Source organism: Dromiciops gliroides, chromosome 4, assembly GCF_019393635.1.
Source record: "Dromiciops gliroides isolate mDroGli1 chromosome 4, mDroGli1.pri, whole genome shotgun sequence".
In the NCBI taxonomy this organism is placed as follows: domain Eukaryota; kingdom Metazoa; phylum Chordata; class Mammalia; order Microbiotheria; family Microbiotheriidae; genus Dromiciops; species Dromiciops gliroides.
In genome coordinates this window covers 335,873,322-336,161,679 of record NC_057864.1, presented here as the reverse complement: position 1 = coordinate 336,161,679, position 288,358 = coordinate 335,873,322, and the positions used below count along the sequence as shown (strand labels likewise).

The following is a 288,358-nucleotide window of genomic DNA, read 5'->3' as shown; positions in this document are numbered from 1 at the left end:
AGTACTCTATAAGCCACCCCCGTCCTAATGACTATCTTTTTTTTTGTTTTGTTTTGTTTTTAGTGAGGCAATTGGGGTTAAGTGACTTGCCCAGGGTCACACAGCTAATAAGTGTTAAGTGTCTGAGGCCGGACTTGAACTCAGGTACTCCTGACTCCAGGGCCGGTGCTCTATCCACTGCACCACCTAGCTGCCCCCAATGACTATCTTAATTGCAAAATTTGAGCAACTTTCTTAGTCCTCATTCTTTGAGATCTCTTTTCAATATTCAGCACTGATGACTACATCTTCCTTGAGACTCAATTCCCCATTACTGTATCTTGGTCCTTCATCTACCCATCCTGTTAATCCTTCTGTACCTCATCATTGTCTTCTGCAGAATAATCATTTTAATTCTGCAGATATCCTATTTCGTGACTCACTACCACTAGTTGATGGTCAGTATTAAGATGGGCCTTTGTTTCTGGGAAAAATTCAGGGTCATTAAAGAAACTTCACAATTTCTTGAAGGCAATCTAGCCTTCTTATTCTTCTCGTCCAATTTAATTCTAAGCCCAATTCCATTGGCTCATTTATACCGTCTGACTCAGACATATGTATTAGTAGACAAACTCTACAGGTTATTCACCCAACTACACGTAGTAATCTGGGCAACAGTTAGGCCAGACTATTTTGATTAGTTACAGATCTCTTCCAGGAGGCTCAGCAGTATTCTAGGGCTTGATACAACCAGCAAAAGGCCATCTACAAACAGAGCCTGACTCTCATCATCTACAAGGAAATCTTCTTCCACTTGGACCCTAGCTAGGCTGGATCCTCACTATTATAGTGTTGAAAACCATAAGTATGCACAGCATGTTTCACTGAAGTATGAACCCAAGGGAAGTTTGGAAATTAACCGTGACAAACTGTTGAATACTTCATCATAAAAACATTATTTTTACTTGTAAATTTAAAGAACCTTCAATTTAACTAAATTTAATTTTAAGTTGGTCATTAAACTTTACTTAAAAAATACAAACAGCAAAAAGTTCCTTCTAATCAAAACGTTTTCCTTCCCCCAAAATATAAAACAACCTTTTTAGCCTTATCTTTTTGACTAAAAAAAAAAAAACCAAACCAAAAACCATCATAGTAACTGGACTCTGCTATCTATAACCTATACTTTGCCATGAAGGATTGATGACCTGTGGAGCATTCTTTCAAAGTTTAAATTTCTTTGCCTTCTTTGATGGAATATACAAGGGCCCCTGGACCAAACACTTGTAGAATGAAACTAAGTGTCCAGAGGATTCAAGGGGGAAAACAAGTCCATTGGTTGGAGTCCCAACGCAGGAATAGAAGAAAAAAGGTAGGGCCTTCTGGAGGACAGGAAATGGCCCCCGACAAGCAGAAGCCCCTCTGAAGCAGGGGAAACAGTGCTACTGAAAGAGTATGGAAGAGGGTCAGAAAGTACAGAGGGATCTAAACTGCAGGGCTAACGAAACATCAGAATACCCCTTTCCTGTATCTGAGCCTCTTAGAAATCGTCAAGGGAAAGTGATTAAAAATCAGAGAAAGGAAGTAGCTGCAATGGTAATATCTATAGCAAGGATGGATGGAGGGGACAAAGTTTGAGAAAGAAAACTCCCTGGTAAGTTCCAGATCCCAGGAAGCTCAACTGGGGTGAGAGGGCTCTAGATTTATTAGGTTGGGCCAGTTCGCACCCAGTATACCCTTAAGACGGCTATGGTGACCACTTTTGTTGAATATACATCTCCCTTTTTTACATCCCAGCAAATGTTTATGATCACAATTTTTCTTTTACATCTTTCAAGAAATCTTGGATAATTTTGATGTACAATTTGGAAATAACTTATTAGAAAAGATAACTATCTACAAAGACCTGAAAGATCTTCATGTGGAAGATGGATAAGGCTTTTCTTGCTTGTAGTTAGACAGAAGAAGGAAAGGAAATTTCTTAGAGGCAGATTTAAATTTAACTTAAGGAGAAAATTCCTAACAATGAAAGCTGCCCCCAAAATGGAAAAGACTGCCTTTTAAAAGTCCCTTATCCTTGTATGTCTTCAGATGTTGTCCAGATGGCCACTTAATGGAGATGTTTTTGAAGGGACTCATATCCCAGATAGGGGTTAGTCTAGATGAACTTTGAGTTCTCTTCTATTCCTATCATACTATGTGACTTATCATTGACTAACACTGAATTGGGGTAAGTGTTAAATCCAGAGATTAATATTCTCAAGGAGCAAGGAGTTTCTGGTGAATAAACCCTGATGATCTGCTAGAAATAAATGATGGACTTTCATTGACCCCCTGTAATTAGTCCTAGTTCAAACATAGTACTGAACTATTGCCTTGCCCACACTATTGAATTTGAACTCTGTGTTCCTTAATCACTCCCTCCTTTAGCAAAGATAAGCAAACCCAAAGCTCAGGATTACAGAAAGATTGTCTGTGGCAATGAATCAAAGCCAAGATCTAGAAGAGTGCCCAAACTAGAAATGTCCTTGGTAGCCAGTCTGAAATGGGCCGTTACTAGTAGCAACCTTACAATCCGAAATTCTGAATTCTCTTCAAGCCTGTCATTGTTCATAAATACAAAATGAAACCTATCAGACACTTGGAAAAATAGTATGGACATAAAATGCTATAGCACATGATTAATATAAACAATACTACTTATGACATCAGCAATTTCATACATTCATTTAACAAACATTTATTAAGCCCTTGCTGTGTCTTTATAATCCTAGGCCCATACTTTGATGTAATCAATCAAGAGTCAGGGCTTAAAGAGTGGGTGTTGCCATAAAGTCATGTTTTTCTGGCAGAACAAGGTGCCAGTGAATTCATATTCTGTGCATTTGGTCAAGAGAAAGATGCCCTTTGACTTTCTTATTCCCTTTTAGCTCTTTTGCATCAAGGCAAATCTGAAAAGTTTTTTTCCCCCTCCCAAATTTGGTGAGAAAGTTATCAGTAAAGGATCTCTGTCCTTAAAATATCAGAATGGACATATCTTTCCTCAGGGACTTTTCTCTCCCTAATTTTTCTGGCGGAGGAAGGGCAACAACAATTTTAGTAAGCACCTTACTACGTGTCAGGATCTTTGTAAATATTATATTATTTGATTCTCACAACAACCCTGGGAGGTAAGTGCTAATATTTTCTCCATTTTACAATTGAAAAGATGGAGACAGACACAGGTTATATGACATGCTCAGGGTCATATAAGTAGCAAGTGTCTGAGGCTAGATTTGAACTCATTCCTTCCTTATTCCCCCCACCCCCAGACTTGTGTAGCTCAATGAAACCATGAGTTATGCCATGCCAAGTTACCCAAGATGAACAGGTCATAGTGGAGAGTTCAGACAGATGTCATAATGGCAAATCTCTCCAGTATATTTGGCCAAAAAAAAAAAAAACCCACAACTCCATGGAGGGTATCAAAATTATAAAAGATCTGACACCAGAAGATGGGCCCCTTGAGTCAGAAGGTGTCCAATACATTACTGGGGAAAAATGAAGAACAACTACAAATATCTCCAGAAAGAATGAAGCAGCTGGGCCAAGGCCAATAGAAAGCTTAGCTGTGGATGTGTCAGGTGACGAAAGGAAAGTCCAATACTGCAAAGATCAATGGAATGTAAGTTCTTTGCAACAAAGTAAGCTAGGCATGGCCAAACAAGGGATGGAAAGTTTAAACATCAACATCTTAAGTGTCAGTGAACTTAAATGGACAGCAATGAGTGACTTTAATTCAGGTGAGCATTCCATATACTACTGTGGGCAAGAAACGCTTAGAAAAATGGAGTAACTCTCATAGTCAATTGTTCATTAAAGTCATAAAAAGTATATAGTCAATAAAAGTATGAGAAAATAATTATAGATTGGCTTTCTACCTTCTCCCCTCCCCCTACCCCAGTCAAATTCTTAGGAGTAAATTTTAATCCTATACAGGGCATGCAACAGAAATGGAGATGGACTCTGTGTCTAGTTTAGTGAACTGAGGGGATTAAGCCATACCTATCTGGACTTTGACTTTGCCCCTCAAGGGGGTCTCTCTCCCATTAGATCCTGATGTCATTACCATAGAGTTTATTTTGATATGGACCACCCTCAAGTCACCTCAACCAATGGAACTGAATGATGCTAACTAATTATCTTTGATCAGTATGTAGTGACATGGCTCTATCAAAAGAGGATAAAAGGAAGGAACACACTAAACTCCTGGCCTGCACCATCTCGGGATACATTCTGGATCTGCACCAGCTGTCAGTGAGCTGGTCAGTGAGGGGAGACCCTCTGATGACAGGGTAGGCTATTTGTTAGGATATGCTCTCTCTCTTAGAAATATGGTGCTTGGGGGTTTTTGGCTTGTGTCAACTGTCACATGGTCAATAATCTTCTAATATTTAACAATAAATTCTTACTGCCCAAACTGGTGCAAGTCATTATTATATGAATAGCCATTAATATGTAAGTAGCAAATATTTTAGAAAACCCAGCCTAGCCCTCCCCTGCATAACTTAGCTAGAAACTGTTGACAACCCAATAATTTAAACAACACAAAAGGATCAATAAATGTTAATAAAAGTACTGGGTATAATCTTGAAAATGACAGAATGATATCTGTTTGAATTCAAGGCAAACCATTGAACATGACAATAATACAAGTCTATGCTCCAACCACTGATGCTGAACAGGCTAAAGTTGCTCAATTCTATGATCTACAACATCTAGAAATTGCACCCAAAAAAGATGTCACCTTCATCATGGAAGACGGGAATGCTAAAGTAGGAAATCAAAAGATAATTGGAATAACAGGCAAGTTTGGCCTTGGAGTACAAAATGAAGCAGGGCAGAGACTAATAGAATTTTGTCAAGATAACTTGCTGATCATAGCAAACACTATTTTTCAACAACTCAAATAACAGTTCTACAGATGGACATCACCAGATGGTCAACAATGAAATCAGATTAATTGTATACCTTGCAAGCAAAAGTGGAAAAGCTCTATATAGTCAAGTTAAAACAAGACCCGGAGGAGCAGCTAGGTGGCACAGTGGATAGAGCACCGGCCCTGGAGTCAGGAGGACCTGAGTTCAAATTCGGCCTCAGACACTTAACATTTACTACTGTGTAATTTAAGATTCTAAATGTGGATTCTAATCTGTTCCCCCAGTTTGGGGGAAACCGACTAAAAATCACTGATAAAACGAGTTTAGGTTTTTAAGGGTTTATTGGAAAATAGAAAGAAAAAGATTGAGAACAGAATTCTAACAGCCTGGCATTCCTATCTTTCCTCAAATTTCCTGTGAAGTCCTCTGCCGCCACCACCATCAAGTCAGGAAGCCCAAAAAGGCCTAAAATTCTAGCTAAACTGTCTAAAATATCTAATGAGTGGTCGCCAATAAATTATAAGCTTTAGCAAGAGTTAGACTTTTAAGCATTTATTAAGGAGAATAAGAATTTGGTAAAGAGAGAGAAAGGCCTAGATTCCTATCTATTAAAGGGAGAGCACATTTCTAGCTCCGCTCTCCACTGGAGTCCAGAGGAAAGAGGGTGAGAGTGAGCGCCAGTCTCTTCCTTCCTCCTCCCACTAGTCCGCGTCACTTCCTGATGCCAAAGAAAAGACTCCTGGTCTTGCCCTCAAAGACCTTCACTTCATGGGCAGAACTCTTCTACAGTAAGTCCCCAGCAGGTGGCGTTATTCCAATCGTTCACCTGTGTGACCCTGAGCAAGTCACTTAACCCCAATTGCCTCACTTAAAAAAAAAAAAGACTTGGAGCTGACTGTGGCTCAGATTATGAGCTCCACATCCAGGAAAAGAACTGTGGGATCTGAATGAAGATTAAACCACATTATTTTTACTTTTTGTGGTTTTTTTCTTTTTTGAGGTTTTTCCCTTTTGCTCTGCTTCTTCTTTCACAACATGGCTAATGTGGAAATATGTTTAATGTGATTGTACACATATAACCTATATCAGAGTGCTTATTGTCTGGGGGAGGAGGGAGCAAAGGGAGAGAGGAAGAAAAAATTGTAACTTAAAATTTTATAAAAATGAATGTTTCAAACTATCTTTACATGTAACTAGAAAAAAATACTATTAAGATAAAAAAAATTCTACAAGCTAGCTTCAGCAATATGTGAAGTGGGAATTACCAGAAATGCAGGCTGGTTTTCAAAGAGGCAGAAGAACTAGAGACCAAATTGCCAACACTGGATTATTGAGAAAGTAAAAGAGATCCAGAAAAACACTACTCATGCTTCATTGACTACACTAAAGCATTTGACTGTGTGGATTACAACAATATGGGACATGTTTTCAAAGAGATGTTACAACTAGATCATTTTGTCTCCTGAGGTACCTGTATGCTGGGCAAGAAACAACAGTTAGAATCAAACATGGAATAATTGACTAGTTTAAGATTGGAAAAGGAGTACAACAAGGCTGTATTTTGTCAACTTATTTAACTTATATACAAAGTACATTATAAAAATTGCCAGGCTGGATGAATCAAAAACAGTGTCATATTTTATATTCTTGGGCTCAAAGATCACTGCAGACAACCATGACCATGAAATTAAAAGACCCTTGCTCCTTGGAAGGAAAGCTATGGCAAATCTAGACAGCATACTAAAAAGTAGAGACAGCATCTTGCTGACAAACATCCATATTGTCAAAGCTATGGTTTTTCCAGTAGTAATGTATGTCTGTGAGAGTTGGACAATAAGGAAAGCTAAACAGCACAGAACTGATGTTTTCAAATTATGGTGCTGGAGACTTTCAAGAATTCCTTGGACAGAAAAGAGATCAAATCAGTCAACACTTAAAAAAAATTAATTTAGACTATTCATTAAAAAGACAAATACTGAAGTGGGAGCTTAAATACTTTGGCCATATAATGATTAAACAGGACTTGTTGGAAAAGACCCTGATGTGGGAAAGACTGAAGGCAAAAGGAGAAGAGGATGGCAGAGGATGCGATGGATAGTGTCATGGAAGCAATAAACATGAGCTTGGACAGACTTTATGAGATAGTGGAAGATAAAAAGGCTTGTCATGCCATTGTCCATGGGGTCACTAAGAGTTGGACATGACTGATTAACTGAACAACAAATACTCCACACCCAGAGCTCTCCACTGTATCACTTAGCTGCCACCTTAGATATCGTGTTTAGAATACAGATGTACATGCTAATGATAACAGCATAGAAATTCCCTAGGAGTTTAATAAAGAAAAGTAATGAAGTTCTCTTGGTTACAGCAAGTAACTGGATAAATATGTTTAAGAATTTATTTTTGTTTACTATCAAAGCTAAAATTCCTTTTCTTCTTTACTTTCCAAATGAGGCCTTTCCTTATCTCAAAGGCTAGTGTCTTCCCCTTAAAATTATCTTGTATTTATTTGATATGTACTTCGTATACACTTATGTGTTGTCTCCATGTTAATGTAAGCTCTTTGAAAGCAGGAACTTGTTTGATTTCTGCCTTCATTTCCCCATAGACTAGCACAATGGTAGTACATGCTACATATTTAATATTTGATCAGACTACCCTTCCAAAATTCGATTAGTTCCTTTCTTCTTGTTTTTGGTACCTATTTTCCAATTAACCTGAGGTATACTGAGTGCCTACACTGAATTTTCTGGGCACTAATATAGTCTTGTATAAGATAGAGGAATTAGTTCTAAAAAGCTCAAAATGCTTTGAGAAAAGACTTCTTGAAAATGTAGCCTATAGATCCAACACTAGTAGAAAACAGTTTGAAATCAGAGTAACAAAGATAGTGAACTTCATATAACCTTTGATCCTGCAATATTAGTACTAGGCTCCAAGGAGCAAAAAGAGCAAAGGAAGGTTCCAGATATACCAAAATATTTATAGCACTTTTGGGGATAACAAAGAAACAGAAACAAAAAGGGTACCTATCAATTGTGAAATAGTATAAGATGTAGCATATGACTGAAATGAAATATTGTCATACCATAAGAAATTATAAATATAAAGAATTCAGGGAATCTTGTGAAGAATTGTATGAACTGATACACATTGAGGTAGGCAGAGCCAGGAGAGCAATGAACATCATGACTACAAAAGGACAACAATGGCAGAGGACATCCAAACTCTGATCATGGCAGTGAACAATTGTGACTTCAAAGAATTGATAGTGAAGTGTAGCTATCTCTTCAGGCAAAAGGTAGAAGAGTATAGGTATGGAATGTTGCATACATTGTCAGACGTGCTCAATTATTTGCTTTGCTTAATTGAACTTTGTTTAAAAAAAGGGGAAAGGAGTAAAAGAGTGATTTGGAAATGAAAGTAATGTTGTTGTTGTTTTTGGATCAATAATACATTAGGAAAACTGTAAACTCTACCAGTTTTGCTTTTAAACCCAGGACACTGCTACAGTCTGAGTATCAGTTAATCCATTTGATTATGCCTGGGATTTTTCTTTAGAAAGATTAAGCCTGCATTACGTTTTTCCAATGCAGTATTTGTTTATTTAACTTAAAGTTCTTAAGCAGAAATTAAATGGCTCAGTTCACATGAATGCACCATACTGTGACAAACTACATTTTCAAGTTCAGAAAATGCATAACTTTCGAAAAGAATAACCCAAGCTTTTATGTGGAAACTTTTTTTAAATTCAATTTTGTAACACAGGGCGTATCCCTGCACAATAGATGGAAAACAAGGTGTCATGATGCCAGTTCCACAGACCTTGGCATGCATGAAAGGGAGGGAAATAAACAAAGACAGAAGGAAGAGGGGAGTTACTGGCGGGTAGAGAGAGAGGGAGAAAAGGAAGAAAACACATCTCCATGGGATAGCCCCAAATACAGAAATTAATTTTCATGGAAGAAAGGACCAAAGATTATGAGATAACCTAATTTCACAGGAGTAAAATGGAATTTGGAATTCGAAAGAAGAAAGTTTTACAATAACCTCAATTATCTCTGTTAATGGGACAGAGTGTATAATACATATAAATGTAGTCCCACCATAAACATTTACTGAGAATTCACAAGAACAGATTATTGTGGGGAGAGAGAAAGAAATAAAACACTTAGTCCCTGCCTTCCACAAGCTAAAAATGGTTTTAAAATATGGAAAACAAATCCAAAGAGGTAAAATGTAGGAGCATTTTTTTAAAAACCACCAAGCCAAGTACCAATGAGTACATGGCACAAACTCAGTAAAAGATTCGATTCAATCCAACCAACACTTATAAAGTGACTCCTATAGGCAAGGTACTGTATTAGGCTCTAGAGATACATAACAATGGACTTACATTCTGGAGTTATATCAACTTGAACAAGATAAGCAAAAACAAGGTAATTAAAGGAGAGAGTTCACTCACAATTGGAGGGAGAAATTGGATCGGGGAAAGCTTTATTAGAGATATGGTACCTGAAACAAGCCTTTAAGAGAGATGAGGATTCTGACAATAAGAGATAAGGAGATGAACACTTCTGTCTGGCATGGGACCAGAAGAAATGCATAGGGTCAGGAGATGGTATACCAAGTTCAGAGAAAAGCTACTAGTCCTGTGTAGGTGGCACAGAGAGTTAGCAGATGGATGATTCTGAAGTGTATGGGATGTGGAGTGATGTCCAATCTTTGTCTTACAAAAAATACTTAGACTGGGAGCAACTAGGTGGTGCAGTGGATAAAGCACCAGCCCTGGATTCAGGAGGACCTGAGTTCAAATTTGACCTCAGACACTTGACACTTACTATCTGTGTGATCCTGGGCAAGTCACTTAACCCTCACTGCCCTGCAAAAAAGCAAAACAAAAACAAAATACTTAGATTGCTATTGGAAGATGGACAGGAGAAAGGAAAAACTGAATGAGGAAGGACAAAAGTACCATAGAAGTGTGGCCTAATGGAATAATTTAGGTTAGGTGGTAAAAAGCTTTTCATGGAGCTGACCAAATTTTGAAGAAAGGAAGACTCATGGATTAGAAATTATTCCCAAACGTCATAGTAGCCCCTTTAACTCCAAACCTATCCCCCATATATTGTGCAATGCTTCCCTTCTCTTTTTTGTCTTCATTTAATTTCTGATACAAGCGTTAATAATCAATAAAAGAAGGAGCAGAGCGGCAAAAGAAGCAGCAGGACACTTAAAACCTACCAACTATATAATTTGTTTCTGAAAGGTCACATCAGAATATTAGGACTGAAAGGGATCTTAGAGATCATTTAACCACCATATTTTATGGAAGAAAAACAATTGAGACCCAGAGAAATTAAGTAACTTGACCAATGTCACACAGCCAAGCTAGAGGTTTCTAGATTAGTCTAGAACCCAAGTTTCTCCATTTTCGATGCAACGATCTTTCTGATACATCATGTTGCCTCCTCTACCTCCCTCCTGCCCCCCTCCCATTACTGTTTTATTTTTAGAAAAAGATACTGTAATTCATTCTCACAACTCTTAGTAAATTCCATTGGTGATTGAACTTAAAACAAAACAAAATTGTGGTTAAAGCACAGGCCCTGGAGTCAGGAGTACCTGAGTTCAAATCCGGCCTCAGACACTTAACACTCACTAGCTGTGTGACCCTAGGCAAGTCACTTAACCCCAATTGCCTCACTAAAAAAAAAAAAAAACAAAAGAAAAGAAAAAAAAACAAAAACAAAATTTCTAAGAATCTAAAAGAAATGTTGTGACTCACCAGAAGTTGGTTACAATAACTCTTTTGTTCAATATCTTGTGTGGCCTAAATATTTAAGTGAATTTAAAATCTTTCAAGGCAATACTGATTTTACTTCATAAAAATATCAAGTATACAACACTTTAGTAATAATAGCTGTTTAAAGAAATGTAGGCTGACATCAGGGAAAGTAAATGTAGCTTCTGTTCTCTAACATGGGATATATAAAAACATCCAAAAAATCTTTCCCAGACAGGACAAAACCAGCTATTCAAATACACGAAAAGCAAAGTGGGTGTCCATCCCTGGAGAGTGGCTGAACAAATTGTGGAGTTTTGATATAATGGAATATTGTGTACTAACAAATGACAAATAGGAGAAATTTGGAGAAATCTGGGAAGATCTATATCAAGTGATATTGAATGAGGTAAATAGAATCAGAAGAAAAATAAATATATGCAATTATTACAATAATGTAAACGAAAACAAGGCAACTGAAATCTGATTAATCACAATGACCAATGCTGGCTCCAAACAATGATGGTGGTGGTGGTGGTGGTGGTGATGATGATGATGAGATACACGCACATATTTCTCTTGGGAAAGATGGAAGAACAACAATTAGGCCAGCATGGCTAGATCACAGTACATGGAGGAGGGTAAAGTGAAAGAACATGGGGAAGGGGGCGGCTAGGTGGCGCAGTAGATAAAGCACTGGCCCTGGATTCAGGAGTACCTGAGTTCAAATCCAGCCTCAGACACTTGACACTTACTAGCTGTGTGACCCTGGTCAAGTCACTTAACCCCCATTGCCCTGCAAAAAAACCAAACAAACAAACAAACAAACAAAAAACATGGGGAAGGCAGGGAGAGCCAGGTTTTGAAGAGCTTTAAATGTCAAATAAAGGAGGCAGCTAGGTGGCTCAGTGGATAGAGCACCGGCCCTGGAGTCAGGAGTACCTGAGTTCAAATCCGGCCTCAGACACTTAACACTTACTAGCTGTGTGACTCTGGGCAAGTCACTTAACCCCAATTGCCTCACTAAAAAAAAAAAAATGTCAAATAAAGGAGTTTATATTTGAAGTTACAGGAAACAACCAAACTTTACTGAGTATGGGGGTAGGGATGGTTTGGCCAGATCTAATCTTGAAGACTTTGCCAGCTGTGTAGAGAGAAACTAGAAGTAGGGAGACCAATTAGAAGGCTACTGAGATAGTCCAGGCAAGGGGCAAAGAGGCTCTGAACTGATGGGGTGGCTATATGAGTGAAAAGAAGGGGATACATATGAAAGATGTTGTGAAAGTAGAAATAACAAGAATTGGCTACTGATCAGATACAAGGAATGAGTGAGAGTGAGGAGTTGAGGATGACACAAAAATTATGAATCTAGGTGATTGGTAGTGTTGTTAACAGTAATAGGGAAGATTGAAAGAGAGGTGAGTTTGTAGAATGTTGTTTTTGAGATGTCCCATTCAGTTTGAAATGTACTATAAGTAGTAGGTGATGTCTCTCCCACTAGAATCTAAGTTGCTTGAGGATAAGATGTGTCTTTCCCCCCATTTTTGTATCCCTAGAGTTTAGCAAAGTGCCTGTCACACAGTAAGCGCTTTATAATTGCTAGGTGATTATTTGGGATTGGAGCTTGAGGAGAGATTAAGGCTGGATGGATAAATCTGAGATAACAACTATACCCATGAGAGTTGATGAGATTGCCAGGTAAAATAGTATACTGATAAAAGAGAAGAAGAGAAGATAGAATGGGGCAAGTTTTCTCACATAAAGGTGGTGCACAAGAGCTTTTGTAGTGGAAGAGGAAATGGGGGGGGGGAGTTAATGCTTGAACCTTGCTATCATTGGAATTGGTTCAAAGAGGGAAGAATATATATACATAGTCAATTCGGTATAGAAATCTGTCTAACCCAATAGAAAGATAGGATGGGAAAGAGATAAGAGCTATGGGGTAGATGATAAGAGAAGAGGTGGATTGGGGGAGTTAGTGGTTAGAAACAAAACAGACTTTTGAGGAGGTACAGGATAAAAAGAGAGAGAATAAACAGGAAAATGGGATGGAGGGAAATGCATAGTTAGTAATCATGACTATGAATGTGAATGGAATGGGATAACTCACAGAGGGGAAACCCATAGCGGAATGAATTGGAAACCAGAATCCAACAATATGTTGTCTACAAGAGACACACTAGACAGGCAGAATTGAAATGAAGGTCAGGGACAGAGTCTATTATGCTTCAGTGGAAGTGAAGAGGTCAGTGGTGGCAATCTAGATCTCAGACAAAGCAAAAGCAAAATTAGACCTAATTGAAAGAGAATCAGGGAAGGGGCAGCTAGGTGGCACAGTGAGTGGATAAAGCACCAGCCCTAGATTTAGGAGGACCTGAGTTCAAATCCAGCCTCAGACTCTGGGCAAATCATTTAACCCTCATTGCCCTGCAAAAAAGAAAGAAAGAGAATCAGGGAAACTACATTTTGCTAAAAGATACTATAGACGATGAAGAAATATCAAATATTTTTACAGCAAATTTCTCTGATAAAGGCCTCATTTTTCAAATATATAGGAAATGGAGTCAAATTTATAAAAATAAGAGCCATTTCCTAATTGATAAATGATTCTTCTCAATTGCTTTGGGGGATGTTAGCATGACAGATTAAAGATTCACCAAAGACAACTGAGAAGGATCGTTTATCAATTAAGGAATATATATTCTTCCCTCTTTGAACCAGTCCCAATGATAGCAAGGTTCAAGCATTAATTTTGCTCTTCCCATTTCCTCCTCCACTACAAAAGCTCTTGTGTACCACCTTTATGTGAGAAAATTTGCCCCATTCTATCTCTCCATTCCTCCTTCTCCCAGTGCAGCCCTCTTTGTCACCCCTATGTTCTTTTTTTGGAGATCATCGCAGCATAATCAACTCACATCCATGCCCAATCCCTATGTAAACTCCTTTTAACTGCTTTAATAATGATAAAGTTCTTAGGAGTTATAGGTATCATCTTTCCATATAGGAACATAAACAATTTGAGTCTCTTATGATTACTTTTACATGTTTACCTTTTTATTCTTCTCTTGAGTCTTCTGTTTACATGTTAAATATTCTATTCAGCTATGGTATTTTCATCAGGAATGCTTGGAAGTCCTCTATTTCATTAAATATCAATTTTTCCCTTAAAGAATTATAATTAGTTTTGATGGCTAGGTGATTCTAGGTTGTAATCCTAGCTCCTATACCTTACAGAATATCATATTCCAAGCCCTGCACTTCTTTAATGTAGAAGCTGATAAATCGTGTATGATCCCAATTGTGACTCCACAGTATTTGAATGGTTTCTTTCTGGCTGTTTGAAGGTGTTTTTTGTTTTTTTCTTTGACCTGGGCTCTCTGGAATTTGGCTATAATATTCCTGGGAATTTTCATTTTGGAATCTCTTTCAGGAGGTGATTGGTGGATTCTTTCAACTTCTATTTTATCCTATGGATCAAAGATATCAAGGTAGTTCTTAATAATTTAAAAAAATATTATATCTAGTCTCCTTTTTTGATAATGGCTTTCAGGTAGTCCAATAATTCTTAAATTATCTCTTCTTGATCTATTTTCTGGATCGGGTTTTTTTTTCCAATGAGATACTTCACCTTTTCTCCTATTTTTTTCCCATTCCTTTGACTTTTTTTTTTCTTTCTTGAAGTCTCATAAAGTCATTAGCTTTCACTTGCCCCATTCTAATTTTTAAGGAATATTTTTCTTTTCAGTGAGCTTTTTACCTCTTTTTCCATTTGGTCAATTCTGGTTTTAAAGGAGTTCTTTTTTTCAGTATTTTAGTTCCTCTTTTATGAAGTTGTCAATTCTCTTTTCATAATTTTCTTGCATCATTCTCATTTCTTTTTTCAAATTTTCTTCTGCCACTCATCTTTTTCTTCAACTCTTCTAAAATTCTTGCTGGCCTTGGATCCAATTAGTATTTTTCCTTGAGGCTTTACTTATAGCTGTTTTCAAATTGTAGCCTTCTAAGTTTATATTTTGGTCTTTCCTGCCGCCATAGTAGCTTTTTATTGTCAAGTTCCTTTGTTGTTGTTTGTTCATTTTCCCAGACTTTTTCTTCACTTTGAAAAACTTATTTTAAAATTGGGTTCTGCTCAGCTGAGGGTGGGGAAGCTCTGTCCCAAGCTTCAAACTTTTTTTGTGCTGTTGTCTTAAGAACTAGTCCTGGGGGTCTGCAAGTTTTTGGTGTTTCCAAGGTGGTATTATCCTGGGATAGGTGTGGTCACTGCTCTCCTGGTCTACACTCTGGTCTTTACTCAGGAAAGTCCCCTGTTCTCCAGTAGCTGCAAATACTAGTGCTTCTCTTGGCCCTGAAACTGTAACCAGGTCTCCTGCAGCCACAAGTACTAGTGTTCCTCATGCCTCTGGAACTGTGACCAGGGCCCATGCTCCATTATGACAGATTACAAGTCTCCTCTACACCCTGGAACTGCCTCACAGAACTGCATAAGGACAGCTGAATCGCCAATCAGCACCAGCTGCACCCAGTGCCAGTAAAGGGTCCCCTGTAATCTCTTTCTGAACCCCTTATCATCTCTGGGTTTAAAGCTCCCAAAGCTGCTATTACTGCTGTCACAGATGCCTCTAAGACCCACATTCAACCACAGATAACTTTGGAAAGGGCAATTTCAGTGTATTGATGAGGCTGGATGACAAAAAAAATCTTGCCTCAATAGTTTTAAGTTTTATAGAGTGCTTTTCTTACAACTCTGCAAGGTAAGTATCACTAAATATTATTATTCCCATTTTACGGAAAGGAACAGAAGATGAGGAAGGTGAGGTGACCTGACTTACCAATAGTCTAATGGTTAGCAAATGTCAGGTAGGATTTAAAACCAAGTATCCTGACTCCAAGTTCAGTTCTCCTTCCACTATAACATGCTGTGGGATTTATTCCTTGACATTCTAAAACTCTGAGGTCAGATTATTGGAGTCAAATGGAAATCTTTCTTAGCATATTACTTATTGACCTTCTTAAATAGAGTTTTTAATGATTCAGAACCATTATTACATGTTCTAATTATTATACAGTGTTTTCTTATCCAATTCTAATTTGTTCACACATTAACTGGTCCTAGACCATTGTACTTTTTTTTTTTTACATTTGTGTGTCTTTATTTATTTATTGCTGGCAATGAGGGTTAAGTGACTTGCCCAGGGTCACACATTTAGTAAGTGTCAAGTGTCTGAGGCCAGATTTGAACTCAGGTCCTCCTAAATCCAGGGCCAGTGCTTTATCCACTGTGCCACCTAGCTGCCCCTGCCTGTGTCTTTTTTTTAAACAATTTTTCTGTCTCTTCCCTTGCCATTTGTATGCTACTTGTCACTTTTCATTGCAGCCAGTGTGCCTGCCTGAGGTTTTTCCTGTTTTATAATTTGCAGGTTCTGACTTGCAAATAAAGCAAAAGGGAGAAAGGGACAAGCATTTATTGTTGTTTAGACGTTTCAGTTAGGCTTTTCTTGACAAAGATACTGGAGTGTTTTGCCATTTCCTTTTCCAGTCCATTTTACAGATGAGAAAACTGAGGCAAATGGGGTTAAATGACTTGCCCAAAGTTGCATAGTTAGCAAGTGTCTGAGGCCAGATTTGAACTCAGAAAGATGTCTTTCTGACTCTAGGCCCAGCACTCTATCCACTGCACCACATAAGTGCCCTAAACATTTATCAAGCATTTACTTTGTTTCAGACACTGAGCTGAAAACTTTCCAGATACCATTTCATTTGATCATCATAATAAACCTGGGAAGTAGGTGCTATTATTGCCCTCATTTTACAGTTAAAGAAATTGAGGCAAAAAGGTTAAATGACTTGTATATTTGTCTTGCATTTGGCACTGTTGTTTATTAGAAAAAGGACTGGATTCGGTGTTACTAAATTTAGCTTCAAATCCTCTGAAACTTATTAGCTTTGTGATGTTGGGTAAGTTACCTCTCTGAGCCACTGTTTCTTTACCTGCAAAATGGAAATAATAAAACCTTTTCTGTCTGCCTTGGTTATTCAAGACAGCTTGTACCACCTGGTGCAGTCGATGGAGCTCTAAACCTGGAATCAGGAAGGCCAGAGTTCAAATCCCACCTCAGAGACTTACTGACTGTGTAACCCTGGGCAAGTCACTTAACCCTATTGGCCTCAGTTTTCTCATCTGTAAAATGAGATGGAAAAGGAAATGGCAAACCACTCTAGTATCTTTGCCAAGAAAACCCCAAATGGGGTCACAAAGAGTAGGACACAAATGAACAACTGCTATTTAAACTGGCTGAACAACTCGTAGTCCCTCACATCCATTTCCTCATATGTAAAATGAGAATATTACTATTTGCTCTACCTATCTCACAGGTGTGTTTGTGAGGTTAAAATAAAATGAGGTATACTTTATAAGCTGTGAAGCAATATATAAATACAAGTTGTGATTTTAAAAAAGAATTTATGGCACCCTAAAAATGCAAGGATAAAATGAGAAAGACAGACCTGAAAATACTATTTACCACCACAAATGTAGGGGATTTAAAATGTATTTGGAAAGGAAAATGTGGAAACAAATTTTAAGAGGAAATATCTACAACTCTCCCTTGTAACTACATAATAAAAGCAGGACAGATAAAAGTGCAATGTGTTCCAGATAGTGTTTGGACATTCCTAAGATGGAGAGAGATTGCAAAGAAATAATGCTGAGTACATAGGCCTTTCCCCTTTCTGTCTTTTGCTCAAACCCACGAATTGGCATCAAAGGCAGGTCTAGGACCTAAGAATTGATATAGCACATAACCCAAGGGTGAGATCATGGTGCTTTGATTGCCTGATAAGGCTGCAGGCTGCAGCACATTTATACCAATTAGAATATGCACTACAAATAAAATAACTCGAGGTAATTTCACATCATCCAAATAAATTTTATCTATACAAAGGCCAACTAAATGCTTATCACTGAATAGTCACACTAAGAAGGTGAGTCAGTTCTCATTAGGAATGAGTTTGTGTATCTCATTAGCAAAGGATCTGTAGTTTCCTTTTCTCCTGAGACCAAAACAAAAATAGTAAAATAACTTGATAGCACTTCAGTTTTCTAAGCAACTCAATAAACATGACTTCATTTCTACCCATAATATCTCTGAGTAATTAATAACAATAACAGCCAACATTTATAGATTGCTTTAAGGTTTTTAAAGAGCTTCACAAATAATACCACATTTTATCCTCAAGAACTTTGGGAGATAGTCAATAAATATTTATTAAGCATCTACTATGTTCTAGGCACTAGAATTAAGAGTGATTAGCAAAAGCTTCCTCTAGAACAAAGCTTCTTGTTGTTGTTGTTGTTGTTGTTGTTGTTGTTGTTGTTGAGACAATTGGGGTTAAGTGACTTGCCCAGGGTCACACAGCTAGTAAGTGTCAAGTGTCCAAGGCTAGATTTGAACTCAGGTACTCCTGACTCCAAGGCCAGTGCTCTATCTATTAGAACAAAGCTTCTTAAACTGTGGGTCACGACCTGGTAACTGAATGTGGGGGTTGTACAAAATTTGGCAACAGTAACAAGTTATGTATACCTATTCTATATACCTATGCACCCAGGGTCATGTAATTTGGGGGGGGGGGCAGGGCAATGAGGGTTAAGTGACTTGCCCAGGGTCACACAGCTATTAAATGTCTGAGTATGCATTTGAACTCAGGTCCTCCTGAATCCAGGGCTGGTGCTTTATCCACTGTGCCACCTACCTGCCCCCCATGTAAAAATTTCTTAGGCAAAAAGGGTTGCAAGTGGAAAAAGATTTAAAAACCCTGATCTAGTAGCCTTGGTTTGGTTGGAACATATTAATGGAATATATTAATATATAATTATAAAACATGTATGTATGCAAACTTGTAATATTTTTCAAGATGTATCATGGATTTTTATGTAAAGGGAAAATGCTTTCAACTATAAAAAATCAAATTAAAAGTTAAAACCAACTGAAATAATACAGAAACCTAGGAGCAAAATTTTTGCTGTTTGTAAATGGAGGTGAAAGGGAGAGTTGAAGCATATCAGTAGCTCTAACAGGATCTCAGAGAGAAACAGTTCAGCCATACTTGACAGGAGTTCTTTTCAATAGAATGAGCAGAGGAAGCTGTAGCAACATCAATATCCACCATCAATCCCCAGCTCAGTCTTCCATCAGGCACCCATTGATGCCGTTCCTTGTTTCTCTAGTAGCTCAGTCACAGACTCCCATAGGATTCCACTTTCCTTAGACTCGGTTCTCTTACAGAGCTCAAAGCTCCCGTCTCCTCAAAGTATGTCAAGACCACAACTCCTAGGATTCCGAGCAGGAACTCAACCTTCTTCCCATCAAGAGCAGTCCATGTGAGCCATGGCTACAATAGTAAAACTGCTTTTGTCCCTATTTTATTGACGAGGAAACTCTGAAAACACAATATCCTCAAGCAATGGAACTTTTGTTCTCACAGATGTCTGGTCAGAGTGTGACTCTTAGGCACAGTTCAAGTGCCAAATGACTCACATGAAATACCTGTTCCTGAAAAACCACAGACTTCATATGAACAATCCCTTTGAATTGTTTAACCAAGTAATATTCTTTTAAAAATAAAAAATAATCAATATAGAGAATATAAAAAACATTTTCTCAAAAATGATCCTTGGAAATTTTTGTTCCAATAAAATATGAAAGATAAGGTGTCAAAATAATTTTCAAAACAATTATAGCATGAGTTATAGCTAAAGGGAAAAGAAAAAACACTTCACCTATGCACACTACACAGAACAGTGGTCAAATGAACAAACAATACAAATATTAATTTGAATTTAATATGTATTTATAAGAGTATCAAAAATACTAAATCATTACAAAATAATAATTAGAGCTTTAATGATACATATGTTGCCCAAATAATTTTCATTTGTTCTAAGAAGTTTTATAATATATAATATAATAATGATAATAATAATAATAACTAGCTTTTTATGGTACCTACTATATGCCACATGGGGATAAGAGGAAAGATTTCTCTTCCCTTAAAATATTCATGGTTTTGTTGACTGAATAAAAGTCTCACCAGCTAGGTGGTGCAGTAGACAGAGTACTGGAATTGGAATCAGGAAGACTCATCTTCCTGAGTTCCAATCCAGCCTCAGATACTTACTGTGTGACCCTGGGCAAGACTCTCAACTCTGTCTGCCTCAGTTTCCTCATCTATAAAGTGAGCTGGAGAAGGAAATGCAAACCACTCGAGTATCTCTGCCAAGAAAAACCCAAGAGTGGTCATGAAGAGATGGACATGACTGAACAACAAATTGACTAAAGTCAGCTCTCTCTTTCAATGAGGTTACTGGACATTTTAAGTCTACTTAATGATAACTTTTGAAGGAGTTGACTAGTTTTAAACAAAGTTTGGTACCCTAATACGTCAAATTCAATCTGCGGTTCAGATTGCCACATTGAAATGGTACGAAATGGACATAACTGATATAAAAATGGTTATAGAGAAGATAGAGGGGAAAGAGGGAAGACTTTGGAATCAGAGGACCAAAGTTCAAATCTTAGCTTTGCCACCAATTGTGAGGCCTTGCTCAAGTCCTTAACCTCACTGGGCTTCCAATTTCCTCAACTGTAAAATGACAAAGTTGGACAACATAGGCTCTGGAGTCCTTTCAGCTGTAAATCTGCCATCCTTCTCTGACATGGCTATCTTAGACAGAAAAAGTGACCTAGTCCCTGACTTTTAAGATTCAGTGAGCATATCAATTGGGGAATGGCTAAACAAGCTGTGATGTATGATGGTGATGGAATATTATTGTGCTATAAGAAATGACATGCAGGATGATTTCTGAAAGCCCTGGAAAGACTTGTATAAACTGATGTATAGTGAAGAGAGCAGAACCAAGAGAACATTGTGCACAGAAATAATATTGTTTGATGAAGAACTGTGAAAGACTTAAACTATTCTCAATAATACAATGATCCAAGACAATCCCAAAAGACTATCAATGAAACATACATACTATCCACCCCCAAAGAAAGAATTGATATTGATGGAACACAAGCTGAAGCATGCTATTTTTCACTTTCTTTCATTTTTTTCTTTTATTCAAGTTTTTTTTGTACAAAATAACTAATATGTTGATGTTTTACATAATTGCACATGGATAACCCATATCTGATTGCTTACTGCCTCAGGGAAGGGGAAGGGAAGGGAGGGAAGGATAACAATTGGAACTCAAAACTATAAATAAAAATGTTTATTATTTAAAAATATATATTTTAGTGGGCATATTACACATAGCATTTGACCTAAATCAAAGTCACCTTCCAATTTAAATTGACTTGTTTCTTGATATATGAGCACTAGTTATTCTTTTAGTAACCCAGTGACAGCTTTTCTAGGTCTAGGAAGGGAGAGAAGGCAGTTCCCCTCTAGCCTCACACTGTTATCACACGACCTTATAAAAGTCTCTCATATCTTAATTAAGATTACATTCATATGGGAACTAGTGTACGAAAGGGATGGTCATTTAAAAGAATTCTGCTTCACACAAACAAGAAAGGGAAATTATCATTGTACAAAATTTGTCTTCTACTTTCTATTCCCACCATTATCACCCTAGTTCAGGCCATGTTTACTGCTCACCTCGGGTGTATGGGGTGTTCAGGAGGACTGGCACCTTTGGTGTGAGGGCTTGCCAAACCCTTTTCAGGGCTGCTCACCCACTGATCTACCTTTGGCGTCTCCCTGATTCACCCAATTCTCACTTGTGACTCCAAGAAATACTACACTCCAGTAAATAGGGGTAAACCAGGTTGAGGCCTCAAACCTGTTGGGGGATGTCTGTCCCAGCCATGTGAAGACTTTCATGAAGGAATGGGAAGATGAGAACAATTTGTTCCAATGGCTACGAAGGCAGCTGAAGCAAGTACTAGGAAGCTCTTAGACCTTGGTTAGGCATCAGACACCAAGGTCATCCACATCACCATTCGTCTTGATTTTTGTCCCGCCACTGGACTTCAATGACTCAAGAAGAGAGATTGATGGCGATGACTTTGTGCAACTCTTCCTCACTTCAATCTAATTCATATACAAGTTAAGATACGGCCTGTGGCATTGGTCCTCTTCAAAAACGAAGGACTACCAACAACTTCTCACCTAGATCAATGCAATAACCTCCCGATGAGTCTTCCCACTTCCATTTCATCTCTAGATATAATCTACCCTCCATGAAGTGAGGCTCTGATAAAGCACTGGGCCTGGAGTTAGGCAGATCTTTCTGGCAACAAGGCATTGCCACAAGATGTGGGTCTTTACCTACAGAATACATTCCTTGGCGTGGCATTCAAGGTCTTCCATGCATTTGCTTTCCAGAATTATTTTGGATTGTTCTTCTCCATACCATTTTACACCCTACTTTCTGGCTAGACTAAACCACTCATCATTATTCCTGAAACATCTCTCACTTTCCCACTTCTGTGATTTTATTTGTCATACCTTCATCTTCTCCCTCCCCATTGGCCGAAATGACATCCATCCTTCATGTCTAGTTCAAATGACTTGTAAGTGAATTTTTTCCTGCTCAATCTCTTCCTTTTGCTAACCCCTATTTCCCCCCCTTTCTTCCATACAAATACTTATCATGTTATTTTTGTCTTCCCCACAAGACTGTCATCATATCACTCATAGCAAACACTCAATAATGTTTACAGCAATAGACTGTGAGGAAACTAATCTGTTTTAAAACTTTATTGCATTTTTAATCAAGAATACTGTTCAAGGGGGGCAGCTAGGTGGTGCAGTGGATAAAGCACTGGCCTTGGATTCAGGAGGACCTGAGTTCAAATCCAGCCTCAGACACTTGACACTAGCTGTGTGACCCTGGGAAAGTCCCTTAACCCTCACTGCCCTGCAAAAAAAAAAAAATACTGTTCAAAATGGAATGTTGTCTATCTAAATGCCTTTTCACCAACCCATCTCTCCCTCTGCGCCCATCCTTGGATCTGCCCCCATTCCTCCCCTACCTCTTTACAGTGCCTGGAACGTAGCTCCTGGATTCCTTCAAGGCTCAGTGTCAGGGCTGCCTCCTACCTGAGGTCTCTCCTGATCTGTACCCCTTTCCCCAGCTGTCTTTACCTTCCCCTCATCCCAGAAATGCTTCCTTTTCTTTTGTATAAACTTATACATGTACATATTGTCTCCCCCATAGAATGTAAGCTCCTTGAAGACAGAGAATTTTTTTTGTCTTTGGATTCCCAGTGCCTAAAAAAAAGTGATTGCCACATAGTAGGTGCTTCATAAATGCTTTCTGAAAACCAAATGCTTTCCAACTTCTAAATCCCTATCTTGAAGACAGCTATCAGGTACTTCTTACCCCTCCAATCATCTTTTCTCCAGGGTAAATGACCCTTGTTCCTTCCACCTAGTCTCAAATGCTATCTTCACCAATCTGGTGCCTTCTTCTGAATACTCTAGACAATTAATATTTTTCCTAAAATAAGATTCCCAGATCTGAGCACAATGTTCCAAATGGGCTCTGACCAAGGTCAGATACAGTGAGACTGTTACTTCCTGATGTCTGGAAGCTATTACTTTTTTTTTTGGCTTCATTTTTGTTTCTGTATCCCCAGCACAGTACCTGACACACAGAAGGCATTTATTTAACAAATGCTTATTGATTTATTTGGTGGCTACAAAGAAATCAGTGAGTACTTCAAATTTCCATTTGTATATTATGGTATAAATATCACTACACAACCTTTTGTTTTAACTTTGGCATCAACAGGAAATAAAAAACAAAATATTATAAGAATAAGAAACAAGGGGGCAACTAGGTGGCGCCCTGGATAAAGCACCGGCCTTGGATTCAGGAGTACCTGAGTTCAAATCTGGCCTCAGACACTTGACACTTACTAGCTGTGTGACCCTGGGCAAGTCACTTAACCCCCATTGCCCCGCAAAAAAAAAAAAAAAAAGAATAAGAAACAAGAAACGACTTACATTTCTAGATAAGATACATATTTTCTATTGTATAATATATATTATAAAAGGTAATTATAGAAAAGAAATTTTCAAAGGTCAGTTTAATCAAGAGGGAAGAAGAACATTCCCATAAAACTTTAGGTATCGTTAAAAGATGAGAAATCAAATACATATTTTTACTTTAACTGTCAGTGTGCTTCTTAACCTTCAGCAAATTGCTTAACCCTCCCAACTCACATTTATAATCTGAAAAACAAGGGTGTTAGCCTAGCTGATTTTTCAAGGATCCTTCCACCTTTAAAATTTTTTGGCTCCATGAAATATATTGCCTTAAAGTCCAAATGCTACAAAATCAGGTTGGTAAAAGACGAGAGGTTACTTTGATTCTCCATGTAATTTGATGACCTCCATTAAAAACTGCTGTAATACCTCGGTGGCATGGAAGCAGAGGTATGCAGGTAAATGTTTAACAACCTGATGGGGGAGGGGAGAAAGGAAGGAATGTACACATGACACACTTAAGTTTAATATGCATTAACTCTCTTAAAGTCTGGACAGTTCACAAAACAATAAACCAAAGCTTGATCTGTAGCATTTGCACATTTCCAAGGTATAAATGCTCATACAAAAAAATTTAAGAATTTTAGAGAACTGGTAAGAGCTGGCTCCAGCACAACCCTGCATAGAAATATAGTAGGGGGGCAGCTAGGTGGCACAGTGGATAAAGCACTGGCCCTGGATTCAGGAGGACCTGAGTTCAAATGTGACCTCAGACACTTGACACACTTACTAGCTGTGTGACCCTGGGCAAATTACTTAACCCTCATTGCCCTGAAAAAAAAAAAAATGTAGTAGGGGCTTGTGAAGGCTGACCTGTAGAGGACAAATATGGCAGTCTTACCAAGCTGAAAGATTCCAAGAATAGGTCAGTAATGTCTGTTATCCAAGGACCACCCTAAACTTCCCGAGAGTTGCAAGGTGTTGCATTTTTCCATCCCAGAAAGTCTCCAAGTCCATCTATTAAATTGTAAGTGGTTTATAATTTGCATTGGTGCAAATGCCACCACTCAAATCATAGATCCTAGAAGGACTGAAATATGATCTGCTAAATAATTTGCATCTCTTAAATTTTCTTTTTTTTTTTAATCTCAATGCTTTGTTTCTCTCACTGATTGTTCAAGTTTTTACAAAATGAGTCATTATCCCAATGTGGTTTAGTAAATAAATTATATCATCATCTTTTGTAACACAAAGGCAACATATCTTTGGATGCTACTCCCTTGAAATGCAGGTATGTCTAAATAGCTCATCTGTGACTTGAACCTTCTACCACAGTGACTGCATGGGTCCAGGCAGTGTGCCTTCTTTCTTTTTTTTTTTTTTTTTGCGGGGCAATGGGGGTTAAGTGACTTGCCCAGGGTCACACAGCTAGTAAGTGTCAAGTGTCTGAGGCCAGATTTGAACTCAGTTCCTTCTGAATCCAGGGCCTGTGCTTTATCCACTGCACCACCTAGCTGCCCCTAGTGTGCCTTCTTTCAATGTCCATTACCTTTGGCCTGAAGGGCCTATTGCTCCAGGGAGCTTGCCCTTCCCTAAATGCTACATGACAACATAACTCAGGGCAGCTTGGAAGCCTATGTGACTGGCCAGAAATGCTTCAGTGCTTAGAGTAGAGCTTAAAGCCATTTATTGGTATGGAATTTCCATTTCCTTTTATATGTATATTTACTTGACTACCTCTATTTAGTTCACCCAGAAGCATCAGTTTTTAGCTTTCTATTGTGGGCCTGCCTCAGCAAAACTGATTTTTTTTTTCTTTATGTATTTTTAAAGGTTAAGCATTGCCTTTTTATTTTTTTTGCGGGGCAATAAGGGTTAAGTGACTTGCCCAGGGTCACACAGCTAGGAAATGTAAGTGTCTGAGGTCTGATTTGAACTCAGGTCCTCCTGAATCCAGGGCCAGTGCTTTATCCACTGTGCCACCTAGCTGCCCCACCTTTTTTTTTTTTTACACTGTTATTTCTCTTCAATATTTGACTCTCCTCTCTGCTTTTGAATCCTTTCTTATAAGACAGAAAGAAAAACTTTTTAGCTAAGCCAACTGGCGTAGTAACTGAATCTGATAGCGTATACCACATTCCACATCTGTCCTTCTCCATATCTCTACGGAGAAAGGAAGCATGTTTCATTATCAGTTCTCTAGGACCAATACTGTCCCTTAGAATTCAGAAGTTAAACTGCCTTTTAGTGTTATTTAGATTACTGTAGTTATTCTATGTATTGTCCTCCTGGTTCTGCCTTTTGTTATTTTACTCTGTATTACCTGATATAAGTTTTCCCATGCTTCTCTGAATCCCCAAATTCATAATTTCTTATGGTGAAATCATATTCCATTAAATTCATTTACCACAATTGACACAATCATTTTCCCCCAATCAATAGATACCCCTTTTGCTTCCAGTTTTTTGCTATCAAAAGGATGCCACTATGATCTTTTGTTATCCACGGGAACATTATCTTATCATAGATATGGGTTCTATACATGTAATGTTTCCTTTAAGTACTATTCTGATATTGTATCTTGGTGGGGAGGCAACCTTGGGTTCTCAAAATGCTATTCCAAAAGGCATGGAAACTTCCTTCCTTCCTTCCTTCCTTCCTTCCTTCCTTCCTTCCTTCCTTCCTTCCTTCCTTCCTTCCTTCCTTCCTTCCTTCCTTCCTTCCTTCCTTCCTTCCTTCCTTCCTTCCTTCCTTCCTTCCTTCCTTCCTTCCTTCCTTCCTTCCTTCCTTCCTTCCTTCCTTCCTTCCTTCCTTCCTTCCTTCCTTCCTTCCTTCCTTCCTTCCTTCCTTCCTTCCTTCCTTCCTTCCTTCCTTCCTTCCTTCCTTCCTTCCTTCCTTCCTTCCTTCCTTCCTTCCTTCCGGTAAGTGTTAAGTGTCAGGCTAGATTTGAACTCAGGTCCTCCTGACTCCAGCGCCGGTGTTCTATCCACTGCACCACCTAGCTCTCCCCATCCTTTCATTCTTTAAAAAAAAAAAAGGGGGGGGGGCAGCTAGGTGGCACAGTGGATAGAGCACCAGCCCTGAATGCAGGAGGACCTGGGTTTAAATCCAGCCTCAGACACTTGACACTTACTAGCTGTGTGACCCTGGGCAAGTCACCTAACCCTCATTGCCCTACAAAAAACCAAAAAACAACAAAAAAGGGGGGGCAACTAGATGGCACAGTGGATAAAGCACCGGCCCTGGATTCAGGAGTACCTGAGTTCAAATCTGGCCTCAGACACTTGACACTTACTAACTGTGTGACCCTGGGCAAGTCACTTAACCCTCATTGCCCTGAAAAAAAAAAAAAAGACCTTGAATACAGCTGATTGGATGGGCATCCTATCCATGTACCAGATTCAACAAATTTGGTGAGGCTAAAAGTTTGGCTACCAAGTGATTCAACAAATAAACAATAAAAAAAAATTTAAACACCAACTATGCAGGTAATAAATGGTTCCCTAATGATGCTTATATTCCAGTCAGTGAGAATGGTAAAACAAAACAAAACAAAACAAAAAAAAAAACCCAAACTACAGGGCAGCTAGGTGGCACAGTAGATAAAGCACCGGCCCTGGATTCAGGAGGACCTGAGTTCAAATCCAGCCTCAGACACTTGACACTTACTAGCTCTGTGACCCTAGGAAAGTCACTCAACCCTCATTGCCCTGCAAAACAAAAACAAAAAACAGTAATCTTAAGGCAATGACATAATCACAGTCTAATACATGATTGCATAACAGCCATTACCACCTGGATGGGGTTTTTTTTGACATCTTAAGCTCCACATTTCTAAAATGGGAATCATTTCCACCCAGAGCCATGGCTCCTCTGTACTTCCCTATTTCTGTTCCTTTCACTCACCATGTTTCTCAGCCTCAGAGTCACCCTTGACTTTTCCCTTCCCCTCCCTGCCAATATCCAATCGCCAAGTCTTGATTCTACCCCCACATCTCTTGCATCAGTCCCCTTCTCTCCACTCACATAACCTTTGCTCTAGTTCTAGCTCTCTTCTCCTATTCCTGGATCATTGCATTAGCCTCCAACTGAAGTGCCTACTTCCAGTGTTTCCCTTTATTGATCTATCAGAGCTGCCAAATTGCTGTTCTTAAAAATAATGCCACTCCCTACTCAAAAATTCAAGGCCTCCCTATTGTTTCTAGAATAAAATACAAATCCTAAACTTGGTATTTCAAATTCTTGAAAATCAATCAAGAAAACTTCATTTATGTCATGGGGAGATGCAGTGGTCCTTAGGTATTCCTCAATAAAGAATTACACTCTCACACATAGTCCAACTAGAATTAAAGTGGTCTTTTATTTGGTGCTAGGGAAAGTGACTGAATGGGAAGTCAAAGACTTCAATTCTCAGAAAGGAGGGCTTAGAAACATTCTCCTCCAGCAACAGAGGTAAGGTAAAAGCTTTTATAGAGGATAGATGGGGTGTCCACTTGAAAACTGGAAAGTTCCCTTTTGGGGTGGGGTGAAGAAAGCCTAGATGCTTGTCATATTCCTGAAAGTTGAGGGGGATTTTTTTGAGATGATGGTCCTGACCTTTGGGGTTATCTCTCCTAGGTCTGGTCAGATAGTAGCCTCTTCTAATTGATCTTCCTGCTACAGAATTTTATCTTCCCTTACTTCTTAGGTGTGTCTGTCCTAATATCTCGTTGGTCAAGCTAAACTTTAACAGTTCCTTGATTCCTCACTATGTCTGTCCTGTTATCTGATCATCTTTGGTTTTTCTTCTTATAGGAGAAACTTCTGATTTATTCTAAGGCCACATCAATTTATTAAGTATCTATTATGTGCCAGACACTGTGCTAGGTAATAGGAATATGAATACAAAAGCCAGGCAGTCCCTGCCCTCAAAACAGTTTATATTCTATTGGGGAAAGGGTAGACAATATAAATTCAGAGATTAAGTAAATAAAGGATATATACAAATAAACACAATCTCATTTGGTGGATGCATTAACTACTTGGGGGAATCAGCAATGGCTTCCTGAAGGAGGTGGGACTTGAGCTGAGCATTGATGATAGCTAGAGATTTTAAGAGGCAGAGGTTAGGAAGGATTACATTTCAGATAGAAACCTATGGCCCAAGGCCCCTATAAAAAACTTTGGATTCTGCAGACACTCAGATTGATACTGGAGGCTAACCCCAAACTGGGCCATTAAGTTCTATTTAGATAACTAATTTTTCAATCTTACAACATATTATTATTATAACTATTATGTGGCCCTATCTCCATTCACTCATTGCCCCTTCATACTGACCTCTCAGCTATTCTGTGGACACAACAGTTCACCTCTACCATGGGCCTTTGCAAAAGCTGTCCCCTAGATCTGGAATGCACTTCCTCTTCACCTTTACCTCTTCGGATTCTTAGCTTCTTTCAAAGCACAGCTCAGATATCATTTCCTACCTGAGGCCTTTCCAGATCCTTACCCCTGCCCCAATTTTCATGCTCTTTACATCTTGAAATTACATTGTATTTCCTCCATTTTTAATGTGTTTATTTACGTGTGTGTATGTGTATGTGTCTGTATATATGTATGTATATATGTGTGTGTGTGTGTGTGTGTGTGTGTGTATATATGTATGTATGTATATATGGAATCCCACTCAATAGAATATAAATTCCTTTAGGCAAGCAACTGGTTCATTTTGGTCTTTCCCCACTACCTGGCACAGTGCCTTGGAAATAATAGGTGTGAAATTAACTTGAATTAAACAAATAAGAGAGATGCAAGCAAAGTGATGTTCAAGGAGGAAAGACCATTAGCAAACAGGAAATAAGGGAAGGCTTTCTGGAGAAGGTAATGTTTCACTTAGGATTTAAAAAACAGGTGGGAATTCAAGGGCTAGGGGACAAAGTGCTCCAGACACAGGCAACTAAAGTGGCATATCTAGGAGTCAGGAAGGCCTACGTTCAAATCCAACTTCTTTTACTTACTAGCTGTGTGACCCTGGAAAGGTCACTTAACCTCTGCCTCAGTTTCCTCATCTGCAAAACGGGGATAATAATAACACCAATGATAGGGTTTTACTGAGGATCAAAGGAGATAATAGTTATAAAGCACTTAGAATGATGCCTTTCATATAGTGAGTGTTATATAAATGTTAGCTATTATTATTTTAAGGCAATGACATAATCACAAGCAAAGTTGGAAAATGTGTATTTTTTAAAGCGTCTAAGGTCTAGAGTGAGCAAGATCCCATACGAGAATTGACCCAGGGCCAGAAGTGTAAACCACGTGGTCTCTCAATGGTATATGCAATAACTGCTAACTTTGTTTTGAGACGATAATATAAAGCCTCAAAGACATGGGAAAAAGACAGGCTGTTGCTGCTTAAATGGAAAGGAGTAGCAGTAACCATGGGGGAAAGAGGGTAATTGGAGAATAGCTCTTCATTATTGCAGGCAGCAAGCCCTATTCTAATACATACTAATGACATTAGAATGAAGGTAAATCACCAAAAAAAAAAAAAGTGGGACACCGGGGGTTGTGATGACTGAGAAGCATTTGGCAGAGAAACAAGAGAAGAACTGATGATGCATTATTAGGTCAGAAGCACGGGGTTTAAAGAATAGAAAATCCCATGTCTAGTAGAGAAGTTGAAACTCAGGCTAGGCATGCAGAGCTTGTTCCTAATGACTTTGAGGTCAACCATGCAAGTTAAATAAACTTCTGAGATAATCCCAAATATCCATACATTATTCTGTGATCCTGGTGACAAGACAGAAGGGTGGGTCCAGGATATAACTGTATCAGGTTTGGCCAGGGCTTAGAGGAGGTGAAGGGGGAAAGTATGAGATAAGACTAGAAAGTCAATTGGTGCCATATTGTGAAGGGCCTTCGGTGCCTGGTCAAATAAATTGAACTACCCTCAGTAGGCAACAGGGAACCCCTGGAAGATTTAGAGTTGAGAAGAGACATGATCAGAACTATACAGAAGCAGGGCAGCTAGGTGGTACACTGGATGAAGCACTGGCCCTGGATTCAGGAGGACCTGAGTTCAAATAAGGCCTCAGACACTTGACACGTACTGGCTGTGTGACCCTAGGCAAGTCACTTAACCCTCATTGCCCTGCAAAAAAAGAAAAAAGAAAAAAAAAAGGCAGATCAGAACTATACAGAAGGAAGATAAAGTCTGGCAGTAGGGTGGGGGAAATGGTTTGGAGGAGGGAAGGAGAGAAAGCCAGGAATCTTATATGGAAGCTTTTGCAAAAGTCAAAGTAGGTACCAATTATGGCTTGTATAGGAGGGGTGGCTCTGAGCAAAAAAAAAAAAAAAAAAAAAAAAAAAAGAGGAGAGATTAGACAGGAGATATTGAGGAAATAGAATCAATAGGATTTGGTAACTCACTGGTATGAGAAACTAATTTGAGGGAAGACTTGAATATAATATTAAAATAACGAGCACAGGAGACTGGCAGCACTGCCGACAGAAATAGTGAAAACAGAAGGAAGATGGGAAAATCATAAATTCAGCTTTTGACAAGTTGAATTTGTGGTCTCAGTGGGACCCACAGGCAGAGATGTCCTATAGGCAATTAGAGACACCAGTCCAGAATTTGAAACTGAAGTTAGGGCTGGATGTACATGTATGAGAATTACATACAAAGAGACAAGTTGAAGCCATGGGAATGAATGGAACTGCCCAGGAGGGAAAATGATTGGGTTTTTTTAGCCATAGGAACTCATTAAGTATGAAATTATTGTGGTCTGTGTTAGGTAGATGAAACCATAGCTCTTTCAAAGATTCAGAGTAAAATGGATCAGTGAAAGTTTCTAGACTGGGAGACTTGTCTGGCATAGTTTTGACTCAACTTTTACCCCCAGAATGTAGTTTCTCTAGCTATAAACTAATAAAATGACTAATAAAGTGATCTTTCACTATATTGATGGTAATTTGTATAGACCTTTACAGTTACAAAATTATTTATACACATGGTGGAGGGGGTGGTGGTGAGAATGATCAGAGGAGTAACCTGGTCAATTTTATAAATTCCCTAATTATTTTTATTTCCCCAGTAATCTGATGGCCTTTGTGTAGGCTCAGGAAAGCACTTTCTGTAGAGACTGGGGGCGGTAAAAGGAAGAGGAAAACAGAGCCAGAGACCAAGACAGACAACGTGAGGGACAGAGATAATACACATTTATTAAGTGTTTGCATGTGTCAGGCACAATACTAAGTGCTAGGGATATAAATCAGAGTAAACAAGACTGCCCCTGCCCTGAAGAAGTTTATATTCTAATAGGGGAAGAGAATCCATAAAGAGGTGGTAGGAAGAAGGGGGAGGAGGGAGAGGACACAGAGAACCCTTGATTTCTTTTCAGTGAGTAGGTCTACTCTAAGTACACTTGGGGGGCAGGAGAATAGACCCTGGTCATAGTAAGCACCAACCTGCACCTGACAGACCACTCTAGTGCTTTTCTGTTCCCTTTTTGTTCTCTTTGACTGCTCCCTATTTGGTAAACTGACCATAGTACAGTGAAGAAGGTGTGGTGCCAAGCAGGTGTGGGAGGATAAACTGTGCCTTTGTACAGTCTCCTGTGTCTTCCTCCAAGGAGTGGAGAATGAATGGCTTAGGGCAGAGGCAAATGGGAGTCACTGTGCTTATGCTTGGTTGTGCAAGAAAGATCTTGAGAGTGGGCTTTCCTGGCCTAAGCAACAGCGGCAACAGGGACACTGATAGATAGAATGATGAAAAAACAAAAAAAACCAAAAAACAGACGTGTGCATTGTCTGTCATTTCCCCTTGTTAATATCGCTTTCTCTCTCAGATTATTTTTTATCTTTTTGTTCTTGTTGTTTAGTGGTTTTCAGTAGTGTACAACTCTTTGTGTGCCCTTTTTGGGTTTTGTTTGCAAATATATTAGAGTGGTTTGCCACTTACTTCTTCCATATACTCTGTATATATTGTGTTTATATGTAGTTACTTACATGTTGCTTCCCCCAACAGAATGTGAGCTCCTTGAAAGCAGGGACCACCTTTTTGCTTTTGTTTATATCACCAGTACTTAGCACAGAGTTTAAAAAATTAGATGTAATAAATTCTTGTTGACCGATCCTCAAGAAGAATGATTTCCTGGGCAGTGCCACCATTGTGAATTGATTCACAGATAATCAATCCCCAAATCCAAGAGGTCAAAGGGTTCAGAGGCATTTTATAAGGATGATTTCCTGCACATCATCCATCCTTAGAGAAAGAAGTTTGCCCCCTACACCTTCCCCACCCCCACCCCCACCTCATCTATTGGGTCAGACCCCAACAGTATCATACCGGGTTTGTGAGCTCTCAGGTATTAGGGGACTCTGAACCACAGTTATATCTCCATTGTCTCATGTGGTCCTTGAATAACCCTATTGAATTAGATCTTTCAAGGGGAAAGGATCTTTGATTTCAGTGGGGTATGAAACCCCTTTTGTAAAAATTCCCTTCATCCATACAAATCAACAACTTGTCTGTAACCTATAGTCTTAGAGTTGCCTAGAGCAGGACTTCTTAAACTTTTTCCACTCACTACCCCCTTTTAGCTTGAAAAATTTTTATACAACTCTGGGTATATAGGTATGGAAAATAGGTATACATAATCTTTTACTGTTGCCAAATTTTTCTCAACCCCTACATCCAGTTATACAACCCCATTTGGGTAGAGACCCACAGTTTAAGAAGCTAGGGCCTAGAGTACTGAGGGGTTAAGTTCACAAAGGTATTATTATTACCACTGTATAGTTATTACTATTCTATATATAATTCTCAAATCTACCTATTCTGCCCCAAACTTTCTGTTGATTGCCAATCTCTTAAGGCATTTTGGGATGCCTTTCTTCTCAAACTGGATGTCCTATAGACATCTCAAAGTTAACATGTCCAGAATAGAACTTGTTGTCTTTCCCCTAAATTTTCCTCTTGCCCCCTTACGTTTCTTATTATTGTAGAGGGTAACACCACCCTTTCAATATCTCAGGCCCACAACCTAGATGTCATTCTCGACAACTGGATGTGTAAAAGCATTTTCTAGTGCAGTTATTCTGAAGTGACCCACATGCTTTAAACTTGCTTTGACTTTGGTTACACGTAGGGAAGAGCGGTCCTGCAGGAGAGAACAAATAATCCTATGTCTTTAGCACTAATCTCATCTCCTCTTAATGAGTACCTGGCAGTTAGCAGTTGCCATGCATGCTCACTTACCCTCATTTCCTCATTTGAAACTCAGGCCAATTAAAATACCTAGGAGGGAGAGGAGGCAGCCCCAGTCCCACCTCCTCATCATTGCAAGAGCCAATCAAAATACTTTTGCCTTTATATGAAAGATGCTTACTCAGGCCTATAAAAGCCACAGTGCCGAGCCAGAATCCTGGTTTGGCCTAGCATCTAGCCCACCGACGCTTTTTTGTTTTGGTGTCTTAATAAACTCCTTTAAAAATTTTTTTCTTCCTGAGTTTTGTCTCTTTAATCAGGGTGAAGGGACAGATGCAGAATTTTCCTTTTAACATCACCATCTCTCACCCCTCAACCCCCCATAACCAATCTGTTTCAGGGCCTGTCACTTTCATCTTTGCAACATCTCTCACATATGTCCCCTTCTCTCCTCTGACAGTGCCACCACTCTGGTGCTGGCCTTTATCACCTCACACCTGAATTACTGCAGTAGCCTGCAGGTGGGTTGGCCTGCCTCAAGTCTCTCCCCACTCCAATCCATCCTCCATTCAGCCACCAAAGAAATTTTTCTATATCAAATTGTTTGCTTTTCAATGAGGGCTATAGAAGGGATGGAGGGAGGGAGAAAATTTGGAACTCAAAATTTTTAAATGAATGTTAAAAATTGTTTTTACATGTAACTGGAAAAATATTTTTAAAATGAAAAAATATTGTTAAAAAAGTAATTTTCCTTAAGTTCAGGTTCAACCATGCCACCCCCATTCAAATTCCAGTGACTCCCTATTGCCTCTATGGTCAATTATGAAACCCTCTGTTTAACAAAACCTAGTCCCCTAGATTTTCTTTATATCTTACTCCCCTACATGTACTCTTTGATCCAGCGACACTGGCCTCTTAGCTATTCTAAGAGCAAGACACTCTATCTCTCATCTCCTGGTATTTTCTCTGACTGTCCCCCATGCTTGGAATGTTCTCCCTCATCACCTTCACCTACTGGTTTCCCTAGCTTCCTTTAAACCCCAACTAACATCCCATATTCTACAAGAAGCCTATCCCAACCCTTTTTTCTTCTAGCACTTTCCCTCTCTTAATTGTTTCCATTTGTCCTATATAGTTTTCTTTTGCATATATGTGTTTGCTTCTTGTCTCCCCTTTTATATAGTGAGCTTCTTGAAGGCAGGGACTATTTTTTGCTTCTCCTTTTATTCACAACTTAACACAGGGTCTAGCACATAGTAGGCACTTAATGTTTTTGTTGAGACATTTGAGGTTTTAAAATGTTAAGTCATTTGTCCAAGATCACAAAGCTACTAAGCTGAAGCACTGGATATGAACATAGGTCTCTGCAAATTTAACGTTGTTTCTGCTATGCTATGATGTTGAATATTTTTAAATGATAATTACCTCCAAAAAGCTTCTTTGGAAGGCCAGGTTTGGGCGGGGTATGTGGGTAATTTCTAACAAAGTTCCACAGACACATAGTATTCATGGTTGCCATGTCTATAATATCTGAGACTAAGAAGTCTCAAAAAGTCAAATTATTATGTGATTATTATTGAGATTACATATATATATATATATGTAAACTCAACCAGATAATAGTAGAACTAAGCAGCACTAACAGAAAACAGAGAAAACTTTTATTTTTATGGACAGCCCATCAAATTTTGTTTTGGATCTCCTTATGAAACTATTGACTAAAGGGAATTCATCATGGTAATAATAGATTGTTATCTCCACCATTCTCAGCTCTTCCCTCTCACTAATCATACGTAGCTAGTCAGCAAATCTCTTTCTACCTTCACAATATTGTTCAGTAGTCTCCTTTTCTCCACTTACTGGGCCATTAGCCTTGTTCAGGCCATCATCACATCTTGTTCACAGCTTCCTAATTGGTCCTCCTGCCTCATCTCTTCCCATTCAAATTTATCTCTTCACAACAACTGACAAAATGATTTTTCCTAATAAACAAGTCTGGTCATGTCCCTCCTACTCAATAAATTCTACTATTTCCCCCACCCCCATTATGTGTAGGATTAAACATAAACTCTTCCATTCAACATTTAAATCTCTCCACAACCTGACCTCATCCTACCTTTCCAGCTGTATTATATATGTTACTCTTATCTACACACTTTATGGTCTAGTCAAACTGGCCTTCTTGCTGTTCCTCAAACAAGATGGTAGATCCATCTTTAACTATGCCTTTTTCGTAGCTGTAGTCCATTCCTGGAATGCACTCCCCCATCTCCATGTCTTAGAATCAACACAGATCCTGCATATAGGACTGAGAGCTAGAAAGGGCCTGGGAGACCAGATAGTCCAACTCCCTCATTTTACAGAGGATGCCCAGAGATATTAAGAGACTTACTCAAAGCCATATATAAAGCAAGTGTCTGACCCAGCATTTGAACTCAGGTTCTCTTACACAGTTCCAGGCTCTTTCCACAAGGACTATAGCAAATCACTCAACCCCAATTGCCTCACCCAAAAACAAAAACAAAAAAAATTAAAAAATAAATTCTTGTTGAGGGACTGATTGGAATTCCTGGTTTCCTTCCAGACTACATTCTTCTTCATGAAGTCTTTCCTGGTCTCCCACCATGGTTACCCTGTCTGTTTTAGGAATATGTTCTTTTTTGGGGGGTGGGGCAATTGGGGTTAAGTGACTTGTCCAGGGTCACACAGCTGGTAAGTGTCAAGTGTCTGAGGCCGTATTTGAACTTGGGTACTCCTGAATCCAGGGCCGGTGCTTCATGCACTGCGCCACCTGCCCCAGGAATGTGTTCTTATATGCATACACATATATTCACACAGACATAAATGCGCGTGTGTGTGTGCGTGTGTATGTATGTATGGCTTCCCCCTTTGGAATGTATGATTCTTAAAGGCAGGGACTCCTTTTTTGTTGCTTTTAGCACAGTGCCTGGCATATAGTAGGCACTAAATCAATGCTTGTTGATTTCACTTTTTGAATAAAATATCTTGGGATATTCATGCACACTTGAGATTAGCAAAGCCTTATTTTAAAACTAATTCATTTAATTCTCTCTGTAAAGTAGTTAGAAAAAAATAAGATTTTTTAAAAAATGGTGCAGGGGATAAGCATGTACTATTCAAATTTCTATTTGATGCCTTTCCTCCCCATAGTCCTCTTCTCTTTTCTCTATTTCTACTACTGGCCTTTCTTCAGATATTAATAGTGAACTTGGCAGGAATATACACACATTTTCTGTTTGAAACAAGGTACCAAAAAAGAAGTCTGGACACTGAAGAATGATGGAAAGTGCTTCTAATGAGAAGTATTATGATCCCATATTTCAGAGGAAAAATTTGAAAAATTGAGATAAGGTTCTAAAGTTACACAGGGACATAAAACATAGATCAGAAAGAGAAATGTTAGAAATGATGAAAAGCACACAATTACACTTTTTCTTTTGCTATAGAATATTAGAGTTGGAAGGGACAATAAAGGCCATTTAATCCGTTCTCTAGCTGAATAGGTATTAGTTCTTTAATGTTCCTAACAAATGGCTATCCAGACCTTACTGAAGGTGTACAGTGAAGGAGAATCCATTACCTCTTTAATTTAAAAAAAAAATTAATTTTTTTAAATTTTTGCAGGGCAATGAGGGTTAAGTGACTTACCCAGGGTCACACATCTAGTTAGTGTCAAGTGTCTGAGGTCACATTTGAACTCAGGTCCTCCTGAATCCAGACTCCGTGCTTTATCCACTGCGCCATCTAGCTGCCCCCTTTAAATTTTTTTTTTTTTTTTAAATATCCATTACCTCTTGAGGCAACTTGTTTGCCTTTGGGACAGCTCTAATGGTTAGGCGATTGTTCTTCTATCAGACTGAAATCTAGCTTTCCTCTTCTATCCCCTCCCTCTGGAAGTAAGTAGAACAAATCTAATCTCTCATCCCATCCCTCCTCTTTCCCCTCTTTCTCTGAATACATGGCCTCACCACTACCACTGCCCAGAAAGAGTGTGTTAATGGACTGCTTTATCACTCAGCCCATCATCTTTATGGCTTTGGAGTCCATAATCTCCCATGCCAGCCCTTCTATCACATATCAGGAGACTTCTATGATTTTTTTCAAAACTTTTATCCTTTAAAAAGATTTTTTTTTAATGTTATGATTTTGTGTTTGTATCCCTGACACTTAGCACACAACTTGGCACACAGTAAGCACTCAATAAAAGTCTTTCATTCTTCTCTACAACAACCTTCAAACAGTGATCATGTCTCAACTAAATCTTTTTCTACAGATTAAATATTTCCAGTTCTTTCAACTGATCCTGGTATAGCCTGGCCTTGAAACCCCTTACCATCTTAGTAACTCCCTCTGCAGGCTCTTCAACTTGTCAATACATTTCTTAAAATATAGCACCTTAGAATCAACACAATATTCCAGATGTGGTCTGGCCAGGGTCAGTTAGATTATCAATTTCTTTTCTGATACCGTGCCTTTATCAATGCTGTCTAGGGATGGGTTAGTGGTTCCCCCCCACACACACACCACCACCACCATATCACACATCCTGAGCTTGCTATGCATTTAAGTAACAAGATCTTTTTTCACACAAACTTCTGTCTAGCCAAGCTTTCCCCATCCTTTATGTATGCTGTGGATTTTTTTAAAAAACCCAATTGTAGGACTTTATATCTTTCTCCATTGAATTATACTTTAATACATTTCATCTATTACCTTACCCTATCTGAGATCTTTCTGCATCCTGATTCAATTGTCCAATGCGTTAGCTATACCGCCCATCTTTATTGATAACTGCACATTCAATAAATGTGTCATCTACATTTTTTATTCAAGTCACTAATAAAAATGTTGGACAGAATGGGTCCAAGAACTCTAGATCTTGGAGCATTCTACCAGAGACCACCTTATCCTCCCAAGTTGAATAGATCCATTAATCAGTACGCTTTGAATTCAGTTCTATTTTTTTCTTTTTTTTTTTCTTTTCTTTTTTTTTTTTTTGCAGGGCAATGAGGGTTAAGTGACTTGCCCAGGATCACACAGCTAGTAAGTGTCAAGTGTCTGAGGCCGTATTTGAACTCAGGTCCTCCTGAATCCAGGGCCGGTGTTTTATCCACTGCGCCACCTAGCTGCCCCCTTTTTTAAACTTTTTTGTGGGGCAATGAAGGTTAAGTGACTTGCCCAAGGTCACACAGCTAGTGTCAAGTGTCTGAGGCTGGATTTGAATCTCTATTTTTAATCTAACCTCCATCTGTTCATCTTGTCCACAAGGATATCATGAAAAATTATCCAGAGCATTTGCTAAAATATGGATATAGATTATGCATATGGCAATACGCTGATCTATAGTAAAACTGTTTTTTTACAAACCTGTTTTTTTAAAAAAGGAAGTGTGGTTTATCTAATTTCTTTGACCTCAAGGTTCCCAGGAAATAAAGAGTCAGCTCTTGATGAAGTCATGCTAACTCTTTTTTTTTTTTTTTAGTGAGGCAATTGGGGTTAAGTGACTTGCCCAGGGTCACACAGCTAGTAAGTGTTAAGTGTCTAAGGCCGGATTTGAACTCAGTTACTCCTGACTCCAGGGCCAGTGCTCTATCCATCGCGCCACCTAGCTGCCCCATGCTAACTCTTAATAATCACCACTATCTTTTCTAAATGTTCATAAACCATGCCTTTAATAATACATATCACATAGCAGAAGCCTTTCCAGTCCAGCTCTCTCAATGCCTCTTATCTGAGATTTGTCACCTCTTAGGGAGGTGGTATAACCTCTCCCATTCTACAGTCCTTCCTGGCTCAGAGCTGGGTTCCCCCAGTGAGGGGAACCCAGCTCTTAACTTATAGTGACATTATGGTGACAAATGGTAACAACCAGTTACATTTCCCAGATTCCTGTCAGATCTAATGCAAAATGAGTGGCTGGGGACATATTTCCTGAGGCAGTCTATTATCCACTGCTAACCTTTTCATTTTCAACTGAGTTACTCAAAATCTTAATACTGAGCAGTAGAAAGCTTCATATATGCATGAAAGGGTCTCACCATTACAATTCATTGTCTTTATTTTTACCCATTAAAATCTTCAGTTTTTCTGAAGTTTTACTCTTACATTTAAGACTGTCCATTTAAAAAAACACTAAAACAAACAAAAAAAACCCTATTGTTGGTATCTGTGTCTTGTTATCTCCTTTAATCTCTCATTTCTAGCTTCTACTACAAGTTGCTTAAACAAAGCACAGATACCCTACACCTTCCTTTGAAATTCTCTCTTATAGAACTCCAAAGTATAATTTTCCTAAAGTACTAAGTCTCTATGAAGGGAAGTGTCTCATATCTCTTCACCCCTTGTTATACAGATATCCATATCATAGAATATTAATAATTACATATCCATATTTTAGTAAGTCAAATGACATAATTTCTCAGGGTATCCTTGTGGAAAGATGGAGCCTAGCTACATACTAGATAATAAGAGGGAAGGTTCAGAACTGATCGATGGAACTATTCAACCTGGGAGGAAGGGGTGGTCTCTGGTGGAATGCTCCAGGGATCTGAAATCCTTGGCCCCACCCTCTTTAACATTTTTATCAATGACGAATAAAAATGTAGATGACATTTTTATATTACATGTTGACTAATATCTAATGAATTTTCAAATGGAAGGATGAGTAGACCAGATCAATGGAATGCCAACCATACGAATATTCCCTTACTCCCATTAAGCAAAAAAACTAGTAACAGAAAGTCCTACCATACCTCCCTAGAAAGATATATTGGTCATATTGAATTTTAATAATATTCACCTATCGAAACAAACTCACTGGGACAATGACTCCTAAACCAATTGGGTTTCAAATTAAAGAAGCAAATGCACTGCTCAAAGTACTTATGTTACTAATGATTATTTTTTTAATTAATGACAATTACGTGTACCATAAATTCTGGAATCAGCAGAGTTAAGCAGGCAATATAGTTTAAAAATTCAGAAAAATAGATCAAGCTGTGATTCAGGCAAGAAGCAATAATAACAACTCTAGTTTGTTTACTTTTTTAAAGCATTTAAGTGTGACTACAAGTGCTAAATATTATAGAAGACATTTTTAGAAACATACTATGCTACAAAATATCAATTTATTTCTAAGACTATAAATCAGCTTGACAAATACCTTTCGGTGCCTATAATGTTGGTAGAGTTCTCATTTATTATAGACGTGAAATCTATCAGTTTTACTTGTCCAGAGTCACCATGAGGATGTAAGTGGCAGAACATGAATCCAGGTCTAATCCTCAATCTAGCACTCTTTCCACTATGCTAAGCTTCTAGTTCTTTAATATATAATATTTCTAAAAATGAAAATAAATGGCAATTCTTAGATAAAGAAGTACAGGAAAACATTCTAAATATTTAAAAGGCAAGGCTAGGACAGTGAGATTTGTTCATACTCATTCTTTGATGCCATTCTTCGTGGCCCATCTTTTTAAAGCCATTCTCATTCTACAAAAAAGAATTAAGTACCCACTATGTGGCAAATATTGTGCTAGGCACTAGGGATACAACTGGAAAAGATTAAACAACAACCAAATAGAGGGAGGGAAAGATACTAGCAACTAAAGGAACCAGAAAGTCCTAATGTAGGAGATGGTATTTGACCTGACCTTTGAAAGAAACTCATATAGCAGAAGAGGAGAGGGGAGAGAAAGAAGGGGAGACAGAGAGATAGAGAAAAGAGGAAGAAAGGGGAGAGAAAGAGAGAATGAGAATATCTGGGAACCTGACACAGTACACTAATATATTATATTCTTTCTTTTCCCAAATTTTTTTTTTTTTTTACGGGGCAATGGGGGTTAAGTGACTTGCCCAGGGTCACACAGCTGGTAAGTGTCAAGTGTCTGAGGCCGGATTTGAACTCAGGTACTCCTGAATCCAGGGCTGGTGCTTTATCCACTGCGCCACCTAGCCACCCCCTTTCCCAAATTTTAATATGAAATTGAAAAGTTCCCCAAATGTTTCATGTTAGCTTTCATTACAGTTGTTTGTAAATCACCATCAGGGCAGAAAGGGTGGGTAAAGCAATAATACCTAGCTTTTACACAGGAAGGGAAATCTAGTACAAGTTTTACACACACTTTAGCCATTGATTCATTGTTGTTGTTCAGTTGTATATGATTCTTTGTGACCCCATTTGGAGTTTTCTTGGCAAAGATACGAGTGTGGTTTGCCATTTCCTTCTCCAGCTCATTTTACAAATGAGGAACTGAGGCAAACAGGGTTAAGTGACTTGCCCAGGGTCACACAGCTACCAAATTTTTGAGGTCATATTTCAATTCAGGTCTTCCTGACCCCATGTCAGATACTCCATCCCACCCAGCTGCTGTATTGGTCATTGATTCCATTTAATCTCTGTACAAAGGCCATGTGTCATGAGCTCAGAGGACTTAGAGCAGAAAGCATGGTTTGGTGGCTTTCCACATTCCATCTCACCCCTGAAACTTCCCTACACTAAGGTTGAGGATAATCAAATAAAGGGGGAAACGCTGTACCTTCTCCTTCAATTCTAACCTGCCCAGTGCTTTAAGACAGTTATATCCTGTCAGCAAATGGAGATACATACACACTTCCCCTTAGACGGCTTAACCTATAGCTTGGGGCCTCTCAGCACTCTGATTAACAACTAGAAGCCAGTAACTGGATGGGTATTATCACTCCTTCCACCCAAATACTACTCATTTGGTGGATCCCGGTTCTATCATCTGTGAAAAAGAAAACATTCTTCCTCCTATTTGTAGAACTCCCTCTAATGGTAGAGGAAGTATGAATAAACTACTGGATGCTACCAGTCCACATTAAAAAAAGAAACAATTTCCCAACTCTTAGCTTAAAATACTACTACCAACTGTCATCCTGAGTAATGAAGTTAAGGCCTCAAGTGGTTGTTGTTGCTTTTTGTTTATCGATTACATGGCACAAAAATGCAAATAATCTCTTTCCTCTGTTAGATTTCTAGCAACTTCTGATGACAATTAACTTCTCTTTAATAATAAGAAATATGGGGGGCAGCTAGGTGGCACAGTGGATAGAGCACCGGCCCTGGATTCAGGAGTACCCGAGTTCAAATCCGGCCCCAGACACTTGACACTTACTAGCTGTGTGACCCTGGGCAAGTCACTTAACCCCCATTGCCCCACAAAAAAATAAATAAAAATAAGAAATATGCACATAAGACAATCTTTCATCCTCTACTGAAAAAGGAAGATGGTCTAGAAATGCCTGAAGTGCTTCCCAGGGAGAAGGAAGAAGGCATACAACAACACACCCTGCAATGCATTTTACAACTGTCAGCTACATCTGGGACTGGCTGGCACTGGTAGGACAGGATTGGAAAGTCTGAACAAATGAAAGCTGAGTAATATGCAGCAATATGATTAAGTTCTGACAGTGGACTAAGGGTCAAGGCTTCTCATTCTGATTGTACAATTTGTCATTCTAGCATTAGGATCAACCTAATCACCAAGTGGTAAAAGTCAAGACTGTTAGAGAATGCCAGACATTCAGACATACTTTGCTTTTCCTTTGAAACTCATCCAAAATCCCAGAGCTTGTCCAAACAGGTTTGACCGACATATGGGACCATTACAAACGTAGTTTCGATCCGCCAAGAATGCTCTATTCAAGGACTTTTGATCAGTAAGTAATCAATTTCCCTCTTCTTCCTTCCACCCAAGCCAAACTGTTTGGGGTTTTTCCACGAGGGGAGGTGAACGGGCTTGGGAGCCCATTGACAAAACTAGTTTCTCCTTTTCCTGTCCAACAGGTAGTTTTTTGTTGCTTGGTCATTTTTCAGTTGTGTCCAACTCTTTGTGACCCCATTGGGGATTTTTTTTTTTTGGCAAAGATACTAGAGTGGTTTTCCATTTTCTTCTCCAATTCATTTTATAGATGAGGAAACTGAGGAAACCAGGGTTAAGTGACTTGTCCCTGGGGTCAGTCATATGGTTAGTAAATATCTCTGGCCAGATTTGAACTCATGAGTATGGGTCTCCTAATTCCAAACCCAGTGATCTATCTATTGTGCTACCTAGCTGCCCCTCAATGGACAGTAACAAACACCTAAGTCCTAAGAGTTAAACAAGAGGTAACAAGGTGGTACAGTGGAAAGAATACTTGACTTGGAGTCAAAAGAACTGAATTCAAATTCTGGCCATATCAATTACTACAATTACATGTCAATTACATCTCTGTGTGATCCTGATGAAGTAACTTAACATTTCTGAGCACAATAACAATTGGCTTTTTAAGGCTGGCAAAATGCCACACATTGTGTTCTTTCAATTGAGTCCCATAACAACACTGTGAGGTAGGTGATATTATTATCCCCTTTTTATAGATGAAGAAACTAAGACTGGTAGCTTTCCCCAGAATCACACAGCTAAGAACAATCTGAAGCAAGATTTAAAGTCAGGTCTTTCTGGCTAACTAAGCTGCCCCTTCAGTTTCCTTACCTGTAAAAATTGGGAGTTGGACTAAATGATTTCTCAGATCTTTTCCAGCTCTAAAATCTAAAAAGATACAATCAGAACAAATGAACCCTGTTCACCTGGGTATGGCATTTAATGCTACAGATGAATGCTTTTATCTGTTTCCTCTGCTTTCAGGAAGGACTTTTTTTAAAAAGCAGATTATTTTTCATTTTTAAAATTTTATTTATTTATTTTAATTTTTCTCAATTCATTATAAAGATATTTTTTGAGTTCCAAATTTTTCTCCCACCCTCCCTTCCTCCCTGCTCCCAAAGCCAGTAAGCAATCTGATACAGATTATACATTACAATCATGTTAAACATATTTCCACAAAAAAGGCAGTTCTTAATGTTGCCATGTCATCAAGTTGATAGAATTAATACAGGTGAGTGTCAGTGGTGGGTATAAAGACACTTATAAGGACTCCAAAGTGAAACAGCTATCCACTCTTTAGATGACATGTCTTTGAACAGCAGATGCACAAAAAAAAAATCCAGCTTGAGTTTTCATGGGATATTTATGAATAAAACATCATTATAAATAATGTTATATGACAAACTATAAATAAAATATACTGTATGTCACAATCGTGTAATTAACTCAAGTCCCTGAAGGAAGATTCTTGCAGAGGAACAATATGGTGTACATTTTCTGTGATGACAAATGGGGCTTTTTATCATTGTCTAGTAGAGGTCACCCAAGGTTTTCTGATTTTTTTTTTTAAATCTAAATGCAAGTCATTCGCAGTCCTTTCTAAAAGGATGCATCCTTTATTTTATCAGTCATTCCAAGATCTCCCAACATGTCAGTAACCAAATTGCTGTGCCTATATCGGTGGAACAGAAGGGCTAACATGGGATGAGACAGTCTCAAGGCAAACTGGTCTGAGGGATCATGAGTTAGGCAAAGTAGCAAGCAAACTCAGAGGAAAAGGAATTACAAGTAATGGCCAGGGGAATCTATGGGGCAACACTATGAAACAAAGTCAAAGGGTAAAGGCAGTGAGACTTGCAGAGACCTGTGACTGTAGTAGCAAAAGAAAAAATCTATGGTAAGAGGTGCTATGACATCTGTTAAGAGTTCTACCGCCTTTTATGTTGGGATAGCTCAGGCCTACCTATTTATTCCTGCCTTCGCTGACCAGTTACTAATAGAAATGAAAAGATTTCTTAATTGTCTCACATGTGCATTCTCACTGTCTACATTAGATGATAAGGCTTTGACCTGGAGATGAATTGAGAAGTCAGTAGAGAACACCTAACTATCTAGGGCAGGGGTTCTTAAACAGGAGGTCTGTGAACCTGGATGGGGGGTGGGGGAGGGGGGGATGACATCTTTATTTTCACCAACTTCTAAATAAAATGTAGCATTTCTTACAATCACGAATAGAGGTGAGAAACTATAATAGCATTAGGCTTCACCAGACTGTCAGAGGAACCCACAATACAAAAAGGATTGAGAATCCCTGCTCCTGTGCTTAGTGCTATGTCTCCTCTTCACCAACGTGGTTAATCTATTTTTTTTTTAAGTGAGGCAATTGGGGTTAAGTGACTTGCCCAGGGTCACACAGCTATAGTAAGTGTTAAGTGTCTGAGGCCGGATTTGAACTCGAGTACTCCTTACTCCAGGGCTGGTGCTCTATCCACTGTGCCACTTAGCTGCCCCCAACGTGGTTAATCTTAGTGGACTGGGCAGAGGCCCTGATTCTAGGGATCCTGACACAAATATTTTTATCTTGTTAGTGTGTTTATGGTTCTATGAATTTGTATTTATTCTCCACTAAAATTCTCAGACCATTTCCAGATGCTACTAAAACAAGATCAACGATTAAAAAACCTGATCAATGCAGTGGCTAGATTGCTGGGTCTGGAGTCATAAAGACCCGAGTTCAAATCCAGCCTCAGACACTAGCTGTGTGACTCTGGATAAGTCACTTGACCTTTGTTTGCCTCAGTTTCCTCATCTGTTAAAATGGGGATAATAATAGCACCTATCTCTCAGAGTTGTGAGGATCAAATGAAACGATAATTGTAAAGTATTTAGTATAGTACCTGGAACTTAGTAGGCACTATATAAATGTTGGCTATTATTATTGTTGTTATTATTAAATTTCTACATAATTTCCTTCGCTTGGTTATTTGTACATGAAAGTTCTGGAGTTGAACTAGTTCTGCTTTGGGTTTATAAGAGCCACCCCATTAATATAGAAAACTCTTTTGGGAGACTTTAAGAACACACTGACATGATATCATGTCAGTGATATCAACTTCATCAGGCAAAAAGAAGGGAATTAAAAATACAATGAGAGGGACAGCTAGGTGGCACAGTAGATAGAGCACTGGCCCTGGAGTCAGGAGGACCTGAGTTCAAATCCAGACTCAGACACTTAACACTTACCTGTGTGACCCTGGGCAAGTCACTTAACACCAATTGCCTCATCAAAAAAAATACAATGAGAAGACCCTCTCACCCTGTCTCTTCACCAGGGTGAGAGGTCAACAAGTATAGTACTTTGTAGACATTTTCAGACTTTTGCCAGATATTGATCAGTTTTGCACCCCCCCCCACCACACACACACACACACACACACACACACACTCTCACACACTATTATTTGTTATATAGCCTGGTTCTCTAAGGGAGGAAGGCATACTAGTGAAATTTTTGGTAATATAAAAAAAGAGCAAAAAAAAAGTTACTTTAAAAATATTACACTATATTATTAAAATTTACTTTACCTATTTTGACACAAGGAAATGCTTGGAAACATCTTGTCCCAGACTATCAAGAATGGAGCCATGCAACTAGAGAACCCACAGAGAATTACTCAACTAATTCTACCGCATAGGTGCTTAATGCTTTCTTTGCTATGTAGCATGTAGCTTTCCAGCAAAATTAATGCTATTCCTAGCAGTCTGGTCCCTCCTCCTAATGAAGAGGCCCAGGCTTCAAATTTTCAACCTCAATGTAATGCCAACAATGCAACCAGAAGTCACCCATGTATATTTTGCTAAACCCGGTGGCAGCTCCTTCAGTCACTCACTGAACTGTCACCTATCACAGGATAAAGACAAAATGGAATTGTTCCTGTTTCCCTTCTTGTATTTACTTCATTTCATCCTGTTTCCACTTGTAGGACCACAGATTTAAAGCTGGATGGGACTTTAAAGCCTGTGCATGCAGTTCAAACCCCTAATGTTCAACCTTAGAACTCTCATGCACAAATAACCAGGGAAAGGAAATTATGTACGAAATTTAATAATAATGGTAACAATAATTAACATTTATATAGTGCTCACTAAGTGCCCATCTTCAGATGAAAAAACTGAGGCCCAGAAAGATTATCTGACTAGTGAGATAGAGGAAGGATTTGACTTCAGGCCCCCTGATTCCAGATCAGGCCCATCTTTCATTGTACCTACCGTCAGTCTGTCAACAAGCATTCATTAACTACTTCCTGTTTTCCAGGCACTGTGCTAAGTGTTGAGAGAGACAAAGAAGGGTAATAAAGTAGAAAATTCATGTTTCAGAATTATAAGGAACAAGTTTGGTTCCAAAGAAGAAATATGAAAAAAATAGCCCCACCCCAACTCCTTGCAGAGGTGAGAGTGAGAAGGTCCAAGGATGTGAAATAGTACATAGGTTGTCAGATTTTTTCCAATCTTATCAGTTCTGCTGATCCCCACTTCCTTTTTTTGTTAATCTTTATTATAATGGATAGGAAGGGGTGTGGCTAAAATTTAGATGATATAAAATTTTTAAATACCCCAAATTTTATTTAAAAATTAAATTCAATGATATCACCAATAAAAAAAAAATCACCATGGCAGTTGAGTGGAACATGAATTGAAATAGAGAAAGACCTGAAGCAGGGAGACTAATTAGACAACTTTCGCAGTAGTTCAGGTAAAAGGTCATGTGGACCTAAACTATAATGGTTCTGCTGTTGAGTGGAAAGAAGAGTATGTATATGACGGATGTTCAAAAGTAGAGATTCAAAGAATTGATATATGGGGTGAAGGAGAGTAAGGAGTTGAGGATGACATCAAGATTGTGGACCAGGGTGACCTGGAGTATAGTGGTGCCCTTGACAATAATAGGGAAATTTGGAAGAAGAGGGGATTTGGGAGGAAAGATAATGGATTCTGTTTTGGACAAGTTGAACTTGAGATGCTTACAAGGTATCAAGATGTTCAAAAGGCAATTGGATACTAGTTACTACCTCAGGAGAGAGGCCACAACTGGATATATAGATCTGGGAATCAGGCGCACAGAGATGATAATTGTTCCCACCAGAGTTGATGATCACCAAGTGAGACAGTATAGAGTCTAGACAATAGAGCCAAAGAAGAGGACCCAGTACGATGTCATAAAAACCTAGAGAGGATCATACATCTGGTGGGAGGAGATAACCATCAATGTCAAATGCTGAAAAGAGGTGAAGAAAGAGGAGGTCTAAGAAAGGACCATTAGGTTTGGCAATTAAGAAAGCATTGAGGAGCCATTTACAACCCCCATGTTCTTCCATTTGGGCTGGGTCGGGGGTTGTTCTTTCATTTGGATAATTTTGAGTGAAAAATCAGTAAGGCTCATCTGAGCAGGAAGAGTCCAGCCTAGTGAAGCCAGTGCCAGGGACGTTGTCTTAGCATGCACATAGGAACTGATGAATGATGGGATCTGACAGTAAAAACAATCATGGAATGTGCTTTGTTTCTAGAGAGTTCGAACCTCCGCTTTCAATGACAGAATGAATTCGATGGGCTCTTGTTTTTCCCCACGCAAAAACAACCATTTGAACTTGCTGGTCTGCACGTCAGCCGCTGGACAACTGCTTTGCCCTACCTTCCATGACACAGCCCCTTTCTGCTTTCTCCCATTCAGTCAGTTCATTTGAGCAGGCTCACTAGCAGATGTTCTCCTAGAGATAAATGTAACAGAGCATGTAGGCCAGCTCCGGAAAGATCCTGCAGACTGGAGGCAAATTGGCCGAGAGAGCCAGCAAGCTCTGCCAGATGTTGGTAGTTATATAGTTGTTTGTAGTGAAATACTATAGATACTCTAGCCAAGGTGCCTCGGCTCCCTTTTACATCACCAATGTAACCAGGGTGCTGGTAGGATGAGGGCAGATGGTTTATGTGGCTTGTTCTGGTCAGGATCTTTATTCACAATGAGCATGGTGGTGGTAAGAGAATCGAGCCAAATACCCAATGTGCAGGCATATTGGAAAGCCAGTCTACACAAAGGGTGTGCTTGTCTTTTGTATGTAAAATTATTTCCTATTTCCTTGTATTTATCAAACAGGGTGCTTCTGGAGCCCTCCGATTGGACACCTAAATAAGATGTAAATTTCCTTCCAATAAAAGGATGGTGTTTTTTTGTCGTAAAAAAAAAAAAAAAAAAAAAAAAGCATTGAGGGTGCAACCAGGTGGCATAATAGATAAAGCACTGGTCCTGGATTCAGGAGGACCTTAGTTAAAATCCTGCCTCAGGCACTTGACACTTACTAGCTGTGTGACCCTGGGCAAGTCACTTAATCTTCATTGCCCCACAAAAAAATAAACAAAGCATTGATAATTTTGGAAAGGGCAGTTTCATTTGAATTGATTATATCCAAAGTCAGATTAGAGAGGATTTAAGAGAGTAAAATAGAATTTTATTTTCCAAAATATATGTAAATTTCTAAGGAGAGGGGAGGCATGGGAGTGTTCAGTAGCAGCAGGGAAACAGCCAATAGGGAGATATTGAAGATGACAGAGAGGGGGAATAGTGATAGAGGAGGAAATCTGCTAAGTAGATGGGATTGAAGGTGCAAGGAGCTGCCCTTGGCAAAGAGGAGGACAAACTCTTCATCCCACACCAGAATAAAGGACAAGATAGTGGGAGGTATCTGAATGATTTGAGATGAAAGGATGGAAATAAAAGGAAGTTCTTACTGAATGACCTCAATTTTTTCTTTTCTTTTCTTTTTTTGGTAGGGCAATGAGGGTTAAGTGACTTGCCCAGGGTCACACAGCTAGTAAGTGTGAAGTGTCTGAGGCTGGATTTAACTCAGGTCCTCCTGAATCCAGGGCCGGTGCTTTATCCACTGTGTCACCTAACTTCCCCCATGACCTCAATTATTTGAGTGAATTATGAAATGACATCCTCAACTGAAAAGAGAAGGGAAGTATGCTGTGAAAATCTTGAGGAGAGATCATAATGGGGGTGGAGCCAATATGGCAAAAGGAAAGGCAGTGACTTGCCTGAGTTCTCCCCAAGACCCCTCCAAATGCCTTCAAATAAAGCCAGAAGACAATTCCTGGAGCAGCAGAACCCACAAAAGGACAGGGTGAAATAATTTTCCAGCCAAAGACAACTGAGGATGTCAGCAGGAAAGGTCTGTTGTACCAGGGTGAGAGTGGAGCACAGTCCAACACAGCCCAGACTCATCCCCAGAAAACCAGGAACAGGCCTCTAGAGCCTCTGAATCAGCAGCAGTGGCAGCAACTGCTTCTGGAACTCTTAGCCCACAGATGGTAGTGGGGTCAAGCAATTGACCAGAAGGCGATTACAGGGGTCTCTTTGCTAGGACTGAGGCAGGACTCTGTTGTTTTGCTCATACTCAGATCCAGGTCCCAGTCTTGGGTGGCAGTCCCAAGTGAAGGAGGAGCACAAGCACATGAGAGTTTTCAGCTACAGTGGAGCAGGACTCTGTCCATAGTTCCAGGGCAGAAAAGCAAGCCTGTGGTTGCTTATAGACCATATCACAGGCCAGGAGAGTAGTAAAGATGCCTCTCCTTAAATCATACCACGTTGGAAGAACTAAAAACTAACAAATCCCTAGAAGTATCTCTGAAAACAGCTGTGTAACGATTGGAATGACGCCACCTGCTGGAGACTTACTGTAGAAGAGTTCTGCCCATGAAGCGAAGGTCTTTGAGGGCAAGACCAGGAGTCAGGAAGTGACACGGGCTAGTGGGAGGAGGAAGGAAGAGACTGGCGCTCAGTCTCGCGCTCTCTTTCCTCTGGACTCTGGTGGAGAAGGGAGCTAGAAATGTGCTCTCCCTTTTAATAGATAGGAATCTAGGCCTTTCTCTCTCTTTACCAAATTCTTATTCTCCTTAATAAATGCTTAAAAGTCTAACTCTTGCTAAAGCTTATAATTTATTGGCGACCACTCATTAGATATTTTAGACAGTTTAGCTAGAATTTTAGCCCTTAACAGCTGCACAAACCCTCTTAAGCTTGGGACATTGTACCCTCTACCCTGGAAGCAGTGCCCCACTTCAACAAAGAGTTAAAAGTCAAGAAATAGGCTGGGAAAATGAACAAACAGAAAAAAATATTCTGACCCTGAAAAGTTTCTATGGTGACAAGACAGACTAAAATACACCCTCAGAAGAAGATAAAGTCAAAGCTCCTACATCCAAAGCTTACAAGAAAAATATGAATGGGTCTCAGGACATAGAAGTGCTCATAAAGAATTTTGAAAATAAAGTAAGAGAGTTAGAGGGGAAAATGGAAAGAGAAATGAGAGTGATGCAAGAAAATCATGGGGAAAAAAGTCAACAGCTTGGTAAAAAAAGACACATAAAAAATACTGAAGAAAATAACACCTTAAAAACAGACTAGGCCAAATGGTAAAAGAGGTAGAAAAAGTAAATGAGGAAAAGAATGCCTTGAAAAGCTGAATTAGCCAAACAGAAAAGGAGGAACAAAAGCTCTCTGAAGAAAATAACTCCTTAAAAATTAGGATTGAGCAAATGGAAGCTAATGGCTTTATGAGAAATCAAGAAACAATAAAGGAAAACCAAAAAAATGGAAAAAAATAGAAGGCAATGTGAATTATCTTATTGGAATAACAACTGACCTGGAAAATAGATCCAAGGGAAATAATTTGAAAGTTATTGGACTATGTGAAAGCCACAATCAAAAAAAGAGCCCAGACATCATCTTCCAAGAAATTATCAGTGAAAACTGCCCTGATATTCTAAAAACAGAGGATAAAATAGAAATTGAAAGAATCTACCAATCACCTCCTGAAAGAGATCCCCAAATGAAAACTCCTAGGAATATTATAGCCAAATTCCAGAGCTCCCAGGTCAAGGAGAAATATTGCAAGCAGCCAGAAAGAAACAATTCAAATATTGTGGAGGCACAGTCAGGATAACACAAGACTTAGCAGTTTCTATATTAAAGGATCAGAGGGCTTGGGATATGATATTCCAGAGGGCAAAGGAATTAGATTACAACCAAGAATCCCCTACCCAGAAAAACTGTGTATAATCTTTCAGGGGAAAAAATGGGAATTTATTGAAAGAGGAGAGGTGATAAGGTTTGGAACAGTCAACACAGAAAGTGAAATAAACTGATGGACCCAGTCAGTTAAGTTTCATGATTTCTTCCAGATTCACTCGATATGTGAATGGGAAAGAATAAGGAAAGGGAATAAACATTTATAAATCACCTATTATGTACCAGGCACTATGCTAAGTACTTGATGAGTATTACAACATCCTTGTGACATAGGTATTATTATCCCAGTCTTGCAGTTGAGGGAAACTGAGGTGAACAGGGGTTTTGACTTACCCAAGGTCACACATCTAGAAAGTATCTGAGGTCAGCTTTGAACTCAGGACTTTTTTATTCCAGGTCTGGTACTCTATCCACTGTGCCACCCACCACCTGTCTGGTGATCCCATCAGAGAAAGAAGATAGTTGATTAATGAAGGGGTCAGGATAAGAGAGGACAGTGCAATGATGATGACTGGAAAGAACAGATTGGTCAAAGAAAAGAATGGAAAAAGAACAGAGTTATTGCTCATAAGCCATGGAGAAAAAGGAATGACTGAAGATTATGATGAGATAAAGGAATTCTGGAGCTCACAAACAAGGTAGTAGCAAGATGGCCAGGTCAAGGATGTAACCAATCTGTATGCATAGCTACAATGGAGTTGGAGAAGTAGGTCATGAAAGCTGAGTACATTGCAAAACTGAGAAGTTGTATTTTGAAGTCTCCTTGCGTGATGGCAGTTGTTAGGACCATTAACTAAAATCACTGAAGGAAAAAGGAAAATGTCCTGGGAGTTGGTGGAAAACTTCTAGCAGGATATGAATTGGGTGATAAATTTGGATACTGTGAACTTCTAAGGGTTGGAGGTTGCTTAGTGAGGGTGATAAGAGTCTGAAAGTGACAAAGAGGAGCAGAGAGTATTCTGAGTACCCTACCATGATAAGTGAGTAGGGGGTACAACAGAAAGTATAGCCAGTACTGGAAAAAGTATGAGGAGTAATGATCTTTAAGAGGGTTCTAAGTCTCAGTGAAATACAGACATTGGAGGAGTGGGGAAAAATGTGTAAGATGGAAGTTTGTTAATTATGGACTGAGCAGGAATTCCAAAGGACTCAGTAAAGGAGCAGATAGGACTAGGACAGTGGGAGTGGAGGATTGGGGTGGTTAGGAAGAAAAAACTAGACAGTTGGGGATAAGAAATAGAGTTTGTACATCAGCAGCTTTGTATATCACTAAAATGGAGCAGGTATAAGTTTGGGAGTATGCGGAGAGGCCCTTGAGAAGTCATCTGACTAAGATTATTTTAAGTTGTTTCTTGAGATTATGATGTTTTGTCCTATGAGGTTGCAGAAGGCTTGTTTCGCAGAAGGGAAAGAGTTATGGAAACCCAGTTAGGAGATGATGGTACCAAAAAATGGAAGAGGTCCCTACAGGGTTTTTCAGGTATGGCCCATCTGGGGATAGCCTTGGGGCAAGGCCAGAGGGAAGAAGACATGAGAGCATCTTCCTTTCACCTTGTTCAAAATTAGCTGGTAATATATAGCATTTAGCACAGTGTCTGCACATAGTAGGTAGGTGCTTAATATTTTTACAAACAATTTAATATTTTTACAAACAATCTTCTTAATATTTTTTCAAACAGTCTTCTCTCATCAAGCTTCCCACTCCATTTCCTCTCCATTTCCTTTACCTTGCCTCATATTTTACTAACAAAATAGAGGCCTCCAGCTATCAGTTTCTTTGTCTTCTCCATTCTGTATCTTAACACCCTTGTCATCATACCCCATCTCTCTTCTTTTACTCTAGTCTATGACAAGGAGGCCACTCTTCTCACTAAGGCCAGTTTCTCTGCTTGTGCCCTTGATCCTACTCCCGCCTAGAAATTGCCTCCGAAATCACTCTCTGTCTCTCTCATTCACAGGCTGTCCCTATCTAGTGGCCCCTTCTCTCCTTCTTACAAACATACCCAGGTGAGCCTTTATTATTACTGTATAATTACTCCCAGATGTATATATTCAACCCAAGCCTCTCTCAACCCTAAAACAGTAATGCACTACCAACCACTATCCAATTCCCTGATGTCTTATAAGCATCTCAAATGTGACCTGTCAAAAAAATGCATCTTTTCCACAAAACTTGCTCTTCTTAACTTCTCTATTTCTATCCAAAAGTATCACTATCTTTCTAGTAACCCAGGTTACCACCCTTGATCCTTCCCTCTTCACCTCCCTAGACCAAATTAGTTGTTAGACTTTTGTCAATTCTACCTCCACCCCTACTCCCAACCTCCACTCCAGTTCAGACTCTTAACACCTCTCACCTAGACTATTACTTTGGCCTCCTAATTGGCTGCCCTGCACATAGTGCACTAGTGAAACTCGAGGGGCTCATTACTGCCTTTAGGAAATAATACAAACTCCTTGGTTTGGCAATAAAACCCTTCACAATCTCAAAACCCTCCACAATCAGATTTCAGTCTACCTCAACCCTTCTCTAAAGTCTTGGCAGATCTATTGATTATCATTACATTTTAAAATCTGCTCTGGAATCTGGCCAACCCACCCACACAGAACTTAAGTCTTTTCTCAGTTCCAGGGTTTTCCTCCTGCTGTCTTTTATTTATTTTTATTCTTTCTAAGTACAGAGCACCAAGAATTTGTTACTACCCTTCACATACTCCACCAGCCCAGTCAAACTGAACCTACTTCTGTTCCTCATACACAGCATTCCACCTCTTATCTCCATCAGCTTTGTACGGGCTGTTGTTGCCCATGACTGGAATGCAACAACCTCTTTGCCTTCACATCAAAAAATGCCTGGGGGCAGCTAGATGGCGCAGTGATTAAAGCGTCGGCCCTGAATTCAGGAGTACCTGAGTTCAAATCCGGCCTCAGACACTTGACACTTACTAGCTGTGTGACTCTGGGCAAGTCACTTAACCCCCATTGCCTGCAAAAAACAAAAACAAAAAAAATGCCTAATTCCTTTCAAAGCACAACTCAAAATTCCCCTCCTAACAAGAGGCTTTTCCAGCTCTTTGTGCTTCTCCAAGTTAATGTGTGTGTATGTATATATACACGTATACATACACACAAACTAGGATGGATGGATGGATATTCTGTTTGTGTTGCTCCTTCAGATAGGATGCAAGCTCTCTGAAAGAAGGAGCTATTTCATTACTGACTATATCCGAAATGCCTAGTGCAATGCCAGGCACACATGTGATGCTTAATAAATGCTTGCTGAGAAACTAGGCATAAACCAAAATTTTACACCATATACCAAAATAAGGTCAAAGTGGGTACATGATTTAGACATAAAGGGTGATACAATAGGTAAATTAGGAGAAGGAATAGTTTACCTCTCAGATGAAAGGAGAACAGTTTATGACCAAACAAGAGATAGAGAATGTTATGAAATGCAAAATGGATTTTGATTATATTAAATTTAAAAGGTATTGTCCAAACAGAAGCAATGCAGCCAAAATTAGAAGGGAAGCAGAAACTATTTTTACAGCCAGTGTTTTTGATAAAGGCCTCATTTCTAAAATATATAGGGAAATAAATCAAACTTATAAGAATGCAAGCCATTTCCCAATTGAGAAATGGTCAAGGGATATGAACAGTTTTCAGATGAAGAAATCAAAGCTATCTATTGCCATATGAAAAAATGTTCTAAATCACTATTGATTAGAGAAATTCAAATTAAAATAACTCTGAGGTACCACCTCACACCTATCAGATTGACTTATATGACAAAAAAGGAAAATAATAAATGTTGGAGAAGCTGTGGAAAAATTGGAACACTAATGCATTGTTGGTGGAATTGTGAACTGATCCAGCGATTCTGGAGAGCAATTTGGAACTATGCCCAAAAGCTATGGGACTGTGCATACCCTTTGACCCAATAATACCACTGCTAGGTCTGTATCCCAAAGAGATCATAAAAAAGGAAAAAGGACCCACATGTAAAAATATTTCTAGCAGCTCTCTTTGTAGTGGCAAAGAACTGGAAATTGAAGGGTTGCCCATCCAATGGTGAATGGCCGAACAGTTTGTGGTATATGAATGCAATGGAATACTAGTGTGCTGTAAGAAATGATGAGCAGGAAGATTTCAGGAAAACTTTGGAATGACATAAATGGACTGATGCTGAGGCAAGTGAGCAGAACCAGGAGAACATTGAACACAGTAACAGAAACATTGTGTGATGATCAACTGTGATAGACTTAGCTCTTCTCAGCAATACAATGATCCAAGACAATTCCAAAGGACTCATGATGGAAAATGCTCTCCACATCCAGAAAAAAAAACTGGGATCTTAATTGCGTGTGAGTTTGTGAGTTTTTTCCCTTTTGTTCTGATTCTTCTTTCACAACATGACTAATGTGGATTTTTTCCCTTTTGTTCTGATTCTTCTTTCACAACATGCACTAATGTGATTGTACATATATAACCTATATCAGATTGCTTTCTGTCTTGGGGAGAAGGGAGGGAGGGAGAAAAATTTAGAACTAAAATCTTATGAAAACAAATGTTGAAAACTATCTTTACATGGAAATGGAAAATAATAAAATACTTTTATGATTTTTAAAAAACAAACAATTAAATAAATAAGTAAATAAATAGATGGGCATATAAATGAATGAATGAATGAATGCTGATTACAAATGGGATTTGTATCAGGGAGGAAGCATTTCTTTCACTTCAACCACAACATAAAAGAATTATGTTCAACCATGAAATGCAAAAAGGCAGAGTTAAGGCAGTTTTTATAATCTCCTAAGAAAATGACCACTTTCAAAAGTACCAAATCTGAGGTTTTTGCCTTAAATTAGCTCAAATAAAGATTTTTTTGATGGAAATGAGCCAACCCAGTCTTCCTAGTTCTCCCTTCTGGGAACCCTAAAAAAGAAACACGATCTTTCTTCCACAGGACAGTCTTTCAAACATTTGAGAAAATGATTATGGCCACCGTCTCCCTCAACCAAGTCTTCACTTCCCCAGGCTAAACACCTGTAGTTCCTTCAAATGATTCCTGAAGGACATTATCTCATGTTCCCTAACCATCCTGGTTGTCCTCCTCTGGTTGTGCTCTGGCTTATCATTGTCTTTTCCTAAAACAACATATCCACAACTGAGAACAATGCTCTAGACTTAATGTGACTAAGTTAGAAAATGTGACCATGCCCCCTTGTTCTGAACCTTGTTCCCCTCATATATAATGCAGACCAAAATTAAAGCCCATATACACTAGGCATCTGACAAACACAAAATTTATAACAAATTCCAAACATCCAAATTTTATTTCATTTTGAAAACTGAGTTCAGGACAAACAAGATATTGAATTTATGTTCTAATCTTCTCCAAGTCAAAACAAGGACTCATTTTCTCTCAAGTGAAGTGCAGAAATGAATCCATTGGATTATCTATGAAATTGTGGAAGAAAATAAAGGTAGGAGACATTTGAGGAGGAGTGCCTTGCTACTGTACTGAATACCTGTGTGACCCTGGGCCAGTCATTTAACCTTGTTTGCCTCAGTTTCCTCTTCTGTACCAACAAGCTGGAGACAGAAATGGCAAATCACTCTAGCATATTTGCCAAGAAAATCCTAAATGGGGTCAGGGAGAGTCAAACATGTCCTAAAGGACTGAACAGTGACAATGGCCTTACTTTGACAACAATTTTACTAGCTCAGATCAATTGTCTACACAACCCAGTATCGTAGTCTAGCAGGTACCAACAGGTTTTGAGGGGAAACATGTTACTTACCTTACCTTATTGTAAAGGTTAGGGATGTATCCCAATCATCCTCAACTGTCCCTTAATTGTTGTTGTTCTTTCTCCTTCATTCTCAAAGAAGACCACAACATTGGGATGATGTCATGACTTGCAGTGAATTGGCTTTAAGTAAGGCAGAGCATTGGAAAGTCATCAGCCTCACTCTCTGCTGCAGAGCCATCTGGGTCCAGTGGCAAGATACATATCAGGATGGGGCAGCTAGGTGGCACAGTGGATAGAGCACTGGCCCTGGATTCAGGAGGACCTGAGTTCAAATCCGGCCTCGGGCACTTAATACTTACTAGCTGTGTGACCCTGGGCAAGTCACTTAACCCCAATTGCCTCACAAAAAAAAAAAATTTTAATTAAAAAAAAAAAAAGATACATATCAGGATGACTGTAGATGGCCCTGGGTGTTTTAAGGCAATCAGAGTTAAGTGACTTGCCCAGGGTCACATAACTAGTAAGTGTCAAGTGTCTGAGGCCAAATTTGAACTCGTCCTCCTGGCTCCAGGGCCAGTGCTCTATCCACTATGCCACCTAGTTGCCCTTTAATAATCAACTACCAGTGATTAATTTATTTAAATTCTTTTTTCTTTCTTTCTTTCTTTTTTTTTTTTTTTGGTGAGGCAATTGGGGTTAAGTGGCTTGCCCAGGGTCACACAGTGAGTAAGTGTCAAGTGTCTGAGGCCAGATTTGAACTCAGGTACTCCTGACTCCAGGGCCAGTGTTCTATCCACTGTGCCACCTAGCTGCCCCTAAATTCTTTCTTGAAGAGCTTTATGTATATTTTCAGCCTATAAAACTAATATGGATTACTCTTCCATTTAATTTTAATCACACTGACACATTATGAGATCACTACTATTTAAAATTCATCCTGTATACAATATGCCACATTTATAACCCAACATAAATGCCTCAAGGTTCAAAATGACAAATTATAAGACTAGTCCTGAGGTAATTAATCAACAACAGCTATGTGGGAACCATGTAGCTTAATGATTGAACAAGAATATGAGATATTCAAAGCACAAGTAACAAAAAGATTCTCCAATAATTTTAAACCTCCACCTCAACACTTGAGAAGGTAAGCTCTTGTAACTTCAATCATGAAGTCTATGTTTTATTCCATAGGCAATATATGTAATATTTTATGTTATTCACTGCCTAAGGACAACCCTTTCTTTCACAATATAACATTAACTTCCACATACTGAAACCTTGGAACCAATTCAGGTTACAGCTTGCTTCTGGGCTTCGGAAGTCTTCTGTCTCTCTCACTAACATCAAAAAGTTGCTTATTCACTACTAACTCTCTACAAAAACCAAAACATCAAAATAAGCAAAAGTTAATCAAATTTTGATTACTATGTAATTTATACAAGGAAAACAATTCTGTATTTACCAGATTGAAAGGGAATTTAAATAAAACAAATGTAAAAATAACAAACATGAGAATGATTCATTCAATACAACTTCTGAGCTTGTTGCCGAGTTGTTTCAATTGTATCTGACTCTTCTTGACCCCATTTGGGGTTTTCTTGGCAAAGATAATGGAGCGGTTTTCCATTTTCTCCTCCAGCTCATTTTACAGATGAGAAACTGAGGCAAACAGGGTTCAAGTGACTTGCCCAGGGTCACATAGTTAGTAAGTGTCTGAGGGTAGGATTTGAACTGAGGATGAGTCTTCCTGATTCCAAGCTCAGTGTTCTATCAACTGCACCACCTAGATGTCCAATTTCTGAGCACTGAGCAAAAAATAAAAAAAAATAAAAATTTTAAAAGGAGGGGGCAGGGTACTAAATGCTACAATTAGCATGAAGTGGAACAAATCAGTATCGGGCGGTACTATGACACTAAATCATATGGTGTCCTCAAGAGAGCCTCAGAGTTAGGAAAAACTGACCTAGGCAAGTCACTTAACCACTTAATGCCCAGAAAGATTACAGTCTCTAAGACTATAAAGTGCAGAAATTACTGTTATCTTCATTGATAAAGGGAATTTACTCATTAGAAATTCCCTACCCTAGACCTATAGGTCTGGGCAAGCCATAAACAGTTTAATTGATATATTTTCCTTTTTGGGGAAAAATTTGCATAGACGATTCATTATTCCTTATACCATCCTAATAAGGTATAAAGGGGATATTATTTTTCTATCTTAGGAAAGGCCCATAGAGAACCAGAAAAGCTGAATGGTGTCTCACAGTCACTATGATAAAATCCAGGTGAAGCTGAAATCTAAACCAATGTATCCTGCTTGCCGTTCCATTGAAGATGCTCCGGAACTCTGTCCCACTTTTGGCCTGATTGAAACTAGGTCTACAGATTTTTCAGGATCATATAAGGCCTACCCTACCATGTAAATTTAACATTTCCCACTCAAGAGAGCCCTTCTCTTCCTTGTTTTTGTGGAGAATTTTATTGGACTTAACTCACTTTAATTATAATCATTTTAATCAGCACCATCAGCCTTTAGATCATAAGCCTATTTCTAATTAATACTTGAAACTGTACTTCCTTAGCTAGGAAAAACAAAGGAAGAATTTCTTCCTTTATATTTCATATAGCAACTTTTTAGAAACATACCAGGCAGAAAATAGATATAGATTTTCAAAGAGAGCTTGTTTGGACATATCTATGAACAACAGAGTCACAAATAGCTAGTAAGAAAAGCTAGAATATCTGAAATCTTGTCACTAGGAAGGACAAACATGCCCTCCTACTATAAATCCCTTGGGGTCACCTGTTGGCAGCAGCTAGATTTTACCTGGTGTAGAGATGCCTCTGTTCTTATGAATAACAACACATTAACATGTACCATGTAGTCAATCTGAAAGATACTTTGGAGAGATGAACTTCAGAAATGAGGGTAATGTGTTTTAAATCTTTTTATGAAATGAGGCAGCCTGGCATAGTGGATAGAGTACTGTTTGAGCTTGAGGTTAAGAACACTCAAATTCAAATCCCATCTTTGCCACTATTATCTGGGTGACCCTGGACAAATCACCTAATTTGCTATCTTTGTTGGTGGAGGCAGTTCTCCCACTGATGAGGTCATCCATGGATCCTTCATCAATTCACTCTGAGCAGTGTTTATTAAGTACCAACTACATGCCAGATATTGTGTTTGATAGATAGAGCAGATGGACAACACTTTTGATTTCACTGGTGAAGAAAAATCCCTCTACCAATATAGATCTGCACCTGCTCTGGGACTCGAAGCATTAAAACAGGGGTTCTTAACCTGGGCTCTGTGAATTAAAAAAAATTTTTTTTGATTACCATATTTCAACATGATTGCCTTCCTTTGTAATCCTATTTATTTTATGCATTTAAAAATATTATTCTGAGAAGAGGTCCCTAGGATTCACCAGACTGGCATAGAGATTCATAACACAAATAAGGTTAAGAACCTGAGTGCTTGCCTGGGGGCACTTAGAGGTTAATTGACAAGCCCAAGGATCACAGAGATAATATGTGCAGAAGCAAGTCTTGAAACCTGGGTCTTCCTGAAGCTGAATCTGTAGATGGCTGTCTCTCTCTACAATTACCTCCCTAGTAGTGCTCTGGCTACAGACACAAAAACAGCAAAAGACAATCCCAACCCTTACATTCTATTATTCACATATCAAATGAAATTAAGAACTTATGGCTTTAAAAATATCCTACCAAAAAAAATTAAAACAAAAATATCCTACCAAGTCCTACAATTTTGGAGATAGGCTTAACCCTTTAGAATTTTGATTTCAATGAACTTTTATATTTTTTAATGAATTTTTATTGATTTTAAATATTATCATAATTTCCTTCAGTAGCTTTACCTCTCCCAAAGAACTCTCTCATATAACAAATCCTTTTTAACTTTAAAATTATCTTTGTCCCTCCTCCTATCATACCTAATACAAGGCTACTACACAGAAATAACTGCTGCTGGTTGCCTAACTTTCCTAGTACAGAAGCAAAGACCACAAATAAGTGGATTTATATTCTCCCAAGGTTCTGCAGTCCAAAAATGCTAGTCCAAGATAAACAAACACAACCAGGCAGCTCAAGGGAAGAACACTGTCTCCCACTGACCATTTACTGCTAAATTCATTTTAGCACATATCTTTAGAGAAATGTGTAAACTCAGCAGAAAAAGGTCTACTGTAAAAAAAAAAATGATCTAACTGGAAAAACATCAGTAAGACAGACCAGCAAATTCAGTTTCAAAAATATTCTGTTTGCATAAAGTTCATCATAGTTCAGAGGGGAAAAAAATACTTTAAAAATCATGAGATGTCTGAAGGCCCAAAGACAAGAAGTAAAGATTCAAACTAGAAAGTGTTTCAGTGAATTCATTTGAAAACTATTAATGTCAGACAAACTATCAAAAGTGTTATTTGTGGTTGTGATCATATTAAAATTTTCATAACATCTATTCACATAAAAGTAACACTTGATAAACTGTACATCACTAATAAATAGTGCAATTTCTTACAAATGCCAGCCCATAATTATGTACAATAAGCATCTGTGTAGCTGAATAGGTTCTCCCTCCCAAATGATCCCTACTGTGAAAGACAAAACACTATATTGTTACATACATTAATAATCTTTACATTTCTAGGAAGAATGCAAGTATTAATGCAAATGCTGCATTAACACAATTTACTCTTAACCTATGTTTATTTAGAACCATTATATACACTCTTTCAGATAGTTACCCCCTTCTGAGGCTAACATTTCTCCCATATTTGAGTTACCAGGCACTTCTGTTACACAACCAAGTTCTCATTTTCTCCAGTCCGATTTGGTGCTTTCCAAATGTTGAATGAACCCACTGAGACTTCTTGGAAAGAGAAATAGAGAGCATAGGAATCTGGTGGTACTCTTCTGAATATTATCAACAAGATTTATTTCCTCTCTCAACAAGGACACTGTTAATTGTTCTTTCTTTATTCATACAGACTACACAGCCAATCTACCTTATATTTATTCTTGCTCAATATACACATCATAACTGTAAATATAAATAAACGATGCTATTGAGAACCCAATGGTGGGTGCTCAGTCCATGAAAATGGGATCGCCACCAAAATCGTCATAAAAATAAAGCAAACCGGTTTTTAGTGCTGCCTCTGCCACTGACAAGCCAAAGAATATTGGACACCTTACTTCTCCCCTCTGTGCCTCAGTTTCTCCACCCATATAATGGGCATGATAAACCCCGCCATCACCCACCTCACGAGGATTTTGTCAGGATAAAGGAGATAGAGTTAGTTGGACAGTGTTTTGAGCTCTTCAGGGGAAAGGTACTATTATGGAAGGTGTTATAAAATTCCAAGCTACAGTACCTTTTATCATGATTAATGATAATAATACCAGCCTGCCCCTTCACTGCTATTCTTTTCACATGGGCTGTTTGACAGGTCAAGACTTTAATCCGCTCCATCAAATCCCTCTCCCTGTCTAGTCAAAACGAAGCAAGACCGTGAAGAGGGAACAAGACTGGGGACACACACGCACGCACACATACACACACAGGTCCGATGCGCGGGGACTGGTACATCCTTTCCTGCTGGAAGTTGTGAAAATTACTGTAAGACAAGAAAAAAACCGCTCCAGCGCTTTTCTCTTTCCCAGTCCTTCGGCTCAGCACCCGTGGTGGAAGAAGCCGTTCAAGATCCAGGTCTTTCGCATCTGTTTTGAGACCATAGCTTGAGAAGAATAAACCGAGAGAGAGAAGGAACGCCCAGGGACGTCCAGTAGGGCGGTCGGGCTGGCGAGTGGTCCCCTACCAGGGTCAGAGAGTAAGGGAACAGGGGTGACCCGGCGCAGGATGGGGCTTACCTGGGAGCAGGTGTCTCCGGTTCCTGCGAGACGGGGGGAGGAGGAGGATGGGGAACGAAGACCCCACAGTCTGTAGGGTGCTGGTGCTTCTTCTTGATCCGCCAAATGTTAAAGGTGGTGTGTTTCTTAGGCGCCCTGCTGGGGCTGACCTCCCGCTGGCCTCCCTGCTCCGACATCTCGGTACCCTGCTTCTCCAGCCGCTGCTCAGGCACTACGGTCTTAGCCCGTCTGCTCCTGGAGAAGAACCTGCCGGGGCTCCAACTCCGCCGCCTCTCCCGGCTTCAGAGTTGACTCCGCCCCCTCTTCCCTCCGGGCTCGGGAGCCGCAGGTAGGGGGTTAGAGGAGGAGGAGGATGGAGCCGAGCTTGTGCAGCACTACAGCCGGAGTCCTCTTTGAGACCGGGCTCCAGGCGGGGAAGGTGGAGCCGGGACGCCCAGGGAGCAGCGCCCCCCCTCTCCGTGGTGCCCGTGCAGGGCAAGAGCCCAGAATCCTCAGGTAGCACCCACCTGGGCTCAGTCTCTCCGCCCCCCCCCCAACCCCCCCAGGTGTTGGACAGCTGAGAGCCAGCGACACCTGCTGGAGGAGCTCCTAGGTGCTCTAGGAGAAACAGCTGGTTGGAAGCCGCCTTCCTTCAAGCCCAGTGGTTGGCCTGCAGACAGAACCCGTGGCCAGTTTAGACAGCTCCTCACATGCAGGAACCCTAGGTCCCCTGCGGACTTGTTGGCACATTAGGTGGCATATACCAGGCGGGGTGAGAGGCATACCAAGGCCACCCCTTGTCAATAGGAGTAAGGGAGAGGTTCAGCCTGGTACATCCCGTGTCCCAGGTGTAATTACTGGGGATGATTGTCATTTGGTTAATAACATGCGTTGGGTGGCTTCCTGCCCTACATTTAAAGACAGTTGCCAAGTATCCCCTTCCCCCCAGAGTCTGAATAATTAATTTTCACTCTGTATCTCATAAAGCATCGTAAGGTGAACAACAAGGGTATTAACAACACCCCTAAGCTTCTGGGGGACTTAATTTACAATTAACAAATGCTTATGATGAATTAAATGCCAGTCTCACAGGGCACTAGAAACTGAGCTCAAGGATTGCCTTCTAATTCTTTTGAAACAGAGATACTTAAACCTTGCAATCAAGTCGCCATCATTTTCTTTTACTGTTAATGATTTTCTTTTCCTAACCTCTGTATAAACTAAGTAGAGAATGTAATAAATATTTAATTAAAAGAACATTAGTAATTATCTTGTGCAGCAGCCACCCTAAAAAGTAAAAAGAAAACCCACACCTTTTTGCGAATTCCATGCACAGTAACATGTTGATTTTTTTTTGCTTTGTTTTCTTATTATTTTAGTCACATTTTCTTCTACAGTTCTTTACGAATGTAATCTAATGTAATATCTGTTATATTGTGTTATTTCTCAATTACCACCGAGTTCCCTGTATTGGATTTTTCTCCTTTGGTCTCAGATTTCTTCTTTGGAATCGGTCTTATTGTCTTACACACATCTTCTATTTCAGAAATCCCTCCCAGCTTAGCTTTAACTTTCTATGATTCTGTATTTCTAGACTGCCTTTGAAATGCTATGTCAAATTTATTTTACATCCTGAAAAGAAGACCAAGATTCAAAGGATTGTAGCATTTAGGGTGAAGTATCCAAGATAGCTTAATCACTGAATCTTTTCAGTAGAAAACCTATAACAATTTTTATCTTGGATTAGAAATTTAACATCCCATTTCCCCCTCCCCTTCAATCTCTTCCCTCGAGTACAAGATGGATGCTAGCACAATAATATGAATGGCATAGTAGGAGTCTTTTTCTTTGTGTTCTCAGATGAAGTTAATAAGAGCAATTGTCTTATGTCTTTAAGTTTCTTTAATGATAATTAAAACAACTCAAAACCAACATTCAAATTTTTAAAAGACAATCATTTCAAAATCAGTTATACATGAGTAGTCATGGAAAACATGTATAACTTATTTTGAAATGCTTGAGTTCTAGTGGTGGGGGGTGGGAATGGAGGAGGAAGAGAAGTTGGAACACAATTTAAAAAAAATTTATGTTAAAATTTGTTTTTACATATATTTTGGAAAATAAAATTCTATTCAATTAAAAAAAGACAATCAATCTACATCTTAGGGAGTATTATGAAATTTCTAAAAATTATTTTGAAAGTCAGTTCTTTCTAAAACTTACCATAATGCTGAAATTTTATACCTGAAAATGTTTTATTTCATGTTTTACACTTAGAAGCATGTGTTTGCAAATCCAACAGTGAAATCTAAATATATAATTAAATAATGACAAACCACTAACATTATTACAGAATGCCCAGCAAGGGAAGTTGACAAGAGATTATGTTTTAGGACTTTGTATCCCCCTTCCCAGTCCCATTTATAAATCTAATGATAATAATAACAATAGTAACCATAATATTAACAAACTCTTCAAAGCCCAATCTACTATCCTTGGGGGTGGGGCTCAGGGGACGCAATGGCAAACTTAAGGAATGTCAGACAAGCTCTTCTACTGTAAGGATTCTGTGTTCTGAGACTGCTGCAGAAACTGTGAAAGCTTGCTAGGAACCCTGGATTATTTACCAACTGGCCTTTATTGATACCACTCTTTGATAGCTGACCAGCATAATGAAACAGCTTCCATGAGCCTAAAAAATGGATGGGGCAGCATAGAGTAGTACAAGGTAGTCCTAGCAGGTACCATTGTGATGGTCAACACAAAGGATAGTAAAGCTAGAAATGCTAATTCACATTTTGATATCATAATAACAAACCAATAAGAAATATGAATATCCTATCTTCTGTAAATGTTTTGGTGATGATAACACTGACCACCAAAGTAGGCAAAACATGAGTGCATATGAAATGGACTCTGTTCATACACTCTGCTTATATCAAGTATAGAATGCAACAAATATTTATTTAAAAGAACATTAATATTTATCTTGTGTAGCAGCCACTCTAAAAAGCTTTTCTTATATATTCCAGTACTATGTCGTAACAAGACTAGAAACATTTTACCAGTTTATAGGTAAGGACTTCATTGGCTTTTTATCAGTGAGGACCCTCAACTTCAAATTACATAACAATGTAAGGCCTATCAGTGAAGGGAAATTGTAAGAAATTATTCCATACCTAAACCAAGATTAGATGAAATAAGAGTAAAAATTGAGAAGTCATTTAAATCTGAAAAAGCTGACATTGTTGACAATCTACACATGAAACTTCAGAAGCTCTATTTAATGAAAAAATAGGTGGCAAAAAATAATATCAATGTCTTGTACGATTTTCAAAAGACAGATTTACTTATTGAAATTTTGAAAAAGTCCTCTTATTTTTTTGTTTGATGGCACAAATCCAACAAATACCCAGAGTAATTTTTTGTAAAAGCTCCTATCTCATATGACCCTTAAGAATGAAAGCATTCGGGGCAGCTAGATGGCACAGTGGTTAAAGCACCGGCCCTGGATTCAGGAGTACCTGAGTTCAAATCCGGCTTCAGACATTTGACACTTACTAGCTGTGTGACCCTGGGCAAGTCACTTAACCCCCATTGCCTACAAAAAAAAAAAAAAAGAATGAAAGCATTCTCCCACAATATTTGACAGTGTAAGAAAAAAAAATCAAGCCCAATACCTAATAATATATTCAATGGCTATCATCCTAGGAAGGGCCATTGGAGGAAAGGTAGAGTGATCTAGGAATATGCCTAAGGATAGGTATCCAATACCACAATGAAAGAAAAGGCTTGATAAAACTATCGAAGACCTTGAAGAAAAAATGCTGGAAGTTTGCATCAATATCAAGCTAGCATATCCAGTAGAACACCTGAACATTATAACTCTTGATAGAAGAAACACATTGAAGGGAATCCAGAAGACAAAAAGCCATGAGAAATTCTTGATTCCCCCTAGTCAACAATTAAAAGTGAAAATCAAAAGATTACGATGTTCCAAGGAATCAGATTATCCCAAAGAACAAAACCAACAAGTCACCATCAGTCACAATCTACAAAAGAGATTTGAGAGGTGGAGAGAGGCCCCCATTCCCTGGAAAAAAAAAGGGGGACATTGAATATCTTTGATCATTTATGTGCTCAAAGGAAGTCCAACATAATGAAAGCTCAAATTGGTTCAAATGTGAAAGGGAAACTTGATTATTGTTAATAGACTCTGGGCTCACTAGTTGGGCTCTGGTCCCAAATCCCTCAAGCATTGGCATGTCAGGTTCCCAGAGAGTGGCAGCTTTTTCTTCTCCTCAGGGTCCTAGGGGAAACCTTGAGGAGTTGGGGAGAGGTTCTAGTACTGTAGCTCATAGAACTCCACCATTGTGGCTCCTCATTGATTATCCATTGATATCAACTTAGCCAATCCAACTTCAAAACAGGTATTTACTAAAGTGGTATAGTAAGAACAATTAGTATAAACATTCCTCCCCAACCCAGGGGCACATGCCCCAAGCACAAACCAGGGGCTCAAATATGCCCAGAGTCCAGGGGAAAGTAGGCTCATGAGCATGTGTGGCAAAGGAGTGATCCACAGCTCCTGATTGTTGGAATTCATTTTGTCTCCTTTGTTGGATCCTCATGAAGTTCCTTTTGGGCATGAGACTTTCTGCTAGACTGCTTGTAGAGTCTTCAAACCTTCTTTCCTCAGTCTCTAGTTTGTCCTTGGCTCCACATATAGACACTGCTGAAACATCCATTGCTCTTCTGGGGACACTACTAAGATAACAATAATGAGAAGTCCAAATCCTTTGAACTTTTGAAGTTCACAATGGCATCCTCTGGTTTGGAGCTCTTTCTCACCCCCACTTCCCACCCCCAAAAGCAATTCCTTCCCAGGGGCTTGATTAGAATTACATGTATCAGTGGGTTGAGCCACTCCTAGAATGCCAGGATCTGAATAAAATGTCTTGCTATTTTATCCAAGCACCATAGGGTCTGACCAAGTCTCCTCAATCAATTGCAATACCTTTCCTGTGTAGCTATATAAAGCTTTTAACTTTGCAAAGTATGTTTTATATATAGTTTAATCCTTATAACAACCCTGTGAAGCCATAAAGAACTAAATTTCATTCCTTTCTCTGACATGTACTGTCTCTATGAAGACAAAAGTCTAGGATAGAAATCACTGGACAGAAGTCTAGCAGAAATCAGATTTATTTAGACCAATACCTCATTACCACCCCCAAACAAAGATAGGCTCTAAATGGGTATCTGACCCAGATATAAAAGGTCATATCATAAACAAATTAGAGGAGCAAGGAAGAAATTAGCCTTTCAAATAGTTCACGATCAAACAAAGGATAGAGAGGGTCACAGAAAGTAAAACAACTTTTGTTACATAAAAAATAAAGTATTTTTAATGTGGGCTAGTAGCCATGCCAGACATGTTCATGTCAAACATAGCTCAAGGCTCCTCTTACTATTTCTCCATTTCTATCTTACAGGTCTTCTCAAACTAGCTTCAAGTTGCAAAGCTTTAAGTCTCAACTCCCTGGTAAACTGTAGTGATAGGTATCACTTGCATCTTTTAAAGTGTCTACCAATGTGTGGGGTTTTTGTGTTTAGCATTTCTTTTGTATGGAGTAAATAATTAACTATGACATACCCAATTGACATTGCGCACTGAGCATCTTTCTAGTCTCCCTCTTTGGGGGAGACTTTGGCTATGAGCCAAACCAAAGTAAGTCTTTAAGTCTTCTCTGGGAGGAACTAGGATGGGCATCATCATCATAGTCAAGAAAAAGACTTTGAGAAAAGGATCCTCTCATTAGAGTACTCATTAGGGTACTCCCTTTGTACTATAGCCAAGTTGGTCACCACATGTGTGGGTACAGAGAGGAGGGACATTAGTGGAAAGGATGCAGCCCCCTAGTTCTTAGCAGCAATTTTGTTAGACATAGAAAAATGAATAATGAAATCTTCTGATCTAAATGAATATGAACTACTTTTATTAAAGATAAACATGAAGCTGATATTTTCGTGATAGGGGTGGAAGTGAAGATGGGGACTAGCGTTTCAAACCCTGCCCAGGGAACACAAATGCCTTGCCCTGCTTCTGAATGGAAAGACATCTCTCCCCACCAAACCCTAGTGAAGTGAACATTTCCCTTCTTTCATCTTCACTGTATTGAAGCATTTTGAAGCATTGTCCAATTTGGGAGCTCTTGGCCCTGAGCTGAAAATCCCTCCCCTCTCTTGCTAAGGTGGCTTTCAATATTCACTGCTGCTCTAGTGTTTTCAAAACAGCAACGGACATCTGGTAGCCTCAGCTTCCTTCCTGGAGCCCATTTTGCTGGAAATTCTTCTTAGGTGAAATGATGATAAATGGAATAATGATAGAATTTTTATGGGACTTTAAAGTTTGCATGATATTTTTTATATGTTACCTTATTTGAATCAGTAGAAAGGAGAGGAAGTCCAATTTCTGCATCTCCTGCCACTATCAGTATCAGATCAACCAGCACAGAACCAAGCATTCATTCAATAAACATTCATGAAATACCTATTGTGTGCAGCCTTCTGCTAAATGCAGGGGAAGAAAAGTTTTTAAACCATTTTATCTCATATTTATTTATCTGGTTGTTTTCCATTCTCAAAGAGGACCAAAATGGCATCACTATGTTGGGGTCATGGGTGCAGTGTGTCCTACTGTGGCAACCCAATAAGAACTTGGTTGGACACAAATGGTCCATATGAACATTTGGAGTGGAGATGTCTCTAAATTTGTGCGTCTCACCTTTCTTCTGAGTTGCTGAAATTCTGCTTTGCTCATAGAGAACAGGGCCTTTCTTGATGCAGGTGTCCATGCTGTACAGTCCCATGCCAGTGTCTCCCATGTCTCACAACTGATTCCAAAGTTTTTCAAAGAGACCTTGAGTGTCCTTTTATTGCTTCTCCTGACCTCCACATGTGCTTGCCTTGTGTGAATTCTCCATAAAATAGTCTTTTAGGCAAATGTTCATTTGGCATTTGAACAACATGACCAGCTCATCAGAGTTGCACTCTTTGCAGTAGAGTTTCAATCCCTGGCAGTTCAAATCAAGAAAGGACCTCAGTTTCCTATATCTTATCTTGTCAGGTGATCTTTACAATCTTCCTAAGACAATTCAAATGGAATCGATTTAGTTTCCTGGCATGGCACTGGCATAATGTCCAGGTCTCAGAGGCATACATACAACAATGAGGTCAGCACAATGGCTCTGTAGACCTTCAGTCTGGTAGGAAGCCTAATACCTCTTCTCTCCCACACTTTCCTTCAGAGCCTCCCAAACACTGGGCTAGCTCTGCCAATATGTGCATCAACTTCATCATGTGTGTGTACATCCCTAGAAAGTGTCAAGGTAAATGAAGTTATGCACAGCATACCAAATTTCTCCATTTGCTATAACCAATGGTTCCACATATGGATGGTGCAGTACTAGCTGCACCTGCTGAAGAACCTGTTTTCTTGGTGTTACTTGTGAAAATTTTGTTAGTGTTAACTGTCAAAACTAGCACAAGCAGCAGAGAATCAATCCATACTCTCTTGCATCTCCACCTCAGAGGCTGTATTGAGTGCACAATCATCTGCAAATAAATAAGTCACACACCAACTCTCCCTCCACTTTAGTGTTGGTTTGTAGCCTTTTCAAGTTACCATCAGTGTGGTAGCTGACCTCGATGCCATTTTTATCCTTGCTGAAGGCATCTGACAACATCTCTGAAAACATCATGCTGAAAAGCATGGGAGCAAGCACACAGCCCTGCTTCACTCCACTGGTGACTGGGAAAGCATGAGAACGTTGTCCATTCATTATCCAGAACCCATGAGAGCATGCCGTCATGGAACTGGCATACTCATGAATACTCATGAACTTCTCTGGGCAACCATATTTTGCCATGATCTTCCACAAGCCCTCATGACTGCCACTATCAAAGGCCTTGGTCAGATCCACAAACATTGTGTACAGACCTCTTTCTACCCCTGGCATTTCTCCTGGAGTTGTTGGGCAGCAAACACCATATCGACTGTTCTAGGCCCTCTCTGAAGTCACAGTGGCTCTCAGGTACATCACCATCTTCCAGATGAAGGATCAGCCTACTAAGGAGGACTCTGGCAAGAATCTTGCTGGCAGTGACTAAGAGACAGACCCATCCCCTGGTGATTGTCATGGGGGCAACCTACTTCTTTTTCCAGAGGAGAAAGAGAAGTAGGTGTCATGTGCCCAAACAATTAATCATTCCTTGAATTAAGAGGAATTTGTTGATCACTGATCCGAGGGGAAATTCCTAGATAAGTTCCTAAACTCTGACATGAAGAGTAGTCCTTTGGAAAATTTAGCTAAATTACATTTAAATCACTAGTAGTTGAAAGAGAAAAAAAAACTTTAAAAAATGCTTCAAGTCTATAAAACTTTATATATTGTGGTAAGATTATTGGAATTTGGCTGACTTATTCGGAGGGGCCACACCTGGCCTGCCCTGAAGTGACATATGCTGCTGAGGTCAGAAGGAAAAACCACCCTCCATAGGCAGTTTTTGAAGGATCTCCCCTTTTGGGGGAGGAAGATTAAACACTCCCTGAGGGGAGCTCACTGCTCTGGTGGAATTGTCTTTCCTCCTGGTGGCGCAAGCAGGAGCAGCAGCAGACAAGTCATTCAAGCCTGGCTGTAAGCTGTTTTTTCCATTGAAGCTCTGAACTCCAGGTGGTGAGTTAAAATACGAACTCTGCTCTTTTGAATTGACTTAGGTTAGACCTAGGAGGGTTATCCGTATTTCTTTCCCCAATTCCTTTGTCTTTGATTTTATTAATTTCACCTTTGCTATTTACTTTATTCTCATTAATAAAATCTGATTCATATGTGGAACACAGGCTGTTGGGCTCCTTTCTTACTGGTCTGGGAGAAATATCTAAAAAGGCAGTTCGGAGGGGATGGAGCTTTGAACCTAGAGATCCCTCATTATTTCCAGGACCCCAATATTTCGGCGAGCCACCCAATTAACTTTCCATGTATTAAATTTGGCCCGCACAATATATATGTACATATGTGTGTATAAATATGTAGGTATATGTATATATGTGTATAATATATATTGCAATAAGGAAACAGCTATCTTTGAAGATATTTACATATAAAATGATAACTATTATCCTCTTCATGGCTAACCAGATAAAATAAAGATATTAGATGTGCTTATCTCTTAAAAACCTAATTATTATTAGCTTACTAAAAAGGAGACATTTAGAGATGATTTTAAGAGGGGGTTAAACAGTAATAGATACAAAGAAGAACTATATCTTTCAGCTACAGCCATTTTCCTGTGATACATGGCAAACATGAGACCAACTATTATATATCCAGGAGAAGACAAATCATCTGAATTATATATATATATATATATATACACACACATATATATATATATACACATATATACATATATATATACATACATATATATATATGTAACATGCTTAACAAACTTTAAAGTGCTAAATAAGCTAGTTATTATTTTTGTTGTTGTTGTTGTTTTTTGGTGAGGCAATTGGGGTTAAGTGACTTGCCCAGGGTCACACAGCCAGTAAGTGTTAAGTGTCTGAGGCTGGATTTGAACTCAGGTCCTCCTGAATCCAGGGCCGGTGCTCTATCCACTGCGCCACCTAGCTGCCCCAGCTAGTTATTATTGAATGTAAACACTACATTTCTTAGAGAGAGAAAAACAGTTGAAATAAAATTCTGGTCTAGCAGTCAGTTAACAGACATTGACTTAATATGTTACATAAGAGGCAGCGTGGTATAAGGAAAAACCATGGAAGACTTGGCATTCCTCTGAGAAACTATGCTACCAATTTCAAAAGGCGGTTGCAGGAAAAGCGCTCTATAAATGGGAGAGCTGTCATTATAACAAGTGTGGTAAAATATGAAAGTTTTTAACAGTTGGTTAGGATAACTGAAAGACGCCAATTTTTCAAGGACCACCCTTTTGGGGAGGAGATGAACAGTCCGCCTGCTGCGCATGTCAGACTGCCTGCCGGGCACTTGACTTCCGGGGTGGAGAGAACGGGAGTAAGCCCTTTTGCCTGCTTGGCGGGACTCCTGACGGCGAGGCACAGACGGTCTCTCTCTCTCTCCAAAGGTGGCCTTTTCGGTTTGGTGAGTTTTTATAAGGAATATAGACTAAGCCTAGATTTAAGACGATTTGTATTGTATTTCTATTTTCCTATCCTTCTAATCAACATCACCTTGTGACTATCATACAATAAAGGCTTTATCTAGAAAACCAGAAGCTTCTTCCATTTACTAGTCTGGGAGATAAATTAAGGAAAACTTAAGTAGGGGAGATTTATGATCTAATATCCAATTTTAAATCTCACAGTTTGGCGACCCCGAAGGGACCTTAAGGACCCTCCCACCCTCCCTAGTTTGGCCATAAGCCGGCTAATTCGGTGGATTTTCCAAATACCCCCCCCCCCACGGACTTTGCCTCATTTGCCTAATCTCCCTTGCTTTAAGCCTCTAAAAGTCTTGCTTTAAACGGAAAAGCCAGCCCAGTTTAAAGGGCAAGATGCTCGAATATTCTACTATCCCTTTTATTTTTCTCATCGGAATGTATTGGGACAGCATAACATCCCGACTTAGAGGAATAGTTTACTCAATGGTCCTTCATAACATTATTGGTTTTTTCCTCATTCAGGCAACAAAAAGTTTTTTGTATAATAGTATAAGTGAGAATCTTTGGGAAAATACGTTTAATATAAGTAGAAATTTTATGCCTGCAATTGATATACCTTTTAATACCACATCCATAGTTCATACGACTAAGGATTTTATTTTTTTTGTTATTATCATTGTTATAATATGGGGGAAATTCTCACATATGGAGAGAGTCCTCAAAATGAAATTCTCACATATGGAGAGAGACCTCAAAATGAAATTCTCACATATGGAGAGAGACCTCAAAATGGCTGTTTCTACTAGAGATGATCCAAGTTTAGAATCAGATCAGCAGAAACTACTCCCTCTGCAGGAAGCTATAGAACATAGTAAAAAGGGAGTGCCAATTCAAGTCAGAAAACATAGCCCCTTTAGACCAAGTGACTTGAGCGCATGGAAATCAATCATCCCTAGTTTTGAGAAAAATCCAAACACTGTAATTTCACAGTTAAGGACTATATTTAATGCATATCAACCCAGTTGGGCTGATGTTACTTGCCTTTTGGAAACTTTACTGTCCCCAACTGAGATTACAGATATTATCTCAGCAGGAAATGCCCTTGTTGCGAAAGGTAAGGCCGATGTGGAATGGCCTCTAAAGGATCCAGAGTGGAGTTATAATAATGATAGGGATTTCCAAAGATTAAAAGATGCTAGAGAAACACTTCTGAAGGGAATGGAATCTTGCTCTAGAAAACCGGAAAACTGGCAGAAATTCTTAAGCCTACCTCAGGAGGCTAATGAAAGACCAAACAGATTTTATGATAGACTTTGTGAGGCCGCTAGACAGTACACCAGATTGGATCCAGTAGATTTAAGAGATTCCTATATCGTTCTCAACACATTTGTTTATAATTCACTGCCAGAAATACGCAGATATTTTCTGACACAATGTCCACAGTGGAAAAATATGACTATAGATAAGCTTAAGGAAGTTGCCACCTCTGTCTTTGAGTCAAATGAGGAGAATAAGCCTAAACAGAGCATTCTGGCACCAGCGCTTTCTGGTCAGGCATCTAAAGGTCAGCACAAAACCCCTAAGTATGATGACTATAGGGCAGAGGCTGTCCTTCACCAGCAAAAGAGATTGGAATGCTATAGCAAGGCAAAAGAAGCTTATTGCACGGGGAAAAAAATGTTGCCACATTTTATGCACAGCAGGGTAGTCTCCACGAGGAGAAGATGAGAGAAGCCAACCATCTTGCTGCTGTGCAGATATTTGAGAAAGTCAATGCTTCCCTACTACCAAAGAATGTTTTGGACCTCCATGGACTCCACGTAGATGAAGCCATAAATAATTTAATAACTATATTGCAACAAAAAACTGAAGAGCATAAGCAGAATGGTGGTAAACCATATCTCTCTGTGATTACGGGAAGAGGAAAGCATAGTCCGGGAGGAGTTGCTAGAATCAAACCAGCAGTCATTAAATACCTCACAAGCCACAACTTCAGGTTCTCTGAAATTAAACCAGGGTGCTTGAAAGTTATACTGAAAAAAAACTAGTACTTTTGTTGGGAACAATGCAATTGTAGCCTTTGCAAAATATAACCAACTGAATGTAATCATTCATCAGTTGAATAACCCCCTATGGCAAAATCAGTGGCACAGACAAAACTGATGCTAGAGAACTCCACATTTTCTACCATAAAGAACATTATGACAGCATTAGAAAGATCAATGACAATTCAGAAACCCCTGCCACTTTGGCATGCAGAGAATTGGGGAACCAGTTAAAACAATGTGGCATACCCCAAACTCTAGCAGCTTAAATACCTTAAAATTTAACAAGCATTTCCTTCCACAGGCAAAAGCACTGAAGCACATGGCCTAGTTTTCTGGCCCACCTCAATTTCTCCCACCCTTTCCCTACCCTATACCTATTTTTTTTTTAATCCTTTTTGTTTTTTGTTTTGTTTTGACTTTTGAAAGGCACTGAAAAGACCTGGAATTCACCACACCTTTAAGTTCTTTAAGAGCACAAAAGGGTGCTTAGCGAATCTTTTGCCTTTTATTTTTGGTTTTTGGTTTTGCTTTGTTTTTTTTTTTACTTTTGTTTCTTTTGCTTTTCTTTAAAAACCCGATTTTGTAAACTAAGTGACTTTTCAAAGGCATTTTAAGTATATGCTATTGAATATTGAATCTTGCTAATTGAAGTCTTATTTCTTTTTGATGAATTAATCACCACTTTAAGTATCTGCTACTGTTATACTAGAGAATTCATGTATAAGATGATGTGGTCTACTTGCTAAAAGAAGATTATGTAATAATGTCTAAAAGAAGATTATGTAACAATGTCTAATATAATCAGCTATTTACATTTGTTTATTATTTATATGTCATTATACTCTGGGTATGGTTTGGAATTATTGTATATATCACTAATATGTTCTCAGTTATGCAGCATAGCACACATTTTTACCATCATACTGTCTTTGGTGAAATTAATGAGATTTCGGAAGTATGGAAACTTATCATTTCAGAGACTAATTTGCTGTGAACTCTGATGCAGGCCCTGTAGAGAATATATGTGCAACAAAAGGAGAGACAGGTATACGTAAGTCCATGGTTTGCTTATGATGGTGACTATGTAGAGCACAATTACTAGGCACAGTCCAGTATTCATCCTCTCTCCCTCCTAATTTAACCTAATTTAACTGAACTTAATTATCTTTTTATCTCACTCAGTTGAACTCACCTGTGGCCTAGCACAATCACTGGCTGTCTCGGAACCATGAGATATGGTATGATAACCTTTCCATAACATTTTCAGGTGTCATGAACACATACTAAATTTGGCTTTGATCCAGACACATGGTGGTAAAAAGTGTTACACGTTGCATAACTACCTCAACCCTCTATTACAAGTCTAACCATATAAAGGAGGGAATGTAATGGAATTTATTAATTTGATCATTGACAATGCTATGCTAAGGTTTTAAAAATACAGCAGTTCAAACAGTTAAAGAAGATAATCCAGCTTTCCAGACCAGAGTCCAGAGTCCAGAATCCAGACCAGAGTCCAGAGTCCAGAATCCAGTTTTCCAGACCAGAATCCAGTTTCCTCCTGATGACATCTTACCACTTCAAGAAGACAAGAGAACTCAGAGACTTTATATGAACTGTTTTGCTTTATTAGCTTTTACTATCTCCTTTCAGTTATAATATATACTATCTGTAACATGTACTCTCTGCAGAAGCTCTCCCTTTGCAAGACTAATGTCAAAGCGTCGGTTCATGAGAAAAAAAAAATCACCCCTCTGGACAAAACTTTCCTCTCTTCCTTTTCTGTATTGTTGTTCGCATATTATTAGTCAGCAAAAGTTATTATATTCTTTTTACTGTTCCATCAAGGAAACATTCCGTTTCTTGAGGAAGCAAAGGGGGGAAATGTGGTAAAATATGAAAGTTTTTAACAGTCGGTTAGGATAACTGAAAGACGCCAGTTTTTCAAGGACCACCCTTTTGGGGAGGAGATGAACAGTCCGCCTGCTGCGCATGTCAGACTGCCTGCCGGGCACTTGACTTCCGGGGTGGAGAGAACCGGAGTAAGCCCTTTTGCCTGCTTGGCGGGACTCCTGACGGCGCGGCACAGACGGTCTCTCTCTCTCTCCAAAGGTGGCCTTTTCGGTTTGGTGAGTTTTTATAAGGAATATAGACTAAGCCTAGATTTAAGACGATTTGTATTGTATTTCTATTTTCCTATCCTTCTAATCAACATCACCTTGTGACTATCATACAATAAAGGCTTTATCTAGAAAACCAGAAGCTTCTTCCATTTACTAGTCTGGGAGATAAATTAGGGAAAACTTAAGTAGGGGAGATTTATGATCTAATATCCAATTTTAAATCTCACACAAGGATCTCCAGCATCTTCTATAGGGGAAAATCTACTTGCCTTAGAGCAGTGAAATTACCAAAAGGAAGGAGGGGTATTTGCTGATATAAACCAACTAGGTATGGATTGGAGACTTATTATATACGCCCTATGTCAATAAGGTCAGTTTCAAGATTTACCAGCCAACCATGATTGACTGTTTGGAGGGCCCTATGTTATATCCATGCATGTTCTCACAATGATTTAAGATTGAGCATTTCTTTATTATTTTAAGGATCAATGATTTCACTGGTGCGAGTGTTCCTTTCACCAATGCCGACTACAACTGTATTATATCTTAATAGATGCATTTTTTCAGTCTGTTATGGCAGACCCTGGCAAGAATCTTGCCATCAATGACTGAGAGAGAGAACCCTCCGTCATTGTCATAGAACAACCTGTTTCCTTTTCCTTTATAGAGACAGATGTATCCTTGAACTCCTGGGTGATAACCTCCTCTTGTCATATAACCCAGAAGATTTCAGTTAGCTTTTATATGAACAGAGGACCCTCCTGCTTTTTAAATCTCAGTTGGAATAGAATCAGCAACAGGTGCTTTGCCACATAGAGAAGCTGAATGGAGTTCAAAACCTTTCTGTCAGTTTGGCTGGAGAGGGATTTACTTCAACCTAAGGATCAGACAATTTTTAGAGCCCCTTTTCTAGACCCTTCCTCACATTAGGAGATGAGCAATGCCGCCCTTAAAAGGCTGCTCAGACACCCAGGAGGCTGCCAAATCCCACTGCTGCTTCAGTCCAGTAAGAAGGCAACCCTATGGCTTGGGCCACCTGTGTGCAGAGTTGTGACTACAATTCCCAGTAGATCCACACTTGCTGCTTCTTCATTTGCCCATTGCCACAAGACTTCAAGGTAGGTAAAAATGATGAAATAGTATGGGTGATGTCTTTTGATTCATGCATAAATTGGATTTAAATGAGGCAGAATTGCTTGAAATTGTTGGCCTCACTCTCTGTTCCAGTCATTAGAGAACAGTGGCTAGACATAAGTCAAGACAACTGGCTGATGGCTCAAGACCTTGGTGTCTTCCATGTCTAATCATGCTCTAAGTGCTCCACAGTACCTGCTTCAGCTGCCTTCATGACCTTTGGAACAAATTGTTCACTTCCACCTCTTCCTACAATGGAAGTCTTTACATGCTTGAGGCAGATACCCCCCTAAATCACCAACAGATTTGAGCCCTGTCAGTTACCCTCAACCTGGCTCAGCCAGTCTGCTGAAATAGTTTACCAGGGTGTGGCCTCTATGCATGCTATAGCTTTTTGGAGCCATGGGTGAGAGTTGAGTGGCAGGTGGACACCACAGGTGGAAAGCAACCATCACACCAAAGGTACTAGTCTTCCCTGAACACACATATACCTCAATTAGATAAAATTATTTACCTAATTTTTTAATCTGTAAGACTTTATTTGAAGTTATAATAGTGCGTTTATTCTTTTTAAATGTTTATTTTTGCAAGTATTTATTATTTCTCCCTTTCAGTGCTTCCCTAACTGAACAATAAAAATAATAATTAAAAAACCCTCATAACAGGGGGGCAGCTAGGTGGTGCAGTGGATAAAGCACTGGCCTTGGATTCAGGAGGACCTGAGTTCAAATCCAGCTTCAGACACTTAACTAGCTATGTGACCCTGGACAAGTCACTTAACCCTCATTGCCCTGCAAAAACAAAACCAAAACCAAAACCAAAAAACACCCTCATAACAAATATTCATAGTCCAGCAAAATAAATGACCACATTGGCCACCCAAAATTGCTTGTCCCATTCTGATAAAGAAATTGTTGTTCAGGGGGCGGCTAGGTGGTGCAGTGGATAAAGCACCGGCCCTGGATTAAGGAGTACCTGAGTTCAAATCTGGCCTCAGACACTTGACACTTACTAGCTGTGTGACCCTGGGCAAGTCACTTAACCCCCATTGCCCTGCAAAAAAAAAGAAAGAAAAGAAAAGAAATTGTTGTTCAGTTATTTCAGTCATGTCTGATTCTTTGTGATCCCATTTTGGGGTTTTATTGGTTGTTGTTGTTGTTGTTGTTGTTGTTGTTGTTGTTGTTGTGGATTTGGGGTTTGGGGTTTTTTGCAAAGATACTAGAGTGGTTTGTCATTTCCTTCTCCAGGTATTTTACAGAAGAGAAAACTGAGGCAAACTAAATTAAATAACTTGCCCAGGATCATACAGCTAAGATACAAAGTATAGGGGTAGCTAGGTGGCACAGTGGATAAAGCACTGACCCTGGATTCAGGAGGACCTGAGTTCAAATTTAGCCTCAGACACGACACTTACTAGCTGTGTGACCTTGGGCAAGTCACTTAACCCTTATTGCCCCACAAAAACAAAACAAACCAAAGATACAGAGTATAAAGGAGCTGCAGTCTCTGCCTTCATTATGAAGTTTACATTCTTTTTGTTTGTTTGTTTTTAATCATAAAAGTATTTTATTATTTTCCAGTTACATGTAAAAATAGTTTTCAACATTTGTTTTCATAAGATTTTTAGTTTAAAATTTTTCTCTCACCCCCCCCCCTTACCTCCTCCCCAAGACATAAAGCGATTTGATATAGGCTATAGATGTACAATCACATTAAACACATTTCTGCATTAGTCATGTTGTGAAAGAGGAATCAGAACAAAAGGAAAAAACCTGGAAAAAGAGAAAAAAAAAGTAGAAACAGTATGGTTCAATCTGCATTCAGAATCCACAATTCTTTTTTTTCTGGATGTGGAGAACGTTTTCCATCCTGAGTTCTTCGTAATTGTCTTGGGTCATTCCACTGCTGAGAAAAGCCAAGTCTATCACAGTTGATCATCATACAATGTTGCCGTTACTGTGTACAATGTTCTCCTGGTTCTGCTCAAGAAGTTTACATTCTAGTTATAAGAGAAGACAAAAATCCAACTATGATACCTGGTACAAAGTATTAGGAGGAGGAGGTGCAAAGTCACTAAGAATTCTGTGGGGGTGGGGGTGGGGTTGTTGAGGGAAGGCTTCCTGGTGGAGGTAAGGACTAAAGGAAATTCAACAGGAAAAAGGGGAGAGGGAAGACATTCCAGACATAACAATAGGCTGAGGAAGACCTTGAAAGCATAGGAGCATTGGGATTGTTCTGGGGGGGTGTGTATTTTGGTTGGAGTGTGACATTCAATTCATCTCATCAGAACCGTCATTCCTGGAAAGGAATGAATCCTTTTGACTCTAGTAAGGATTTCCTCTGACTTCCCTATCCAAAACACTCAGCCACCACTCCCAGGTTTGTGTTGTCCTCCCCTTTCAGAAAGTAAACTCTGCTGTGGCCAGGACCATCTTGCTTATTTATATTTGTAAACCCCCATGCTTAGCACAGTGCTTGACACAAAGGGAGTGCTAAAATACATGTTTTTTTTCATTCATTCATTCATATTAATGTATTTGGTTCAGATCTATGATTTCATCTGTGTGGGGAACTTCCTCCACTGACATAGAGCAGCGAGTCATCTGTAATTTATATATAGTCTTAGAGAGCTGACAGGGGGCACTGGGAGTGTGTGACTCACCTGTCCACCATAATCATATAGCTAATATGAATGCATGGTAGGTCTTGAGCCCAGCTTTTCCTAACTTCAAGGCTGACCCTCTACTATGTCACACTGCCTCTCATAGAAATGATTTTTTAAAAGGGGGGATGGAGAAGGTGAGATGAGATAAGCATCAGATTATGCTGGATTGTAGAAGGCCTTGAATGCCAAGTAAAGAAATAAAAAAAAATTTAAAGAAATACAAATTAACTCATGCAATAAGGAGCTACTGATGATTGTTGAGGATTGGCATGACCAGATACATGAAGCACAATAACCAACTAACAATCCAGATAGCTAGGTGACAGTGATAGAAATTTTATGTATGCCCCATAACTATTTTGGGCAACTCATTAGTGCAAAATTCCTGCATAACTCCAGTAACTTTTAAGGCAATACTGTGTTTTGGAAAATACTTTGTGCTTTCCAGAACTAAAAAGAAATCCACCCTTACTCTAACAGAGTCATAAATTTGGCAGGTGCTTTAAGTGAGCGAATGGCCATGCTGTTTTTGCATTCTCCTTAATTAAATCATAGAGCTCTAGGTACAGAATACTTAATAAATTCTTGGTGAGTGGAGTAGTTGTCTAATAAATCAAAGATTGGGCTCTGTCCCACTTGATTTTATGATGTCCAGGTAACTTATGCTTTCAACACAGGAAAGGTATAAAATGACTTTCTAAGAGCTAGACCTCAAAGCATATAGAGAATCCTTCTCTAGTCTTCAGAGAACTCCCTAGGTGTGTGCACTAAGATTGCAGGTCCACAACATTTATAACTACAAGATTTTCCCTACAATGTTGTAGCATGGATTCATCAATTGTTACAGATAAAATAGTAAATAGTTAAACAAATAAGGAAACTGAAGTCCAGGGAAGACCCAAACACAGATCTTTATTATTAAACTTTTATTTGTCTGGACTTCATTGCTGCTTAGCATGCAAAAACACAGGGCTAGAGTTGGGGAGGGACTGTCAGAAATGATTAATTTTTAATAAATGCACCAATTTTTAATGCTTAAAAATTCCTACTCTCCAGGGCAACATAGTAATTAATTTTGATTGGTCAAGTTGCATGTGTTACAATAACGATTCCAGTGAACAACAAACACAGAGCACAGTTGAAAGGCATGGGGAAAAAATTTTAATGACAATCAATGCAGGGGGAGAAAGATAGAACCAACCAAGTGTCATTCCAAGTTATCACACTGGAAGGCAAAACATTTCTTCTAATTAGGAGGCCATTTATTCAAACATTCAGCGGGCCTTTTCAAAGTGCCTACTATGTGAAAGACATTGTGTTAAGCTCTAGGGATACAAAGACAAGTGGGCTTGGAATCAGAAAGATTCATCTTTATGAGTTCAAATCCTTTCTCACATACCTACTAGCTGTGTGACCCTGGGCAAGTCACTTAACCCTATTTATCTCAGTTTCCTCATCTGTAAAATGAGCTGGAGAGTGGATAAAGCACTGGCCCTGGATTCAGGAGTACCTGAGTTCAAATCCAGCCTCAGACACTTGACACTTACTAGCTATGTGACCCTGGGCAAGTCACTTAACCCCCATTGCCCCGCAAAAAAAAAACAAAAACAAAAAAAATGAGCTGGAGATGGAAATGGCAAACTGCTCTCCTATCTTTGCCAATAAAACCCCAAATGGGGTCATGAAGAGTTGGACACTACTGAACAACAAATAAGGAAGGAATCTCTACTATTAAGCAGTTTACATCCAAATGGGGAAAACACCATGTACACAGAAAGTAATGTGTATGAGTACAAAATTAAAATGAAGCCATCTCGGTAGGGGGTGAGCACCAATAATTGGGGGACAAAGCATTAGGAAAGGCTTTATGTAGGAGGTAGCACCTGAGCTAAGCCTGGAAGGGAGCATATGATTCCAAGAAGTGAAGGTAAAGAGGAAGAGCATTCCAGATGTATGGCCAGGAAAAGCACAGATGCGGGACACTATGGAAGGTCACATCCAAGGAATACAATGTAGGATAGTTTGGCTAGACTATCAGTTGGGACTTTCAAAAGAAAGGCAGCATGCTAAGCATCTGCCATGACTAATGCCTCCAAAATGAGGAGGAAGAGGAGGAGAATAAGGAGGAAAAGTGATATTCATGTAGTAATTTAACTTTTACAAAGTGTTTTATGCAAACAAGCTGGCCTAATTGAAGTGGAATGGCAATCTGTGGGAGAAAGAAGAGGTGGCATATTCCAGGCAGGCTAAACCACTGCCATGAAGATCCTAGGTCAGTCAGTCAGTTGATAAACATTTATTAAGTGCCTACTATATGCCAGGCACTTTGCAAAGCACTGAGATACAAAGAAAGGCAAAAGATAGTATTGGCCCTCAAGGAGCTCACAATCTAAAGGATAAGAGACAAAATGAAAACAACCGTGTACAAACAATACATATTCTTTTCAGTTCAGTCATTTTTCAATCATGTCTGACTCTTCATGACCCCATTTGGGGTTTTCTTAACAAAGATACTAGAGTGGTTGGCCATTTCCTTTTCTAGCTCATTTTACAGATTAGGAAATTGAGGCAAACATGGTTAAATGATTTGCTCAGTGTCACACAGCTAATAAGTGTCTGAGTCTAGATTTGAACTCAGGAAGATGAGGCCTGGCATTCTATCCACTGTGCCACCTAGCTGTCCCAATATACATTATACATATATATATACACACATATAAATGTGTGTATAAATGTATATACATGTGTGGGTCTATGCATACATACATACTGGATAAATTAAAGATAATCAATAGAAGAAAAGCACTAGCATTAAAAGGTTCATCAATAATGGGATTGGTTCTGCTGTACCTAGAGTGATTTAAACGTACTACTAAGTAAAGTCAATGAAATAAGTAAATTGGCCTTATAGACTTTGGGTACAACATGGATAGGAAAGCTGCAGATGAAATTATGATGTAAGCTCATTGGTTATTAGGAGACAACTCAAGAAACATGACTATACATATAAAATCTGAGAAGTGAAGCAAAAGGGTAAGGAACAATATTAGTAGAGTAACGTGTAGGTTAGTGATCTGTCTCATTTTTTGTTTGGTTGTTTTGTTTTGTGGGGCAATGGGGGTTAAGTGACTTGCCCAGGGTCACGCAGCTAGTAAGTGTCAAGTGTCTGAGGTCAAATTTGAACTTAGGTCCTCCTGAATCCAGGGCCAGTGCTTTATCCACTGCACCACCTAGCTGCCCCCCCCCCCCCGATCTGCCTCACTGTAAAAATGTAAACATGAATTTGTAATATACAGGTGTGGGAATCTTTCTCTCTTGCTGGGGAACATGCATTTGGAGCAGGGGTTCTTAACCTAGGGTCTGTTAACCTACTGCATTTTAATATTTGGTTTCTTTTGTAATCTGCATTTAAAAACATTATTCTGAGAAAGGTCCCGTAGGCTTCACCAAACTGCCAAAGGAAACCATGACCAAAAAGGTTAAGAACCTCTGATTTACAATATGCTATTGCTTCTGTGGTACCTGTAAGAAAAAACTCAGCTTTCACAGAATTACAAAATCTGAAAGGGAAATGAGGAGAAAACTAACTATATATTTTCACCAAGCTAATTAATATAAAAATTAGAAAATACTTGCAATGTAGGAAGAATATGGGGAAAGACACACAAAAAAATATTCATAGAAGACAAAACCCAAGAAAGGACCCAAATAATCAAGCCAACAACCTTAGACGTCTACCCACAAATGTCCAATCAATTAATCAACAAGAATCTGTTAAGTGCTTATTATGATCCAGGCACTGTGGATACAAAGAAAAAGCAAAAATATTTCCTGCCTTTAAGGAGCTGACATTCTAATGGGGAGACAACATATGTAAATCAGTACATGCAAGATAAATGCAGAGAAACTGAAAGGCAGCCTTAGAAAAGAAGGCACTGATGATTGTGAAGACTGAGAAAGGCTTCCTGGTGAAGGTGGTACTTAACTGAGTCTTAAACCAAGGATCCTAAGAGTTGGCACTGAGGAAGGAAACCATTCAAGTCATGGAAGTCAGGAAGCACAAAAGCAAAGAGACAAGAGCTTGAGTGCCATGTGTGAGGAATGGCAAGTGGTCTAGAGCTGGAGCTAGAACTACAAGCATTCACTTATTTGTCAACATTTTACATCCCCTAATAGAATGAAGGGCAAGGACCATCTTACTTTTTTTGTATGCATATAGCCATAATATAATGGATGGTACATAGTTGGTGCTTAATATAAGCTTATGGATTCATTTATTTTGAATAGCTTTAGATGAGTGACTGGATATTTTGTATTCTACCCTAGAGGCAATAAGGAGTACTAAACTTTTGAGTAGAGAAGAGACATGGTAAAACTTCTATTTTAGGAAAATCAATTTGTCAATTGTATGGAGGATAGATTGAAAGGAAGGAAGACTGGAAGCCAGGAGACCGATTAGGACAATTCTGCAATAGTCCAAATAAGACATAATGAGGATCTGAATGAACCAGGCTAGTATCCACATGAGCGGAAAGAAGAGAATGGACAAAATCAATGTAGAAAGAATAAGAAGAGAAAAAATCAACATCAAACATTTGTGAGAAAATAATGGGATTTGGCAGATACTCAAAGGCCCTACCTGGAGATTAATCTAAACTGACTGAATTAAGGGAGAGTGATTGACTTTGCTGATTAGCCTACTTCAAGTTAATTAGATTGTAACCACACCAGGCTGGCCCTTAAGAAGGTATTATTCTCAGAAGCTAAGGACTTTGAACTCAACTAGAGACCACCTTCAAGTCCAGTGACCCAATGGATTTGGATGGTGCCAACCAATGAGCTTGAAGCAGTGTGTAAGAACCACCTCTTCTCTGGACCTATAAAAAGCTTCCACATTCAGTTTGCTGGGGAGTTGTTGGTTGAAACAGGCTCGTGGAGGAGAACTTGAGGAAGAACCAGACCAGGCTGGAACTCTAGGCTAGATAGGCCTTTTCTTAACTTTCTGAACTCCATGTGTTCTCTTTTTACTAATACCTAATATGCTTTAATAAATGCTTAATGCCCAAAGACTGGTGCTAAAGCTTCTAATTTAAGGCAACCATACATTTAGATTTTAAACATCACACATTACTGATTATAAAGTCTGATATATGACACATACATGTTATTGATAAAAATATACAACCATTCTCCAACAGATGAGTGTTCAAAAGATAGGAAAAATTTTCAAAAGGAGAAAGGCCATCTGCCAAGAACCATATGAAAGATTGCTCTAGAACATTAATAATAAGAGAAATACAGATTTACAAATCTCTAAGATTTCACCCCTCACCTAGTAAATGGGGAAATATGGCCCAGAAGGAAGGAAGGAAGGAAGAGGAACTGTGGGAAGATAAAAACACTAGAATACTGTTTATGAAGCTTTGTGAGTTGGTCCAACTATTTTGAAAAATGATCTGGGGCAGGTAGGTGGCACAGTGGATAAAGCACCAGCCCTGGATTCAGGAGTCCCTGAGTTCAAATCCGGCCTCAGACACTTAACACTTACTAGCTGTGTGACCCTGGGCAAGTCACTTAACCCCAATTGCCTCACTAAAAAAAAATTAAATTTAAAAAAAAAGAAAGAAAAATTATCTGGAATAAAGCAAGAAAAGCAAGAACTAAACTGTTCTTACCCTATAATCCATCAATATACTGGGCATATACCCCAAAGAGGTGAAAGACAGAAGCAAAGGTCTAATAATCATAGCATTATATTTTTTTTTGTAGCAAAGAACTGAAAACAAAGTGTTCACAAACTGAGGAAATGGCCAAACATACCATGATACATTAATGCAATAGAATAGTATTGTGCAACAAAAAAAATAAATATGAGAAATTCAAAGAAACAATGAAAGGTTTGCATGAATTTATGCCGTGAGAAGTAAGCAAAAGCAGAACAATACCTACAATAACATCACTGAAAACATCACCAAAAGGAAACTAAACTAAGCAATTGTCATAACAAATCTTGATCTAAGAGAATAGATGATGAAAAATTTCTCCCTTCTCTCAAGCTAAGAGGCAGGGGATAATAGAGATAGAATGTTGTCCCAACTGTCCCAACTGTCCCATTGTCATTGCTGTGGTCATTGTATCCATTGCCTTGACTTAGTTTTTCTTCCTCACAAAGGAAGGTTCAATTTCAGGCATATGCACAAGTGACATAGATGTAAAAACAAAAGAAATCAACAAGTCTCATTTTTTTTAGATGTGAGATATGTTATAGGAGTTGAATTGACAAGATCAATTTTCAACTAATTGGATATGGGAGGTAAGAAACAGGGAAGAAGAGTTAAGAATGATCCTGAGGTTGTGAATTTGGGCATCATAGAAGGATGGTAATCCCAACAGAACTAATGAAGTTTGGAGGGATAGATTGGGGAACAGGAAATATTATAAGTTTTGTTTTTTGGGCACACCCTGAGATGAGGTTGTCCAACAGAAAGTCAATAATACAGACTGGAGCTTAAAAAATAAATTAGGTTAGATATGTACATTTAGACGTGATCTGCATGGAGATGATAACAGTTCGTGGGAGATGATGAAATTATTGAGGGAGAGAGTATGGAGAAAGAAGACTCATAACAGGCAGCAGATTGATAAAGATCTCAAGCAAACACAATTGAGAAGGAGTGGTCAGATAAGAGGAGAACCTGGGAAAATTAGTGTCACAGAAGCCAAGGGAGGAGGGAATGTCCAAGAGCAGACAGGGGATGCTCAAAAATGCCAAAAGCTACAGAGAACTCAAAGAAGCTCTGAGGGGTAAAAATATTTAATTTAGCAGCCAGGAGATCATTGGTATCCTTGCTAAGAAGTTTTATGTGATGATTGTATACATATAGCCTATATCTGATTGCTTACCAGTCTTGCAGTCTTGGGAAGGGGAGAGTGAAGGCATGGGGTGGGGGGAAGAAAAATTTGGAACTCAAAATCTTACAAAAATGAATGTTGAAAGCAATCTTTACATGTAAGTGGAAAATAAAATAAAATACTACCAAGAAAAAAATGAGAAATTATAATCAACCTAAAAAAATAAACTAAATTTTTTTAAAAAGGGTTTCATGTGAGTGATGAAATCAGAAGCAAAGATTTAAGATCGAACCACTTCAGTGATTAAAAAATGGCATTCATGGAGACTGGTGGCTAATCATTAATTATTAATATCCTAAATAAGTTTCCTATGTTCTTTGGAAGCTTTAGGCCAGTTGTAGGAATGTAGTCTAATATTACTAGAGGTAAGTTAAAATTAGTCAAGTTAAGATCATTATTTTCATAGAGGTAAGGGTGAGGAGTAGGCATGAAACAAGAAAATGAGTCATTTTTGAGATGACCCAAGACAGAAACCTCATGACTGCCAAGAACAGAAAAGTTTAAATCTTCATTTGACACTCCGGTTACATGTTATAATAATAACTGAATTTAGATAACTGAAAAACTAGATCACAATATAATCCTACAACTGCATTTTCTTGGGTATTCATAGCATTATCCACACAACCTCCTTTTATTTCCATATTTGTTTATAATATATTGTCATTTTGTATTAGATTAATAAAATAATGAGTAGTTAAATATGTGGATTGGAAACTATTCTCTCTAGAATTTGAGGGAATAAAAGGAATTCTGGATTTTGAGTCAATGGAACATCTGGACTCAAATCCTGACTTGGCCACATACTACTTGTGAAACTTAGGGCAAGCCATTTAACTTACCTTTCTGGCCTTGGTTTCTACACATGTCAAATGATGAGGTTCTATTTAAACGTCCTCTAAGGTCCCGTTGGGATTGAAATTTATGATCCTGTGGTTTAGCAATGATGCTAAAAAAGACGCATTGCCATCTGCCTAGGAACTACTGCCCTGTAGCTGAACTCCCTGGAATTTGAGCCCTTTGATAGTCTAAACTGTCTTGCTTTTCTATTTGTATCCCTAAAGGCTTCTTGCACATAGAAAGCACTTAATAAATGATTTTCCATTCATTCATTCATTGATTTTTCATTCATTCACTGTCATTTAATGATCTCACTTTTGTTACCTAGAACATCATTTCAGTCCACTATTGGTTCTTCTCTCTCCCTGAAAGGGATAATTCAAGCTTGGTCTAAATAACTAGATCAGACCAACACCCATCCCTCAATTATTAAAATATTCAAATTGTTTAGACGATGTGCCGTACTGAAACTATGAGAGGTGACATTTACATGTCACATAGTTTAAGCATGGACTACCCATTGTAAATTCAAAATAATGATAAATAAGCATACAAGGTGCAATTCTCTTGCTGGCTAATAAGCCAAGGTGAATGAAACCCATGTAAGAGAAGATTTAATTACTATGTGAAGCAAGGAGAACGCCAATCTTTTTAAATACCAAGCTAATTAGGTTGTGTAACTTGCATGTAGGGTAAACATAAGCAACATTCTGTGTTGATCCTTCCTTTCCATGTTACACAAATTCTTTTGGGACACTTCAAGTGATCAACAGGAACACAGTAAATGGTGCTTTAGGAAGCCCGCTTCAAAAGCCTAACTTATTACCTGGTAGTAATTTATACATGGAAGAATCTAGTTTATTGCCATGCTTTTGAATTTAGACACTGCAGTGTTCAAGGTTATAGCTACATAGCCTGCCCTGATACTCTTTCTGATTGATTAGAGCAGTCAATTCAGTTCCGGGGTCTAGTTTCCAGCACTCCACACCCCACTGCCCCACCCCCAATGCATTGACCTTTGTTTTTGATGTTTTATAGGCATTATCTAAAGGATAACTGAGATCCAACCAATAAAACCAGATCTTGGACTATCATTATTAGAAGTACAGACAATTCTCCTTTTATGTAAATTTGCATTACACATTACACAAACTTATCTTTATGTAAAGAATTCTGAAAAAAATCCACATTTCAAAAAAACACCTATGCTAACTTTACTGTACAGTAGTACTGTGTTCTCTTTCTCTCTCTGGCCTTCCTTCCCCTTCCCGCTCCCCCAAACAAAATAAACAAACAATCCTCAAAGCGAAAGCAGAATGATAAACCTATCAGGCCAGTGTACTGGTCTGTTGCACTATGGTACTATGGGTCTGAGTGTCTGACCTCAGGTCTGCCTGTTGCTTGTCCTCTTCTGTCTATGTCCATGTCCAGACCTCATGTGAACGGCCCCAGCTTGTTCTTCTGCTCTGTTCTGGCCAGGTCTCCCCCACACACACACACTAGCCCTGGACCCCTTGTGTTCTTTCTCTTGCTCTCATTTCTCTGTCCCCTGCCTCCACATGTCCTTGATGGTCCACTAATGTAAAAATGAGAACTGTCTTTAGTGTTTTGGGTACAGGTCTGGTGAATATCCGCTACTCAGAGAATCGTAGATCTAGAATAGGAAGGGACCTCAGAAGCCTATTTCTCTCATTTGACATTTGACATTTGACCTCCTTAGGTCAAATGTCTTCCCTAAGATCCTAGAGGCCATAATCATTAGACTCGGGATTTGAACCCAGGTGGCACTGTAATTAATTATCAAATTACCAAAGTAATTACCCAATTCCCAAAGAATTACCAAATTCCCAAGTAAGTGTTCATTCAACTTGAAGACTTCCAGTCAAGAACTTACTCTTCCTTCACTCGTCACCTTCCCCCTTCCAGCCCAGTTCATTCCATTTTTAGACAGTTCTTATTGTTAGCAAAGTTTTCTTTACATCAAAACTAGCTATCCCTCCCTGCAGCTTCCAGGTATTGCTCCTAGTTCTGGCATTAAATGGAACAAGTGTGATAACAACAACAGTAATGATGAATTGAATTGGATCGGTTGGAATATATTAGTACTCAGCTTCTACTTAAAATATGGACCTGATTCAAGTTGTTCATACATAATTGAAAGGTTTTTGGTGGTGAATGTATTTTGACAAAGTTGATTTTAAAAATTGGGCCCAGTGTCATGCAGCTAGTAAGTATATATAGCTGGATTTGAACTCAGGTCTTCCTCACTCCTGGTATAGTGTTGTGCCACCTTTGTTGTTGTTCAGTCATGTCTGACCCTTTGAGATTACTTGATAGAGAGACTGGAGTAGTTTGCCATTTTCTTCTTATTTTACAGATGAGGAACTGAGGAAAACAGAGTGATTTGCCCAGGGTCACATAGCTGGTAAGTGTGGGAGGTCAGATCTGAACTCAGGATGATGAGTCTTCTGGACTCCCTGCCCAACACTCTGAGCACTATGGCGCCACCTAGCTACCTAGATCTGAGTCTGTATACAAATCTCCAATATCCAAGGCTTCTTTTATGTTCCAAGCTTTATGCTCTATACTTTTTTATAGAAAAAAATATATCCATCAATTATGACAAACAAGGCCCTGAATAAAAATTAAGAAAATATCCCTCTTTCCCATCATTGCAGAGGTGGGGAACTATGGGTATTGAATATATTATCATGGTATATATTGTCAGACACAGTTGATAGGTTAGTTGGTTTTGCTGAATTGCTCTTTCTTACTTTTTTTCATCTGTTATTAAAAAAAGTTCACTGGAGAGAGTAAGAGAGAGGAATATGGAATCACATGATTATAGGATCATAGATTTTAACTGGAAGGGATTTTTTATGTCACCTAGTTCAAATCTCATTTTACAGAAAAGGAAACTGAGGCCCAATGAAGTTAAGTCCCACCATTCCAAAGCCATATGTCCTCTGACTCTAAATCCAGTATTTTTTATACATTAAAGAATAAATGTTATATAAAAACAAAAGGCATCAACATAGAAGTATTATGAGAAAAAGAAAATAAATCTAAGTTATTTTGCTGTCATAGTAAAAGTTATGATTATACTACAGGGTGTCCCAAAAATTTTAGTGCAGGTTGAAGCTATTAGGGCTTAAGCTATTAATCTTTTAAAGCTTAAGACTGCAGCAAGGTTTTGGGGGGTACCCTGTATTTGTTACATGTATGTTATTCTTTCATTTCACTCTTTAACCCATCACTTATTTGCATACATTTCACGTGTATCCTAAAATTTTTTTTCTTTCACTGATCAAATTTGAACTTTTATATTCTGAAAAGATGGTTAAAAGTAAATTGATCAGGGGGCAGCTAGGTGGCGCAGTGGATAAAGCACTGGCCCTGCATTCAGGAAGACCTGAGTTCAAATTCAGCTTCAGATACTTGACACTTAGTAGCTGTGTGACCCGGGGCAAGTCACTTAACCCTCACGGCCCTGCCAAAAAAAAAGAAAAATGATCTTTTTTGGTAGCAACTTACTGAAATGGTCAATGTATTGTTCTCACAGAATCAGTGTGTTTTCATGAGGAGACATTTATTATAGGAGATGGATGAATATTTTATTACTAAATACTATAATTCTACATGGTTTTTTGTTGACTAAATCAAAAAGAAGAGACACAGGACAGAGAACCCAGGGTTTTGAATGATTCCTCATTTGTACATAGTTGTTTGCTTGTTGTCTCCCCTATTTGATGAACTTCTTCAGAGATGGGACTATCTTTCCCTTTTCTTTGTATGCATGGCACTTAGTACAGTGCCTAGCACATAGTAGGTACTTAATGTGTTTACTGACTAACTGACTTTTACTGTGAATTATTAAGGCCATCTCTTCAGCTCAATCTAATTCTCTGGAGCAGACTATACTGTTTCACAGTTTCCATCTCTCCCTAGTTCCTGACACTCCCACTCCTGCTTTTCAGGGCTTTTCAGATAAACCTGCATTCATTTTCTTCTAGATCTTAATCTGATACTTTATTTGTGTAGCAGACAAGACTATATTCTCCTGACCTAATTTCTCCTTCCTGGACACCTACCACCTGAGCTTCAGTGACCTGTCACCTCCTACTCTATGCTCCTCACCACTTTGAATAGCTCTGTTTTTCTACTATGGGCCTATCTATTTCTAAAACCAAGTTGCCATCTTATTCTTTTTTACTAGGGAATAATCTTTGCAATGCCTGTCTTCTGACCCTTTGGCTTCCTCACTGGTTCTGTTTAATTTGGCAGCTAGATGGCCCAGAAGATAGAACACAGAAACCTGGGTTCAAATGTAGCTTCAGACACTTAATGGCTGTGGGACCCTAAGCAAGTTACTTAACCTCTGTCTGCTTCAGTTGCGTCATCTCTAAAAGGGGGACATTAATAACACCTACCTCCCAGGAATTTTCTGAGGATACAATGAAATATTTATAAAAGACTATATAAATGCTAGTTACTAGGGCAGCTAGGTGGCACAGTGGATAAAGCACTGGCCCTGAATTCAGAAGGACCTGAGTTCAAATCCAGCCTCAGACACTTGACACTTACTAGCTGTGTGACCCTGGGCAAGTCACTTAACCCTCATTGCCCCACCAAAAAAAAAAAGTAAACGCTAGTTACTTTGTTGTTGTTGTTATATGGAGAGCCTCAGGAGGTAATGAGACCTCATTGAAATCTTCAAGTAGATATTGGATGACCAGTTTTTGGGGATGTTGTAGAAGGGATTCTCAGTCAGGTCCAGGTTAAAATAGGGGTCCCTTCTAGTTCTTAGGGTCCATGATTCTGTGACCTTCAGAAAGCCCATATTTCCAGTCTTCTAAGTCTATGTTGGTTAGTTTTGCTGACCTGGTTTTTTTCCTTCTGTTATAAAGGCTGACTGAGGGAGAGAGGAGGAATGGATACATTGGGGAATGTATTTAATGTAAAATAAAAATTATTGATAAAATATATTTAGAAATAGGGGGCAGCTAGATGGCGCAGTGGTAAAGCACCGGCCCTGGATTCAGGAGTACCTGAGCTCAAATGCAGCCTCAGACACTTGACACTTACTAGCTGTGTGACCCTGGGCAAGTCACTTAACCCCCATTGCCCCGCAAAACAAAACAAAAAAACATGTATTAATTTATCAAATAAGAGTCACTTAAAATTAAATGTTTTGAGGGTCCCCCCCCCCCCGCCAGGATTTCAAAATAATCAAAGATACCATATTGGGAATTAGTGGTCTTTAAAGTTTATCATTCCAGGCTATGTTATTAAGTGTTGTCACAGGGGACTTTCCAGTAGATGAATTGTGACATCTAGTGGCGACTAAGTATAATTACAAAGATTTAATTCATCAGCCATAGCAGAATATTTTGAATGAGGAAATCCTGGGTTTTAAGCTACAATGAATTTAAGGGTTTATCAAGCCTAACTAAACTCTTCATTTTTACTGATGAGGATGTTCAAGCCCTAAGATGCCAAATGACTTTTGTGGGGTCCTGTAACGAAGGGTGACAGATCTAAGAGTAGCATCCAGATGTTTCCTCTTTAACATTTAAAAATGGGGCTTTAGAAACATTACCAAAAAAAAAAAAAAAAATTCCTGACAAACCTCCAAATGGTACATTTTTCAAATACTTTTCTGTGAAAAGTTATTTGAGAGTTTCTGAGATGGTACCAAGTTTTACATCCTATTTTTAAAATTAGTTTTCTAAAATATGACATCAAACCATTTGCTGAGCTTTACCAAATGACTGTCCACTGAATCATTTTCAAAAAGAATACTGATGCTCCTAAAATATACATGGATACTCCAGGGAGTGTTCTCTTATGTGCTGATCTTAACTGTAAAAACTAGGCTTATTGCTGAACATCTTTCATTTGTTTCTCCAAATGACTGTATCTTGTTTGAAAGGACCATCTTAAGAGTTCCAAGAAAAACTTCAATAGCTGTAGAGAGATATAAGCTTACAGCACTGGAAATTAACCTTGATAAAAGAGAATAGATGAAAAATGAATACTGCACACAAGGGACCTTACCCACTTTGAAGAATGAGAAAGGAGTGAAATATTAGGTCATTGTCACCTCTCCCCGAATAACTGAGTTGACAAAGAACTTGCAAGAAGAGACAAGGCTTGCCTAGAAGATGCCAGTGTGATGCAAAAAGGTGCCCATGAAGATTAGGGCAGAAATCATTAAATATAAAGTGCTTCCTAAAATGATATCTGCACAATAAAGTTAATTCATGAGATAACAGAAAGTGCAAAACCTTATGGCCACCCAGCATACAACAGAAAGAATGATGTGAAAACCTCTCTAGGTGAACGGATGACAAATTAGGTGAGGAACATGGATTAGATACTATCTGTCATGTGAGAAGACCCCAGAAGGTCAAGGGTCCAGGATGACAGAGGACTGAAGGATCTCAGTGGATTGTAAAAATCTAATTAGGAAGTCAGTCTTAAAACTTGGTAGAATGAGCCAATGTTCCACCTATATATGGAAAAAAGATGAAAGTAGTAAGGATAGTGTCCAATAGAGCTGCACTTGTGTTATCATCTTGGTTTCCTTATCTGGAAAATGGAGATAATAAGAGTGCCCACCTCAAAGAGTTGAAAGGATCAAATGAAGCAATGTATATAAAGTGCTTTGCAAATCTTTGAGTGCTATATAAATGACAGCTGTGATGAAGAACAGTGATTGATTTGAATACAGAAATTTATTATGTGTTTACGAAATGCAATGCACTAATGCAGAGCACCACTTAGCAGAGCCCAGGACAAGGCAACACTGAAAACGGCTTTCAGTATGTGCTTTGAGCCCTTTCATGTAAGAAAGGCAACGTGACTCAGAACAAAATATATACTAACCTGTGTATTATGGAAAGCAGAATTTTCTGGCATTGAAAAAAAAAGCACATACTTTTGGGGGGGGTAATAAAGAATTGGAAACAAAATAGATGTCCACTGAAAAATGGTTAAATAAATTGTACATGAATATAATAGAACACTGCTATAAGAAATAATGAATATTAAGAATTCAGAGAAACAAGGAGAGATGCATATGAACATATGCTGAGTGAAGTAAGCAAGCTAGGACTATAATATACACCACGATTATGATAACATAAATGTAGTTTGTCCTTTGTTCCTAAAGAGGACCATGACATTGAGTGATGTGTTGACTTGCACTGAATTAGATTTACATGATGCATGCAGGGCTATGCAAAGTCACCATCCTCACTCTCTCCTCTGGAGCTGAGTCTAGTGGCAAGATATATTATCAGGACAATTGGAGATGGAGAAAGACCCTCAGGGTTTCTGACCTAAGGAACCGCTATTTAGGTCCACCCAGAGCTATTAAGAGACCAAACAAGAGGCCAAATGAGGCCAGGGTGGGACCTATCGTCAGCCAATCAAAGAGGGCCAGAGAATAATATAAATATAAAAAATAACCACGGGGGGGGGGGGGGGCAGCTGGTTGGCGAAGTGGATAAAGTACCAGCCCTGGATTCAGGAGGACCTGAGTTCAAATTCGACCTCAGACACTTAACACTTACTAGCTGTGTGACCCTGGGCAAGTCACTTAACCCTCACTGCCCCACAAAAAATAAATAAATAAATAAATAAATAAAAATAACAGGTTTGTATCTAGGGAAGGAATGAGAAAATGTAGCTCCTTCCCTTCCTTGTAGAGGTAAGGAACATTGTATTTACTGGCAGACTCGGTTGATATGTTGGTTAGTTTTGATGATCTGCTTTTTCCCCTCTTTTTTATCCTTTGTTCACAGGCACTTAAGCCTGTGTCTGTGTGGATCACAAAAAAATGTGACAAGTCCTCAGAGATAGGAGTATCAGATCATCTTACTTGTTTCCTGAGGAACCTGCATGTCAAGTAGCAAGTTAGAAGTGAACATGGAACAACTGATTGGTTTAAGATTGGGAAAGGAATACAACAAGGCTGTTTATCGTCACCTTATTTATTTAACTTATATACAGAGTACATACATCAGGTGAAATGCCAAAATGGATGAATCAAAAGTTGGAATTAAGGTTGCCAGGAGAAATATCAGTCATCTCAGATATGCAGACAATACCACTCTGATGGAAGAAAGCGAAGAATTAAGAAGTATTTTGATGAGAGTGATAGAAGAGAGTATAAAAGCTGACTTGATGTTTAACATCAAAACAACTAAGATCATAGCGACTGGTCCCATCACTTCCTGGCAAATAGAGGGAGAAGAAAGGGAAGTAGTGTCAGATTTGGATACTTTCTTGCCTTCTCCTCCCCCACCATTCTGCTTTCAGCTCCCTTTTAATATGTTGTCTTCCAACATTAGAATATAAGCTCTTTGAAGGTAGGTGTCATGGGAGAGAGGTGGTGGTCCTTAGGTATTCCTCAATAAAGAATTACGTGTCTTTAATTTGGCACTACAGAAAGTGACCAAGTGGGAAGTCAGACTTCACCCCTTGGGGAAGAGGGCTTAGAAACCTTCTCCTCCTCTAACAGAAGGAAAGAAAAAGCTTTTATAGAGGATAGATTTGGTGCCACTTAAAAACTGGAAAGTTCCCTTTCGGGAGGGGGTGGGGAAAACTTAGATGTTTGTAATATTCCTGAGAGTCCAGGGGGATTTTTTTTGAAATGATGGCCCTGATCTTTGGGGTTATCTCTGCCTCATAGCTCAGGTCAGGTGGTAGCCATGCCCAATTGACTTTCCTGCTAAGGAATTTTATCTCCCCTTATTTCTTAACTATGTCCATCCTGATATCTAGTTGGTCAATCTAAACTTTTTTCTAATTTACCCTATGCTCTCTAGTGTTTTTAAATTTTTTTTTAATTGTTTTTCTTTTTAGTGGGGCAACGAGGGTTAAGTGACTTGCCCAGGGTCACACAGCTAGTAAGTGTTAAGTGTCTGAGGCCAGATTTGAACTCAAGTACTCCTGACTCCAGAAGCTTTATCCACTGTGCCACCAAGCTCTCCCCTCTAGTGCTTTTAATAGGAATGGGTGCTGTATTTTGTCAAAAGCTTTCTCTGCATCTATTGAGATAATCATATGATTTTGGTTAGTTTTGTTATTGATGTGGTTGATCATGTTGATAGTTTTCCTAATACTGAACCAGCTCTGCATTCCTGGTATAAATCCCATCTGGTCACAGTGTATTATCCTGGTGATAAACTGCTGTAATCCCTTTGCTAATATTCTATTTAGAATTTTTGCATTCATTATGGAGATTGGCCAAAATTTTCTTTGTTTTTGTTCTTCCTAGTTTAGGTATCAGCACCATATTTGTCTCATAGAAGGAATTTGGTAGGATTCCTTCTTCACCTATTTTTCCAAATAGTTTGTATAGTATTGGAATTAATTGTTCTTTATATGTTTGGTTGAATTCACTTGTAAACCCATCTGTCCCTGGAAATTTTTTCTTAGGGAGCTTATTGAGGGCTTGTTCAATTTCTTTTTCTAAAATGGGCTTATTTAAGGATTTTATTTCTGCTTCTGTTAATCTGGGCAGTTTAGATTTTTGTAATATTCTTCCATTTCATTTAGACTGTCAAATTTATTGGTATATAGTTGGGCAAAACAGTTCCTAATTATTGCTTTAATTTCCTTTTCATTGATGGTGAATTCACCCTTTTCATTTTTGATGCTGGTAATTTGGTTTTCTTTTCTTTTTTTTTTTAAATAAAATGAACCAAAGGTTTATCTATTTTATTGGTATTTTTTGTAGAACCAGCTCTAAGTTTTATTTATTCTAAAGTTTGCTTACTTTCAATTTTTGGGGGGGGGCAGGGCAACGAGGGTTAAATGACTTGTCCAGGGTCACACAGTTAATAAGTGTCAAGTGTCTGAGGCCAGATTTGAACTCAGGTACTCCTGATTCCAGGGCCAGTGCTTTATCCACTGTGCCACCTAGCTGCCCGGCTTACTTTCAATTTTATTAATCTTTCCTTTAATTTTCAGAATTTCCAATTTTGTATTTAATTGGGGATTTTTAATTTGTTCTTTTTCTAGCTTTTTTAGTTGCATGACCAATTCATTGATCTCCTCTTTCTCTATTTTATTCATGTAGGCATTTAGAGATATAAAATTTCCCCTAAGAACTGCTTTGGCTGCATCCCATAAGTTTTGGTATGTTGTTTCATTATTGTCATTTTATTTGATGAAGTTATCATTTCTATGATTTGTTATTTGACCCACTCATTCTTTAGGATGAGATTATTTAGTTCCCAATTCATTTTTTGTTTACCTTTCCATGGCCCTTTATTACACATAATTTTTATTGCATCATGATTTGAAAATGAGGCATTTACTATTTCTGCCTTTCTGCATCTGACTGTGAGGTTTTTATGCCCCAATACATGGTCATTTTTTGTGTATGTGCCATGTACTGCTGAGAAAAAGGTATATTCTTTTCTATCCCCATTCAGTTTTCTCCAGAGGTCTATCATATTTAATTTTTTCTAAAATTCTATTCACCTCCTTAACTTCTTTCTTATTGATTTTGTGGTAAGATTTATCTAGTTCTGAGAGGGAGAGGTTGAGGTCCCCCTCTAATATAGTTTTGCTATCTATTTCTTCCTGTTACTCATTTAACTTCTCTGAGAATTTGGATGCTGTACCACTTGGTGCATACATGTTTAGTATTGATATTACTTCACTGTCTGTGGTACCTTTTAGCAAGATGTAGTTTCCATCCTTATTTCTTTTAATTAGGTCAATTTTTGTTTTTGCTTTGTCTGAGAAAAGGATTGCTACTCCTGCTTTTTTTTTTTACTTCAGCTGAATCATAATATATTCTGCTCCAGCCTTTTACCTTTACTCTGTGTGTATCTCTCTGCTTCAAATATGTTTCTTGTAAACAATATATTGTAGGATTCTGGTTTTTAATCCACTCTGCTGTTTCCATTTTATAGGAGAGTTCATCCCATTCATATTCACAGTTATGATTACTAACTGTGTATTTTCCTGCATCCTATTTTTTCCCTTGTTTGTATTTTTCTCTTTCCTTTTCCCCGTCCCTTCTCACTAGTGTTTTGTTTCTGGCCACCTAAATCTACCCTCCCTTCTATCAGTTCCACCTCCATTTTGTCCTTTCCCCTCCTAGTTTTACTCTCCCTTCTGTTTTATCATCCCACCCTTTTACTTCCCTATAGGGAAAGATAGAATTCTATACCCAACTGAGTAAGTATGTTATTCCCTCTGAGCCAAATCAGATAAGAGGAGGGTCAAAACAATGCTCACCCCTCCCTTCTTTCCCTCTATTGTAATAGGTTTTTTGTGCCTCTTCACGTAATGTGATTCACCACATTCTGCCTTTCCTTTCCTCTTCTCTCAGTATAATTCTTTTTGTTTCCCTTTAGGGTTTTGTTTTGTTTTGTTTGTTTTTTAAATATCACCACATCAGGGGTGGCTAGGTGGTGTAGTGGATAAAGCACCAGCCCTGGATTCATGAGGACCTGAGTTCAAATCTGGCCTCAGACACTTTTGATACTTACTAGCTGTGTGATCCTGGGCAGGTCACTTAACCCTCATTGCCCCATTTTATATATATATTTATCACCACATCAGAATCCACTTGTATCCATTGTGATGTGAGATTTAAAATTGGATATTAGATCATAAATCTCCCCTACTTAACTTTTCCCTATTAGTTTTAGCCAGTACTATTTCATTCTTTCATTTCTTCTATAAATCTCTTTCTCTGAAAGCAATGCAAATGTTTGCCTGTTGGTTAGAATAAAGTTTCTTTGGCTCTTGACCTTTCTTTAGGACCTAATTAGAATTGTTTTAAGGCATATTATATACTAAAGCTAAGGGACAGGATTATTGTGGATTCTACCTTTATATGGTATACTGCGTAGATAGAATAATGCCAATGGTAGAACATCAGGCCATTTCAAATGGGTTTCAGTACATAATTTGCCAATCATACTCTTAAGCTCTTTATTCATACATTCAACTTGGCCTGAACTTTGTGGATGGTAGGGCATGTGGAATTTTGGAGTCACTCCCAAGAAAGAGTCTGTGGCTCGGGGGCTGGGAAAGGCCTCCACCCACCAAGTGAGCTGATCAACTATAACAAGGCAAAATTTATAATGTCCTGCTTTTGGCATAGTAATATAATCAATTTGTAAGTGCTCAAAAGGTGTATATGCTAGAGGACACCCTCCATAAGCTTTGGCCTTAAAAGCATACTAATTATAAGACTGACATGTTCACATAGCCTGGTCTGTAATTCCTGTATATAGGAGGCAACAGAAGTATCACCTCCCACCAGTGAACATTCTATGTACTATTTTAATAAAAATGGGTGTTGAAATCTCTTCACCTATTTAAGGTGTCAGAGCCACAGTGGTGGAAAAGTGGGATGAACTAAAGCAAACTCACTCCTATAAGCTCTGCAACTCCAAATAGATATGACTTCTGACTGGAGAATACAAGAAAAAAAGTCAAAGAAAAATTCAAAGTAACTCTTTTCCCCCAGAACACTTGTATCCATACTCTCTGTCTGTGTACACTCCTCCTATCTGCCTTAATAAAGACACAGTTCTCAAGAGTTACAAGTACCTTCTTCCCATGTAGGGATGCAAACATTTTAACCTTATGAATAACATGGGTTTCCCCGCCTTTTTACCTTTTCATGTGTCTTTGGAGTCTTGTATTTGTAGACTGAATTTTCCGTCTAGTTCTGGACTTTTCATTAGGAAAGTTTTAAAGTCTCCTACTTCACTGAATGTCTATCTTTCCCCCCTGAAAGATTATGTTTAATTTTGCTGGGCAGTACATTCTTGCTTGTAATCCCAGTTCCTTTGCCTTCCACAATATCATATTCCAAGCCCTCTGATCCTTTAATGTTGAAACTGCCAGGTCCTGTGTAATTCTAATTGTTGTTACTTGAAATTTAAATTGTTTCTTTCTGGCTGCTTGCACTATTTTCTCCTTTACTTGATAGTTCTGGAATTTAGCTACAATATTCCTTGGTGTTTTCTTTTTTGGGGTTTCTTTCAGGAGGTGATCAGTGAATTCTTTCAATGACTAATTTTTCCTCTGATTATAAGACATTGGGGCAGTTCTTAATAATGTCCTGAAATATGTTGTCTAGGCTCTTTTTTTTCTTAATCATGGTCCTCAGGTGGTCCAATTATTCTTATATTGTTCCCCTGGATCTAATTTCCAGGTCTGTTGCTTTTCTGAAAAGGTATTTTATGTTTTCTTCTAATTTCATATTCTTTTGATTCTACTTTACTTCTTCCTGATGGTCTCATTGAGTCATTAGCTTCCATCTGTTCAATTCTGATTCTTAGAAAATTATTCTCCTTTTCCAATTTTCCAATTATATTTTTAAGGCATTATTTTCTTTTTTAAAGTTGTTGACTTTCTCTTGCATAACTCTTGTTACTTTTCCCAATTTTTCTTCTACCTCTCTTATTTAGTTTATAAAATCCTTTTTGAGTTCTTCCAGGAGGGCTTTTTGATCTTGGAACCAACTCTTCTTCCCCTTCAAGGCTTCACATGTAGGGGTTTTATCATTGTTGTCTTCCTCTGAGTTTATGTTTTGAGCCTCCCTGTCAACATAGTAACTGTCAATGGTGAGGGTTTTCTTTCTTTTAATATTTTTATTTTTATTTTAGTCTCTTTTGTGCCTTTAAGGTTGAGTTCTGCTCCTGGTGTACAGCATGCACTGTCTGGAGTATTTTTTTGCTGGGGGCCAAGTCATCAGCTTTCTGCTCTGAGGTGTCAACAGCACTGGGGCTGGAGGCCTCACAACTGGCCTGATGTGCCACTAGCTTGCTGAGCTAGGACCACAGATGTTGATCTGTGCTGTGACTAAGAGCCTTTTGCTGGCTTACCCAAACACCCTCTGTGTTGAGCTGTACTCCCCTTTTACCCAGATGAAACAGACCTCTCCTGAAGATCTTTCAGGTTATCTAAAGTTGGAAGATTGCTTCACTCTGGTTGGTATTTTGTTGTTGTTGTTGTTTGTTTGTTTTTTTGCAGGTTTTACATCTCCAGAATTTGTTGAAAGGCTTAATTTAATGTTGTTTCTGAGGAAAATTTGGGAGAGCTTAGGCAGCTTCCTGGTGTCACTTCAGCATCTTGGCTCTGCCTCCAGAGCCCTTCTGATTTATCCTAAGCCCCATGTCAGTAGGGACTGTCATCCTGGTTGTATTAGTATTTCTAGCATCTGGTACAGTGTCTGACACATTGCAAGTGCTTCATACATGCTTGTTGACTTAATAAATTATATTAAAATTTGATTTTAAAAAAGGTTTGCAAATGCAGTTTATATGTGCTACCTCATTTCATCTTCACAACAAACCTTTGAAGTAGCTGCTATTATTTTTCCCATGAGAAAACATGAGAAAGCTGAGCCCAAGAGGTTAAAAGACTTGCTGAAGGTCATACAGCAACAAAGTGTGAGGCAAGGTTAGAACCTATATCTTCCTGACTCCAAGTCCAACATTATACACTATGCCTGCACCTAGCTACAAGAGCTAGGTTCAGAATCGATGCTTGTATTAATGACTATTTCTTCTTTGATATGGGGATCAAATGCACTTAAAAGGTAACCTGGAGAAATTATCTTGCAAGTCAGAAAGAGGGAGGATCAAATTTTACCTCTGACATATACTGGCTGTATGATCAAGGGTGAGTCATTTAACATATCAGATTAATTTACAGAGCTGTGGCCAACTTTTCACTGGTGGGAATTTCAACATCTGGAGTTCCCCATTCCCCAGCTCTTAGATAGTGCTGGGATACTTGATGCCTCATAAGGCCATTGTGAGGATCAAATGAAATAATGTATGTTAAGCAAGTACTATATTAGAGTAGAATGTATGCTCCTTGAAGACAGGGACTGTTGTTGTTGTTGTTGTTCTCTGTATATGTGCATGCTGGGGGAGGGGGGACAGTGTGGACAAGGCCTTGGACTTAGGGAGACCCAGGTTCACGTTCTGCTTCTAATACCTACTGGCAGTGGGAACCTGGGCAAATCTCATCTCTGACAGATACTGGCTGTGTGACCAAGGCTGTTGGTTGTCCTTCATTCCAGAAGAGGACCATGACATCTGAGAGTAAGAGCAGTCCCATTGGGGACCCAACTGGCAAGCTCCAGTTGGGCAACACAGCTATAATTTACAAATATTCAACCTGTCAGGGCTTTAAGTCTCTCTTCTAACACAAAAAAGTGTGGATAAAGTACCTATCAGCTTTAGTAGAGTTTCCTAATCTGGGCACTCATTTAATCAATCAAATTCAATTCAATAAACATTTATTAGGTACCTACTATGTGCCTGGCACTATGCTAAGTTTGGGGATATAAAAAGAAACAAAAAAACAGTCTCTGCCCTCAAGAAGTTTAAAATTGAACACAAACAAATATATACAAAGCACAAGTCTTCTTTCTATTCATACAGGATAGCCTCCAAATCTTAATGTGGTTTTAAGCTATAAAAGCTTAAATAGCTTAAACTTATACTTTTATAGCTTAAAACTTCAGTAAGACTGGGGGGACACCCTCTGTGTGTGTGTGTGTGTGTGTGTGTATAAATAGCTAACCTCTTCAAATAGATTCTTAAATATACAGTTCATATGTGTATGTTGTATATATGTATAGTTTATGTGTATGCATGCTTATATATATATACAACCTAACTGCTTCAAATATGTATCATTCATATATATGTATATATGCCTAACCTCCTCAGATTCTTAAATATATAGTTCATATTATGTATGTGTATATGTATATATACTTCACTTTATCTGCATGTACGGATATTATAGTTCAGCTTATGTGTATCTACATGTGTATCTATGTGTGTGCATATGTATACATACATCTAACCTCCTTAGATTCTTAAATATATACATAATTCATATATAGTTTATATGTATTATGTGTATACGTAGAGGTTGCTAGGTGGCAGCTGAGTCAGGAAGATGAGTTCAAATCTAGCCTCAGACCCTATTAGCTGTGTGACCCTGGGCAAGTAAGTAACTTAACGCCATTTGCTTCAGTTCGCTCATTTTATAAATGAAATGCGGAAGGAAATGGCAAACCACTCCATTATGTTTGCCAAGAAAACCCCAAATGGGGTCTCAAAGGGTCGGACACGACTGAACAACATGTGTGTATGTATAGATGCACTTATATGTGGGTATATGTGTGTATATACACACACACAGTGACACATTTTTCTTCGGTCGTTTTCCTGTCATGTCCCTCCTCGCGGACCCCACGTGGGGCACTATCCAATATGCCACCTGGCTGCTCACACACACACACACACACACACACACACACACACACACACACACACACGCGCGCGCGCGCCCAACCTCCTTCACTAGGTCCAAGCCTCTTTCGAACTCGAGCTCACTCATTACTTCACTTTTTGTCTCAGCCCATGTGGGGATTTCCAAACTTTCAGACCCCAGAAGACCTCCCAGAGGAGGTGGGTGTGACCACGCAGCGGGTAGGCGGAGAGGAGGGCATTTTCTCCACTCCTCGGTAAAACGGGGAAGCGACGGAATCCACGGAGTAAACGACCTGAGGCGGCCTAGGGTGTGGCTCGCCTACGGCGACCGACAAGACTAAGGTACCCGAGCCCAACGGCGATCCTTCCCCGGGGACCGTTCGCTCTCCGCCCTGAGCCCCGCCCTCCTCCGGCGTGCGAACCACCCGGCAGGCCACGTGGTCCGTGACGTCATCTCCCAGCGCCGCCGCGGACTTGAGCCGCAGTGGGGGCCTGACGGGTCCGGACGGTCGCCTTGCCGGTGTGAACCTCGGAGTTTCCGGTAGGGCCCAAGTACGGAAGTGGCCCGTGGTGTGGGGGTCCCCCCCGCTCCCGTGTCTTTCGCGGCTGCGCGAGCCCTCACTGGGCAGAGTCTCAGGTAACTGTCCCTGTTCTCTGCTCCTTCTGTACCCCCTCCCCCCCTTGGGGTTTCCTCTTCCGACCCTATCGCAGTCATTCGCGGCGAGGGGGGAGGGGGCGGGGCGTAGGAGAGGGAAGGGCAGCGGTGCCCCCGCCCTCCTCCCCACTGGGAGGAGCGCGGAAATCGAGGCGAGGGGGAGTGGCCGGGGGTGGGAAGCTGGGGGTGGGAGATGGAATGTGAGGTCCGGAGGGGACTTGGCCTGGGAGCCCAAGCGGGGAGCTGTAGCCGGGAGAGGGGGGATGGGGGGTGGGGGTGCACAGCCCATCTCTAGGGCCCTGGAGGGTGCTTTGAGGTGGGGCCGTCCCGGAGGTCAGGTGAGGTTGGTTGTAGGACACCTTCCTGGAGGGTGTGGCAGAGGCAGATGTGTTCTCTGCCCCTTCAGGTTTCGTAATTTTTTAAACTGAACTCAGTGGTGGGAAAACCCCAAGTCCTCCTTGTCCCAGAGTCCTGGATACACTATGTGCATTCCTAGATCTAGAGGTAATGCATCTCCTTGATGCCCTCACATTTTGGTCTCTTTCCTTTCCCACCTAATGGGGCGTGGGCCACTCCCTGGAATTTTTTCTCTATTTATTACTAGTCTGAGAGATACTGGATCATGCCTGTGTACTGAGGACCATTGGGGAGACTAGGTGCTTCTTGGTATTTCCCGGGGCTGTGAGGATACCCCAGAAGGACCAAATCAGAGCACATTTTCCCACCAAATAGCTCCCAGAAGTGTTAGGTACCTCCTGGTTTACAGAATCTGAGAGTTGGAACAGATTTAAGCTAGGCCATTGTAGGCCAGCCCATACCAAAAAATAGTAGCCCCATCCAACACATCTGACAAATAGTCTTTACATCCTTTTCTCTTTTGTTTGAAGAACTTTTATGATGGGCCATTCCACTTTTACATGGCTCTATTTAGTATAATAGATTTAGAGCTACAGGGGAAAACCATGTGCTACATTGTTTCTAGCATTAATAAACGACTAAATGTAGAGTTCTATAGGAGGAAAAAGTCCATTAAAGTCATGTCATCTAGCATATGTTGAGGGCCTACTATGTGATAGACACTGCTAAATGCTGGGGTTACAAGGAAAGGAAAAACCAGTCTGTACTCTCAGGGAGTTGACAGTCAAATAGTGGAGACAAGCAAATCACATAAACACCTATGTATTTATACATATATATGATAAATTGGGGTAGTCTTAGAGGACAAGCGTTAAGATTAAAGACTAAGAAGTCATCTTATAGAAGATGGGATTTTACAGAAAAGGAAACTGAGGCAAAAAGGTTAAAGTTACTTGCTTTGGATCATTCTTCCTTTAGTTGGGACTAAGAGAAGCCAGTGTAGCTAGGAGACAGAGTGAGGAGGGAGAGCTTTTCAGGCAAGAGGATAGCCAGTGAAAAGACTTGTAATTGGAAGATGGAATGTCTTGTCACCAGATTGAAGAATCTGTGGAGGAAATTAAAGTGTAAGAAGACTGGAATGTTAGGAAGAGGCCAAGTTTTGAAGAGTTTTAAAAGCCAAACAGATGACTTCGTATTCTGTCTTGTAGATGATGAGACACTAGAGTACGAGGTAGCGTGGTTACACCCGATTTGAGTTCTTCAGGAAGATCAGTTTGGCAGCTGAGTAGAGAAAGGACTAGAATGGAAAGTTCAGGTGTGAGATGTTGAGGGCCTGGACCCAGGGTGGTGTGACAGTGTCAGAATAGAGACGGGACATATGTGCAAGATGCTATGAAGGTAAAATTGACAGGATTTGACATTTTGTTGAATATGAGGATGTGATTGAGGAATCCGTGACCTCTAGTTTAAAATTTAGGTGACTAGAACAATGGTGATACTCTTGACAGTAATAGGGAGTTAGGAAGAGGAAAGGGGTGGGGGGAGTAGAGATAATGAGTTAAATTTTTGATATGTTTAAGATGATCAGAGACACACTTTGATATGGGAGATTAGAGGTTGGGAGAGAGGTTAAGTTGGACAAGTAAAGCTGAGAGATGAAAATTGGATCCATGGAAGTTCATGAGCTCATCAAGTGAAATAGTATAGAGGGAACAAGAGGGCCTAGGAAACAAACCTGAAGGACACGTATGGTTAGTGGAGTTGACCTGGATAAATATCCAGGAAAGGAGACAGTCAGTGGTCATACAGGTAGGAAGAGACCCAGGGACTGATAGTGTTGTGAAAGATCAAGGAGAAAAGGGTGGCTGACAGTCTCAGAGTCTGCAGAGAGGTCAAGAAGGATGAGGACTGGATAAAAGGTCATTAGATTTGGCAATTGAGAGATCATTAGTAACTTTGGAGAGAAAAGTTTCAGTTTAATGATGAACTGAGAAGCCAGACTGCAAAGAGTTAAGAAGAGAATGAGAAAAATGGATCAATTGTAGATTAGCTAGCTAGCTGGATGGATTGAGTAATTTGAAGGATGGGGGAGACCTGAGCATATTTATAGACATAGAATGGAATAGGATAATTTGTTCATGAAAAGGGGTTAGTGTTGGCAATGAGAAGGACCACCTCTTCCTGTGAGACAGGTGAAAGAAATAGTGCCAGGAAGCATTTGAGTGAAGTGAAGAGGGAGCTTTCAACAAATGCACCCCCCCCCCCCAATACAATTCAGATTGGTAGATAAAGTATTTAGCAAGCACTTTCTGTGTGCCAAGCGCTGTGCTAAGTGTTGGGAACAGAATACAAGCAAAAAAAAAAATCCCTTACATTCTTTTTTTTTTTTTTTTTTTAGAGAGGCAGTTGGGGTTAAGTGACTTGCCCAGGATCACACAGCTAGTAAGTGTTAAGTGTCTGAGGCCGGATTTGAACTCAGGTACTCCTGACTCCAGGGCCGGTGCTCTATCCACTGTGCCACCTAGCTGCCCCAATCCCTTACATTCTAATGGGGAAGAAAACACATAAATGGGAGGAGCTGAAGACAAGAGGGGTGGTAGTTGTGTTAGGGGTAAGATGAAAAAAGGCAGGAGAGTCCAAAACTTAGAAGTGAGAAGTGAACTTAGATGGTCTGATACTTCCTTACAGAGTGATTGCAGGCAAGAACACACCAATCAGGAAGAGGTCATAGGGGCAGAGGCATATCTGGGTGTGAGCAGGCTTCTGGGGGTGGATTAGAGCTCAGAAAGAATATAGGACTGGATATGTAATTTGGGAGTCATCTGCATAGAAACATTAATTGAACATATGGGAGCTTATGAGATCATTGAGAGAATATAAAGAAAGTTGACAAGAAGTATATGATTCTCTGGCTCAGAAGAGCTCTATGGTACAGTGCACTCATTGTTAGGCAGAACATGAATGTGACCTGACCAAGGAGGAGGCTGAGAAGGGTCAAGTCAGGAGGAGAACCAATAGATAGCATTATTAGGCAAGCCAAGGATCAAAACTCTCCTCTAGAAATGAGTGATCAACCATGTGGGTTTATAGAGAGGTCAGGAGGGATAAGGCAGGTAGGTGGTGTGGTAGCTAGAGCACTAACCCTAGAGTCAGGAAGACCTGAGTTCAAATACAGCCTCAGACACTTAAGTAGCGATGTGACCACCCGGGACAAGTCACTTAACTTCTGTCTGCCTCAGTTTCCTCTACCGTCAAATGGGGATAATAATAGCACCTACCATGCAGGGTTGTTATGAGGATCAAATGAAATAATATTTATAAAGCGCTAGCATAGTGCCTGGCACATAGTAGACACTTAGAGATGTTTGTTCCCTTCCCTTCCCCTAAAAAAACAAAAACAAAAACAAAACCAACAACAAAAAACCCAAACCAAAAAAAGACCATTAGATTTAGTAGTTAAAAGAGGGCAGGAGGGGGCAGCTAGGTGGCACAGTGGATAGAGCACCGGCCCTGGAGTCAGGAGTACCTAAGTTCAAATCCAGCCTCAGACACTTAACACTTACTAGCTGTGTGACCCTGGGCAAGTCACTTAACCCCAATTGCCTCACAAAAAAAAAAAAAAGAGGGCATGAATTTGAAAGAAAAGAGGTCAATGTATACCATTCCCAGTACTGCCACTGCTTCAATTGTGTTCCATAGCTTGTATGAGCAGATGCTGTCCCCCACTCACTGGTTCCTCTACCAATTTTCTGAACTTGTACAAGGGGAGGAGCCTGGAATATGCTAGTGAATTAAGGTTCAAACCACTCTTGTGAGGAGGAATGAATATTTCAAGAAGTTCAGGCCCTCATTTTCCCTCCTTTTACCTTGATAAAGTGTCTTTTCTTCTACTTTCACCACCAATAACTTCTTTTAGTAGTGAGTAGGCACAAATCAATGGCTAATTTGATTTTAGTGATGTGATAAGTTGAGTTTTGTTTGAGATTTAGTTGTTTTGCATCTTAGCCCTTGTATAGTTAATTTATGAACTTAAAAATTCTCTCATCTTCCTCTGTTCCTAAGGTAATGTAAAATAAGTTATTTCAAAATTTCCACAATTGCTATTAATTTTCCTATTTCCATTTTAACTAGTATACCATACAATGTTTTAGGATTAAAAAAAATTGGTTATAAATATCCCTATTCTGGGGCAGTTAGGTGGCGCAGTGGATAGAGCACTGGCCCTGGATTCAGAAGGACCTGAGTTCAAATCCGGCCTCAGACACTTATCACTTACTAGCTATGTGACCCTGGGCAAGTCACTTAACCCCAATTGCCTTGCCCCCCCCCCCAAAATATATATCCCTATTCTAAAATGAGGAAAAATCACATCTGTAATTTTATAATGAACTGAATATGAAATAGTCTAGAATGTAGGGCTCCTTAAAGCTAGGTACAGTGTTATTTCCATTAAACGTTCTTGTTTGTATAACCGTATAAAGTCAAGAAACCATATATCACAGCAGAAGCAGTCAGGTTGTGCACTATAGGAGTTAGGTTTAAAATTTAAATATTTGGCAAGCCTTAGTTGCCTTGATATTTTTTCTATAACTGCCTTTGAATTCTTTATTAGAAGAAAAAAGGCTTCAGGTTATGCAATTTATCCAAGGTGTAGAGGTTAGTAGTTAGTACAGTAGGTGACAAAAACTAGGTAGTCTTATTCCCTATCCAGGGCTCTTGCCACTGCACAGTTTTTAAGAGTAAATAAAACCTAGCACCCTGAATAAGAACAAAGTTGATTTGACTTTTGAAACATACTTTTTGAGTTTGATTTTTGTACTGGTATTTCCCCAAAGTCCCTAAAATCAAGTGTTCAAAATATGAAAAGGTATAGCCTTCACTGTTGCTGCTTTGACTATTTCTGTCGACTTTGATTGTTGTTAAATTGATTTTTATCCTGTATTCCCATCATAAAGTAATTATTCTCAGCTTATATAGGAAGTAATTGAGAAGTTTGTGATGGCTGTGATTAGACCAACAATAGGGTTCATAGTTTGGTGCTTGGTATACTGTGTCAAATTCCCTTTCTGCCACTGTACTTAGAGTGTGCCTTCTTTTTTTTGTTTTGGTTTTTGTTGGGGGTTTTTTCGGGGCAATGAGGATTAAGTGACTTGCCCAAGGTCACACAGGTAGTAAGTGTCACGTGTCTGAGGTTGGATTTGAACTCAGGTCTTCCTGAATCTAGGGCCAGTGCTTTATCCAGTGTGCCATCTAGCTGCCCCCTAGAGTGTGCCTTCTTAAAATCTTCCCTTCAACACTTTTCCCCATTAGATTTGATGGTGAGGTTTTTTTTGGTCTCTATCTGAACAGCTAAATTAATCAACACTTTTTTTTCCTGAGTGATTACCTTTGTTCAGGCATTATAACATACCAAGCAGTATAAGATGTGGTTCTTTTTCTCAAGGAAAGAAGAAAAGACATAAATGCAGAAAATGTCAAAAATAAGGTGTGATTATAATGTGAGTTTTAAAAGTTAAAGATAACAGAAATTGTGTCTGTGTGTATAGGTGTATATATATATATACCTATACACACACACACACACACACACACACACACACACACATATAAATTCATTTAGTGTAGTAGTTACCTTAAACTTGTCAACCAGTAGCAAGCTATACACTGGAAGGAAGGCTAAGGGAATGTATACTTATTTCACTTTTGCTGTTGTTTGTTATTTGATTCATGTATATATGTTATGGATTATAGACAATGTTGTTTATGTTCTTAAATTTTAGAAGAGAATAGCTTCTGTGCATTCTTCTGTGAACTTTCTTCTTTACTACTTGGTGTTTTTATATATCTCTGTAGGGATTTTGGCTCATTTATTCTCTTTACTCTGTTTTCAGTGTATCTTTGGTCAAAGAAAAACACTTTAGTCTATATGTGCTGCCTTATCCACTGGAAGTATGACAGATGACAAAGATGTGCTTCGAGATGTGTGGTTTGGACGAATACCAACCTGTTTTACACTCTATCAGGATGAGATAACTGAAAGAGAAGCAGAACCTTATTATGTAAGTTTGTTAGTGGCATTGTCACCAATCAATAAATATGTGTGTGTATATAAAATACACATACACATGTGTATTGTACTCTGAATTTTAGGCATAACTCTGCCAGAAAAACTTTTTATTAATTTAAGATTTTAAATTAAGTATTTTCTAGCCTAGAAAAAAAAAATGCCCAAACTGGCATAGTCTCTACCTCCCTTTCCCACCCTCCCTCTCCCCATCTTCCATTGCCCCTTGATAGCTCTCCTTATCCCAAGACTATTCAAGGTAACATTTAATTGGAATGTTAAACAAAGAAAAAACTTTGTATTAAAATGTAGTTTGGGGTTAAAATTACAGAACAAAAATGTCTAATGGTCACTTCATTTTGGGGGGGGAGTGAGGCAATTGGGCTAAGTGACTTGCCTAGGGTCCCACAGGTAGTAAGTGTAAAGTATCTGAGGTCGAATTTGAACTCAGATCCTCCTGAATCCAGGGCCAGTGCTCTATCTACTGTGCCCCCTAGCTGCCCCCTGGTCACTTCATTTTCAACTAGAACTACTCAGTTGACCATCTAGAATTGAAAAGGTTTCTTACCAGTCATCATATCTTTTTTTAAAAATAAGTTTTTATTGATATGGGTTTTTTTGCATAAGCCTAATTTCCTTTTTTTCCCTCTCTTCTTCCCCTTACCAGAAAACCGTCCCATATAACAAATAGAAGAAAAAATACATTGCCTTTCCTTTCCCCCCTTCTATTTGCATTCACTTCCCCAGTAATTTACTTGTGTGCCCTTTTTTCCCACAATTCTTCCAATGTTAACTATTGCCACCTTTTGTCATCTCTTTCAATTTTCAGGTTATGAGGTGAAACCTCAGGTTTGTTTTAATTTTCATTCTCTTATTAGTGATTTGGAACATTCTTTCATATGGTTGTTAATTTCAGTTCTTTTGTAGGGAACTGTTTGTATCTCTTCATCATGTATCTATTGGGGAGTGGTTTTTACATATATCTGTTAATTGTTTATATATCACGCTTATATGCTAATTGTTTGTGTATCTTGGATACCATACCCATATCTGAGAAATTTGATACAGAGTCTTTTCATTTGACTGCTTTCCTTCTTATCCTAAGTGCATTAATTTTGTTTTCACAGAATTCTCATGTAATCACTTACTTGTTTTATCTTTCATAATTGCTGCTGTCCTTTAATTAAGAATACTTCTCCTACCTATGACTATAAGAGGTCTATGCTCAATTTTTTTCTTTCTTTTTAAATTTTTTTTTTTTTACAAAAAGTATTTTTATTTTTATCTGAATAAGTGTTGACTCCTCAGGACACTGCCTTTGGCATCTTTTCCAACTTATTCATCAGCTTGTTCCACTGTGCCTTTGTCAGAAATATGGATGCATCCAAAAATTTTCTTGTATCCTTGTTTTTTACTGTGGTGGCCTGTAGGATCAGGGCAGCTGAGTTTGATACAAGTTCAATTTCGTTTTCTTTAAGAATTAACTCATCTTTTTGGGCTTGAGAAACAGCACAAGCCATACCTAGTCTCATGCGCACTCTTCAGATATATTTTTCACCCAAGAAATTTCTGATTTCAACAAGTGAATAAAACATTGATGGGGAAGTGAGCATACACAGACCTCATCTTGTAACGAAAACCCAGAGTGACACCTTTGATCATGTTTTGTACATGACTACAGATCGTGCAAACAGTTGCAAGTTCTTTTCAATTTCCCCCCCATTTGTCTACCCGGAACCTTTTTTTTTTCTTTCCAAGGAGACTGAGCTCAACATTAATATGGTTGAAATCCCTATGGAGGATTCCTCTGGGCCCCTTCACAATAACTGTACAACTCTTAAGAGAGATGTCAGCATTTTAGGCATAACTCTGCCAGAAAAACTTTTTATTAATTTAAGATTTTAAATTAAGTATTTTCTAGCCTAGAAAAAAAATGCCTAAACTGGCATAGTCTCTACCTCCCTTTCCCACCCTCCCTCTCCCCATCTTCCATTGCCCCTTGATAGCTCTCCTTATCCCAAGACTATTCAAGGTAACATTTAATTGGAATGTTAAACAAAGAAAAAACTTTGTATTAAAATGTAGTTTGGGGTTAAAATTACAGAACAAAAATGTCTAATGGTCACTTCATTTTGGGGGGGGAGTGAGGCAATTGGGCTAAGTCTGGTTGCTTAGAGTGGTCTTCATTCTGGTGGTGAAACGGCCAAAGAGCCAGTTGCTTTCTTAAAGAAAGAAACCACTAGCAGAAAACTTGAATTATGACTAAATTGAAATTAATTTTGTTATTTAAATTAACTTTATGAGTTCCCAAGCTTTTTTACTAAGTTACTTATTTTTCTAAGTTATTATTGACTGTAAGCCTGTTATCCTTTGCCATCTGGAATATCATGTTCCAAACTCTCTGCTCCTTTATAATGGTGAATGTTAAATCATGTGATCCTAATTGTGGCTCCTTGGTACTAGAATTCTTTCTTTCTGGCTACTTACACTATTTTTTCTTTGACATGGAAGCTCTAGATTTTGGTTATAATATTCCTAGTTTTCAATTGGGGAGTTTACGTCAGTGGCTGATAGGTCCTTCCTATTTCCATTTTGCCCTTTGGTTCTAAGAAATCTCAGGAGTTTTCTTTTACGATTTTTGGCTTTCAGGAAGTCCAATAATTCTTTTTGGGGGGGCGGGGGGGAGGAGGGCAGGGCAATGAGGGTTAAGTGATTTGCCCAGGGTCACACAGCTAGTGTCAAGTGTCTGAGGCCAGATTTGAACTCAGGTCCTCCTGAATCCAGGGCTGGTGCTTTATCTACTGTGCCACCTAGCTGCCCCCCTAATGATTCTTAATATTTTTTCTCCTAGATCTTTTTTTCCCCAGGTCAGATGTTTTTATTGTGAAATAACTTTCTTCAATTTTTTTTCAGTCTTTTGACTTTGTCTTAATATTTCTTGTTATCTCATTAGTCATTGGCTTCTGTTCAGTCCATTCTAATTTTCAGGGAGTTTGTTGCTTTGGTAAAGCTTTTAATTACCATTCTAATTCTTTCTTCCATAGCTCTCATTTCTTTTCTAATTTTTCCCTCTAGAACTCTAATTTCTTTTTCTTTTTTTTAGAACTGTAATTTCTAAAAATATTTTTAGCTTAAAAAAAACAACAACAACCTCTTTCTTTAGCTCATCTAGGAATTCTAGTTGAATGTGTGCCCAAGCTTTTTTTTTCTTTTTCTTTGAGGCTTTGCTTGTAGATGTTTTAGAGTCATTCTCTTCTGAATTTGTCTTGCACATCCCTTTCACCATAGTGGCTTTTTATAGTGGGATTTTTTTTTTTTTTTGCAAGGCAATGAGGGTTAAGTGACTTGCCCAGGGTCACACAGCTAGTGTCAAGTGTCTGAGGCCAGATTTGAACTCAGGTCCTCCTGAATCCAGGCCTGTGCTTTATCCACTGTGCCACCTAGCTGCCGGGATTCTTTTTTAAATTGCTCTGTAGTCCAACGTCCTTCCTTACTTTAGGTTAGGTCTGGGTCATGTTTATTTCTGGAGGTAAGGTCTAAGCTGGACCTGTAGTTTTCTTGGGGTGTTGAGTGTTATGTTATTGCAGGCTCTCAGGGACAACTCAGTTTAGGAACCTGCAAGGTTTCATTCGTCCCAAAGTATTCCCATCTAGGGCAAAGTCTGATTGTTGTCCTTTGGTCTGAACTCTTCAAGTTCTTGAACTGGACTTTGGTCTGGGCAAATTGCAACTGTACTTTGCCACTATCAGCCAACTGGGAATTGGACTCCAGCTAACCTTTTCAGTGTTATGTTTATTCCTTATCACACTTTCTGTATTCTAGCCTAACTGGTCGTCTTGTCTCCATATCCTGTCTCCCCTCTTTATGCCTTTGCACAGGCAACTTTCCATACCAGTAGTACACTTGAATCACCTCTCTGTCTCTTAGCATCCCAAATTACCCTCAAAGCTCAATTTAAGTCCTGCATGAGGCCTTTGCTGATGGTACCACTAATCCTCCTAGCTAAAACTAGTGTTGCCATCAACAGCAAAGAGGAATTTGGGAGGAGGGGTGGATTTTATGGGAAAGGTGATGAAATCACGTTTTTACATTTTCTGTTTGAGATTCTAGGAAGTCATCCAAGTAAAAATGTGAGAGTAGATATCATGGCAGAGATCCGGTTGGATGTACAGATTTAGACTAGATATATGGATTGGAGAGTCACACAGAATTTGAGAATTGGAAGGGACCTTAATGTCCTTCAAGGCCAAAGCAGACACAATAGTATAACATAACTGACCAGTGCACATCCACTACATCATCTGCACAGGTTGTGAAGCCACAAAAATGGATGAGATGACCAAGAAAGGGGCAAATTTGGTGTGATTGGAGAAGGAGGAATAATGATAGCATCTTGGGGGTATATCCACATTTATGAGGATGGAGAAAGAAGATAAATCAGTGAACAAAAAGTTTGAGTCAGGAAAATAATGAAGAGCAGTTTCACAGAAGCTGAGCAAAGAGAGAGCATCAAGCAAGTGGCAGTGTTCTCAACCATGTTAAATACCGAGGATTGGTAGAAGAGGATGAGAACTGAGAAAAAGGCCTCAAATTTAGCAAGTTTGTCATGTAAGCCCTTGGATATAGTAGTTTCAGAGATGAGAACAGAAGTAGTATTCTAGAATTTTAAGGGGGTGATTGAGTGAATGGTGAGAGAGCTAATATAGTGAGGGAAGAGGCTACTTTTTATATATTTATAATCAGCGCTTTACAATGCTATAAATAATTTCTCCCCAATATGAGTTTCCCATCGGGCAATGATCCTAATGAGATAATGTCTCCAAAGATTATAGTCTCTTTTTCCCCTTCCAGGCAGAAATACTGAAGGGAAAGGGAATAATTTGAAAAGTTCAAGAACTTTGATCAACAATAATAAAACATAATTACAGAGGAATAGTGATGAAGAATGGTACCCACCTCCTGACAGACACATTGTGGACTAAATATACAGAAAGAGACATATATTTGGACATGGCCAATGTGGGAATTTGTTTTGCTTGACTCTAACTTTTGGTTAGTTTTCTTTGAGGGAAAGGGAGTGAAGGGTGGGGGGTGGGGAAGTATGATAGACAAAATAAATGCTTGAAAATATTTAATTAAAACATCAATAACAAACCAAAAAGAAAACCTATGGGCTATAATTAAGGCTAGACTTGGAAAAATGGACTACTTGTCAAAGGCATGCTTATTATCTAATGAGATGTGGTTTCATGATAAAGAATTGAAAGTGTGTCAAAATCCTATGAATTCAATGTCGTCATGTAAAAGCAGTGATTGCAGCAAAAAGGATACATTGCATAATAAAAGATGTTTAAACAAATGTATTTCTGAAAAATGAGAAAAGGGAAGGGAGCCAACTTATTATCTTTTTCTTTCACATTATCTCCACTAAAGTTTTTACCTTATGCAGCAGCCCCAAATGCTCATATTAGGGATTTTCCCTAACATATCCCAGTGGGCTGCACTATAGATTGGACTTGTAGAGTTTCTTTATAAGAATAGAATCATCAGTCACTAGTAGTTGCTTGGGCAAACTGTAAATGGAATGTTGTGTAGCCTAAGTGGGTAACAAGACCTTCATCTATAACTTTAATTTCATCTTTGTTTCACTGATCTAATTATCACCAAACTCTGCCCAACCTTTCTCAGTTTTCACTAAGGTGGTTGAGTTGATTATGTCTTTTACTTTTGTTGCCTAGACTGTTTTAGTAGTCTTTCTGCCTTGTGTATCTTTGTCTTCTTGAATCTGCTTTGCACACAACTACTAAAATAATTTTCTAAAATACTGTTTTCATGATGTCATTTCTTAAATGAACCCATAACTAATGCTTATATAAAGTGTATTAGTTTCTAATCTCTAGGCCTGGCTTTTAGGTCTTTATTAGCTTCTGCCTACTTCTCCATTTCTTAGTCTTTTCTTTTTTTGGTGCTTATTTTACATGCTTAATTGCAATTTAATTCAAAGACATGCATCATATCTTATCTCTTTGTATCCTTCCTATGACATCTATACCTAATATGAAGTGGACATTTGCTAAATGTTGTTGACTTGTTGACCGAGCATTATGGTGAATATCAGAACAATACTGTTTCCACTGTTTAGTTTATTTAACTGAAATGAACCATCTTAAATTTTAGTACCTCTTGGTGGAAGACCTTCTTCTGTTTAAAATCACGTGATATATTGACTAAATTATGTATTTATCTTGTTTGGGGGAAGAACAGTTTTTAGAAGCATTACTGGTTCAGATCAGTGTACCTGGTAGCACATAGTACTGTACATTAATAAGTACTTGTTGATTGATTGAATTTCTGGTTTTTCTATTAGTAAGTTGAAGCTGTCTGCTTCTGCCTGTATTAAATGTTGCACACGTATTTTCTGTAGATAATTTCTGTAGTATAATTGTCTAAAGTACAATTTTATTCATGATAATTCAGAAATCTTAAAATGTTTAATACAGTAGATTTTTATTATTTGCAGATAACAATTATAGGTTTATTTAAGATTATATGAAAAAAAGTGGATTGGTTTTTCTTTTTATAATTCAGAGACCAATTTAATACTTTTGAAAAAAAAGTAAATAAAATACAGTTCTAAAAATTTTCATTTCAGTTGCTTTTACCAAGAGTAAGTTACTTGACGTTGGTTACTGACAAAGTGAAAAAGCACTTTCAGAAGGTTATGAGACAAGAAGACATTAGTGAGATATGGTTTGAATATGAAGGCACACCACTGAAATGGTGAGTGAATTTCTTTGAATTACATTTGTATCCTTTATTTTTATAAAACAGTGCAATAAAGAAAATTGTAATCACAGCAACTTCCTTAAAAGATTGTTACAACTCTACCTTATATATTTAAAAATAAGCTATTTTAGTATTATTAGTGAATTTAAGTGGAAAAGATCCATGTCCTATTGCAGTGTGTGTTTAAATAGGCAGGCAAATAATGTTTTAAGAAATAATTTTGATTGGGAAATGTATTTTTATTTGTATTTATTTATAAGTGTCAGTGTGGTATAGTGAATAGGGAGGTGATCTTGTCAGGAAGACATAGGTTCAAGTCTTGCTTCTGATGTGTACTGACATACACATAGAGAATTATATATGTCACGGATTTTCTTTAACCAGATATTGAATTTTGGTGCTCTTATATCCAGTTTTAAATCTCACAGAGGCATTATAGTGCAATGGAAAGAACATTGCACTTAGAGTCAGAAAGTGAAGATGGCAGGGTGCAAGAAAGGAAGGTGAGAGAGGTAAAGGTCCTGCTTCAGTTCCTGAGCTAAATTCCATAGAAGTTTTTGGTGGCAACCATTAATCTTTGTTGCCTTCCCTGAAACAGCTCTTGCTATACAGAGTTGTATACATATTCTTAAATCTGTTAGCACATAGAATAGTGATTTTGTTTTGTTTTGTTTTGTTTTGTTTTGTTTTTAGTGAGGCAATTGGGGTTAAGTGACTTGCCCAGGGTCACATAGCTAGTAAGTGTTAAGTGTCTGAGGCCGGATTTGAACTCAGGTACTCCTGACTCCAGGGCCGGTGCTCTATCCACTGCGCCACCTAGCTGCCCTTAGAATAGTGATTTTGAATGCCCATGTCTACTTTGTAGTTCACTGTATTCTGGTGGAAAGAAAATGAATTATTGACATTAATGAGTTTGGCCAACTTTGCCAACTCTCTTCCATTCTCTCATGGCTTATGAAATATAAGATTCACAGATTGTTGGGCAGGCACCCTTTTTTCTGAGTCCCGTTTAAAAATTAAAATTAATTTGCTCACATAAGGAGGAGTGTAATGTAACTATAAGCAGAATCAGTAGAATGCCATGTCATAGAAATAAAGGGAGGAAAGACAGTAAGAAAGGATAAGAGAGTCATTGATGCCAAACCTGCAGAGAAATCCAAGCCAAGAACTAATCAGAAACGATTCATTTGGGCAGTTTGAAGGTCATTGGTAACCTTCAAAAGAATGGAATCCAGTTGGGAAGGAGTCAGAATGGATGGGTGGTGAGGAAGTGGAGGCAATTATAAGCAAGGCTTTTTATAAATTTAGTATTTGAAGAAGGAATGGTTGGATGCTATTTTGGACAGGAGGAGAGAAAGGTTGAAAGAAGGAGTTTTTATTTTAAAGAATAAAGGAGGGGGAAGCTAGATGGCGTAGTGGATAGAGCACCGGCCCTGGAGTCAGGAGTACCTGAGTTCAAATCTGGCCTCAGACACTTAACACTTACTAGCTGTGTGACCCTGGGCAAGTCACTTAACCCCAATTGCCTCAATAACAACAACAAAAAAGAATAAAGGAGCTTGGAGACTGTTTGTAGGAAGGCAAGTAACATTGGCAAGAAGAAACTGAAAATGTTTGAGAGAGAATGGATGATTTGATAGAGCTGGGTAGGCAAGTGGGGCTTGTAATCAAGAATCCAGGAGGAGTTCTCTTTGGTAAGGAAAAGGATGACTTTTCCGACACAGGAATCGAATAAGAGAACTATGGGTAAATTCATGATGTAACTAGGAAAAGGATAAATGAGTTTCAGTGTTGAAAAGTATATATACCTGCCAAGACTCACATAGGAACTATATGAGTACCACTACCAAACAGTTTTTACACAAAGGAAAACAGATCATTTAGATTGGAGAAATTGGAGAGATTAATTGCTCATGGGTAGGCCAAGCTGACATAATTATAATATATAAATTAATTTACTTATTCAGTGTTATACCAATTAGATTACCAAAGAATTACATTGTTAAGCTAGAAAAATTCATAACAATTTATCTGGAGGAGTAAAAGGTCAAGAATGTCAAGGAAATTAATGAAAAAAAGTGGAAAAGAAGGGGGTCTAGAAGTGCCAGCGTGCAAACTATATTACAGAGCAGTGATCATTAAAACAATTTGGTACTGGTTAAGACATAGAGGTCGATCAGTGGAACAGATTAAGTATACAATATACAGAAGCAAACAAGCACAGTAGCCTAGTGTTTGATAAACCCAGACATCCCAGCTTTGGGGGGCAAGAACTATTTAATATAACTGTTGGGAAACTGGAAAGCAGTTTGGCAGAAACTAGGTATAGAAAAACATCTCACCCTGTATATTGAGATAAATTAGAAATGAGACATGACTTAGACATAAAAAGTGACATCAGAAACAAATTGGGGGTGCAGTAGATAGAACACTGGCCCTAAAGTCAGGAGGATCTGATTTAGAGAAAAGAAAGAAACAAATTGGAGGAGCAATTATTATATTACCTGTAAGATCTATAGATAGGGGAATAGTTCATAACTAAACAAGATATAGAAAGGATCATAGAAGTTAAATGGACAGTTTTGATTACATAAAACTAAAACCTTTTGCACAAGCAAAACCAGTGCAATTATACTTAGAAGAAAAACAGGTAAATGGGAGAAAAAGTGTTTGCAGTAAGAATATACTTTGCAGTATATAGATATATAGGAAATTGGTTAAAATTTATAAGAATAAGAGCCATTCCTCAATTGATAAATGGTCAAAGCATATGAATAGGCAGTTTTCAGTGGAAGAAATCCTAGTTTATCAATAGCCATGTGAAAAAAATGCTCTAAATAACTAATAATTAGAGAAATGTAAATTAAAAAGTCTGAAGTTCTACTTCACACCCATCAGATTGATAAAAGTTGATAAAAAAGGAAAAGGAGAAATACTGAGCAGCTGTGGAAAAATAGGCACATTAATACATTGTTGGTGCAGCTGTAAACTGGTCCGGCCATTCTGGAAAGTGGTTTGAACTCCACCCAAAAAAACCCAGTGATACCTCTTACTAGGTCTATACCCTAAAGAGATCAAAGAAAGAAGAAAAGAATCCATATGTGCAAAAATGTTTATAGCAGCTCTTTTTGTGGTGGCAAACAGGAGTGTCCATAAATTGGGAAATGGCTGAACAAATTGTGGTATATGAATGTGATGAAATACTATTGTGCTATAAAAAATAATGAAGGGGAGGGTTTCAGAGAAACTTGAAAAGACTTTTATGAACTGATTCAGAACAAAGTGAACAGAACCAGGAGAATAATTTATATAATAACAACATTATAAAGATAAACAACTCTGAAAGACTTGGGAACACAATGACCAACTGCAATTCTGAGATTATGCTGAAACTTGCTGCCCAGCTCTTCATAGAGAGCTGATGGATTCAGTGGGTATTAAGAACATGTTTTCTTGGGCATACCAATGCAGAAATTTGGTTTACTTGACGTGTTTATAATAGGGTTTTGTTTTTCTTGCTTTCTCAGTGGTGGAGGGCGGGAAGTGGGAAGAAGAGAACTTGGGTCTTACTCTAAAATTAACAATTTTAAAAAAGAGAGAGAGAGAAAGTACATTGGTAATGTACTTAGAGGATAACAATACAACCCATAATGTGATGAACCTTAAGTGATCAAAGCCCAGGAAAGTGGCTATTAACTCTTTCCTGAAGATATTAGTCCTCGTTTTGCTTTTATAACCATATAAAGCCCAGTAAAGTAGTTAGCATTGTGTGTGTGTGTGTGTGTGTGTGTGTGTGCATGCTTGCTCCTGTGCATTTTATTTTGTTTTTTAAAATGTATTTCTTTTTCTTTTTTTGGGGGGGGGAATGGGGGTTAAGTGACTTGCCCAGGGTCACACAGCTAGTAAGTGTCAAGTGTCTGAGGACAGATTTGAACTCAGGTACTCCTGAATCCAGGGCCGGTAAAGATGTAAAGATATTTTTTGAGTTCCAAATTTTTCTCCTTCCCTCCCCCCTCCCGAAGTCAGTAAGCAATTTGATATAGGTTATACATTACAATTATGTCAAACCTATTTCTACATTAATCAGAACAAAAGGGAAAAAAAACACAAGAAAAAATTAACAAGAACAATAACAAAAAAGCAACAACGAAAGTGAAAGTAGTATGCTTCAGTCTGCATTCTGACTCTATAGTTCTTTTTTCTGAATTTTCCACCATAAGTCTTTTGGCATTGTCTTGGATCATTGCATTGCGGAGAAGAGCCAAGTCTATTACAGTTGATCATCACAAAATGTTGATACTGTGTACAGTGTTCTCTTGGTTCTGTTCATATTACTCAGCATCAATTCATGTAAGTCTTTCCAGGGTTTTCTGAAATCCATCTGCTTATTATTTCTTACAGTGCAATATTGTCCATTATGTTCATATACCACAACTTGTTCAGCCATTCCCCAATTGAGGGGCTTCCCCTCAATTTCCAATTCTTTGCTACAAAAAGAGCAGCTATAAATATTTTTGTACATGTGGGTTCTTTTCCCTTTTCCGTGATCTCTTTGTGATACAGACCTAATAGTGGTATTGCTGGGTCAAAGGGTATGCACAGTTTTAAAACCTTTGGGGGGGGGGCAGCTAGGTGGCACAGTGGATAAAAGCACCAGCCCTGGATTCAGGAGTACCTGAGTTCAAATCTGGCCTCAGACACTTGACACTGGCTGTGTGACCCTGGGCAAGTCACTTAACCCTCATTGCCCCGCAAACACACACACACACACACACACACACACACACACACACACACACACACACACACACGCGCGCGCACAACTTTGGGGCATGGTTCCAAATTGCTCTCCAGAATGGTTGGATCAGTTCACAGCTCCACCAACAGTGCATTGGTATTCCAGTTTTCCCACATCATCTCCAACATTTATCGTTCTCCTTTTTTGTCATATTAGCACATTGGATAGGTATGAGGTGGTACCTCTGAGTAGTTTTAATTTGCATTTCTCTAATCAGTAGTGATTGAGAACATTTTTTCAAATGGCTGTAGATAGTTTTAATTTTATCATCTGAAAACTGCCTGTTCATATCCTTTGACCATTTCTCAATTGGGGAATGACTTGTGTAATTAGCATCTTTAAGAATGGTACTGACAACAAAAAACAAACCTGAGCTTACTTTTGTATAAAAGGTGATTCATTTATGTCTAGAGAGAATCTAACTGTAATAATGATAAAATGAGGTACAGGCATAGAGCTGCTGCTCAGTGACAGTAGAGGAGTGGGAAATTAAAGATTGAGAAAAGATCGGATATGTACAATAAGCTTAGAAACTGAAATTGAAACCAGATTGTGAAGATCTTCAAATGTCAAACTCAGGAATTTGTAATTTATCCTAGAGGCAGTAGGGAGCTACCTAAAGCTTTTGAGCAGGGGAAAGGCATGCTCAGGCTTCTTTAGGAAGAATTTTTGGACAGTTGTTTGGAGGATGAATTAGAGGAGTGACTAGGAGCTAGGTTTAAGTAAAAGGCTAATATAATAGTCTGTCAGAAGAAGTTATGAGAACCTGAACTATAGTGGTAGCTGTCTAAGGAAAAAATGGGATGGATGTGAGAGGCATTGTGGAGGTAAAATTGAAAAGAATTGGCAACATGAAACTGGATGACTTGAAGGATAGTTGTTCTCACAACAGAAAAAAGAAAAGTTGAAAGAGTTCTGGGATTGGAGGTGAGGGGCAGGAGGGGAGAGGGAGGATGTGAAGATAATAAGTTTTGTTTTGCATGTGTTGATTCTAAGATACCTGTGAGTCATCATCCAGTTGCCAATGGATAAGAGCTTCTGACAGTTGTTGGGACCAGATGTGTAGATCTGGGAGTTATCTCATAGAGGATAATTGAGTTTGTGGGAGTTAATAGATTCCTAAGAAAGGAAAGAGAAGTGGACTCAGGACTGTGCCTTGGGTACTACACATAGTTAGGGACTGGGATATAGATGTTGATCCAGCAACTGAGGCTGAGAAGAAGCAACCCAATCGATAGGAATAGATCTTTGAAGGAATAGTGTCAGAGTGAAGGGAGGTGGTCATAGTGTCTTTGGCTGCAGAGAGAATGGTTCAGGCTGTGTAACCATGGATCTCAAAGTAGCCCAAAAAATTCTAAGACTTCATGTGAAAGAGACAGAGAGAAACTAAGACAATGAGAAAGATAGTATTTCTGAATTTTTTTTTGCTTTGCCAATATTTATAGCTTGAGATGTTGTTCAGTCTTTTAAAATTGTGTCCAACTCTTTTTGACCCCATTTGGGGTTTTCTTGGCAAAGATACTAGAGTGGTTTGACATCTCCTTCTCCAGCTCATTTTAAAGATGAGGAAACTGAGGCAAACAGGGTTAAATTACTTGCCCAGGATCACACAACTAAGTAAGTGTCAGAGGCCAGATTTGAGCTCTGGAAGATGAGTCTTGACTCCAGGTCTGGCACTATATCCACTGTGCCACCTAGCTGTCCCAGCTTGAGATAAGTTTGAGACAAATAAAAGAAAGCTAGTGTTAGGTTTAATAAGTACTTTTTGTTTTGTACCATATTATTCAGAAGGTAGTAATTTTCTGGGATTAATTCACTCAAGATGTGATAAAGGCTGTAGTTTGCAAAAGATTTACATCCATTATATGTGCGTTATATATGTATATATGAATTTGTTCTTTAAAAAAAAAATAGGTTTTTGCCAAGTTCCTAACCTTTGAGGTTGATATCTGGAAAGATACATTGTATACTTCACTACTTGAATTTGACCTAGAATGGCTCTTCTTATGTCCCTGATTACAAACATCATAGATGAAATGAGATTTTAGTAGAATTTGCCTTGAAGTACAGAGATTGAAGATGGTGAGGTAGACAAAAATATTAGTGGCAGTTTGTTCCTTGAAAATATGACATTGGGTGGAAACATTAGCAGCTAAGTCTATAATCATTAATCAGTGATTCAGGGAGCAGTGTTTTGCTAGTTATGTCTGTGCCACTTTTTGTGTGCAGTGATCAATCAAGTGAGGGCAGGTGGGAAGATATGTCAATTTTCCCTGCCCATCATCAGTCCTATGCTTGTCTCCAACAAAATTATCCCAACTCCTTTAACCTGGATGACTGAGATGTTAGTTGTGCCCTTAATAGCAAAAGAGATGTATAGAGTGTCATGTAATAAGTTCAGTTTAGGACTTGTTGAGTTTGAGCTGTCTATGGGGTATATTTAGTAGGCTGATAATGAAGTGTGAGTAGAGTTAAACTAGGGATGATCATACAGATTTTGTAGTTATCTGTATAGAGATGATATTTGAACCCTGATGGAAGCTGATAAGTTTTCTAAAAAAGCATGTATAAACACAGATGAGAAGAGGACTCAAGAAAGATCCATAAAGCATATTCATGCTAAGGCATCGAGATTATGATCTAGCAAAGTGGACTGAGTAATGTTTAGACAGAGAAGAGGAGAAAAAAGTGCCATGAAAGGGGGAAGCTAGGTGGCACAGTGGATAAAGCGCTGGCCTTGGATTCAGGAGGACCTGAGTTCAAATCTGGCCTGAAACACTTGACACTAGCTGTGTGATTCTGGGCAAGTCACTAAACCCTCATTGCCCTGCCCAACTATTATATATCCAGGAGAAGACAAGCCATCTGAATGAGATGTATATTTATAACGTGCTTTAGAAACTTTAAAGTGCTAAATGGCTTTAGCTGAAAGATAGAATTCTTCCATGTATCCGTTACTGTTTAACTCCCTCTTAAAACCATCTCTGAAAGTCTTTTCTTTTTAGTAAGGTAATTATAAAAGTGATTAGGTTTTTAAGAGATAAGCAATCTAAAATATTTTATCTGGTTAGCCATGAAGAGGACAAAAGTTATCATCATTTTATATGTAAACATCTTTCTTCAAAGTTAATTGTTTCCTTATAGTAAAAAAAAAGTTTTATAAACTTGAAGCATTTTTTTCTCTTCCAACTGGTAGTGATTTCAATTTAATTTAGCTAAATTTCTCAAAGGACTACCCTTCATGTTAGAGTTTAGGAACTTAGCTAGGAATTTCCCCTTAGATGAATCCTCAACAAATTCCTTTTAATCCAAGGAATGATTAACTGTTTGGGCACATGATGCCCACTTCTCTTTCTCCTTTGGAAAAGGGAGTAGATTGTCCCATGACAGTTACAAGGTTGGGGTCTCTCTCTTAGTCATTACCAGCAAGATTCTTGCCAGAGTCCTCCTTAATAAGCTGATCCTTCACCTGGAAGATGATGATCTACCTGAGAGCCACTGTGACTTCAGATAGGGCCTAGAACAGTCGATATGGTGTTTGCTGCCCAACAACTCCAGGAGAAATGCCAAGGGTAGAAAGAAGTCTGTATACAATGTTTGTGGATCTGACCAAGGCCTTTGATAGTGTCAGTCATGAGGGCTTGTGGAAGATCATGGCAAAATATGGTTGCCCAGAGAAGTTCATGAGTATTGTATGGCATGTTTGCATGGGTTCTGAATAATGGACAACATTCTCATGCTTTCCCAGTCACTAGTGGAATGAAGCAGGGCTGTGTGCTTGCTCCCATGCTTTTCAGCATGATGTTTTCAGAGATGTTGTCAGACGCCTTCAGCAAGGACAAAAATGGCATCAAGGTCAGCTACCACACTGATGGTAAATTATTTAACTTGAAAAGGCTACAAGCCAACAGTAAAGTGGAGGGAGAGGTGGTGTGTGACTTTTTGTTTGCAAATCATTGTGCACTCATTGCAGCCTCTGAGGCTGAGATGCAAGAGAATATGGATTGAATCTTTGCTGCTTGTGCTAATTTTGGCCTGACAATTAACATCAAGAAAACAGGTTCTCCACCAGCCAGTACTGCACCATCCATCTTGGAGCCATCGGTTACAACAAATGGAGAAATATTAAATACTGTCAGTAAGTTCACTTACCTCAGCAGACTACTTTCCAGGGATGTACACATAGATGATGAGATTGATGCACACATTGGCAGGGCTAGTTCAATGTTTGGGAGGCTCTAAAGAAAAGTGTGGGAGAGAGGAGGTATTAGGCTGCCTACCAGACTGAAGGTCTACAGAGCCGATGTGCTGACCTCATTGTTGTATGCCTCTGAAACCTGGACATTATGCCAGTGCCATGCCAGGAAACTGAATCAATTCCATTTGAATTGTCTTAGGAAGATTGTGAAGATCATCTCACAAGATAAGTTATAGGAAACTGAAGTCCATTCTTAAGTTGAACTGTCAAGGATTCAAATTCTACTGCAAAGAGTGCAGCTCTGATGAGCTGGTCATGTTGTTCAAATGCCAAATGAACATTTGCCTAAAAGACTATTTTAAGGAGAATTCACACAAGGCAAGCACTCACATGGAGGTCAGGAGAAGCGATACAAGGACACTCAAGGTCTCACTGAAGAACTTTGGAATCAGTTGTGAGACATGGGAGACACTAGCATAATACAGTCCAGCAATGACACACACCTGCATCAGGCCCTGTGCTCTATGAGCAAAGCAGAATTTCAGTAACTCAGAAGAAAGGTGAGATGCACAAATTTAGAGACAGCTCCACTCCAAATGTTCATATGGACTATTTGTGTCCAATCTGTGGTAGAGCCTTCCAAGTTCATGTTGGACTGATAGCTACAGTAGGACATACTGTACCTTGACCCCAACATAGTGATGTCATTTTGGCCTTCTAGCACAAAGGGACAACAACCAACCAACCAACTTGAGACGTTTCCTTTTAAGAGAGAAGCTTGTGGGCAGCTAGGTGGCACAGTGGATAAAGCACCGGCTCTGGATTCAGGAGGACCTGAGTTCAAATCCAGCCTCAGACACTTGACATTTACTAGCTGTGTGACCCTGGGCAAGTCACTTAACCCTCATTGCCCCTCCCCCCAAAAAAAGAAAGAGAGAGAAGCTTGCTAAAATCCAAAGTAAATGAAAATATTTAGCTTTAGGTTAAAAAAAAATTTAGATTTTTGTTTTTAATCTAAAAAGCCTTTAGGTTTAGCATTTTAATGGGGAGCAGGGGGGTTATACAGCCAAATAGTCGCCATTAGGGTTGAAGTATCTATATAAAGGTAATGACCCCAGAAAGAATAATGGCAAGGGTGTTGAGGGAATGGAAAGGGGTGAAGGTAAGTAATTAAGAAGTAAGGACAGTTAGTTCTTTCCCATCATTCAATTCACTTCCTGTAAGTTTATGAGTTTCACTTATGAAAAGGAACTTGTTTTGGGAATGGAGCAGTCTTACCGGGGAAAAGAGGTTCCCTGTTCCTCTCCCATTCCCTCTCCCTATTTATTCATATAATGCTGCTTTTATGGGACAACATTTTCAAACTGGAGTAATTAATAATCATCTTAACACTAATTTTCATCTAAGAATGGTGAAAAATACAAATCTACCATTTACACTAGAGAGTACTTAAAAGATCATTTTTAATTAATTTGGTTTTTCAATTTCAGAATCATTTTGGACAAAGTTTACATGTTCTATTTAAAGAAAAAAAAAGTCCCACTTTTCCCTTTATCGTCTCCATCTTAGTCCCCTTCCTTCTCTTTCCCTAGTAACTTAGAAGGAGGAGAAAACCCTCTCAACCCTTTAAAAAAATCAAAATGTTTAAAACTCACAAGGGGTATAAATTCTAGGCATTTGCATCTTTTAGGTATGACAACAGTGGCTTATTGTTTTGTTGTTCAGTTTTTGTTATTTACTGCCCTAAGATTTTGATCAGAAAATACATGTCCCTAATTCACAAAATAACTTTTTTGTAATTTATACTTAGAATTTGTAGTACAGTGCCTCGAACACAGTGAATATTAGGTACGTTTTTCATTCTGTTGCTAGTTTCCAAGGAATTAGACATAGGGGTAGTCCCATTACCGTCTTCCATTATTTGAAGTGTTGTCTTGGAGCAGAGTGATTAAACTTGTTTTTTCTGACCCTGGAAGGCAGTTACAGGGAAGCACATTTTGACTTGGTGGTGGGGGGATCAGGCAGGAAGGCTTCAAATGTTTTAGACTGTACACAAAGAGAACCTGAGGGCTTGTGTCTAGAGGGGTGGGAGAAAGTGTAAGAGTTCAAGTAAGCTCCCCAGGATTAGAAAATTTTAAGCTGGTTAATAACTTGTGAGAGTTTTGTCTCTATGTCCCCTGCACTCTACTTGTTGACTATTTCAGTGATCCACTTCAGTGTAATCCTTGTGATTACAAGGAAATTGCTATTCCAGTAATAAATTGTATTTAGAGTTGGGATTGGTGGTTGAGTTTTCTGTTTGCTTTTTATTAGGCTTTTTGGTTGGTTAACCAGCAGAGGGTGCTCCAGTATTACATTTTATTAGGTTATATATTTAGGTTAGGAATGACATATCTTCCCTCTCATTAAGTTTATGGTTAATTTTTCAAGGATTAAGTTTTGGGGGGGGTTTGCCATTTATTTATGTTTGCTTCTGAGAACTCATCCTTAGTAAAAATAACCTGACAAAGAAGTGCTGAGTATTTTAGACCCTAAAGCAAAAATTTCATAAAGGACTTCTTTATTGTTATTTAAAAATAAATGGCTCTAGCAGAGAATGAACTTTTCATTTCATTCCTGTCACCACAATGGAACAATATCTTTACTTATGTCAGAAAGATATCTTGGACTGTGTATGTATTACAGAGTTCAAAGTTCAAGTGAAAACTCTTTAATTGCTCACATATAATGACAGTAATAATAGCTAGCATTTACATAGCGCTTTGAGAAGTGCAAATCCCTTTAAAAATCCCATTTCTATCCTTACAAGAACTCTGGGACATACGTGCTATTATTTCTCCCCATTTTACTGATGAAGAAACTCAGGCAGAGACCTAGTGTGCATAACTTTGAAAGATTTCTTTATTGTGTGAAGATGAGAGTTGTTTTAAGTAGGGTCTTTAAAATGTAGCTGGTTTCCCCCCTTATCTATTGAATAATGGTCATGATAGCCTCATAATATATTCCAAAAATGTTGTCCTGTAAACAGTAACATTTTCCATCTTTTCATCAGTTACATTATTTTTCATATACGTACTACTTTAGGCTAAATTTAGGTTATATATTGAATCTGCTTAGTTCTTTAATGCATTATTTCCAAAACTCTGTTGTGGCATAACCCATAATAAAATACTTAGGGTAAATGGCTTTAATTAGCTCTGGATTTATTGCACTTTTCATTGCTGAATGAGAGTTAACAGTTGAAATGTTACATTGTGTTACATGTGGATTGTGATTTTCTCCCCAGAAAATGTGGACTGAGTATCTGATTTATGTAGGCACTATGTTAGACAGTGGGGATACATCAAGGCATATAATTCAGTTAAATTCAGCAGTTAAACACCATGCTGGGCCCTAGGGTAGATGTGAAGTTTAGATACACACATTCCTGCTCTTATAAAATGTGCCCTCTAGCTGTGAGTTAAGAGAAAGGCATGGATATGAGAAATACTGTGGACACAGAATTGACAAAATATGCAAGTAATTGGATATTGGAGTAGCAGGGAAGGATGAAAAGGCAAGGATAACTTCAGGGTGGTGAACCTGGTACATTGAATGGATTAATACTCCCCTGGTAGAATGTTGAAATTACCAGAAAGAGTGGGTTTAAGGAGAGAGTGGTTGTGGTGGTGGTGGTGGTGGTGATGGTTGTTGACATGAAATTTGGGCTGCATCTGGGAGATGTCCAGCAAACATTTGCATCCATTTGGCAATTCAGGTTTGGAATTCAGGAGAGAAGTGTAGACTTATTTGTAATAAATTCCATACATTACTTTTAGTCAGTCATCCAGTCAGTAAATGTTTATTAGGTGCCTACCATGTGCCTGGCATTGTCCTAAGTACTAGGAATACAAAAAGAGGCAATATAAGAGGTAAAGGCGTTACAAAAAGACATTCTCAAGGAGCCACAATATAATGGGCAAACCTCAAACAAATATGTACAAACAAGCTATATTTAGTCTAAATAGGAAATAGTCACACAGGGGAAGGCACTAGAATTAAGAAGGATTGGGAAAAGCTTCCTGCAGAAAATGGGATTTTAATTGGGACTTAAAGGAAGCCAGGTAAGCTCTTAGTTGAAGATGAGGAGGGAGAGCATGGGGGACAGACAAAACAAGTAACCGGAACTGAGAAAGGAAGTGTCTTGTCTGTGGAACAACAAGGTCAGTGTCCCTGGATCAAAAAGGGCATGGCAGGGAGTGAGGTATAACACGGTGGGAGGAGACTAGGGCTTTGAACACCACACTGGAACTTTCCATGGGGAGCTCTCTGCTCCTGCTTATCTGGACTCAGAACCTTGTGGGCTCCATCTGTCCCAGCTCTCATTGTGCTGTCACTCACCTTGCTACAGGGGCCCTCCTTGGACTTCTCTGGTTAATTTTCTGGGCAGATCTGGGGTGGACAATGTCATGATAATTTTACATTTAATTTCTTGGTCATTATTCAGTCTAGTGTGAACTTTGGGGTTTTACTGGAATATGTACGTTGGAGCTGGGTATCCTGCTTCCTGCTCAGATATCTCTTCATGGTGGGAAGAATTGAGCCGAATTTTGAAATGACAAGGGATGCTGAATGGTAGATTTGAGGAGGGGGAACATTACAAGCATGGGGATAGGACCTTGTGCAGAGATGCAGAGACTCAGACTGTCAATCAGTAAACATTTATCAAGGCTCTTCTATGTGCCGGGCACTCTGTTAAGTACTGGGAATACAAAGAAAAAAGGCAATCCTTTCCCCTCAAGGAGCTCACAGTCAGTTTAGCCAGGAGACACCATGCAAACATGTACAGTTTGCATGTACAAATGAGACCTATACAGCCTATGTAGAAGTTAAGTTACAGAAAGAAGGTTACTAGTATTAAGGGGGATTGGGAAAGGCTTTTTATCAAGAGACATACATACATATACATACATGTGTGTCTATGTATTAGAAAGATTGTTTTGAAAATTGAACCTGCAAAAATCTGAAGTACTGCTATGCAATGAAAGTAAAGAAAGAGGGTGAAAATGGGCCTAACGCACCTTAAAGATATTAGAGCAGCTATTTAAAAATATGAAGATTGCATCAGTCTATTGTTAGACCACCTTCTGGTTTGGGAAAATGGGTATAATTGGGAATAGCACTACATCTGACTTCAAAAAATCTAGTTCTTCCAGGAGTTCTTGATGGGCTTATGTCCACAATTCACATTTTTCTTTTAGGCTTTGTCTACTTCATTATCTTTTTCTGAGTTTGTGTTTTGATATTCCCTGTCAACATTAAATGGTTTTGCTGAACTAAAATGCCCAGAATTAGGTAGTTCTAGAGAGTGGTCAATAGGCTTTGTTTTGCATTACTTACTTTTGAGAATATGGAGAGGATTTTTGGTAATATTATTGAGAAACTCATGATAATGATAACTTCATGAACATTCTTTCTAGAAGAGGCATCTAAGATAGCAAATTGGAAATCCCCTAAAGAGGAATTATGAGGCTGTAGAAGGGGCAGTGGATTTAGTCAGAAGAGTCGGGGCAGCTAGGTGGTGAAGTACAGATAAAGCACCAGCCCTGGATTCATGGGGGGCCTGAGTTCAAATTCGGCTTCAGACACTTGATGCTTACTAGCTGTGTGACCCTGGGCAAATCACTTAACCCTCACTACCCCACAAAAACAAAAAGCAAAACAGAATAGTGATAAAAAGGTAGAGAGAGTCTTTAGTAAGCACTTACTTTGTGCCAGACACTGCTAAGCTCTGGGAATACAAATACAAGCATAAAGAAAAACAGTCCCTGACCTCAAGGAACTTACATTCAAATAGAAGATGATACATATTGCTGAAAGGGGAGTAGAGAGAGGTACAGAAATAATATGGAAAGTCATGGGCTGAGCTGACTTTGAAGAGTGCATGACTGGCTTGGGTACTTCCTCAAATTCAGGTTCCAGGGAAGAACTTACAATTGAATACATCTGGCATTGGATCCCACCTCTTTTGCTTTTTACATGTGTGATTTTGGTCCAGTCACTTAATCTTTCTGCATCTTAGTTTTCTCATGAGTAAAGTGAGGTGGTTAGGTTAAATTAAAGTGTTTAAGCTGCTATGTGTGAACTTTTTTTTTTTTTTTTTGCGGGGCAATGGAGGTTAAGTGACTTGCCCAGGGTCACACAGCTAGTAAGTGTCAAGTGTCTGAGGCCAGATTTGAACTCAGGTACTCCTGAATCCAGGGCCGGTGCTTTATCCACTGCGCCACCTAGCCGCCCCCCTATGTGTGAACTTTTAAAACAATATTTTAATAACTACATTTTAATATAGTTTATTCCCTTTTTGAGCCTGCATATTTTATTTTGCTTATTTAAAGACATTATTCTGAGAATAGGCCCATAGGCTTCACTAGCCAAAAGGGTTCATGAAACAAAGAAGTTAGGAACCCCTGAATTAGATGATATTTAAGGTTCCTTCTTAACCTAAATTATATCAGGATTTTTTACAGTCAGGCTTAGCAGTGGACTATATGTCTTTCTTTTTGTTGTTGTTTTTCTGTTTTTGTTTGTTTTGCAGGGCAATGAGGGTTAAGTGCAGGGTCACACAGCCAGTAAGTGTCAAGTGTCTGAGGCCAGATTTGAATTCAGGAACTCCTGAATCCAGGGCCACCTAGGTGCCCCCAGACTATATGTCTTTCAGTGGAACTTAGCTAGAATAGTTCTTAGAAAGTGCCAATACCTATAAAATCTCAATTTTTTGAAGTATCTTAGTCATACTTGTTACTGAGCTTTTAAAAAATGTTCTTACATAATTATCCATTAATATATTGAATGAATGAATGAGCATTTGTGCTTACTGTTGGCCAGATGCTATTAATGGATTGGTATCAAATACACAATAAGAGACAGGAATTTTCTAGATGCTTATATTCTAATAGTGGAAGACAATGTAGATAAGGAAGTGTGATGTTTAAAATCTAAATTGTGGTCACCTTCTTCAGCACCAGTCTTTGGGCATTAAACATTTATTAAAGCACACAGGTATTAACATGGAATTCAGAAAGTTAAGAAAAGGTCTATCTAGCCTAGATTTCCAGCCTGGTTGGGTTCTTCCTCAAGTCCTCTGCCCCTGCCTCATGGAGTTCACGTAGCCTAGTCTGTAATTCCTGTATATAGGAGGCAACAGAAGTATCACCTCCCACCAGTGATGTATAAATTGGGGGAAAAGTTTTAGCTTGGATAGGAGGGTGACCAAAAAGCATTTCATAAGGAGATATATAAAGTTCTCCTCTTGGTTTACATGAGAACAATGAATCCAAGAGTCCTTTTCACCAATTTTAATGGCAGTAGGAGTTGTCAATAATACCTGAAAAGGTCCCTCCCAAGCAGGCTGTGTTCCACTGGTTCGCTGGAAATTCTTTATATATATTTTGTCTCCTGGATTTAAATCATGCAAGGAAAACTCTAAAGGACCAGCCTGGACTACAGCTGGTAGAACATCAGGCCATTTCAAATGGGTTTCAGTACATAATTTGTCAATCATACTCTTAAGATCTTTATTCATAAATTCAACCTGGCCTGATTAAGGGATAGCCAGGTGTGATTATAATCCAGTTAATTTGAAGTAGGCTAATCAGCAGTCAATCACTCACTTGATCCAATCAGTCTAGATTAATCTCCAGGTGGGTCTTTGAGTATCTGCTAAATCTCATTATTTCATCACAGAAGTGATAGCCAGTAAGGATCACTTCGACCCAGGAAGTCACAGGGATTGTGGGTAGAGCCATAAGGCAATCACTTGACATAGTTTTTCCAGAAGCAATGGTAGTGTTGCTTTCATTACAGTTCTGGAGCATGAGGTAAAGTACAGTTCCCAGAGCACTGGGTGGAGTACCTTTGTGGTGGCATGGAAGAAAGATGTCTGAAGCATGATTGGTTGGCTGGGGCTGGCCTAGACATGATGAACTGTCAACAATCAGGACAGCATGGCCCCAAGGTAAGGGTGGGAAGGTCTGTTTGGGAGTGTTGAGAAGGTTACAGCAGGGCAGAAAGGTTGATTTAAACTATTTTTTAAAGCTACATAGACACTTTAAAACCATCTTTAGTTTGCATTTAAATATGAGTTTTCCACATCTTTGTATAGATGCATCATGACATTGTGGTTAGAAAGTTAGCCTGAAAGTCTAGAAGACATGGTGTCAAGTGTGTGTCCTCTTATACATAATAGCAATGTTTCTCTACACATATTACTTAATCTCTTGTTGCTCTAGGCAACTCTCTAAGACTAGTTAAAAGAGAAGGTGCATTGGTAGAGGGAGTTTCTTTACCCAGAGGTCTCTATAAGCCATGGAACCAGAGATCTCCCCGTCACCATCTCTATCCTTGTTCCCTTCCTTATCCCCATCCCCAATTCTATCCAAGTCTTGTCTGTGTCCCTATCCATGTTATTAGTAATTTTCTTCATTCATTTCTAGTCCACAAAATTTTCACATAGAGCTCTTATACATATTTGAAAGTTGTCCAGTATGTTTTAAGTTTAGCTTAATAATTAAAAATTAATAGTTTCTTGACTTCTTAATATTTGACAGGTATTCTGATCTAGATTTTGAAGATTTTATTTTGAAATGTGTTTTCAGAGAGAGCTTGGTAATAAACATTTGTTTTAATTCAAGTTATGTAATTTAGTCTGATGTTAAGACTTTAAAAAACATTTTTACCGATGGTATGACAGACATTGCAATAGTACATATATTACAATTACTAAGCATTTCATGGAATCACATTTTAACTGGTAAAATTAATTTGATGTAATATATTCTCTCAGTCTTTGGTTTGAATTAAGAGCAAATCAACAATGTGTCATGCACCCACATATCTCTCTACTTGAGAAATTATCATCTCCCTGGTCATAGTACATAGTACATGCCTATAATCCCTGCCCCGTCTGGGGAGTGGGTTGAACTCAGTTGGTGAATTGTTTTGACCTTTGGAGGTCTGAACTGCAGTAGGGCTAAAAGCAATTGATATCTTTACTAAATTAGACACTAATATGGGCAGCTGCTGGGAGCAAGTTGCCACCAAACTAAGCTGCCTAAAGAGGGTTCAGCTATCCCAGGTCAGAAACCAAGCTTCTGTTCCAGTCAGTCATGTGATTGGGCTTTGAGAGACTGCTACACTGGTAGGGAGACCTACTCTCCAAAAAACAAACAAAAATCAAAATTCATTGTACAAAAGCTGATTCTGTTTATCTGGTAGGGAAAGGGCAAATGAAGAAATCATGGAATTTAGAAGGTAATTAGTGAGTAGGGTTTTACCCTAAAAAAGTAATATCTGCTAATTTTGAAGTATGCCCACCAAAGCCCTTCAGTACTTCATTGTGGTTTGGAGATGACTAAGGTTCTCAAAGGCCATGCCAAGTAGAAGTCAAGCATGGAGGGGGTCCTACTAAGTTTTCAGATTTGGACCTAGTGATGTATCACCATATGGCTCCAATCATAGGACCAGTATTGTTGAGCTCCCAAAAGCTTGATACCAGGTATAAAATAATTAGCAACTATTATATTGAATGAATCAAGCACTGTGGGAATACGAATGCAATGAATGAAACAATCTCTACTTGCAAGGAACTCTGTAGATATGTTGAGTTTGAGTTACATTCTCACTCAAAACTGACTCCTCTGTCTCTTTTCCTTTCCCCATTAATCCAGTTAAGATACTTAGTAAAGTTTCCAAGTATTTATTTTAGTAGTGATGTATGCTTTCATATGTGCATGGTAATGGTCATCTGGGCACATAAGTCTTTGAAAATATCTATTTAAGGCAGATGAATATTTAAAACTTTTAAATTTTGTTGAACTACTGACAGGTACACAATTTCCAGGTCAGGTACAGAACCATAGTTATACTTTGAAGAAAGCCATCAATGAAAACACATTTTCACTTTATATTTCAGAGGCAGTTTGATTTACCATTTACAGTTTGAAAATCATAGGACTTTATTGACCTGGTCATTAAATTGATAGAAATTGTTTGGCAAGAGTTGATTCCTTAAGGGAATGTACAGTTTATAGGTCATATTAAAGAAGTAGTTCTACTACTCCAAAATAGTGATCTAGAAGTGAGAAAAGGAGACTATTTAGAGAATGAATGAGTAAAATCAAAAAGCAGGCAGTGTGATACATTAATTTTCTGCATTTCCTGTTGCCCCCCCCAGTACTGCCCATTTTCTTCTCTGATATCTGTAGTGGAAATGGTTATTTATCTTAAATACTAATTACATAATCTTTGATAATTTATTTTTTTTAATAAAAAAAAATTGTCAACTTTTGCCTGATTGTATAGGAAAGAAATGAATCATAAGTACCATTAACTGTCTTTAAATCCTAACTATAATTAAAAGAATTGAAATAACATCTAACTTAGCTTTTAAGTTCTCAAGAAATACTGGAATAATTTGCCTCAATATAACCGTGCCTCTTAAGAGCCAAGCTTTAATACACCACTTTATCTCCCTCCCCCCCCTTTTTTTTTGAGAGAATATTAATTCATTTAGGTTTGTTGAGTTAATCTGTTCCACTGCACATTTGAAAAATGACTGGTTTTCTGCATTAAAATCTATAAGATTTGCTTTATTAAACTGTGTTTCTAATCAAATTTATTAATTTTTTATTTAATTTATTACATATTTAAATGAGGCTCAAATTCACTGGTAATACTAACATTTATCACTAATTTAGATTCAGATATTAAAGTTGTATGTATTAAACACAGGGCTGGTAATTGTATGCTTTAATATTATAGTAGTTATAGCATATTTAATAAAGATACACATAGAGTTTAAACAGCTTTATGAAAGATATCTTTAGTGTAATCTGTTCATTATGTATAATGAGGCTTCAGAGGGGAATCAAGTAGAAGAGGAAAAACCACCTGATGACTGAAAATTGTATCATGTTAGCCCAGGCATGTAAACTAAATAAAACTTTGCCTTTATGTGATTTGTGATTGGACTTCCCTAGATTTTTGATGTACAATCATATGCTGGAAATTTATTTTTATTTGTTGCCATAACTGTAAATATTCACTTTCACCTTAAAATGCCTTCTTTCACTTTTAGGCATTATCCAATTGGTTTGCTGTTTGATCTTCTTGCATCAAATACAGCTCTTCCTTGGAACATCACAGTACATTTTAAGGTACAGTTTAAATAGTGTTTCCCAATTCTGATTCCAGATTAGTATTAGGAATGGAATTAAAAAGTAAATTGTTAATCATTTGTCCTTCTGGAATTATTTGGTGGGCCTTACTACTACTCTTTTCTGAACTCCTGGCAAAGATGTTTAAAGTTTTATTATGCCTTAATAGTGCCAGTAAGGAAGATAGATATGTTTAGAAGTATTCTTTTTAAGAGCTTTTTAAAAAATTTCAAGTATAGGGTTAGCAAATTTTAACCAAAATTGCTTTGATTCATTTACCTAAGGGAAAGGAAGGTGAGGAGGGAGTGAATCAAAAATGGTTTTGTAAAGTGTTTTCCTCCTGGAACTTATAAAAAAAAAAAGGAGTAATTTTTTTGGGTGGCACAATTTTTCTCCTAACATTCATAAAGGCTATAGATAGCATTTTTTTTCTAGAGGAGCTGTACCTCTCACTTGCCCTTTCAAAGGGAAGTCTATGCCCATTCTGTTTGTTTCTTCATTTCTCTCTACTATATTAAAATCCTCTTTGTAGGTGAGTGGAGCTATTCTGTTGCACTTCCCAAAAATGAACTGTCAGCTGACATGTAGGGTACATGTGGTTAGGCAGCAGTCTGGTGGGTAAGTTTAGGAAGTGGTTGGAAGAGGATAGTGTTAAGACATTTCATCTTCAGGAGTATTTTGATAATTTTCAAGGGGCTTAGTGTTTTGTGGTATAAATTTTTTATACATTCTGGAAAGTCAGTGAAATAAAAACTCAGATAACTAAATGAAGCTTTTTGTCTGGCAAAATTTCAGTCATTAGAGGACAGTGCTGTAATTATCACCTTCAGGAAAATCAGACATTTTGATACCATGTTAATCTTTGATCTAGGGAGGGCCTACACTGCATGAGTGTTGAAACTGAATCCTCATTTACACCCTTACGAAAGTCATAAAGGAACTTTCAGGTCTGCATTTGGGGCACTAACATAGTAGAGTTGTTCATGGCCTGTTGGTGACTTATAGCCTAGAGAGAATTTCATTTTTATTAAGCCAAGAACTTAAGAACATAGACAGTAATTTAAAAAATAACAATTTTTTGACTTTGACATTTTTACTATAGTAGATGAAAAGATTTAAAAGTAATTTGAGAAGCAAAATTAGGTATTCTTTTTTGTTTAGTAGTATACAGAATGTTACAACTGCCTGCTGATATCTTCCTGATGCTACTGTATATAGAGAATAATACTACTAGATAGTCTTACCATTAGTTTTTTTATCCACTTTAATCTGTGTTAGTATATAGTTGATTATACTCTTTATGTCCCATAGCTAACACAAGAATGGAACACTAGTTTTGGCTTATTGTATTCCTCCTTCCTCCACCAAAAACACAACCAAACTTAAATTTTATTGTTTCAAGTAACCAAAAGCCCTTGATTTCCATAGGGTACCTTGGGTCAGAAAGAAGGGTTGCCTATCACCCATTATAAAAACATCAGAGGTTTTTACATTATAATGTTCTATCAAAAAAACAAAACAAAACCCCAACTAAGAAAGGGGAAGGAAAAGCTAACACTGGCAACCACTCTAATGATTGCATTCCAAGGGGTCAGGGTAGGTAAACCCCAAAAATAAGCCTTGAGGAATCAGAGTAGAGAAGGAAACTGTACCTGGTGGGGGCCAGGATTTCAGACCCCCTCCTTGTCCAGATTAGTCACTTTGAAGTTAATGAAGACAATACTCAAAATTTTAGTTAACTGAAATGAAAATTTTAGGAGCTCTGAAATATTAACTTCTACATATCAGTTGCTGTCTTATATTCTTGGGTATATTCTTGGGTGTGATGACCATCCATATTCATGCATTCTTTTTAAGGCTTAAACCAATTAAAGTATAGCTTGAAAAATTGTTTCAAGCCTTTCTCCTTTTTGGGGGAAAACATATTCATAGAGTAAGCAACATTTTGCTCTAATGATTTTCAGAGATTCATGTTCTCTGGAGATGTGCAAATTGATGATGTCAACTTAGATTAAGTAAAAGAAAAAGAAAATTATACATTTAAATGTATAATAGCTAGCTTCTGTAAAAGAACAATTTAGCAGTTAAAATACTAAACTAAATAGCAGAAGTCACAATTTCTCTTTCCTTCTTCTGATGACAGAGAACTCACTTTAGGATTTATTTCCTCAACCTTAACATTGTATTTAGAATTATGATGAAGCCCAGATGCCCTCTAAATCTTTTGGAGAGGGGGGGCCAATGAGGGTTAAGTGACTTGCCCAGGGTTACACAGCTAGTAAGTGTCAAGTGTCTGAGGTCAGATTTGAACTCAGGTCCTCCTGAATCCAGGGCCGGTGCTTTATTTACTGCACCACCTAGCTGCCCCCCGCTCCCCAATATATTTGGGGCAATAGTTCTGTGGTACCCAGTAGTAATATCTTGGTTGTGTTCTGTATCCTACTCCTACCTTCCAGATAGCCATGGAATCCTTTGTTACATGATCCAAGCCAAAATTGAGGTGAACACAAAGGCTCCACTGAGTAGGTAGATACATGGCTACAAGGTCAAGGATAGAATATAAGCTTTCCATCATTTGTTCTTCCCTATCTCATATAGGTCTCTGTCCTACAAAGCATTGTGGGGCTTAACATAGCCCAGCTTGACTGCCACTTGACATTTTACATTGGAGATATTTTTAACCCAGGGAATGTCCTCCAGTGGTTGATCTACCTCAATAGTTTTCATCTGGCCATTGAATAAGAAAAGTATTATAAAGCAACGAAAGAGATGCTTAGTGGAGCAAAATTCTGAGAGAAACTGGAGGGGTTGCCTTTAGGGCATAGTTAGAGAGATTACCTGTGGCAAGGAAGGCCCTCCCAAATTCTGAGAATGGAAAGAAGGAAAAGGAGTAGCATAAGACAGCTTTTGAGGTATAAAAGAGAAAGAAACATTTAAGTTTGAAGGTATCTATTATCTCAGTTGTTTATTTTGTATATATATTTGTATTTATTTAACCTGTATTTGTGTCCATGCTCCTTCCTCTCTTCCAACCTTCCTCTTCCCCCTCCTGCCTTGGCAGACCTTGTTACTTAAGGGCAAGGGTTGTTTCACATTTAATTTTATGTTGTTGATGTCTTGTACAGTGCCCAGGTACATTTATAATAGATGTTTATTAAAAGTGTTTATTGAACTGAAATAAAAAGTGAGTTGATCTGGGAGCAGCTAGGTGGCGCAGTGGATAAAGCACTGGCCCTGGATTCAGGAGGACCTGAGTTCAAATCCGGCCTCAGATACTTGACACTTACTAGCTGTGTAACCCTGGGCAAGTCACTTAACCCTCATTGCCCTGCAAAAACAAAAAACAAAACAAAAGTGAGTTGATCTGCTGGGGAAAACGAAGTAGGTAGAGTTAGGGACTTGAAGAGATTTTGAGAATATGTGATCGGGGCAGCTAGCTGGTGCAGTAGATACGGCACCGGCCCTGGATTCAGGAGGACCTGAGTTCAAATCTGGCCTCAGACACTTGACACTTACTAGCTGTGTGACCCTGGGCGAGTCACTTAACCCCAGTTGCCTCACAAAGAAAGAAACAAAAAAAGAGGGGGGGAAGAGAATATGTGATAATGGAGGGGGGGGTATACACCCACACACATATAGTCTGTCCTTGAGAATGATTGTGTCAGGGTGGAACACTGAAAAGACTGAATGTGGAGTCAGAAAATCTGGATTCCAATCTCAGCTCAGCTCTTAATAATTAGGTGGGTCATGGGGTGCTATGAAAGCTATGGGCACCCGGAGGGAGCATCTTAGTGGACTCATGAAAGCTATATGCAGGTAGAAAATGTGTATAACACTTATAGTGAGTTTGTTATAAAACATAAGCAGAAAAAACTTAAGCTTCAGTTTGATTTATTCTGAAATTTTAAAACAAACTGATGGCTAGTTTGAGTTCTCAAGTATATTTTCCAATTTTTAACAGGTCCCAGTGAGTGAATGAATATATGTGTGTGTGTGTGTGTGTGTGTGTGTGTGTGTGTGTGTGTTTATATGTATATATGCACACATAAATAATAGTTTCATGGGTAAAAATGTTATCAAGTGAATTCTATAATATAGAGAGAGAACTACTAGTATTCTCAATTTCAGAACTGTCTAGTATTTTCATGAAGGATAGTCAGAGAATTAATACAGTTGAATCAGAAAAATAATATCTTTCAAATCCACGGTATTGTTTAATTAAAAAATAACTTGCTATCTTTCAGTACATCATTGTGGGAATTGGTAAGGCACTGAAGCTCTCTGAACCTAAGTTCTCATCTATTAAAAAAGGATTAAAATTTTGTATTCATTAATTTTATCAAAAAGCATTAACACATGGTATCTACATCTCATTCTGTTAGTTGCTTGAACAAATTCAGAGTTAAGTCTTTGCTGTAATATGTTCATCTATATTTTTTAGTTTGTTTTAAACATTATTGTTACATTTTGTTTTGTCATAGGAATAGCTTCCAAAGTGTTTAAAAATCAGCCTTTAACAAAGTACATTCCCCTATGCCTAAAGGGTTATATAATTGTGCATACCCTTTGATTGAACAATATCACTGCTATGTCTGTATCCCAAAGAGATTTTTTTAAAGGGAAAAGAACATCTGTATTAAAATATTTATAAGCAGTTCTTTTTGTGGCAGCTAAGAACTGGAAATCATGGGGATGTCCATCAATTGGGGAATGGTTGAGCAAGTTATGATACATGAATGTAATGCACTATTATTGTGCTATAAGAAATGATGAGGGCAGCTAGGTGGCGCAGTGGATAGAGCACTGGCACTGGAATCAGGAGGACTTGAGTTCAAATCCAGCTTCAGACACTTGAGACTAGCTGTGTGACCCTGGGCAAGTCACTTAATCTTCATTGCCCCGCAAAAAACAGACAAACAAAACAATAACAACCCCTCCCCCCAAAAAAAGAAAGAAAGAAAGAAAGAAAGAAAGAAATGATGAGCAGGATGCTTTCAGAAAAACCTGGAAAGACTTACATGAACTGATGCTGAGTGATGTGAGCAAAACCAAGAGAACATTGTACACCATAAAGAACTGTGAATGACTTGACTGTTCTCTGCAGTACAGTGATCCAAGACAATCCCAAAGGACTCATGATGAAAGATGCTTTCTGCCTCCAGAGAAAGAAAGAACTGCTCTTGTCTGAATACAGACTGAAACATACTATTTTCCTTCCTTCCTTCCTTCCTTCCTTCCTTCCTTCCTTCCTTCCTTCCTTCCTTCCTTCCTTCCTTCCTTCCTTCCTTCCTTCCTTCCTTCCTTCCTTCCTTCCTTCCTTCCTTCCTTCCTCTCTCCCTTCTTCCCCCTCCCTTTTTTCTTCCTTTCCATTTGAGTCTTCTCACACAAAATGACTAATATGGACACATTTTATATGTTTGCATACACATAACCTATATCAGATTGTTTGCTGTCCCAGGGAGGGGAAGGGAAAGAGGGAAAGAATTTGGAATTCAAAATTAAAAAAAAAACACACAAATTTTAAAAATTGTTTTTACATGTAATTGGGAAATAAAGTACCTTTAAAAGGTATTAGTAATAAGAAAGGTGTCTTGGGGCAGCTAGATGGCGCAGTGGATAGAGCACCGGCCCTGGAGTCAGGAGTACCTGAGTTCAAATCCGGCCTCAGACACTTAACACTTACTAGCTGTGTGACCCTGGGCAAGTCACTTAACCCCAATTGCCTCACCAAAAAAAAAAAAAAAGTTAAAAAAAAAAAAAGAAAGGTGTCTTTTTGGCATTATGGTACTAATATAATCTGTTGCATTTGATCAGTTTATTTACATTATTATAGTCATTATGTATGTGGTCTTTTTGCTGTGCTTTCTTTATTACTTTATATAAGATTTATCATGTTTCTCTAAATTTCTTTATATTTGTCATTTCTTGTGGTACAGAAATTCATATATAATTTGTTAAACTATTTCTGAGTAATTGGACATATTTTTCTCATATTTTTATGATCACAAATAATATTTGTATGAATTTTTGTGCATACGAGTCTTAATTCTGCTATGTATAACCTCCTTGGAACATATGTAATTATAGAAGTGGAGTCTTTGGATCAAAGAACTAACTTTTCATTGCATAATGAAAAGCCTGTCTGACAATTTTCCCATTTTTTTAGCCTCTTTACTAGAATGAAGGCTAGAAGTCTGTCATGCATATTTTAAGATCATGCTAGATTCCTTGACAGATACAACCCCAAAGGAATCACACCTGTATGATACTTAGCACAGTGCCTGGCACATAGTAGGTGTTTGTTTAATATGTAACAAACATTTTATGCAAGGAGGAAAAAAAAAACTATAGGAAATTCTATATATTTAAAATTGCAACATGCTTTTCCCCCTTTTATAACGCCCCATTTTTAAGAGATCGGGAACCCAAAGGAAAAAACCATTCTCTTTCTACAGCAATTTTTGTTGTTATGGTAGAGGAAGACAAAGTTTTTTTTAAGCTTCTATAGAATGCGTAGTTATTAAATATGCTAATCTCCAATTAAAAATTGAAGAAATGTAAATTCTTATTTAAATTTAAGCCAAGTCAGGGAATTAAGGAGTAAAGAAGGAAGGTTAATTTTATTGATGTGGGAATAAAACTACAATTTTCATGTGGTTACTTCATTTATCTTTTATTGCCCATCTGGTGATTTTCTTTTTTTTTGCTTATGTGATAGAGTTTTCCAGAGAAAGATCTTCTCCATTGTCCATCTAAGGATACAATTGAAGCTCATTTTATGTCTTGTATGAAGGAAGCTGATGCTTTAAAGCATAAAAGTCAAGTCATCAATGAAATGCAGAAAAAGGATCATAAACAACTCTGGATGGGATTACAAAATGGTAAATATAGTACTCTTCCCTCTGAAACCCTTTAAAAGAAATTATTTCACTTGAATTTTTTTAACATTATTGAATTTATTTTCATTCAGAAGACAAAACATAAACAAATACCCAAACCCAAACATATCCTGTCCCTATCCCACCCCCCCCCCATATAATTAAGCACAATAATAACAGAAAAGAGCAGGACATGCCACCATATAATTTTAGAGTTTATCATTTGGTAAAAGAACTACCACTGTTCATTTTATTTGACATGAAGTTTGTTGCTGTTTATTGTGTGATTTCATAACTGTAGTCAGTGTTATTTTTTTATCTATTTCTTCACTGTACATCAATGGGTCAAACTCAAATAGAAATACAAATCATACTTCAGAATCCCTATGGATCACACATTGACTTAGAAAATTACTTATTAATGTATCTTTGTTCTATTGTATTTTTATTTAGTTAGTTAAATATCTTCTAATTACATTTTAACCTAGTTTGGGCAGGCTGCAATATATTTGACACCTCTGTTCTATATCATTTCTTAGAACTCTTTATGTTTATTTGAATTCTTTGTATTCTAATGGTGCAATGGTATCCTCTTAGGTTTATGTACCATCATTTTTTGAGACATTCTTTACTCATTGGGTACAAGTTTTATATCCAACTCTTTGCCCTTATAGATGATAATTTTGTGTGTTTTTGTTAAGAAAAGACTTTTCTTCCTGTCAACAATTTCCTTGGATATAAACCTAATAATATGATTGCTGGGTCAGAGGGCATGAAGTTTTATGACTTAACTTGTAAGATTTTATGTTGTTTTCCAAAATAATTCTATCATTTCACAGCTCCAGCAGTGTGACTGGTGTGTCCCTTTCCCCACTGAGGCCATTCCCTCTCTCCCCCTTCCACCCCCCTTCCACTCCTGAAATCTTTTACCTTTTTGCCAATTTGATAAATATTTCTTTGTGAAATATTAGAACACTTTTTTCAGGTATTTTTTCTTTTAGAAACTGCCTGTTTATATCCTTTATTCTGTTGTGGGAATGGCTCTTAATTTTAATAGAGTATACATTTGTGTGAATATTAGATTTTTATCAAAGAGGATTTATGCAAAATTTTTCCCAGTCGTTATCTCTTCTTATTTTTAACCACATTTATTTGTGAAAAATACTTTTTATTTTTACATAATTTAAATAATTATTTTATCTTTTTAAATTTCCTTTATTAGGAGGACTGTTAAGAAATTTTCCCCATCCACATTTTATGTTTAGATTATTCATCCATTTGGTCTTTTTATGTTTAGATTATTCATCCATTTGGAATTTACTGTGGTATAAGATATGATGCCTGTCTAAATTCATTTTCTGCCACAGTACAATCCTGTATTCCCTGAAAATTTTGGTGAATAATGAGTTTCTTCCCCAGTAATTTGTGTTCTTAGGTTTACCAAATACTATAGTGTATCCATTTGCTCCAGACTCTTAATTATGGTTTTCTAGTCATCTATTTTGCTGGTTTCTTATTACCAGATAATTTGGAAAATTTGCTGTTTTCAGATTTAACTTAAGATCTGGTAATACTATTACCCCTTCTTTTTTACCTTTTAAAAAACCCCAAATATTATTTCCCTTGATGTTTTTGCTCTTTTGTCCTTTTTATTAATTTTATTTTGTTTTATCAGATTGGTATGTTAAATATAGAGTTAAATTTGAATTATTTTTTATTGAATTAAGCTAGCTTAGGCATGAATATTAAATGCTTCTTCAATTATTTAGATCTGCGTTTGTTTTTTAAAACATTTTTTCAGCTCTTTCCTTCCTGTTGCTACCCTCTCCCAATAGAGCAGCAACAAACAAAACCCTCATAAGTACATAAGCCAGTAGAACAACTTCCTGCATTGTGTATGTGTGTGTCTTTCTAATCCTGAGTTTTAAGTCCATCATTGCTCTGACAGGAAGTAAGTAATGTAATTCACTTTTATTTTTCTGGACTTGTGATTTATCATTGCATTGATCAGAGTTCTAAAGTCTTTCAAAGTTGTTTTTCCCTATTTGTCATTGTGGAAATTCTCCCACATTCTGCTCATTTCATTCAGATCATAAAGGTCTTTACAGTTCTTCTGAAATTGTCCATTTCATCATTTCTAATGACACAATGATATTCCATCCATATATCATATATAGTAATTTGTTTAGTTGTTCCCCAATAAGTGGGCACCTCTTTAGTTTTCTGTTTTTGGCTGCCATGAAAAGAGCTGGTATAATTACAAGGTATACCAAGGCTCTGCAGTTTAGGCCCTAATACCTCATAAAGTACTTATCTTTTTCTCTTTTTTTTCATATTTGCTAATCTGACCTCATTTTAGATCTATAAAAATTGTTTTGTAGTTTTATTTATGTCAATCTGATGTATACTCTGCTAGGTTTACTTCCAGATATTTAATGCATTTTGTTGTAATTTGTAATGGCATTTCTATTGAGTTTTTTTGTTTGTTTGTTTGTTTTTAAGTGAGGCAATTGGGGTTAAGTGACTTGCCAAGGTCACACAGCTAGTAAGTGTTAAGTGTCTGAGGCCGGATTTGAACTCAGGTACTCCTGACTCCAGGGCCGGTGCTCTATCCACTGCGCCACCTAGCTGCCCCCTCTATTGAGTTTTTCTGGTTTTTACTGGTACTGGTAGAACTATCCAATGACTAATAATTAATTGACAAGAAATATGTTGTTCATTTGATTGAATGTTAAGAGAACAATGCTTTTCAATTTTTCCCTCATAAGTACTTAATTTTGGAGCCTGTATAAAATTAGAGAACTCACAGAATCTGCTCCATTACCTGAAGTGTTGATCAGGGCTTTTTAAACTTTTCCCACTTGTGACCCCTTTTCACCTGAGAAATTTTTCTGTGATCCCAGGTATATAGGTATATAAAATAGGTATATATAACCTTTTACTGTTGCCAAATTTTTTGTTACCCCCACATTCAGTTATCACAGTATGAGAAGCCAGGATCTTGACAACTGATACAAATCAGATATCGGAACATTTGGCAAAATATATGTATATATGTGTGTACATGTACATATGTAAAAACCTTAAGTGGTTTCCCACTGCTTACTGGATTGTTGTTTGCCCAATATGCTCAAAGAAGGCCAAAATTACATCATGTTGGGGTTAGTGTACAGTGTGTCTGGCTCTGGCTAATCAGACCAATATGAGCTTGGAAGGCTCTACTACAGGTTGGGCATAAATAGTCTATATGAACATTTGGGATGGAGATGTCTCTAAATTTGCACATCTTGTATTTCTTTTGAGCTACTTCAGTTCTGTTTTCCTTATGAAGCACAGCACCTTCTTTGATAAGGGCATGCCATGCTAGATGGTCCTGTGCCAGTTTCTCTTATATGTCTCATAATTGATACTAAAGTTCTTTAGAGGGACCTTGATGCGGCATAAGCAATTGACTAGTAGCCTATGTAGTTATATGGTATTCTGTGCTCAGACTCTCTCCACCACTTACCTCCTGCTCTCTCTAGTCTCTGTGCCTTTTCTCATACAATGCTAGCTACTTCCTCTATGGGGCTTACCTGATCCCCTACTGCTCCCTTCACATGAAAGTGTTCTCTTCTTCATCAGATTTCTTATTTTGTCTACCTCTCCTTTGCATTTATTTTATGTGGCCGTCTTGTGTAAATTAATAAGTTTCCTTAGTTCAGGGACTAATTAATATACTTTTGTATCCGCCATGATATTAGGCATATAAACTTTTATCTATCTCTGGTGTTAAAGGAAGATTTTAGGATACTCGTGAATGAAGGAAAATTCCTTTAGTGATATTCAGATAGATAGCTTAGATAAAGGTATGGAACTTGGAATAGGTGAAGGGAAAAATTAAAACTACCTCATTTGTCTGTGGGGTAGAGTTGCTGAGAGAACCATTATAAATATGTAGACTAGTAAATAAGTCTTAAAATTAAGTTTGAACATTATAGATTTGACATAAAGAGCAAAACATCTAAGAGAGTGTTTTGAAGAGGACTAGTCAAAATTAGGGAAGGCCTTTTGGATTAACTTTTAATAGGTTGGAGTTGTACAATTTCTGTGTAGAGAATGTTGAAGGTACTGTAGCTGAGAGACAACCTAAGCCAAAATCATAGAATTTCTTACCACCATTGAGTTATATAAGGCTAGTGGGTGACAGCATGTGAACAACTATGTACAAACGAATTACATACAGGATAAATTAGAGATAATTTCTGAGAGACCTAACATTAAGGGGGATGAAGAAAGGCTTCTTGCAGAAGGGGAGACTTTAATTGAGACTTGAAGGAAACTAGGGAATCTTTTATTTGGAATTATATTTGCAAATTGAATTTTGCTTATTAGGAAAGTTTTTGCTTCAAAACAAAACAAAAAACCCCAGTAGCTTCCATTATATGAAAAAGGTTATTCTCTAGCTTTTGCTTAGCCAAGGATGAAAATTTGTCATAATTGTGACACAGCAGATGGTACAGTTCTTTTGATAAGAAGGGCACCTGTCTGTAGAACATAACAACTAAATGAAAAGTTTAAACATTTTTGAATACTTTCAAATGCTAATTTTAATTTCCCAGACCTTTGTGAAAGAGAAATAAGTAAAGCTTATGAAACTAAGAAAACTCTTTTAAGACATCCTGAGCCTTTCAGTGTGTTTTTATAGGTTTTCATTTTAGATCTAACGATTTTTAACCTCCCTCTGAAACATAGTTGATGACCACAAAAAAGAAAAGAAAGTACCATTTGTATTAGTAACAAGGCAGTTATCACTACATCTGCAGGTTGGTTTTTCTATGAAACTTCAAGCAATTTTCTTAAAATCCTTCTTACTTTTTCAGAAGCTATTTCTTTAAGTTTTATTAGAAAATTTCTCTCAAATTCCATTAGCCAATTGTAAAAACTCATGCATTTTATCTTGCTTCCATAAGTGCAAAATTTCAGATTCAAACAAAAAAAAGACAAGGAGTTAAAGCAGGTTATGTAATTAAGCCAAGATTTAATTGAGCTGCAAAATCAAAAAGACATTTAACCTTTTGGTTGCCACTGAAAGTTTTGGATAATTTTGATTTTTTTTTTCCTAATAGGGAAATGAATTGATAGTAGTTTGGCAGTTTGCCATTTTTACTCAAAATAAGAGATGCTTTCTAGAATATGTGATTAACCAAAATGATTCAGAAATTGTGTTTTTTGATATTTGTTAAGAACCTTGTTTTCACAGCTGTAGTAGAAGATATACATATTATGGCTCCTGTTTTTATGATGCTTAACAGTTTGAAGAAATGGGAGTAAGCAAATTGTTGGGTTGAGTTTGAGACTTAATTTTAGATAAAGTGTTAGAAATAAAACTTAACCCTCATTGCCCTGCAAAAAATTTAAAAAATAAAAAAGGAAAAGAAAAGAAATAGATATAAAGATCATTGGTCTGAATTTTTAAAATTCCATTTTTCTTTTTGAAAAATCAGGATTCAGTTCAGCATAGGTAACATTTATTAAGCACCTACTGTTGGAAGGCCTTATACTAGATAGACCCCAGAGATCAAAAAGCAAATAGTTCTTATGCTCAAGCATTTTTATTATGTTGGAGGGATTTTATAGGTAGATAGATATGTAAATAAAAAGTAAACACCAAGGCCAGCCTTTATGTGGATTTATTATTGCAAATGCAGTTCTAGTGATTAGGAGTGTTGTTGCTTAAAAATGGGGGGGAAAGCCAGTAACTTGTAATACATTTCATAAAGGCATAAACACTGACACTGGAGTGATCAGTGAAAGCCTCATCTAGGAAGTGGCTTCTGTGTTCTGCTTTGAAGGAAGCTAGGGCTTCTCAGAGGCAGAAGGGAGGAGGGAGTGGAGTGCATTCTAGATACAGGGGACAACCTGTTCAGACACAGTCAGGAGATAGAATGACACATGTGGGGAATAGGTAGTAGGCCTGTTGGACTATAATAGGGAATTCATGAAAGGAATAACATAAGCTTGGAATGCTATGTTGGAGCCTAATTGTACAGTTCCAGACAATTGATTTTGTATTTGATTTTAGAATCAATAGAAAGCCACTGAAGATTTAGAATTAGACATCATTGACTTAAAAATATTAGTTTAGCAACTGGTAAATAGGGGAGGGGAGACACTGGAAACTAATTGGGAGACCAGTTAAAAGACTGTTGAAATGGTCCTGGAGAGATAATAAGGACCTGAACCTAGGATCCAAGTCTGTGTGAGTAGTTAGGGGACATGTGAGAAATGTCGTGGAGCTGGACTTGAAAAGACTTACCAAGTTAAGTGAGTTTATGATCACTTACCAAAGTAAGAGATTGTATGGGGGGGAGGGGTAAGAAATAAAGGTCTCAAGGGTGATTCCAATGATGTTTACAGAAATAGGGAAATTTGAAGAGGGTGGTTTGTTTTTGTTTTTTTTTTTTAACATGAGTATCATTTGGAGATGTTTGAATTTGAGATGCCTATGTGACATCCATGTGGATATGTACAGTCAGCAGTTGGTAGTATGTTCCTGGCTATGTAAGTCTGTGAATGATCTGTTTAAAGATGATAATTGCTCCCAAGGCACTGATGAGATCACCAAGAAGAGCATTTAGAGAAAAGATGCATCCCAGCATTCCAGGAAGGCAAGCAAATTTGAAAAAAAGAACATTTGAGTTAGTTTTGCTTTTTCTAGTACTGTCTTTTCATTATACCAGTTTTCCAAGTAGTGGGCCTGGCCTGTATTTGTTGATCTTGCTGGGAATATATCTTTTTTTAAAAATCCTTTTCATATCCCTTTTTTGAAAGCCTTAGGTCATTTGGGGGTTTTGTCTTACAGATATGTGCAGCTCTTCAAAAAGTTTTGGTCATATGCCTTTCATCCCCCTTCCTTCTCAGAGATCCTCCAACCTTTTTCACATTTATCAAATATCCAATAAATATCTTTTAGGCACCTTCTATGTGCCAGGCACTGTGCTAAGGGCTTGGGACTCAGTTAATAAAGACTATGCCTGACCTCAAGGATCTTACAGACTGATGGGGGCAGACAACACACAAAAGGAGTCAGGAAAAGGAAGGGGAGGGGAAATACCAAAGGATACTTGGCTTGGAGAATCTTGTTCCATGAAATTTGAAACCAGGCAGAGCAGCAGAAGCAGAGTGTGGTGATCCCAAAAGTCCAGTTTCTGCTCTCTGTATTGTCCTTTAAAAATCTTATTTCATTAGAAAAATTCTTAGCATTATTAGTATGTTAATTTAATTGTTTTCCCCTTTTTCCTCTTATCTTGAGAATATGGGTTACTTTTAGGGATTTCATTGGTTTGCCGTTGAATAGCAAAAGTGAGTAATTTTTAGGAGTTTAAGTCATGTACATTTCATCATTTCTGGCACATATTTTCTAGGAAGATGGCACATTTTCTGATTAGCTAACCATATCAAGTATGATTATGGATAGTTCAGTTATCTGCAGTAAATCCTCACTAACCATGCTTGTATCTTTTTCCCCTGAGACCAGTAACATATTTCCTCGTGCCCATCAATCATTATTATTCTGTGGATCATTTGATGCTACTATTTCTTCAAAAGGTCTGGAGTTCATTGTTTATTGGAAGATTTTTTTGCATAGTTCCAGTAGGTGTCTGTCTGTCTCTCTCTCAAAAATCACACACATTCTTCTATTTTTCAGTCTCTTGACTCTGGTTTTAATTCCCCTCCATTTCTTCAGAAATGTTTTCTTCCCTCCTGTCAAGAGATTTTCCAGGATTTTTCAAATATAAGAGGCTAGAGAAACATTCCTTTGGGCTTTTTCACTTTGACCTCTATCAGGAAGGCCGGCTGAATTTATAATCCATATAATTGATGACTACCTTAGGCAGGAATACAAACATAAGTACATATATTACAGGTTACGGAAATAGTACCCTCTGTCTCTACTTCCTGTGTCTTGGGTCCTTTATGGGCTCCCATATAAACTACAGTAGAATCTGGTCTTGAAGTCACTTAGTGCCTCCTCTTCCCACAAAATCTGCTAGGTGTTAATAATTGGCGCTTGATTTAAACCGAGGAGGTGTCAAGCCCAGCCTCCTTTGTAAATACAAAAGCAGGAACACAGCCTTTAGAGTTTATAAGGTAAATCTTTTCTCTAGCTTAAATTTAAGGAAATAATATTAACATAGTTAAAATACTGCAAACCCTAAAGAGAATGTTATTTTAATCTAGATTAATATCTATTATCTTTATGGTAACATTTAAGTTTTCAGACATGTAACTGAAAGCCTATTAACTCTCCTACAAAGAATGTTGAATAGACATAGTTATTATGGTTAAATTAGAAATATTGATACTCTTGGCCTTTAGGAATTCAGTTCAGCAAACATTTAATAAGGTCCAATACCATGACAAAAGGCACCCGAGAGGTTATTCTCTACTGGAAGGTTGTAGCATCTATGCAAATAATTATAACAGAAGGTATTTTGAATAGATAAGGAAGTGCTATTTCACCTGCTTGGGGGGGGGGGCATGTGGCAAAGACATAATAAAGGAAACTGATCTAACCCTTTAAAAGGGCACCTATTAGGGCAGCTAGGTGGTGCAGTGGATAAAGCATTGGCGCTGGATTCAGGAGGACCTGAGTTCAAATCTGGTTTAGACACTTGACATTTAACTAGCTGTGTGATCCTGGGCAAGTCACTTAACCCTCATTGCCCCACCAAAAAAAAAAAGAGCACCTGTTTCTTAAATTGAGCATTCCTACCATGTGCACAGGAAAATGTCCCCTATATGTGGAATGTACTACTTTCTCACTTCTGTGATACAGTCTTTATCTTCCTTTAAAGGTTAGACCAGTGAAGCTCAGTGGTAGACTAGGTGTATATGGGTACATAAATAAACAAATAGGTGGCTTTTTAAAAGTGATTTCCATTCTTTCCTTTTGATTTCTTTCCCCTTCCCTACAGTGAGTTGGGCCTATTCTCTGTACTCTTCCGATTGAAAAATAATGGCTTACCCTTGAAATCAATAAAATTGATTGAACAGGAATTGAAGGGACCAACATATAATTAATGTACAACTCGTGCTATAGTAAAGAGTGAGAAATTGAAATGTAAATTCTAGGATTTTCCAAATCCAGATTTTCTAGTTTGCATAACATTTACTGCTCTTAATCTTTTTTAGAGAAACTTTTGAAATACTATTTAGGTTTATTATTTAGTTATGAAAAGGTAACTGATTTCTTCCCATTATAATGAATGTTAGAACATTCTTTCCTTGATGACATGGTTTTCCTTAAAGAAATATCTAAAACATGTAGTAGTACTAGGGTTTCATGCCATCTAAAGTGGGAGGGATGAAACCCAAGTACTACTATATGTTTAGTTTAAAAGGAAAAGAGAGTGAGTCTTTTCCTCAAATTTTTTTTTTTTTGCGGGACCATGGGAGTTAAGTGACTTGCCCAGGGTCACACATCTAGTAAGTGTCAAGTATCTGAGGCCGGATTTGAACTCAGGTACTCCTGAATCCAGGGCCAGTGCTTTATCCACTGTGCCACCTAGCTGCCCCTCAAATATTATTTATATTTGAGGAAACTTCAAGCTTTATTTTGATTTCTCTTAAGTATGTCCTTGGAATTTTAAAAAATGTTATTAAAAAAGTAGTTTACTAGATAATTTGCTTTTTAGTTAAGATGGTGTTTCGAAGTCTAGCTTATATAGTATTTGATATAATGTATAACCTTTGACAAGTTATTTCATCTTTTTAATCCTTGGTTTCTTCATTTGTAAAATGATAGGATGACAGTCTATGTATCAGGTGCCTCCTGTATGCCAGGTATTGGCTATACAAGGTCTTTTCTAGATATAACATTCCATGATTCCATAGAGTAAAAAAAATCTATATAGATAATGTTGATCTTATAGTTAAACATTTATTGAGTCTAGGGCACTAGTGAGGCACTGAATTTATTTTACAAAGAACAAATTACATGTATTGGTAAACATTTCTTTTCCTCAAAGTCTACTTTTTAATTTTTAAACATGAAAATTTAAATATACAAAGAAATGTGGCAAAAGATTATAAACTTTAGAAGGAATATTATAACAACACAGATTTAGTAAATTTTTTTTTTTTTACTAAATCTGTGTTGCATATTCCTTCTGGGCTGATGTCAAATTGATGCTATTGTTCTTCATCTTTAGAACCATTCTTGTCCCAACAGAGTCTCACAAAGATCTTTAAAAATTGTAAATCCTATGTTGTTGTCATGTTGTCATGACTATGACCATATATTACATTTAATGTTTATCAAAATACCTCAGTGAATTAAAAAAATAGAACTAAGCAATACATTGCAAACCAAAAGTGGCATTATTAGTCATAGTTAAATGGAGGAAATCTGGCTGACTAAACTAAGCCACAGTTTTTTAAAGTTAAACCTAGAATGATGGGTAGCAAATGAGTTCCTTCATATGAATACTAAACATTAATTTCTGATGGAACTGTCACTAGCAAGCATTTACTAAGTACTTACTATGTTCAAGGCATTATGCTAAGTGTTGGGGATTCAGAGAGAGACAAAAAAAGCTCATTCTCTGCCCTTAAGGAACTCACATTCTAATAAGGGAGACAACAAGCAAACTATATACATAACAGATATAGACAGGAAAAATTGGAACTAGTTTTATAGGGAAGGCACTGAGGGTCGGTGAATGACCTGGAAAGGCCTCTTACAGAATGTAGAATTTGAGCTAAATCTTGAAGGAAGTCAGAAGGCAATGAAGCGGCATTTCCCAGAACAGCAAGGAAACCAGTGTCACATGATGAGCACATGGAGGAGAGTATTGAAGCATAGGAAGACTGGAAAGGAAGAAGGGGCCAGATTGTAAAGGACTTTAAAGGCCAAACTGAAAATTTGATCTTGGAGGTAATAGGGAGCCACTGGAATTTACTAAATAGGGAGTGACATGATCAGAACTGGACTCCAGGAAAATCACATTGGTAGCTAAGTGGATGATGGATTGGAGTGGGAAAAGACTTCAGGTAGGGAGACCAGTGGACTTTGATAACAGTCTGGGCATGAGGTGATGAAGGCCTTCACCGGGGTAGAGGCTTATGGAAGTGAAAAGAAAGGGATTTGTAGGAGAGATTTTGGGAAGGTAGAAGTCATAGTAGTTGGCAATGTAATGGATATATGATGTGAGTATATTTCTTAATTAGGGTGTATTTCTAAGTCTACAAGTCTTCACTGAAGAATGTTGAATGTAACATTTCTTCCTCAGGTAGAACATATTGATACAGCTCTCTTCTAAATTGGTTTAGAGCAAAAAAACAAACAAATAAATTGGTTTAGAGCTCCCATGTTGCTACATTTTCCCCTTTTTTGTGTCAGAACTTTGATGTTATTATGGTAAGAATTTCAGGTGATGCAACAATACAGTGATCCAAGATAATCCCAAAGGACAATTATTGATGAAACATACCATCTGCCTCCAAAGAAAGAACTGATATTTATGGAACAGACTGAAGCATGCTATTTTTCACTTTCTTTTTTTTTTTCTTTGAATCAAGATTCCTTGTACAGAATGACCAACATGGTAATGTTTTACACAATCATATACATATAACCCATATCTGATTGTTTGCCGCCTCAGAGAGGGGGTAGGGGAGGAAGGGAAAAAGGGATAAAAATTGAAACCTAAAACTATAAATAAAAATGTTTATTATTTTTTTTTTTAAAAAGAACTTCGGGTGATGAAGCTCAATGCCTGAAGCCCTGGGAGCTTGGGTAACCATATATGCACTATTTCATTTGATCCTTGCACAGTCCTATAAGATTGGTACTGCACAACTAATCAACAACTAAGGTGGGATTTTAAAGTCAAATTTCTCTTTACTGCTGAGCAGTCAGATAAATGACTTATTATACGCAAAGAACAAAATAAATGAAGACATTATGGAGACTATGGTATACAGTTAAAAGGATAGCTCATAGAGCCATACAATAACATTTATATCTTTCATGTCTATTATGGATTATCAGTAAACAAAACCCACAATTTTATAGGTGGAAGAGGGTAGACTTAGTTGCATTTATGAAATTTCACATTGCTTTAATCTCATGCTTCTCCCTGAAATGAAATGCTCCCTCTTTCTTACCTGTTCTTTCAGTGACATAGTTGCAGATCACCCAAAGGCAATGGAAAAGATGTATAGACAGTTCTCACTTTATGTAAATGGATTATTCCACAGACCTCTATGTAAAGAAATTTTTTACATAATGTGAATTTGCCCCTTGATGTGGAAAAGGAAAAGAGAGAAGAAGGGAAGAAGTGTGAAGAGTATCCCTAGAGGGAAGGGGCCAAGACATCATTCAAGGACACATGGGGGGGGGGCAGGAACAGAGAAGCAATAGCAGCCAAAACACACAGGGGTCAGGTCCAGCCATGTGTGGGAATGGCCAGAACTGAGAGGAAGAACACCAGGGGACAGACATGGGGGCTGGAAATGTGCACACACAGTAGAGGACAGGTGACACATGGAGTCCAGAGACAGACAGGCAGGGCCAGATATGTGGGCAGAGCAAGGCAAAGGTCTCCACTCTCAGTACTGGAAGTCTCAAACCAAGCTTCTAGTTTGGGGGAGTGGGGGGAGACAGAAGTCCTTCCATGTGTCTGTTCTTCTGCTTTTACTTGAGGGTATTTTCTAGTTTGTCTTTTGATGGAGAGGTGGGACCAAGACTGGGGGTAGGAATGGAGAGAACTGCATAGCTGACAGTAAAGTTAACATAGATTTTTTTTTATGGAATGTGGATTTCTTTCAGAAATCTTTATGTAAAATTGAATTTCTGTAATGCAAATTTTTGTAAATTGAGAACGGCTTATTATGCACATAAATAGGTTGAATAATATAAGTAAATTGTACCTATTCAGCAGTATGAAATATATTGTCAAAGAATGTGTGACTAGAAAAGGAAGTGAGCAGATCATAAGAGCGAGAGCAAGAGATCACAAATGAATCGCCTATATCATGCAATAATAATTAAATATTGTCCAAAGACTTATAGGAATGTACTCTAGTATATTGGGTAGATACTTTATGAAAAATTTATGTGAAGAAGAGTTATACTGGATGAGGTATAGATGAATTGCTTTCTGTGCCACTGGTAGGATTATCCACGTGGTTGAGACCATGGACCCACTGATTCTAGAAGTACTTTGATTAACAAAATATCTTAATTCACATCATACAAAAAAATAGCCATGTTGTGCCCAGCACAGTGCCAGCCATTACAAAATGCTTTAATCAGTGAGTCCAACCTTTTCTAGTATGAGGACACCCTTTTATTTATTTATTCATTTATTTATTGTATTAAATATTTTTTTAAATCTTATTTTCAGTTTGAAATTCTTTCTTGCTCTTCCCCTACTCATTGAAGAGGCAAGAAATATGACACGCCACTATATATATGAAGTCATGCAAAACATTTACACATTACCCTTGTTGCAAAAGAAAAAAAAAAAACAAGAAAAATAAAGGGAAAGAAAATATATTTCGGTCTGCACTCAGAATTCACCAGATCTCTCTGGAGGTGGATAGCATTTTTCATCATTAGTCCTTTGAAATTGTCATAGATCATTATATTGATCAGAGTAACTAAGTCTTTCACAATTGTTGTATTATGGGTGTTCTCCCAGTTCCTCCCATTTCACTTTTCAACAGCTCATATGTAAGTCTTACCGGGTCTTTCTGAAACCATCCACTTCATCATTTCTTATAGCACAATAATATTCTGTCATAATCATATACCACAACTCATTCAGCCATTCCTCAATTGATGGGCATCCTTATTAGAATATAAACTCTTTAGGGGTAGCTAGGTGGCACAGTGGATAAAGCACTGGCCCTGGATTCAGGAGGAACTGAGTTCAAATTTGGCCTCAGACACTTGACTCTTACTATCTGTGTGACTCTGGGCAAATCACTCAACCCCCCCCCCCCACCCCCACAAAAACAAAAACAGAAGAAAAAGGAAAAAAAACATTATAAGCTCTTTGAGGATAGGTATTGTCTTTGCTTTTATATTTTTATCTAAAACACTTAGTAGATACACAATACATACTTTTTCAGTTATTCTTTTGATATACATAACTACACATTCTTTATAAGTAGGAGCCTAGAACTGAAAAAGAAAGAGTAGGGAATAGCAAAATTCTGAATCAAAGGGCTCATTTTTTTTAGTATCAATATTTTTTGAGTGATGTGATAATAGTTGTCATAGAATACTGCAGACTTTGAAGAATCAGATTTGAAGATTACCTAATGGATGACGGACTTTGTGTGAATAGGCTGTGACACATTGCAAACAAAGAATTATGCAGCATAAATTCTCTAAAGGATGTTATTAAATACGTGTATGGTCATGTGGTGACAGTGAGAAATAACTAACGAACAAATTACATGCTCCAATGATATCCGTGTAATGACACGAGGACTTTAGGGAGACCTCTGTGAGCACATGGAATGGATCCACTGAAAGACTTGTGGCAAAACCTTTCGAAGAGTCACACAGGATGAGCAAAAAATAGGTGGATTTTGATATGCATTATTAAAAAAAATATCTATATCAATGAGATCATGGATTTATTTGACTCGGTGTTTGGACTATTAAATTTCTGACAGAGGTTCAAAGAAAATAAAGCAGCCTTCTGTTTCAACCTTTAAACATTAATTAAAAGCTCATGCAACTATATACTATCATGAGAATTTGGGGGTGGAGGATAATGGAGAGAAGAGTGCATATAGCAATAACTTCCCCCTTTTCCTTTGAAATTATGATTCTATGAAAGATCATTATAGTTTTGTCTAACAAATATATTGTAATCTCATGAGGGTGTGTGGGGGGGGGGCTTGCCAGATTTTAAGTATTAAGAAGATGGAGGAAGTATTTGGTTTGTAGCATAAAGGATATGACATTAATGATTGACTTAATAGCTCAGTACCAATTTGGAGAACTTCATAAACATTTACTTTATCCAATTACAAAATAGTATTGTGTCCCACTGGGTCAAGAGAATAAAGTAAGTTTTTATATGTGAGCTATTTGGTAACTTTCTTTATAATCCACTGATCAATATACTCCTGAGCTAATTAGATGTTTGATCATTCATGTTCCTGCAGTAATATCTAAAGGAAGTTGAGTAAGTTCATTCTGAAGCCATATGGTATTTACAAAAATCCACAAATTTATAAGAAAGCTACTTAAAATAAATTTGTACTTGAAGTATTCATCTTAATTTTGCTCTGTAACAATAATCATTTTGTTATATAGAGACTTAATAGTGACATTTATATGCAGTTTCTTTTTATGATTTTTTAAAAATAATAAACATTTTTATTTTTAGTTTTGAGTTCCATATTTTATCCCTCCTTCTCTCCCTCTCCTTCCCCCCTCCCTGAGGCAGTAAGCAATCAGTTATGGGTTATACATGTGCAATTATGTAAAACATTATCATATTAGTCATTTTTTACAAGAAAACTCAAATAAAAGAAAAAAAGAATGAAAAATAGCATGCTTCACTCTGTGTTCAATCAATATCAGTTCTTTCTCTGGAGGTGGAGCGTATGTTTCATCATTAGTCCTTTGGGATTTTCTTGCATCACTGAATTGCTGAGAATAGTTAAGTAATTCACAGTTCTTCATCAAATATTGCTGTGTTTGTGTACAACATTCTCTTGGTTCTGCTCACTTCATTATACATCAGTTCATACAGGCCTTTCTGAAATCATCCTGCTTGTCATTTCTTATAGCACAATAATATTCTATCACCATCATATACCACAACTTGTTTAGCCATTCCCTAATTGGTGGACATTCCTTTGATTTCCAATTCTTAGGCACCACAAAAAGAACTTATGTAGTTCTTGATGAGCAACTTCATATAAGTATAAAAATGAGGATACAATCCAATTTGAAAAGATGAGGCACTTGGTTATTTAGTAAAAAGCTATAAAGATAATTTGCTAATCAACTAGGGAAAGAAGATTTAAAGAAATAAATTAATTTCACAATAATTTGGATCATGGCCAGTTATTGTGCTTTAGGTAGACTTGGCAGTGAGTATTGTTTACCTTAAAACTTGGTGAAAACATTTGTATATTTATTTCACAATTCATTTCAGATGAGTTTATTAAGACAGACTTTTTGGAAAGAGGCCATTAATAACAGAATGTTGATTTGCTTCATAGTGATGGAGGATGAAAAAATAAATAAATAAATAAATAAAATTTTTTTAAAGTAGTGGTTCATAGTGATGGAGGATGCATTTTTTTTTCAGTTGGCATTTATACATCTGACCAGATGAAGATCAGTGCTTTCTGTTTGCTCAGTTGGCACTTAATGTTTGTCAAATGAATGAATCTACCCTCTGATTCTTTCAGTGAAATTCTTATTTTTACAGAACGACCTTAAAGGAGTACTTTACAACTTTGCTCCCACTCTTAAGAAGTGTAGCTTGAAAATTAATTGTGTTGAATCATCTTAAGAGTGATCACTTTTTATTTTACCTGTTTGTTTTTAAGAAAGCAAACTTGTTCCATTTATTTTCATTGAAGAAGTGAAAGAAAAGAACTTCTATCCGTAAATTTTTTTCTTATACAGAATATGACAGATGCCATAAACATAATAAATTCGTTAGTTTCAGAGCTTTTTTTCCTATATTTCTCTCAGAATTTCCTTTTGTCAGTTTTTAAAGAAATGTTCTAATGACCTTATTTGCTTTTCTTTTTTAAAAAATGATTTTTAGTGTCACCAATAGTAGCTCTCTAAATTCACCTTCACCCATTAAAACAAAACAAAATACCCTTCCTTGGGAGAAATCAACATAGCTAAGCAAAACAAATCCACATATTAGCTGAAAAAATGTATGTTTCATTCTATGCCTCTAGTTTAGTACAGAAAGGCTGATAATTTATCTAGGTTAATTTTGTATTTAGCTACTTGGCTGAAGTTAATTGTTTCAATTAAATTTTAGCTGAATGTTTGGGTTCTCTAGGTAGATCATTATGTTATCAATAAATGGGAATTTTCTTTCTTCTTTGTCTGTGCTTATTCCCTTGATTTAACTTTGTCTTCTTGCTATAGGTCACATTTTTAGTTCCCTGTCAGATAATGATGATATTGGACATCCTTGCTTTACTTTTCATCTTATTGAAAAGATCTCTCACTTTTTTGCTATTATTGATCCTGGTACTTGGTTTTAGATAGATAAGTCACTATATTAAGGAAAGGTTCATTTATTCTGATACTTTTTAGTGTTTCTAATAGAAGTGGGTATTGTATTTTGTTTAAGCTTTTTCTGCATCTATTGATATCATATAAATTTTATTGTTTTTGTTACTGATGTGGCCCATTATATTTCTGATAATTTTCCTAATATTAAACCAACCCTATAAATCTTACCTACTCATGATGTATACTCTTTATCTTTTGTTTTGTTTTGGGTTTTTTGTGAGGCAATGGGGGGGGGTGAAGTGACTTGCCCAGGGTCACACAGACAGTAAGTGTTAAGTATCTGAGGCCGGATTTGAACTCAGGTCCTCCTGACTCCAGGGCCGCTGCTCTATCCGCTGCTCCATCTAGCTGCCCCTACAGCAACATATTTTAAAGAGTATACATCGAGGCAGCTAGATGGTGCAGCGGATAGAGCAGAGGATAGAGCAGCGGCCTTGGAGTCAGGAGGACCTGAGTTCAAATCCGGCCTCAGATACTTAACACTTACTGTCTTTGTGACCCTGGGCAAGTCACTTGACCCCCCATTGCCCCACAAAAAAGGTAGATAGAGGGGGATAGATTTTGTGAGAAAGATAATGAGTTCAGTTTTGTACACACAAGTTTGAGGTGGGTAGAGGACATCCATTTTGGGATATCTAAAAAGTAGTTTGAAGATACGTGACTAGAGCTCAGGATAGAGACTATGCCTGGCTGTATAAATCTGGGAATCATCTGCATGGAAATGATCATTAAACCAGTGAGAGCTGACTAGACCATCAAATAGAAAAACATAGAGAAGCAGGCCCAGAACAAAGCCTTGTGGTACACTCATTGTTGACTATATAATAGATGAAGGACTAGCAAAGGAAACTGAGGAGTGGACAGAATGAGACCAAGAAACCAAGAGAGAACCGTCACAAAATGAAGTGAGAAGAGAGTATCCATGGGGAGAGGATGGTAACCCATCAAAAATGCAGAAAGGTTGAGAAGAATTAGACTTTAGGAAAGGTCAGATTTTGCAATTGAGAAGTCATTTGTAACTTGATAGAGCAGTTTCAGTTGAGTGATGAAGTTGGAAACCAGATTGCAAAAAGTTGAGGAAAGAGGTAAGCAACAAATGTATACAGCTTTTTCTAGGATTTCAGCAGTGAAAAGAATGAAGGAGGTTCTCTTGAAAGAACAGTAGAAAGTTGGAAGAATTTTTTTCAGGTTGGGCAGCTTTGTAGGTATCAGAGAAGAAATCAGTAGATTGAGAGAGATTGAAGATTGTCTCGGGGATGCTAGTAGAGACAATCTGCAAAGTAAAATGGAAGAAGATGGGATCAAGGTTGGGTGTATGGAGTTTAACTCGGTAAGAAGGGCCTCTTCTTCATTAGAGATTGGAGTAAAGAGAAATGGAGATGTATCAAGGGATTTTATACAGGTTTTATAGAAGGGGAGAAGAGGGAGCTCATGGCAAATGGCCTCTCATTTTTTCAGTAAAATATGAGGTGAGGTCCTCAACTAAGAGGGTGAGTGACAGAGTGGGATGGGAGTCCACAGAGGACTTTTATTGAAATTAAGGTAAAATAATTCAATTCAGCATACTTTTTGAACATCTACTATATATAAAGCACTGTGTTAGATCTTTTTTTGAAGGTAAAAAGATGAGGAACTTACAAACCCTGCATAGCAGCCTAAAATCCTATGTTCAGACAAATTCTGGTGATCATGTCCAAAGCAACTTTCTCTTGAAGAATACTTTTTGTAGTGGTAGAGTGTGTGTGTGTGTGTGTGTGTGTGCGCGCGCGCGCACGCACGCACACACACACACATAAACATACATGCATGGGGAGGAGGCAGAGACGGAGCACGAGGTGCAGAAGAGAGGAGCTTCCATCTTCTTCTTCAGTAGATTTCAATTTGGTTTACCCATGTAACTTTGGACAAGTCACTTAACTTCCCCGGACCAGGCCTTAGTACCATGCCTACTACCATGTAGTAGGTGTTTTGATAAATGTTCAACTAGCTGATCTCAGCTTGCCCATCTTTAAAGAAAGGAGTTTGAACTAAATGCCCCCGAAGTCCCTGCCAACTTTATTTCTGTGATCTCGGTATTCTATGCCACATTCAGGAATTTAATCTTCAAAACTTGTGAAATATTATGGAAAAATTTCTCACATATACATTGTACCTCTATTCTTGAATTTAATCTCCAGTCACTGACCAACATCTGTTATTTCTTCTGTGCATAAAACTAAGAGACTGATTAGCACCTGTTTTTTCCCATATGTATCTAATCTATTGTAGCTAATAAGCATGTTTTTTACATTAAGAAAAGCACAATTTGTGAAGTGGAATTGAACATCTATTGGATACTTAGTGATGCTTCTAAACTGAGCACTGATTCTCTTGGGTACTTTAGACTACTTTAATCTTTCTAAATATTTATGGGCTGGACTAAATACTCCCAGAGTTCCCTTCCAACTCCGTAATTATGTGATTCTGTAAGTAACTTCTAAGCACCCATTAAAGTAGTCTGTTGTGACCTGCTTACAATTCACTTTCCTTCATGTAACCAGACTGGCTGTTCCACAGCTGATGGGCACCTCCTTTGTTTCCCGTTCTTTGCTACTATAAAAAATACTGCTATAAATATTTTGGTACATATGAGGCCTTTTTTATCATTGATCTCCTTAGGGTAAATGCTTTATAGCCTTTTCCAACCCCTCTTAATTCTAGTGCCTTTCCTCTCTTAATTATTTCCTATTTATTCTGTAACTTGTTTGTACATGCTTGTTTGCTTGTTGTCTCCCCCATAAGATTATAAGTGCCATGAGATCAGATGTCTTTCTGCCTTTTGGTTCCCCCAGCACAACATCTAACATTTAGGAGGTACTCTAATAAATGTTTTTTGATTGACTGAGTAGTGACTGAGTAGTAACCTCTGGGTTAGAGGGTATTGACCTTTTAGTCCCTTCCCTTCATAATTTCATATTGCTCTACAGAGTAGTTGCACTAATTCACAACTCTTCCATCAGTGCATTAGTATGTCTGAGTTTCTCCTCCTACACTGACTATTCATTTATCCTTTGTCATTTTTGGCTGAATGTGAGGTGAAACCTCAGAGTTGTTTTTGATTTACCTTTCTCTTATTTGGAGCAATCTTTCATATGGTTATTAACTATTTTGAATTTTTTTGAGAACTGTTTGTTCACATCCTTTGATCAGTTATCTATTGATGAATGACTTAGTCTTATATATTTGTGATATTTGACACAAATTTTCCCCCCCAAGTTGACTAGTTCCCTTCTTTTCTTAGTTATATTAATTCTGTTTTTTAAAAAACTTTTTAGTTTTATGTAATCAAATTTGTCTGTTTTATTTTTATCATTTCTATCCCTTATTTGATTAAGAATTTGTAACCTAGGGCAGCTAGGTGGCGCAGTAGATAAAGCACCGGCCCTGGATTCAGGAGTACCTGAGTTCAAATCCAGCCTCAGACACTTGACACATACTAGCTGTGTGACCCTGGGCAAGTCACTTAACCCCCATTGCCCCGCAAAAAACCCAAAAAGAAAAAAAAAAGAATTTGTAACCTAGTTATATGTGTATAAGATATCTGATGTGGTTCTTTCTTAATTTCTCTATAGTATGACTTTAATATTCAGGTTATATATCCATTTAGAGTTTTTATGGTATAGGATATAAGATGTTGGTCTAATTTCTGCCAATCCGTTTTCTAGTTTTCCTTGCAATTCTTGTTAAGGAAGGAAGGCCTGGATAATTTTTGTTTGTGAAATTTATTATATACTGGGTTATCAATTTTATTTTTTATTCTTTTTTATCTTAACATTTTCATCAATCTACTTTCCAGTTTTTAAAATTAGTACCAAAGAGAATTTTGATGATTAGTGTGTTATGATATGGTTTGACATCTAGATGTATTATTTCCTGTTCATTCCTGCCTTTTTGTTTCCCTTGATTATCTAGATTTTTTTTTTTTTGTTCCTCTAAATTTTGCTACTCTTTTCCCTAATTCTTTAAAGTAGTATTTTCATTTTTGTGCTCTTGGCACCATCAAGCCATGAGCACCGGGATAGCTCTCTAGTTATTTTATTAAGTAACATTTTGTGATTATATCTATACAGGTATCAAGGATCTTTTGGTAAACTGATTCCCAGATAAAAACATCTGAAATATCAAAAATGCATGCATGTTTTAGTTATTTTGAATGCAACTTACCTTATTATTCCCTTATGGTTTTTGTTATTACTAGATATGCTTTTTTTTTGTTGGGGGGCTAACTTTCTGTCTTTCTGCTTTGCTGAAAGCATTGTTTTCATTAATTTCTTTAATAATTTCTTAAGATTTTCTGAGTAAATCATTGTGTCATTAGTAAATAGAGTCTCTCTTTTGCTTTTCTTTATGCCCTTAATTTCTTTCCCTTGTCTTATTACTACTGCTAATATTTCTCGAACTACATCAAGTAACAGGGAAAGGAGAATCCTTGTTTTACTTCTGTATTTATTGGGAAAGTTTCCAGTATATCTATTACATATGATACTTTTGTGTGTGTGTGTGTGTTTTAGTTTTAGCTTTTGATTTTGGATAGACACATTCTATTATATTTTTTTAACGATCTGATGCCTATGTTTGGATTTTTTAGTAAAAATGTATGCTCTGCTTTGTCAAAGGTTTATTACTATGTTGATATAGCATTATGTTTCTGGATGCTTTTGTTTTTAACATTTTGTTAATTGTGTTTTTGTTTTCCTAATGTTGAATCATCCATGCTATCAAACCAACTTGAGCATAGTGAATTTTTTGTGCGGATATATTAGTTATCTTTTTGCCTGGATTTTACCCTCCTTGGAATAAAAGGATTCTTGTTCATTTCTGCCCAGGTCAAGCAGTTGCCTCACTCTCTGCTTAGGTATGTATCTCCGTGTAGATGCTGTTCTACCTTTCTCCTTAAACTTAATGCTTTTTCCTGTTCTTCCCTGTCAGTTATTAGAACCACTATTCTCCTAGGCAGTGCAGTAGATAAAGCATTGAATCTGGAGTAAAGGAGACCTGATTTCAAATTTGGCCTCAGACATTTACTAGCTTTGTGACACCCTGGGCAAAGTCACTTAACCCATTTGCCTTAATTTCCTCAACCGTAAAATGGGAATAATAATAGCACCTCATTTGCAGGGTTTTAGAGTTAAATGAGATGATATTTGTAAAGTGCTTATCATAGTGCCTGGCATATAGTATAAATATTTCCTTCCCTTCTCTACACACCCAAAATTGAAATCCTGGAATTATTTTTGAGTCTAGCACCCTCATTCAGGATTTTTGATCAAAGGAATGATGGCAGCTGAATGAAAGATGTAAAAGAAGAAAGACAAGAAACTATTGCAGTATATCAGATTAAAAGTGTGTGTCTGAACTAAGCTAGAGGTTATCTAAGAGGAGATAGGTGGACTGTGGGACATTGTGGAAACAGAATCAGTAAGATTTGGAAATTGATTACATGTGCAAGGGGAGGGTAGGAATCATAGATGATTCTAAGGTTGTGAAACTGGTGACTAAAAAGTTAATGGTATCCTCAACAGAAATAAAGACATGTAGAAAATATGAGAGCAATTAAAGGTAAAGATAATGAATTTATTTTTCTTTCGGGCCTGGAGATAAAATGGGCTGTGGGATTTGGGGATTGGAGAAGTGGGTATGTGAGAAGGCCAAAGATGTTGGGTGGGTTGATGTGAGATTTTGGAATAATGATGAAGATTGTATTAAAGTAAGCAATCTTAGATTCCAGATTAGATAAGGGTGTCTAGCATATCAAGGACAGAGTTAATATTTTCAATGAAAGGGGAGGTCAGTGATGAGTGAGCAGAATGAATGGAAACTGTAAAGAAGAGTTGGAGGGGGGAGTAGGAGAGAGAGAGTTGAGAATAAAATAAGTCTTGGTCTGACGATTACAGTCAAGTTTGAAATATAAGCCTCAAATTGGATGGACCTTGTGTGTTATGAAATCTAGGGTGTGACTGATATGGAGAAGATAGGGGGGTTAGTAGAAGTTAGGATGGTAAGGAAAATGTGAAGTCACAGTGCATTGTGTATTATCAACATGGATGTTGAAATCTAAACAAACATAGAATTTGGAAGAGAAATAATAGCAGTTTCAAATTTATGTGCACTCACAATTTTTGCTACTGGCATTTAAAAAATCCTAATTCATTTTTCTGTAGGTTTTGGGGTTTGGGTTTTTTTTTTTGTTTTGGGGGGGGTTTGGGTAAATCATGTATCATTTAGCATTGCATAGTACTTAAAGAATAATTGTAATTAAACCAAAGTTCATTTCATAAAATGAAAAATAACTTAAAATTATAATGATTATCAGACAAACCCAGTCACTTTAAAACATGAAGAGTTTTTTTAACCATAGTATCTTACAGTACATCTCAAAAGAATTGCTACCCACTAGTACAGCTTTGTAGAAAGCTCTATAAGCAATGATAAGTTGCTCAGCTGTGAACTGTAACCATCTTTTCCAGCTTCACTCACCACTCCCTCAACTGTGTATGAGTTAGATCTTGATTGTACAATGTTTCCATTTGATTATCATGATATATTTCTGCATGCACTCATTGAAGGACAATGATTTAATGGACTTGTTGAGGCTCACCCAATTTCTTTCTGTGGTTGATGTTAGGCATTAACCACTCATATGAAAATGCCAGGATTCTCTAGATTTATAAAATTTATTTTGTCCTATAGTATTGGGGAAATTTATAATAATACAAATAAAATTAACATTTCTATAGACAAAGTAGAACAGAAAAGGAGCATTATACCTGCAGCTGCAAATCTTTATTATATAGCTTGCTTTTCCTTTTAAATACATACACTTGATATTAGCCTTGAGAGGCTAAGAAGTAAATAAGTTCTCATATAGCTTTCAGAGTTCTGCTTGTTGTCTGCTTTTTTGACTTTCTGCTGTTCTTATCCTAGCATTCTATGCTTCAATGATGCTTTTCTTTTTCTTTCTCTTATAACCTAATGTTTCCTTACCCCCCTCCTTCCTACTTCCTCATCACTAAGATTGGGCTAGGGGAAAATAACCCCTGACTCTCCAGTATGTCTAGTCAAGCAAAACAAATCTATACATTAGCCCTTTCCAAAAATATGTCTTATTCTGTACCTTGAGTCCATTACTTCTTAGGAAGTAGGTTACATGCTTTATCATTGGTTCTCTAGAATAATGGTTAGTAATTGAGTTGATCAAAATTTCTTTACAATGTTGTTTTATTGTGTAAATTATTTTCCTGGTTCTGCTCTTCACTGTGTATCAGTTCATACAAGTCTTTCCAGGTTTCTTTGAAACTCTCTCTCCCCTTTATAATTTCTTTTAGCACAACAGTTTCCCGTTACATTAATATATCATAATTTGTCATTCCACAATTGATTAGCACTCCTTTACTTTCCAGTTCTTTGCCCCCACTAAAAGAGCTGTAATTAGTGTTTTTCTACATGTGGAACCTTTCTTCATTTTGTGATCTCTTTGGAGGCATAGATCCAATAGTATTATTTCTAGATCAGAGGATGTGCATAATTTAATGACTTTGGGAACATATTTCCAAATTATTTTCTGAAGTACCGGTACCAATGCACAACTCCACAAATCATGCATTAGTGTGCCTATCCATTATTCCCCCCTTGGCTCTGTTCTTGGCTTTGGGACTTCCAAACCATGTTCCCTCAGCTTGGAACTTCCCTTAGTGTCTGGAGACTTCTTACTGTGGAGCATACAACCACACCTGCAGCCTTCCCAAAGACCCTCCTCCTTTTTCCATTACTGAGCTCTTCCTGAAGGGGCATGATCAGTTTTCATTTTCTTCCTGGCCCTGTTCCTGGCTTCCAGACTTCCAAACTAGCCCTCACTCAAGCTACCTTCATCTTTTTTTCATTACTTCCCTTGAGATTCTTAACTTTTTCTTCTTCCAGTTGAATTTTATTTTTTTTTCTACCACTATAAGGTAATTTAATTGGTATGGTGCTTGAAAATCAACTAAATTTAGGTGGTATTATAATTTGTATTCCATTCTCGTGGCCTATCCATGAGAAATTGATTTTTCTTCAGTTACTTAGTGACTGAATAAAATTTGAAAGTAATTTCTGACTCTATGATCCTTTGAAAATTATCACCCAGAGGTAAAAATTATTTTTTAACATGTTTACTATCTTCAGGCAATTTGACCAATTATTGATTAATCAGTATCTAAATATTTAGTGACATGACATTAGTTTCTTTTCTTTTTTTTTTTTTCAGTGAGGCAATTGGGGTTAAGTGACTTGCCCAGGGTCACACAGCTAGTAAGTGTTAAGTGTCTGAGGCCAGATTTGAACTCAGGTACTCCTGACTCCAGGGCCGGTGCTCTATCCACTGCGCCATCTAGCTGCTCCGACATTAGTTTCCATTTGGATAACAAGTCAGACTATTGATTATCAGATCACGAGTGCTTTTCTAACTCCTCCCTCTCTTAGAATCCCTGTCTTCCTTCAAGATTCACTTCAGCTAACACTTTGTTAGTATTCTCTCCCTCCTCAAAATGTCTTTATTTATTCATGCATGTAGCTGAGTTGAGGTACAGAAGGAGCTGCATGCAGAATGGAAGCTTCTTGAGGGCAGGACACTGGTTTGTTTGGTTTTTTTTAGTTGGGGTCTTGCTGTTTGCTCCTAGCACAGTTAACTTATACATGATGTATTCATTGGCTTGAATTGAATTTGAGAAGATACTCAGATAATTAGGTTTCATCTTTTGTACTGCAGCTTTTATATAACTTATCTTGGCAACAGCACTCTCAGGGTTTCTTTTAGGTTAAAAGAAAAAAATACAATGTATTTAAGATCTTTTTTTTTTTAATGAATGCATGTAGCAGAATAGTAGAATGTTAGTTTTAGGTTGTTTTTTTGTTTTTAAAGAATTGCTATTATAAAATGTTAGAATCTGTTTTTTATTACTACTGACCCAATTTCAAAATTAACTTGAAAAAACTTGTCTTAATTTTAAGAGGATGGTAATTGAATATTGTGTTGTTGTTTTTTTTTTAAAGCACATGGGTAGGGATTGTCTCTTGGAACCTATTAAAGATGTTGAAACTTGCATGTTGAGGTTTAGTGGCTGCTGAGGTTGAAATTAAGATATAAAGTTTGCTTTTTCCCCAAAACCTTGGTATGTTTGCATTTTCTCTCATTTTTACTTCAGCAGTTTAATTTAACTGATACAGATGTTTCAGGTTAGCTGATAGAAATTTTATTTTGAACTTGACAAACTAAGTAGGAAATTAGATTAAAGATATAACTAGGGGCAGCTTGGTGGCCCAGTGGATAGAGCACCGGCCCTGGATTCAGGAGGACCTTAGTTCAAATCCGACCTCAGACACTTGACACTTACTAGCTGTGTGACCCTGGGCAAGTCACTTAACCCCAATTGCCTCACTTTAAAAAAAAAAAACAGGAAAAAGTAAAAAAAAGATATAGCTAGTCCTTCTATTTAACCTTTCCAATTTTTTTCCTTCAGTACTACACTAGTTGTTTTCTTATTTCTCTTATGATGCAGTGGAAAGTACCATTGACTTAGACTAAGAAGGATCTGAGTTCAAATCCTGGCTCTGCTGCCACCTACTATTTGTTTGACTTTGGACAAGTTAATTTCCATTTCTAAATCTGTAACCTTACTGCTTTGAAACGAAATTTGACATTTTGTGAAGCAATTAATATTTCTTGCTCTCTTTCTTTTTCTTTTCTTTTCTTTTCTTTTCTTTTCTTTTCTTTTTTTTTTTTTTTTTTGGTGTAGGGCATTGAGAGTTAAGTGACTTGCCCAGGGTCATACAGCTAGTAAGTGTCAAGTGTCTGAGGCCAGATTTGAACTCAGGTCTTCCTGAATCCAGGGCTGATGCTTTATCCACTGTGCCACCTAGCTTCCCCCCAATATTGCCTTTTTTTTTTTTTAAGTGAGGCAATTGGGGTTAAGTGACTTGCCCAGGGTCACACAGCTAGTAAGTGTTAAGTGTCTGAGGCCGGATTTGAACTCAGGTACTCCTGACTCCAGGGCCAGTGCTCTATTCACTAAGCCATCTAGCTGCCCCAAACAGTATTTTTTAAAAAAAAACAAAAGAAAGAAGAGGGAAAAAATCAGCCAACCTATAAATATATTGAAAAAGTATAAAAACATGTGCAGTGTAAAAAAACCAAGCAAACAAACAAAAAAAAATCATGTGCAGTGTGCAATGCCTTTGTAACTTTGACCTCCATGAAGGGGTTGGTTGGAGATATCCTTTCACATTTCTTCTTTTGCGTGGTGGTGCTTAATTATTTTATAACATTCACTTTTGATTTTTTAAAATCTGGTTGTTCTTTCCGTTTACATTGTACTCATCGTATATATTGTTTTCGTGGTCCTGCTTACTTCATTGTGCATCAGTTCATGTTGATCTTTCCATGCTTCTCTGTATTTATCACATTTCTTATTTCTTATAGCAGCACTAATATTCCATTACATTCATCTACTGGATTTTTTTTTTAAACCAACCAATGGACATCTACTTTGTTTCTAATTCTTTCTTACCACAAATAGTACAGCTATAAATATTTTGGTACACATGATGCCCTTTTATCAATGACTTCCTTGGTATATCAGTCCAGTAATGTAATCTTTGGGTCGCAGATAGAGACATTTTAGACATTGTATTTGCATAATTACAAATTGCTTTCCAAAATGGTTGTACCAATGCACAGCTCCACTAACAGTGCATCTGTGTGCTTATCTTCCCACAACCCCTCCAAAAGTCAGTCAGTCAGTCAGTAAACATTTATTAAGTGTCGACTATGTGTTAGGGACTGCTAGGGATACAAAAAGAGGCAAAAGACAATCCCTGTCTTTAAGGAACTTGCAGTCTAATTGGGGGAGCAACAAGCTATGTTATATATAGGTTAAGGAGATAATAATTAAAAGTGGGAAGCACTAGAGTTAAGAGGAGTTAGGAACAGCTTCTTATACAAGATGTGAGTTTTCAATGGAATTTTTTAAAAGCCTGGGAAAGCCAATAGGTTCAGATGAGGAGGGACAGCATTCCAGGAATGGGGAAAGCCAGAGAAAATGCCAGGAACCAATAGTGACTTGTCATTTTTTGTCATCTTTGCCATTTTCAACATATGAGTTGAAACTTCAAGATTGTTTTGATTTTCTTTACTCTTCTTATTAATTTTAAAGTATTTGAAGGCCATTATGTGAAAGGGGTATTAAATTAGTTGTTTTTCATCCCAAAGAGCAAGTCTACAGGCCATGAGTAGAATTTGCAGAGAAATTAGTTTAGCTTCATTATAAGGGAAAACTTTTTAACAAGTATAACTATTTAAAAGTGACATAATGTCATATTAGGACATTAAGCCTCATTTTGGGTAAGGGATGATATGAGAAAGGCATGTTCCTTAGGTAAGAGATTTGGAGAAAGGGGTGCCCTAGGAACTTGAGGATGGAAGAAAAAGTTTGGAATAGCTATGAATCATTTAGAATTGGTTGGTTGTAGTGAGGCCCTAATTTAAATTATGCAGCATATATTTGTAGTTAGCCCAGTCAACATTGTTTCGTGATTTTTTTTTCCAGTTCAATTCAACAAGATGTGAATGGAAGCAAAGGCAGCAGATGTGAATGGGAGTAATTGAAGATTAGGGTTTGGCTAAGCATGATTAAATCAAGTGACTCTGTTGAATAGTATGTAGTTGAACTAGTTCACCAAAGGGTCAGTATGGAGAAGGGATGCAAGTATAGTCAGCACACCGGTAGTGGTCTGCAAAAGAACTAAGGGGCAAAGGGAATGGACGTATCAACAAGAATGAAGAACAGGATTAGGAGATTTAAAGAAGATGCTGAGATGAAATGATAAGAGCTTAATCAGATAAAGGAATTTCAGAATTCATAAAATGGAAGTGGAATACCTTTTTATAAAGGCAAGATCTAGGACATGACCATCTCTGTAATTGAGATAGGATATAGGAGTAGATCATCAATATGTATGTTGAAGTCCTCTAGAATTAGGGCAAGAGGTGGAGTAGAGTGAAAGATTGGGAGTCAAACACTAATCTCTGGTAGATCATACCAGAATCTTAATATAGTGATAAATTTGGGTTGAATAAAACTCAGAGGAAGGGGCTACTGAGCAATGGTGGTAGAGAAAGAGTCTGAAAGTAGCAGTGGGGATCAGAGTATTTCAATTCTCCAACCATGACCCAGTGAGTTGAGGAATATGAGTGGCAGTATAACTAGTACTTGAAAGAATAGCTAGGAATGCAGTGTAATCAGGCGGGATCTAGGTCTCATGAAAGCCAGAAGATAGATGGGGTGAGAAAGGAAAATGTTTAAAATAAAAGCAAGTTTATTCATTATGGATCAGTTAATCCAGGGAGCACAGTAGAAGGATGAATGGATCTGGAGTAGGACATTGAGAGAGAGTTAAGAGCATTAGGAATAAGGGAGCCCACAGTTGGGATGTGGATGGGGAATAGGGTTTGTACAGTGATGGTGGAAATCTTACATTCTATAAGGGTGGTAATTCAACATGTACATAAGTAAGGCTAGACTGGATTGTGTTCTCTTTACATTAACAGGGGAGACTTCCCTGGGAAGCAGTACTTGAAGCTAAGAAATCCAAGAGTCAGAGAAAGTATTATATTTCAGACGTTGGGTGACTGTGCAGAGGCATGGAGATAGGTGATGGCATGATCTTTCTTTTGTTAAGTAATTCTGAAATCATCCCCCACCCCCATGAGGGGGGAAAAAAACTTTTGGTTTGTGCCTGACAGTTATTTGGAAATCCTCAACTCTATTAATTTTTGCGTCATGGAAGTTGATAAAAATAGCAATCATTTATTGCCTGTGGAGGTCCACTCAACTCATTCCTATATTATAACATTCATCGAAGTTTAGATATTAATCCCCACTTCTAGAAGCATTGTTTAATATGATCATATTTTATATAGTGTATTACCTGGTTTTTTTGGGGGGGGGTTTAACCGTTTTATTAAAATGTTATAAAATAACTTGTTTTGAGCCATGATTTTTGTAAAGCTTTTGTGATAAAATAAAGTCTTGAAAATCATCACTTATCCAAGAGATTTGTTCTTTTTTTTTTTTTTTTTTGGTGAGGCAATTGGGGTTAAGTGACTTGCCCAGGGTCACACAGCTAGTAATTGTTAAGTGTCTGAGGCCAGATTTGAACTCAGGTACTCCTGACTTCAGGTCCAGTGCTCTATCCACTGCACCACCTAGCTGCACCGATTTGTTCCTTTTTCAAGAAAAAAATACATCTTTTATTTCATTTTCTGTGTGCATTCTAGGAAGAGGCATCCTAGTATAGCATAAAAGTTTGGACTCCATATTTTTATCTTTTTTGTAAAAACATAACATAGACGAAATTAAGGGAATTTTATAGCCATTGGGATATGCAGAAGTCCCATTCCCTTTTTTTTTTTTTGGTCCATTTTGGTTTCTTGTGAAAGGGAAAACTTTTTAACAAGTATAACTATTGAAATGAAACCATTTCCTGCTCATTGCTCTAGCTTTTCCGTGAAATAAAATTTATTGTTGGGTTCTTGTGGTTTTGCTTTATTATCTTCCTACTTGAAGCTTATAATTAAGGGGAATGGGGAAGATGAGGTGAAATTTACCATTGATACTTAATAACTGCTCAGAAATTTTAAAAGGGAAGAAGTTTTGAGGCAGCTAGATGGCGCAGTGGATAGAGCACCGGCCCTGGAGTCAGGAATACCTGAGTTCAAATCCGGCCTCAGACACTTAATACTTACTAGCTGTGTGACCCTGGGCAAGTCACTTAACCCCAATTGCCTCACTAAAAATTAAAAAAAAAAGGGAAGAAGTTTTAAAACTATTGGCTAAAACGAGGTCTGTTAATTGTCATTTCTTATCTATTATCTTTCACATCGCTTTTTTCCATTGCATGGCTAACTGGCAGTTGACTTAATTTCATTTCTTCAACCTTTTTTTTTCCCCTGGTGGTACAAAAACTTTCCTTCTATAAATTCCTACTTCAATGCCGCATTGTGGTCAGGTGGTGGCTCTGAATTCTTGGTGGCTCTGAATTCTAAAAGACTCTGTCAGCAGAGTCCCCTGTTTTGGCAAATCCCCCCCTTAGAAACTTGAAAAGACTTCATATATAGACACAGAAAACAACTCTGTTGTTTGTGGACTAGTAGGTTGGTGGTATACCATTGCATTATTACTGCTTTTTAAAGTGTTATTCCTAATATTTGATTAAAATAAGTTACTAGTTATGATATGTAGTATAGACACAAATAAATCAAGCCTTTGCCTTTGCTTGTTTATTAATCCAGGAACACATTTTTCAACATAATTTTTACCATTCTTCCTTGTTCCTATCTTTGCATCAAAGTCTTCAAGTATCAGTACATTTATTGACTTGGATGAACTTGTCATAACACAGTGCCTAGCACATATTAAGTATTTAATGAATTCTTTTTTGACTTGAATTGTTCGTAGAATTTCTTTTCATCCTCTGCAACAGATGTTTCTACAAATGCTACACTTATTGCCATAGTAGTCCTTTAATTATGTTCATCTTAAGCTCCTTAAGACATGATGGACCAACATCTCATACCCTATACTAAAATAGGGTCAAAATGAGCACATGATTTACACATCAAGGGTGATATCATGAGCAGATTAAGAGAGCATAAAATAGCTTATCTGTCAGATTTATGGAAAGGAGAAGAATTTAGGACCAGGAAGATACATAGAGCATTACAAAATGTAAAATAGATAATTTTGATTGTATAAAATTTGAAAGCTTTTGCACAAACAAAGCCAATACAACCAAAATCTTAAGGAAAGCAGGGAAATGGGGAAATTGTTTTGCAAAAAGTATCTCTGATAAAAGCCCCATTTCTCAAATATATAGAGAGCTGAGTCAAATGTATAAAAATACAAGACATTGCCCAACTGATAAATGGTCAAAGGATATGAAAAGGCAGTTTTCAGATAAAGAAATAAAAGCTATCTGTAGTCATATGAAAAATGCTCTAACTTACTATTGAGCAGGGAAATGCAAATGAAAACAACTCTGAGGTCCCACTTCACACCTAATATAACAAAAAAAGGAAAATGTTGGATATTCAACAAGATATGGGAAAACTGGGACATTAATCCACTGTTAGAGGAGTTGTGAACTGATCCAACTATTCTAGAGATTAATTTGGAACTGTGTCCAAAGGTCTATCAAACTTTGAATGCCCTTTGATCCAGCAATACTGTGGCTAGGTTTGTATCCCAAAGACATCCCCAAAAAGAGTAAAAGACATGTTTGTACAAAAATATTTATAGCAGCTCTTTTCGTGGTGGATAAGAATTGGAAATCAAAGGAATGCCCATTGATTGGGGAATGGCTAAACAAGCTGTGATGTATGATGGTGATGGAATATTATTGTGCTATAAGAAATGACAAGCAGGATGATTTCAGAAAGCCCTGGAAAGACTTGTATGAACTGATGTATAGTGAAGAGAGAAGAACCAAGAGAACATTGTGCACAGAAACAACAATATTGTTTGATGATGAACTGTTAAAGACTTAACTATTCTCAACAAAACAATGGTCCAAGACAATCCCAAAGGACTAAAGATGAAACATACTATCCACCTCCAAAGAAAGAACTGATATTGATGGAACACAGACTGAAGCATGCTCGCTCGCGCTCTCTCTGTCTCTCTCTCCTTCCTTCTTTCTTTTTCCTTCCTTCCTCTTTTATTCAAGTCTTCTTATACAAAATGAATAATATGACAATGTTTTACATAATTGCATGTGTGAAACCTATATCGGATTTACTTACCATCTTTGTGGGGGGGGTAAAATTTGGAATTCAAAACTTTAAATTAAAATGTTTATTTAAAAAAATAAATAAAATATTCAATTGGGGGGAAAAAGACAAGATGATCAGGTATTCCATGAAATTATGTTTGCTGTTGCCTTTGGACATTAATTCTCTTAATTTCTCTATTTACCTTTCCAAGGAGAACATGTGAACCAACCTTAGATTTAGTTGCAACTTCCTTGTGTTTGGTTTCATTTATAGTACGAGTCAATATCCATATGGTTCAAGGGGCAGCTAGGTGGCACCAGCCCTGGATTCAGGAGTACCTGAGTTCAAATCTGGCCTCAGACACTTCACACTTACTAGCTGTGTGACCCTGGGCAAGTCACTTAACCCCCATAGCCCTGCAAAAAAAAAAAAATCCATATGATTCAGTTATTCCAGAAACTTGTCAAATAGTTGGTCAACTATTAAGCTTTTTTTTTTCTTTTTGGTGAGGAAATTGGGGTTAAGTGACTTGCCCAGGGTCACACAGCTAGTAAGTGTTAAGTGTCTGAGGTCGGATTTGAACTCAGATACTCCTGACTCCAGGGCTGGTGCTCTATCCACTGCGCCACCTAGCTGCCCCAACTATTAAGCTTTACTATGAATGAAATTTGTGTTTCTGTGTGGTATAAGAACTGTGTGTTTCATCATATCCTCTACTCTTGCCATTTTGCCACTATCCTTACCAGGAGTAGACAGAAACACAACTGAGGGTCTTCTAATACTTTTCTTTATTTCATCGATTTCAGTGATTAAACAGTTCATCATTATTGACCAACCTACTGATGACAGGAGTCGTATACTTAGCTATGCTGGTCCTAGATGATAATAGACTCATCCTGTTGCCAAGATCTTACTTAAAGCCATTGTGGTTGGTAGAACCAAATCTGCCCATATTTGTACTTTGCAGGCTTTCCTTTTCAGCAACCCAAGATAGCCTCCATACTGCCATAATATTTGGAAGACTATTATGATCTATATCCAATTTCTGCCAGACTGCTTTCCAGCTTTACCAACAATTTTTACTAAATAATGAATTCTTATCTCAAAAGCTTAAATCTTGGGGGCAGCTAGGTGGCACAGTGGATAAAGCACCGGCCCTGGATTCAGGAGTACCTGAGTTCAAATCCGGCCTCAGACACTTGACACTTCCTAGTTGTGTGACCCTGGGCAAGTCACTTAACCCCCATTGCCCTGGGGGGAGGGGGGAATGCTTAAATCTTTACATTGTCAAACATAAGTTATTACAATCATTTACTAATGTATTGTATTGTTTCACTGAACTACCTTTCTATTTCTTATCAAGTACCAGATAGTTTTGATAATTACTGCCTTGTTATATAGTTTGACATCTAGAACTGCTAACCCTTCTTTTACGTTTTTTAGTTAATTCCTTTGATATTCTCAACCTTTTGTTCTTACAAATGAATTATGTTATTATTTTTTCCATCTCAGTAAAATAATTTTGGGGGGTAATTTAATTGGGATGATATTGAACAAATAAATTTGGTAAAATTGCCATTTTTATTATATTGGCTCTGCCTCCCCATGAACAGTTAATATTTCTTCAGTTATTAAAATCTGACTTTATTTGTATAAAAAATATTTTACAGTTATGTTCACGTAGTTCCTAAGTTTGTTTTGGTAGGTATACTTCCAGGTATTTTGTACTCTCTACAGTTCTTTTAAATGGAGTGCAGGATTTTATTGGTGACATATAGAAATGCTGATGATTTATGCAGGTTTATTTTATATCCTGCTACTAGTTGAGTCTTTAGGATTTTCCAAGCATATCATATTGTCTGCAAAAAAAGAGATAGTTTTATTACCTCATTGCCCATTCTGATTCCTTCAATTTCTTTTTCTTCTCTTATTGCTACTGCTAGCATTTCTGTAACAATATTGAATAATATTGGTGGGGCAGCTAGGTGGCACAGTGGATAGAGCACCGGCCCTGGAGTCAGGAGTACCTGAGTTCAAATCTGGCCTCAGACACTTAACACTTACTAGCTGTGTGACCCTGGGCAAGTCACTTAACCCCAATTGCCTCACTAAAAAAAAAAAAAGAAAAGAATAATATTGGTGACAGTGGGCATCCTTGTTTCACTCTTAATCTTATTGAGAAGGCTTCTAAAGGTTATTCCCCATTCAAAATAATGCTTACTCATGGTTTTAAGTAGCTAGTTCTTATCATTTTAAGGAAAAATCCCTTTATACCTATGATTGCAAGTGTTTTTAATAGGAATGAGTGTTGTATTTTATCAATAGCTTTTTCTGCATCTATTGATATAATTATATGATTTTGTTACCTTTGTTACTGATATAATCAATTATGTTAATAGTTTTCCTTATGTTAAACCATCCCTGCATTCCTGATATGATTCCCATTTCATCACAATGTATAATCCTTGTAATATGTTGTTGTAGTCTCCTAGCTAGTATTTTATGTAGGATTTTTGAAGCCATTTTCATTCATGAAATTGGTCTGTACTTTTCTTTTTCTGTTTTTGCTCATCCTGGTTTTGCCATATTTGTTTCATGAAAGGAGTTTGGTAGGACTCCTTCTTTGCCTATTATTCCAAATAATTTATTTAATATTGGAATTAGCTGATCTTTGAATGTTTGATAGAATTCACCTGTAAATCCATCTGGTCCTGATGTACTTTTCTTAGGAAGTTCATTTATGGCCTGTTCAATTTCTTTTTCTAAAATGGGTTTATTTAGATATTCTATTTCCTCTTCTGTTATTGTCGACAGTTTATATTATTGCAAATATTCTTCCATTTCACTTAAATTGTTAAATTTATTTACATATAATTGGGCAAAATACCTACTTATGATTGCTTTGATTTCATCTTCATTAGTGGTATTATTCACCTTTTTCATTTTTAATACCAATGATTTGTTTTTTTCTTTTTTAGTCATATCAATCGATTCATCTATTTTATTGGGTTTTTTCCTTCATAAAACAAACTCTTAACTTTATTATTAATTCAGTGGTTTTCTTTCACTTGGTTTTATTATTTTTACCTTTAATTTAATTTGATATTTAATTGAAAATTTTTTTTCAATTGCATACCCAATTCATTGGTCTTTTCCTCTATTTTATTGATATAGAGATATAAATTTTCCTGATGTTTTAAGTTTTAATACATAAAATGACAGCATAGGTTATATTTTTATGGTCTTCTTTTACTAAATTGGTAATAAATATTCTTTAAAATTTATTAATTAATTGTTAAATTAATCTTCAACTCTGCATGTGGAAGTTTGTCTCTAATCTGCTTTGGTGGTAAGGCTTCTCTTTAATTAAGAGATTCTAAGCAAACAAAAAACATAGCCCCCAGTCATTTTTTGACAGGACAATATCTTGAGATTAATTGATATATGCTTCTTCACTGTAGTGAAACAAATCAGATTGAAAAGTGGTAAGAGAAATATTGCCCTTTTAGAACATTTTGGGGTGATTTTTTCAGTATATTCCTCTTTATATTTTTTGCCACATTTTGGTTTTCTGCTAATAATAATAAATAATTTATTATCACAGATAAATTTGACCAGTTTTGGGCCATTAACCGGAAACTCATGGAATATCCTGCAGAAGATAATGGATTTCGATATATACCTTTTAGAATATATCAGGTAGGAAATTATTTTAACAGCCATTTATGATGTTCTTTGCAATCTTAGTTCTTGAAGAATTCTAATAGCTAATAAATTTTTGTGCATTCCACAACATTGGAATGGAATCATGTTGAGGCATTATTAATGTTCTCTAGTTGTATGGCTTGTAGCTACAAATAAAGTAGAGAAAATGCAGATATAATTGACTATAAAGTTTCTGACTTACCTGATGTACCAGTAAATCATTGGTTGATTAGAGTAAATTAAATAACAGTTTGTCCTTAGGTCTTCCTTATGGCCGATTTTCATAGAACCTCACAGCAGTAAGAAAACTCAGAAACTCATCTACTCATTATTTCTGTGCAGTTTGGCAAATTGACATTCCAGAAAGGTAGTACACAATAACCCTGACCATTTAAGCATTTTTAAGGCTATTCCTTTGGAATTGTTGAATATGTAAACTACTGTTCAACAGTAGTCATGGAGCACAGACCCTATTATTTAGTCATTAAAAGAATTCTTATAACTACTTCCCTTTCTAAATGTTTGTAAATTCTTGTGCTGTTATGTGGTTCTTTGTCTTATTAGAATATTTGTGATGAATACCCATGTATTAGAAAATTGAAACAATTTTGAAAGTGGTTGTTGCAAGTTGCTTGGGGCTTTCCCAGCATGTGTCATAGGCAGACCTTGAGCCCATGCCTGATCATGGTCAAGAAGGTTCCACTGCACCATGTTGGCTTCAAGATCATGGATTATCGAATTATAAATTGTGCTTTGGATTTTTTTTTTCTTTTATATCTGGTGGACAGTGTGTTAGCTTAGTGCAGTGGACAGAACGGCAAGCCTGGAATCAGGACTTCAGACACTTTACTAGCTATCTGACCCTGGGCAGTTCACTGAACCCTATTTGTTTTAGTTGCTTCATCTGTAAAATGAGCTGGAAAAGGAAATAGCAAACCACTCGAGTATCTTTGCCAAGAAAACCCCAAATGGATAAAATGCAGAATGGATAATTTTGATTACACTAAATTAAAAAGGTTTTGCACAAACAAAACCAATACAACCAAGAATAGAAGGAAACCAGAAAGCTGGAAAACAATTTTTACAGCCAGTGTTTCTAATAAAGGCCTCATTTCTCAAATATATAGAGAACTGAGTCAGATTTGTAAAAATATAATTCATTCCCCAATTGATAACTGGTCAAAGGATATGAACAGCCAGTTTTCAGATAAAGAAATTAAAGCTGTCTGTAGTCATTATAAAAAAATGCTATTGATTTGAGAAATGCAAATAAAAACAACACTGAGGTACCTAACACCTATCAGATTGACCAATATAGCAGAAAAGTAAAATTATAAATGTTGGAGAAGATGTGAGAAAATTAGAACACTAATGAATTGTTAGTGGAATTGCGAACTGATCCAGCCATTCTGAAGATCAGTTTGGAACTATGCCCAAAGGGCTATAAAATTGTATATATACCCTTTCACCTTGCAATACCACTATTAGGTTTGTATCCCAAAGAGATCATAAAAAAGGGAAAAGGACCCACATGTACAAAAAATATTTATAGTAGTTCTTTTTGTGGTGGCAAAGAATTGGAAATTGAGGGAATATCCATCAATTGGGGAATGGCTGAACAAGTTGTGGTATATGAATGTAATGGAATACTATTGTGCTATAAAAAAACAATGAGCAGGCAGATTTCAGAAAAATCTGGAAAGATTTACATGAACTGATATCGAGTGAAGTGAGCAGAACCAGAACATTGTACACAGTAATAGCAAAATTGTGCAGTGACCAACTGATAGACGTAACTCTTCTCAGCAATATAATCATCAAAGACAGTTCCAAAAGACTCATAATGAAAAATGTTGTCCACATACAGAGAAAGAAGTACGGAATTTGAATGCAGATAGAAGCATAGTATTTTCACTGTTTCTTTTTTTCCTTTCTCATGGTTTTTCCCTTTTGTTCTGATTCTTTCACAATATAACTAATGTGGAGATAGGTTTAACATGGTTGTACATGTATAACCTATATCAGATTGCTTGCTGTCTTAGGGAGGAGAAGGAGGGAGAAAAATTTGGAACTCAAAATATTATAAAAATGGATGTTGAAAGCTATCTTTACATGTAATTGGAAAAAAGAAAATACTATTAAGTGGGGAAAAAAAGAAAACCCCAAGTGGGGTCAAAAAGAGTTGAACAAAACTGAAATGACTGAACAACATTAAAAAATGTCTTAGTCATTATGAACACAGCAGACATGAAAACAAATACCAATTTTTAAAATTTCATTAAGTAACAGAAAAAAATGAGGTATTTTAGCTTTAATAGTTACAATAAAAGTGTTTTAATTAAGTTCCCAGTTATTTGGGTTCTTATAACCTATTAAGATAAGTGTAGGGGGCAGCTAGGTGGCACAGTGGATAAAGCACCGATCTTGGATTCAGGAGGACCTGACCTCAAATCCAGCCTCAGACACTTGACACTAGCTGTGTGACCCTGGGCAAGTCACTTAACCCTCATTGCCTCGCAAAAAAAAATTTTTTTTTTTAAATCTAAAGTTGTAGATGTGTGTCTTTTTTATAAGTATTTAACTAAATCTACTCCATTATTCTCCTGGTAAAATTTTTATTTCCTATCTTACTGTGATGATAAAAATTAATAAAAAACAAATAGGTAAGTAGAAGCCAAAATATCCTTAATACAGTTTATTTTTTGAACATTTGTATTTACCTGAGGAATATTCTTTCTCCTTTCTTTGATACTATCACCTGTTCAGAAGTTGAAGTAGGATTTATTGATATGAACCTTGGTTTTGTTTTATTTTGTTTGTTTGAGGGTTTTTTTGCAGGGCAATGAGGGTTAAGTGACTTGTCCAGGGTCACGCAGCTAGTGAGTGGCAAGTGTTTGAGTCCAGATTTGAACTCAGTTCCTCCTGAATCCAGGGCCAGTGCTATCTATATCCACTTTGCCACCCAGATGCCCCTGATCCTTGTTATAATAATTGAATGTGAAGATAGAATTCAAGGAGTAGATAGAATAATGTTAACTTAAAAGTAAAAAGTCTGTTACATTGACATTGCTGCCTGTTTGTCCTTGTCATTAAAAAAAAAATTAGTTTATGAATACTTCATATAGAACTTATCAGTCCTGTACTTAATATAGAACTTATCAGTCCTGATTTGCCTTTGTCATAAGAGAACGATGTATACACATGTATGTAATCCTTTATGATTGCTTGACAGAGGAAAGAATTTGAAGATGATTTAGAGTAGAGTGCAAAGAAAAGAAAATTTGAGAAAATGATGAAAAAAGTGGTATAAATAAGAAGTAGGATTAGCCCATTTAATCTATCACATCTAAATGATATTAAATTAAGCATAAAAATATAAAAAGCAGATATTTGAAAGATTACCATTTCTTTTGTTATTGAGCTACTTTTCAGGTATGTTGTGGTATGAATTTGTTTACAGCAGTGGTATTAAAATCAAATAAAAACAAATCCCTGCAGGTCACATATTGACTTAGAAAACCACAAATTAACATTATCTATGCTATATTGCATTTTTATTTATTTTGTTAAACGTTTCCCAATTACATTTTAACCTGCTTCCTACTGTGAGAGTTTGCCACTTCTGCTTTTACAATTTGGATTGGACAAGATGGCTTCTATCAAATTTTGGTTTTCTGTGTGAAACAGTAGAACATATCCTTAATTTTTAATGTGTGGCTGTGTAAGTAAAAGCTATTATAAGCCTACATTATTATAGAATGGGAGGGGAATGGGTTTATAAATCAAGGTGAATGTGTAATCAAAGTACTCATCTTGTGAGAACCACCTACTCAGATATACCCTCCCCACCCCCCAAAAAACCAACATTGTGATAGTGTAGATCTAGGTTTCTTCTTACTCAGGGTCTGTGAAATTTAAACCATATGTATATTACTGAACTTCAGAAATAATTGGTTTCTTTTTTAGTCCTATGTATTTTATTTTAGAGTTTTAAAAACATGATTTGAGGAGAGATCCATAACATTCACCAGACTGCTTGCTCAAGGATTCTAGGACATGACAGGTAGATAGAGGTCTTCACTTTGGACTGACACTTTAACTTTCAAATTATCAATCATTCCCTATAGAAGTCAATGGGTACTTATTCAATTCCTGGGTTGTTGGGGGGGGTTTTTGGAGAGACTTATTAGCTCTTCTCTGCAATACAGTGCTCAAAGACAATTCCAAAAGACTCCTGATGGAAAACACTGTCCACATCCAGAGAACTATGGAGTCTGAATGTAGATCAGAACACTTTTCACTTTTTTTTTTCTCTCATGGTTTTTCCCTTTTGTTCTGATTCTTCTTTCACAATATAACTAATGTGGAAATACTTTAACATGATTGTACATGTGTAACATCAGATTGCTTGCTGTCTTTTGTTTTTTTCTGCTACTTTATAAAGCACTTTAAAAAGTGCAACTATGGGTAGTTTAGTGTAAATGAAATCTCATTAATATTAAATTAGTTTAATGCAGGGATTCTTAAATTTTTCCACTCGCAACCGTTTTTTACCTGAGAAATTTCTAGACAGCCATCAGTATATAGGTATACATAATCTTTTACTATTGTCAAAATTTTTGTGACCCCCCCACATTCAGTTACACAACCCCATATGGGGTCACAACCCACAGTTTAAGAAGCTAGGGTTTAATTGAATTATAATCCCATCAGAGTATGAATTAATCAGATGGGTGATTCTTTTTGGGTGTGGGGGGAAGAATTCTTTATAACAGGGCTAAATGCAACCTATTCATGCCTGCTTCCCAGTCTTATGTGACTCTTATTCGTGTTTTCACATAAGTTCACCAGTGGGAGTCCACCCAGCTTACCAAGGACCTTGTTCATTTTGTTTTGCCAGCATAAGGATGCCAGTGGGGCACAAAAGCCATCCAGTGGTTTGTGGTATGTCAATTTGCCATAGTTCCAAGCCAGACCACATCCATCATCAATCTCTCTATTGCCCTTTGGATGATTGTCAATTTCATTTCTTCAAAATCTGTAGTGCTGTGTACTGTAGTGGATAGAGCATCAGACCTGGAGTCAGGAAGACTCCTCTTTCTGAGTTCAAATCCAGCTTCAGACTCTTACTAGTTATGTGACCCTGGGCAAGTCACCTCACCCTGTTTGCCTCAGTTCCCTTCTCTGTACAATGAGATGGAGAAGGAAATGGCAAACCACTCCAGCATCTTTGACAAGAAAATCCCAAATGGGGTCAGGGAGAGTCAGACACAACTGAAAAATGACTGAACAAAAACAACATAAAACACACAGGAAGAACATTGGTATTAAAAAGATGGGCCTTGGGGCAGCTAGATGGCACAGTGGATAAAACACAGGCCCTGGATTCAGGAGGACTTGAATTCAAATCCAGCCTCACACTTGACACTAGCTGTGTGACCCTGGGCAAGTCACTTAACTCATTGCCCCGTTTAAAAAAAAAAAAAAGATGGGCCTTTGTTTCTAGGAAAAATGTGGGGTCATAAACAGAACTTTATAATTCCCAAAGCTGATCAGTAACAAAGGTTATCAATAGATCAATTTAATAGTTCATTCTATAAATTTGCTAGGAACTGAAGTCAGGATCATTCACTTAGAGATTGCAGCTTCCATTTTCTTTCTTATAAAAAAAAAAATATGGGATATTTGCCCTTGCCTAATCTTGTGGTATCTTATGCTCTCTGATCTGTTTCCAGTTCTTTCAGCATCCTAGAATATAGTTCATATAGGCAAGATGAACTGAAGTGGTCAAGGACAGCCCCTAGATACTCTTTTTCTTTCTGTTCACTTATCTTGGGCATCAGCTCTCTATGTTTTATCTTTTGCAGTACAAAGATTATTCTCCCCAGGAGACTAAATAGAAGCAAAATTAAAAGCTGTATTGTCTTTTATCATCATCCCAAGTCAAGTCAGCAAGCATTTATTAAGTGCTTATTTTGTAACCAGCATTGTGCTGACTACCACCCAAAGTAGCATTCCTATTCTTTGATCCACCTCTTTTCAATAATAAGCAAAAAGAGAATAAAAAAGAAAAAACTTTTTTGTAATCAAACTTCACTAACTTCATTTTTTTTTTTTGTCATAGCAATGAGGGTTAAGTGGCTTGCTCAGGGTCACACAGGTAGTAAGTGTCAAGTAGCTGAGGCCAAATTTGAACTCAGGTCCTCCTGAATCCAGGGCCAGTGCTTCATCCACTGTGCCACCTAGCTGCCCCTGTAATCAAACTTAAGAAGCTTCATTCTGAAGTTCAGCACTCCTCACATTATCCTTCAAGGATCTCCATTATCTGCTCTTGCTTCTATCTTTTGAAAGCGTTATTAATTTAAAAACGTAAGTTGGATGATACATTCTATGTGCCATGGCATGGCCATTATCCTTCTCATGAAATTAGTTTTCTTTGTGCCTTCATCATTTCATTTAAAAAAAATATTTTTTTTTGGTGGGGCAGTGAGCGTTAAGTGATTTGCCCAGGGTCACACAGCTTATAAGTGTCAAGTGTCTGAGGGCAGATTTGAACTCAGGTCCTCCTGAATCCAGGACTGGTGCTTTATCCATTGTACCACCTAGCTGCCCCCATCATTTCATTTTTAAGAATTTCCCATTATTCCTAAACTCACCTCCCCTATTCAGAGGATCTGACCTATACTTTCATTGAGTTCTTTAAAAACTGTTCTCCCAGGGGCAGCTAGGTGGCGCAGTGGATAGAGCACCAGCCCTGGATTCAGGAGGACCTGAGTTCAAATCCGGCCTCAGACACTTAACACTAGCTGTGTGACCCTGGGCAAGTCATTTAATTCCAATTGCCTCACCCCCCCACCCCCCCCAAAAATAAAAAAAATTTTAAAAAAAACCCTGCTCTCCCAGAGGAAGAAAGGTGGACATCCATGAGGCAGCCACAAACTAACAACTTGGGACCATAGGCTCATACCTTTAGAACTGGAAGAGATCTCAAAGGCCATACATATAGTTCAACTCTGGCATTTTCCAATCGAGGAAACTCAAGTGTAATGTCTTCATAACTCATCAACTTATATTTCCAAGTAATAGAGCCCAGGACAACTCTTTGAAGCACTGTCCTCCCACTGCTTCCCTTCTTCTAACCTCTGTTAATACTGATTTTTAAGCTTTTAATAAGTCTAAGTTTTTCCCAAAGACAATTTAACTCCCACATACTGTATTATGTTGGTGCTGACATGTCCCCCTGCAACATGGATTTGCCCCCCCCATGTGACTTTACATGAAACTGTTGATTAGTAGGATGCACCTTTATTGTGTTACCTTAATAATGAAAGGTCCACATGACCTTTTGCTGATCTTCTATGGGTTCCACCAACTAATGAACTGAAAGAGTTTATATTCTCACAGGTTCATTGATTTGAAAGTTTGCAAAGTACAACAGTCACATATAAACAGTCCTAGCTATTTAGAAGGCTCTGAAAAAAAGTGATTTCATCATGTTAAGATTTGATGTGTAACCTAACATATTTCTTGATATTCTTTTTTTAGTAAGAGACTTTTAAAATGCGCTACTTTTTTGACAGGCCAAGTTTAATTTTTCATGATAAAGATGTATTATTCCTTAATTGTTGAGCAAATTTGCTTCTTTGGGGTCTTGCTAAATTTGAATAGGCAAAGTCTTAGCAGGTTAATAAAGAACAACACTAAACAATTGGCTAGCTTTAGTATTAGTATGTAAAACAAAGCATCTCATTTTTGTAGAAGATAGTGAGATGTTTAGAAAATGATTTTTATAGATGTAGAATGCTCTATTTTGTAGTAAAAGTGTCTGTTTTCATCTGTTTAAATTTTAGAAACCCTTTCCTAAGAGGAATATAATTTTCCTTTAGTCTCATAAAAAAGTCATAAAATTGGATCTTAATTTGATTCTCCCTTTTTCCAACTAAACATTCAGCAGTCAGATCTTCCAAGATTTCTAGTTACCCCACCCAAACATTTCACAAAATGGCCATGTGTAATTGAATAGGCTGATAATTAAAATCTAATGCATAACTTTTTTTAGACTATTTGAAAGACAGGTATGAATCTTCACAGCAGAAATGTGTTTCTTGTTCTAAATAGTTTTTTAATGTTTAGGTTTAATGGACATACATTTCCTGTCATAGTGAAACTATTAGATTGAGAACGGAAATCACAGTTATTTCATGACTTTTATCAGAAATACAAGCAGCTGGTATATGCCACATGTATTCGTACACAAAGCAGGCAGTTCATTGCTTGCATTTTCTTTTGGTTTGATGACTAATTTATTTTCTTTTTTAATGCAAACTCTAAAAACGCTTCCAAAGTAAAAATCAGTGAAGCAGATCAAGAGAATAAGTGAAACATTCTTTTAAGATAGTGGTTTTAGAGAATGATATTTGTGAGACAGTTGTAAGTGTGTTAGTCCATAAAATATCTCTTAAATTTGAACCCTTCTTAGACATTAAATATATCTGGCGTTTCAGCATTGTAGCCAAAAAAGTTCAGTAGTACAAAGCAATACATAGGTTATTCTAGTGCATTTATAATTTGTTTCATTTATAAATCCATACACAGTCAACCATTTATGTGTATGCACATGCATATACATTTTGTCTTAGCAGATAATTAGGAAATAATGACTTTAGGCATTATTTTGTTGAAGACAGTAAATTTTTCATTTAATTATACCCTTAATAGCATTTAGGAATAATATACTAAATGATCAGATAAAGAAAACATAATGAAAGTTACCATATTAGGGCTGCCAACTTTGATCTAGAAGTTTAAAAAAAGATAGGTTTTAAAGTGGATCAGACTATAACACACACTTGTTATGATGGAGTATTTTGTTGTTCAGTTTTGAAAACTGATTCAGGGTTACTGTCAGAAGTAATAACAATAGCTAGCATTTATATCACACTTTCCCTATAACAAATCTATAAGATAAATGTTTAGAGCATGGAACAATATTCTTACTGTATTGGAGAGTAAATTGACCAGCAGAAAGCTTAAGTGACTGAACCAAGGTCACACAATCAGTTAACAGGCATTTAAGTGCCTTCTATGTACTACCAGGTTACAAGTAGCAAAGCCAGGATTCAGAACCAGACTTTCTAACTCATAATTCACTAAGACACAGCTATCACAGTAAAATATTATACAGTGACATTTTAAAGCCAACCATGAAATCCTTTTGGAATTTTAAGTGGCTGTTAGTCCTTAACATTATTTCTTACCTTTAAAAAATTTAGTATATAGTAACACTTAGAAAAAGGAATCTGTTATACATAGTTGCATATAACCTAGATATATCTTTGATGAAGAATATGAGAGAATAATATGTACAAAGGAAAATATAAAAACAGAAAAGTACTCAGTTTTTAAACTGTGTTTTCTTTGGCTCCATATACCAAGACATAGGAGACCATTTATTTTGATATAGAGATAACCAAGAGCAACAAGTTGTTATTGGTCTTGCACGTATAAATACATATAAAAATTTACATTATTAGGAAATATTATGTGGGCAGCTAAGTGGTAAAGTGGGGACCTGAGTTGAAATCTAATTCCAGATATGTACTACCTGTGTGATCCTGGGCAAGTCATTTAACCCCAGTTGTTCCCCACCCCACCCCCCAAAAAAAGAAGAAAAATATGAATAATATAATTAGCTAAAATTATATCCAGGTGACTAAAATAAAAGTAATGTCTCTTTTTTAATATAAAGTAAAAGGAACCAAAATGAAATGTTCAGGTATTAAGATTCTTTCCAAGATTTTTTTTAATTAAAAAAATATTAATCTATGATATGCCATTAAAACAACACATAAGAGGGGCTGCTAGGTGGCGCAGTGGATAGAGCACCAGGCCTGGAGCCAGGAGGATCTGAGTTCAAATGTGGGCTCAGACACTTAACTGTGACCCTGGGCAAGTTACTTAACCCCAATTGTCTCACCAAAACACACACACACACACACACACACACACACACACACACACACACACACGAAATAGAGATCTGGAAAGATTTTTTTATATAAAAAAAATTTTTACTACTACAGTGTGCATGTCTGTTAAGAGTAGGGTGACTTTCAAAATAAAAATGCCCTTATTTCCATATTAACTCAAAACCTAAGAAGGACTAATTTTATTTTTTTGTAAACAATAAAAAAATCATCTAAGATGATAGATTAATCAAAGTTACAGATTTATTTTTTAAAATAATAAGGAATTAACATTCAGTAATTTGGTCTTTGTGAGCCCTTTGTTCAATTGAATTGAATTTGAATTCTTCAAATGGTGAATCGGTATTGATTTCTTTTTTGGGGGGTGGATGTCTTTTGTGGCTTTGCAATGATAGTTAGGAATTTGCCTTAGCACCTAGATCTAACAAAATAAGGTAGAATAACATTTCTATTTATCTAAAGCCACAAATTATAATAAGGTGTTGAAATTTTGTAATCTCTTTTACAATATTTTCAGTAGTTCCAATACATGGATTCCTTGGGAAAGAATAAAATTTTCACTTTAGTAGGGATATATTTAATGCAGGGAGCTTTGGAAACTCTACTTTCTACTTATACCATTGAAAAGAAATAGGCAAATTGGAACCTGTAGAGGGCAGCCCAACACAGGAAGTCCTGATCGTACTCTGTACTTTTGTTTTTTTCCCTTAATTCCTTTTAGTTTAAACTAACTAATTACATATATTTCAAAATGAATTTTTAAAATTTGTTTTGGTTTTCCCTCACCTAAATTTTCTCTTATATCCTTCCCCCTCCAAGAGAGCCATCTCCTGTAACAAAAAATGGTTTTCAAAAGAAAGAGGAAGAAAAAAACCAATCACCAAAACCAGTCTACATTGAAAAAATACATAAGCCTTATCACATATGTCTAAAAAATAAGTTCAGATGTGGGTTACAAAACTTGTGATAGCAAATTCCTGTGTAAGAAAATTTTATAGGATACAGTAAAAAAGAATTTGTTTATTCAAATGATTTTAGATTCCATTAAAATTATTGGTAAAAGAAATCTAATTTTAAGCATTTATTTGCTTTCATTTGTCTTTGAATGACAAAATTATCAGGCATTTGTTGGCAAATATCTTTTTTTAAAGGCAACGTTAGAATGAAAGTTTAATGTATGAGTTAAGGTTAAAAAGTATATTGTTCCATGTCAAAAGAATTCAAAATTTCTTCATGGCCTTTTTGTTTATGACCATGATATCCTTAAGTGAACATTTTGAAGATAAGAAATAGCACGGATCACAAATGAGCTTACTCAATGAAAGTGTCAGTATTTTTTAAAGACTTTTTTTCTGCTTTCCTCTTTCTACTTTCTATTTGAGAACTAATTTTTCATTCTATGGATTGTTCTGGTCTCTTGCTATTTCTTTTATTCTGTCTTGTCTGATTTTGATACAGTCTTCTTTTAATAGCTTTTTTATGTCATGAATCCCCTTGGCAATCTGGTGAAGCCTCTAGGCCCTTCTCAGAATGATGGTTTGTAGCTTACATTCATAACTGAAAAAAAAAAAGATAAATTTCTGTTATAGGTTAGTGAAAATAAAAATGTAATTTTTTTCCCCATTCAAGTTCATGGACCCCATGAAATTTATGTATGGCAGTTGTCCTTGAATCTGAAGTTAAGATCCCTTAGGCATTTAGTTTTCAAGAAAGAAAAAAGGTTAGGGGGAAAATGGCTAAAATTGAAGGATTTTATTAATTTGGCATCAGTGCTATTGTTCTCTAACACTAATAAAAGCTGTTTATAGATGAAGATGTTAAAATCAGAGAAATGCCAATTTTTGTAATTTTGATGTTTGAAGAAATTTTGAAGTGACCAGTTAAAAATTAGAAATGTATAATTGATTTGCTAAAATAAACTCCATTTCTTATATTATACTTGCAATTAAGTATAATGAAAATTCTTATTATTTACTGAGTAGAAGCATGTTACAATTCTTCTTTAGTTGCTTCATAATCATTATCAGGTTTTTCTTTTCCTTTTTCCCTTTATAAGGAAATCACTGAGTGTGCTATCATTCAAAAATTATCAATATATTCATAGTCCTTTGTTGGCAGCTGAGTTGTGTAACAAATTTCAATAATTTCTTAACTTATTTACTCCAATGGTTAAGAACTTTAATTTCTGAGATTTTTTTTTTTCCTCTTCACATGAATGATTTTTATGTAACATACCAAGACAGAGCATCCATCTGTTAAGGACAGAATTAGTAAGCTATGGGTAAATTTGAGAATTTATTTTTGTCTTCATGCTTTTAAACAATTTGTTAATAGTTTCAGGTCTACTATTATAAAGGAAAATTAGTAATGGAGTATTAGAAATAAAATTGATTTTTAAAAAAATCTCCTGTGGAACATTTAATTTGATACAAAGTAACAAAAGTCAAGAAATGCAAATGTTAATATGCTACCCTTAATTCTTGTGCTGAGACAAGTTATTAGGGATTCCATAACCTTGCACTTAGCAACTTTCACGAAATATGTTTTGTCAGCCTCAATTTTGACTTTCCTCTATTGTCCTAAATTCAACATGTGATAGATTTGCTCATTTTGACATTTGGATACTAAGTGTTGAAGCATATCATCTCATTAAAGTCATCATTTTGTTATATGACTACCATATACAAGGCATGCTACAAAACTCATGAGAAAGGAACAAAAAAGCAAAAAAGTTCTTGCCCTCTAGGAGTTTATACTCTATCAAACAAGATCAACATATCTCACTTAGATTTTTTTTTCTTTCCAATTTTATATGCCAGATTCTACATAAGCTTTTAATGGAAAAGCAAATTCTAATATATATTTTTTTTAAACTTTAACAAATTGAAGTGTCTTTGCTTTGGCAGTAGAGAGGTGTGAAGGATTATATTTAGTTAAGGTAGTCAGAACATTCCTTGAAAACATGAAGTAGTTGCTGGTATGAATCATGGTTTGTATTTGGCCACCTCCTGAGCTATGTTGACACCAAATCCTTTAGCCAAGTATACGATCAGCAGAATGTCCATTTTTCTTTCAGAAGGCCAGTTTGTAAAGGATAGTCATTATGAAGAAAGAGTCATTGACAGGATGTTCACCAGGGCATTGGCAGAAGGCTGGACTGAAGTAATAGATCTGATTTTACTTTACTAAATCTATCCATACTGGGTCATTTTGACTGGTATTAATAGCACAGTTTTAATTTAATGAGTTCTGGAAGAGGTTTGCTTTTATTGGGATCATTTTTTTTCCCATTCAGATCACCTGCCTTTCTCTTTTATGTATGTTTGTTCTCTTTTCCTCTTCCTACCGCTCCATAAATACATTTGTATGTAAATGCAATTACATGCATAGTACTGCGTTCATTAAAACTGTTGTATATTGATTTTATGAAGATTTAAAACAATCTGGGATTTCACAAATTATTTTGTTAGATGTGTCACTGAGTTCATTTGTATAAAAAATTTTATGGTCATAGTAATCTAAATTAAACTTTATTTTGAGCTGTGCATTTGTTACCAAGTTTATAACCTTTTCACTTTTATACTGACAATATAGCAATGACTGTGAAATGGTTATCTTCTTTAAAAAGGTTCTCATAGAAGATGCAATGCTTGATAAAAGAAATTGAATTGCCTCTTTTTTATTTGATAGCTAAAAGCTGTTAGCTCATACATTTAGTACTTCTTCATAACCATTTATTTTTACCCACACCAGTACCAAGATGATCTTCCTAAAGCAGAGCATCCACCATGTTACTTCTTTCTCAGTAAACTCCCACAAATCCCATTTACCTTTAGGATCAAATGTTTGACATTTAAATCTATAACCTGACCTCTTCTTATCTTTTTTGCTTTATTACACATTGCTCCCTTTCGCACATAATCAGTAATCTAGTCAAACTAGGCTGCTTTACTGTTCCCCATACACAACACTCAATCTCCCATCTCCATGCATTTGCACTGGCTGTCCCCCATGCCTAGATATACATCTTAACTATTTCTGCCTCTTAAAATAACTAGTTTTCTTTAAGGCTCAGCTCAAACAACATCTTTTACATGAAGCTTTTCCTTAATCTACCTCCCTGCAGCTGCTACTGCTTCCCCCTCCCCCAAATTATCTTCTGTCCATTTTTTTTTTTTTTTTGCGGGGCAACGGGGATTAAGTGACTTGTCCAGGGTCACACAGCTAGTAAGTGTCAGGTGTCTGAGGCCGGATTTGAACTCAGGAACCCCTGAATCCAGGGCTGGTGCTTTATCCACTGTGCTATCTAGCTGCCCCCTTCTTTCTATTTTTTACATCCCTTTATGTGTATACATGTTACATGCAGTCTCTTGTCTAGATTGAAAATCTCTCCAAGGTATGGACTGTTGCATATTAATACATCCTGAATTAAGATTCAGGAATACCTGGGATCAGATCCTTGTTTCCCTTGCCAAGTAACTTAAACTCTCTGTGCCTTAGAGATGGTATTGGTAGGTAACCCAGTACTTATACCGCTGTTGCTTATATTTTGTGTTCCATGGTTTGTATGAACAAATGCCTTCCCTCACTCACAGGAGCATCTGCCAGTCTTTCACATAATAATTGCTTAATCAATTGCTTGTTCCCTTCCCTATGGCTGACTTCTTAGGAAAGATAATTACATTCATTCTAACATAAAGGATTTTAAATGTAAGCCAAAAAAAGTTCTTTTGCAAAAATTGTATTATTGCCTTTAAAAAAAAGAACCTTAGTTTTCCAATTTAATTACTATAGAAAAAGTTTTAATACACAGTAAAAATCCTACCATGTGGTAGGTGGAATTCCAGTTTTTAGGTCTTTTGTCTACATAGAGACAACAGAAATATGTGGGAAAACTATACGAAGTTATAGGATTATAGATTTAGAGGTGGAAGGGATCTTAGAGGCCATTGGGTACAACCCCTTCATTTTGCAGTTTACTTGAGATAGTCCTGATGTCCACTTAAGTGATAAGTTGCATTTATATGCTTTTTGCTGAACATAGTTACTTAGTTGAAAAATGCATCATATAAAACCACGCAAAGCAGTTTTCAAAAGGAGCCATGCATCAAATGACGTGCCCCTTCTGTGCTTTCTTACTAATAAACCATTATTCTACTACCTTGGGAAATTTCATCAAGAAACTTGTACCTCGCGAAATCTTATAGTTGACAAGGTATTTAACAAAGTTCTCTAAAGTTTAAGTTTGGATCCCATATATGTGTGTGTGAGTGTATATGCATACACACTAGGTAGGTAGGTAGATAGGTGGGTAGGTAGGTGGGTGGGTGGGTGGATGGGTGGATGAATAGATGTAAACATTGCATGCATGTACATATATATTATATATATATATATCATGCATATATATGTATATATATATTCCAAATAGGATCCTAAATAATGCCATTTTATATAAAAATCCTTAATTCTGTCATTAGATACTGTAATATATAGAATTACTATATATTTATTATTATAATAGAATTACTATAACTACATATTCATATGCATGCATATGTGTATATGTCCAAAATAGGATTCTAAATAATGCTATTTTGTATAGAAATTCTGTATTCTGTTATTAATTACTATAACATATCATTCTTGAGAGCAGGTTTATCATCTTTCAAGAGCTGCTAAAATTTGGTTTCTAAAAGGGCTTTAAAATAAATGCAGTGATTATAGCTAGAAGCCACATTGTATCCTCTTCTGCCAGTGTGGGATGAAGCAAATTCTTTGAAGCAAAAATGCCTCTTGTTCCACCCCCTCACCACAATCTCTTTTCCGTTTCTCATATGGCTAAACTGCATTGTCACTTAAAGTACACAAGACCTAATGTTTGATGTAGTGAATCCTCTTAGAAGCCTGTTCAAAAATTACTGCTTCAGCCTACAAAATTGTAACATGTTTATAAATTTTTTTAACTCCTATTATAGAGAAGAAACCTATAATTTTGCTATTGGATCGAGCTGATGGTATTGAATTACTATTCTTATGAAATTGAGATCTGTTGACTATAAGGATATCTCAGATTGATTCCACAATTAATGAAAAAGTTGTACCCAGGAAATAATTTATGTCTTTTTAGAGCTTAAAATGTATTCATCTCAGAGGAATCATGTCTTGTATGGCAGGTATGTCCCCCCCCCAAGAAATTTTACAAGAACACACTTAACCATTGAACCTAATTTGTAACATTGTTCTATATGAAAAAATATTGAGAGTTCTGTTCACTTTACCAGAAACATACCTTCTCCCATAGCAGTCCCCATCTATGTCAGCAGGAATTCCTGCCTTGCTCCATTTCCTCCTACATTGGACCACAATAGCATGGAAAGGACCCTTGATTCTCTGGCAAGGGAAGGGAAGGATACTAGACACACTCTAAATGTTAAGAAGAGAAGTTTTGGTTTCTAGAGTGCAGGTAAGAATTTAAATAGAGTAATTTAATTATAGTTACAATAAGGCTAAAGAAATTTCTGCATTTGGTTTGATTCTCAAAAGATTGCTTATTTATCTGAATGATAAAGATTAAAAAGGTTCCTATGATCCTTTTTTTCTGTTTTCTGTCTTTTTGGAATCTTTTATCTAGATATTCTTCAAATGGAATAACTTTTAAACTTTTTAGTTATATAGATCAGGAAGGAAAAAAAGAGAGAATTCAGGTGTGAATTAAATGTTCTTCATTTGATGAGACCTCATTGAGATCTCACTTTTTCATTTATTAAATTAATCAAATTGTTCATGCTGAAAACAAAGAAATAGATACCCTCTATATTATAAACTGTTTTACCAAAAATACCCACTGACCACGTCAAAGTCCGTTGACATCATTGTTGCTTCTTGAGGCAGAGTTTGAAAGTTAATAGGATTGGGAAAACCTTGATTAAGAATCAGGAAAAGAGAACCTTTTTTTTTTTTTTTTTTTTGGTGAGGCAATTGGGGTTAAGTGACTTGCCCAGGGTCACACAGCTAGTAAATGTAAAGGGTCTGAGGCCGGATTTGAACTCAGGTCCTTCTGAATCCAGGGCCGGTGCTCTATCCACTGCGCCACCTAGTTGCCCCAAGAAAAGAGACCTTTAATTTTCACTCCAATATGACCTTATAATAATCATTTACCTTTTTTGTAGCTTCATTTTTATTTGAGGAAGAAAATTAAGGAGAAAGATGGAAGAAAAAAGAAATATGTGTACTTTACATACCGACTTCATGGAGAAAAGGGCTTAGGATAAGAATAAAATAATAGCTATAAAAGTGTTCTTGAAGTCTTCAGAAGAATGGTGATTTATAAACTGTGTTGTTTTTATATTTTCTCGATTGCATATTATTGTTAGTCAAATTGAACACAAACACTTTAAAGCAGTTTGTGGCAGTTTTGAATTTGGACATTCCAGAAACACAGGTAATGGAGGCAGGGAGGGGACAGTGCAAAATGAATATTTTTCAAGAGATCAATCTTAAAACTTTCATGTGAGGTACCTCTTAACCATTGTAGTAACAGTTTTTCATATTTATATAAATGCAATATAGGCCGTTACATTTCTTACAAGGCTGCTTATAAATACTATTGAATTGTTCCCAGTTGCAGAGGAGAGAGTAACATCTCATTGAATAAAAAGATGTGACGAAAGCAGAATTATTGCCTATATAGTATTAGGAAAAATTTTCTTAATATGTGACCAAGACATATTTGGCATTAACATCTAGACACAACTGTAATGAACATTACTATTTAAAAATATAAAAGCGCAACTTCAGACCAGATGTATGACTGCAATTCTAATGGGTGCCTTCATTTAACCATAGTGTCAATTAAGACAGTAGTAGTCTGTATCCCTAGCTATGATAATGACAACATTTTGCCAAATAACAGCCTGGACAAATAAGCTTCTCCTAAGAGTGCCCTGTATGTGTCTCTTTTGGCTTTTCAAAATGTTAATTATTAGTTTTTAGATATGTCAGGAATTTCTTATAAAATGGCCTCAGATAATCTACATGGAGTCTAGGAAGTACTTATTTTCGTTTCTGCCAACCTCCTGTATGAAGTTCTTTTTCTAATTAAGAAACAGCTTTTTGGGGGGCGGCTAGGTGGCGCAGTGGATAAAGCACCGGCCCTGGATTCAGGAGTTCCTGAGTTCAAATCCGGCCTCAGACACTTGACACTTACTGGCTGTGTGACCTTGGGCAAGTCACTTAACCCCCATTGCCCCGCAAACAAAAACAAAAACAAAAAAAAAAGAAACAGCTTTTTTTTTCATCCCTCAGAAAAGAGCTATTGTGAAGGACTGAAAAATATTCATTTGGAAATATTGTGTTCCTTTTTATCTAACAAAAGCATGTATTTGTGTAAATTCTTAAGATCATTTTAATAGAAGACTTCTTTTGAGAAACATTTAATGAAAAATTTGACATATATGAATTTATCTCAAGGTCATATATATGTGCATATGACAGCCTGAAGTCATGTCCATGTGTCATAACTAATGTGTAATAGCATATCCCATGTAAACCCTTATTTTCTGTTTCTTTGTGTCATAAATGGTCACTTTGAATGAGCCTCATTCTTATTGGATTCTGTACTTTACTTCCTAGAGAGTAGAAAACTTAATACATTCTGGGAAATGAGTTGGTTTTAGTCTGGATTTAGTTTTGTTTTGTTTATAAGTGTCTGATACCACTACAATTGAGACATTACTTTCTACAACCAACTTTCTTGGTAACCAGTTTTTTTTTTAATCTGTGAAAATGTGGTATTGGGGTGACCCAAGGCTGACCCTAACAGAGTCACTGTTGAATGAAATGAGGCAGGTTATCAAACAGTTCACAAGAGGAGTTTACATAGCTGTAGCTTAGATAGAATACTAGCAAGGATATAATTGTACTTCCCCATTTCCCATCTGCTACACAGACTTTGGTCTTCTCTGGACCTCATAAGATGCCTTCCTTCCCCAGGAAACTCCTCATTGGGAAATCTCATTAGGTTGCAAGGTTGAATTTGCCTGGTCCTCATATCTCCTCAATACCCTCTACCCCTCTGATTAGATCCTGTGACTGAGGGCAGGGCTATGGGCTACAGACTTTTCTAGAACTCTTCATCATGCCCTCTAACCAGGTACCTTCCTCTCATCCATTTTTCAGCTTCCTTTTGTGTGTTGTCTTCTCTCTTTAAATTCTAAATTCCTTGAGGACAGAGACTGCATTTGTTTTTATTAGCATTTGTATTCCCAACATTCTGTGCCTGGCACATAGTAGATGCTTAATAAATGTTTATTGACTAAATGACTGATTGTACTTAGCTTCAGCTTTGGTAGACCAGTCTTCCTTTGCCTCCTCATGAAAATGTATCTGGTCAGCAGGACAGAGTATAGTTGAGAGATCTGGACTCCTGTAGTATTGTTGTTTTTTTATGTCCATAGATGAACAGGAAGCTATATGAAGGGAAATGAGAGCTAGTCAGTTCCCAAGAACAACTTTGTTGCCTTTTAGGAAACATTAACCCATGTTGGAGGAGGCAGGAAGTGTGAAAAATCCCAGTAGATATTAATCCTATCACATGTGTATAGACCACTGAACCAGAAATCAGCTAGTGGTTGTACCACTAGATGTGTGGGTGGGCATTCTTTTGATCTCTTTGAATTTTAGTTTCCTCATTTATAAAATGGGAAATGTCACATGGTTTTGCCTATCTCATAAGATTATTGTGAGGATCAAATGAAATAATAATAATGTGTGTGAAATTGCTTTGCAAATTGTACTGCTTATTCAGACTGAAGATATTATTGTTAGTAAGTTAGAGTTGAATAATAAGTTAATGTTAAGAATAATAAATAAATGTTACCAACTATATGTCAAGCAACTAGGTCAAGCAGTGCATAGAGCACTGTGCCAGGAAGTTAGGAAGATCTGGATTCAGATCTGGCCTCAAAATTTTCCTGACTTTTTAACCTGAAACAGTCATTTAACTTGTGTGCCTTAGTTTCCTAAAATGTAAAATGGGAATCGTGATAGCACCTACCTCACAAGGTACTTGTAAGGATCAGTGAGATATTTGTAAAAGCTTTTATTTCCATGCCTGACACATAGTAGGCTTAATAAATGCTTGTTCTTTTTCCCTTTCCTTATCACTATTCCTTTTATCATTGAAGTTTTAATCTTATTTAAGACTTACAAAAATAAATGTGTACTGTTGATATTAAATGGCGTAAAAGAATTGGAAATTGAGGGGATGCCCATCAATTGGGGAATGGCTGGAACAAGTTGTGGTATAAGATTTTGATAGGATACTATTGTGCCATAAGAATTGATGAGCAAGATGGTTTCAGAATAACCTGGTAAGACTTGTATGAAATGATGCAAAGTGAAGTGAGCAGAACCAGGAGAACATTACACACAGTAACAGCAATATTGTATGATGATCAACTATAACTGACTTAGCTACTTTGATCAGTATAGTGATCCAAGACAATTCAAAAGGACTTATGATGAAAAACATTATCCATTTCCAGGGAAAGAACTGATGGAAACTGAATGCAGATTGAAACATAATTTTTTTCCACTTTCTTTTTCTTGCCTTTTATTCTTTTTTTTTTTTTTGGCAACATGACTAATATGGAAATGTTTTGCATGATTTCATATGTATAATTAATTTCACATTTCTTGCCTTCTCAATGGTTCAGGGAGCAAGGGAGAATTCAAAACTTTTTTTAATGCACTTAAATAAGTTTGGGAAGCAACACCAAAAAAATTTTAAATGGTACATTACTTCAAATTTGTTTTCAGAGTTCTAGTAATGAATTCTTCTAAAGAAATTTGCTGTTAGTCTTACAAATGTATACTATGACTAAGTTATCCTAATTTGTTTTTAAAAATAAAATCAATGAGCTTTTATTAAGTTTCTATTATATGGCAGGCAATGTGCTAGTCTCTGAGGATATGCATACAATGAATGAAACAATCCCTGTTCACAAAGATTTTACATTTAATTAAATTTTTTTTAAATCAACAAAAATGTATTTTCTCTCACCCTCCTTCCCCACCCCTCTTCAACTGAGAAAACAAAAACAAAACCCCTGTTATAACTATGTATAGTCAAAGAAAATCAGTTTCTTCAAGTCCTCTGGAAAAATGGCTGGCCATTATATTGGTCAGAGTTCCTAAGTATTTCTAAGTTGCCCTTACAATACTTTTGTTAGTCTATAAACCATTCTCCTGATTCTGTTCACCTCATTCTACATCAGTTTATAATAAGTTTTTCAAGGTTTTGCTGAAACCCCTTCCTCCATCATACCTTATGGCACAATAGTACTCCATAATGTTTTCCACCATAACTTGTTCAGCCATTCCCCAATTGGTGGTCACCTCCTCAGTTTCTATTTTTTGCCACAACAAAAAGAACTGCTATAAATATTTTTGTATCTCCTTAGACAGATTTTTATTTTGCTTAGAACTATCCCTCCCTTAATCTATCTTCCTTCATCTTCTCCTTTCTCCCATCTCCCTTTTCTCTTCCATTTCCTTGCTAAGTGAAAATGTATTCTTGTATCCAACTATGTCTGAATACGTGTATTCTTCTCTCCTTTTACCAGTTCAGATGAGAATGAGGTTCAAGTGTTACCTCTCCCCCCCAACTCTTTCTTCCTTATTTATATAGACTTCTGTTTATGTGCCCCAGTTATGTGAGATAATTTTCCCCATCCTTCCTTCCACCTGCCCCGTGGTGTAGTGGTCAAAATTGTATTCTATCACATTCATATAAATGCCCCAATTGATAGGTATCACCTCAGTTTCCAGTTCTTTGCCACCATGAAAAGAACTATTATAAATATTTTTGTACATGTGGATCTTTTACCTCTTTAATCTCCTTTGATGTTTAGACCTACTAACACTGTCCTGGATATGGAATGTTAGAAATAGTGAAGAGTACAGGATGACTCCTAGGTTTGGAGCCTGAGGGATGGTGTTGCCCTCTATGGTAATGGGGGGCAGGGTTTGAGGGGAAAGATAATGAGTTCCATTTTGAGCATGTGGAGTTTAAGATATCTACTGGGCATCCAGTTCAAGATGTCTGAAAGGCAGTCGAAGATGTGAGATTGGAGGTTGTCAGAGAAGTTGGAGCAGGATAGGTAGATTTGAGATTCATCAGCATAGTTATGGTCATTAATTCAGTGGGAACTGATGAGATCACCTAGATAGATAGATAATAGGAAACTGGGTGGAATAGGTAGCTTTGAGAATTATAAACTGAGAGAGTAATTATATCCATGGAAGTTGATGAGATCACCAAGTAACATAGTATAGAGGGAAAAAAGAAGAGGGCCCATGACAGAATCCTATGGACACCTACTGTTAAAAGGTGTGGTTTGGATGAGGATCCAGCAAAGGAGACTGAGAAGAAGGGGTGGGAGAACCAGGAGAGGCTGGAGTCCTGAAAACCTAGAGAGAAAATTATCAAGAAAAAAGAGTGATGAACAATGTCAAAGGCTGCAGAAAGGTCAGGGAGAATGAGAATTGAGAAAAGGCTTTGTATCTAAGGATTATTGGTAAACTTGGAGAGTGTGTCATTTGAAAATTTATGGAGTGCCTATCTCTTTCCCAAGTTTTAGGGAATTTATGGGGGCAGCTAGGTAGTGCAGTGGATAAAGTACCGGCCCTGGATTCAGGAGGACCTGATTTCAAATCCAGCCTCAGACATTTGACACTTACTAGCTGTGTGACCCTGGGCAAGTCACTTAACCCTCATTGCCCTGCAAAAAACAAACAAGCAAACAAACCAAGTTTAAGGGAATTTAGCTGGGGTTTCTAATATATTATTTCTTAGAAATTGGAGGCTACTGTACCAGTTGGGGCATTAAGTATTTATTAAAGCATACTAAATGTTAGAGAAAGTGAGAGTACATGGTTAGAAGCCCTACATACCTAGGGTAGAGAGCAAGAGCCAGAGGACAGCGTGGAAGAAGGAAGAGCTTGCCAAAAAGAGTGAGAGACCCCTCTTGAAGGTGTTTAATCTGTCTCAGGTAGAGATAGGTTACTCCACCTTGATCCAAGGTAATTGGCCAGTAACATTCAAGTCTATTGATTGACATGACTTAAGGTGAGTTAACTAACTTCCTTTGAAATTCTACTGACTCTGGACTGGCCTTAAGAAAGTCAGGCAAAAAAAAAGAAAAGAAAAGAAAAAGAAAGTCAGGCAAGGCTCTGGAGTTAGGGCCTCAAGTGGGGGGGGGGGGAAGGCCCTCTGGGAGCCTGAAAACCCATTGTTTTCTCACAAGAGAACAGTTTTAATGGAATGATAAGGGTGAAAGCTGGATTGTAAAGTGTTAAGAGAATGAGACACTTATTATAGATGGTCTTTCCTAGGAGTTTAGTCACAAAGGGTAGAAGAGACGTAGGATGATAGTCCTGTGTCATACTTGCCCTTCTTGAATATAATCTTCCATTTATCATTGTTCTTCCTAAAATGAGATGCATAGAACTAAACACAGGGAGGGCTCCAAGTATGTAATGGCTAGGACAGAGTGCATAATGAAATTGCCTTCCTAGTCCTAGGTAATTTGCCTCTCTTATGAAGCTTAAAATCTTAGTAATTTTGACTGCTATGCTATATCATATTGTTGACCCATGTTAAATTTGTAGTCCACACAAATCCTAGATCTGATTCAGGGAAAGGGCTGTCTAGCCATACCCCCTTCATAATTTTTGAATTTTTTTTTTGTGAACCCAAGTGCAAACCTTATATTTAACCCTATTTGGTTTTATTTTTATTAATCAGCCTGTCAAGATCTTTAAAAAAAAATAATACCTTTGTTCTGAGGCAGCATCAAAATACAAAACTGATAAAGACCTTGACAAAGATAGTATAAAACAATAGGATAATAAATTGATTTCTCGTTAGCTTCAGAAACCATCCTATTTTTGTTTGATTTTAGTTTAGGGACAGTTGGAGATGATGTTGAGAGGCAACTGTAGTACAATAAAAAAGGGAATTTCCTTTTTAGTCATAGAGCCTGGTTTAAAACCCTGACTCAAGGGGCAGCTAGGTGGCACAGTGGATAAAGCACCGGCCCTGGATTCAGGAAGACCTGAGTTCAAATCCCGCCTCAGACACTTGACACTTACTAGCTGTGTGACCCTGGGCAAGTCACTTATTCCCAATTGTCTCACCAAAAAAAGAAGAAAAAAAAAACCTGACTGTTATTCACTTGCTTTATGCCACTTAGCTTCCCTGGACCCCAATTTTCTCAGTTGTCAAAGGAGATGAATGGGCTGGTTGACTTCTGAGGTTTGTTCTATGATCCTGTGCTCAGGATCCTGTAATTTTTATAATTCTTATTATTTTATATTAGGTTAATATTAACATTAGTTTGTACTCAATGGCAATACTGATTATGGTGAAAGCCTATAACTGAAAATTCTATGTAGAGAATGTGTGCTTGGAGAATTGTGATTATAAGCAAAAACGTATTGCAGAATAGAAAACTGTTATACAATGCTTCTACTAAAGACATCAATTAATCAAACTTACCTACTACATGCACAGCATTGTGCTAAGTGCTATGGAGAATACAGAAATAAAAGATAGAGTTTTTTCCCCTGAAAGCTTGTGATCTAATTGGGGAAACAAGAAAAGCATATATTAAAAAGGAAAAAAAGGGCTAACAAAGAATTCTAATGCAATATGTAGGTAAGGTAGGCATGAGTGCCAAAATGTTCAGCATCGTTACAAAGAAAAGAGCATTATATTTGAAGTCGTTTTTTTTCTTTTACCAGACCTCTTTATTTTTTTTTCCCCAATTACAGGTAAAAATTCTTTTCTTTTCTTTTCTTTTTCCTTTTTTTTTTGATTTTGGTGAGGCAATTGAGGTTAAGTGACTTGCCCAGGGTCACACAGCTAGTAAGTGTTAAGTGTCTGAGGCTGGATTTGAACTAAGGTCCTCCTGAATCCAGGGCCGGTGCTCTATCTACTGTGCCACCTAGCTGCCCCAGTAAAGATTATTTTCAACACTTACTTTTGTAAGATTTTGAATTCCAACTTTTTTTCCCATCCAGGAAGCATAGCTTATATATTACAGTCATGTTAAATATATATTTCCACATTAGTCATGTTGTAAGAGAAGAATCAGAACAAAAGAAAAAAAACACAAGAAAGAAGAAGCAACAACTAAAAAGCAACAAAAAATAGTATGCTTCAGTTTCATACTTCTTTTTCTGGATAAGAAGAGCATTTTCCACCCTGAATCTTTTGTCATTGTGTTGGATCATTGTATTGTTGAGAAGAGTTAAGTCTATCACAGTTGATCATCACACACTATTGTTGATACTGTGTACAATGTTCTCTTGGTTCTGCTCATTTCACTCAGCATCAATTCATGTAAGTCCAGGTTTTTCTGAAATCTGCCTGCTTTTCATTTTTTACAGCAAAATAGTATTCCATTACAATCACATGCCACAACTTGGTTAGCCTTTCCCCAGTTGATGGGCATCCCCTCAATTTCTAATTCTTTGCAACCACAAAAAGGCACACTATAAACATTTTTGTACATATGGGTCCTTTTCCCTTTTTTATGATCTCTTTGGAATATAGACCCAGTAGTGGTATTACTGGGTCAAAGGGTATGCACAGTTTTATAGCCTTTTGGGCATGGTTCCAAATTGTTCTCCAGAATGGTTGGATCAATTCACAACTCTACCAACAGTGCATTAGTGTTCCAATTTTCCCACATCTCCTCCAACATTCATTATTTTCCTTTTTTTTTTTTTTTATCGTATTAGCCAGTTGGATAGGTGTGAGATGGTACCTCAGAATAGTTTTAATTTGCATTTCTCTAATCAGTAGTGATTGAGAACATTTTTTCATATGGCTATAGATAGCTTTAATTTCTTCATCTGAAAACTGCCTGTTCATTTCCTCTGACCATTTCTCAACTGGGGAGTATTTGAAGTCTTTAAGAAGGCAGGGTAGTGCTAAAATGACAAAAAAGGAAGATAATAAATGTTGGAGAGGCTGTGGGAAAATTGGAACACTAATGCATTGTGGGTGGAGCTGTGAGCTGATCCAACCATTCTGGAGAGCAATTTGGAATTATGCCCAAAGGGCAATAAAGCTGTGCATACCCTTTGACCCAGCAATACCACTTTTAGGTCTTTTGCCCAAAGAAATCATGGAAGGGGGAAAGGGACCCACATGTACAAAAATATTTATAGCTGCTCTTTACGTGGTAGCAAGGAATTGGAAGTTGAGGGGGTGCCCATCAATTGGGGAATGGCTGGACAAGTTGTGGTATATGAATACAATGGAATACTATTGTGCTGTAAGAAATGATGAGCAGGAAGAGTTCAGAGAAACCTGGAGGGTCTTACGTGAGCTGATGATGAGTGAGATGAGCAGAACCAGAAGAACATTGTACACAGTATCATCAACATTGAGCGTTGACCTACTGTGATGGACTATATTCTTCTCACCAATGCAATGGTACAGAAGAGTTCCAGGGAACTCATGATAGAAGAGGATCTCCAAATCCAAGAAAAAAAAAGAAAGAAAGAACTGTGGAGTATAGATGCTGATTGAACCATATTATTTCTTTTGTTTTGGGTGCTGTTGTTTTTTTTTTCTATTTTGAGGTTTTGCATCACTGCTCTGATTTTTTCTCTTGTAACAGGATTAATGCAGAAATAGGATTAATGTTATTATGTGTATATATATGTGTGTGTATATATATATCTATATGTATATGTATAGAGATATATAGATATAACCTATATCAGATTACCTGCTGTCTAGGGGAGGGGGGAGGGAGGGGAGGGAGGGAGAAAAATCTGAAATTGTAAAGCATGTATAAACAAAAGTTGAGAACTATCTTTACATGTAACGGAAAAAAATAAAATACCTCATACAAAAAAAAAAAAGAAGGCAGGGTAGTGATTAATATATTTGAAGAGGTTTCCATTTTTTTAATGGTTAAATAAAAGAAGTTTCCTAAAAGGACTATGGAAAATTCACTTGTGTAGAATACCTTGGAATAACATTAGGTAAATGCAGCATTAGTTCGTCTTGGGATAGACCATTGACTTATTGTTCATCTATGGAGAACTTTCATGGTGGAAGAGAGTTTCTCTATTCATGGTGAAATACTTCAGCTGCTTTTGTTTTATGGATACCATTGTGCTGATTATAAGCCTCAAGCATTGAACAGAGCTAAATGATATCCAAAGTAAACTAACTTCACATAAGAAAAAACAGTTTAGTTCAATTAATTCAGCAAACATTTCTTAATCATCTACTACATTTCTGCACTCAAGGAGCTTACACTTTGGGGGAAGGTTTGCAGCATTTACACAGATAAATCAACACAACTAGAGGAGACATCAGAAAATACCTCCCAACAAAGGTGGCATCTGTTCTGAGATTCTTGAAGGAATCTAATCTTCAGTGTTAGAAATCTTTGGTGAGTGCATGGCAGGCATAGGGAATAGAGCCTATGCAAAAGCACAAAAACAGAAGCCACGCAATACCAAAGTTGGCCAGTTGGGTTAGAATGTTGTGGCGGGGAGGGGGGTGGGGTGTACTGTGACAGCAACCTGGAAAGGTTGGTTAGAACAAGACAGTGAGGAGATTTGAAATGCCAAACTGACAAGTTTGTATTGAATCCAAGTGGCAGCAGAGAATTACTAAACCTTAAGCACAGAGGAGTGACATGGTTGTCAAGAGAGGATTCTTTTTGTCAATTTAATCAGTCAGCAGGCATTTTTAAGGCCTTGCTATGTGCCAGGTAACCGGGGTGTAAAGGCAAAAAAGAAACAGACCTTCTCTCTGGGAGCTTATGTTCTATGGGATGAATTAACATGTACCTATGTAAGTATGGATGCACAGACAGAATACCAAGTCTTTGAGGGAGAGCATTAGGCTCATAGGCTCATAGTCTTAGAGCTAGGAAGGACCTTATAAACCATTCAAGCCAACCCTGTTATTTTATAGGGCTCAAAGAGGTCATGTCCCCTCTTGGCTCTGCTTTTGACTTTACATATTTTGGCACCTTGCCTCAGCTGCATCTCATGCTACACTATTCATCTTCCTTTGAAGATTCTTCCTTCATGCTAGCCCCCTTCTCCCGTTGTTAAGTCCTTCCTGGTAGACCTCCATTTTGAGGAGAGGCCCAGGCCAAGTAACTGTCATTCTTCCCAGCTTCATTTCTGACTCCGTGGATCTCACCATCATACCCTTTTATGTGTGCCTTCCCTCCTTCTGTCCCCAATTTTTCAGCTTCTTTTGTATGTTGTCTTCCCCATTTAGATTGTAAGCTCCTTGAAGGGAGGGACTGTCTTTCTTTTTGCTTGTACTTGTATCCCATGTCAGAAGAATGATTAGAATTCAAGTTTCAGGGGCAGCTAGGTGGCGTAGTGGATAAAGCACTGGCCCTGGATTCAGGAGGACCTGAGTTCAAATCCAGCCTCAGACACTTGACACTAGCTGTGTGACCCTGGGTATATCACTTAACCCTCATTGCCTTACCCTCCTCCCTCCCCCCAAAAAAGAAAGAACTCAAGTTTCTCTGACTACAGGATTTACACTTTAACAACTCTACAAGTTTGCTTCACACTAGTAGTAGTAGGGGATGAGAAAATGCCCTTAGACCAGAGGTTCTTAACCATTTTTGTTCCTTCCATTGGCAGTCCGCTGTCCATGTATCTCTTCTCAGAAGAATGTCTTTAAATACACAACAAAATACATAAGATTCCAGTGGAAACCAGTTATGCTGAAATAGTTACCAAAATACTAAAATAGCCTTAATAAATTCATTTACCCCAGATTAAGAACCTCTCATGTAGAAGAAGATGATGTTTCTAGTGAGTCTGGAAGGAAGTAAAGGGATTCAGTGAAGTGGAGGTGAGAACAGAAATACATTCCAAGAACAAGACACAGCCAGTACAAAGATAGATAGACATGGAGGGTCACTTGTGTGGGAACACCAAAAAGGCTGGTTTGGCTAGACTGTAGTTAGAGAGTAGAAAGGGAAAATATGTACAATGAAGATAGAAAGGTAGGTTGGGTCCATGTTAAGAAGAGGTTTAAAAAACAAGCAGAAGAGTTTAATCCTAGAAGTTATGGGGAGCTTCTTAGAGGAGTGATATGGTCAGATCTCTGCTTAAGGAAAAGCCTTTTGGCAACTAAATGTATTGCAGAAGGGAAAAACCAGACCAATTAGGACTCCTTTTGTCAGTAAGCCAGACAAGAGGTGATAAAGAACTGAGCTAACATGGTAGCTATGTGAATAGTGAGAAGGGGGATGAGTATGAGAAATGGAAGTAGAATTGGAACTGATTTGATATGTGGAGAGAGGGGGAATGAAGAGTTGAGGCTAATGCCAAGGTTGCAAACCTGGGGAAACAGAACAATGGTGGTGTCCTTAAGAAAACTAGGAAAATTTGAAAAGTGGGGTAAATGACAAGGTGGTAAGGGAAGATAACTTCTGTTTTGGATATGTTGATGCCTGTAGTATATCCAGTTTGAAATGTCCAGTAGACAGTTGGTGATACTGGACTGGAGCTTAGGAGAGAGACTGGGGGCTGGTTCTACAGATCAGGGAGTCATGTTCATAGAAATGCTAAGTAAATATATGAGAGGATGAGGTCATCAAATGAGAGTGTAGAAACAGAAGAAGGCTCAGAATAGAGTCTTAAGAAGGTGCCTTCATTTAGGGCCAGTGATATGATGAACTAGCAAAGAAGATTGAGTGGTCAGACAGTGACCTCCTAATGTCAAGAGATTTACTTTGGAGGAATTATGGAAGGACCAGGGCAAGGGGTAGGATGAGAGTTGGAGGGAGTACCAAGTATATTTATAAAGTGCTTAGCAGGGGCAGCTAGGTGTCGCAGTGGATAGAGCACCAGCCCTGGATTCAGGAGGACCTGAGTTCAAATCCAGCCTCAGACACTTAACACTTACTAACTGTGTGACCCTGGGCAAGTCACTTAACCCCAATTGTCTCACCAAAAATAATAATAATAATAATAAAATAAAGTGTTTAGCATATTTCCTGCTATATAGTAGGTGCCATAAAAATGCCATCATCATTATTAACATTGATTAATCTACTATGAACTGGCACTGTATTAGATACTGAAGATTCAAAGAAAGGTGATTTGGAGGTAGAAGATGCTAGTAGCTGGAGCCCTCATAATGGGCCTCATGTAGAAGAAGGTAGTCCTTAAACTCAGTTTTGAAGGAAATAAGTGATTTGAAGAGATTGTAGTGAGGAGGGGATATACTACTCCAGGCATGGGGGACAGTCATAGTAAAGGCACTGAGATAGGAGATGGAGTATAGTGTGTCAGGAACATAGAGAAAGCCAGTTTGGTTGAACCATAAAATATATGCAGTTATGTAGAAAAGGGGCTGGTCAAGACTGGTTGGGGCCAAGTTGGCTTAAGGACTTTAAAAACCAAACAGGAGTTCATATTTGAGCCTAGAGAAATAGGGAGCCACTGAAGTTTATTTGAGTAAGAGGTGACAATGTCACACCTGCAGTTGAGGAAAATCCCTTTGGCTGATGGGTAGAAAATGGATTGGAGAAGGGGAGAGCCTAGAAGCAGGGATACCAGAGCAATTGCAATAGTCCAAACAATAGCTGGAAAGTGCCTGAATTAAAGTGGTAGTGTGTGATGGGAGAGGAGGAGATGGTTATGAAAGATGTTAGGAAGGAGCAACAGTGAGATTTGAGAACTTATTGGAATATGTGGGGTAAGGAAAAGTAAAAAGTCAAGGACAGTACAAAGATTACAATCTTGAGTGACTTTGAAAGATGGTAATGCCCTAAAAGAAAGTCCGTTAGTTGGAGAATGATTGAACAGATTATGGTATATGAACGTCATAGAATATTACTTCACTGTAAGAAATTATAAAAGTGACAATTTCAGGGAAACGTGGTAAGATTTGTGGGAACTGATAGAGTGTGTAGTGATCCAAACTTGGAGAACAGTTTTTATAATGAGAACAGTATTAGAAAGAAAAACAACTAGGAAAGACTTAAGAACACTGATCAATGTAGTGGACAACAGAGCACCCATAGTCTTCTTTGCTCAACCTTATAAGGAGTCTCCTAGGGCTCTGTTCTGGCTCCTCCTGTGCCTCCATACTATTTCATTTGGATTCAACTATCATTTCTATGATGATGATTCTCAAATCTACTTTTCTAGTCCTAACCTTTCTGCTGACCTCCAGTCTCACTGCCTATTAGATATCTTGAACTGAATGTCCTGTGGTTACCTTAAACTCAGTATGTCCAAAACCAAACTCATGTTAAGGCTAAAATTCTAGCTATTCTGTCTAAAATATCTAATGAATGGTCGCCAATAAATTATAAGCTTTAGCAAGAGTTAGGCTTAGGTTCCTATCTATTCAAGGGAGAGAGCATTCCTAGCTCAGCTCTCCACCAGAAAAGAGAGCAAGTCAGAGCGCCAGCCTTCCCCTTCCTCCTCCCACAAGCAATCATCACTTCCTGACGCCAAAGAAAAAACATGGTCTGCCCTCAGAGACCTGCACCTCATGGCTGAGTCTCCAGCAGGTGGCATCATTCCAATCATTACACACATTATCTTTCCTCTTCAATCCTATCCCTTTTTAAACTTCCCTATTACTGTCAAAGGCACCACAATCCTCCTAATCTCCTAGGCTCTCAATCTAGGTCATCCTCAATTCCACTGTCTCCCACTTCCTGCCTTCCCCTACATCCATATGGATTTCACCTTTGCACCCTTGCACTCCTCTGACGGTGCCACCACCTAGGTACAGACTCCCTAATCCCCTCCTATTTGGACTATTGAAATAGCCTGCTGGTTGGTCTGCCTGCCATGTTCTCTCCCCATTCCAATCCATCCTCCATTTACCTGCCAATGTGATTTTCCTAAATCATGAATCTGACCATGTAACCCTGTCTTACTCAGGAAAACTCCCAGAGTTCTGTATCATCTCCAGGATTAAATATAAAATCCTCTGTTTGGCCTTCATGTCCTGTTGCTTCACCCCCTCCTGTCTTTTTATTTTTATTTTTAATGGGTTGGTTTTTTTGTTGTTTTTGGTGAGGCAATTGGGGTTAAGTGACTTGCCCAAGGTCACACAGCTAGTGTCAAGTGTCTGAGGCTGAATTTGAACTCAGGTCCTCCTGAATCCAAGGCCAGTGCTTTATCCACTGAGCCACCTACCTGCCCCACTCCTGTCTTCTTAAACCTTACAGCCCCACACATACTTTTCTTTTTTTTTAATCATAAAAGTATTTTATTATTTTCTAGTTACATGTAGAGTTTGTTTTTATAAGATTTCTAGTTCCAAATTTTTCTCCCTTCCTCCCCCCTCCCCAAGACAGCAAGCAATCTGATATAGGTTATATATGTACAATCACATTAAACATATTTCTGCATTAGTCATTTTGTGAAAGAAGAATCAGAACAAAAGGGGAAAACCTCAAAAAAGAAAGGGAAAAAAAAAGGTAGAAACAGTATGGTTCAATCTGCATCCAGATTCCACAGTTCTTTTTTCTGGATGTGGAGAACATTTTCCATCATGAGTCCTTGGGAATTATCTTGGACCATTGTATTACTGGGAAGAGTCAAGTCTATCACAGTTGATTAACACACAGTGTTGTTGATAATGCCCACACATACTTTTCAATCCAGTAACATTGCTTCCTTTGCCATTAATTACACAAGACTTCTCTCAGCTCTAGGCATTTTCACTTACCCTCCCTCATGCCTGGAATGTTCTCCCTCTTCGTCTTTGCCCCTTGGCTTTCTTCTGATCTCACCTTCTAAAATTCCACCTTCTATAGGAAGTCTTTCCCAATCCCTTTAATTCTAGTTTCTTCTCTCTGGTGATTACTTCCAATATCTCCTATATCTAGTTTATTTGTACATAGTTATTTGCATGTTATCTCCCTTTTTAGAGTGTGAGATTTTTGAGGGCAAGGACTGCCTTTTGCCTCTTTTTCTATCCCCAACACATAGCACAGGGTCTGGCTAAGACATGTCTTAGCTGTATGACTCTGGGCAAGTCACTTCACCCTGTTTACTTCAGTTTCCTCACCTGTAAAATCAGCCGGAGAAGGAAATGGCAAACCACTCCAATATCTCTGCCAAGAAGACCCTAAATGGGATCCTGAAGGGTCAGACAGTGATGAAACAGCTGACCAGCAACAAAAGATTTATGTTTCCAGTATACTTTTAGTAAACAACATATTGTTGGATTCTGCTTTCTAATTCATTCTGCTATCCTTTTACCTTTTATGGGTGGGTTCATCTCACTCACATTTGCAGTTATGATCATTGTGCATTATCCTCCATTGTATTATCTTATTCTTTTTTCTCTCATTGTTTTCTGATACATCTTTACAAAGAAAAAGGTAGTGAGAGAAGTATGCTCAGTACTACTGATATATGCTTGATGAAAAATTTCTCCTTTTGTGCCCTTCTCTTACTCTCACCCATATGCAGTTACATATACATCCTTTTTCTCTTCTTCTTATCCTCTCTTTACCATCTAGCATCCAAGATTAGAATTTGTTATCCTTATATTTGTATACTTAGGTATACTTGGTTATACAAGATTAGAATTTGTTTTATCTTTACCTGGTAGCAGCTAAGTGGTTCCATGGATAGAGCACTGGGCCTGGAGTCAGGAGAATCTGAGTTCAGATAAAGGCTCAGACACTAGTTGTGTGACCCTGCGAAAGTCATTAAACCCTGCTTACTTCAGTTTCCTCACCATAAAATGAGCTGGAAAAGGAAACAGCAAACCACTCCGGTGTCTTTGCCAAGAAAACCCCAAATGAGGTCAGAGTCAGACATGACTGAAACAACTGAACAGCAATCTCTCAGAGTCCATACTTCCTCCCTTTTATTTTATCCCTCTCTCTTCTTCTAAGTCTCTACTCTTTCTTTGTTGCTTGAAATGTATATGTGAGAGAGAGAGAGAGAGAGACTCCTTTGAAAATGAGTTTCAAGTGACACTTGTTTCTCTCACCCCTTCATTCCTGTTTTTTCTTTTTCCCTTTCTCTTTTTCTGTTTCTCTCCTAGGCCCTCTGCTTCATTTATTTGTTTGTTTGGCTTTTTTGGTGGGGCAATGAGGGTTAAGTGACTTGCCCAGGGTTACACAGCCAGGGTCACAGTTCATCTAACAATATTGCTGTTACTGTGCACAACATTCTGCTGGTTGAGTTTATATTTATAAAAATATATATAGCACAATATAAATTTAATAATTACAAATACATATGCACCAGAAGATGGTGTCTCAACTGTATATTCTTATTATTTATTTGTTTGTTTTTTCAGGGCAGTGAGGGTTAAGTGACTTGCCCAGGGTCACACAGCTAGTAAGTGTCAGATTTCTGAGGCTGGATTTGAACTCAGGTCCTCCTGGATCCAGGGCCAGTGCTTTATCCATTGTCACTTAGCTGCCCCCTCAACTGAAGCAAAGATAAGGAAAAAGTAAACTCCAGGAACATGGGATAACGAATGCCAGGGCCTAGAGATAGGATATGAAGTGTTGTGCTTGAGAAACACAGAAAGCCAGTTTGGCTGAATTGCCAAGTGTAAGAAGGAAAGTAATATTCAGTGAAGCTAGAAAGATAGTTTGAGAACAAGTTATGTAGAGCTTTAAAAGCTAAACAGATGATTTTATATTTTATCTTAGAGCAATAGGGAGCCATTGAACTTTGCTGAGTACAGGAATCACGTAGTTGTATCTGTGCTTAAGGAAAATTGCTTTGGCAATAGTGTATGGGGTAGACTTGAATTGGGAGAGACATGAGGCAGCTCACTTTACAGAAATGGAGGCAAACAGGATTAAGTGATTTGCCCAGGGTTGCACAGCTAGGTGATGGGTAGAGTACCAGGCCTGAAGTCAGGAAAACTCATCTTTATAAGTTCAAATGTGATAGTTATATGAGTGGACAGAAGGGGTCAGATGCAAAAGATGTTGTAAAGGTAGAAATGGCAAGATTTGGCATTTGATATCTGGGGTAAAGGAGAATGAGCAGTAAAGGATAATACCCAGATTCTGAACACTAGAAGGATGGTGGTACCTTTTATAGGAACAGATATATTTGGAAGAGAGGAGAAGAAATTTAAAAGGAAAAGTTAAGTGAGTTTAGTTTTTGACATGTTGAGTTTAAGATGTCTCCAGGACATCTAGTTTTAAATGTTCAGTAAGCAACTTATCATAGAGAACTTTCCAGGTGTTTCACCATTGTCCCATCAGCTCTTCTGAGCTTCATCTCTACAAAATATAATGCCTCTACACAGGGCACTACCCTCCAGTGGCATCTTCCCTCCATTCTCCCTTTCAACTTTTATATCTTATCTTTCTCCATTTAATTGTAAGCTCCTTGAGAGAAAAGACTCTAATCTTTTTCTTATTTTTATCCAGTGCGTTTGTTACACAGTAGGTGTTTAATAAATGTTTGCTGAATTGAACTGAAGCCTAATGGAGATATTAGGGCTGGATATGTAGATCTGGGAATTGTCTGCAAAGAGGTGTTAGTTAAACCTCTGAGAGGTAATGAAATTACTTAGAAAAGGAGTGTAGAGGGAGGAGAGAAGACTCTTAGGGAATACCCACAAAAAGTGAATAATGAGCCAGCAGAAGAAACAGAGCAAACAGGTAGGAGGTGATCCAAGAGAGACAGTTTATATAACAAAAATCAAGAGAGGAAAAAATGTCTAGGAGGAAAGAGTGGTCAACAGTGACATATGCCGCAGATTGGTTGAAGATGAGAACTAAGAAAGGGCCTTCAGTTTTGACAGTTAACTTTGGAGAGATCGGTGTTGGTTGAATGATAAAGTCAGAAACTAGTAAAGGAAATATGGAGGGAGTGAATATATAAACATTTGGGGGTTGGGTTTTTTTCCAGTAGTTTGGCTAAGAAAGGGAGGTAAGATAGAGGACTGGTAGGCTCTAGTGAAGGTTTTATAAAAACTAGGGAAGACTTGTGTATGTTTCAAGGCAACAGGGAAAGAGTCAATAGATAGATGATGAAGATTTGAAAGAGAAAGGGAATGATTGAGGATATGATCTAGAGAAGAGAGGGGAAGATGGGTCGAGTACCCATGTAGAGAGATTGTTCTTAGAAGGAGCAAAAGATACCTCTTTGTCAGAAATTGGGGAATGATGTTAAAGGATTGAGATGAAGAAAATGGGAGAAGAGAGAACTCATGTTGAATGAATGGCCTTGGTTTTTGTTGTTTTTTGGTTTGTTTTTTTTCTTCAGTAAAGTAAGAGGAAAGATCCTCAGCCCACGTGCAAGATGGGCAGAGGAAGTGTGGACCTGAGAAGGAAGGAAAGGCTGCTTTGAGGGGATGAGATGGGGAATCAGGGAAGAATAAAAGGACTGCCTTGCTGCAGTGGGGACCCATTTGAGGCTAGATAACTTGATTTCTAATGTAGCCAGTATACTTTGTGAGATTCCCTTCAGCTTCATTCAGTGGTTTGTGACTAGGAGTGGAAGGGGCAATAGGTTTATATAAAGCTAAGGCTTGGCAAGAGCAGACAGAGCTAATAAGACAAGAGGGCCAGAGATTCAAGAGCATAGGACAGTGTCCCTTCCAATTGTTCCAAAGCATTTACCTTATTTTTCTTCTAACTGTTGTGTTTGCATTTTGCAGTTGCTGCTCAGCTCTGGTCTTTTTAGCAAGAATTCTCCAGAGTTCCTTTATTTCATTAAAGGTCTGTTTTCCTCCTCGTAGGATTATACTTATTCTGACTGGCTAAGTTATCCTTTTTTACAAGCCTATATCTCTTGCCTGTTGGAGTCTTGGATTTCAGTATCATTTCCCTTTTGATGTTGCTACTAAATCTTGTGTAATCCTGACTGTGATTTCTCTGAACTTGAAGTTTTTTATTTCTGTTTGCTTCAAGTATTTTGTTTGTTTGTTTGTTTCTCTATCCCTGTCTCTGTTTTTGTCTTCCTCTCTTCTGTTGTTGTTATTGGGTTCAGGTAGAGCAGTAATTCTTAGATCTTTTTTTTCTCCTTTCCTTGTTTCCCAAGTCAATTATTTTTTTATGTGAGATAACTTCTGTTTTCTCCTATTTTCTACAGACTTTTGACTTTATTTTAATATTTTTGTCTTACTGAATCAAAAATTTGATCTATTTTAATTTTCAGAGTGTATTACTTATATATTAAGTTGTTTATCCTTCTTGTAAGCCTTTCTGCTAGAGTGCTCATTTCATTTATAATATTTTTCAATTTTCTTAGTAATTCTGGACATTGATTCTTGACTTTGTGTGCTTTGACAAGACTTTTCTTGTAGAGGCAGAGTTATTCTTTTCTTTTGAATTTATGTTTTTGGTTTGTCTATGCCTTTAGAAGGACAAAGAGTAAGTTTTTCCAGAAAGAAAAACAAATAAAAATTTTTCTAACCTAGTTCTTTTTTTCTTTACTTTTTGTGACTAAAAGTTCAGCCATACTAAGTAGTCATAGTTTTGAATGAATGACTATTTTTAGACAATATTGATTTCATAAACATATCCTTTTCTTTTTTAAAAAATGGATATATAGTTAAAGAGGTTTAAAAAATTTAGCTATCATTTATTTTATAGAATGATGATCACCTTGAATAACCTAAAGCAATGTAAATGTTTGTTCTGAGGAATTATAAATTTGTGGCAAAGTCTGAACTCATTTTAAGGAAATGTTGAATGATTGCTTGTAACTTTAAGACATTTTAATTATTTCTAAATACTTTGTTAGTTTAAGTTTTATAACTTATGATTTTGGTATTAGTAAGACTCAAATATAAAAGACAGACATTTTACATTTTTCTACAACCAAATTTCTCTCCACATTATGGTAATTATAAGGTGGTTTTGGTGTGGGCTGAACATATAGGATAATTTAAAGTAGTTTATGTCTAATGAGGATACAAGAAGAATATTTAGGAAATTGGAGTAGCAGTTCACTCTTTAGATGTAAAGATTGGAAACAATGCTATTTGTGATTAAAAACAAGCATTTTAAAATGGAAAAAAAAAACCTTAACCATATATAACCCACAAAGTATGGTTTATCATCTAGGAAATGTCTGGGTAATCGAACTATAAGATTCATGTAGTAGTTGATATAATCTTCATAAAGCACATACTAAGAAGCAATATGTAAGTAAAATCATGACAATTGAAAGTTTTTTTTTTAATTTTTGGTATTTGGGAAGGTTTGTTTGTTTGTTTTTAATTTATAAAGCTAGCTTTGTATCTAGAAGGTTTTGGTAGCTTACTGCCACTAATGAACATAATCATATTTGCTCTAGATAGTTGTAGGCATTGCCCTAAATAATATACTCTACCCTGATATAATAAATGTAAAACACAAAGTTCTAAATTTCATAGTACCAAGTTTCTTTAATGTCCAGATAAATGAACAAAGGTCATCAGGGTCATCAGATGGCACTGGGAGAAACCAGGTGAATACTAAAAGAAATCAGACCATATGCAAATAGAGTAGTTGTTATTTCCCTTTTTAAAAAACAGTGAAGCAATATACTTTGTGTTTATTAGCTTCTTTTTATGATAAGAATCTGTATTGACTTTTTAAGTTATATATTTTAAACCAAGTTGAAAATAAATTATAGAGAAGACCCATATATATAAAAAATAAGGTCTTAAAGAGAAATAAATAGCCTAACATGAACCAAAGAGAGGAAAAGGGAAGATAGGAAGAAGAATTCCAGTCATCAGTCATAGTACAAAGTCCAAAGGAGACAGGATAAGAGCAGAGAAGAGTGAGTAATCCAGTACAACTACAGCAGGGGTTCTTAACCTTTTTGTGTGTCATGGCCCCTTTTGGCAATCTAGCAAAGCCTATAAACTGCTTCTCAGAATGATAGATTTTAATGCATGAAATAAAGTACATAGGATTACAAAGGGAAAGTAATTATATTAAAACACAGTTATCCAAGTAATAAAAAATGTGTTTATGGACCCAATGTTAAGAATGTCTGTACTGATCGGGGCAGCTAGGTGGTGCAGTGGATAGAGCACTGGCCCTGGATTCAGGAGGACCTGAGTTCAAATCTGGCCTCAGACACTTAACACTTACTAGCTGTGTGACCCTGGGCAAGTCACTTAAACCCAATTGCCCCGCAAAAAAAAAAAAAAAGAAGAAGAAGAATGTCTGTACTGGAACTTAACAAGAAATTACTAATAAAGGTATTAGGCACTTAAAGTTTTAGTGAAAATTAAAATGGCATCATTGAGCATATGTGTTCATATTCATTCAGAATTGCATAATTATAGTCCTACAAAGAATCTTAATGATAATTTGGCTTAATCCTCTCTTCATTGCAAATGAGGAAATTGAGACCCAAAAAGTTGCGTTGATTTTCCCAAGGCCACAAAGAGTTCGTAGATCATCTAGTCTAATCTTCTCATTTTACAGATGAGAAAATCTGGTAACAGAACTGAGGAAGGTCCCCCCCCCTTTGTATTATTGTTCAGGTGTAGCACATTAATATCATTATCATTAGAACTTCTTTTCATTAACAACACTATGGCAGAATGATTTTTGGTGCTGTTTACAAACCTTGACCAGAGTTTGGAACTGATAGGCAAAGAGGAATCACAAAGTACAAGAGAGTTGTGGTAACTGTTCTTCTCAAGAGGGCAAAATGTTTTCATTTTTTTACTCAACCAGATTTTTCTTTTCCTGTTTAGCATGTCATTATATTTAACTGTAAATTCATATTTCTTGCAACAAAAGAGAAAATGACATACATATTTCCCTTTACCTGAGTCTTTGACATACTTAAAAAGATTTCCTTTACTGCATTAGCCTCAAAATAGAATGCTTTGGGTTTTGTAAAATTGTAGTTTCTATTGTTACCTCCCTCTTCCTTTTCTCATAGTAATCACCCTCATATTTGCCTTGATACAAGTCTCTTAATCCTTCTCCTAACCTAACCTCACTAGGCTTATCCTCCCCCAAACTCTGCTGCCCACCAGTGCCAAATTGAGCTTCCTAAAATGCTTTCATGTCATTCCCCATTGCCATTATAGCATTGAGCCCTACAGACTAGGCACAAAAACTGAGTGTGGGTAGTTAGTCACTGAATATTGATGATGTGCCTACCAGATATATAATCTTCAGCTATGAAGGTTTGCTAGAGATTTTATAGAAGCTGCTGTTGTTTTGTTTTGTAAGTGTTGCATTGAGTTAAAAGATGGTAGGAGTGCATAAGCAGATTTTTAAAAAGTTTTTCTTTCACATCTCTTTGTAAGGAAGTAAACTATAGTAAAATGATGAAAAGAACTCTTCTAAAAGTAATTTTAAGTATTTGATATTATTTAAATCATTTCCTGCTTTTTCAGACTTTGTATATATTTGTTTATATTCCTCCTTTGTGGGCTTGAGGAAGAAGTGTAATATTTTTAAACAATGTAATGGTTTTTAAAAGAAAACATCTTGTTTGTAGAGCATATTTACAATAATGTTTAAAACTAATTTAATGAAATGGTAAACATATGACATTAGCAAGTTATCTCAATGTAATATGACAATGATGTTATTATCCATTATATTACCATGTTTTCTCCAATAAAATTAACCTGAAATTTCTAATTTGATCAACAGAGACTTCATTCTTAAAGGTGTTTTTTTTTTAATCTTACATATTTTCCTTTTTTTTTTTTGCTTTCTTTTTCAATAGGCAACAACTGAGCGACCTTTCATTCAAAAGTTATTTCGACCAGTTGCTCCAGATGGACAATTGCATACACTAGGAGATCTCTTAAAAGAAGTTTGTCCTTCTGCAATTACTCCTGAAGGTAAAGTATGATCATCGTTATTAAAGCATTTCTTTATTTCTAGTCCTCTCAAAAAATAAAACTTTCTCCTTTTCATTGGCTTTAGCCACTCTGCTATCACTTCAAAAATATTTTCATTACTTAGTGGGAAATATCCTTCCAAATAGAAGCATCCACTCTTTCATTTAATCCAAACTGTGGATCTGGACCCCATATGGGTTCTCATAACTGAATTTAGGTGTCACAAAGAATTTGACAATAGTAAAAGGTTATGTATACTCATTTTATACCTATATACCCAGGGTTGCATAAAAATTTCTTAGGCAAAAAGGGGTTGCAAGTCAAAAGAGGTTAAGAAGTCCTGATCTAATCCATATTTTCACTTGGTCTTTAAAAAAACAACAAAAATAAACCTTACATTTATTTTGGACAAGTCTAACAAAACTAGATATGTTATTAAATATTTTTTCATAGCTATGATTTTTCCAGGTCTTATTTTGCAAATTTATCAATATAAGTTGATTCATAGACTAACTTAAACAGACATGAGTGTGATAAGTTGTCTCCTTGTTCATTTGCACTTTGTTTTCACATAAGTATATCTATTAATATGCAATTGTACTGTGTTTAACAGTGTTGTGGGAAAATGTGTGTCTTTAGAATTGATAGATCAATTTTATCTCAGGCTGAAACTGAAAATAGCTACTCAAATTTATATATAACTTTATCTTAACAATAAGGTGCATGATAAATTCATTTCCTTGTAGTTTTTCTTTTTCTGTTCTTTGCTTTTAGATTCTGTAGTTGACAAGTAGCCAAGTATAATAACCTCAGATTAAGGATCCTCAAGAGCATGGACTGTTTGATATTTTTGCATCTATTCCCATCATCTATGGATAACATTTAGTACCTATTAGATGCTTAATAAATGCTATGGAATTGAAATGAAAGTTAATCTTGTCTTAGAGTCATTGTAATCACAACTTCTCTGCCTGTAATATTGCTTGATTTTTATCTCCTTGTATTCATATTTCTTTGTTTATATTTGTTCTTTACTTTTCACCTTACCCTTCCTTTCTGAAAGGATGTAGAATTTTTAAAAATATCTCACACCCAGTGAATTTGACGGTGGTCCATATGCATATTTCAGTATGATGAATAGTTTAGTCTTTTTCCATAAAAACTGAACCTATAATTCTAAGAGATTTCAGAATTTCAAACATGAGTTTAAACCACTAATTTTAAAACCTTATTCAGAGTTTAATTATAAGGTTTATATCTATCAGTCAAGAACATCAGATCACTTTCTTAGCCTCAGCTGGCATTTGAATAGCAAATGATGAATATAAAGTTTTCCTTTTACTTTCATACATGATTATTTCTGTCTTTCAACATAAATAGACATTACATAAATAGAATTTACATGTTAAGTGAGGAATTGACTTATTTATAATAGGAAAGATTGTATAGGTTAACTTTTTTTTAATCACACAGGTGAGGGGGAAAAAAGCATCACTTATATAGACAGTAATCCTTAAGTAGCATTTGAGGCAGTGTATTTAAACGACAAGGAAGAGAAAACAGTCTTGAGTTGGGTGTTGGTGTTTTCTTTTATCAACTCTATTACATATTGAGTGACTCAAAGCTCTGACTCTTACTATGTTGGGGTGGTGGAGGGGAGCACTACACAAACACACATATAAATACACACATGCATTGTGCATATATATATATATTATATATAAAATATTTGTGTGTGTATATATATATATATATATGATATACATGTAGCCTAGGTCGTTATAGTTGTTTAACCTGTTAGACTTAATTTTCATATACATCTAAAATGTAAATAATATCATTCATGTAGACATCTAAAAGACTTTGACTTTATCTTTCTCCCAAAGATGTCTACTACCCCAGCCTCACAATTGCTTCATTACCAGCTTGTTCAAATAAAAGGTTTTATATAAATAATTCATTTAACTCAGTTCAAGAAGATTGATAGGAGGTGTCACATTATACTGATTTGATAGAATGGTATCTGAGGGATGAAAGGTAATACTAAGCAAAACCTTAAGATTTGTGAAACTTTCCTTGAAAGATATGTATGTTGAATTATATTACATATATTAATTAAGTATATAATTGAAGCTGAAACTCAGCAGACCACAGAGGACATAAACCTAGCCTGCTGGTGAAAGATTTGGTGAAACTGATGTAGAGAGAAGACCTATATTTAACTTCCACTTAAAATATCAGTTTAATAGATATTCTCTTCTTTTTTCTTTTTTTTCTTTCTTTTTTTTTTTTTTGCTTGGCAATGAGGGTTAAGTGACTTGCCCAGAGTCATTTAATAGATATTCTCAAGAAGAAGATACTCCATTTTTTAATTTTTCTCCTACTTGTATGACTACGTAGCCATATATGCAGTATAATTATTTATTCTTTTATTTTTCCAATTATTAGAAAATATTTCTGACATTAGGTCCTTTTTTTTTCAATTAGGTCCTTTATATTGAGCTTTCCTATAATGTTGGAGTCAAATGAATATTTTGTTTGTTTTATTACATTACAAAAATATAAATTACAAAACTTTTCTATTTTCTTTATTATTTGTGATTAAATTGATCATTTGTGCCACTGTATCTTAAAAATGTACAATAAATCCTCATGATTACTTCATTAATTGTTTCTATCAGGCATCTTACTTTATTGGTCCTGTTGCAGTACTTTTATGGTTGATTTTTGATCATTTAAATGTTTAACTTTGTTTCTCTGGGTATAGAAATGTTGGTTGGAAATCTTTGGTAACCTATCACTGAATCTTGGCTAACATTGATTGCCATCTATTTCTTTATACTATGGTTTCTTTCTGTTGGTTCTCTGTCGGAGTATTGATGATTTTATAATATGGACTAAAGGCTTTTTTTTTTTTTGGTAAAATAATACTGAGTTATATTTATGTCTTATACAAATCACTTTAAAGTGGCCTTTAATTATTGATCTGTGTACTTTATTTTCATTTTTTAGGGTATGTTGAAGGAACTTTGAATCAGGTCCTATGCTCTTTATCAGTCGTCCTTTTCTTTTTTTTTTTAAGTCAAAATTTGAGCTAAGATTCTCCCATTATTTTATATTTCCAAGACATAATTTTTATAATTTCCTTTCAGAAACATCATTGACCTTACTTTACTTAATTGACAAGGTTCTGTACTGCCTAAGGAGTGAAAACCGCAGTAAAACTCATAAACAAGAAAAATGCTATATTTTCATATATCATGTACTGTATTTTTAAGAAATTCTCACCACCAGCTAGTACTTTCATTAATATACAACCACTGTTCGGGTGCCAACAAACACACCTGCATGACAAGGTGCCAATCGTTTGGTAAAGAGCTTCTTGACTTCTTTATGTTTTGTACTGTTTTTAAACAGCTACTTGATCTAGTTTCTCTTTCATGGTTTTTTAACTTAGTCTAGGAAAGATTAAAGCTTATTGAAACTTTATGTAGTTTGTTTATTTAGTTTATTGAAATAGTAACAAACCTCTGTATTGTGTAAACTACAACTTTGATTCTTCCCAGTGTACTTCGTTTTTATCTCATAGCCATTTGGGGGCCAGGCCATGTCCCCTACAAAATCTGCACAGAATTAGAGAGAGGGATAGAAGTTAGGGTGATGATACATTTTCACACATTTCATGGAATTTTAAAGCTAGAAGTACTGTTACAACTTTCTCATTTTATAGATGAGGAATTGGTAGCCAAGGGAAGTTGAGTGATTTTCCCACATATTGGATAAAGAACTAGTTATTGACATAACTAGGATTAAAATATAGGTCTCCTATTCTTGGGTCAGTGATTTTTCTGCTATACCATTCTTCCTTCTCCCCTCCCTATACACATCATTGTTTCTTTGGACACTCTAAAATATTTGTTTTAACTTAAAATAACTATCATTCTTTACATACTAGCTTTTACCTAATGCTTAATTCTCTGGCTTAAATGAATACAAAGGTATTATTGGACAAAAGTTGACCTAGTCTCTGACATCTTAGAGCATCCTATGATATCTCAGGCATTCTGCAACCACTGTTTTTCATTTGTTTTAAATGGTATATGTAGCTCTTTCTGTAGGGTGGGCAAAAAGTCTGATATTTCAATAACTTCTTTAAAATTATTTTTCTTTATTTCATTCATGCATATATATACTTTATATGATGGTATTGTAAATTAAAAACAAAAAATAAAAGAATTATTATATATTGAAACCCTTTTGTGACTTTGGGCCCACCTTCTACCTACTATTTTTGTTAGGATTTACTCATGTGGTGGGTGTGAAGGTTATCCATGCAAGTTGTCAAAAAGCACTCACAACGTCATGATGCTTCTGTGAAAACCAGGTTTATTACAAGAAGAATGAACATGCCTGTGGAACCCAGAGGGTTCCCCCATTGTACTGAAGCATACAGTTTTATAAATCAGGACAAAGGGAGGAGGGATAGGGGGAAGGGGGGTGGCATGAGAGTGGGAAATGGTTCAGCAAAGGTGGGGGAAAAGGATGAGACCACTCCCCATGGGGAGGAACAAAGAGATGGCAAAAGCCTTATTCTTTTCCCTTGGGAACTGCTAGACTATGAAGATAGGAGGGTCTGCTTATTTCAGAGGACCCCTGTTGCACAAGCATTATCCCAGTCTGGCACGGACTGACTGGTGCCTGACTTGCCTCCCAAGGACACACAGGGAGACCAGCTTGGGGTGCATAACAGATTCTGTCAGCTCTAGGGAAGTTTCATCCCTGACACATTCAGGACCTCCTGCATCCTCTGGGTCCAGTGTTTCTGAAACATAGGGCAATTCAAAAAGAGAAGTTCAAGGGACCCCTAACAGCCCTTACAAAGTGAAAAAGCAGCACTTCTCAGTGTAGACACCACCAGGAGAAAGACTCCTCCTATCTCTTTTACACACCAAACCTACTGCATGTAGCCATTCTGGAGAACAGCCACTGTGTGACTCCTCTGTTACCCTCTGTTGGCCACTCCCATCTTTAATCCACCACTCCTTTTTTTGCCCAGGTAGGGAAATTCCAGAGGTAATGGGTGGGTACCTTTTAATGTTGCCTTCTCTTCACCCCCCCCCCTCCCCTTTCTTAACTATTGAATGGCTGTCTTGGAGGACTTTTCCCTGAAAGGTGGTGGGTAGCTACATCTTAAAGGTATATGTAATGTATTTCACACTTTGTAGAAAACCACAATTTCTTTCTGTCTTTTTGAAATAACCTGTGCCCACCTTGTTAAGCTAACTTGGAGTGTTACTCCTTTTTGCTGCTTTCTTGTGCAAAGTGATTTTCCTTTCTAGATCTATGAGAAATTTCTAAAACAGTCACACAGTACACCCAGCACCCAGGGTGTTTGCAAATGGCAAGCATTCTGGCATACCTGGATGCCTCTTCAGCTGAAAGGGAAAGACTTGAAGATTAGGTGGGAGTGACCTATCATCACATGATCAAAAGAGAAAGTACTTCATAAACGTCATGGTACCATTGTCTTGTATTTCCTATAGCAAATGATTCAGGTAGGAAGGAATTTTATTTTGTTTCATCATGTGAAAGTAGGATATGCTAAGATTTAAGGAGACGTGCTGTGGGTCACTGTTCTTGTAGAACAGCCGTGATGAGCTGCTTTGTATGTTTCTCTTTTTCTATCTATATATATATGGCTATATCTATATATATATGGCTGGGGGACCTGGTTAATTTATAGGTAATAGGAAACAACTCCAAGGTGAACTCAGGTAAATTACCTTTGTGGTTTCAGCAGAAGTTAGCATGACCAGATAGCCAAGCGACTGTACCATATCAAGAGCAAAGTATATCTCTCCTTGTTATTTTCCAGCGACTATAACATTATATTGGTTTGGTTTTATAGAAGAATCTATAAGCCCTATTCTGTTCTATTTCTCATATAGTAGCTATAACAAATTACAGAAATCCATTAAAAGTATTATTTCCAAGAAATCAGCTCACCATTCAGCCTGTTTGATAATCAAGAAATCTCCCATCACCTACTTTTTAATCCTATTTTCACTTGAGATTATACAGAAATAGTTACATAATACCATATGCAGAGGAGACATACATTCTGTGGCAAGTGAGCAAGGTTTTCTAGATTTCTTCCGCCATTATATATGCCTCAACTGATACTTTCTGCCTGGCAGTTATGGCATGATTTTGAAAGGTCTTTTTCAACTACCATTTAATTAAGTATTCCTACTTGATTGTACAGTCACATAATGAGTTCATAGAAATTCTACTTAGCCATATGTGAGGTTACCTACCAGTAGTCCACCTATGAGGGGAGGAAATAGTTTATGGAGTGTTACGTTATTTCTTATGTTGCTAGAGAGAAGGGGAAGGTAATACAATCTAGCTTGCTTCGAACAAATATGTTATTTTTCATGGAGAGAGACAATGTAGAGACAATGACTAAAAAATATTTGTTTGGCCAGTACATTGATTTGGGGTGTTCTGGGTTTTTATATTTTTCATCTGGACTTATGATTTCATTGGTATTGGGAACTTTCACAATGGAAATTCCTTCTACTGATGCAAATCAGCATCTGGTCTATAATGTAGTCTTTAAGTGCCTATTATGTGCAAGGTACTTTGCTAAGCCCTTTACAAATTTTACCTCATTTGATCCTAGTGCAAGAGCATGGCTTCCTAACACAGGAGTCTGTGAACTTTTTTTTTTAAACTATGTTGATAACTGTATTTCAGTGTAATTAGTTTCCTTTGTAATCCTGTGTATTTTATTTTTTGCATTTAAAAGCATTATTTTGAGAAGAAGTCTGTAGGCTTCATCATACTGCCAAGGGGAACCATGGCATCAAAAAAGTTAAGAACCCTTTTCTTAGGGAATTGCCTGGAGGCACTGAATGATTAAGTGACCTACCCATGACCCATGACTACCGGTATATGCCAGTGGTAGGCTTTGAATCTGGGTTTTCCGATGCTGAGATCAGCCCTGTTTCCACAGTGCCACACCACCTCTCCTTAACAATAGTGTCATTCTTTCATAGATGTAAAGTTGTCTTCATATGTCCAAAAGAGAACTCACTTCTCTTTCCTCTCATACCATTTAATCCAAGCTTCCCTATTTCTTTTGAAGGTGCCACCATCCTTTCAGTCTCCGTAGTATTATCTTTTTTCTGCCCCTTACTCTACTTGTCTGTTCACTTGCCAAATCTTTCTTTTCTCTTTCCATATCTCTCACATCTGGTATCTTCTCTTTATTTATGCATCCACCACCTTCTTTCAGACCATCTTCATCTCTTACCTAGATTGGTCTCCCTGCTTTAAATCTCTGAAAATTCCAGTCCATTCACTACATCACTATCAAAGTAATTCTCTTTGACCACAAATCTAACTATGCCACTACCATATTTCATAAACTCCAGTGGTTCCTGACTGCCCCTTAGAACTAAAGGCAAATTTCTCTGCTTTTTTTTTTTTCTGCTTTGCTTTTGAAGCCCTTCACAACATGGCTTCAACTTGTCTTTCCTGCCTCAACATACATCCCTCCTTTCCTGTACGTTATGATCTGACCAAACTGGCCTTTTCTGTGTTCCTTACACCCAGCATCCCATCTCTCATTTCCATGCCCTTGTGTAGGCTGTGCTCCATGCCTGGAATGCACTCTCCTTAACTCTGTCCCATAGAATCCTAATAATCAACACCTTCTTCAGGAAGTTTCCTCTCCCCTCCCCCTCCACCCCCCCAACTAACTTTATTTATTTTAGAATTATTCCACATATATATTTATATGTCTTTTCTCCCCTGTTAAAATGTAAATTCCTTGAGAGAGGGATTGTTAATTAAGTAGAGCAACAAATTGCTGATATCTTTAGCCTTTATCTCACATACACACATATATTTTTTTAAATCTCATTATACCTACAAAACAGATTTCGCTCTGTTTTAATACAAGTTTAACAGATTGTTAGTTAAGTCACAAGTTGTTCTATAGAATTAAAGAAAGATTGGAAGCTTGATAAATGCCATGTGAGTTAGACTTGGATCTAGTAGCAATCTCATAAAATCATTACTATGACATTCCTTACATAAGAATCAACATTGCAGTTTGCCAATATAATGTGCTACACATTCATGATGTTCCTGTGATTTATTCTCAGTCAGTTGTCCTTTATTTCTGAATCTTCTCTTGTGGTTTGAGTTTTTTTTCCTAAATTAAAAAAATTATTCTACTTTAAAATTTACAGAAAGCCAAACATATATTGAAAATTGTGATTAAGATGAGCTAGAGCATGGCTTATTCATCTTTGTAGCCTGAATCCCACCCCCAGCCCTTGACACAGTGATGGAATTCTTTTTTTTAAGTATATTTATGGAAAAAAAAATATGTTGTGTCCCTCTGCCCTCACCATCAAGGACTATGTCAGGAGGTAAGTTTTGTAGATGTGGAAAATGGCGAAGAGTAGTTCCATCATTTTAGTAAGTTTGAAAACCATTGACCTTGATTATTTGTTCTCAGATATTTTCATCCTGGAAACCCTTTTGCCACACACTGTGATTTTAAGAAAGCCCCGTAATTTCCTCCGTGTCTGTTTCCTCTTCTATAAAATAAGGATATTTCCTTTCCTACCTCATTGGATGATTGTAAGGATCAGATGAAAGATTGTTTTTGAAAGTATTAGGTGCAAAGTGGTGTTATTCTTTCCCAAAAGAATGTACACCTCAAGGTGTAACAGGAGCTTCATAAGACTTAACTTTACCCTTTTCAGAAACTCACAGCTGGAGGTTATGTTCTCTGTGTTGAGGATGTTACTAAAAGTATAGCTTTGGATAATTATGGAACTAGCTAAGACCATCCCTACCATTGGGAATTAGAACCTCTAGAAGAATTCAATATCCCCCGGCCCTCCAGCCACCCACTTGCTGGCCCCATAATTTAGCATTTCTAAACTAAACCATTCTTAATGCAATGTAATTCCTCCATTAAATTATGAAACTGGGGCAGCTAGGTGGTGCAGTGGATAGAGCACCGGCCCTGGAGTCAGGAGTACCTGAGTTCAAATCCAGCCTCAGACACTTAACACTTACTAGCTGTGTGACCCTGGGCAAGTCACTTAACCCCAATTGCCTCACTAAAAAAAAAAAAAATTATGAAACTGTACCCTTAAAATATAAACAAATATATGTTTTAGTGGTTAGAGGTTAAAAAAAGAAAAAAGGGGAAAAAATAGGTTGCTAGACAGCAGTGATAGAGCACTGAACCTAGAGCCAGGAAGACCTGAGTTCAAATTTAGTCTCAGACACTTATTGGCTCTGTGACCCTGGACAAGTCACTTAGCCTCTGCTTTTCTCAGTTTCTTTATCTGTAAAATGGGAATAATAATAACACCTACACTCCCCTCACCCCCAGGATTGTTATGAGGATCAAATGATGTTTGTAAAACACTTTACAGTCCTTAAAGCACTATATACTTGTTTGGTACTATTATTGTTGTTGTTATAGTTATTATCTCAGAATGGTTTAATAAGCAAGTTTGAACACAATCTATCAGACCATCTTAGTTTGAAGATATTTAAAAATGGTCGTTACTGCTCTTGCAAATTTGGGGTCTTGCTTTGTATTAAAACGGATCTATGAAGATAAAAATTCCTAAGTTTATTTATGTCACATCTACCTTGCTTTCTCTCATTCAATCTCCATTTCTTTTCCTTGCCCTACAATAGTTACATTATCATTGTTATCTTCATAACATTTGTACCCATGATTTTTTGGGAGGGGGGGCGGGGCAATGAGGGTTAAGTGACTTCCCCAGGGTCACACAGCTAGTCGAATTTGAACTCAGGTCCTCCTGAATCCAGGGCCGGTGCTTTATCCACTGCGCCACCTAGCTGCCCCCATTTATCTTTTCTTTTCTTTTCTTTTTTTTTTAGTGAGGCAACTGGGGTTAAGTGACTTGCCCAGGGTCACACAGCTAGTAAGTGTTAAGTATCTGAGGCCGGATTTGAACTCAGGTACTCCTGACTCCAGGGCTGGTGCTCTATCCACTGCGCTACCTAGCTGCCCACCCATTTATCTTTTCTAAAAGCATATACAAAGAAATGATAGAATGACTTCTTCAGTTGTTCTGTATTAGTAAAGATAGCTAGATTGTTTGGAAGGATCACAGATTACCTATAACAGGTCCAATCTTGTCTCTTTTCCAGAATCAGGTTCATTGCACAACTAATAGTTCACTGATAGCATTAGAAAACAATTGTCTTGGTGCAGCTAGGTGGCTCAGTGGATAGAGCACCGGCCCTGGAGTCAGGAGGACCTGAGTTCAATTCCGGCCTTGGACACTTAACACTTACTAGCTATGTGACCCTGGGCAAGTCACTTAACCCCAATTGCCTCACCAAAAAAAAAAGAAAGAAAACAATTGTCTTTAATCAAAGTACCAAATAGTTATATAGGAAAATTCATTAATATATGACTCATAATATTTAAAATCAGAATCACTCTAAAGTTTTCCCTCTACACTCTATAGCAAACTGCATACTATTTATCATACAGATTAATAATATAAATAGGATTATCAAAGGGATATTTAACATTCTTATAGCACACATTTTCTATGTAGTATCATAGACCTGGAGCTGGAAGGGACCTTAATGGTTATATAATCAGTCCAGTGTCCTCATTTTCCAAATGAGAAAAAATGAGGTTTAGAAAAAATAAGTGGAATAGAAAATAAGCCCAAAATTACATGAGAATTCACAGAAGCAGGATTTGATCCCAGATCCCCAGAATCCATATTCAAGTGTTCTTTCCACTAAAGGCGGCAATGTAAGTCCTTAGCCTCATTATACTTTACTAGGTTTTCAGTTATATGTGTACTTAAATCTTACAAAATATTTTATACTTCATTTTTTAAAATTATTTAAAGGATCCGTATCAGAGGAACTGAATTATAGAGGTTTTACTACATTAAGTTTTCCGTGTTATTATCCTTAAAAATTTGCTTCATGTATTAAGACAAAAACACATACAAGAAAGAATTTTTTAAAACCCTCCTATTAAGTTGTAGTTAACTTTTACCACACTTTGCAATTTCATTATCAGAAGACTTTTAATCGTTTTTTTTAAATACATTACACTAGAAAGTTTCTAAAAGTAACAAGTTTCTCTTTTAAAAGACTGTAAAATGCTGCATATCAATATTTTTTATTTCATATATTCATCTTGAAAACCTGTGTTTGTAGATGATTTTTTAAACGGATTAAAAAGTGGTATAAACTTTTCTTAAATCATGTTGAAAATGTTAGCAGTAGACCTCTAGAAAAATAACCAGGAGTATCATGGGGAAAAATTTGTAAGAACACAGCCCATGCATGGAAAGTGATAGCAAGTGTATGTTATCTGTAATGTGATGTGTTCATTAAGATGTATATGGCCTCGTCAATATAGATCCGGAAGAAGTTAATGTAAGTATTTTAGAATGGGTTTATATTTCTCTGATAAACAGCACTCTCCTTCTGTTTGTGATCACAGGATGAAAGCTCTCTAAGCTTGTATATGTACATTTTTACTGCTACATCATGTAGCGTGCTCTTAAGATTGAGATCTCAGTCATTCCCCAGGAAGCATTTCTGTCTAAGATTAATTGCCCTTTTAAAATCAGTGTTTGATGTATTCCTTTGGCTATATCCTGACTTGGTTTAACCCTCCTTGACCTGACCTCACTGACTATTACCCACTGTGGCTGAAGCAGAAACCCTTCAGTGTGATGTATGCACACACTACAGACTTCAGCCTGTGGGTTTTCACATAGATGGATTCAATTAGTTGAAGTTTTACTGACAAACATACAGTCGAGGTTAAAGAATTTGTCAGATACTGAAATAAACTGTCCAGACTTAAGTTAATCAAATAATTCATCTGCATTTATTGTTCTGTCTCTCAATTTAAACACTTGTTCTGAAATGTGAAATGATGTTTTATAGACGGTATCATCCCCAAATGAAAAGTTCCCCAGCTCTTCATCACATTAGAGCATAAAAACAAAGAGATGCAAGGGAGAACACACTGGCTGTGGCCTTTTCATGTTTCAGATTCCCTTCTGGATTCACTAGTCTAGATTTTAAACTTTTATTTCAGTTGTACTCTGGTTTCATAATAAATTTGGGATTATCACTTTAACCATTTTTACGTTTGTTTTCCTTAAAATAAACAATCTGAGGTCAGCATATTTATTCTACTTTCACTTAATAGTAAGTGAACAGCTAGATGGTGTCAGCTAGAGTGCTGAGCCTGGAGTCAGGAAGAGTCATGTTCTTGAGTTCAAATCTGGCCTCAGACACTTAAAATAGCTGTGTGACCCTGGCCAAGTCACATCACCGTGTTTGCCTCAGTTCCTCATCCATAAAATGATCTGGAGAAGGAAATGGCAAACCACTCCAATATCTCTTCCAAGAACACCCCAAAAGAGGTCACAAAGAGTCAGACAGAACTGAAAAAGGACCGTACAACAAAAAAATGTAAGCATCTACCTAAAACCCCAGCTATCCGTCTCATAGTCATTTGGCCAATATTGCTTATTGAAAACTAGGGTTTAAGTGAAAAATATAATAGCTAAATATGTAGCTTATGAGAAAGGGGGGGGATAGTCATGTACCTTCAAAAGTAGAAATTCATGAAATACACATTTATTATATAAGAATTTGCACCCGTGCGCGCGCGCGCACACACACACACACACACAAACTTTCAAAAAAGAAATTGTTTAAGAATATTGAAAGGCTAATTTCCAAATCGCAATTTTTTTTCTTCTTTTGTCTAGTCATAAGTTCAGTTGTACAATACTTAAACAGCATGTCAAAAAACATGATAAGATTTTTATTATGATTCACAATTAGCAAAGACAATTTTCCTACCTTTGTATGGTTACAATGACCTTTGTATCAACCATGTGTTTACCTCTTAGTAAAAATATTGTTCTTTAGTCATTTAGAGTGCATGTTAGTCGAAGGCCCAATTCTCATAGTCATTTGCACTTGATTCACATGCATTCTAAATAACTGAATGCATAGTTTGGGATACATTTGGACTAAAATGTTCTTCTTTGTACAGTCATGGCTGTGAATTTGTTTATGTCTCTGCAGAGTAACGGAGTATAAGCTTTTCTTTTAAAATCATACCACAAATTATGTTCTCTTTCATCCATTTTAGTTAGGAAATTTAGCTAAATAGCAACTTTTTTTTGTTCAAACATAAGATCAATTTATTTTTTTTAATCTTAAAAGTATTTTATTATTTTCCAGTTACATGTAAAGATAGTTTTCAACATTTGTTTTTATAAGATTTTGAGTTCCAAATTTTTCTGCCTCCCTTCTTTCCCTACCCCCCCAAGACAGAAAACAATCTTTGTATAGGTTATATATGTACAATCACATTAAACATATTTCTGCATTAGTCATATTGTGAAAGAAGACTCAGAACAAAGGGGAAAATCCTCAAAAAAGTAAAAACAAACAAACCAAAAAAGTAGAAACAGTATGGTTCAATGTGCCTTCAGATTCCACAGTTCCCTTTTCTGGATGTGAAGAGCATTTTTTCATCATGAGTCCATAAGATCAATTTAAAGGAACTTTAGAGATCATGAAATCCAGGTCCTTAGATTTTATAAATGAGGAAGCTAAGTCTCAGAGAGATTCTGACTACCCTTATGACACACAGTTACTGAATGACAGAAACAGGACTGGACTCTATGTCTTTACTCCCAGTCCCATGTTTTTTCCACCATCTTGTACTAACTTCCACTTTTTTCTCTTTTTTGTATAATTTGATACACTAGAAATTGCTTTTGTTTAATGTTGTACACTATTAATTATAATATTACTTTATTCAATAAGAGTAAATTATTTTACATGTGTAAAATATTTTTCTACTCTAATAATAGAACTGAAGTTTATTGAATTTTTCTTCAAATTAAACAAGCCTTTCTCCCAGTTCCTTGGAATATTATGTACCTAGAATTTTAACTCTCTCATCTTTATTTTAATGGCAATATGAGCAGTGATGATAAATAAATCATAGGTCCAAACCAAAAACTTGCCAGTCATAACAGCTATTCAGATTGTGTTACGTAAACTTCATTCATCTATCATTTCAGTTTATTTTCCATCATTTAACTTAGAGTAAAGGGAAAATCCCAAACTTTATTGCTGTTCTTTTTACATCTTAAAAAGCAGAATATCATAATTCATGGAAATTCTGACCTTTTTCTTTTTTTTCCAACAAATTTTTTTCACATGATTTGCTGCCTAAATATTGACATAAATTTAGTTTTCTTTCTATTTTAACAAACATAAAATGACTGTGGCCTTTATTTCTTTTTTCTTATTAAAAAAGCTGAACTATTTATGAATGACTGTACTTGGTGTTATGAAGCATATTAGGGTAGTAGCAGTTTCACATTCACTGAAATGAAGAACAGTGGGCTGAAACTCATATCTGGCTTGTTCACTCGATTACTGTCTCAAGCATTGGTCTACTTAAACATTAAATTGGCTTTTAAAATAAAAGTAAATTGAGTGGGTGAGATGTGGAGTAACATTTTTCTCCTGAGTCATTTGTTTTATACTGACATTTTTCTCATCCCTAAGTAGTAAATTCTAGATTCTCACTTTGAAACACAAAGAAACATTTACCAAAAATCCAGCTTAGTTTTATAATATTGTCTAGTGTTTCTTCTACCACAGTTAGAAAAATGAAAACTCTACTAAATGTCTTCCAGTCTTTTTAACTAGTGTTGTTATTCTAAAATTGGCCAGTCATGCACTCTTTTGTTTATGGCATTATGATTTTAAAATAATAGTTTATGGGGCAGCTAGGTGGCACAGTGGATAGAGCAGCTCTGGATTCGGGAGGACCTGAGTTCAAATCAGGCCTCAGACACTTGACACTTACTAGCTGTGTGACCCTGGGCAAGTCACTTAACCCCAATTGCCTCACACCCCCCAAAAAAAAATTAATAGTTTATGTGCTTTTTGTTGATCCTATAACATGCTTGATTCCTCTCACCCTCCCTTTGAATTGTGTATCAAAAATATTCACCAAGTTTAGAAACCCTCTGAGGAGACATTCATTCTTAACAGTTTTTTCTTTGGCCCACCAAATTCTGTCACAGACCAGAGATTGGATATGACGAGCTTGTACGCTTCTCCACTAATAGTTTTCAAAAATACATATTTTAAAACAATTAGCTAAAGAACATAGTCCAGTAATTACCAGGAACCTGAAGTTCATTTTATGGTTTGAGAAATTTCTTTGGCAGAGTACTTCTTTCTGAGTATATAAATTCAGTAATTAATAGTAATCCATTTCTTTTTGGCATTCTGTGGTAGATTGGCTTTTAGTCAGTAAACCAGGGAGCCAGTACTAACTGGCCTCCGTCTAAATCTATCATAAATTTTCCCTCACTGATAATTCTAACCCTAATATAATTTTCCCCACCCAGTCTATTACATTTACATGACTCCTGAGTCCGATAATGAACTCTTAACTCCTTCTGAAGTTATAGTTCATGATAGCCATTTAGCCTAGATGAAAATGACCCATTAGAGGGCTGATAGTTTATCTTTCACACAAAGCTTATGACTGGATTGTATAATAATCAGTCTTCTGCTTTCTTTTCTAAAGGATAACCAAAAAGTGTTAACTACTCGGGTTTTAATTCCTCAATACCATGCATCAGACAGGGAGTCTTTAAAGATACTTTGGCTTGAAGAAAGATTTTGGCGATAAGGAACCCTTAGACCACTATTATTTCCCTTTTTGACTGAGTTATTAATACAAGGAGTGATTCTGAGAATATTAAATATTTCTAAGAAATTCAATATAATGATTGTTTAAAACCGAGAGGAGAACTGAGGTGGAAGTGTTTTAGACTCACTAAAATAAAACCATGGCAATCTAGACCTCTCTTGGAATTAGTCACAGGATTGTAGAAGGTCAAAGCTGAAAGTGGCTTCAAGCATCATCTTGCCTGACTTGGCCTTACTCCTCTTTCCCCGCCCCCCTTCCTTTCACCCCTACTTCAGTAGACACTATTTTGCAAAGAAGAACCTGAAGCTCATGGAGATTGAATGACTTGACCATGGGAACACACTCAATAAGTAAAGGGTTTCACTCCTTGAACCTGGGGCTTCCAAATTAACTGCTGCCTTTTTACTATATACCTCACTGTGCCTTAGACAGTTTTGGATCCTGGAGGATTTGCTGATTGAAACTTTAAAAGTACCTTTTTATTTTAAATGATTTGGACAGAAGCCTTTCACTTACCACCTTGTGACCCAAAGCAATTCATTTGACCTCCCTGGGCCAAAGGTTTTTGGGGTTTTTTTATGAGGAAATTTAATTAAATGGCCTCTGAAGCCATTTCCAGCTCTAGGTCTAATCCTGGGATCTTAAAATGTGATACTAGCTTCCCTGTCTTGCTAAGAGTATACCAAATACAGCTTCACTCTTTCTTGATGACTATTGGTTTTCATTATGAGTATCATTTATGATACTATGCTTTGATATAGACAGTGTTCCAATAACAATATTAAGAATTTCCCCTATACAAAGTTGCTACAGACTGTTGTGCTTTTTTGAATTCTTTCCCTTTTTATCAATTTCTTTTCTCTTCGTTTTGCAATCAGGTTACATCTGTTCATTCATGATGTCTACCTGTCACAATCTCTCTTCGTATCCCTAAGTTACTATTTCTGATCCAGTGTGGTCTTGAAAATTATGTTTATAATAGATGTTAAATAAAATCTTGAGTGTAAGTGAAGCTCTAAGGGGGTTTGTCATTGACTAAAGGTAGTGTGGTACAGTAGTCAGAGTGCAGGACTTGAAATCAGGAAGGACTGGGTTGGAAACCCACCTCTGACTATCTCTGAAGATATAGGCAAGTCCCTTAATCTCTCTAACTTTGGTTTCCTCAACTCTAAATGGAGATGATAATGTCTGTAATACCTACCTCACAGAGTGGTTTGGGGGCTCAAATGAGCTTCATATATAACATAGAGATAAAGTGACTTAAAAAAAAATTATGTAGGGGCAGCTAGGTGTGCGGTGGATAAAGCATCGACCCTGGATTCAGGAGGACCTGAGTTCAAATGTGACCTCAGACACTTGACACTTACTAGCTGTGTGACCCTGGGCAAGTCACTTAACCCTCATTGCCCTGCAAAAAAAAATTTTTTTAAATACTATGTAAACGTCAGGTTTTTCTGTCTCTTGAGATAGCTCCCTACCAAGCTGTCTTTCTTTCTGTCTCTATGGACTTTCTAACAACTACTTTGGCTGGCAGGTACTTTTAAAATTTACTTGCTATTATTGTGCTGGGTTGGGTTTTTTGTTTTTGTTTTCAGATTGTCGAGTTATTATTGAAATACAAAGGCATGCTTTAGGTTGTCTTTTGATAAATAATAGTCTTATCTTTTCTAAGATCTCATAGACTCATAGACTGTTAGAGCTAGAAGGAACCTCAGATGATCTCATCCAATCTTATATTATCACAGAGAAAAAGGAATTCCTGAGGAGGAACATGGTTTGTGTCTAGCATCCCTCTGGTGTAGTATGTCTGTAGCACAGCTAAGATTCAAATGGGGCCTTCTAAATCTAGGTTTGGTGCCCTTTCTATTATACTGTGCTCTACTCAGTCACATTGCTGATGTGAGTTAGAAATGTTAAGAGAAACTTCTTATTGCTATACATGTCCCCTTTGACATGGGAAGTCATTTCACCTCAGTTCAGCCCCAAGATACCATCCATCTCATGTAAATTTATAATATTTTATGCTTCCGTCATTTTAAGAGAATCCATTGTTCCTGAAGTCATTTTATGAATTAACATTTCATCACAGACGTAGTGCCATGGGACAATATGAAGGTGTCTTATTTTATTCTCTCCTCACCTCCTGGCAAATTCCTATGGGTTTATTCTATAATAAGTTGGAAGGAGCTTTAGAGTAGAGGTCTTCCAAATGCATCTGCTTTTATGGTTTCCGTTCAAACTAGGATCCCCTGCTGTAGATTTTAAGATTCAAGAGCCATTGTCTTCTCATATCCACCACCTCATTTGACCCTTTTATGAGATTTCAAAACCATTTTAGGATAAGGAAGATGTTGTCCATATTGTCATTGCTCCTTCATATAAATAGTTAAGTGAATTCTCCCTTCCCTCATTCACATCCTATTCCTGAATGTTTAGGGACTGGGCCTTGTTGATCCTAAAATGAAAGATGATTCAGAAATAGAATCAAGGTGAGAAGTTAAGGGGTTGATATCGCTTGAGTTCTATTACTTTGTGTGTGTGTGTGTGTGTGTGTGTGTGTGTGTGTGTGTGTGTGTGTGTGAGGTCACTGGGGTTAAGTGACTTGCCCAGAGTCACACCGCTAGTAAGTGTTAAGTTTCTGAGGCCGGATTTGAACTCAGGTCCTTCTGACTCCAGGGCCGGTGCTCCATCCACTGCACCACCTAGCTGCCCCTCTATTACATTTTTGTAGTCAGCATCAAGGTATTGGAGCAGTTTCCTAAACAAGGGTTAATTTGGTATAGTGGAAAGCACATTGGCTCTGGAATCAAAAGACCTGGGTTCATGACCTAGATCTACCACTTACTAATATGTTAACATGGACAGATCACTTAAGCTACACTTACCTGGTCTATAAATAGAGATTACCTGCCTACCTGATGAAATTGTTGTGAGAAAGCACAGAATTTTAAAAATTACTAAACAAAATTGTTTTATATTATCTATGATCCTATGTTCCTATATATTTATTCTCCTTTGTCCACATGGCAGAGTGTACTGACTACATAGAGGAAAACTATAAATATCAATATATTTACTGAACACCTTTTAGGGACCAAGCCCTACCAAATGGATAAGGAATGCCAAGGGGTGTTGATATATACATAGATAAATTTAAGTAGTAAGAAAACAGTGGTATATATAAACAAAAGGCATCGGTGACACTCTATTTGAAAAAACAAACTACACACGCATATGTATACATTTCCCATCAATAATCAGAATCCATTTTAGCCCTCAAGTTTCTGTTTTAGGTACTAAGTGCTTCAGCTTTCTCCTTTGTCCGCATGGCAGAGTGTACTGACTGCACAGAGGGAAACTAGAAGTGGGTATCCAAAACATAAAACCGTCATGTGTCAGGACTCCCAAGCAACCCCAGATCCCCGGCTCAGACGCTCAGTTCTAGGTATCTCTTGTTTTGATATTTATAGTAGCAGGTGTTTTTAGGTGTAACTGACACAAATTAGGTCGATGAAGACAATGGTCTATTTTCTTCTCTACGGTTTCATTAACGTCAGTCTTGGTGAGCCTAGTAATTAAGAAAGAACTAATACTTTCACATACAATAACAGAATTTTTATCAGGATTCTTTTTAACCCTCAAGTTTCTGTTTTAAGTAGTATAAGCACTACACCATTTCAACTTTCTCCACGTCCACACTTCCTGCCCTATAGATATGTCATGTTGAAAGATGTAAAAATGCATTTGATTCACTGTTTTCAGAAAGCATTCAGTTGTGTTTATAGGTAAACATTTTGACTGTCCTAATTTTTTTTTAATTATTGTTGTATTTCTTTCTTGGAATTAGATGGGGTAAAGAAGAATCAAATTATGATTCATGGAATTGAACCAATGTTGGAGACACCTTTGCAGTGGCTAAGTGAACATCTGAGCTACCCTGATAATTTTCTTCATATTAGTATCATACCCCAACCAACAGATTGAAGGAGAGACTATTCACCTAAAAAAGAATGAGCATCACCCTTAAACTGGATCAACCAGAGCATGTCAACCTTTTCCTTAAGTCAGGTTTGGTGGAGGCAACCTGACCAGAAAAACCTCCTTGCTGCAATGCAAGCCAGACAGGAACAAGAGATCCCATGGCCAGATAAGGGCAGTTGGGCTGGCCTTACTCTGCATCACCACTGCTTTCCTCCACTGCCGTCATTAAACCTCAGTTGCAACATGAAAGACTTTACAGGACCACTGCAAGTCTTCTGTTTTCTTGTAAAATATAATGAAGCTGAAACTCAGCCTAAGAAGCAGATGGAAATATGTGCCACTCGAATTGTATTTCTGATTAACAAATAAACAAGGGTATTTCCTAATGTGACCATAGTTGAACTTTAGATAGAGAGAGTGGAAACATTGGTTTAATTTTCAAGAGAATTAGACTTAAGAAAGTAAAAAAGAAATTCTGTTATCAATAACTTGCAGTAATTTTTTGTAAAAGACCAGATTACAGTAAACCCATCTTTCCTTAATGAGAATTTCCTATGTTTACAGTATGTATTGGTATGCAAACAATCTTTTAACTTTGATAATGAGCAGTGAGATTTTTAAATAAAACCTCTAAACATGTTTTGTCATTTAATAACATGTACAATTTTGTCGCTTTCAAATATTTTCTGACTTGTACATAGCAGATCACTGTTTATATTGTATGTGTTACCATTCAAACAGGTCTTCAGTGGCATGATGATAGGCTGGGACAACATGTCTGTTAGAGAATTTCTTGCTGCCAATTTTTAAATCTTTATGTGAAAATATTTTCTTTACTTGATAACACCATACAACAATGTTCAAGTTTATCATTACTATTTTATTTATCCCCTTAGGCTGAGTCAGTCACATTTTAGTATGATCAACAAATGCATAGGATACTTGTGCCTGCTGGGAAGCCCATTCTTTTCCAAGCTAGCATTTACACTGTCTCTGACTGTAATGTTTTTAATGTCGTCCCCTGGCAGTCAGTCTGTAAAGTTTAAACATGACATATCCTTCCTTGCAGTAGCTTTCTCTTTACTTTACCAAATATATTCAAAGGTTACTGGCACTCTCTTTCAACATTTTTTGTGCATTACAGACATTTTCTTGTGAACTGTCTTGCTGTGTACAGCTTGTCAACCCATCTGAGTCTGCTAGAACTTGAGCATTGCAGCAGGAATGGTACCAAATTCCATAAGAAAGTGGAAATAGCTCCCATTTTTTAAATGTATCTGAATGTTGATTGGGAGTTCCACTAACACTCGTTGCTCCTCTTTCTTCTTCCTTGTTCATGTCGTCACAGTAGCAGCTGTCTAAACGATAGCAAAATCAGTTGAAGAAAGAGGAAAAAGTTGTACTCTCCCGAGCAGATCTAGTAAGATCCAAAAGCAGAAACAGTGGTGGTGGCATAATGAGCAGAGCAAAACAGCAAATAGATCCTAATTAGCTAATGTAAATGAAGGAGGAAATGATATTAGAGTAAGGGTAGAGAAGAAGACCATTACCCAACTTCATTAAGGATTAAAGGATAAAAAGCCTAAAAGACATCATGGATTTGTCTTTTATCACACACAAGAAAAAGGTTAGTCCAAAGATGAGCATTCACATTAGATGTGTTTATCCTTCTCAGTCTGGGGGTTTTCCCCATAATGTTTTGACAGACTGAGCTTCATGAGCAAAAGGGTCGAAATGCATGGACTCTTTCTAAACCACAGTGAGGAGAGAAAATACTTTGCAGAAAGTGGTGGTGTCATTCTCCACTGATGAGACCAATTTAATATCTTCGACAGTGGCCTCATGTGAGCTTTAAAAAAAAGCCTTACTTAAAGATTTGAAAATAAGTTTTCCCAAGCCTTTTCCCTTTAAAAACAAAAACACACACCACCAATAAAAACAAAACATATTTGGTTTATTATACCAGCAATCTAAATGTGTTGTTCTCTTCTCTAGTCCTGTAATCGTTTGTAAGCCAAGTCTCTGTTGCCCAGTGGTGGAACAAAGACAGAAATTAGTGCTTGACCTAAATATCTATTTTTGTTTCTTTTTATTTGACTATTTAAATTTTATGGTTTATTAAAAAATCAAATAAAGCTGGAGTCTGTCTTTATTGTCTAGAAGTTAAATTGAACATTGCCTCAGCTTTTGGGGGGAGGGAGAGGGAACCACCTCATTTTTACAGACTGTCTATCATAAAATAAAATATTTACAGAAAAATAGGAAAGACATGAGAGAGAAAAATCATAAAACTGTAATTACATAAAAGAATTGTGAAAGACTACAAATCTCAACATGTTTATTTTATAATAGATTTTCCCCCTCCCTTGGCTCCAAAGTCTAGGGAAGCATCAATCAAAAAAAAAAATACTTTGCACTATTATCCCCAGATTATCTTTATTAAATTATGTACCTAATCACTGTACAAAAGAACATTTATTTCTAGAAAGTTGGCGTTGTTGAATGGGAAATGCGCTAAATTGTCGCTCATGGCTTTTAGAGAGGTATGAGCTAAAAGATAATCACATGCTCAGGGGTAGGTGAACCAGGATGGTGAGCAGAGCTTGGGATGTTTAGCTTAGAAAAAATACTTAGGGGTCACATCAAAGAGAAGACTTAAGGGGGCTCTCTTCAAATATTTGAAAGGCTATCATGTGAAAGAGCGATTATTAGACCATCCACGTGGCCCCAGAGGGCAGAGCAGAGAAGTAATAAGTAGAAAATGCAAAGAGGCAGATTTGAGGCTCAGTTTGGAATAGCACCTCTGAATAATTTCTATCCAAAATTGGAATGGAGTGCTTTGGGAGGTGGTGAATTCCCCATCACTGGGGGGGGAGGGGGCGGAGGTGGGGTTCAAGCAAAATCCAGATGCCCACTTGGGGATTTTACAGAAAAGATTCCTGTTTGGGTACAGGTTATACCAACTGACCTTTGAGTTCCTTTCCAACTCTACAGTTAAATGATTTTGATGTGTCTAAAAGCTTTACCTAAAGAGCAAAAACTGCCCTAATTCAACCAATTAGCTCCTTTGTTTTTGTAGTTCAGGGACTTCTACCAATTCATCTCCTAAGTAGTAATGTCTAAAAGTCAGTACATTGACATGTTTAGCAGCTGAATCAAGTAAAGCCCACTAAGGAAGTTGACCAGTGTCACTATTGATTTTATGATATATATGCTAGTTCACTGGAATCCAGACTGGCATTGATCCTTTTCCTAAGAAATGTATGTAATCTGCCAACATTTGCTGCTGAGTGATGGTAAATTTTAATGGTTATCTCCTTGTGGCACATTTATATTTTATATGCTACTTGAGGTAACTTTTCCTTCCTTTCAGTGTTTAGGTGTTTGGTTTATGTGGGTCATGCCAAAGACTGACAGTCTCACTTTTTATTTCTCAAGCTAGTGATATTTTGGGCTGAGGTAAATTGGTTTTCCTGTCAGATATGCCAACATATTAGAAACAAGTACCTGTTGCAAAGTGTGAAACGAAAAAAATTGAGGCAGAAGATACTTAAGCAAGTCTGGGTCTATCTAAAGGGTTTATAATTAAGACAAAGATGAATTAATACTTGTTTAACTTTTCAAGCTTCTTGAAAGTTTAATTTTTTCCAAATTCATACATCTTTTAGACTTTTTTTCTGGATTTAATGATTTCATGGATTTTTTTTTTTGGAGGCAATTGGGGTTAAGTGACTTGCCCAGGGTCATACAGTTCATGTCTGAAATCATATTTGAACTCTGGTCCTCCTGACTCCAGGGAGGGTGCTCTTTCTTCTGTGCCACCTAGCTGCCCCAAGTACCAGTATTTTAAATAAGTCTTAGCTGCATTGACATTTCAACAGGTGGATGGTTGCTTTAAATGATTTAATTTAATAATGAACTTAAATGATAAACATCTACAATGTTCAGTTTTCAAATTCACTTGCTGTTTGTAGTGTAAAAAGCCTTACAAGAAGGCCGTTTTCTATTACCTCTCAAATGTCCCCCCCAATATGTTCCAAAAAATAAATCATACTCTATTTCTAAGATATAGGAGGCATGGTGAGGATAAGGGTGTGTATGATAGTCTTCAGATTAGAGCCATAATTGTATATTTAGGTGGGTAAACCAGAGGGTACTCATATTTAGGATCAGAGAATAGGTCTGCAAGACTGGTAAACAAATCCAGAAGGAGGGGAAATTTTAGAAAGGGGAAATGCAAATCAAAAACAATCTTTATTACAATCGATTAACTTCACATTGTAGTTTCCTTTTTAAAGAGGAAATAGAGAGGGCAGCTAGATGGTGAAGTGGTTAAAGCACCGGCCCTAGATTCGGGAGGATCTGAGTTCAAATCCGGCCTCAGACACTTGACACTTACTAGCTGTGTGACCCTGGGCAAGTCACTTAACCCCCATTGCCTGCACAAAAACAAACAAACAAAAAAAAAAACAACAAAGAAGAAATAGAGCATCAATGGTAAAATTAGTTTTGTTTGGAAAAAAGCCTGATTGATGTAAGAGGGTAGAGGGTGTGTGTGGTGGAAAGCAATACAGCAAAGTACTTTTGGGGACAGATTAGCAGTAACACCCAACTAATGGTCACTTACTCAAATCTTGCTTTAATTCAGCACCCACTGATTACATTAAGGATATTTCCTAAAGTCTGCATTCATTTGAGCTGCAGCCCCAACCACAGCTTCTACCTTTTGTTTCAACAGCAATACTAATTTAAGAAAACCCATAAAACCAGTCTTATCTGACATGAGTTGCTTGGGCCATATATTGGGGGTTTTTTTTTTGGTTTTTTTTGCAGGGCTATGGGGGTTAAGTGACTTGCCCAGGGTCACACAGCTAGTAAGTTTCAAGTGTCTGAGGCCATATTTGAACTCAGGAACTCCTGATTCCAGGGCCAGTGCTTTATCCACTGTGCCACCTAGCCGCCCCCATATATTGTTTCTGACCTTTTCATAGATGAGTAATCTGTGTCTGAATTTTGCCTCTCGGGCTTTATTTCTGAGTAGTGCAAAGCATTTTTAGTAAGAGAGTCATGTTTAGAACAGTAAGCAAGATTGTATAAAGTATAGTAAGGCTTTATCAGAATATCATGAATGTTTCAAGGGAATATCTCACTTTCTCTTATATTTTTAAATTGAGAAATAATCTTTTAAGTGGGGAAAAAAGTATCCTTTTAACTTTTAGGTTTTACACCTTTTGTTGTTAACTGCCTGGTACCATATTATTAGCTACCATATTATTGGTACCATGTTATTGGCTAATTCTAATGAACCTTACTTTAAATTTTAAATGAGTCGGTGGAAGGAGCTATTTACCTGCTTTACACAAATCCTTGAAAGCTATTTGTTTATATCACAACGTCCTTGAAAAATGCTGATGACTCAGGTTGGAGTTGGAAGAGACTTTAGATACCAAATAGTCCAACCATCTACTCAGTGTCAGAATCCTATCTTCAACACCCCTAAAAGGTATTAAAGGCCTCTTTTCAATGCCAAGAAAGGGTATGTTCATTGTTTGAATGTTCATCGTGTTGAGTCAAAATCTATCACCCCATAACTTCTGTCCATTAATCCTCATTCTCTTACCTGAAGCAATACATAATTGTCTTCCCTCTTCCGCATGGCAATCTTTCAGATATTTAAAGGCATCTATCAAGTATTTTCTTCTAGCCAGACATTCTCAGTTCATCCAGCTATTCTCCATAATAGAGTTTCCAGACCCTTCGTGATTCAGTTGGTCTGTTATTACCTCTTGGATTCCCAAATCTAAAGCTATGCTACAAACCTCTCCTGCATTTCCATCATCCTTTGGCATACATCTCTACCTTTATAGTAACTCAAGTTCAACATGTCCAAAAGTGGGCTCATTACTTCTCTCCCATTACTCCCCCAGTGCACAAAACCATCCTTGCACATATGCCTAGCTTTTCTAATTCTGTTGATGGCATGCCTAACCCTCAGACACACAGGCTTAAAACTTTGTGGTCTTCAGTCAGTTGCCAGGTCCTGTTGATTCTACCCTGGCAATACCAGTGAATATGCCCATTACCATTGCAGTCAGTCCTCCCCTTAACTTTTGTAATAAATAACTTCCTATCAGGTCTTCTTGCATTCAATTACTACTCACCAGTCCATCTCTCACACTACTGTCACTGTCTTATCCTGTCACTGCTCTGCTCAGAAACCTGCAATGCCCTAGCCCTACTGCCTATCAAATAAAATCTAATTGTGATGTTCTGATTATATTCCTGATAAAGTATATTTTTGGCATTTTAAGCCTCCCACAATCTGATCTAAACCTACCTTATCTAACACAACCCATTTTCCTTCACACATTCTATATTCCAGCAAATCTGGTCTGCTCAGGATGCCTCATTCTCATCTTTCCTTTTACCATTAACATACTTTTGCTCTTGCTACCCTGTATGTCTGAAATGGACTAACTCTTCCCACTAAAATCCCTTTCTTCAGGCCCAACTCAGATGCTACCTCATCCATGAAGTCCTTCCCACTTATTCCTTCAAATACCTGTCCCCTGTCTGCCCCAAATCCCTTTTTTCAGATTTCTTCTAGTGATTTATCTAGTCTTGTCCTGCAATTGTCACATTCTGCCTTGTATCATTGTTACTGGTATACATGCCTAATTCCCTCAGATTGTGAGTGCCTTAGAGTACAGACTATGTCTTAAGTCATTTGCATACTTAGCCCAGGTCACCCAAGTTAAGTAGCAGAGTCCAGATTCAAATCTTTGACTCCAGGAAAGAAGGAAACAAATATTTACTAAATGCCTACTATGTGCCAGGCACTGCGCTATTTCATTTATTTCATTTAATCTTCACAACAATTCTGGGATATAGATATCATGATCAGCCCCATTTTATAGATGAAGAGACTGAGGCCAACAGAGATTTACCCAGGGTCACACACCAAGTAGTAAGTATCTGTGGCTGATTCTGAACTAAGATCTTCCCAATTCTAGGCCCAGTGTTCTACCCACTGCACCATCCAGTTGCCGCTGAATCCCTAACTCTACTATTTCATGCTTCCTCCTGATGTGAGAGATACTTCTCTTTAAGGACTGATGACAAACAGTAATGTAGTCCTATACAAGAGGCAGTTAACAATCATATAGATGGCTATAGATGATGACTGGAGGCCCAGATGGCATAGCTTTGTGTAGCACATTGGTATATGCAATGAGAAATATTTCCAATTTATCCAGAAATGACACCCACTCCTTGAAACTTTCCTTCCCCTCTCCCTTCCCAATACATTTTCTTTGTTGCTAAGATGTGAAAAGCTAGAATCCCCTATGGAAGAATAATCACAAAGAAAATCCAATGTATATACATTATCAACATGTACTCAAACTAAACACATAAATCAAATCAACAAGTTCTTATTAAGTGCCACTGTGCTAAAAATGGGAATACACAGAAAAGCAAAAGACTATCCCTGTCTTCAGGGAGCTCATAGTCAAATCGGGGAGCCAACATGTAAATAATAATGTATATACCCTCCTTTCTAACCTTCCCATCCACACGCATTCAATAAACCACATCTAATCCCCTATATTTTATGTGGGTCCTGGATAAAATTTATTACCTTGTTAGCAAGCTTTTTTTCCGAGTCCTCAATTATAGGACAGTTCAACCCTTTCAACTTTAAGTTGTTTGTTCTTGCACTGTCCAGTCTTTTCCCTCCTTTCGCCATAATGTTATTGCTATTATCAAGTAATATTAAAAACCCTTCTTAAGCTGATGTACTAGAGTGATCATGCGTCCCAGCAAAACTAAGATTAGAAATAACACCGTAGCCTGGTAATGGAAAATACATCAAATATCCCTAAAGAACATTGCTGTGACCTGGAGGAGGCAACCCAGAGGAACTGAAGAAGAACCGAGTCTAAGGAAGAAGTCAGAAGCCAAGAGCAAGAAAGAATAGGGTCAGTAAGTACTCAAGAAGTCATTGGAAAGTATTGAGAGCAAGAGCACAGATCCAGCCTAGAGGCCTTTGTCCTGAGCACCTAGACAGGACAGTGATTCACCATTTCAGCTGGGGTCTGCCACACCCATAAAAAAAACTCTTAGGAAGCCATGACAGATCAAACTGATGAATGGCTCTCTCAACCTTTGCCTGTGACCCTGACACTTGACACACTGACTACATCAGTAGTCAGTAGTCAGTCAGCAGGTGGCACAGAGTACTGAACTTGGAGTCAGGAAGACCTGACTTCAAAGGCAGACTTGGACTCAAGCTGTGTTTCCCTAGGCAAGTCACTTAATTTCTTTCTGCCTTAGTTTCTTCATCTGTACAATGGGGATAATAATAGCACCCACCTTCCAAGACTGCTGTTTGGATCAAATGAGATATTTGTAAAACCCTTTGCAAACCTTATAGCTGTTATGGGAAATCAAAGGACCTTCTTGAGAAACTAAACCAAAAGACAAACCTAAAGAGATAAGTGGCACCGAATCAGGACTGAGTTAGCTCCAGGACCACCACCCTTCATTCCAATCTCTCCCACCCCTCAGGGAGATAAGATTAGGTGAGGCTGCTGCCTTTGTGGCATGAGGAGGACAGAAATGGCTTGAGAGATCCAGAGCAGCCCCTCACCCAACTTCCCCCAGCCACCACCAGTGGGGGATGGGCCTCCCCCAATAAGGGAACTTTCCACAGTCAGATGATCACCCCCATCAGTCTTCTATAAAAGGATTTCTCTGTCTCCTGCTCAAGGAGATGGGTATCTCAGAGAGCCACACCTCTGTGCCATGACTTCTCCCCATGAGAAGAAGTCTAAGGACTTCTCTCTTGGTTTCCTTTCCCTAGCACCTAAATAAACTATGATTTTATTCTCATTGGATTTGTGTGCAAGAGGGTGTAATTCTTTTTTTTTTTTTTTGTGGGGCAACAAGAGTTATGTGACTTGCCCAGGGTCACGCAGCTAGTAAGTGTCAAGTGTCTGAGGCTGGATTTGAACTCAGGTCCTCCTGAATCTAGGGCGGGTGCTTTATCCACTGTGCCACCTAGCTGCCCCTGGGTGTAATTCTTTAAAGAGGAATCCCTAAGGACCCCTACCCCGAACCCACCCAATTTCCCCATAACAAAGGTCTATCTAAATGCTAGCTATTATTATCATAAATTGGAATATACAGCATTAAGTGCCTGCTCTTCAAGGCACAGCTGGGTACTATAATAATACAAGTGCATGACTCCTGGGCAAGTCACTTCTCAATACCTCCAGACAACTCTGTGTATTGCAGAACAGTTGGGTCTGCCTTGGTAGATGGAGCTTCATCACTAGGAGTTCCCTATACCAATGAAATCAAAGGTTTGGGCCAAAAAACAAACAAACAAAACCCCTTGAACTGAGAGAATGCCAAGTAAAGTCATTAGAAAGGGAGAAATGATGACATTGGTTTAAGACATGTTGAGATTCAGGTGCTGGTAGAAAACTCAGGTAAAAAGGCTATATTTTCTGGTGAAAGAATGGATGTGGGCGGGGCAGCTAGATGGCGCAGTGGATAGAGCACTGGCCCTGGAGTCAGAAGTACCTGAGTTCAAATCCGGCCTCAGACACTTAACACTTACTAGCTGTGTGACCCTGGACAAGTCACTTAACCCTAATTGCCTCACTAAAAACAAAACAAAACAAAACAAACAAACAAAAAAAGAGTGGATGTGGGCTAAGAGATCATCTTGTTTCAATGCTTTCATTTTACAGATGAGGAAACTCAGGCTCAAGTAAAGTGACCTTACCCAAGTTCACAGAGGGTAGTAAGTGCCATTTTCTTATTTGAAGATGATGTTTCTGGATATCCAAAAATAGAAATTGGGCCAGAGCAGAATCTTTCTGCTAATAGACACATCTATGATGAACTAATGGTCAATCACATATTTCAATCAACTGCATTAAAACTTGTTGATTGGGGGGGGGCAGCTAAGTGGAGCAGTGGATAAAACACTGGCCCTGGATTCAGGAGGACCTGAGTTCAAATCTGGCCTCAGACACTTCCTAGTTGTGTGACCCTGGGCAAGTCACTTAACCCCCATTGCCCTGCAAAAATTAAAAAAATTAAAATTAAAAAAAAAAACAACTTGTTGATTGGGGCAGCTAGATGGCACAGTGGATAGAGCGCTGGCCCTGGATTCAGGAGTTCAAATCCAGCCTCAGACACTTAACACTTACTAGCTGTGTGACCCTGGGCAAGTCACTTAACCCCAATTGCCTTACTAAAAAAAACAAAAAACAAAAAAAAAAACTTGTTGATCTAAAGAGCAACAGAATTGGTTGTTGGGTTTATTGGACTGGAACCCAAGGGAGAGGTTAGGGCTGGGATATTTGAAGCTGTGGGAGTGAATAAGATCACTAAAGAAGCTTAAAGAACTAAAGACAGTCACTTAGGAGGTGTTCACATTTAGGGGGAAGAAAGAAAGAGAACAATTAAAGGTGGACACTGTGTTAAATGAGAAGGGGAGTAGTTAATAATGTCACATGCTACAGAGAAGTCCAATCACGAGCTAAGGAAAAGCAGTTGGACTTGAAAATTAGGAAAGAGGTTTTTGTTTTGAGTTAAGTAATAGGGGTGGAAACCGAGTAAGGACTAAGTAGATGGTGGTGAGTAGAAATAAGAAGTGTAGAATATTCTTTCAAGAATGTTAGCAATGAGGGGCGGCTAGGTGGTGCAGTGGATAGAGCACCGGCCCTGGAGTCAGGAGGACCTGAGTTCAAATTCGGCCTCAGACACTTGACACTTACTAGCTGTGTGACACTGGGCAAGTCACTTAACCCCCATTGTCCCGCAAAAAAAAAAAAAAAAAAGAATGTTAGCAATGAAAAGCTTACCATGATCTGGGGGAGTTTGGGTAGTGGTTGTTTTCATTGTTGAAGAACAGAAGATTTGAGGATATTTAGAAGCACTGAAGAAAGCCAGTGAAGAGGAAGACTGGAGAAAGAGATTGAAGATGTAAAAGAGAAAGGGGGATATTTAATAGCTATATAATACTGAACGAGTCATTTCATTGTCCCTGAGCCTCAGATTTCTCCTCTGGAAAATAATAGGGTAGAGAGACATGATCTCTGCTCTTCCAACTCTAAATCCTTTGAGCTAGTATCATGGTTTAGGGTAGATTTAGTATCCTCAGTGACAAAAGAAGTTATGTTTACTTTGTTCACAAAGAGTAGCTCAGTAACCTGGATGTTACTCGACCTTCCATTCTAATTCACCCGAAGGTTTTTATGGCAGTTGAATTGAAACTTAAAGGTTTGCCCTTGACCTCAAAGTGAGATTTGTTGGAGAAAAGACTCTTAACACTATTACCAGGTATTTGAAGTTACAGAATTAAGAAGAAAAACATCTTTTCACAGATGCAAAGTAATTTTAAATGACCCACTATTTAAAAGTGTGTACATACAGAAGAGTTCCAGGGAACTCATGAGAGAAGAGGATCTCCAAATCCTAGAAAAAAAAAAAAAAGAACTGTGGAGTATAGATGCTGAATGAACCATACTATTTCTTTTGTTTTTGGCGCTGTTGGTTTTGTTTTGTTTTGTTTTGTTCTATTTTGAGGTTTTTCATCATTGCTCTGATTTTTTCTCTTATAACAGGACTAATGCAGAAATAGGATTAATGTTATTATGTGTATATATATGTGTGTATAAATATATCTCTCTATATATGTATATAGATATATAGATATAACCTATATCAGATTACCTGCTGTCTAGGGGAGGGGGGAGGGAGGGGAGGGAGGGAGAAAAATCTGAAATTGTAAAGCTTGTATAAACAAAAGTTGAGAACTATCTTTACATGTAACGGAAAAAATAAAATACCTTATATTAAAAAAAAAAAGTGTGTACCATAAATCTTAACCCATTTCAGTGCTAAATGAAGGTATCCACTGCCTTATCAGAAGACATTGGACTTCTGAATTATATCCCTGGATATTTGAAAAGAAGACCAAAGCAGGATGTTTCCCTACCACTATGCACATCAATGATGACCTTCCAATCTATTACATATTTAATCAAATTCATTAAAGCTTGTTGATATAGAGAACAACAAAGAGATTACAGATTGGTCTATCATGTTAAATCTTCTTAGGATCAGTTTTGTGATTAGATTTCTATTCTATCTTCCCTCCAGAAAGCCAGAATAAATATTAGCCCGTGCACTTTCCCCCTGCATCTGTCTATAAAACTCTACCGGCAGAAATGACACACCTGTGAACAAATGACAGAAACCTTAATCATCTATTGCTTCTGGAAAGAGTTGCCAACTCATTTGATTGTCTGTGTTAAGTTGCTGTGACAGTTTTATGGTGAAGCCAATTTGAGGATAGTTAATACTTGGATATAAGGTCTCAAAAAATAAATCAAAGGCAAAGTCTATTATACATGAAAGCAGGATTAACCCTCCCGGAGGAATATCTTTCAGTAGTATTAGTAGCCACATTCAAGATTTTCTTCTACTTGTTTGTGGGTTTTTTCCAGAAAGTAACACTCAAATCAATTGGTTTAGCATCTGGAAACCTGAAGGAAGAGGCTGAGGCTAGGAAGGGAATTCACCACATACCTTAATGGTATCTTTAGACTTCAGGAGATGATTGCACACTAAGAAAGTGCCATGTAACTCAACTTGTTCATTTGATACTACTGGACACCCACAGAGTTCTTGCTACCTTACAGGGACATCACATGTTAAGTGAACAAGAACCAAAAGAAGACACTGCTTCTGCTTTTCTTTTCTTTTTTTTTTTTTTTTAGTGAGGCAATTGGGGTTAAGTGACTTGCCCAGGGTCACACGGCTAGTAAGTGTTAAGTGTCTGAGGCTGGATTTGAACTCAGGTACTCCTGACTCCAGGGCTGGTGCTCAACGCACGGCGCCACCTAGCTGCCCCTCTGCCTCTGCTTTTAAGAGCTGTTAGTATAAAAACAAAACGTCTCAACTGATTAAGTATGTCAAATCAGTCAACCAACAAACACATATTGAGTACCTGCTATGTTGGATATGTATGAGGATATATATCCAACGAATAAAATAATACTGGCCTATATGGAGCTGATACTCTAATGGGGAAGACAAGTACATATAGAAATATATACAGAAATATAAGAACAAATGTAAATATAAAATACAACATAATTGGGGGAAGGGAATAAGCATTTATGTAGTGCCTACTATGTGCTAGACACAGTTCTAGGCACTTTTTTCCCTACAAATATCTCATTTGATCCTCCCAACAATTCTGTGAAGTAGGTGCTATTATTATCCTCATTTTATAGTTAAAGAAGCTCAGCAAACAGGTTAAGTGATTCACAGCTAATAAGTGTCTGAGGTCAAATTTGAACTCAGGTCTTTCTCACTCTGGGCCCACTGTGTTCTATCCACTGTGTCACCAACTGCCGTCAGACACTAATATTTTGTTTCAGCTACAGGCCAGATAGAAAAGTCCCATGGCCCTTAGGGTAGAGCAACAAAGCACAATACTTCTTTAATATCATTCCTTAATGTCACTGATCTTAGAGCTCTTCATCTCAAGGGCCTGGGCTGTCACCATCAGAGCCCGAGGGGAGACAGTAGGAATTATGGTGGTGGTGATGGTGGTGGTGGTTCGATTTGCCTGGCACATGCCACTGCTTCTGACTCTCCCTCAAGAGAAGGTTTGCCTGCCCTGTATTTGGTAAAGTTGGTGGGGCTGGTTCTTTCCTTCACAGAAGTTGCTTCCTGAGATAATGGCTGTGAGGGCTGGTCTGGAAGCAAGAATGGCTGGGGGAAGGGTGCTGCCACTCCCAGAACTCCTATACCCATATCCTTGTTGGTTGCATTTGGTCAGCAGCTCTGATTGACAATAATGATGAATGTGGATCCCCTTTCCAAAATGATTTCTACCCCATACCCTATGCCTATGGGGGCTGGATTGGAAAAAGGTCTGGTAGCTTGGAGCATTGCTCTTTTCAAAGCTCTTGGGCTGTCCCTATTACAGTCTGAAGGGAGATAGATGTATTGTAAAGGCAGGAGTTGGGAAGGAGAGAAAGATACTGAGCCAAGTACTGAATTCTTTAAGAAAAGAATCTGAATGACCCAGAAGGTATTCAACAGCCTCTGTAATTTGGATTGAGTGGAAAATTTTGATTGAGTAGACTCCAAAGTTAGGAGAGCTACCAGCTGCACCAGCAAACAGGGGCCAAGCCCATGCATAGGAAATGGCCTATTTGTAGATAAGTTTCCTGAATTCTTAATCAACTAAGACCTAACTCAATATAGAAAAAAATACATAAGGCCACTCAAAATCAAGTGAAATGTCCAATTACTTTAAGAAAGGTGCTGTACAACATTGTGTGATGATCCGCTGTGATAGACTTAGCTCTTAGGTCTTCTCAGCAATACAATGGTCCAAGACAATTCCAAAGGACTCATGATGGAAAATGCTCTCCACATCCCAAAAAAGAACTATAGAGCCTGAATCCAGATTGAAGCAGACTATTTTTACTTCTTTTGGGTTTTTGTCCTTTTTTAAGGTTTTTCCCTTTTGTTCTGATTCTTCTTTTACAACATTACTAATGTGGAAATATGTTTAATGTGATTGTACATATATAACCTGTATCAGATTGCTTGCCATTTTGGGAAGGGGAGAGAGAAGGGAGGGAGGGAGAAAAATTTGGAGCTCAAAATCTTATAAAAAAACAAAGCTATCTTTACATATAACTGGAAAAAAATACTATTAAGATTTTTTTTTAAAAGGTGCTGTAGCAGCACCTTTAGTGTGGAGTTGTACAATATAAATACAACATACAATCTTACTTACTATATTACAAAAGTATAATATCATCCATTACTTGTACAATCTAAGTATGAAATTATACAATATTACAACGTTATACTATAAGTACAATGTTCCACAAAGCTGGAACACAACAGAAGATACTTGTGAGAAATTCAACTTTTAAGAACTTGTTTCTTCTGTCTTAAAGAGCAAAGCTTGCTTATGCTTGGGCTGGGGTTTATTTGGCCCGGTTGTCTGAGGTCAGAGACAATATTCTTAGTGCTTTTCATAGGGTTTAGAGCTGGATGTGGGCTTAGAGATCATATTGTTTCAATGATCTCATTTTCCAGGTAAGGACATTGAGACCCAAGTAAAGTGACTTGTTCATGGTTCACACGGGTAGTAAGTGTCCCTATCCCAATCCCTGCTCCACTTGAGGACATGGCAAACTCGATCCCTTGTATCTGTGAATGTTGAATCCAACTGCCCTAGCTTGGCTGAAATGGGCTTATCACCTCTGAGAAACAGCTTGAACTACTCGCCCTGGCCTGGAGCTAGACAGAAATCTAAGCACCTGACACATTACTGCTCACTTCATAGAGCAGAGCATAAATGTCTGTTGAAAGCAGCAGGTGTAAATGGGAATAAAGGAAAGAGAATATGTATTAATATAGTATCTACTTTGTGCTAAGTACTGTGCTTTTTACAAGTATTATCTTGTTTGATCCTCAAAATAACACTGTAAGGTAAGTACCATTATTATCCATGTGTTTAAGAAATAGAGGCAGACAGAGGTTAAATGACTTGCCCAGGGTTACATAGCTATTAAGTGTCTGAAGCCATATTTGAATTCAGGCCTTCCCACCTCTAGGCCCAGCACTCTATCCACTAAGCCATCGAGCTGCCTCTGGATATGTGATAAATTGGACAGAAAAGCCAGGTATAAGACAAGGGAACATAGTATCATGGAATTGGAGAGTACCTCAGAGGTCATCGAGTATAACCCACTTCATTTTTTTTTTCTTTTTTTTATATCAAATTTTTTAAACTTTGTGTTCCAACTTCTCTTCCTCCTCTATTCCCACCCCCCACCCACAAGAAATCAAGCAATTCAAAATTAGTTATACATGAGTAGTCATGGAAAAATTCCCATATTAGCTAGTTGTGAGAGAAAATAGTCAAAAACCAAAACCAAAACTTCAGATTAAGGAATTGTCAAAGAGGAAAAGAAAAAAATTTTTTAAAATGTGTTTCCATCTATTTTCAGATACTATCAGTTCTTTCTCTGCAGATGGGCTGCAATCTTCATAAGTCCTTCAGGGTTGTATTGGATCATTGCCTTGCTGAAAATAACCACATGCTTCCCAGCAGATCATCCCCCACTATTGCTGTTATTTTGTATACAGTACATTTCACTCTGCTTCAGTTCATGTAGGTCTTTCCCGGTTTTGCTCATAGTATCCTGTTCATCATAACCTGTATACAGTACCTTAAGCTTGACGGAGAATTTTCTTCATAAAAGCCCAGCAAAGTAGGTACCATACGTTTTGCCATTATAATCAATCATCATAACTATTTCCCTCCATCCCACTCCCTTCCATGACATTTACTCTATCTTCTTTTTACCTATTCCTCCTCAAAAGTGTTTTACTTCTGACTATCCTCTCCCCACCTCAGCACTCCCTTTTTCACCCTTCCTTCCTTATCCTCCTCCCCTCCTACTTTCCTGCAGGGTTAAATAGATTACTCCTCCCAATTGGGTATGAAAGCTATTCCTTCCATGAGCCCACTCAGATGAGATCAAGGTCCCTGAGCTAATTCTGTGTTCTAAATTTTCTTCCTCCCTCCCTCCTCAACCCTCCTAATGAGATCAAACAATTCAATATGTCATACTTGTGCAGTAATGCAGAACATCATCTTCCTTGAAAGTGTTTTGCTTTTTATTGCTTTCTCCCCCACTCTGCTCTTCCAGCCTTCCCTTCTCCCCCACCCCTTATCTCCCTCCCCTCCCTAAGGGCAAAAATATATTACTATACCTACTTGAATATGTATGTTAGTCCTTCTTTGAGCCAATTCTGATGATATTAAGGTTCACTCATTACCCAACTCCTTCCCTCTCTTCTCCCCCCCTCCATAAGCTTTTTTCTTGTTTCCTTCATATGAACTACCTCTCAACCCAGACCATCTCTCCCCTTCTCCCTCACCCAGTCTATTCCTCCTACACCTCAACCCTATTTTAATGATGTCATCATGGGTTAGTTAGGTGGAATAGTGGCCAAAGCACCAGCCCTGGACCCAGGAGGCCCCAAGCTCGAATCCAGCCCCAGACATAAGACACCCCACCCTGTCTGCCCCACAAAGAACAAAACATAAATGCTTTACAGATATCATCTTCCTATGTAGGAATGTAAACAGTTTGATCTTTTAATATCCCTCATGAAGTCTTTTTCCTGTTTACCTTTTTATGTTTCTCCAGGGTCTTGTATTTGAAAGTCAAATTTTCTATTCAGTTCAGGTCTTTTCATCACAAATGTCTGAAAGACCTCTTTCTCATTGAAATTCCATTTTTTCCTCTGAAAGATTATACTCAGTTTTGCTGGGTATGTGATTTTTGGCTGTAGTCCCAGTTCCTTTGCCCTCTGGAACATCATATTCCATGCCCTCCGGTCCTTTAATGTAGAAGCTGCTAGATCTTGCTTTATCCTTATTGGAGCTCCACAGTATTTGAATTCCTTTTTTCTAGCTGCTTGCAGTATTTTCTCCTTGACCTGGGAGTTCTGGAATTTGGCTATAATATTCCTGGAGGTTTTCCTTTTGGGATCTCTTTCAGGAGGTGATTGATGGATTCTTTCAATTTCTATTTTAGCTTCTGCTTCTAGAATATCAGGGAAATTTTCCCTCACAATCTCTTGGAGGATGGTGTCTAAGCTTTTGTTTTGGTCATGGTTTTCAGATAGCCCAATGATTTTCAAATTATCTCTCCTAGATTTATTTTCTAGGTCAGCTGTTTTTCCAAGGAGATATTTCATATTGCCCTCTATTTTTTCATTCAATTAGATTTGCTTTACTGTGTCTTGGTTTCTCATAAGGTCACTAGCTTCCATTTGTTCAATCCTAATTCTTAGGCAGTTTTTTTCATCAGACAATTTTTAAATCTCCTTTTCCATTTGGCTTTTCAAACTGTTGACTTTTTTCTCATGACTCTCCTGCATCGCTCTCATTTCTCTTTCCATTCTTTCCTCCCTTTCTCTACATCTTCTTTCTATTTCTCCTACTTTCTCTTCAAAGTCCCTTTTGAGAGCTTCCATGGCCTGAGACCAGTTCATATTTTTCTTGAAAACTTTGGATGTTGGAGCTTTGACCCTGTTATTACCTTCTTCTTCTGAGGTTGTATTGTGGTCTACCTCACCCTCAAAGAAGTTTTCAATGGTCTTCTGCTTTCTCTGCCTACTCATCCTGGCTGACTATTTTTTGGCTTTTAACTCCTTCTTAAAGTGTGGCGCTGCTTCCAGGACACACTGTTCGAGTTACAGCATGGCCTGCAGGGATGATTGGGCTTCTTTTCAGCTTTCCTGGCCTTGCTTTTATTTAATTTTTGGTTTTTTTGTTTGTTTGTTTGTTTGTTTTTGTTTTTTTTCAGGGCAATGAGGGTTAAGTGACTTGCCCAGGGTCACACAGCTAGTAAGTGTCAAGTGTCTGAGGCCAGATTTGAACTCAGGTACTCCTAAATCCAGGGCCAGTACTTTACCACTGTGCCATCTAGCTGCCCCCCGCTTTTATTTAATTTTAAACCCACTTCATTTTTTTTTGTTTTGTTTTGTTTTTTTGCAGGGCAATAGGGGTTAAGTGACTTGCCCAGGGTCACACAGCTAGTAAGTGTCAAATGTCTGAGGCCGGATTTGAACTCAGGTACTCCTGAATGCAGGGCAGGTGCTTTATCCACTGCGCCACCTAGCCGCCCCCCCCCCACTTCATTTTTTAAGTGAAGAAACTGAGGAAATGTGAATGTATAAAAGAGAGCATTAGAATAGAATGAAAACTGGATTTCTCATACTCTAGAGTCAGAGGAAGATAAATTTGGCATTTGTCAAGCACTTATTGTCAGGGGACCTGGGTTCAAATCCTGCCTCTTCCATTTATTGCCTGTGTAACCTTGGACATGTCTCTTAAACTCTGGTCCTTGCCTCTTCTGTAAAACAAAGGCATTGAATGAGATGACTTCTAGATGCCTTCCAACAGTAAATCTGGGATCCTCTGAATAAGAATAGGGAAAAAGAAGGGGGAAAGAGAGATTTATTACATTTTTTAAGCTGCATCATGAAGGTAACCCTTGGTTTCCATCCAGTGTCTCTTACTTTGTGAAGTCCATTGGAAAGAAGTCATGATTTGAGGTAGGAGAAATTGTATTAATGTGACTTAACCCACAAATTTTACTTTTACTTGGCTGAAAGTTCAGAGGCCATTTGTAGGTCCTATCTATAAAACTACTGATCAGTATTGGTACTTTCATCTACTCTACTTTTGACCTAGGCTGGTTTGTCCCTCTTTGAGCAACCTAGTGGCTTTGAATCCCAGGGGCCACCTCACAGTATCAATGCTGAACTTAGTGCACATCCCAGATAGGCTTAGCCCGCTTCACCACAGAATTCCTGAGCTCAAGAGATTTGCCAACCTCAGCCTCCTTGGTAGATGAGATAACAGGTATACACCAACTTAATTTTATACTTCTAAAGGTAGCTTTCTTTAAAGGTGGCCTAGTGGACGGTGTGGAAGACCTGAGTTCGAATGTGACCTCAAGCACTTACTAGCCTTGAGACCTTGGGCAAGCTAGCTGCCCAGGCATATAGTAGTAGGTCATTAAATATCTGTTCAGTTTGGGAGAGGGAATCCCTCTAACCTTCCTTCCCCCTCTTCCCCCCACCCCAATTCTCCGCCCCCCCCCAAAAAAAAGGTTTTTGCAGTGGTGAGAGCTGTATTTGGAATCAAGTCCACATCAAAGCTCTGCCACTCACCACCTGTGAAATCTTGAACAAGTCATTTAATGCCTTTGGCCCTTGGTTTCCTCATCTGTAAAATGGCACTAAATGACTTTATGGATCCCTTCCAGCCTTTAAGCTAATAGCCTATGACCCTACTGGTGTAGCTCCTGATTAGATAGTACCCTCTTCTTCCCTATCCCCCCCCCCGCCCAAATCCCTGTGTATTAGGGGACAGACTTGCCATTTCAGTCTTAACTCGATTGACACACAGATGTGTAAAGCACCCGAAGTTGTGCTTTCTCTGGAGCTAAAGAGCATCTTCATCTGTCAGGTCCTTTTTAATGATCTGGAATGATTCCCTGCCTTTCTGCCTAGTAACATTGACTGGCAGTACAAGTGGGGTGTGGGCAAGGAAGACTGGGTTTGGAGTTAGAGGACACCTGGGTTTGAATTCTGACTGTGTCCATCACTTCCTGTGCTACCTCACACAAATGATTTCACCCCTCTGGGCCCCGATTTCCTGTAAATGGATGAGTTTGGACTGGATGATCCCTAAGGTTCTTCTAGTCCTAGATCCCAGAGGGAATTGTCGAATATCAGAGAGGATCAGTAACCCCCCCCCCCCTCCAACTTCCCTTAGGCCTCCACCAAGTTCTAGGGTAATCTCAAGTGACAAATCTCTGAACCTGTGTGAAAGCCACCAGCCCTAAGATAATGGAATGCAAGCTGGGGAAGGCACTTGATAAGGTAAAACATTTGCACGGTTTCCTGTGTGTTCCATTGAAATCTGATGCTACCTGATTTATACAGCATTCAAAACATTATGCTGAAATTCTTATCCCACCACCACACTTGTCAAGGCTGATTCCCAAGACAGGCCCCTAGCTTGATTCTAGGCTGTATTATCAACATAGATAAGGATAGAGCTGGTGTGAGGTAGAAGCAAGAAACTAGAGAGCAGCATAATGTCAAGCCCCTGAGAAGTAGGGCTTAAATACAATCACAGATTCACTGGACTCCAGAATAGACCTTAGAAATCACTGAGCCTACCTGCCCCCCCCCCTTTTATTTTATAGTTGAGGAAACTGAAACCCAAAGACTTCTGGTCATTGGTTGTGGCTACTTAGTGCTAGACCTGAGACAGGGAGCTGGGGCCCCTGCTTCCTAACACAGGGCTCTTTCCACTGTCCTCAAATTGCCTCATACAGCAGGTACTCAGTGAAGGTCAATTGATTTGGGAACATTTGGTATCTGTACCTGATGACATTCGGTATCAGAACCTATCCTATCCTAGGTCCCCGCAAAGCATTTTAGGAGCAGCCAGCAAGGCCAAGAGTCTGCTTTGGCTTCCAAATGAAATATTTGAAGGTATATTAAAATGTCTGCCTAATGTTCTTGTTTAAGAAATAGTTTCATTTCTAATGACACAGCACCCCAGTACCATTCCTTGATTTAGTCACGAGAACCAAAACTGATGTGTGGCCAGTTTCAAGTCGTTTTTAGTAGCAGCCAGTACAGAGAACAACAGACTCTTCTGAAAACAGATGTATTATCTATCTAGTTTTCTTTCAGCTGCCTCCCATGCTCAAAACCCAACTCTCGAGAGGGCTGAGTTGAGTACAATACACCAGCTTCTTTGCAGGTCTTCAGTTGGGGGTTGGGCTGACTCCTGTTGGCTCAGTACAATTGGCCCTATCTACCATGGAGAATGTACTGCCTGGAAGAAAAGCCCACCCCTTCCCCTCTACCACATACCCCAAGCAACATCTTTTTGCTCTGATCTCACGCAAACAGCAATGAGTAAGTGCTTCCTATGCGTTAAGCATTTTCAGTGATTAGTTCCTGGGAAACGAAGGGGGAGGAAATAAGAAAACATCTCCAAAAGTTCTTTTCTCCTGTGGGCTCTGTTTCCTTCCATTATGTTGAACTGCCTTTGAAGTCAGTGGTATTCACACGTGTGCAAGGGGAGAGTCACAGCAAAGTTTGTAATGAGGCCTGATTGGGGGGAAATTTATTTTCATTGGCATATATGGGTGAAAAAGAGGAGATGAGTACCTTTGGAATACTTAGAGATGGAACCTGTGGCTCAAAGCTCATTTGCACAAGGCTCCTCACTGGTGGAGACCAATTACTCACTTTCCACACTTGAGAGATCCTGGACTTGAAGCTTCCAGCTTTGGGAAAGAAAACAGCGATTCTAGGATTTCTCCTCTCTCCAATTCCCCCTCACGCAGGCATGGAGTATTGAGTGTTTAATCTCCATCAATAATGAGAGACATGGAAATAGACTTGGGGGGCAGGTTACATGTATTATATACTTATACAGTAGTTTGAAGGACTTGAGGTAACTCCCTGCTTTGGGGCATTAGGACTCTTCCCTCATGGAATGAGAAGATCCTCACCCAGGGAAGTTTCCAAGTCAAGTCAAGTCAACAAGAATTTATTAAGTCAAGCATTGTGCTAAGTTCTGAGGATACAAAGAAAGGCAAAAACAGTCCCTGGCCTTGAGAAGTTCACAATCTAATAGGAAAGATAACGGGCAAACAGGTCTCTAGAAGCAAAATATATACAGGATAAATTGGAGATGATTTCAGAGGGAAGGCACCAGCCTTAAAGGGGATTGGGAAGGGCTTCTTATAGAAGTTGGGATTTTAACTGGGAGTTGAAGAAAGTCTGGGGAAGTCAGGAATTAGAAGTGAGGAGGAAAAATGTTCCAGACACCGCAGAGAGTCAGAGAAAATACACAGAGTAAGGAGATGGAATGTTTTGTGCATGGGGGAACAGCAAGAAGGCCAATGGATTGTAGGGTGGAAATGGGGAAATTATAAAAAGACTGGAGGAAGGAGACAGGTTATGAAGGCCTTTGAAAGCCTAATAGAGGGGGGCAGCTGGGTAGCGCAGTGGATAAAGCACCAGCCTTGGATTCAGGAGGACCTGAGTTCAAATCTGGCCTCAGACACTTGACACTTATTAGCTGTGTGACCCTGGGCAAGTCATTTAACCCTCATTGCCCCACACAAAAAAAAAACAAAATAAAAAACCCCTGATAGCCTAATAGAGGATTTTATATTTGTCCCTGGAGGGGACTGGGAGCCACTGAAGTTTATTGAATAGGCAGATGGCATGGTCCAAAGCAAAACCAAGATGGGCGCCATGAAATCTTTAAAAGAGCACTAACCTGGGCATCTGGAAAAGTGGGTTCTAGCCTCAGTCTCCCACTAGCCACCTGTGTGACTCAGTCTGCAAAGTGGTGGGAAGGGAGCGGAGAAGGCCAAGCTCTACAAGTTGGTGACTCCAAGTTACCAGGATACTTATTCCTCTGTGAAGGCTATTAAAGAAGGAAAAAAAAAAAAACAAACTAACAATGACCTGTGGACCCCTACCTGATTTCAAAAACAAAATCTACAAGCCAAACATTAATTTAAAGGTTACCATGCATAAAACTGCTGGAGAAGGGGGTGCAAAGATAAGTTGCAGTCCCTGTTCCTGCCCTCTGGGAGCTGCATCTAGTAGGAAAGATAAAACATACACCGTAAATGGGCCTGGAGTCTGAAGGACCTGAGTTCAAATCCAGTCTCAGCCACTAGCTATGTGACCTTGGAGAACTCACTTAGCCTCAGTTTCCTAATCTGTAAAAGCAGATGGAGAAGGAAATGGAAACCCATTCCAGTATTTTTGCCAAGAAAACTCCAAATGGGGTCAGAAAGAGTCCGACATGACTGACTAAACCAAAGCTTCTTAAACTGTGGATCGCAATCCCCTATGGGGCCTTGTAACTGAATGTGGGGGTTGTGAAAAATTTGGCAGTGTTAAAAGGTTATGTATACCTATTTTATATACCTGTATACCCTGGATTGCATAAAAATTTCTCAGGCAAAAAGGGGTCACTAGTGGAAAAAGTTAAAGAAGCTGTGGACTGGGGGCGGCTAGGTGGCGCAGTAGATAAAGCACCGGCCCTGGATTCAGGAGTACCTGAGTTCAAATCGAGCCTCAGACACTTGACACTTACTAGCTGTATGACCCTGGGCAAGTCACTTAACCCCCATTGCCCTGCCCCCCCCAAAAGGAACCTGTGGACTAAACAACAAAAGACATATAGCACTGCACCTGTAATTTCATTGGTGAAAGGAACTCTCAGGGAGAAAATCCCACTGCCAGTGCAAGTTGGCATCTTTTCGGTAACTTATTGACTTAGTTGCCCTGGCACTGAGAGGCCTTGCTGAGTGTCACACAACCGGTATGTGTCCAAGATGATTCTTGAATTTAAGTCTTCCTGCCTTCAAGGCCCACTTTCTATCACTGCCCCATACCTTCTGTCACATACACAAATAATTTTTAAAAAAACATTCTGGGGGCGCATCTAGGTGGTACAGTGGATAAAGCACCAGGCCTGGATTCAGGAGGAGCTGAGCTCAAATCCAGCCTCAGACACTTGACACTTACTAGCTGTGTGAGCCTGGGCAAGTCACTTAACCCTCATTGCCCTGCAAAATAATTATAATAATAATAATCATACATTCTGCATTTTATTCCCAACATTCAACTAGTTCCTTTGCATAGAATATCTTCTTGTCCCCAAAATGCACTCTTCTCTACCTTTCAGAGACCTAATATTTCTTTACTGCTGAATCAAGTGCCTCATTTTCTGTCTGAGGCTGATATTTGAACTCAGGTCCTCCTGAATCCAGGGCTGGTGCTTTTATCCACTGCGCCACCCAGCTGCCCCTCCTCAACTTATAAAAAAGAAGGAGTTGGATCCCTTTCAGTAAAGCCAGGTCATAGGGGTTCTGGGTGGCTAGCTGTTGGAGAGCAGGAGCGGGGAGCAAGGACTGGCATTTAATAGGCATGAAGTAAAATATTTGCTAAATTGAATTGAAAATGAGATATCATTAGTGCACCAGAGAGGTATGAATGAACAAGAAAGACCACACCTGGGGGGGGGGGGCGGCAGGAGGCTTCATGAAAACTGAAATTGAGTTGGATTTTGAAGGATTTCTAAAGGGAGCCAGCCAGTGAGAAAATTACATCATAACAGTCTGGCTGCTTCCAAACGATGCCAGTGGCTGCTCTATAATCTTGGTTCCAGTTTCAAAGTGTGAAAAGTTATTTAGTCTCCCAACCTAGCCAGGGCTTCTGCCATTAAATAGTTGTGAACACTACAAGCTGTGAAAGAACCCAGCGATGAGGCTCCACTTATAGCTATGAGAAGGAGGGATGCCATGGCCCATGGAGGGAGTATGGCATAGTAAAAAGAACTGTCCTTGAGGTCAAGAACACTTAGGTTCCCGTCCTATGGCCCTGGGCCAATCACTTGCCCTCTCTATGCCCTGGGCATAGGTAACCCTATATGACAATAAGTGGCAGAAAAGGTACCATGCATTGATATGAAGTGTTTCCTCACGTGGGAATTCATTATAGCAAATGAAAGCACAGACCTAGGCCCTATCCCTATCATAGCCTCTAAGTGATGCCAAAGAGCTCATGACACAACTCATTCTCCTCCCAAGATATGTTCACACTCAGACTTGTGTTCTCTAAATTGTTACAAACTATAAACTCCTTGAGGGTAGGAGCCATGCCCATTTATCTTTGTATTCCTCAGGACGTGGCAACAGTAGAGGAAGTATTTAGAAAATGTTTGCCAAAATGAGTCTGACTGCAATCCTAATTAGTTGCACTTTATACAGCTATCCCTCAGCCTCCAAAGGGAGGGATGCCTTGTGTCCTTATGCAAGATGAGTCACTCTCTCTCTCTCTGACTAGACTCTCAGCATTCTGGTTCTGTTCTTTATCCAGTATTCCCAGAGCTGTTCGTTCTCCACGAAGATTCTTTACATTTGTTGAGAGAGTCTTTTCATTGAAGGAATACTTACTGAGTGCCCACCATAGCTAAACTTTGTGGTTAGGGTTAGGAGAGATGGGTCCTGCCTTCAGGGATCTTACATTTTAATATAATCAAAATCAATACTATTCTAAGAGAAAATCAGAATGTCTTGGGAGATCTCTTCCTGTTTGAGGGATTAAAGAAAGCCTTCAAAAAAAAAAAGTTTAAAAAAAAAACACAAAAGGGGCAGCTAGGTGGCGTAGTGGATAGAACACCGGCCCTGGAGTCAGGAGGACCTAAGTTCAAATCCAGCCTCAGACACTTAACACTTACTAGCTGAGTGACTCTGGGCAAGTCACTTAACCCCAATTGCCTCACCAAAAAAAAAAAAAAGAAAGAAAGAAAAGAAAGCCTTCACCCAGGGTCTTCCCCTCCCAGAGTGGTATTTTTGTTATGGTAAGTGGACCATCTTCTGTCTCAACTCTGACCTAGCCCTTAGTCTTTGAATGGGCTTTGTCTCACACAGACTGAGACCTGGGGAAGACCTTAACTTTAAAAGGCCATTTTGATCTGATCCAACCATTTTGGAGAAGAATTTGGAATGATGCCCAAACTGCCAATACCCTTTGACCCACTGATAACCACTACTAGATCTATTTCCAAGGATGATTAAGGAAAAAGGGAAAGAACCTCTATGTTCTAAAATCTTTATAGCAGCTCTCTTTGTGGTGGCAAAGAACTGGAAATTGTAGGGATGCCCATGAATTGGAGAATGGCTAAGCAAGTTTTGGTATATGATTGTGATGGAATACTACTATACTATAAGAAATGATGAGCTCGATGATCTTAGAAAAACATGGAAAGACTTGCATGAAATAATGAAGAACGAAATGAGCAGAACCAAGGAACATTGTATACAGTAGCAGCAATATTATTATTTTTTTTTTTTAAGTGAAGCAATTGGGGTTAAGTGACTTGCCCAGGGTCACACAGCTAGTAAGTGTTAAGTGTCTGAGGCCAGATCCGAACTCAGGTCCTCCTGAATCCAGGGCCTGTGCTTTATCCACTGTGCCACATAGCTGCCCAGCAATATTATTTTAAGAATGACTTTGAGCAAATAAGTCATTTTGACTATTATATATATAATATATAATGTAATATATATTACATATGTATTATACTACAAACATATGTATTATACTACAAATGACATATAAAGAAGATGCTATCTGCTGCCAAAGAAAAACTGACAAATAAAAGTATGTATAGAACAATTTAACATATATAGTCTAAGGGGCAGTTAGATGGCATAGTGGATAAAGCACCGGCCCTGGATTCAGGAGGACCTGAGTTCAAATCTGGCCTCAGACCCTTGACACTTAATAGCTGTGTGACCCTGGGCAAGTCACTTAACCCCCATTGCCCTGCCCCAAAACAAAAAACAAACAAAAAAATATATATATTCTATATAGATACATATTTGTATCTAATGATAGCCATTTTTACATAATGTTATGAATTTATTATAAATTTACATGATAATTTTATTATAAATTTAAATGGAATAGCAAGTTGTACATATTAGATCTGCAGTTTCATGTGCAATCATTTTTTTAAACTATACTATGTTATAGAAATGCTTATTTTATCCCATTAATTAAAAATTTAGGGGGCAGCTAGGTGATACAGTAGATAAAGCACTGGCCTTGGATTCAGGAGGACCTGAGTTCAAATCCAGCCACAGACACTTGACACTTACTAGCTGTGTGACCCTGGGCAAGTCACTTAACCCTCATTGCCCTGCCAAAAAATAAAAAATATATATATATTTTAATTTTAGAAAGGCCAAGGTCACCCACTGCATCCTAGGCCATTGCTAGTGGTCTTGACCTTGGTCTTGCCAGTGGACTTAGATGACTTGGAAGGAGAGAATGAAGCTGATGATTTTATGCAGCTCTGTCTCACTTAAATCCAATTCATGAACAAGTCAAGACATCACCCCATGATGTCATTGGTCCTCTTCCAAAACAACAAAGAAGAGGTAGCATTTGAACTAGATGATGAAGGATAAGAGCAGATGAAAATGGAGAGGAAGAACATTAATAGATTGTGGTATTGTGGAATTTAGTGCTGGAAGAGACTAATCCACACTTGGGTGTATACATTCCAACCCCCATCTTTTCTAATAAAAGAAGGTAGATGTGTTTCTTTTCGGGCTATACTAATATATTCATTGAGGTGACATGAATTAAGTAACTGAAATTTTAAAAAGCCAATGTTCCAGAGTGGGGATTTGAACACAGGACCTTTTACCTTCAAATCTAATACTTCTTCTAGTATACCATGGTGCCCTTTTAAGCATACGAACAAAGCCAGGGAAATAAGAGGACACAGGTAAGTTCAGGAGACAAAGAGAGAATAGTCCAGTTGACTGGAATGTAGAATATGGGAATGATGTAGTGTGTGGTGCAGTGGATAAACTTAAAGGCCTGGAGTCAGGAAAACTCCTCTTCCTGAGTTCCAATCTTGCCTCAGACAACTTACCAGTCACTTTACTCTGTTTGCCTCAGTTTCCTCATCTGTAAAATGATCTGGAGAAGGAAATAGCAAACCCCTCCAGTGTCTTTGCCAAGAGTTAGACACATCTAAACAGCAACAACCTCCTTATGTTTGCTCTGCACTAGCCTCCATTTATAGGATTCTTGGGCCACCAATTATCACCCAGCCTGAAAGAGGAGTATTATTACAGGCTTTGCTTCTAGACCAGTGTTGATCTTGAATGGGTTCCATGGGCATCTTACAGTGATCCTACATAGGCCATGAATCCTAAGAATGACTTTTACTTGACACCAATACAAGAGGGAGAAGAGCTGGACATTATACTTGAGGAAATCCAACTATAGATAGTGAATGAATGAAAAAGCATATATTAAGAGCTAATTATAGGGGGCAGGTAGGTGGTACAGTGGATAAAGCACCAGCCCTGGATTCAGGAGGACCTGGGTTCAAATCCAGTCTCAGACACTTGACACTTACTAGCTGTGTGTCCCTGGGCAAGTCACTTAACCCCCATTGCCCTGCAAAAAAAAAAAAAAAAGACCTAACTATGATAGGCAGCATGGGATAGTGAACAAAGAAGAAAGGAAATAAGCATTTACATAGTACCTACTGTGTGCCAGGCACTATGCTAAGGGTTTTCTGCAAATATAATCTCAGTTGATCCTCACAATAACCCTGTGAGATGGGTATGATGTTTATCTCCATTTTACAATTGAGAAAACTGAGGTAGACAGCAGTTAAGGGCTAATAAGTGTCTGAGGCCTGATTTGAACTCAGTTCTTAACCCCTTGGTGAATCAATTCAATTCTACCCTATCCCATCTCTTGAATCCCTAGCCCCTTAATACTGCCAATTGCTCCCAGCTAACTCTCAGCCTTGGATCACTTTTATTCCTATAAATGTACTGCTGAAAGAGAAACCACAACCATTCTGAATGAGTCCACCACAAATTTGTGTTATACAACCTCAACTGGGCCCTCACTGTTGCTAGATGATCTTACTATACTCCCTTATCAACTCACTATCTCACTTCACAACAGCTCTTTAAAAAGCTTTTCATCCTTCCTCTCCTTCCACTCACCATCTCAGCTAAGAACCTTGCCTCCTGTTTTACAGAAAAAGACTAAAGCTATTCACTGTCACCCTGAAAATTAATGAAAACAATCCATGTAACAAAATTAAGGTCTTAATCAGGGCAAGTGCTAGGAGTACCCAAAGATGGGAAATGGGGACCAGGTTTATTTGGGATAGCAGAACAGAGAGAGGGGAGAGACTGCCTCCGGAAAGAGTAAGTTTCTCAGAGATAGGTTCTTTTGCATAATAAGATGAAGAAAGCTTGGGAACTTCTGGGAGGGGAAAGTTTGGGAGATTTACAAAATAATCAGAGTCTGGAACTGACAAAGTCTGGTCAGCCCCAGGCAATTCATTCTAGTTTTCAGTCAACTAAATTTGTCTTTGCCAAGAGTTTCCTCTTCTTTCCTCTTCTCCATTCAGATGCCTCCTCTTTCATCCCTATCTCATATGATGAAGTGGAAGTTACAAAGGCTAACCCCCCCGACTTGTTCAAGCAATCCCATTCCAACCCATCTCCTCTTTGTGACCCCATTGGGGGTTTTCTTGGTAAAGATACTGGAGTCGTTTGCCATTTCCTTCTCCAGCTCATTTTACAGATAAGGAACTGAGACAAAGAGTGACTTGCCCTGGGTCACACAGCTATTAAGTGTCTGAAGCCGGATTTGAACTGAGAAAGACGACAAGTCTTCCTGACTTCAGGCCCAGCATTCTATATGCTGTGCCATTTAGCTGCCCTGCAGAACACATAGCAGATGCTTAATAAATGTTGATTGACTCCTGGCCCAACACTCTAACCAACCTAGTTGTCCTCTAAAGGAACATTCAATATAGAGGATAGGAAACGACTGGAATATAAAGTAAAACAGCATCACTGCACCTCTGTGGGACCTGACCTCAAAACTAGAAAGCCTCTGACACATACAAACCAAGTGACCCTGGGCAAGTCACTTATTTTCTCAAAGCCCTGGTCAACTCTAAAACTCTAATTGCAGAGAAGGTGTTAACTTACATCGGTAGGAGATCCCTCACCTGGGAATCCCCTATACTAAGGAAATCTCAGGTCCAGTCCCTATTCCCTTCTGTGCCAAGCAATGGGGATACAAATACAAAAGCAAACACCATGACTGCCTTTGAATTTACATTCTAATAGAAGAGAGACTGAACAGAGTCAAAGAGCAGCACCTTGGTTCAGAAAGTCACAGAACAGTGAATAGAACTATGAAAGGGTAGATTGATACACCCTGTCCAGGAACAGTGGCAGAGTTGATTTGATCATGGTTCCAGAACTAGAGGAGGCAGACAAAAGGGAGGGAAAAAGGTGGCAAGGAAGTGAGAAGATGGCTGGGGATTATAGAGTGAAGTGAATTATGATTCGAGTCTAATTAAAATAATGGACTGAGTGCTATAAAGTTTGTAAAGCCCTTCAATGAATTCATTGGAGCCTCACAACAAACCCATGACATAGTTACTGAAGGCATTATTATCCTTGTTTTTCAGCTGAGAGGACTGAGGCTCAGAGAAGATAATTCATGGTTACAGAGCCATGTAAGTTATCTCCTAACTCCAGATATTGTACTTAGAGAAAACCCATTCCTGGAGTTTCTTGCTGTTGTCTAGGTGTGGCTGGTACTCTTGTGGAAAGAACACTGACTTAGTAAGCCTGATTCTAATCTTAGCTACTCTTACCTAGCTAGCTGTGGCAAATTACTCCACCTCTCTGGGCCGCAATTTCCACCACTGCTATGAATTAGACGATTTCTTAGTTTCTTCCCCACCTTCACTCCCCCATTCCACCCCAGACATTCTTTGGAGCAAGATTCAAAGCTACTCTGTGTTCTTATCAAGTGTCTGTGGTGATTGGTTCCTGGCAAAGACAGTGGAATGATTTGCCATTTTCTTCTTTAGCTCATTTTACAGATGAGGAAACTGAGGCAAACAGGGTTAAGTGACTTGTCCAGGATCACACAGCCAGTACCCATCTGAGGCTGGATTTGGACTCAGGTCTTCCTGACTCCAAGCCCACAGCACCACTAGGGAAAATAGGATCCCAGACTGAAAACTGGAAGGGATTCTATAAGTAAAGTAGTCCAAGCCCCTCATTTTATAGATGGGGAAACTAAGGCCTAGGGAGTTCAGGGGACTTTGCTCTGGGTCACATGGGTAATAATTGTTCAAGGCAGCATTTAGACTTCTGACACTGGAGTCTGGATGTGATCTCCACTCCATCACACTTGCTTCCCATAGATCCTTTCTACCCATGTGAATCTTCCCCTTCCTTCAAAGCCTTCAGACCCCACCTGGACTCTTCCCTGACCACTCTAACATAAAGTATGTGGCCTCTTCCTCCTCTGAGATCCACTGCCTCCCCCCCCCACCCAAAGCACTTACTGTCCAACTTCATCTCCAGTTACCCCACAGACTTTATATGTCAGTGTACTCTCTCTGTCCTGCCTCACATTGTGTGAGAAATAGTATGATATAGCAGAAAGAGCAGTAGCATTAGAGATCAGGGTTCAAATTTTATTTCTGACACTGTTACCTGGGTCACATCACTTAATCTCCCCTAGCCTTCAACTTCCACATCTGTAAAATGGACCAAGTGTCCTCTGAGTTCCTTCCTTCAAGGAGACAGAAGTTTCTCCAAATAAGCATGGTAGTCAGGGAGACTATGGAAGAGATGGCTAGAGGGTAGGAAGTGAGGTTTCATAGTCAATTGTTTGTATTTGTTCTTCTTATTTCTTTTATACTTTCTATTTTGTTGTCCCCCTAGATAGGATTATTTTATTCTTTGTATCTCCCAGCACTTAGCACAGTGCCCGACACATGGTAAAACACTTAATAAATTCTTATTCGTTGATTGTAAATTAAAAAAAAATTTTTGTGGGAAAATGTGGGTTAAGTGACTTGCCCAGGGTCACACAGCTACTAAGTGTCAAGTGTCTGAGGCTGGATTTGAACTCAGGTCTTCCTGAATCCAGGGCCAGTGCTTTATCCACTGTGCCACCTAGCTGCCCCATATTGTATATTATAATAGAGAAATACTCCTATCCTATTATAAATTCCTTGAGAGCAGACCTCGTGTTGTCTTTCTCTTTGTATTTCCACTGCTGGGCACAAGAGCTCATGCATGTTGGGTACAAAACTGGGAAATAGTTTGGTGTGATACCAGGTCAAAAGCGTTGACCTTGGAGCCTCTCTTAACCTCTTATGGTTGTTCAGTCATTTTCAATTGTGCCCAACTCTCTGTGATCCCATTTGAGGTTTTCTTGGCAGTGATACGGGAGTGGTTTGCCATTTCCTTCTAAACTTCCCCGACAAGGAAGCTGAGGCAAACAGGGTTAAGTGATTTGCCCAGGGTCACACAGCTAGTAAGTATCTGAGGTTGGATTTGAACTCAGGCCCTAGTTGCCCCTGCCCTCAGTCTACTCATTAAAATGAGGCTCCTCAGATCCCTTCCATTTCTAGATCTATACTGTTGGGAAATGTTTCTTGGACTGAAGTGCCATTTATTATATACATGCTACCTTACACCACTGGAGGGGGGGGGGCAGGAGGGTCTTCTCCTAAAATACTCACAAGCCTTTAAACCTACACTTCCTTCCTGGGACCTTCCCCAACAGAGGGGTTGGTCATGTGACTCAGCACAGATGGGCCTTCTTCCCATCTTGAAACAATGTTTCAGTGGCTGATGGTCCAGGTGTCACTGCTTCCAGCACTCCCTCCCCACTAGAATGGTGTGGATGGGTGGGAAAGAGCAACAGCAGGTTACATCTCCCTTAGAATTGCATCCTGTGTCCTATTGCCATTTATTCTGACCCTAGTTCTCGGATAGGCTTCTTTCCTGCCACCCACTGCCTCCACATACCTGTTTTAATCTGGGTCCCTTCCTCCAGATTTGGCTTTCTTTCCTGCCCTGTCTGATACTCTTGGTTGGTCCCTCTACATGCCTCATTTTGGTTTCTCTTCCCCCTTGCTCTTTTTCTTTCACTTTCCCCCCACCCACTACCCATTTTTGACATTGTCATCATGACTTTCAGTGTGGGAACATGGTATTCACTTATCTCCCACACGGTCATCTCATTCTCCCCAATCTCATGTGATAAATGCCCCTCCCCCATCCCTTTCCTAATCTGGAGACCCTCAGGCTCAGCCTGATTCCAGGCCAAAGAGCATGACCCTGGGTAGCCCATTCTACTCCCATCCCTCTCTCAAAGCAGAGGACCGATCAGTCCTATAACCAGAAGTGCCAGTTGGTGAGAAAGACCCTTGGGTGGGGGTCCTGCTGGGCAGTCAGAGCTAAGCCTCTACAGCTCGAAGCCTGTGTCCTCTGGGAAATAGTCCAATGGAAATTTTTCGTTTAAAGAAATATCATGGTGCTAGAAAAAAACGAGGGGCACAACACACACCCGACTGGGAACTAGGAGGATTCTAGTGTTTCCAGGCCCCTTGGCCTCCCTCTAATTCACCGCAACCCTGTTCCAAAAAAAGAAAGGGAAAGGGAAAAACCGCCAGCGCACTGAAGAGCAAAGTGCTGGAAGGAAAAAGCAGAAAGCCCCCTTCCCTTTTCCAACACTTGCCAGCAAGCACGCAAGCAAGGTTTTGTGCAATCCGTTCTTATGCAAAGCTTGCAAAAAAAAAAAAAAAACGGTTTCGATGGCGACTGAACCTGTGGTTTAGTAGCCACACCTCCCCACCTTCTCCCCCCTGATCCGCGGGGACGTGGTGAGCGCCCAGCTCCGGGGCAAGGCTGTGAGTGCGCATGTGGGGACTGGGGAGGGCTCGATTTCCCACTGCAGACTTCTTGACATTTCAAACAAGCGAGCTTGACTGGGCGCAGCCGCGCGCGCCGGGAGGGAGGCAGCTGCCCTTTGAGGTTGCGGGCCCCCGGTGGAAGGCAGGCTCCTGCTTCGGTGGCAGGCAGTTTGTTCTGCCGACCGAGCGATTTCCGGCTGGTTTGCTGCGCTCTGCTCCCTCGAGGCAGCAGCCCCAGCAGCCCCAGCAGCCCCAGCAGCCCCAGCAGCCCCGGGGACAGCAGTGGGGTGAAAGTGACTGACGTGCTGTGCTGGTCTGAAGGACTACATGAGCCCGCCGGGGTGCTGCTGCCTCGCAGACATTCACTCACTTTCTGCAGAGCGCTCTCCCTCCCTCCTCTCCTCCACCCCTTTCTCTCTGTCTCTGTCTCTCCGTCTCTCTTCCTCTCTTCTCTCTGCCGCTGACCACTCCTCTCTCCTTTCTTGTCTCTCTGTCTTTCTCTTGTCTCTGTATCTATGTCTCTCTCCCTCCCTCTCTCCTTTCTCTGGCTCTCACCCCTTTCTATCTTTTTGTCTCCCTCCCTCATCTTTCTCATGCCCTCCCCCATCCCTCTCCTGTTTCTCCCCCTCCTCTCTCTGTCTCTGTCTTTCTCAGTGTCTCTGTCACTGTCATTCTCCACCCCATCTCTGTATCTGTGTCTCCCCTTTTCTCCCTCTTCCCCCTTTCTCCCCCCCCCCTCCCCATTGCTCTCCCTCCCCTCCCCCCTTCCTGTAACAGAGCAGGGGAATGAGGAAATGATGGAAAGTCCAGCCTCCCAGGACAACGGATGCCCTTCCTCACCCTTTGCTGGAAAGGGAGGTGGAGGGGAGTGATTGGTCCCTCTGAATGTCTTCCAAGTCCTAGAAAGAAAGGATGGGTACAATCACAGTTTCTTCCTTGTTGTGCCCTCTTCTCTGGCTGTGCTGGTTAACTATCCAAAGCATTATGGGTGTGACCACCCACCCACATCACAGAGTGAAGAAAAAGCCTACCCTGTCATCTTTGTGGCTCTTAGAATCCTGGGACTGTTTTAAGATGTGGTTAATCCACCTCCTCCTCAAGAGGAGTGTTTGTACTTAAGGGTTATTTCCCTTGTCTGGGCCTCAGTTTCTTCACCTTTAAAATGATCCTTAAGCTCCTTCCTACTCTAAAATCCTATGATCTTTGGTGTCTTTCACAGCAGTTTTTTTTTCTTTTTTCTTTTTTCTTTGCATCCTGAGTACAACCTTGCACCTAATAATTGACAATCTGATGACAGATGATAATCTGACAAATACCTGTCAGATTGGTTTGGATTGATCTCATCACCTGGATCTGAGCTAGAAACATCAGGAGGCCTTCACCAAATACTTTTTGATTGATACAAAATGAAAACCTGTCTCTAAGCCAGTTTAAGGGAGAAAATAGAAATACTGCCACACAGAGTCAACTAAAGAATGTGTGTGTATTTAGCATAAATAAATTAAAAGTAGCTATTAAATGCTTACTATGTTCCAAGGGGTGTATGGAGTGTTCAGGGAGATCAAGGTGTGACAGCTTGCTGAGCCCTTTTCAGGGCTGCTCAACTACCTTTGGTGTCCTCCTGTCACCCAACTCTGTGGCTCCAAGAAGCTGTAGCATGCACAGTGGCCACACCCCAGTAAAACTGTCTTGGCAGACGGGCTAGACCAGGTTGAGGGTAAAATGAAAGGCCCCAAACCCGTCAGTGAGGTAGGGGGATGTCTACCTACCCTAAGCATGTGAAGAGTTCCCCAGGCAAAATGGGAGGATGAGAACAATTTGTTCTAATGGTCATGAAGGTGGCTGAAGCAGATGCTGTGGAGAGCTTAGAACTTGTTTAGATATCAAGGATGCCAAGGTAACCCATTTAATCCAAGGTCATCAACAGTCTTCTTGACTGCTGTCTTCCCCCACACACACATACTCCAGACTTCTCCTCTCTGAAGGAGACAGTGAGACTGACAACTTTGTGCAACTTTGCCTCACTTAAATCCAATTCACGCACAAGCCAAGACATCCCCCGTGATGTCATTGGTCCTCTTCAGAAACGAAGGATGAACAACAATGTTCCCAAACACTCTACTAAGCCCTAGGGATAGAAATAAAAGAGCAAGTCAGTCTCTGCCCTCATGGAGTTTGCCTTCCAAAGATGGAAGTAGAAGCTTCCCTCAGGTACCCAATGGACACCACTCCCACATTTCTAACTGTCAAGGAAATCTTGTAGTGCCACTGCCAAGATCAGAGCTGGTCTGTGTAAACCTACAGCTTGGGTTGCTGGGTTCTATAAATACCATAATGCTACTGATGCAAAGCATTTTGAGTGGCTTTCTCATTGAATTGTGTGGCTTTACAGACCAAGATCTCTAAAGAATACCCAGACAATATAGGGTGAGGGGAACAAAGAAAATGTACCCAATTGGCATCAAAAGACCTAGATTAAAGTCCTGGGTCTTCCATTTATCAGTATTATGACCACTCAACTCCTCTGAGACTTAGTTTCCTCATCCAGGAATTAGAGCTAAAAAGATGCTTAGTGATTGAGTCCAATTCCAGCATTTTACATCTGAGGAAACTGAGGCCCAGGGAAGAGGATAATTGGTCCAGGGTCATTGTAGTTTGTTCATCAATGCACAACAGTAGCTGCTCTGCAACATATAGTCTCAGACAGTTCCCTAGGGGGCAGTTAGAGGTCAAGCGACTTGATCAAGTCCACATAGCTAGTATGTGGCAGGAGGTGAATCTAGGTCTACTTGACTCCAAGGTTGGCTCTACTGTGCCATCCTGCCCACTCAGAGGATAGAATTTTAGAGTGTCAAGGTCTGTTGGAATCCATAAGTTTATAGATGTAAAGCTGGTAGGAAACTTGGGGGCCATCTTGTCCACCCTCCTCACTTTACAATTGAGAACACTTCAACCCAGAGAAAGTGAAGGCTCTTGGGCAAGGTGACACAGCTAGCTAGCAGGAGACCCAGTGCCAATTTTGCTTCTTTGTATCCCATTCCTTGAACTCTGCTGGTAGGATAAACCAGTTTCTTGAGCTATAGAAAACCACATTGGTTCTCACAGGCCCGGCTCACCTTTGGTGATGCGTTTCTTCCTAAAAAAGAATGGTGTTACAGAGCAAGAGGGCCAATTGAGAGCTGAGGAGGGTGAGGCCATGCAGAGGTATAAAAATTACCCAAAATTCTATGTTTTAAATGATTAGTGGAGCATGGTTGGCACCCATCTAGGTGGAAGTGAAGCAACAGAGGAAATTTCACAAGCAGTTCCAGGCCATTACCAAAGACATTATTTTGGTTTTTTAGCTAAGCATGCCCTGCCTGTGAGCTCACTACCGTCTATCAACCCCATCTCTCACCCCCTCTATGATCTAAGGCCATTGAGCTGGTGAGTAGTTCCTTAGACCTAGAATCTGGAGCTGACTTTGAGAGCTTGAACTTATCCTAGTCCAGCATGGTATAGTGAGAAAAAAACATGAAAATTGGAGTTGAGCCCCAAGTTTGAATCCCATTTTTCCCACTTGTTGTGTGACCTTGTACAAATCATTTTCTTCACTGAGCCTCAGTTTCCTCAGGTGTAAAGTAATGGAATTAGTTTAGATCACTGGACCTTTTCAGTTCTAATTCCTAGAGCAAACTGATCTTTCTTTTCTTTTCTTTTTTTTTTTTTTTGTGGGGCAATGAGGGTTAAGTGACTTGCCCAGGGTCACACAGCTAGTAAGTGTGAAGTGTCTGAGGCCGGATTTGAACTCAGGTCCTCCTGAATCCAGGGCCGGTGCTTTATCCATGGCCATCTACCTGCCCTGAGGTGACAGAAAGTTAAGGGATGAGGGGAAGGGGAATTGTAGCCCCAAATCCAAAAGAATTTCAGGGGAACCAGTGGCTGAATTTTGACATTTATAGACTGACTCAATAAGTTTTCCTTCTTTTTCTCTCCTCTCACAACCAACATGTACAAGAGTTGGTACAAGTACCATCATCCTAACTTCAGAGCTGAGAAATGAGACTAAGAAAGGAGGAGTGGTTCACTGATGGTCATACAACAAATGAATGTCAGATATGGAACTCAAGCCTGCTGACTTAAGTCTCATTATGTCCCCACAGCTCACTCCCTTGGGGATCTCCAGATGTATGTCAGCTGAGCTCCCCTAAGGGACCAGCGTTAGTCCTCTGTGGCAGAAAAAAAAAATCTTCCATGTGACCTATCGGTAAGCTGTAAATTTTGTCCTCATAACAGATTGAGGTGAGTCTTGTGAGACAATTTTTGGTCGATTTTTTTCTGAGTGTTCTGCTCTGGGCTTGGGCAGGATTGATATTTGCTGGTCAGGAAAGTCCATGGCCATCTCAGCCATGATCCCACTTCCTATCATGGTGTTTCCTGGGGCCCCCTCTTGGGAATGGAGGCTGTCATGCAAGCATGTTACCAAGCAAAAATCCAGCAATGATTATAATCAAAAAGAGATTCGCAGCAGGTTTTCATAGAATCCTAGGGCAGGAGGGAACTGTCATCATCATAATGATAATAATAGTTAACATTCGTAGAGCTTTTAAAAATAACATTGTATGGGCAGCTAGATGGCGCAGTGGTAAAGCGCCGGCCCTGGATTCAGGAGGACCTGAGTTCAAATCTGGCCTCAGACACTTCACACTTACTAGCTGTGTGACCCTGGGCAAGTCACTTAACCCTCATTGCCCTACCAAAAAAACAAAAAACAAAAAACAAACAAAAATAAACATTGTATTTTTTCCAAATTACATATAAATATCATCTTTAACATTCATTTAAATTTTTTTTTGAGTTCCAAATTTTCTCTGTCCCTCCTTCACTTCCCCCATCCCCGAGGCAGTAAACAATTTAATATAGGTTATACCTGTGCAATCATGTAAAACACATTTCCATATTGGTCAATTCATGGAGCTTTTTATCTCATTTGATCCTCACAGCATCTTGGTCAGGTGGGTGCTATTCTATCTCCATTTTACAAATCAGGAAACTGAGACTAAAAGAGATAAAGACTCTACCCCAGAGTCACTAGTCAGTGAGGATCGGAGGGTTGGAAGCCAGGTTCTCTTGACTCTAAATCCAGATCACTATCTACTACCCCTCACTGCTTCTTCAAGATGACTTGGGCCATGGGGGCAACTAGGTGGCACAGTGGGTAAAGCACCGGCCCTGGATTCAGGAGTACCTGAGTTCAAATCTGGCCTCGGACATTTGACACTTACTAGCTGTGTGACCCTGGGCAAGTCACTTAACCCCCATTGCCCCACAAAAAAAAGATGATTTGGGCCAACCCCTTTTTTTTCCCCCCATAAATATGGAAACCAAGATCCAGCAAGATTAGAAAACTGTGGAATTTTAGAGCAGTTAGAAACCTTAGCAATCTTCTAGTAACTCCTCACTTAGAAATTATAAATTCTTGAAGAACAGAGATCCTGTCTTATCTAAACTTTGTGTTTATCCTAGTGCCCTGTGGATACTGGCCATTGACTAAGTGTTAGGGAATGAATGGATGGATTCTTAAAGATAGTAAAAGTGAGGCCACCCAGTGGTAAAGTGACTCGTCCAAGGTCACATAGCTAGATACTGGCAGAGCCAGGACTCTGTACCCCAGAAACCTAGTTCAGTGGTCTTTCCATCCCAGTTCACCACCATTTAACTTATTTTTACTATTAGATTACCTGATGCATAGCAGAGGTCCCCCCTCCCCACAAAGAACATTGCAGCCCATTTGAACAAACTTCATTCATTATGTATAATGGGTGTAAAGAGGGACCTGAGCAATGTGAGCCCAATATTTAAAGCCTGGGTGATATACTTTACCCAGTATCAATACATGGAGGCCCGATGACCTGATTCCAAAAATGTGTGATGATAAAAAATGGAGGGGACCATACTATGCTTCAGGATAAGTACAGGTACTTGGGATGAAAAACCATTTAATTAGATGCTCAGCCCAGAATTGAGGGGGCACACAAAAGACAGCAAAAAATATCTCTGTCTCTCTCTCTGTGTCTCCCTATTTCTCTCTGTCTCTGTCTCTCTCTCTCTCTCTCTCTCTCTCTCTCTCTCTCTCTCTCTCTCTCTCTCTCTCTCTCTCTCTCTCTCTCTCTCCCTCTTCCCTGGTGGTTTCCAGGTGAGATGGGACAAATGCTGTTATCACTCCCTCTTGTATATGGTTTTATTCCCCTAATTTCAGGGGGTATAGAAGGGATGAGATCATGACTTTGTGAGCTCTGAAAGGTTGGAGGAATTATCAGAGGTCCAGCAATTAGAATTCCTGCAGGATCTAATAGGAGCTGAATCAACTAAGGCAGCCCTGATGATGAGTTGCCAGCTCGACCTAGCCCAACAGCCAGTAGACCTATCAGCCATAACATATGAACAAGAGGTGGCGTCACCCACTAACTGTGCCACAACTGGAAGTGAACTTGCTCAGGGGAACGTTTAGTAGCCTCCAGATTAGGCTTGAGTTTATGTCCCCAGAGATCAAGGTGACAGAGGGGGAAGTGTACCCCAATTGGGGGGTGGGGGCGGGAAGGGAAGCTTTTTGCACTCTGCCTTTAATTATATCTTCTCAGTAACTCTCCCTTTATAAACTAATTGATATGAATTGGTTATCAGCGACATTGAAGAGATATCAACTGGCTAGATAATCCTGGGAAATATTAACTGGCAATGATATTGGAGGGGGGATCCACCAAGCAGGAGCTCCAGGGTGAGAGTACTGGAGAGATGCCCTCCAACACCTCAGGGTTACCCTTAGAACTCTGAGGGGAGCAGTGCCCTTGCTCTGGCAAACCCACTTACCTAGGAAGAGCTGGAAGGATGTGAGAAAGCCATATGTGTGCTATGTAAGCATTTGTGAAGGGGCAGGGTCCAAACATGTTAATTACACTGATGTAGGAAATGCTGGTGGGGAAACCCCCCTCACCAATGAAGATCAACATCTATTCTGCAGCTTACAGTTTCCTAGGGTCCTGAGGGGCCCAATGACTTGCCCGGAGTCACAATGTGTCAAGGTCGGCCTTCTCACCACAACGCCCTGCTTCCTTCCTGCATTTTGTTAGGGGCTATGGAATTCTCCTAGTGGTAGATGACACACCCTCTTACCATCAGTCTTGTTTAAGTCCCAAGTTAGGTAACTACCTTCTTCTAGTTTATGGTTTCCACACCATTAAGTATAGACAAAAATGTCTGATTAAGTCTCCTAAGAATGTGATACATTCCACAAAGAACATTCTGTGGAATAAAATGTTAGTATCTGGATAGGATTAATAATTTAATGATCATATTCAGCTCAGCTCTGGAAACTCTAAAAATGTTCCTCCACCAAGAAGTTATATTCAATTCAATTCATTTCAACACACATTTACCAAATACCTATTACATGCCAGACACTGTGCTAGTTTTTTGTTTGTTTGTTTTGCAGGGCAATGAGGGTTGAGTGACTTGCCCAGGGTCACACAGCTAGTAAGTGTCAAGTGTCTGAGACCGCATTTGAACTCAGGTCCTCCTGAATCCAGGGCCAGTGTTTTATCCATTGCGCCACCTAGCTACCCCTGTGCTAGTTTTTGGGAAGACAAACACCTGCCCTCTGTTGGTGATTTAATTCAACTGGGGATATAGCTTATCCATAGATAGGTTAAGCATAATTAGACAAAACAATATAAAGTCATTGTGAGATAAAGGCAAGGTTGGCAGTGTTGATTAGTAGAGATTCTAAGAGATGAGAGTGAGGAAGACTGTGCATTCCAGCTCTGTAGGGTAGCCTGTGTAAAAACATAGAAATAGAAGGAAATGGGGCAGCTAGGTGGCACAGTGGATAAAGCACTGGCCTTGGATTCAGGAGGACCTGAGTTAAAATCCAGCCTCAGACACTTGACCCTTAACTAGCTGTGTGACCCTGGGCAAATCACTTAACCCTCATTGCCCTGCAAAAAACAAAAACAAACAAACAAAATTTCAATTAAAAAAAAAAAGAGGGGCATCTAGGTGGCACAGTGGATAGAGCACTGGCCCTGGATTCAGGAGGACCTGAGTTCAAATCCGGCCTCAGACACTTGACCCTTAACTAGCTGTGTGACCCTGGGCAAGTCACTTAACCCCCATTGCCTCACTAAAAAAAAAAGAAAGAAAGAAATAGAAGGAAATGTCCAATACAGGGAACAATGAATAGTTTTTCCTTCTATGAAAACCCTAAAGTTAAATCATAGATTTAGAGCTGGAAAGGACTTAAAGGACATCTTTGGCAGATGAGTAAATGAAGGCCTAGGAAGGAGAGATGCTCCCTTGGTTAGAAAGACCAACCTGGAAAGGACATTTGCAGTCAAAACAACAAGGAGGAAGAAACCCCAGTGGGAGAGAACTCTCTAAAGATGATAAATTTCTGAAATCTCTCCAGGAAGAAAACAAAACTATCTATAAGGGACAGGAGACTAGCTGGGTGGAGGGCTTTTATTGGTGCTGTACATTTCCCTACATTTAATGAATTATCTTACACTGTAATAACAATAATACCTAGCATTTGTATAGAATTCTGAGGCTTACAAAATACTTTATACACCCTTTCTCATTTGATCCTCACAACAGCCATGTGCGGTAGGCACTGTTATTCCCAGCTTTACAAATGAGGAGATTGAGTTGGAGAGACATTAAGTGACTTGCTTGTTAAGTATCCAAGGTCAAATTTGAGTCCTGGTCTCCCAGACTTCAAGGCCAGCACTCTATCCCGGGAGCCACCTAAGTGCCTCTGTAAGCCCCTAAAAGGCAGGGCCGGGATCTGTGAGGTTCCATCTGAACAGCAGCAAGGATGACATCGTATATAGTTAGACTCACAAATCGGCTGGGGCTGATACTCAGTGGCAATCTCCATTTCTTGGCCAGCACCATTTTGCAAAGTCTCAGGCAGTGTTTGCTGAAGGTCACTCACTCACTGGGGCATGGAAAAGGCATGACCATTAGCACCAAAGATTAGTAAGGCCAATTTGAATGAATGAAAAAAAACCACATTTATTAAACACCTGCTGGGCACCAAATATACAAAGTCAACAAAATTCTAATATCATACAACAGAAGTATTATTAATAACTATTATTCTCCATTTTACAGATTTTGGAAACAAAAGCCTTGAGAGGTCAGATGGTTTACCCACAGTCCCAGGGTGAGTCAGCTATAAAAGAATAGAAAACTCAGATGGTGTGACTGGAGTCTAGCATTTGGCTGCCTCTTTGTGTGGTCTCAGAGAAAGCATTTCCTCCTTTCTCCAACTGTAGTGTGATGTGTGTGCTGTGAAGTTCTCTGTGGGATGGATTTTGAGTAATCTTTGACGGATCACTCTCCTTTCTCAGAGTATCTGCTGTGTTGCCCAACCCTGCAGCTGTTTCCGTCACAGGAGTCTGTTTGCCATATCCTCCTCTTCCCTTCTGTCACTGCTGCCTCAGC

The 288,358-nt window shown here is 38.1% G+C and overlaps 1 protein-coding gene across 3 annotated transcripts; it reads left to right on the top strand.

Moving 5' to 3' along the window:
• Positions 1-106,958: 106,958 nt before the first annotated feature.
• Positions 106,959-247,022, top strand: ATG5 (autophagy related 5). Of its 3 annotated transcripts, none has more exons than XM_043963010.1 (8): positions 106,959-107,129; positions 113,396-113,563; positions 120,221-120,348; positions 140,464-140,542; positions 147,261-147,423; positions 184,153-184,247; positions 224,969-225,086; positions 244,754-247,022. In XM_043963010.1, exons 2-8 carry the CDS (start codon positions 113,456-113,458, stop codon positions 244,888-244,890), a joined length of 828 nt encoding a protein of 275 aa, XP_043818945.1. In that variant the 5' UTR covers positions 106,959-107,129; positions 113,396-113,455; the 3' UTR covers positions 244,891-247,022. The 3 variants fall into 3 exon arrangements, with proteins under 3 accessions (XP_043818945.1, XP_043818946.1, XP_043818947.1); XM_043963011.1 differs by lacking the exon at positions 244,754-247,022 and adding an exon at positions 225,861-226,261; XM_043963012.1 differs by lacking the exons at positions 106,959-107,129; positions 113,396-113,563; positions 120,221-120,348 and adding an exon at positions 137,214-137,343.
• Positions 247,023-288,358: the final 41,336 nt, after the last annotated feature.

Excerpts from the sequence above, each read along its gene's own strand:
- ATG5 (XM_043963010.1), top strand. The coding sequence starts at position 113,456 with ATGACAGATGACAAAGATGTGCTTCGAGATGTGTGGTTTGGACGAATA. Across the intron at positions 120,349-140,463 it reads GAAGGCACACCACTGAAATG|GCATTATCCAATTGGTTTGC; the intron begins GTGAGTGAATTT and ends TTTCACTTTTAG. Across the intron at positions 147,424-184,152 it reads CTGGATGGGATTACAAAATG|ATAAATTTGACCAGTTTTGG; the intron begins GTAAATATAGTA and ends TTATTATCACAG.